The sequence below is a fragment of the Aythya marila genome (assembly GCF_965140915.1).
Source record: "Aythya marila genome assembly, chromosome: 6".
In the NCBI taxonomy this organism is placed as follows: domain Eukaryota; kingdom Metazoa; phylum Chordata; class Aves; order Anseriformes; family Anatidae; genus Aythya; species Aythya marila.
In genome coordinates, this window is record NC_139047.1 from 32,031,708 (window position 1) to 32,295,307 (window position 263,600).

At 59.5% G+C, this 263,600-nt stretch overlaps 23 protein-coding genes across 42 annotated transcripts; 10 read left to right on the plus strand and 13 right to left on the minus strand.

Annotated features, from left to right (window-relative positions):
- The first annotated feature begins 7,059 nt into the window (after positions 1 to 7,059).
- On the plus strand, positions 7,060 to 11,458 carry CYP27A1 (cytochrome P450 family 27 subfamily A member 1). Its single transcript, XM_082763400.1, has 9 exons — positions 7,060 to 7,323; positions 8,887 to 9,077; positions 9,253 to 9,452; positions 9,530 to 9,727; positions 9,898 to 10,058; positions 10,262 to 10,428; positions 10,636 to 10,717; positions 10,790 to 10,990; positions 11,075 to 11,458. The coding sequence occupies exons 1-9, from the start codon at positions 7,078 to 7,080 to the stop codon at positions 11,198 to 11,200; spliced, it is 1,572 nt and encodes a 523-aa protein (XP_082619526.1). The 5' UTR covers positions 7,060 to 7,077; the 3' UTR covers positions 11,201 to 11,458.
- A 236-nt stretch (positions 11,459 to 11,694) lies between these two features.
- PRKAG3 (protein kinase AMP-activated non-catalytic subunit gamma 3) lies at positions 11,695 to 16,021 on the minus strand. Its single transcript, XM_082763401.1, has 13 exons — positions 15,984 to 16,021; positions 15,234 to 15,273; positions 14,901 to 15,151; positions 14,723 to 14,804; positions 14,584 to 14,642; positions 14,294 to 14,339; positions 14,142 to 14,196; positions 13,893 to 14,019; positions 13,620 to 13,785; positions 13,477 to 13,514; positions 13,150 to 13,296; positions 12,875 to 13,044; positions 11,695 to 12,491 (listed from the first exon to the last, which is right to left on the minus strand). Exons 1-12 carry the CDS (start codon positions 16,014 to 16,016, stop codon positions 12,928 to 12,930), a joined length of 1,161 nt encoding a protein of 386 aa, XP_082619527.1. The 5' UTR covers positions 16,017 to 16,021; the 3' UTR covers positions 11,695 to 12,491; positions 12,875 to 12,927.
- Positions 16,022 to 17,192: 1,171 nt separating this feature from the next.
- TTLL4 (tubulin tyrosine ligase like 4) lies at positions 17,193 to 37,499 on the minus strand. 4 transcript variants are annotated; one of them, XM_082764012.1, is made up of 19 exons: positions 36,918 to 37,499; positions 32,465 to 33,776; positions 32,020 to 32,129; positions 31,564 to 31,627; positions 29,920 to 30,044; positions 29,593 to 29,703; positions 28,527 to 28,603; positions 27,846 to 28,040; positions 27,680 to 27,762; positions 26,783 to 26,911; positions 26,272 to 26,394; positions 24,630 to 24,728; positions 23,946 to 24,080; positions 23,486 to 23,623; positions 21,526 to 21,628; positions 21,046 to 21,256; positions 19,095 to 19,165; positions 18,375 to 18,457; positions 17,193 to 18,088 (listed from the first exon to the last, which is right to left on the minus strand). In XM_082764012.1, exons 2-19 carry the CDS (start codon positions 33,742 to 33,744, stop codon positions 17,968 to 17,970), a joined length of 3,258 nt encoding a protein of 1,085 aa, XP_082620138.1. In that variant the 5' UTR covers positions 33,745 to 33,776; positions 36,918 to 37,499; the 3' UTR covers positions 17,193 to 17,967. The 4 variants fall into 4 exon arrangements, with proteins under 4 accessions (XP_082620138.1, XP_082620140.1, XP_082620141.1 ...); XM_082764014.1 differs by having other exon boundaries at positions 37,308 to 37,331; XM_082764015.1 differs by lacking the exon at positions 36,918 to 37,499 and adding an exon at positions 35,692 to 35,711.
- Positions 37,500 to 37,593: 94 nt separating this feature from the next.
- On the minus strand, positions 37,594 to 47,969 carry STK36 (serine/threonine kinase 36). Of its 2 annotated transcripts, none has more exons than XM_082764011.1 (26): positions 47,797 to 47,969; positions 47,534 to 47,674; positions 46,506 to 46,583; positions 46,116 to 46,246; positions 45,727 to 45,976; positions 45,233 to 45,326; positions 44,794 to 44,963; positions 44,372 to 44,571; positions 44,174 to 44,300; positions 43,933 to 44,064; positions 43,546 to 43,725; positions 43,218 to 43,312; positions 42,817 to 42,922; positions 42,266 to 42,407; positions 41,851 to 41,978; positions 41,293 to 41,397; positions 41,123 to 41,221; positions 40,845 to 40,939; positions 40,588 to 40,651; positions 40,326 to 40,436; positions 40,118 to 40,192; positions 39,844 to 40,006; positions 39,156 to 39,303; positions 38,841 to 39,000; positions 37,977 to 38,726; positions 37,594 to 37,884 (listed from the first exon to the last, which is right to left on the minus strand). In XM_082764011.1, the coding sequence occupies exons 1-26, from the start codon at positions 47,878 to 47,880 to the stop codon at positions 37,759 to 37,761; spliced, it is 3,954 nt and encodes a 1,317-aa protein (XP_082620137.1). In that variant the 5' UTR covers positions 47,881 to 47,969; the 3' UTR covers positions 37,594 to 37,758. The 2 variants fall into 2 exon arrangements, with proteins under 2 accessions (XP_082620137.1, XP_082620136.1); XM_082764010.1 differs by having other exon boundaries at positions 37,597 to 37,884; positions 43,218 to 43,315.
- RNF25 (ring finger protein 25) lies at positions 47,886 to 53,532 on the plus strand. Its single transcript, XM_082764016.1, has 10 exons — positions 47,886 to 47,969; positions 48,050 to 48,124; positions 48,217 to 48,319; positions 48,423 to 48,490; positions 48,969 to 49,038; positions 49,164 to 49,235; positions 49,767 to 49,907; positions 50,099 to 50,188; positions 50,914 to 51,048; positions 51,151 to 53,532. Exons 1-10 carry the CDS (start codon positions 47,932 to 47,934, stop codon positions 51,844 to 51,846), a joined length of 1,488 nt encoding a protein of 495 aa, XP_082620142.1. The 5' UTR covers positions 47,886 to 47,931; the 3' UTR covers positions 51,847 to 53,532.
- Positions 53,533 to 53,692: 160 nt separating this feature from the next.
- On the minus strand, positions 53,693 to 56,808 carry BCS1L (BCS1 homolog, ubiquinol-cytochrome c reductase complex chaperone). 2 transcript variants are annotated; one of them, XM_082764018.1, is made up of 8 exons: positions 56,791 to 56,808; positions 56,120 to 56,495; positions 55,894 to 56,033; positions 55,621 to 55,815; positions 55,361 to 55,424; positions 54,892 to 55,061; positions 54,476 to 54,593; positions 53,693 to 54,243 (listed from the first exon to the last, which is right to left on the minus strand). In XM_082764018.1, the coding sequence occupies exons 2-8, from the start codon at positions 56,437 to 56,439 to the stop codon at positions 53,991 to 53,993; spliced, it is 1,260 nt and encodes a 419-aa protein (XP_082620144.1). In that variant the 5' UTR covers positions 56,440 to 56,495; positions 56,791 to 56,808; the 3' UTR covers positions 53,693 to 53,990. The 2 variants fall into 2 exon arrangements, with proteins under 2 accessions (XP_082620144.1, XP_082620143.1); XM_082764017.1 differs by lacking the exon at positions 56,791 to 56,808 and adding an exon at positions 56,754 to 56,780.
- A 95-nt stretch (positions 56,809 to 56,903) lies between these two features.
- LOC309879501 (uncharacterized protein) lies at positions 56,904 to 58,807 on the plus strand (the record flags this gene model as incomplete). Its single annotated transcript, XM_082763234.1, has 3 exons — positions 56,904 to 56,987; positions 58,024 to 58,335; positions 58,521 to 58,807. The coding sequence occupies exons 2-3, from the start codon at positions 58,068 to 58,070 to the stop codon at positions 58,805 to 58,807; spliced, it is 555 nt and encodes a 184-aa protein (XP_082619360.1). The 5' UTR covers positions 56,904 to 56,987; positions 58,024 to 58,067.
- LOC309879849 (zinc finger protein 142-like) lies at positions 58,590 to 65,383 on the plus strand. 2 transcript variants are annotated; one of them, XM_082764126.1, is made up of 6 exons: positions 58,590 to 58,766; positions 59,003 to 59,815; positions 59,998 to 60,175; positions 60,647 to 63,869; positions 64,490 to 64,595; positions 64,816 to 65,383. In XM_082764126.1, the coding sequence occupies exons 2-6, from the start codon at positions 59,044 to 59,046 to the stop codon at positions 65,304 to 65,306; spliced, it is 4,770 nt and encodes a 1,589-aa protein (XP_082620252.1). In that variant the 5' UTR covers positions 58,590 to 58,766; positions 59,003 to 59,043; the 3' UTR covers positions 65,307 to 65,383. The 2 variants fall into 2 exon arrangements, with proteins under 2 accessions (XP_082620252.1, XP_082620253.1); XM_082764127.1 differs by lacking the exons at positions 64,490 to 64,595; positions 64,816 to 65,383 and adding an exon at positions 64,272 to 64,456 and having other exon boundaries at positions 58,635 to 58,766.
- Positions 65,384 to 65,683: 300 nt separating this feature from the next.
- PLCD4 (phospholipase C delta 4) lies at positions 65,684 to 70,818 on the minus strand. Its single transcript, XM_082763939.1, has 15 exons — positions 70,789 to 70,818; positions 70,364 to 70,522; positions 69,914 to 70,142; positions 69,597 to 69,726; positions 69,222 to 69,453; positions 68,731 to 68,932; positions 68,332 to 68,476; positions 68,044 to 68,196; positions 67,765 to 67,905; positions 67,423 to 67,579; positions 67,075 to 67,191; positions 66,814 to 66,992; positions 66,579 to 66,714; positions 66,348 to 66,497; positions 65,684 to 66,254 (listed from the first exon to the last, which is right to left on the minus strand). The coding sequence occupies exons 1-15, from the start codon at positions 70,811 to 70,813 to the stop codon at positions 66,148 to 66,150; spliced, it is 2,262 nt and encodes a 753-aa protein (XP_082620065.1). The 5' UTR covers positions 70,814 to 70,818; the 3' UTR covers positions 65,684 to 66,147.
- A 3,422-nt stretch (positions 70,819 to 74,240) lies between these two features.
- CNOT9 (CCR4-NOT transcription complex subunit 9) lies at positions 74,241 to 82,136 on the minus strand. Its single transcript, XM_082762866.1, has 8 exons — positions 82,000 to 82,136; positions 80,061 to 80,240; positions 79,145 to 79,260; positions 77,995 to 78,104; positions 77,461 to 77,570; positions 76,665 to 76,763; positions 75,284 to 75,375; positions 74,241 to 74,662 (listed from the first exon to the last, which is right to left on the minus strand). The coding sequence occupies exons 1-8, from the start codon at positions 82,021 to 82,023 to the stop codon at positions 74,494 to 74,496; spliced, it is 900 nt and encodes a 299-aa protein (XP_082618992.1). The 5' UTR covers positions 82,024 to 82,136; the 3' UTR covers positions 74,241 to 74,493.
- A 165-nt stretch (positions 82,137 to 82,301) lies between these two features.
- On the plus strand, positions 82,302 to 118,198 carry USP37 (ubiquitin specific peptidase 37). 2 transcript variants are annotated; one of them, XM_082763809.1, is made up of 24 exons: positions 82,302 to 82,347; positions 83,293 to 83,465; positions 86,134 to 86,305; positions 86,856 to 86,956; positions 88,194 to 88,375; positions 88,523 to 88,597; positions 89,172 to 89,269; positions 90,857 to 90,941; positions 91,839 to 92,000; positions 92,479 to 92,610; positions 94,693 to 94,816; positions 95,070 to 95,275; positions 96,339 to 96,456; positions 97,736 to 97,815; positions 98,414 to 98,578; positions 100,085 to 100,150; positions 101,451 to 101,601; positions 105,199 to 105,451; positions 107,916 to 108,082; positions 109,869 to 109,929; positions 111,972 to 112,087; positions 113,436 to 113,505; positions 113,866 to 114,004; positions 114,803 to 118,198. In XM_082763809.1, exons 2-24 carry the CDS (start codon positions 83,310 to 83,312, stop codon positions 114,888 to 114,890), a joined length of 2,967 nt encoding a protein of 988 aa, XP_082619935.1. In that variant the 5' UTR covers positions 82,302 to 82,347; positions 83,293 to 83,309; the 3' UTR covers positions 114,891 to 118,198. The 2 variants fall into 2 exon arrangements, with proteins under 2 accessions (XP_082619935.1, XP_082619936.1); XM_082763810.1 differs by lacking the exon at positions 100,085 to 100,150.
- Positions 118,199 to 118,588: 390 nt separating this feature from the next.
- VIL1 (villin 1) lies at positions 118,589 to 124,340 on the minus strand. Its single transcript, XM_082763056.1, has 20 exons — positions 124,333 to 124,340; positions 123,938 to 124,039; positions 123,529 to 123,603; positions 123,222 to 123,418; positions 122,921 to 123,029; positions 122,683 to 122,793; positions 122,375 to 122,580; positions 121,920 to 121,998; positions 121,719 to 121,817; positions 121,473 to 121,626; positions 121,252 to 121,352; positions 120,992 to 121,129; positions 120,692 to 120,850; positions 120,421 to 120,600; positions 120,142 to 120,287; positions 119,914 to 120,058; positions 119,529 to 119,717; positions 119,359 to 119,427; positions 119,100 to 119,234; positions 118,589 to 119,015 (listed from the first exon to the last, which is right to left on the minus strand). Exons 2-20 carry the CDS (start codon positions 124,010 to 124,012, stop codon positions 118,902 to 118,904), a joined length of 2,481 nt encoding a protein of 826 aa, XP_082619182.1. The 5' UTR covers positions 124,013 to 124,039; positions 124,333 to 124,340; the 3' UTR covers positions 118,589 to 118,901.
- A 1,741-nt stretch (positions 124,341 to 126,081) lies between these two features.
- Positions 126,082 to 131,096, minus strand: CTDSP1 (CTD small phosphatase 1). Its single transcript, XM_082763940.1, has 7 exons — positions 130,921 to 131,096; positions 129,126 to 129,274; positions 128,743 to 128,844; positions 128,573 to 128,629; positions 128,132 to 128,224; positions 127,661 to 127,846; positions 126,082 to 127,565 (listed from the first exon to the last, which is right to left on the minus strand). Exons 1-7 carry the CDS (start codon positions 130,985 to 130,987, stop codon positions 127,437 to 127,439), a joined length of 783 nt encoding a protein of 260 aa, XP_082620066.1. The 5' UTR covers positions 130,988 to 131,096; the 3' UTR covers positions 126,082 to 127,436.
- A 1,721-nt stretch (positions 131,097 to 132,817) lies between these two features.
- Positions 132,818 to 136,988, minus strand: SLC11A1 (solute carrier family 11 member 1). 2 transcript variants are annotated; one of them, XM_082764040.1, is made up of 15 exons: positions 136,916 to 136,988; positions 136,482 to 136,606; positions 135,907 to 136,029; positions 135,692 to 135,811; positions 135,375 to 135,481; positions 135,204 to 135,274; positions 135,032 to 135,099; positions 134,787 to 134,942; positions 134,418 to 134,576; positions 134,230 to 134,319; positions 134,025 to 134,144; positions 133,550 to 133,699; positions 133,402 to 133,475; positions 133,045 to 133,198; positions 132,818 to 132,957 (listed from the first exon to the last, which is right to left on the minus strand). In XM_082764040.1, the coding sequence occupies exons 1-15, from the start codon at positions 136,953 to 136,955 to the stop codon at positions 132,844 to 132,846; spliced, it is 1,671 nt and encodes a 556-aa protein (XP_082620166.1). In that variant the 5' UTR covers positions 136,956 to 136,988; the 3' UTR covers positions 132,818 to 132,843. The 2 variants fall into 2 exon arrangements, with proteins under 2 accessions (XP_082620166.1, XP_082620167.1); XM_082764041.1 differs by lacking the exon at positions 135,692 to 135,811.
- Positions 136,989 to 137,519: 531 nt separating this feature from the next.
- Positions 137,520 to 139,702, minus strand: CATIP (ciliogenesis associated TTC17 interacting protein; the record flags this gene model as incomplete). Its single annotated transcript, XM_082763235.1, is given in 10 exon segments — positions 137,520 to 137,593; positions 137,596 to 137,779; positions 137,912 to 138,000; positions 138,085 to 138,161; positions 138,251 to 138,375; positions 138,466 to 138,639; positions 138,777 to 138,863; positions 139,080 to 139,135; positions 139,248 to 139,448; positions 139,634 to 139,702. Coding segments are annotated over 10 exon segments (1,101 nt in total). The 5' UTR covers positions 139,668 to 139,702.
- A 383-nt stretch (positions 139,703 to 140,085) lies between these two features.
- PNKD (PNKD metallo-beta-lactamase domain containing) lies at positions 140,086 to 150,665 on the minus strand. The gene is made up of 13 exons (XM_082763236.1): positions 150,618 to 150,665; positions 150,023 to 150,218; positions 149,737 to 149,883; positions 148,020 to 148,055; positions 147,228 to 147,346; positions 143,964 to 144,294; positions 142,524 to 142,639; positions 142,274 to 142,386; positions 142,035 to 142,093; positions 141,729 to 141,821; positions 141,346 to 141,509; positions 140,921 to 141,225; positions 140,086 to 140,710 (listed from the first exon to the last, which is right to left on the minus strand). Exons 1-13 carry the CDS (start codon positions 150,643 to 150,645, stop codon positions 140,537 to 140,539), a joined length of 1,881 nt encoding a protein of 626 aa, XP_082619362.1. The 5' UTR covers positions 150,646 to 150,665; the 3' UTR covers positions 140,086 to 140,536.
- Positions 144,488 to 149,647, plus strand: TMBIM1 (transmembrane BAX inhibitor motif containing 1). The gene is made up of 12 exons (XM_082763336.1): positions 144,488 to 144,627; positions 147,102 to 147,332; positions 147,484 to 147,578; positions 147,683 to 147,747; positions 147,843 to 147,896; positions 147,998 to 148,048; positions 148,347 to 148,386; positions 148,488 to 148,525; positions 148,637 to 148,724; positions 148,814 to 148,909; positions 149,007 to 149,060; positions 149,173 to 149,647. Exons 2-12 carry the CDS (start codon positions 147,122 to 147,124, stop codon positions 149,314 to 149,316), a joined length of 936 nt encoding a protein of 311 aa, XP_082619462.1. The 5' UTR covers positions 144,488 to 144,627; positions 147,102 to 147,121; the 3' UTR covers positions 149,317 to 149,647.
- Positions 150,666 to 150,796: 131 nt separating the features above from the next.
- AAMP (angio associated migratory cell protein) lies at positions 150,797 to 154,192 on the plus strand. The gene is made up of 11 exons (XM_082763460.1): positions 150,797 to 150,918; positions 151,537 to 151,698; positions 151,824 to 151,943; positions 152,036 to 152,175; positions 152,271 to 152,415; positions 152,508 to 152,591; positions 152,678 to 152,793; positions 152,944 to 153,047; positions 153,172 to 153,262; positions 153,506 to 153,660; positions 153,743 to 154,192. Exons 1-11 carry the CDS (start codon positions 150,831 to 150,833, stop codon positions 153,816 to 153,818), a joined length of 1,281 nt encoding a protein of 426 aa, XP_082619586.1. The 5' UTR covers positions 150,797 to 150,830; the 3' UTR covers positions 153,819 to 154,192.
- A 145-nt stretch (positions 154,193 to 154,337) lies between these two features.
- On the minus strand, positions 154,338 to 165,896 carry ARPC2 (actin related protein 2/3 complex subunit 2). Its single transcript, XM_082763461.1, has 10 exons — positions 165,727 to 165,896; positions 161,611 to 161,645; positions 160,520 to 160,632; positions 158,667 to 158,712; positions 157,896 to 158,082; positions 157,399 to 157,492; positions 156,229 to 156,355; positions 155,306 to 155,406; positions 155,080 to 155,180; positions 154,338 to 154,796 (listed from the first exon to the last, which is right to left on the minus strand). Exons 1-10 carry the CDS (start codon positions 165,798 to 165,800, stop codon positions 154,772 to 154,774), a joined length of 903 nt encoding a protein of 300 aa, XP_082619587.1. The 5' UTR covers positions 165,801 to 165,896; the 3' UTR covers positions 154,338 to 154,771.
- A 1,902-nt stretch (positions 165,897 to 167,798) lies between these two features.
- LOC309879414 (C-X-C chemokine receptor type 2-like) lies at positions 167,799 to 170,290 on the plus strand. Its single transcript, XM_082763044.1, has 2 exons — positions 167,799 to 167,954; positions 168,929 to 170,290. Exons 1-2 carry the CDS (start codon positions 167,948 to 167,950, stop codon positions 170,002 to 170,004), a joined length of 1,083 nt encoding a protein of 360 aa, XP_082619170.1. The 5' UTR covers positions 167,799 to 167,947; the 3' UTR covers positions 170,005 to 170,290.
- An 871-nt stretch (positions 170,291 to 171,161) lies between these two features.
- RUFY4 (RUN and FYVE domain containing 4) lies at positions 171,162 to 175,282 on the minus strand. The gene is made up of 10 exons (XM_082763057.1): positions 175,215 to 175,282; positions 174,829 to 174,935; positions 174,523 to 174,648; positions 174,193 to 174,299; positions 173,973 to 174,116; positions 172,754 to 173,762; positions 172,571 to 172,677; positions 171,964 to 172,110; positions 171,490 to 171,621; positions 171,162 to 171,347 (listed from the first exon to the last, which is right to left on the minus strand). Exons 1-10 carry the CDS (start codon positions 175,258 to 175,260, stop codon positions 171,245 to 171,247), a joined length of 2,028 nt encoding a protein of 675 aa, XP_082619183.1. The 5' UTR covers positions 175,261 to 175,282; the 3' UTR covers positions 171,162 to 171,244.
- Positions 175,283 to 179,480: 4,198 nt separating this feature from the next.
- Positions 179,481 to 226,236, plus strand: TNS1 (tensin 1; the record flags this gene model as incomplete). Of its 12 annotated transcripts, XM_082762879.1 has the most annotated exons (34): positions 179,481 to 179,513; positions 181,486 to 181,600; positions 182,419 to 182,456; positions 194,346 to 194,384; positions 195,765 to 195,806; positions 197,411 to 197,460; positions 197,640 to 197,811; positions 198,015 to 198,065; positions 198,206 to 198,328; positions 198,521 to 198,585; positions 198,694 to 198,777; positions 198,889 to 199,001; positions 199,246 to 199,306; positions 200,170 to 200,245; positions 200,344 to 200,473; positions 200,745 to 200,810; positions 201,115 to 201,276; positions 208,243 to 209,940; positions 211,657 to 211,743; positions 214,106 to 214,284; positions 214,527 to 214,665; positions 216,338 to 216,430; positions 217,053 to 217,088; positions 219,387 to 219,561; positions 219,678 to 220,546; positions 221,518 to 221,604; positions 222,006 to 222,137; positions 222,517 to 222,609; positions 222,866 to 222,943; positions 223,283 to 223,354; positions 223,433 to 223,601; positions 223,803 to 223,871; positions 224,139 to 224,171; positions 224,790 to 226,236. In XM_082762879.1, the coding sequence occupies 34 exons, from the start codon at positions 179,481 to 179,483 to the stop codon at positions 224,932 to 224,934; spliced, it is 5,574 nt and encodes a 1,857-aa protein (XP_082619005.1). In that variant the 3' UTR covers positions 224,935 to 226,236. The 12 variants fall into 12 exon arrangements, with proteins under 12 accessions (XP_082619005.1, XP_082619006.1, XP_082619000.1 ...); XM_082762880.1 differs by lacking the exon at positions 211,657 to 211,743; XM_082762881.1 differs by lacking the exons at positions 179,481 to 179,513; positions 181,486 to 181,600; positions 182,419 to 182,456 and adding an exon at positions 187,551 to 187,719.
- On the plus strand, positions 203,071 to 208,229 carry LOC309879472 (uncharacterized protein; the record flags this gene model as incomplete). The annotated part of the gene is made up of 4 exons (XM_082763205.1): positions 203,071 to 203,115; positions 203,492 to 203,569; positions 204,564 to 205,157; positions 206,983 to 208,229. 4 exons carry the CDS (start codon positions 203,071 to 203,073, stop codon positions 207,868 to 207,870), a joined length of 1,605 nt encoding a protein of 534 aa, XP_082619331.1. The 3' UTR covers positions 207,871 to 208,229.
- Positions 226,237 to 263,600: the final 37,364 nt, after the last annotated feature.

The window sequence follows — 263,600 nt, forward strand, 5'->3', positions numbered from 1 at the left end:
TCGCCCGGCCCCGCCGCCTTGCTTGGCACGGCCCTGCCTCACCCTGTCCCCCCCCCCCCGCCACCTGCCCACCTGCACGGCCCCGGGGGTCCCTTGGCCGAGCTTGGCATCCCCGCACCGCCCTCTGCTTGGTGTCCTTATTAAGGGCTCTGCCCCGCTCCCCGGCACCCCATCAGGGTGTCCCAGCGGGGGACGCTGCCCAAGGGACACCCCCAAGCATCTCTCGGCAACCCCCCCCTCCTCACAGGCAGGTGGGTGAGGAGCGAGCAGAGCGGGGAAGGAGACAGAAGGAGGGGGTGCCCGCAGGCTGCCACCCCAATTTTCACCCCTCCTGGGCTTCCCCTGAGGTTCCCCAGCCCCAGCATCCTCCTCCCCTTCACCTGGGCACGCTGGCTCCCACCGGCAGCATTTGGTGGCGAATGACTCAGGTTTTCTCTGCGGCTTGGCACGGCTCTCCTCTCCCCGTGGGTGCGGGAGGGAAGAGATTCCCACCACCTCCTACCCACCTGCTCCCACCCTGCCCTCCCACGCGGGCACCGGCCTCCAGCTCGGCATCCGTGGCGCTGCCACCAGCCTCGAGCTGCCCTCACCCTGGCATGGGGACACGGGGACCTTCCCCGAGCTGCACCGGGGCTGCTGCATCACCCCTGGGGTCTTCTGCTTTCACCCAGCAGCCTCCATCCCCCCCGCCCCGTGGCTCCCCCACCGCCTTGGGTACAGGGGGCAGTCGGCACCAGGCAGCTCCTGGGCAGGGGACATCCCAGCGGGGGCTGGGGACAGGGTGACACCGTGCCCGCAGCACGCAGCTCATCCGCCGGCGTGTTGAAAGTGCCTGTTGTCCCCCCGCCCCGAGCGCCGTGGCCGCCTCTGTCTGCACCACAAAGGTGAGAAGGCTTTATCTGATTTCCTACGGGCAGAAAAATCCCTTTGATTTCAGCCCCAAGAGGGGAGCAGGGAGGGAGGGGGGGGCCCCGTCCCGGCAGCAGGTGCGCCTGGCGCACAGCGACTCGCCTTGTCACGTCCCCGCTGCCACAGCCAGGGGAAGCGGCCCCTCGTGGGGCTGGGGGGCCGGGGGGGGCTGTAAGACCCCCAGCTTGCTCGTGAGAGGTGGCCCAAGCGGGTGGGGGCTGCGCTGAAGCCCCCCGAGAGGGGTGGGCAAAGGCCGGCACCTGCGTGCGGCGGGGGCTGCGCTTTGTCCCCCAGCCACGCGGAAATCCGAGGGGAAACTGAGGCACGGAGCTGCTGGGGGCAGCTCGGAGAGCTGGGGCTGAGAGCCCTGCTCCTTCCTCCTCTGCAACGAGACCCGCGGGCCACATCCTTCGGGGACGAGGTCCCGGTGGAGGTGCTGAGCCGGGGCTGTCCCCGCCGCCACCACACCGCAGCCTTCCCCGGCCCTTTGCCTCTGCCTTCCCTCGCCTCTCACGGCTTCCCCCCTGCCCCCCCTCCAGCTTTTGTGTTATTACAAATTATAAAACAATTTTTTCCTGCCGTCCCGCATTCTTCTGCCTCCTGCAAGAATTTTAATGTATTTATTTTTGCTATCAGGGGAAAGCGCTGTGTTCCTCGGCCACCCCTGGCCCCGCTTGGCCACTGATGGAAATTAATGATGGGGGGGGGGTGCCAAGGGGATGCGGGCGCCCCTGTGCTCCTGCAGAGTAAATGTGGGGGTCTGGCTGCCCCCCCCAACCAGCTGTGGGGTCCCAAGCAGCAGTGACAGACCTGCCACCAGCTGTAGGGAAGCGCACAGATGGCTTTGGGGCGCTTTAGGGTCCAGCCTGGGGACGCAGCCTCCCCACATCGACCCCACTCTGCCTTTTCCACCCACCCCAAAGCGCAGGGATGGGGATCTGGGGGTCCCCAATCCCCCACCACCCCCCCCCCCCCAGCCACAAAGTGGGGGCTGCGGGAGGGGAAGCTGGGGGGAGGAAGGGCACCGTCCCTCCCCGCTGCGGGGAAAGCGCGGCCACTTCCAAGCCAAACACGGCGGCGCGCAGCGGCCGCATACTTTCCCAGCTTCCCTCCCCTCCCTGGCCGCCCAGGACCCCGGTGATCCAGCCCGGCTTGGCCCCATCCCCTTGCTCCCGCCGTGAGGTCATCGCGGTGCCGGTGACATCGCGGCGTCCCCATGGCAGCGCCGTGTGATGTCACCAGCCCCGGGTTGCGGCCTCGCCGCGGGAGCAGAATGAGCTTATTAAGTCAACACCGGCCCCATCCGCGGCACGGAGGGGCTGGCGAAAAACAGAGGCGGGGGGGGAGGCTGCGTGGGGACAGCCCCCAGCCCGTGGGGCGCTGCCACCAGTGGGAGCCGGAGGGGACGGGGGCACCATTCGGTGCGCCGAGCAGGGCGCTGAGCTCCCCGACGCATGGTGATGGGGAATTTGGCCATGGGCTGGCTGCGAGGGGTCCCCGCGGGCTGCCCCCGGGATCAGCCGTGGCGCTGCCACCACGGGGCCGCCCGGCTGGGGCCTTATCGGGGCGCAGAGCCCTTTCATGTCGGGCCGGCGGGCGGCGAGCGGAGCTGACGAGGACCTGTCCCCAGATCAGAGCGCCGCCCGCCACTGACAGCGACCGCGGGGCCCCGTCTTAAATTAGACAGGTTTCCCCCCCCCCGGACAGCACTCATGCTGCCTCAGCCCCTGCCCCACGGCCGGCCCCATAGCCAGCACCGGGAGATGGTGGGCACAGCCCCGGGAATCTCCTCTGCACCCCCTGCCCGTGGTGCTCCTCATGGCCAGTGTGTCCTGCACCCGAGCACGCTGCGCCCCCGGGGCCCCACTCTGGGCACCCGTGGGCACGGAGAACCTCACAGCCTCCTGGTGTGGCCGTGGGGGACCCCAAAAGGTCCCCAGCATCGGGGTGCGAGCGGTTCCCAGCTCTCCATCGCTGGCCTCGGGGAGCCCCGCACCGGAGAGGTGAGAGCGGCTGGGCCCCGAGGGGGGACAGCAGCACTGACAGCACAGTGATGGATGGATGGATGGATGGACAGATGGATGGGGGGAAGGCTAGCTGAAGGGGTGGATAGATAGGTGTGAGGATGGATGGGTGGATGGATGGATGGATGGATGGATGGATGGATGGATGGATGGATGGATGGATGGATGGATGGAGAGACAGACGGACAGCTGGAAGGATGGATGGCCCTAGCACTCCACAGCGAGCCCCCGTGGCTCTGGATGCTGTTGCTCTTTCCCGACAGCCTCAGTTTCACGCAAGAGCAGCGCAGCCCCAGCTCTGTCCTGGGAGAGCCGGGAACATCCATGTCCCAAGGGGAGAAGATTTGCCTTTCCCTCGGAGCAACAACTCGAGGGCCTGACCTCGTGCCGCCGCAGCAGCCCACACTCAGCGCTAGCACGGCATCCACACTCCAGAGGGGAAACCGAGGCTGGGGGGGGGGGGGACCAGCAGATCCGAAAGCACCCCCCCAAGGCAGAAATGATGCCGGGGTTGGCCCCGCTCCCCCCAGCTCCCCCTGTGCCGTACTGCCCGGTGCAGGGAGCACGGGATGCTGTGCAGCTGCGGGCTGGGATGGACACGCAGGGCTCGGGGGGGCTGGGAGCAGGGAGGGGGTGTCCTTGGGCCCCCGCGGGCCGTAAACATGATGTCATGTGGCGGCGTACACAGCCCGCTCTGTGCGCGGGTCCCCCAATGGGCTCCGCAAGTGCTGCGTAGGAGGCATCGGCCGTGGCCCACGGCCAAGGGAACTGCAGCCGGGAGATAAAATCAGGTTTGCTTTGGGGCTGGAGCAAACAGCCTTTTGCAGCGGGAGGAAGGGACGGAGAGGGGCGGCCGGAGCAGGGGAGCACCCCCTCACCACGCAGGGCTGCTTGGGGCCGCGGGGAGCAAGGCGATGGGGTCGGCCGGGTCCCAGCCCTCCCTCGCCCGACGCCGGTCCCAGGCTGGCGAGGCCGGCTCCCTTCGCGCCTACTTGACTTAGAATAACTCTGTAGGCACTTGAAGGCACTAATCAGCCTGGCCCACTTGAGAGCAGCCCGGGCTGCCTCCCGTCTCCCCGATAACAGCCTGCCTGCGCGCCCGGCCGGCAGCCCCAGGGCTGCCCCAGCCTCCGGCCCCACGGCCTCGGGGCAAGGTCCCGGCACCCCGGGGCCCCCAGGGCACCAGAGCTGGCTGCTGGGAGCTGAGCCCTGCATGCTGGGGCTATCGTGGTGCTTGATTCGAGGCTTGTTTCCAAAGCTTGTGCTGTCCCCTTGGTCACGAGGGGGCTGTCCTGCCTCTCCACGGGAATGGGTTCCTTAGGGAGAGGGGCGAGAGGGCCCTGCTTGGGCACTCGGTGAGGGGGGACAGCCCTGACTGCAGACCTGGGACGTGTCCCGGTCCTCCCGGATCTCCCCGTGTCCCCCCAGCCAGCTGTGCAGCCCCGCTGACCCCGGCACAGCCCGTGACTCAGGCGGTGTCAGCGCGGTGACGCACGGCTGGCGTGACGGCAGAGCAGTTACGGGGACCCCATGCGCAGCCTTCTCACCGCCTGGGCTCTCCTGGGGTGACTCAGGGGATGCCCTCCCAGGGGGACAGCCCGCTCCCAGCTCGGGGACAGCAAAAGGGGGTGAGGCGGATGCAGCCCTGGGAAAAGTTTCCAGCTCCTGGGTGACTCTGCGCAAGTCACGTAAGGAGAGCTGTCCCTCTGCCCCGGCGGCCAGGACCCACCGCGTTGCGAGCAGCAGCTGGTGGCTGGGTCAGGGGGACAGAGCGGGGCAGGGGTCCCACGGCGCCTGTCCCTGCACCCACAGGTCCCATCCAGCGTGGGGAAGGATGGCCCGTGGCCACCCCCATCTCTGCGTCCCCACGGATGAACGCTCTGCTGCCTCTGCCCTGCCCGCTGGGATCGATCCCCGGTGCAGGGACACCCCACGACGCCATCCCCACCAGCACGGCCCCCGCTGCAGCCCCCTGCCCACCCCAGCGAGACGAGGGACCCCTGCAGCAGCCGCTGAGCTGTCCCTGGAGCTGGAGAAGCCCCAGGACCCCTGCGGCACCCTCCGGCTGGGGATGTGTCATGGCCCAGCCACTTCCTTTTGGAAGTCCCCGCCAGGCCGCCGACGGCGCAGCCTGACTCACCCGACCCCCCTCCTTCCCGCACGCCCACCCCCACAGCCCCCGCAGCCCTGGCAGCCATCCCCGTGGCCTCGGGCCTCTCGCTGTCCCCTCCGCTTGCTCCCCCCCGGGTGACTCAATGCACGCCCCCCCTGCCACCGGCCCCCGGGGCTGGGAAACCGGGGCGATACCGGGCTGGAGAGGGGGAGCTGGAGGAGCACCCTTGGGTGCCGCCACCCAGGGCTGCTGGGGGCTCAGGCGGGGACCCCCCCGGGGCTGCGGGGCCGCATCCTGATGCGGGCAGGGCACGGGGCTCGGCGGCGCTGCAGGTCCCCGGCGGCTCCCCGCGGTGGGAGAGGAGGGAGCACAGCCTAGCGGCTGCGGCGAGAAGGAGCCGGGCACCGGGGTCCCCCTCGGCTGGGCCGGATTTGGGGACAGGGGCTCTGTCAGACCCCACGAGGTCGCCCCCTGCCCTTTGGGGTCCCGCGGGGGCCGTTCCCCGTCAGCAGCTCCCCGCTGCGGGGACGGGGAGCACCCGAGCCCCAAGAGCTCCTGCGGGGTGCCCGGCACCCGAGCCCCCCCAGTTTGCAGGACAACCGCTCTGCAGGGACCCCGGGAGCTGGGCGTGCTGCAGGAACACCCCGCAGGGACAGGGGCAGAGCTGTGGATTCAGCAGCCTCCTTCCACCCCGGGGAAGCCCCCAGCCCCACCAGCAAGCCCCCCCCGGGACGTGTCTTGGCTCTGAACACCCCCCCCAGCAGCCAGCCCCAGCGGTTGGGGTCCCCCAGCTGGCGTTTGCCAAGGGAAAGAAGGGGGGCAAAAAGCACTCCCCAGCAAGGGGACACGGGCGAGGCCCTGGGGGGGGCGCAGCCCGGGCTGGAAACCCCCCCGTGGTGCCGGGGGTGTGCGCCCAGGCTGGGCAGCACAGGCTGCGCGCAGCCATGAGATGGCGGCAGGCGCTCACACTTGTGCGCCCCGGCTCTGCCGGGTGTCTGCTGGCTCACGGGGGCCCCTGCCCAGCGCCCCCACAGCCCCCCGGGACCACCCAGCCCCGGCCCCGCTGCTGCAGGGCACGTCGGGCACCTGGAGCCCAGCCTGGGGTAGCTCTCGTCCCCGAGGGGGACAAGGGACACTGCCACCCCCGGGGCTCTCAGGTGTCTGCCTGCCCTGGGGACAAAATGTGCCCGTCCAGGACTTTGACCTGATAAGGGCGGTCGATGATCAGCAGTGGGGCGGCCCAGCACGGCACGGGGTCCCGCTGCGGGCAGAGCAGAGCCCCCAAACCCGGTGGCAGCGCCAGGCCGGGCAGAGGGAACGCGTCCTGGGCACCGCCGCAGCAGCGACAGCCCGTGGGCTGGCAGGAGCCGGTGCCACGCTCCCACTGCCGCGGTGACAAAGCAAAGTCGTCCCTAAAAAGGTGCCACAGCCACGCTGGGTGTCCCCATCCGGCTGCCTTGTGGGGTGGCTGCGCCCTCCCCGAGCTGCCAACCCTTTCCCCAGGGGAGGGATGAGTGCCAGCCCAGCGCAGCCTCCCAGCACCTTTGGCACTGTCCCTGTGGCCTGGAGCAGGTCCTCCCACACCACACGGCTGCACCAAGGGACACTTCGGGGGGACCGGAGGGGGGCACACAGGGGCGGGGAGCGACAAGGGCAGGGAGAAAGATGGGGAGAAAAATGGGGCAGGAGCAGAAACAGGGAGAGAGAACGGGGACGGGGACCGATGGGCGAGGTGTCACCGTGCCCGGTGCTGCTCGCCGGTCCCGGTGCCATCACCCGGCACTCTCCGCACGGTGCCCGGGGCGCAGCGCCTCCGGTGCCAGATCGGGGGCCACGGTGGTGCCTTTACGCACCCCCCCCGGTGCGCGGTGCCCGGCTCCCGGCGCGCACAAGCGGCTCCCGGTGCCCGCTCCCCGCTCCCCGCTGCCGGTGCCGCCCCCGCGCCGCCCCCCGGTGCCTCCCCCGGTGCCGCCCCCCGCCGCCCCCCGGTGCCTCCCCGCACCGCCCCGTCCCGTGCGCTGCCGACGGAGCATGGCGGGCCCGAGCGGCGGGGCTCGGCGGCCGCTGCTGCCGCTGCTCCTGCGCCCTCGCCCTTCGCCGCCGCCGCCGCCGCCTCCGCGCAGCCCGGGGCCGCCGCGCAGGGCCGGGAGCTCGGCGGCGGCGGCGGCGGGGCCGGCTCGGCTGAAGGGCCCCGCGGAGCTGCCGGGGCCGGGTTTGCTCAGGACTTTCTTCTGGCTCTTCCTGCGCGGCTACCTGCTGCACACACACCGGCTCCAGGTGCCCGGGGCGCGCGCGGTTTGGCCGGCCCGGGGGATGCGGGATGCCCCCCGTGGGGGGGTGGGGGGGCTGGCTGCGGGTCCCCGAGGGTGAGAGGGAGGTGGGGAGGGTGGCACGATGAGCTGGGGGGGGTTTGGGGATGGGTGGTGGGGATGGGGTCGCGGCGAGCTGGGTGCCCGCGTGGGGGTGAGCCCGCGAGTGACAGGGTGGGGAGCGCCCCGGCACCCGTGGGGGGATGCGGGGGGGGGCAGCGCACGGAGGGGCTGGTGGAGAAGCGGGTGGCACCCAGAAGAGCCCACCGGCTGCCTCGGAGTGCCCGAGCCGGGCAGGGCCACGCGTGCCTTGGCTTCCCCCCGAGGGCCAGGGGCTGCTCGCAGGGTCCCGGCACCCCCGGCCAGCTCCAGCTGCAGCGAGCAGCAGTCTGGGGGGCAGATGCGGGGGCATGTGGTGCCCGGGGATGCAGGGGAGGAGCAGGCAGCTGTTTGTTTCCTTCTGTCGGCACTTCCTCATACGTCGGATGAAGCAAGCCATGGGCTTGGCTGGCCAGGAGCCAGGCGGGCAGCCTCCAGCACCCTGGAGCTCCGACCCGCCACGGCTGGGAGGAGAGTGCAGGATCAGGCCTCCTGGCACCGCGGAGCAGCGGGCAGGGGAGCAGGGGCTCGGGGAGAGCAGGCACAGGTCCCTGCTGCTCCCCTGGGGCTCTGAGCGTGGCCCAGCTTTGCAGACAGCTCCGGAGGTGCCTTCCCCTGATCCCAGCAGCTTCTCCCAGCCCTGCGCTCCAAGGCCCGAAGCCGTGCCGGGTCCTGGCCATGAGCTGGCATGGTCCTGGCAGCAGGCTTCGACCCAGGGTGCAGCCACCCGCAGCCCCGTGTTCTCAGGGTGCACCACGCCTGCGGCACCGGCACCGGGGCGGCCGTCCCTCCCCCTCCTCCTGCCACCGCGCGCGAGGAACGTCTCCCCGCGGTGACGAATCCAGATGAATCCGGGCTCAGGCTGCGATGCAGTCAGTCACCAAGGGAGATTGTACCACGTGCATCCCCGCAGCCACGGGGAACCGGGACCACGGCTTCCCTGCTGGGTCCCCGCAGCCCCCTGGGCTTGGTCCCGCTCCGCGGGGGCTGTGGCGGTGCCCGGCGAGGTGCCACGAGCCCTTTGGAAGTGGCCCTGTGGCTTGCAAGGGGCTGATGCTGGTGGATGTCCCCTGGGTGGTACGGGAGCCCAAGGCCACGTGTGGCCCCAGCGCTTGGACACCTGCCCCGGGAGCAGCCCGGTGCTGATCATTAACCACCCCTTATCGGAGCCGGGTTCAAGGACCCGCTCCCGAGCGGAGCATGGATGGCCAAGCCCCGAGTGCGTGGCAGCTGTCCCTGTCCCTGCTGTCCCCTCCTGGTCTGTGCCACCCTACAAGACCCACCGGGCTCCCCACACATCCCTGGGATGGCTGAGGGAGGTGCCTGCAGGGGGTCGGTGCCTCCTGTGCCCGGGCACTGATCCAGCCCCGGTGCTGAGCGCTGCCCCCACCCCGACGCCCCCTTCACCCTGCCTTGCTCTGCTGCCTCGCAGCTGATGTCCCGGCGCATTTACGGCCCCATCTGGAAGTCGACCTTCGGGCACTACCAGAACATCAACATCGGGAGCCCCGTGGTGCTGGAGCAGCTGCTGCGGCAGGAGGGCAAGTACCCGATGCGCAGCGACATGGCCCTGTGGAAGGAGCACCGGGACACCCGGCGCCTGCCCTACGGACCCTTCACCGAGTGAGTCCTGCCCTGGCCGTGCCCTGCGGGGCAGCAAACCCCCTGCCCCCTTGCCCCGGGGTGCTGCGGGGTCAGGGCAGGAGCTCCCAGCGCTCCCTTTGCCGGCGGGCGGAGAGCCTGGCAGGGCTCGGGGCGAATTTGGCACGGCGCCGGCTGAGCCCGGCTCCCCTTGCAGGGAAGGGGAGCGCTGGTACCGCCTGCGCCAGGTCCTCAACAAGAGGCTGCTGAAGCCCTCGGAGGCGCTGCTGTACGCGGACGCCATCGGCGAGGTGGTGTCGGACCTGATGGTGCGGCTGCGCGAGGAGCGGAGCCGCAGCCCCTCGGGGGTGCTGGTGGGGGACGTGGCCAACCTGCTCTATCGCTTCGCCCTGGAAGGTAAAAGGGGGGGGCCCGGCCCTCGCCCCCGCCCCGCTGCGTCCCCGCGGGGGTCTGGATGCGGTCTGTTCCCGCAGGGATCTCCTATATCCTCTTCGAGACCCGCATCGGGTGCCTGAAGCAGCAGGTCCCCGCCGAGACGCAGCACTTCATCGACTCCATCAACCTCATGTTCAAGAACTCCATCTTCGCCACCGTCCTGCCCCGCTGGAGCCGCAAGGTGCTGCCCTACTGGGACCGCTACCTGGACAGCTGGGACACCATCTTTGCCTTCGGTGAGCCCTGGGGATGGGGTCAGACCCCACAAGGACCCTCACGAGGGGGGCAGCCACCCAAAGAGAGCCGCCGAGCGTGGCCAGGGCGCGTTCCTTTTTGGCCACCCGGGGTCTGCCCGCCTCTCCGTGCGCTCTGGGTCACCTCCCCGTGGCCACCTCTGTCCCCGCAGGCAAGAACCTGATTGATCGGAAGATGAAGGAGCTGGAGGGGCAGGTGGAGAGGGGCAAGGAGGTGTCGGGCTACCTGAGCTACCTGCTGGCCAGCGGCAGGCTCAGCCTGGACGAGGTCTACGGCAGCGTGGCCGAGCTGCTGCTGGCCGGCGTGGACACGGTGAGGGCCAGCCCCGCACTGCCCCAAAGGGCTCAGGGAGCCGTCGGTGCAGCCCCTGTGCTCCCTTCTGCCACCCACCCGGCTCCGTGCCTCAGTTTCCCTCCCTCTTTCCCTGCGCACGGGGCTGTCTGGTGCCACGCTGCCGCACCGCGAGGGTGTTCTGGTGCCAGCCCCATCTCCCTCCCTCCCCTCTGCTCCCCCAGACCTCCAACACCCTGTCGTGGGCCCTGTACCACCTCTCCCGGGACTTAGGCATCCAGGAGACCCTGTACCAGGAGCTGAAAGCCGTCGTGCCCCCGGACCGCTTTCCTCAAGCCGAGGACATCCCCAAGATGCCGATGCTCCGGGCCATCATCAAGGAGACGCTGAGGTACAGCCTCACGGCTTTTGGGGGTGCTGGTGCTGGGGACACCGGCCAGGCAGGGCGCAGAGCTGGGTTGCAGCCCCCTGGGGCCCACCCACATCCTCCCCGGGGTGGGACGGAGCTGCCGGGCAGCGGGAGATGTTCCTCCTGGCCCTACCTTGGGGCTCAGGTGGGAGCAGCTCCCGCACCAACTCTCCCCACATCCCGGCCCAGGGTCTACCCCGTGGTCCCCACCAACGCCAGGGTCTTTTACGAGAAGGACATCATCATCGGAGACTACCTCTTCCCCAAGAACGTGAGTCGGGGTCACTCAGGGAGGGGACCCCGCTGTGCCCCGCGGGGCATTGACCCCCTTCCCACCCCGCAGACCCTCTTCGTCCTGGCGCACTACGCCATGTCCCACGACGAGACCTACTTCCCCGAGCCCGAGCGCTTCCTCCCCCAGCGCTGGCTCCGGGGCTACGGCTCCCCCCACCACCCCTTCAGCTCCATTCCCTTCGGCTACGGGGTCCGCGCCTGCGTCGGCCGCCGCATCGCCGAGCTGGAGATGCACCTGGCCCTCGCCAGGGTGAGTAGGGCCCCCCCCAGGCTGTGCTGGGTGGTTTTGGGGGGATCTCGAGGCACCGCCACTCTCCTTTTTTCCCCCCTCCAGATCATCCAAGCGTTCGAGGTGCGGCCGGACCCCCGCGGCGTGGAGGTGACGTCCGTGTCCCGCATCGTGCTGGTGGCCGACAAGCCCATCAACCTGGAGTTCATCGCTCGCCCGGGGGCCCCCTGAGCAGGAGGCTGGGGGCTTTGCTGTGCCTTTCACACGCTGCCAGGGGTCCCCCCACCCCCAGCCCCAGCCCCGTCCCGTCCCATCCCGTGCCCCCCCGGGCTGTGGCGGGGACCCAGGAGCTCTCCCTGCCGGGGTCGGGGGGCGCAGGGAGGGGGCTGGCGGCCGTGGGGTGTCTCCTTCGTCCCGTGATCGTGTCGCTGCGCGTGGATCTGTGCCTGGGGCCAGGACGCCCGGGTCCTGTCTCAATAACTGACCTTGGCCCCAGCCCCTTCTCCGTGCCTCAGTTTCCCCCCCACACACACACCTCGCGGGGCAGGATGGAGCCGCCAGCGGGGTTTGGGGGGTTTTGGGGAGGGACAGAGCCAGCCCCGGGGAGTAAAACTGCAGCTGGCAGCGGGTCCCCACCGTGGGGAGGGGGCTGGCACCGTGCCCCCCGGCAGTGCCAGCCAGCACAGGGGGCGTGCATCACACGGGACCTCTCGCTATCAGTTGTTCCTCCCTGGAGATGCTGATAAGGGGGCACGGGAAGGGGCAGGGTGAGGCAGCAGGGGGGGAGGATGGGCTCAGCTCCCCCTGTCCCCAAAGGCCACCGAGCTGCGTGCCTCAGGGTGTCCCCATGGGGGCAGAGGTGCCACCCGTGGCTGTCCCCAAATGGGCACCCCCCAGCACCCCCTCCCCAGCCCCGAGGAGCCGTGCCAGGCTGTGTGCCCAGACAGGCGAGGACGCCCACGGTGCCTGGGGCAGGCAGCTTTATTCCAACAAGGCTGAGCAGACCGGCACATAAATAAATACCCCCCCCAAAAAAAATAGTGTGCAAGGTCCCCTTGCAAGCACCGCTGCCGGGGCGCTCCAGCCCTAGGAGACCCTACAATAAACAAGGCTGTGTGTGTGCAGCTGAGCCACGCCACCACCGTGCCCCCTCCTGCGCCCGAGCCCAGCAGGACCCAGCTCACCGGGGGCTGAAGCACTCGGATCTGGCAGCAGTTTGGGATGGGACGGGTTGGAGGTGGCCAGGAGGGTCCCTGCACCCGGCTGCGCAGCCCTTCACGGCACGGTGCCCGTCAGGCAGCCCCACGTGCTCGCCCTTGGTCCTCCGCGAGGCTGGAGGGAGCTGGCCCCGGGCTCAAGACGAGTCCCAGGAGCGGGGTGGGTGGGCAGCACCCCCGTACGGAGAGCCCCCCGGGGCCTGAGCCTCCTTCCACGGCCCCGCCAGTGCCTGGGCCGGGCCAAGCAAGAGGCCCCGAGTGGGACGAGGCGGCGGCGGCACGTCCCCGGTGTCTTCAGTCGATGCCTGTGGGGTGAGAGAGGGCACAAGGCCATAACCCCATAACCCCAGCAGGCGCTGGTGCAGGGCTGGGCACCCTATGGCATGGCACTCTGTCCTGCCCCGGTGGCCACAGGGCATGGGGATGGCACAGGGGACATGGGGACAGTGCAGAGGACAGCGGGGACTTGCAAGGGGACGGGGAAGGCACCGTGCTGGGGAGGTCCCAAGCCTGGTGTGTTTAGCACCCTGCCTGCACGGGGCAACTGGGCGCTGCTGGGATTGTGTGTGGGGGGGCATCCCAAACCCATTCCCGACCCAAAAAGTGCCTCAGTGGGGTGTGTGCGGTGACAGGGACCCAGCGGTGGGGAGGGGGCAGGCACGCAGTGGCGGGGGAGGGCAGCGCCTACCTGAAGTGGAGAGAAATGGAGGGTGCGAATGGAGGAAGATGGAGCGTCGTGGGCTAAGAGTTAAGAGCATCGATACCTGCGGGAGTGAGCACCAGGGCCTGGAGGATGTCGGAGAGGGAGACGATGCCCCGCGGGTACTGGTTCTCGTCCACCAGAACCAGGCGATGGACCTGCGGGCACGGGCAGAGCGTCACAGGGTGTGTGTGTGTGTGGGGAGGGGGACAGAAGGCAGGGAGGGGGCTGGCGGACAGCAGGGACGCTGCCCGGGCGCTCACCTGCTCCTTGGCGATGCGGTCGATGATGTCCTCCATGGTCTCGTGGGGGTAGCAGGTGAGGACCCCCTCCAGGCACACGGTGCGCTGCCGCAGCGCCTCGCGCACGCTGATGTCCAGGTTGTTGTAGGTCTTCTGGGCCGCCAGGTGCTGCGGGAGAGGCGGTGCCCGGGTGCATGGGGTGCCGGCACGCGTGGCCACCGCACGTGGGATGGGTGCCGGGGTGTGAGTGCCCCCACAGCCCGCTTTTTGGCACCTCCCCACCGTCCCCACGTGCAGGCTCGTGCCACCGCGCTGGCGCACGGCCGTGCAAGCCCGCCCGGTACTCACAATGACATCGAACCTGGAGTAGAGCCCGACCACCTGCCCTGCGAGGAGACAGAGCAGGGGGGCTCAGGAGGGGGTTTTGGGGCTGGGAACGGGGCAGGAGGCACCGCAGAGGGGGTGAGCAGGGGGCTCTCCACCCCGCGTACCGGCGGCGTTGATGACGGGCAGCGCGGAGACGCGGCGGTCCACGAAGATCTCCAGGGCCGTGTAGATGGGGGCGGTCTCGGGCACCACGGCCACGTCGCGGAAGGTGCCGACGCACAGCTCCTGCACCGTTTTCTTCAGGAAGCGCGGCTTGGGGATGGTGGAGCCCTGCTTTGGGGCAGGGCACACGTGCGTGTGTACGCGCTACGCGACCCCGGCGAGCAGCGCGCGCACCCTGCGCCCCCCCTGTGCCCGCTGCCCCCCCCTGCACTCACGAAGATGTGGAGGAATTTGAGGATGCGTTTGTGCGTCAGGATGTGCAGGACGTTGCCCGAGGTGGGCTCGATGACGGGCAGGCGGTGGATCTTGTGCTTGATCAGGGAGTAGACGGCGTCGAAGAGGCTGCAGGGGACGGCGCGGGGGGACACGGCTGTGCCTGGAAGCCCCCCCGGCACCTCCCCATGGGGAGCAGGGCTGCATCGAGGGCAGCCGGGTGGGCGTCCCAGCGGCTCTCCCCCGCTCACCTATTGCTCGGTGAGATGTAGACCAGCGGCTTGAAGGAGCCCTGCAGGTACACCTCTGCGAAGGGAGAGCGGTGGGAGCGGGGCCCCACACCCCCAGAGCCACCTCCACGCCGCCCCCAGCCTGGACACCCCCCGTCACCTCCCCCTTTTACCTCTCCACGTCTCAATCTTGTGCTCCTCCACCTCGTAGATCTGAACCTGAGGGCAGAGAGAAGCCCCAGTCAGGGGGACCCAGCCGGGTGTGGGGGGGTTTTGGGGGGCTGCCCCTTTCCCCAGCATCCCAGCCCATGGGGACACATCATGGGGACCCTTTTGGTGCCCCAAAGCAACGCCAATCCCTGGGATGCTCCAGGGCAGCTCCTGGGTTGCCCACGGAGCTGGGGAGCGGGAGAAGCAGCGGCCACCCCCTGCCCTGCCCCGTGCCCAACCCCGTGGCACTCACCAGGGGCGAGCGGTAGTAGCGGTGGAGGATGTTGATGAAGTCGGTGATGGTGAGCATCCCTGCGGAGACACGGGGGGCTGGCCGTGCTGCCCGCACCCCGCAGCGGGGCCGGCAGCACCCCGGGGCTCCCGGCACTCACCCACGAAGCTCTGAGTCTTGCTGTCCCACAGCGGGGCGGCGCGCACCCCGTTGGCCACCAGCGCCACAAAAGCCTTCTTGATCTGGCAGCAGAACGGGGAGGGAATTGGGGTCAGGGGGTCCCCGATACCTCCCCCTACACCCCGGGCTGTCCCCTCACTGGTCCCCCGTGGCCTCACCTCCAGGCTGGTGTCGAAGACGACGAGCTTGCAGCTGGTGGGGACGGCGTCGTAGCAGCAGTGGCTCCGCAAGAAGTGCATGTAGACCTCGGCGTCGGGGGTCTGGAAATCCCCCTCGGGGCCCAGCCCCAGCACCTCGGGGCCCAGCGTGAAGGTGACGGGCCTGGGGCTCCTCCGCCCGTCCTCTTCCTCCTCCTCCTCTTCCTCCTCCTCCTCCTCCCTGGGGACCTCCGGGAACCCTAGGGGCAAACCTGCCCCGGCTCTGAGCCCCGCTGCCAGGTCCCGGTGCCCCCAGACCCCTTGGGGCCAGCAGACCCCCCCCCAGACACCCACCTTCGTCCTCGGGGCGGGCGGCGGCATCCAGCAGCGCCATCTGAGGGGGCACAGAGAGATTGGGGGGGTCAGCAGCACCCTGCACAGCCTCGCCCCCACCCCAGGGTGCAGGTGGGGGGCACCCGGACAACACAGCCCCTTTTGGGGGGGCAGCGGGGGTCCCCGGGGAGGGCAGGGGATGCGGGGCCGTGCGGGTGCTCCCCGTGCCGTGGCAGCCCTGCCCCGGCCCCCAAGGTGTAAATCCTGCTCCGGCTTCCTCCGATGCTGGGAGCCTGCAGGTATCAGAGGGTCTCCGCGCCAGGAGACCCTACAATAACAAAGGGGCAGCCCCTACAATAACAAAGGGGCAGCTCCAAGCGGGAAGGGGGGCGAGCAGGACGGGCCGCCTGGCCCCACGTTCCCCCCTAATCCCCCGGGAGACCCTACAATAACAAAGCAGCACGCACCGCGGGCAGGGCCAGCGGCAGAGCCAATGTTTACATGCCACCCTACCATAACAAAGCTGCGTGGGCTGCTCCCTAAGGACACCACAGCTATCCCCGGCGGGGAGGTGACCCTATACAAACGCCCCCCACCCCAACCATTCCCTGGGGCTGGCAGCACCGGGGCAAGCAGGCGGCTCGTGCCCTGCTCCGTGCCCTTGCCTGGCCATGGGAAGGTGCCAGCAGCCCCCCCGGTGCCCCCCACCCGCAGTGGCCGGTCCCCAGGCGGTGCCTTCCCGGCCGTGCCCCCCGCCCGTCCCGGGGGTACCTGCGGAGCAGCGGGGCCGGGGAGCTGCTCCATGCTGACTGCAGGGCAGCGCTGCTATTCTGGGCCCGCTGCTGGCCGGGCCCTGGCAGATAGGGTGTCACTGAGCAATGCCAGCCGTGCCCCCGCCGCCGGGGGGGCCACCAGGCAGCGCCACCCTGCCACCCCCAGACAGGCACCTGCAGGGCGCTGAGGCCCCCAGAGGTTTGGGGAGGCGAGGGGAGGGTGACGGGGATGGGGACATGGGGACGGGGTGGGGAAGCTGCCCCCTGCCCAGCCCCCGAGGGATGAGGCAGGAGGAGCAGGGGGTTTCGGCACCCCGAAGCCCTGGGGATGCTGGAGGAGGGATGGCCCCGGTGGCAGCCAGCAGCTGTGGGGACACGGGGACAGCCGGGCCGGGCGCTTTGTCCCCGTGGTGGTGTCCCCAAGCCGTGCCTGCCCCAAAACCTCCTTCCTGGGCCACCCCTCCTGCCCCACGCTCGCTCCCGGCTCCGTTTCTATTTCGGGAAGGTTGAAGGAACGCCTGGCCTGCTGCCGGGCCAGCCCCGGGCAAGCAGGCATGGGGCTGGCTGTAGGGACGGAGCGGCTCTGTGCCCCCCGTGGGACGGGGTGGGGAGCAGGGCCCTGAGCTCCCCCGGGTCAGGACCCATGCGGGAGATGCTGCCAGGCAGGGCCAGGCAGAGGGTTTTAAATCACGGCCGACAGCTTCCCAAAATACCCGCGGGATGCTGGGGCCAGCTGCGAGCACCCCCGTGCACCCCGTTAAGGAGCAAAGGCCTCGCTCCCGGAGCGCTACGGCAAAGGCAGGGCCCAAAAACAGGGAGGAAGAGGAGGGAGGAGGCAGGGGGCTGGGTGCTGGGTGCTAGGCACAAACCAGCAGGGCTGGGGTGCCCCGAGGGCCCCCCCAGAGCCACCCCGCTCCCCTGTGGCCCCGGCACGCAGCTGGGCAGCCTGGCTCCAGGCTGGGCGCTGCGGCGGTGCTGGCAAGAGGCAGCTCCGCTTTCGGTGGCTATTTTCAGGTGCTGGAGAGAAGCCGAGGAGTGATGAGATTGTCACCAAGGAGACCAGAAAACAGGGCCCAGCTCCGGGCACGGGGGGCTGCGGGGAGAGGGGAAGGAAGGGAAGGGGTTTCTGCCAGCCCCAGGGCAGGCTGAGGGGGCTGCCAGGGGTGGGGAGGCAGCAGCTGGAGACAGAGAGAGGCCAGGAGAGCAGCCAAGTGCTGAACTTTAATGGAAATCCTTGATAAAAACGAAGGGAAAAGAGACCAGAGGCCAGGAGAACAGCACCTGCCTGCAGCCCCCACGCACTGCAGGTGCCCCCGGAGGAGGGACAGCACCGAGGGGATCCTCCTCCAGCACCACCGCTGCCCTCGTACCGCCGGGAGCCAGGCAGGAAAAAAAAAGGGGCAAAAAGCCCAGCTTCTGCCCAAAACCCACGGCTGGCAAGGGGCAGGAGGGTGGCACAGGCATTCAGAGAGGATAAAACACATGGGCTAGGAGGGCCAAGCCCTGCTCCTCCCAGAGGAGCAGTGTGGGGGCCAAGGACTTCTCTCCAGGGGGCCCAGGCTCTCCCCGCTCTGGCCTGCAGCGAGGGGGGAGCAGACTCAGCTCCCTGGGGCTCCCAGGGGCTCGGGGTCAGTGCAGGGTGACCCAGGCAAGCACAGGCTCAGCCCATGCTGGTCGGGGAAGGGAAGGCCAGGCTGACTCCAAACTCACTCGCAGCTCCCATGCAGCAAAGAAACCAACCCCCCCATCTGGCTCGAACATCAGCCACAAACCCAACTTCAGCAGCTCCTGCCGTTTGTTTTAAAAAAAAAAAAAGGAAGTCACACAGCTCTCCCCAGCAAAACATCCCTCCCTAAAAACAGCCCGCAGGCAGGCGTGCGGCTCAGGGGGCTCCGGAGCCAGCTCCTGGCTCTTCCTTTGAGGTAGGTTGAGGCGTCCCCAGGGAGGGACGGCAGCTGCCCGGTCACAGCAGCAGGGCAGCGTCAGAGGCAGGCGGCAGGCTTCTGCTCGGCTGCAGCAGCGTGCTTGGAGAGAGGTAAAGTTGGAGCAGGGCTGGGCTCCAGGCATCTCCTGAGGTCCTCGTCGGCTGGAGGCAGGAGTTTGCTGCAGGAGAAAGGAGAAGTTGTTTGAGACAGAGATGGGATGGCCACGGCAGCCACTCCCCAAGCACCAGGCAGCCCAGTACGCACGGGGCGTACGGCGCCAAAGAGACAAGTTTGGTCTTGCCAACACCCCGCCAGCCCTACCCCGTTGGCTCTGCAGAAATCAGGTGCTGGCGTCAGACCCCGTAAGCCTTCTTCCTTTCCCCCTCAGACAAAGCTGGCCTCCCTGCTGCCAGGGTGTCAGCCCCAAAGCCACGCTGCGAACAGCACGGCCACCGCCAACTCACCCCAGTCCTCCCAGTTCCAGTTTGCTGAAGCCATTTGACTGAACGCCGCTTTTCTGGAGGAGGAAGGACTTCGGGAAGGACCACTGCAGGGGGAGAGAAAGATGAGCAAATGGCCCTTTTGCAAAATCCCCTCAGCCCGCTGTGCCCAGAGAATAGGCTGGGATCTGCAGTGGGCTGCCCTGCCGTGCTTCAGCTTCAACTGCCTTACACTGCTGCGCATCGTCACTGCCACCAGCCTGTTCCCAGAATAGCAAACGGAGCAGTCTCTGCTCTCTGCTTAATGAATCCCTCTGCTGGAAGTGGGAGCAGAGCATCTTGAGGTCAGGAGAGTGGGTTTCTTCGCTAGATCAGCCTGCTCCAAGGCACAGGAGTGACAGACGGAGATTGTTCCCTCACCAAGGGGAATAAAGGGCAGGCGGGATGCTAAATTTGTAAGGCTGTGCCCAACGCATCCAAGGAGCCTCAGATGCAGAGTACTTGCAGATCTGATTTACTGCATGGACTTTATGTTAGCAAGGGATGGAGAAGTGTGGGTTTTTCCAGACTGCTGGAGGCCTCGGCAGCGAGGGAAGAACAGTGCAAACAGGTAGGGCAGGAGCGGAATGCGCAGCAAGTGGTTCTGAACCAGACAACTGCAGGTTTGTGGGCTCTCTGCCCCCCTCTTCACACGCTTTGGAGCACAGAACCACCTCTCCCTAGCTTACCCGTAGCCATACTCACCATCTGGGCCAGATCCGTCCCCGCCCCGGTGTGGTACCCTTTCACACACCAGTTCTTCAGCAGCTCCAGACCTGGGCAGCGACAGAACAGACAAGAAGCAAGAATGAGCAGCAACCAGGCAAAATCTTCCCCATTTGGGGCTCACAAATACGCTGCAGAGCGTGAACTCACCCCGCAGTACAATGGCACGCAGTAACTGCCTGAACACGTGCCTCAGCCCCAGCAAACACGGGGTAAAGAGAGGGCGTTCACCCTTTGTAGGAGCAAACGGCGCCGAGCGCCAGCACGTGGGCTGCCGCAGTGCTGCCTCGCTGCCGGGGAGCCAGACGCACCGAGCAGCAGGCTGAGCCAGGCAGGGAAACTGGGGCAAGGCAGGATTTGCTGATTTGGACCAGACTGGCTGTCCCCCAAGCCCGCTGCCTGCCGACAGCAGCTCAGGTAGCCTCCTCCTTGCACAGCAGCGGCCGCAGCAGCTCGGTGCATCACCTCCTACCTGCCTGGAGACACCACAGACACGCTCAGCTCAACGTGGGCTCCATCCCCGGCAGGTGCCAAGGCTGAGGTGCCGTGAGAGTTAAGAACCTGAGGACCAATGGCCAGGAACTTGATGCTGCCCCAGCTGGGGTTACTGTGGCTTGCTATACGATACCAGCCCTGGCTATAGGAGGAATCCTCGCTGCCCAAACTGTGCTCCTCGCTGACCTTTCAGCGAGCCCCAAGACCTCAGGGGGTAAAAAATAAATAAAATGTTGGGGGCTGAGGGCAGCCGGACAGCCCTGCCCCAGCTCTGTGCACCAGGCAGGGCTCTGCACCTTGCTGGCCAGGGAGAGAAGAGGACAGCGAGGAATGTACGTCGCTGGGAAGGGGGCACGGGGAGATTGGGTTTTACTCGGGGGAAGGCCATGGGGCAGAGCAAATCTGCTTGCCGGGCTACCAAGGGGATGCTGGAGCTCTGAACCAGGACCCAGCCCGAGCAGGGCAGCACTTCAGTGCGGATGATGACAGGACCTTTCCTCCAGCTGATGGAAGAGCATCCTGAAAAGGCATTAGCGAGGGAAAGAGTGACACATGCTGACAGCACAGCTGGAGAGGGCTGCGAGGTTGTTATTGCTGTGTGAAGGACAGTCGCTGACCCCTTTGATATTTGCTTAAACAGCAGTGAAGAGTGACAAAAGCTTTTTTTTTTTCCCCTTTTTTACTTTTCTCTACGTTACAGCCACACCAGGAGCACACATACAGCTGTGTCAGTGGAAGGCTGACTCTTACAGAAACATCTCCAGCAAAGTCAGGAGCTAGATGAGCCATAGGCTCACTCCTTTTGCGTTCTCCAACTCCTCACACTGGAACTCTGCTAGTTCTCTCTCCTCAACAGCCTCTCCCACTGTCCTGGGTGAGAAGGAATTGGTCTGGCCCAGCAAGCCTCACTAAAGGCCAGATTTTGTTAAAATACAGAGCTGTCCCGGAAAGATGGAAATGACAGCTAAATTTCCAGGGTTTAGGAAAAACACCCCTTTCGCCTGCATGCAGACACTTTTTTCATTGACTAAAAAGCAGCAGAAGACCAGGGAATAGGCCCAATTTTCCCTTCACTTCACAGATCAGCTGTAAGGAACAAACCCCAGCAACCCCAGCTGTTTCTCCCTCAAAAGAAGGAGGAGGTATGCACCAAGAGGCCTACAGGTTGAAGGCAGAATCCAGCCTGCTTCGGTTGGATACCAGGAAACCCTGAGGCCCCTAGAAGTGCTGGTGCTGAGTTTAGCACAACCAACATCTGTGATCAGCTCGGAATAAGCTTTTCCTGGCATGCGAAGCAGCCTGGGAGGGGAACATATTTCCTGGGTTAGTGTGGAGGCAGGCAGCTCCCTCTCAAAACGTTCAGAAGCCTCCCACGACCGCAGGCTGGAGCCTGCCTGACTCGGGTAACCACGCCAGGCCCTCGGGTGGCACTTACCTTTGTGTTTGTTCGAGTAGTACTTGAGCTCCCACTGGGTCACCAGGATGTTGAAGTAGCGAGGCTGCTCGAAGAAGCGCAGATACCGCATGGAGATGTGGGTGGGGAACACCCGCTCAAACTGCCCGCGCCGCGAATACTCGTCCTCCGTTTCCACGAGAACGCGGACGTCATCTGGGGTCAAGATGTCCAAGACAGAAGAATAAAAATCCTGCAGACAAGAGCAGCCCGGGGTCAGGGGGAAGCGAACTACGTTTTGCCAGTCCCCTTTCCCACCTCCCCTACTCCCCAAACCCTTCCAGGCAGAGGTAATTATGTGCCTATGCAGTAGTTTAAGCAAACCTGACTTATTTCTGATCAGCTCTCCTGCAGAGATCACGCCCAGAGGGGAGCAATCAGAAAAAGGGCATAGGATGGACACGTGGGATCGTTTGGAAAAGTGGCTTGGCAGTACAAGTAGCAGAGGAGGTTGTGTCATACCTGGTCAGGAACCTTCTGTGTCAAGTAATAGGCCTTCTTCATCTTCTCTGCTGTGAAATGCTCAGAGACTGGCCTGGGCTTCTCCTTCAAAGCGCTGCCCAGACTGAGGACACACACACAAAAAAAAAAAAAAGGTGGTAGAACATTTAAGCAGACAAAGCCAAGTACTGCTGTGGCAGGGCTGCTCCCAGCAACTTTGGTGTGATCATGACACCCTTGGGAAGGTGCTGTGGAGGAGAGAATGTTTTCTCCACGGATTTCACTAGTTCTGAGATCAGTGATGCATCCGCAGCCTTGTGCATCGGCACAGGACCCAGGCAGGATGTGGGCTAGGCAACGAGGAGGATCCTGCCAGCTCCTCACTGAGGCACTGCAGCATTCCTTCATCTGAAACGTCAATGACCGCCTCGTACCCACAAAGGATGCAAGAGGACCTGATTCAGAGCACACACAGCCTGGAGGGATCACAGATGTACATCCCACCGGGGATGCAGCTCCCTAAGTGCTGGGTGTCCTGGTACTCAGCACTGGGACTGCACGAGGCAGGAGAGCACCGCTGGCTCCAAGACTTCCTCATGCAACGCCCGAGAATTCCCAAGCCTTGGTTTCAGCCACAGCTCCACATGCCATGGGAAATCCTGGCCTTTTGTATGATCTGACCAGCAACCATCTGAACTATTCGAAGCACCCAAATGAACCATTTGGGGATGCCAGAGCCGGGGAGATACTTGTCGAACACCTTTTAACACTTATATCAACACAGCTAATTTGTTCTGCCGCCACAAAAATAATTAGAAGTGCGCAGATCCAAACAGGAAGAGCAGAGCCCTGAGGCTGCGCTGCACGGTTCTTGGGAACATCCAGATCTACTGGAATTATGCCCGTATGCAAAAAAAAACCCTTCGTATCCTTCCCAGGGCAGGAGATACAGTTTAGCAAGGCTGACTCTGGATGCAGGAACTCTGGTAATGCATCATCTGAACCATGTTAAGGATCTGGTTAATCCCCCGCAGGTCCCTCCAAGGACACCTGCCCTTCAGCACCTCTGTTGCAAGCCGCAAATGAGCGTGTGATCAAAGCGCCGCGCACGAGCTGGCGAGAGCTCCCTGGGCTGGAATGGGCCCGCGCTCCAAGCTTCTCCCTTCGCTCAGGGCACACAGCAGGCAGGAGGCAGGAGGCCTCTCTTCCTCCGTGTCTGCACATCACCCCTGCAAGCTGTCCCTTGGGTGATGTAGGGCCAGCAGCCTCCCTGCTACTGCAGGGAACAGGGCTGGTCCTCCCCACCCCCTGTCAGGTCTGGAACCAGTGAAAGCCCCAAAGCGTGGTAAAAAACAAAAGGAAAAGGGGCTTGGGTGGGCACATGCCCAGGAATTAGCCTAACGCAAAAACAAAAAGAGAAAAAAAAAGAAAAAAATAATAATAGTCACTTCTATTGCAAGACAAAACTGCACACCCACAAACATGTTCTCCATCCTCTGACACCTGTAATTCTGCCTAAGGAACAAATTGCTCCAGCCTTTGCAAAATAACAGGTGCTCCTCCAGCTCAAGGCGGCAGCACGTCAGCTCTGGGGGATGGGGTAAGCGGATCCAGCCCCAACACAGCCAGCCAGCCCTCCAAGCAGATGGAGAGGCAGCGTGGCTCAGCATCACGTTAGTTCTGGCAGGGGGGAGGAAGACTCGACTAACTGCAGAGCAAGCACGAATTACCCTGGCCTGGCCTCACTTCCAACTATGGACTTGCAGATGGGGCATAAATCCTTCTGCCTCGAAGGGACCGCAGGAACCAGATACCCATGTGATGATGCAAGTCCCTCAGACCCACAGCTGAAGGACCAGCAAGCACGGGCTCTTAACAGCACAGAAACCAGCATCTACTGGGCTGAAAACAGCCCCCAGCTGAACTGCCCCGGGAGAAAAGCCTGCTTTGCCCTTCTGCCCTGACAGAGAAGGGGGCTGACCTGCAGGTGGAGTCACTCCTGGTCTGCGGCCTCGAGGCTACGCTGTCCGTGCTGGGCAGAACGAAGCCAGCGAGGTTGAGCAGGTCCCGGATCATCTGGCCCTTGATGCTCACATCCAGAGGGGAGTTGGAGTGGAGGCTGCGGGAAGGAAGCATCACAGCAGTCAGAGCTAAAACAAGAGGTGCTGAGCCCCGTGTCCCCCAACATCACGCCCTCCTTCACGGGGGCTCCCCACCAGAAATGGTTTGCTTCACTCCCTCTGCCCAGCGGGCTGCTGGAAGGGAGGACTTTGCAGCAGGATGGCAAGGATTGCTGCAATCAGGAGAGGGAGGCTTCAAAGCCCACCACCATTTAGCACAGGGTGCAGGGGGCATCACAGGCCGAATTCCCTTGGTGATAAAAAAAATTCGTCCACCCTGCACCGGCTCTGAGACAGACTTTGGAGGAGAAACTGCTTTACCTCGGGGAAATGTTGACCTCTAAGATCCAGGGCTTGAGGTTTTCATCCAGCATGATATCAAACCCAAAGAGCTCATGGCAGCAGTAGGGCCGCCGCACGTACATCTTCACCAGGCTGTTCACGTAGGGCTCAGATCTGCAAGCCAAGTGAAAACGCTCGTTTCCACCAGGCAGGCAGCAGAGATCTGCCTGTTCACAGCACACTGCCGCTTCTGAGAGCGCACGCAGCCACACGCTGCGGGAACGGGTGGGCTGAACGCCTGCAAGCTGCTGCTGCACTGCGTATGGAGCCGCCATCAGATCCTGAGCGACCTCCCCGCCCCCCCCAGAGCTGCCCCCACCCCAGCCTTTGTCACACAGGGCCTGCTTCTGAAGGCAAGGATTCCCCCAGCCCCGAGGGACTTTTATTCTCAGGCGTCCTGCGCAAGTGGTGCAGCGGGTGGCAGGCACGGGGCAGAGTGCCAGGTACGCTGCGCCCTCCTGGGCACCACCCCTGCGCCGCAGGCAGAGCCCGGAGCTATGCAGCCCTTGCAGCTACTGCAGAAAGAACGTGGGTAACACGATAAAAGGAAGGATCTGGAGAGAAATACTGAAGCCAACGGCGGTGGCAGCATTTAGATTAAGAGCAAAAGGACCAGGCTGAGAGGGAGCTGAGAGGAACAGAGCAAGGGGTGGCAGGACTCACGCAATGATGGTTTTGATAACGATGTCCTTGATCTTCTCCCAGATGGCCTCGCTGTTAACTCCTTTCTGGGTCAGGTAACTCCAGAGAGCTTTGAGTGCCCTGGGAGACAGAAAGCAAAGGAGATGGCTTTGTTGCCTAAACCTGCTAGGGAAGTGATAACAGCAACGGGGAGCGTTGACAAAGCTCTTCCTCAGCAGCAAGCCAGGGGGCAAATTTCCACCTTTCCTGAGTGCAGCCATCCTTCTGCCATCCCCAAACCAGTCAACTCCTGGTTGCAGCCCTCCCCAGCCTGGCACCTCATCTTGCAGGGCCAAGCTACCAGCACCATAAATCTGTCAAAGACTTGTCCCAGCATTGGAGTAATAAGTCCCAAATTAGCACACGAGCGAGGTACGTCAGCCCCAGATCTTCTTTTCCCTCCCCCTCCGTGTCCTTAGCAAACCTCCCCTTCCTGCAGGCCTTCTCCAGGAGCACTGCAAAGCAGCTCAGCAGGAATCCAGCAAGACCCCCGTAAATCTTTTAGCTCGAGTCATTTCGCTGAGGCTCTGGGGGTGGAGAGATTTCATTTATTTTTATTTTTATATTGTGGAGAAAAGGATGGTGGGGGAGAGTCTCTCTGCTTTTTATGAGTTTCCCACACCACACCAAGCGCTGCGAGTTGCCCTGACATTAAGCCAAGGATGCTCAGATGTTGCTTAAATGAGACCGTGTGGCCAATGGCCAGGAATCCAAAGGTCACGCTTCCTGCATACAAGATGGAGTTGATTACAGCCACTCTCATCTTCAGCGTGGGAGCAGCCAGCTTGGATTTGCGTGGCGGGACCAAAAAACCACACGATCCCACCCCCAGGGGATGCCAGCTGCTGGGGGACAGCAGCCCCTTCTCAGTGCACCTGTGGAGGGACAGACCACCGGGTCCAGGTGCAAGAAAGCAATCCTCTCACAGCAAAGCACCTCTCGCAGCTTCCCTTTGAAGTGAACCAAGTAGCCCAGCCCAGGCCCACAAATCGAGAACTCTAACCTGCACTATTTTTAAAAGAGTTTAAACACCACTGTGGAATCAGAGACAAGTGCCTGAGCACTTGGATCAGTCCGCCCGTGGGACAGCGGGGAACAGAAACTCCTGCAAGACTGCAGCCCTGCTCTGAAGCGCCTAGAAATGCACCGCTGCTCCTTAGCACCACGTCCCCTTCACACCGATTAGCACACACATTACCCATTTTGTACCAAACCTGCTCCGTTCTCTGGCTCCGCAGAGAAGCGTGCGATGGGCAGAAGCTCCCACCCAGCCCACCTAGCTAATTTAAGCGTCAGAACTGCCTATCAAGTTTCTAACAGGAAAAAGAAATATATCAGACTCAGCCTTAACCACATCCCATCAACCCCACACCAGGACAAGAAGATGAATGAGCACAGATGAGAGCAGAGCTTGAAGCAGGGAACAGTGCAGGCAACAACCACAGCTGAAGCAGCGGTGGACGGGATAAATCACAGGCCAGGACAAACTCATTCCTCCAAGCAGGAGGAGAAAATACAGGAAGCACCTTCGAGTTTTGGGTACAAATACCAAAAATAAGGCTGACTTAACAGGAAAAAGAAAGAGCTGCCCCTGTGCCCTGAAAGCTCCCCCCCAAGCACCTACCATTTGTGCCCCTGACAAGCAGTCTCATCCGAATTGGACTTGTACTCCGTGTTCTTCTTGTTCACGCTGTAATTGGTCAAGTGCACGAATTTGTTGCTGAGGCTCTTCATCGAGGAGGAGTACCTGGAGGAGATGAGAGCAGGACAAGCAGTCTGCAGCAGCTCTGCTACCTTTCCTCTCGGCCACCCGCTAGCTCTGCTGCTGCCCTCTCCCAGGGTGCCTGGAGCAAGGCCTCCTCCACAACTTCTATCCCCACAGACCCAGAGCTGACTGGATTAAGGATGAGGCACAGAGCAGGCTGCCTCGGGGCCAAGGGATGCAAAAGATCAGAGCACTGCTGAGCAAAAGCAGTGAAGGAACTGCAGCAGCCCAGTGTGATATAGCCAAAACTGGATGGGACATCTTAATTTATGGTACGTCAACTCCCAGCACAGGCAGCACGTTTATCTTGAGCTGAGCTTGCTTTGGGAAAGGTGGATGAATGAAGCATCCTCTCTGCCACGCAACCTACTTGCAGCTAGCGAAGCGAACCAATCCGTCCTTGAACAGGTAAACCCTGAGGGGATCGTAGCAAGTGACATACACGTAGATCCTCAGGTCGAATTTCCTCCCGCCAATGAGGTAGGGTTTGTGCAGGTACCTGCAAGGGGAAGCAAGCACCAGGAGAGGGTCACAGCTTCTGCGAATGTTCTGGGAACATTTAAGAGGTACAGCGGGCCACAGATGGTTTGGTTCAGTGAGCAGAAACAGCTGGAAGTTTTCGCCCGAACCATTTCATTATTCACCCCACCCCAAAAGTTCATGATTTTCCATAAAAGAGTTTATTGCTTCACATGGGAGGCAGACAAGCCAACACAGCAGCTCCCCGCCTGCCAAACAGCACAGTGCTCCTGCCCTCAGGAGAACCTTCCCAGAAAGCAGGCACAAACCAAATGAGCTACTCCATTTTTCTGCACGAGGAGAGATTTTGAGAATCCTCTCATTTCAAGACAACCCTTTGGCCAATTCCCAACTCCTCCCAGTGGGCTTCTGAGCACCGGGTAAGGTTCGTGTGCCTCTAAAGACACCAAACCCCAGAGGTCAAAGCAGTGGGAGTGGGATCCCAGCAGAGCTGAAGCTGGCTCACCTGCCAGACAGAAGCTCCAGAACGCCTGTGGAGCCAAACTAAGATCTAGATTGTACCCAAGACCACAAAACTTCCTGCAGGGACAGCAGCACTCCTGTAAGCCCAGCTGCAGCTGACAGAGCCAGGCTTCCAGCAGCAGCATTACGCCCAGGCAGCAGAGAAGTTTCCAGATGCAAATCAGATGCTTCTGCTCTGCTGGCTCGTGGCCAGATCTGCCCAGATCTGGCCTGAGGGGTGAGGCACTAGGAAGTCGACCTGTCAACCTTGTTTTTCTTCCCTCACCTCTGCACCAGCAGCGGTCTCCTTTTGGGGAGCTGGCTCCATTTGTGGATAACCTGAATGCCAATGCCTCTTGCTGATGCTGGCTGCAAAACATTAACGAGAAGGGATCAGACGTTCTCCCTGCAGCTACACAGGGACAGGGAATCGCGTGCAGCTTTGCCCTTACTGGTTTCACAATCCATTTCTGCTGGCTAGCTCCTTCCTCCCATGCTTTCCTGAGTAATTTGATGTCCTGGGGCAGGATGAAGGACTGGGGGAAGAAATTAAACTCCTTCTTTCCACAGCGAGTCTGCATCTTCAACAGGTTGCGCCACAGCCGGTCTTTTCTCCCAATTTGAAATGAACCAGGGAAGTGGTTTAGCTGGAAAGGAACCCAGATCCCGTGAGATCTCCCCGACACCCCATGCTGCTCCCTGGCCAGGGGATACATCCTCCCTCAACCCAGTGCAAGGACACATCTTCCTTGCTCCCCCACCAGGCCTGCAACAAAGCAGGACCCGCCTGCTCTTGAAGCTTCGCGGTGACAAACAGTTCTGGCTCCGTTCTGCCAGTGGGAAGATTACTTTAAACAGCAATAACTGGGTTTTATTAGGCAAAACCACAAGCAAACAGAGCTTAGCTACAGCCTTGCTCTGTAGCTGGCCAGCAGAGCTGTTCGCTCAGCTCCCATTTGTGCCTGTCTCCTGGGCTCATCTCCCAGCACAAAAATACCAACTGCCACACGGGGAAAGGGACAGGGCAAGGACAGTTTGCACAGCAAACACCTGGCCCCGAAGGGAGGACTCCCAAACTGCTCCCAGCACACTTCCCACCTACGTGGACGGGGTCAGCCCACACCATCCCCTACCTTCTGGTGCTCCCGGATGGCTCTGAAGCCGGGGGATTTCATGTGGTGGCCCCAGCAGCCCAGCCAGTCATTGCTCTCTGCAGGAAAACCAGAAATGTCCATGACCAAGCACCCTGCCGCCCACAACACCCTCTCAACCCAACAGCACCCCGTTTCCTTGGGCTGCTAGAAGTGTGCCAGGGATAGTGCACAGCAATAGCTCCAAGCAATCACAGTGGTTATGGCAAAACTGCCCAACCAAAGGCTGTGAGTGGGATCCATCCAGCCAGGAGGGTCATATCCCCACAGACAGGACTGCTGTAAGGGTCTGTGCAGACACGGGGTCAAAGAAATAGCTTTGAACCCCCAATATCCTTTCCTTACCCCTTCCTTTTTTTTTTTTTTTCAGCAGGCAAATAAAGCAGTTAACTAAACAGATCTGCTCTGCAGAGGGATGTGTAGGATTGCATGACCTGTTAGGCCTTGGTCTGCCCAGCGTGTCTCATTCTATCCCTAAAATTAACCGAGCAGAGGTCTCCTGATACACACAGGAGTCCTGTAAATACTTTTGGGAGCTCACCCTGCAGGGGAGGGATAAAAGCTGGGAATGCTCAGTGCTTCCTCAGCCCCCTCCTACACGTCTCTTCGGTGCCAAGATCCCACCCCAGAGAGCTCACCAGTTGAGGTCAGAGAGAAGGCCATCATCTTCCTCAGCACGTGGGGACGAGGGGCAGCGGTGCTGGGCTTGGCACCAGGAGAGCACCAGCCTCCTTAGCGTGGCAGCACCATCTAGAGGCACAGCTCAAACAAGCCAGATCCCAGCTCTGCTGCCCCACATGCTGCCCCAGCTCCTCCCAACATCGGAGTATGCCCCCGTGCTCCACGCCAGGGACAAGCCAAAAGGGAGCCTGGGTTCTGCTGGGACCCACAGAGCTCAGATATAGCGGGTCACGCAGGCAGAAGCAGGAATCCAGCACCCTACAGCACCCAGCCTGTATCCTGCTCTGCAGGCTGCCTCCTCACACCCACAGGCTGGAGGCGAGAGAGGCCACGCCGCATCAGCTGCTGCCAGCCTCCCACAACTTACTTTTGCTGACTCTGAAGTGAGACCTGCCAATGGTTTGCTTCACGATGTTCGGCGTGACCGTGCACATTTTCCACCGCAGCAGCTTCCTCTGCTCCCAAGGCAGCTTTTCCACTAGGGAGGCAAAAAGTTGAGGACAGGAGGAAACCAAACACGATACCTCGATTTTCTGCAGCTGTATCCAGGGCAAATCTTATGTTTGGTTGCAGGTCTGCAGGGAGGGGGTGTAATCATGTAATCCGCTTCCAGAACCAGCATGGAACAGAAGACCTGATGGCTGGGGGAGGTCCGGGATGCTGGAACACGGCCTGGCAACACGCCCCAGCTCACCTCTCTCATCCCGCGTACTGAAGTAGATGGTTGGAGGCACATTAGGGAACAAACTGCAGACAAGAGCTGGCTTGAGCACCTTCTCCTGATCCTCTGTGGGCTGGGCCAGGCACTCGATGCATTTCCTAGGAGAGATGAAGCGGCAGGCAGATGGCTACAGGTGAGAAACAGCACCGGGAGCATCTACACGGGCAGCTCCACAGAGGCCAGTTTACATCTCAACACCCATAAACTGTTGTCCACAGTTGCCACGAACCAAGGAGTTTCTGGTACCTTTGCAAAAATATATTGCAAAGAGGGCAGTAAATACAAGAACAACATCAGAGACGGGAAAAACACTAGAGCAAAACCAGACACCCAGGCAGGAACCAAGAGGAGGAGGTTATGACCCTAAAGGGACCATGGCCTGTGGAGGAACCTACACCAGAACAGTCAAGTAAGGAGCTAGGAACAGCAGAAGAAATGGAGGCACACCACACTGAGCAGCCTCCTGTGCTGCCCTCCTCCACAAGAGAAACATGCAACAACAGGTCTGGAGATCAGAAAAAGGAGGGAGCTGGGCTGTTCTTCCTAAGTGGCTATTTCTATCCATCCATTATTGTCACTGCCAGAACCAGTACAAGTTTATTCATCAGCAATAAAGCAAATTGGTTGCAATTCCTCGACAAGAAACTGTTCTGCTGTGGCCCAAGACTGCAGCAATCAGGAATTTGCATCATTGCAGCGTGGTGCAAGCAGTGGGCATAAAGGCCAGCAACCAATCTGCAGGGACAAGGGGTGGAGTTTGCACCAAATGCGTGTGCCAACTGTTGTTATCTCCTTCTGGGTTTTGCAGGGGCACGGGGTGGGGTTTGTTACACAACAAAACCTATAACCAGGTCGACAGGAACGTGGGGTAGAGGCTGTAATGAACACGTGGTTAAGATGTTGTAACCCTCTTGGTTTTGGTGTGTTTAGATTAGATATAAGGAAGAAAATCTTTACTCTGAGGGTGCTGAGGCACTGAACAGGCTGCCCAGAGAAGCTGTGGATGTCCCAGCCCTGGGGGTGTCCAAGGCCGGGCTGGATGGGGCTTTGGGCAGCCTGGGTTGGTGGGAGGTGTCCCTGCCCACGGCAAGGGGGGTGGGATTAGGTGGGCTTTAAGGTCCCCTTCCAACCCAAACCTTTCTATGACTCGATGTCAATCCCTAATAGCTGGGAGGAAAGGGAGCACCGATAACACACCTCTTGCTACACACACGACGATGCTATCAGTAGGGTTTATAACGAACAAGATTCCCACAGAAGTTCTGAAGTGTTTTGCAGAGGCGAGGCCTGGGATGGACGGAGCATAATTGGCAGGGCTTTGGTAGCAGGTGGCCTCGGGAAGGAGGCGAGGGACTGCCCAGTGCTGAAGGCATCTGCCTGAGTGATGCAGGCTCCTTCCCGGGGGCCAGCTGCTCCTCGTGTTGCCTCCCCAGGATGTTTTGCTGTCAGCTGGGTAATAGAGAGCTCAGAGTTCACCTGGCTTGACCTTTGTGGACTGTTGCTATCTTCACTCCATTCCCTCACACATTACAGCTCTCCTCTGTCACCGGAGAGGACAAAGACGGCCCAGTCTGGACAAAGATGCCAAGTTGCAGGGCACTATTTACAGCTACTAACCTGGACGGGAGAGCCCCAGAGCCACGAGATGGCATGCCAGCGACAGAGGAAGCATCCGAGTCACCTGCAGGAGGAAAGAGAGCCGGGTTTTGCCTCCGTGGGGAGCGAGTGCACACACAGGGAGGGAGGGAGGAGAGAAAACAAACGGTCCTGGGGACAGACCCTTCTCTGCTGCCCCGAATCCTGGGGTCCCAAGTTTTATCTGCTAACTGAACTGGTGGCACAAAGCACAGGGCAGGGGGTGGAACCGACTGCCCTGCACACAAAGAGCTGGGCAAGTGTTGCAGCAGGACAGTGCTGAACCCTAGCCCGTTTCCTAGAGGAAACCACACAGCTCCCCCTTGCCGCTGAGTCACATTTGGGTTCAGCACAATCTCTGGGGTCCCAGGCAGCCCCCCCTGCACTCCCCACCCTGCTGAGGCACGGGGCACAGCTCCCTCGGGAACGGGCACTCACTGTCCTCTTCCTCGTCTGTGCCACAGCTCTCATCCAGCCCATCGGGAAGCTCTTCCTCCACATCGTCCTGGGGGTGGCTTGGCTCCAGCAGCGCCTCCCCAGCAGCGACACTGGGACAGAGGACATCAGGTTAGAGGGAGCAGCACGTGCTTTCTGGCTCCAAGAAGCCCAGCACCCACAACGCAGCAAGAAATATTTGGCCAGAGGAGTGACAGCTCTCCTCTCCCCAAGGCTCACACGATCCCAAGCTAATAAGATGGACAGGCCCCAGGGAACACCAAGACAGAGGCACAAGGACCCCTCTCCCAGCGGGGTGAACGCTGGCAGCACCACAGCAGCTGGGGTCGTGCCTCCCCCAGAGCTCTCGTGGCCAAAGGAGGAAGGTTTCGCCACCACGGCCAGCCCAGCTCCCCTCACCACAGCCTTCCTCCTCTCCTCTACTCACTCGGGCTTCCCTGGGAGCACAGCCTGGGGCCGCTTCTCCTCCTTCCCCAGCGTGACAGCAGACATCTGAGCCGCCACCTGGGAGATGGCAGCCGGGTGCTGAGGCTCCGCCGCCCGCTCCCTGCCTCCCAGCGGCCGGCAGTCGCTGCCACGCTCGGGAGAGGCAGCTCGGGAGGCCAGGAGGTGGAGGCCGATCCTCTTGGTGCACGCAGCGGCACCCTCGCTGCCCGTGAGGCCCAAAGAACCGGCAAGGCGGCGGCTGCTGCCCGGCTCCAAGTTGAGGGGGGCGATGGTTTCCTTGGGGGCGAGCTGCGCTGCCATGTGATGCCCCCACCTGCTCCCGAGGGGCACCCCGCCTGCCATCGTCCTGCCGGGGCTTCTCACATCCCTCCCAAAGCTGCAGGAGGTGGCCGTCTGCCCGGCCAGCCGCTGCGCAGCCCTTCTGGGGCTGAGCTCTGGCTCCTTCTCGCCGAAGCCGCGCGCTCTCCTCTCGGTGTCCCCCAGCGGCCAGGAGCAGCGCTCCCTCCTCAGGGTCAGGCTCAGGGAGGGGACGCAGCTTTGCTCCTGCTCGCTGCTTTGCGCCACGGGGGTGCTGGGGGAGCAAGCCCCATCGTCCCTGGAGCAGGGCCACGAGACAGCAGGGAAAGCGGGGGCGTTCTTCAGCTTCTTGATCTCCGGTGGCTGCAGCGGAGGCACTTGGGTGCTGAGTGGCCGCAGGAAGGAGTTGTTGTTGAGCACCGGGCAGTAGGAGCCGGCCGCCTGCCGAGCCGAGCTGAGGGCAGAGCCCTTGACCCCAGAGCTTTTGTGCTCCTCGGGCAGCGCAGGCAGCAGGCAGGGCTCCATCAGCACGGAAGACATCGCCCCTGCCGTGGCAGAGCCGCTGTCCCGGGGGCTTTGGAAAGGAAACCTGGAGCTTTCCAAGCCCGGCTTGGCTCTCAGGCAGGAGCGGCGGTGGAGCAGCGCGCTGCCACACAGCTCCGGGCAGGGCTGCGAGCGTTCAGCGGGGTGCGTGGGGCATGGCGAGGGGGGGTACGGGGAGCTGGACTGCTGCAAAGGGACCCCCGAGGGCGGGGGGCTGCGCTCCTGGCAAACGCTCCCGTGCTGCCCCTCCAGAGCCCAGATGGGTTTCGCCTGCTGAGGAACGCTGCGCCAGGCCTGCTGGGGTTGCGTGTGCTCTGCTGCGGGGCCGAAGCTCTTCTGTTTGGGGCCCAGGTTAGAGGGTTGCGGGCCTGCAGAGGCCATGGACAGCCATAGCACGTGGGGCGAGAGCCAGGCGGTCATCTACGGTCATCTACAGCGGCATTTTCGCTGGCCTGAAAAGAGAAGAGAGCACAAGGGGCACGGTGAGCCCAGCAGCCAGGCACCGGGAGGAGCAGGGGCAGCGTCAGAGACAGAGCTGGCAGCTCAGGCGAAACCAAAGGACAAAGAACGACTTGCAAAAGGCCCTGGGAAAAAAAGTCCTGTGCACACAAAAGCTTTGACTTTGCAAACACAAAGGTTTCCCTGGCTGCCACAGCAAGCCTGGCCTCAACGCGAGACAGCTCCCTGCCTGCCTCAGGGCTGGCACCACAGCCAGGGCCCATCCGTGTGGCCCTGCGCCTCCAAATCCCACCGTGCCACCTCTCTGGCCTGCACGGAAAGCCCCTAAATGCTTCTTTCTTTCTTTTTTTTTTTTTCTTTCGCTTCTCGTTCCCTTAAAGCTTCAGCTCCCCAAGTTACACACACAAAAAAAAAAGCATGGGGCTGCTCTACCATCAGCCCTTTGGTGGCACCGCACGCGTGCATCCCCCTTAATCTCAGCCCTGCAGAAGTCTCTCTGAGCAGCAGCTGGCAGCCCACAGACCCGCACAGACGTCCTAAATCCTGCTGAAAGTGTTCCTCCACACCTGCACGATCCCTTTGTGCCTGAGGAGAAGGGGAAGAGGAGAGCTGTGCGCCAGGTATGCGGCCTGCTTTAGCACGTGCCTGGAGGGCACGCTGAGATCAGAAATTGTATCCCGAGCTGGCTGAGGTGCTGCCTTCCTCTGCAGCCAGCCTCTCAGCTCACACAAGCCTGCAGGTTTAAAGCAAAAAAAGGATAAAAAGAAGGGGAAGCAGAGCATTAACCACCCCCCTGGATCTCCTTGTGATACGCACACCTCCTTTGTCACCTGCAAACCAAGCATGGGCTGCGGCAGCTGAGGTGTTGCTGCCAGACCCCAGCCTTGCTCAGGGGCACCAGGAAAGCACCGTGGGGCTTGCTCCGAGCAAGCTGCAGCCCTCACACACCTCCCTGAGCTACGAACCGGGCCCCTGAGCTCCAGCACAAGCTCCCACGGGGCCAGCAACCCCCCCGCCCTGACCAGATGAACCCCGGCCGTGCTGTGACATTCGCAGCGATTAGCACAAAGCGGCTCGGATGCCGCGAGCCGCCCGGCTCGAGTTTCCCCGGGTCAACAAGAGCTCGGCGTCCACACCAAGCCGCCGTGTTGTGCCCAGAGCACAAGTGCACTTGAACGCAGCCCGGCCCTGCCTCCAGTCCCCGGCCCCACAGCAGCAGAGGGGACACGTGCTGTCACCCAGGGGCTGTGTGACACACCAGGGCTCGCCAAAAGGACGCCTTGAAGCAGCCAGGAGAAGCAGCGGAGACGCAGACACCCTCACGTGCCAGGTACACCCCCGTGGGATGCAGCTCAGGGGGGTTCTCCTCGTGTTTGGCTCACCCATGCCTCCATCCGGGAGGAAGGTGACAGCTCGGTCACTGCTTCTGCCAAGCCAACCCTCGGGCACCAGCTCTAGAAGGATGCTCGGCAGGTTTTTTTTTGTAGAAACAGGAGCTGGGAAAAGCCCAGCTCCGCTCCCAGGGCGAATTGGCAGGGCTGGGAGTCAAACCCAAACATCGTTACCTGTAATTAATGCATTTTGGCTTGGCCTTACTGCTGCACAACAAATATCGAGGCCAAGCTTGTCGCTGCTAGCGGGCGCCCAGCTGCACCTGCTCACAACTCTTGGGTTCGCACCTTTTATTACAGCCACAGCCCTGACAGATGTCACCTTGCCCCGACCCCAGGGCGCTGCACCGAGCCTCGGGAGCAGGAGGGAGCTTCTCCCCGCCGCACCGCCCGAAATTACGGGCGCACAACCCCAGCCCCCGTCACGTGAGTGGGAGCAGGGAGGTTATTTTAAGCCCGGCTGTGGTGACACGCTTAAAATAACGAGAGCTTGCAAGGGGATGAGCTGCACGCTGACCTGATAACGCGCCGTCAGCCTCGCGCATCCACGAGTCACAAGAGGGGTAAGAAAAAAAAAAAGAAAAGAAGTCAGGCAAGTGTGATCTGCTGTTATTTTCTACGCCACTGCAGGGCAGGGCTGCAGCCTGCTCTTTGCGATGAGAAAAGGTAAGGCTGGTTTCTAAAGGAGATCTGAGCTCACGCCACATCCCTCCCTTGGAGCTGCGGGGCTTTGATTAATGCTTGAACAGGAGAGTTCGCATCAACGCAACGCAACCGGGTTTTAAAACCAACAGTTTCAAAATCAGGGCTTCTTCCCCTTCTAAAAATGTAAAAGCTTTCAACAAAGCCAAACCCGTGAATCCAAGAGCAAGGTACTGAGTGTGCCCAAGCTGCTCGCACGCCTGGTAACGAGACGCAAACTCCAGCAGCAGGGAACCCACCCTCGGCTCCAGCAAACGGGCAGCCTCAGCCCCACGTGGGTCACACAGAGGCACCCGAGCTGAAGCAGCACGAGGCCCCACAAAAACCAGGCGGCGAGGACAAGGCGGCACAGCGACAGCTCCATCACTGCAGGGACACCTGCGGGATGGGGGCTGCCCCAAAGAAATTCATTCTGGGGGCAAACCCAGAGGCACGGGACAATGATGAGCAGCCTCTCCCCTGCTCTGCGCAGACTGTAACGTGCCAAGCTTGTGTTTGGCCACTTGGGTCAAAAAAAAAAAAGACCAGTGAGAAGCCACGGCCACGAGGGCGTGTTGGCAAATTCCCCTGCATCCAGGGCCACCTCTGTGTTTCTCGCTGCCCTCAGGACGTCAGCGCCCGGTGCCAGCTGAGCTCAGGGACTCCGGCGTGATGAGGCAGAAAAGCTGTGGCTGCGTCATGGGGGGACGGCCGAAATCAAGGGCTGGCCCGACCCGACCTGGAGCCTGCCTCGGGCTGGCTGCCCTCAGTCACACTTTCTCATCCTCTCAGCTATGCCACGCCACCAGCCTGAGCAGGGTGATGACTCTGGGTTAAAAATAAGCAGTTCCAGCGCGGGGTGTTGTACAGCTTTGCGTTTCAAAGCGGCACAGGGGCAGCGTTCTTCATCCAGCCGGGCGTTTGGGGAATTTTTTCGGCTGGAGCTGGGGATTTCGGCCAGCAGAGGAGGCGGCAGGCGGGCAGCGCAGAGCAGCGTGGTTGGAGCCAGCCCGTCCGCGCTCAGCCTGGGGCGCGGAAACAAACCGGAGGTGGAAAACTCACCGGGAGCGCTGCAGGGACAGAACAGCACGGCAGAACGAGCAAACGAGAAGCGTGCGGTTCATTTACAACCCTCCAGTGCTTTATCCAACCTCATTTCTATATAATTTTCCTCTGAAAAACACCTGGGAGTGGAAAAAGCCGCCTCCGGCACTCAGCCGGGCACAGCCCCGGGACACCCCCGGGTGAGGCCTCAGCGGGGCCCAGCAGGCCCGACAGGCGCGGGGCCTGCAGGGGGAGGCCCGGCGGGCGCCCCCCGGCCCAGCCCCGGGTTTGAGGCCGTGCTGAGGCCGCTCCCGGTGCTACCGAAGCCCGGTTGGTGCAGGGGGGGGGTGCAGCGGGGCCCTCCCGCCCCCATCCCGGGGGTCTGGGCCCCCCCCTCCCGGTACTCACCCCCGCGCCGCCGCCCAACCGCCCGCCGTTGCCATGGCGACCCCGCGCCACCACGTGACCGGTAGGCCCCGGCGGGAGGACTACAACTCCCAGCATGCCCCGCGCTGTTCCCTCCTCCCCCCTTCCCTCCCTGCAGCGCCCCCTAGCGGCGGGGAGGGCCGGAGGGGGGCAGCAAGGGCAGGGCCCTGCTGTAGGGGAGGTGGTTATGGGGTTAGGGGGTTCCAGGCACTTTTTTTCCCTAAAAAGCCAAAAAACCCAGAGTGCTACGGTCCCAGTGGGGGCACAAGATGCGTCTCCGTCCAGCCCTGAGCACTACGCCCTGCTTATAGGGCTGGGGACGGGCAGGGTGCCCTTGGGGCTGGTGGGGAGCCACTCGGGGTCGGGGCTGGAGGAAGCCGTGTCCCTGCTGTCCTGTCCCTGCTGTGGGGGTCCCGCAGGTGCCGCCGCGTCCTCAGCTGCTGTGCGAGGCCGCGAGGAGGCGGAGGAGCTTCTGGCAGTGCCGTGCAGAAAGCCAGGGGCTGCCACCAGGCGCTGCGTGCGCCGCCAGCTTCTCGCCAGCCCCCAGCGACAGCAGCACCTGCGGGGCACACAGAGGCACGGGAGCCACCAGTCAGCCCAGTAGCGTCCCCCCAGCGCCACCAGCAGCCCCACAGGAGGGCGAGCGGTTACCTGCTGCACCCCAGGGTGCCGGCTAGCAGCCCGCAGCGCCAGCAGGGCTCCCTCCCGCACGCTGGCCTGGGGGTCCCGGCAGGCCACCTCCAGCAGGACGTGGGGGGCTCGGCTCTCCAGCAGCAGCTCCCCCAGCTCCGTCGAGCACCAGCACAGGTTCCCCAGGGCCGAGGCGGCGTTGCGGCGCGTCCTGGGGTTGGGGTCGAGCAGCAGGCGAGTCAGCCCGGGCACGGCGCCGCGCAGGGTGCGGGGTGGGGAGGCCGGGTGGCAGGCGGCGTTGCCCACGGCGAAGCTGGCTGCTCTGCGGACGTCCCGGTCCCGGTCTGCCAGGCACGCCAGGAGGCTCTCCAGGAGGGTCTCCAGCTGGTCCTGCAGCGCCTGAGGCAAGCCGTGGCCGTGGCGGAGGAGGTTGCCCAGCAGGCTGCAGGTTTTGGCACGGATGGGGGGCTCCCGGTGGCCGAGCAAGCGGGTTAGAGGCTGGTGGGACGCGTCCGAGCCCCCCAGGACGCTCTGGAGGAAGGGCAGGTGCTCTGAGGAGACCCGCGCCACGTGAGCCAAGAGAGACAGGAGGTCGGTCAGCAGCGGGAGGCTGTCTGAGAAGAGGACGGTGGTGAAAAAGGCGAGGATGGGCTCCGAGGCAGCAGCCTGCTCTGCTACTTGAGCCACGACCCGCTCGTCGGACACAACGAGGTGGCACAAGAGGCTGACGGGGAGCTCCGCGGCCGGGAGCGGCAGGTGGTGACAGCAGGCCTGAGGAGAAAGGAGACACGGCAGGGCTGAGCTCCTCGTCCTGCCACGGGAGGGCAGGGAGCAGCTGAGGGCTGCCCGAGGCTCAGCGCGGAGCTGCGCGGGGCCAGGGGGTACCTGCAGGAGCCGGGCGGGGAGCTGGGAGTCTCTCACTGCTGCCACGACCAAAGCTAAGGTGTCTCCGTCCACATCCAGGGCAAAAGGGAAGCAGAGGAGCTGGCAGGCCTGGATCACCACTGCTGGGACGAGTTCTGTGTCCCCGTCCTCTCCTGCTTGCCTGAATTTTTGAGAGAGACTGGGCTTGATACAGGCAATGAGAAAAAAATAATCAGAGGCAGAGAGCAGTCCCTGAGGAGAGGCTCTGCCGGGGAAATGTGCCCTGCAAGCGCCAGCTCAGGAGCTCCTTAGCCCTCTCCAGCCCTCCCAACTCACGTCTGAGCCAGGCAGGCCAGGAAGGCAGGGGACAGCAGGCTCCTCAGCGTCACCATGAGGATGCTGTGGGACTGGGTGAGCTGCGGCAGGCAGCGGTGGGACTCGCGAGTGAAGAGGAAGAGGGCCAGGCTGAGGAAGAGCAGCGTGCCTGCAGGGGAAACAGTGCAACAGAGCCAAAAACAAAGGTTGAAAAACCTCCTCTGTTCTGTCTGCTGGTGCTGCAGACAGCTCTCACACCGTGACACAGACAGGGAGAAGAAAAGGGAGAAGAAAAGGGAGAAGAAAAGGGAGAAGAAAAGGGAGAAGAAAAGGGAGAAGAAAAGGGAGAAGAAAAGGGAGAAGAAAAGGGAGAAGAAAAGGGAGAAGAAAAGGGAGAAGAAAAGGGAGAAGAAAAGGGAGAAGAAAAGGGAGAAGAAAAGGGAGAAGAAAAGGGAGAAGAAAAGGGAGAAGAAAAGGGAGAAGAAAAGGGAGAAGAAAAGGGAGAAGAAAAGGGAGAAGAAAAGGGAGAAGAAAAGGGAGAAGAAAAGGGAGAAGAAAAGGGAGAAGAAAAGGGAGAAGAAAAGGGAGAAGAAAAGGGAGAAGAAAAGGGAGAAGAAAAGGGAGAAGAAAAGCCCCTGAGCCCCTCTGGCTTGAGGGCAGAGCATGGAGCAGGCTCCAGGGCAGACGCTGCTCGCCCCACAGCTCCTACCTTGAGGGGAGAGGAGGTTCCAGTCTGGCTGTGCCGTGGGGCAGTGTCCCCCCGGGGCTTCTCCCTCGGGTTCTGCCCCCACGCGAAGCACCGCAGCCACGCCGTGCCACAGCACGCTCCACAGCTCGGAGGCAGCAAAGCCCTGCTCCACAGCCCTGTCCTCCTGCAGGCGGGGAGGGGGCGTTGAGGGGCTCTGGTCCGTGCCCCTGCCAGCCCCAAAGATGGACACGGAGCCAGCAGGGGATGAAGAGAAGGGAGAAGGGAAAACTGGTACCTGGGCGAGCAGCTTCAGCAGGAGGAAAATGAGCCCATCGTAGAGACCGGCACCCAGCGGCGGGGGGAGCTGCAGCTGTAAGGGAGCGTGGGGCAGGCTGGAGATGAGTCTGAGGGCAGCAGCACCAGGCCCGCACCCTTCTGGCCCCATTTTTGCCTGTATTGGGGTGAGAACGTGGCCTCTCTGCCCCTCTGCCCCCACCCCAGACCTCAGCAGGCGTCCTCAGGGCGTTGGTCAGCGCCGGTAGGACATCTTCTTCCCTAAGCACCACGTCCACCCCGCGCTGACCGAGCTGTGCCAGGAGGAAGGCTGCAGCACCCTGGGGGAGCAGAGATCGGCACCTTTGGGACCTTGCTGCCCACTGGTGGCTCAGCACCTGCCCCATCCCGCACTGCCTGACCACGAGGAGGGCCCCGACGGGGTGTGGGGCTCCGCAGCCCTCTCCGTGGTGCCTCCGGCAGCACACTCACCACTCGGGAGGCGACAGGAGACTGGGTGAGGACATCCACGGCCAGGGAAAGCACCTCCTCGAGCCTGAAACACAGGGAGCAGGGGAAAGAAACACCCCCAGGGCTGGGCAGTAGCCACCGTGTGGGAGGAGGGCGAGCCCTGCATCCCAGAGCTTCCTTGGCCATGCTGGGCGTCAGGATCGGAGGGGACAGCAGGAACAGGAGCCCAGGCTCGTTTGGGGGCAGGAAATGTTTTTATCTCGCCCACGGGTGCTTACCTGGGAGGGCAGGCCTGGAGGTGCAGGGTGAGCAGGGCCAGCAGGTACAGGGAAGCCTCGCAGGACACCCCCTGGGCCGCCTCTGCCACGGGGACCTGCCGAGGGAGCGGGAGTCACAGGGCTGGGAGGGGAGGAGGGGATGTTTCGAGGCCCCGGGAGGAAAATAGCACTCACTCCCTCCAAAGCGAGCTTCCCCTGGGCCTTTTCTCCACGCAGCGCCCAGAGGAGCAGCCCCTGGTTGCTGCCCTCCCTCCCTCCCCACCTGCAGCCAGCCCTACCTTGCCCTGTGAGAGCTGCAGGAGGCGACCCCACGCGTGCTGGCTCCTCCCCAGCTGCTGGCACAGGCTCGGGCTGGCGTGGCAGGCGGCGTAGAGGATCTGCGAGGCGGAGGGGAGAGATGGAAGCAGGCACCTCCGTGGGCAGACAGAAAAACGGACACAGCTCCTACCTTCAGGACGTTCAAGGAGCAGCCTGGGTGCTCCAGCCTCCCCAGCAGCCTCCCAAGCTGTCGGTTCTCTCCATCCGTAAGCTTTTCAGCTACCTTCTGAGCAACCTGCAGAAAGCACAGCCTGTCGGGCACCCCGGGCGCAGGAAGCGTTGCACAGACCTAGCAAGTTTCATACTCTGCTTTCCCCCCTGCTGGCTCAGAGTTCAGGGTAATGATCAAATGTAAATCTATTCCTGAATTCCCTCTTTGTCAGTGTCATTCAGCTTCAGATTCCCTACAGCTCCTATCACAGGCATTTAGGAACTCTTCCTGCCTTCTCTGCATTGCCTATTTACTTAGGCAATCAATATTTAGGCAATAAAAATTTAGGCTTCCCCAGCGTGAGTCTTTTAATAGATTCAGGAGCCCTCAAACTCCTGAAGCTCAGCTCTTGGGTTGCAAATCTTGGACAGCAAAGTTGGAGAACCCCGGCCCTGCACTTCACTGCTGAAATAGAGATTCTCCTGCTGCCTCCAGGGAGGCTGTACACCCGTGCCCTGCAAAGAGAGCTGGCCTGACCTGCTTCTTGGCGTCCCGACTGCTGTTCCTCGCCAGGGGGATGCTGCAGGCAGCAGCCAACGCGGCTGTGTAAAGGTCTGCCACACGCTGGCTCTGGTCATGGGCTGGTTTGGCCTCCATCGCTGCACCTGCACAGGGACAGAGCCTGGCTGTGGGGCACTGAGGGGCAGTTTGGGATGGGGCTGGAGGCCAAGAGAGGAAAAGTCGGTCTTGGGCGATGAGAAGAGTGAGATCTGGGAGTGGGGGAGAGAAGAGAGAACAGGAGAGCCCTGGGCAGCAGGGGTTTGAGCAATTTGGGCAGCCACTTTCTGCTGGAAATGGCGCTGTCAGTGCTCTGGGGGAACTAAAGGGCTGGAGGGAGAAGGGAAACCCTCGGAAGCCCCAGGAGGAGAGGGAGAGCTGCCACCAGGGCTACCTGGCAAAGCGTGATGCTCTGAGAGGGATCCCTGGAGAAGCCTGTCCAGCAGGGGCTGGTGCTCCTCTCGCAGGCTGGCGTAGAAAGGAGCAGAGACAGAGGGGCACGTGGCATCCAGGCTGTCACAGAGCAGCGTGAAGCACTGGGGGAGACACGGGGATTGCCGTCACAGCGGGTGGAGAGTGAGAGGAGAGAGACAAGCAACCGTGGAGGAAGCTAAGCGGGGAGAGCAGAGGTGGGAAAAGGGCCCAAATTCAGGCACCAACATCCCCTGCAGCCACCTCAGCCCCACTGCTGCCGCGTGGCAGCCACAGGCTGGCTGCAGGAGGGGTGCACGTGGAGGCGCCCCCCCAGAGAATTCCTTTCTGAGATCCCCACAAAACAAACAAAACAAAACTACCAAAACCAGGGGCTCAGACAGCTTGCCCTGACTAGGATGCATCAGGTCACACAGCTGGCAGTGGGCTCCTCAGCCTGCTCTGCCCCTAGGATGCACGCCCAGCCCCACAGCTTCTGTGATGGGAGGAGAAGGAAGACAGGGGCACCCTTACCAGGAGGCTTTGCTGGCAGAGTCTCATCTCACCGTCGGCTGGCTCAGCCAGCAGATCCAGCAGCAGGGCTAAGAAGTGGCTGGCACTCTCCTGGAAGGCCTGCAGGCTTGGAGAGGCAGCAAGAGCAAAGGAGAGCAGAGAAAGGTGGTCACTGACTGGAAGGACAAGAGCTGGCCGTGCCCCTACAGCCCTGGCTAACGGAGCAGGCAGGGCACATCAGCACCGTGAGCAGGCAGCACGACTGGGCTCATCAGCTTTGCCTTCTTTCCCCACTCGAGGGAAGCACTTCTCCGAGAGCACAGTGATATTAGTTGGTGCTGCTTCCTCACGGGACAGTTCCTCTGCCCTGCCTACTGCTGGGTGCCCACGGCGACCCCAGGAGAACACCGCCTTGTCCCTACCTGTCCTTCTGCCCGCTCTCCTCCAGGCTGCATGCACTGCCGAAATAAACCGTGGTCACCCTGACGAGGTCTGTCAGCACTGCGACACACCAGGGCTGCTGCAGGAGAACAAAAAGAAACAGCAAGAGGCAAATGCATGCTGGCTATTCCAACACCACCACAGAGGCATCCTTCCTGGCCACGACCTCTCCCTCCTCAAGGGGGCCAGGAGGAAGCACTGTGCCTGTAAGCCAGCACCTGTAGGACACAAGGAGCTCCCCAGCATCCCCTAATACAGCCACGCTGCGGGACTGAGGGAGCTTCAGGCTGCCTGGGGCCATCCACCCACCTGCTTCGTGCGTCCGCTTTGCAGGATCTGCTTGGTCAGCTGCAACAGGGCCAGCGGCACGTTCAGCTCCAGGCACAACTGCTCCAGCAGCTCGGCGTGGCAGCGGGTAGCCAGGAGGTTGCCCACGACACGGAGCACGGGGCGGAGGTGGGAGGCTCCCTCTAGCATCCCTTCTAGCACCTGAGCACGGAAAGCCAAAAAGGCTCGTGCTCAGCAGCAGCCCCAGCCTCTCCATCACCCTCTAAGGCAGGGGAGCAGCTGATAAGTTAAATATGAGGCAGCTCTGCTTCCTGAGGAAGCAGCTGGACTCTTTACTGGACAGAGTGGGGGCTCTCCTAGTGCTCCTGCCCCAACCCCAGGAAAGAAAAAGGCCTCCACGCCCCTCACCTGCTGAGCAGAGGCTGCGAGGCGGGCCCGGAGGCGGTGGCGGAAGGCTGTGTCCCTCAGGAGGCTCAGCGGCGTGGCCGAGGGCTCGGTGGCCTCGATCAGGTGCTGCCACTCCTCATCGCTCTCCAGCTCCTGACCACGGAGGAGAGAAGGCTGGAGCCAGGCCCCGCCTGCTCCAGGGTGTCTGCAGCAGTCCCTAGGCAGCGGGCGCTGCTGTCCTCGCTGCCAGACCCCCGCTCACCTCGCTCTCCAGCTCCACGGCCTCAATGCTGCGCCTGCCGTGGGGCTCGGCCCTGCCAGCAGCAGCGTGCGGAGGGACTCCTGCTCTGCCGAACTCCTGCTCGTAATCGTGAGTGATGCTGTGCTCCCTGGCAAAGGAAACGACCCATTAAGTGAGCTTTCCCCTCTTCCTCCTCTCCCAGCCCCAGCCCTGCCTTACCATGGGCTGGGAGGAGGCTCCTCCAGCTGCCGCTGTGCCACGCTGCTCCTTCCTTGCAGGACAGCGGAGTTCTTCTCTTTGGAGGCAGCTGCTGGCTCCCCCTCCCCTAGGGCTGCCTTCCCAGGAGCTGCTCTGGGTTTATGCCCAGCGTTTCCTTTGCTGGGATCCTTCGTACACGCAGTATTTGCCTTTAGCTGCTCCTGGGTGACGGCAGAGACGTTTGGTCAGGGTTATTCAGACAGCCAGATGAGCCCCTGATGCCCCCCACACACCAAGGATCCCACATCCTGCCTTATAAAGGGCCAATAAATACCCCCATCATGACCCTGCACCTTCTGTCTTTGCCACCAGGCCCCGTTTCAGTGCCCCTACTTTGCCATAACAATGGGGCACAGCCCAGGGAACCCCACACTTTCTTCTACCTTTTTCTGTGCCTCCTCAGCCATCTTCTGCCGGGCCTTTCTCAGGATCCTGGACTGGCCGCTCCTGGGGGCCAGGGAATGAGCTTGCTGCTCCTTCAGGGCCTGCAGCTCCGGGGGCAGCTTGGTGGTGAAGGGGTTTGAGATCCCATGCTCTTCTGTGTCGTCAATCACTGCGAAGGTGAAGGCAGATCTTCAGCAGCAGATCCCCCCTGGGACACCAGGAGAGTGACCGGCTCCGTGATCCCAGGGGAACCCCGGGGGACTCCGAGCAACCCCAGGGGCAGGAGCTAGGGGTTGGTGACTGGAAGAAATTGGGAGGAAGGAGGGAAAGACCAGAGAAATACAAGAAATCAGGGAAGGATGGTGGTCCTGGTCTGCAGGCAGTACTCAGAGGAAAAGGCCCTGTCCCAAACTGGGAAAAAAAAACCTTGGTGCTCACCAGTAACCCGGCCAGCAATGAAGGGGTGGGAGAGCAGCTCCGGCCACGACAGGCGCTGCCGGGGGTCCTTCATCAGCAGCCCCTGCAGGAAGCTCTACAGACAGCACAGTGCCAGGGTCAGACGTGCTCAGCGTGACACAGCGCTTCCCCCAGCCTCAGAGAGGGAGCCCAGGGCCCCTGGGTTCTCTGCACCGTTCTGAGAAAAAGTGGGGCTGGTGCCGAGGGTAGGTGTGCCGTGGGAAGGCACTTTCCCTTCCCAGCCCACTAAACCACTGCCCTGCTGCCTGCCTCAGTTTCCCAACTTAGGAAGGGGCAGCAGATATGATAAGAGCCCCCAGCCCAGGAGGCCAAGCCCTCAGCCCTTCGCTATGCTCTCAAATCCCTGCTAGAGGAGAGAAAAACGAAGCGTGAGCCACCGGTGCAGCACACGGGGCCATCAACTCCCCAGCGGGTCTCACCCCACAGGCAGGGCTTCGTCCCTTTTGTCCCCTTACCTTGAAGACCGGGCTTATGGCCTCGGGCCATTTGACAGGGTCCTTGACGATGAGGCTGACGAGCTGGAAGATGCTGCTGGTGTAGAAGGGAGGGGTGCCCACGAACAGCTCGTACAGGATGCAGCCCACCGACCAGAGGTCCGCCGTGTGGTCGTACGGCTTCTCCTCCACCAGCTCAGGGGACATGTACAGCGGGGTGCCCTTGATGGAGGTCAGCACCATGGTGTGGATGCTCATGGCACGGGCAAACCTGCTCGGAGCAAAGCACAGGTGCCTATTTCGGGACACACAGGATCCAAATCCCCTTCCACAAGCCCCCTTCTCTTCTACAGCACCCTTTGGCTGCCACCAGCTCCACGTGGCCCCCTCAGCTCGCCGCCAGCACCCACCCGAAGTCGCAGAGCTTGATGACGCCGTCTTTGCCCAGCAGGATGTTCTGGGGTTTCATGTCGCGGTGCAGGATGCGGTGGGAGTGCAGGTAGTAGAGAGCAGAGACCAGCTGGGCAGCTATGGCCTGGACCTGCAGAGACACGGGAACCTCACCCTGCAACCCGTGGACCAGCCCCAGCTTCGGGCTGGCTTGGCTGACACGGGAGGTGCCAGCAGCCGAGGCAGCAGCCTTGTGTTGTGGGAAACCTGCTGTCACCCGCTGTCACCTGGCCCTCTTTGCATCCCTTCAGCTCTGCCAGGCAAAGCCTCGGAGCCACCTCCTGACCCTGACAGACAAATCCCATTCCCTATATCCTGTGGCAAAGCATGGCCACTGCCTTGCCACTCACCTGCTCCTCGGGCAGGCTGCCGTCGTCCTCCAGGATCTGGAAGAGCTCTCCCTCTGCGTACTCAGTCACCACCACCACCTGAGGGGGGAAAGCAGCGTGGTGGCAGCGGGCACATCCCCACCGAGCCCTTGGGGCTCTGTTTGCCTCGTGCCCAGCCAGCGGGAGCCCTAAAGGGCTGGGATTGGGGTCTGTGCTCACCCAACCCTCACCTGGTGGCCCTGGGGAGATGGGGAATGCCCTGAGGGCTGAGGACCCCAGTGTGATGAGCTGGGGGAGGGTTAGTGATATTGTATAAACTCACTTTAGAACAGAATAGATCTTGTGGTTAAAAATTAACGAGAATAAAATAGATGCCATCTTGTTATCTGTCAACCTTCTGTTATGCTGAAGCACCTTGTTAATTGACACATCCCGTTATCTGCCGACCCTCAGTTAGGCTGAAACGTGAGATAGCTTGAGCCAACTTGGCATTTCTGCAGCTTGGGAAACAACTGAGTCAGCCAACCTGGCGTTATTTAAGCAAAAGGTGAAAAGTACATCACGAGGAAGACCTACGGCCTTCCTCCCAAAGACCACTGCCCACGTCCCGAAGACCCCGGCCCACAATTCTTGGAAGGCTTTGTGCAATCACAGGGACTGATAAGCTAATTAGCATACGAAGCGAGAGTAGGTGGGGTTAGATAATGAATATGTATAGGCATTTATGGAATATTCATTGTTTTGCTGTATAAATATGAGATAGTTTGTCACTTCAAACATGCATGTTAGGTGGAGAGCTCCCCCGTGCATCCAGCGTCGCAATAATGAATTAAAGGAATTTCGGCTTCGATCTTTGAATCGATGGGCGTGTGGTGGCATGATGGGTGTGTGGATGAGCGTGGTATTCAATAGGGACGGGGACAGAACGGGGCAGGGTGGCTGGAAGGAGCTCGGGAGGTGCCACCGAGCCGTGAGGGGCAGCAGGTGACAGCCCTTAGGGGTGTCACATAACCAAGGAGAAAGCATCAGCCCGGTGTGTGCCGCCTCACCTCCTGCTCGGTCTCGAAGCTGTCGAGCATCCGCACGATGTTGGGGTGCCGCAGGCCCCTCATCACCTCCATCTCTCGCCTCAGGCTCCTCAGCTCCTGCCGGGAGCGCCCCACCTTGGGGATGAACTTCATGGCCACCACCTGCCAGATGGGGCTGCGTTAGGGGGGGGGGGCTGCGTTCCTCGCCCCCTCACACCCCCTACACCCCACGCACCCCCCCCAAAACCCCGCAGCGTGTTGTTTAAGGGCCGGCAGCCTCTCACCTGGGCGCTGTGCCGCCTCCTCGCCTTGTACACGGTGCCGAAGGAGCCTCCCCCCACGGCGCCCAGGACGCGGTACCCCTCCATGGCGGCGCCGCGCCCGGCAACCGCCGCTTCCCGTTCCGGGCCGGCCCTAAAATGGCGGCGGCCGGCGAGGAGGAGGAGGAGGAGGGCTGGTAACGGCGCCCCTCGCTTTTCTTTCCTTCTTCTCCCATCCCTTCAGAGCCCCTCTGAGTGTCTGCTTCTCTCCCTGCAGGGCGCTGCCTGCCGAGGTGGAGGTGCTGGAGTCCATCTACCTGGAGGAGCTGCGGGTGCGGCGGGGCCGTGGCAGGTTGGTACCGGGTTCCCCCTCCCTCACAAACCCACCTCGGCCCCGGTTCTCAGCCCTCGGTTCTGGGTCCCTGAGCCCGGTGCTGCCCGCAGGTCGGAGCCCTGGGAGGTGAGCATCACCCTGCACCCCGCCACGGCGCAGGACCAGGACTCGCAGTTCGTGTGCTGCACGCTGCTGCTGGCCGTGCCCCCACAGGTAGGCCCATGGCAGCGGTGGGCACCCCCCTTTTCCCTTCCCCTTTCCTCTTTTTCCTCCTTTTTTATGTTTTTTTTTTTTTGTTCGTTGTGTTCTTTTCTAGTATCCCAACGCAGCTCCGGACATCGCCGTCAGGAACCCGCGGGGGCTGTCGGATGAGCAAATCCAGAAGTGAGCGGTGGGAGGGCAGCACTGGGGGGCAGGGAGGGAAAAACCCAAACCCGAACCCCCCCCGTGGCCCCTCAGCTCGTGTGTGGGGCCCAAAAACACTGTAAATGTGTAAAAATCCTACACAAACCACTCTGTTGGACACCGGGGAATGGGTGCTTCCCCTCTGGCCCACCTGCAAGGTGACCTAAATCTGCTGGGCCTTCAGAAAAAGCTGAAGGGCGCTGGGGGAGATCAATCTCGGGCAGTTTGGGACAGATTTGGGGCAGTTTCAGTCCTTTCAAGACAACAGCTTCCTGAGCACTGGTCACGGGGAGCTGGGAAAGCCCAGGGGTGTGTGCTTACACGTGTGCTCAGCCCACACCATAGGTAAAGCCCCAAGGCCAGCGCCCTTTCTGTGTATTACGGGGCAGGAGGTATGTGAAAGAGTGCAAAGGGGCGCCTAAAACCATGTTTAAGTATTTCTGCTGCTTTGCTGCAGGATTTTGCAGACCCTCAGGAATATTGCTGAAGCCAGGCTGGGGACAGAGGTGCTGTATGAGCTGATTGAGGTGAGAGTTGGGGTGAAAGGGGGTGGCCAGACACAGACACTGCTCTCTGACACCCCATGAGCTGGGAAAGCCCTCAGCCTGTGCAGGGGCAAGTGAGCAACGTGCTGGCTTCTCTGCTTCAACAGAAGGGGAAGGAGATTCTCACTGACAACAACATTCCTCACGGCCAGTGTGTGATCTGCCTCTACGGATTCCAGGTAGGAATGCGTGTCCCAGCCCTGCCAGCTGGCTGAGAAGAGAGACAGGAGGAGGGGGAGCCGGAGATAGCTGCTGGGGCATCTCGGTTGGTCTGTGCTGGTCAGACCCGACCTGGAGTTCAGCACACAGGTGGTCAGGAGAGACTGGGACATGCTCATGTGGGTGCAGAGGTCTGTGGGCTCAGGGGAGCTTGTCTTGTCCCAGAATGTGAGGAGAGGTGATGCCTGCCTAGGAAGGAGAACGTGTCAGATGAGAGGATTGCTGCAACAATACGTGCGGGGAAATAGGCCACAAAAACCTTGCAGCTTGATACTAGCGGTGTTTCTTACTCTCAGAGCAGGGGCTGGTGTCCCAGTAAGAGCTCAGAAAGCAGAGATGAGGCCCAGTGGAAAAAGTTCCGTGCCTCTACCATCAATAACACTAGCTCCCGGCTGCCAGTGCTGACACTGGCGTGAAAACCTGCCTTAGCTGGGAAGGTTACACCACGCTGTGCTCAGAAACCCTTTAAAGCTGCCCTTTCCCCTCCACAGGAGAGGGAAGCCTTCACAAAGACCCAGTGCTACCACTACTTCCACTCCCACTGCCTGGCCCGCTATGCCCAGCACATGGAGGAGGAGATCCTCACGCAGCAGGAAGAGAGAGAGCAGCACCTGGCTCCTTCTCCCAAACAGGTACCGGGAGACACTTTTTCTGTAGCAGTCGGTGAGATCCGGACATTTTCGTGGTGCTGGAGCCTCCCTGCTCTGGCAGGAGAGTGTTTGTGGTCAGCTGAAGCGGGCTGCCCTGTTGCACTGGGGATGCTCTGGCAGCGTGTGGGCTGGGGAGCTGCCCGGGCTTGGTGTCACCTCTTGCCTCCCTGCAGGACGCCGGCGTGCAGTGCCCTGTCTGCAGGGAAACCCTGGTCTACGACCTCTGCGCCCTGAAGGCAGCGCCGCCCCCGCAGCACACGCTGGTAAGAGGTGGATCTGCCCAGCTCTGCCCTCTCTGGGGAGCTTCAGCTGGGATGTTTTAACAGAAGAATGACCAATATTGGCTGGAGCTGATTTATCTGCGCTGCTGCTGACACACACGAGCACCATTTCCATCTCGTGTGCTTCTCAGAAGGGATCTTTGCAGCCCCTCTGCCCTGGGAAGGGGGGCTTGCCCTGGAGGATCCAGCTTTGAGGGCGATAGGTCAGAGGGAAGCAAAGGACCTTGGCTGTCTTGTGAGGAAGGGGCAAGAACATGTGGTGTTATCATCCTGACGGCCCTGAGCAGATGTGGTGGGGGAGAGGCGATTCTGTCAAGGGACAGGGAGTGCCTGCACGGAATCTCTCTGTTTTTTCTGCTCTAAGAGAATTACTTGTAGCTCTCCTTAAATACCTCCCTGTGCCCCCTGGGATGTACTCAGGGTGATGCAAGCGATCCTAGCTCACAGCGGAGTTCTGTGCTTCCTGATTTTAGCTGCTCTGCATCTCACGCTGAAGCAGGAGGTCCCAAGGCAGTCGCTGCAGGGAACAGCAGCTCGGTGGCAGCGTGTTCCCCTTCCACCCAGGCAGTGCGCGGGGGTCTGTAAGCCTGGGGAATCAAATGCTGCAAGCAGACAGGTTGCCAGGGTGCTGCGTGATCAAAGCAGGGTGTGGGGAATCGCTCGTAGTGCTGAGAGAACCCTGAACCCCTCTGTCCTCTGCCGCTCAGGAGCCATACAGGCCGGATGCCAAGACGCTGCAGCACCAAGAAGAACTGCGCTTAATTTTCAAGAGGCAGCAAGAGAAAGGGGGCATCATCGACCCCGAAGCGGAGAGGAACCGCTACTTCATCAGCCTCCAGGCGGTAGGGCGCCGAGGGCAGGGATCTGCTGAGCTGCAGGGCCAAGCGGCGCCTGCTTCGGGACCTTCCTCTCCCTTTCCTGAGCTCTCGGCTTCTTTCTTTCAGCCTCCAGCTGCTGCTGATCCAGGCCAGGCAGCCGCTGCCTCCGAGCTGGTGAGCGCGAGCGCCGTGGATGCGCCCCAGGCACCCTGCCAAGCCTCGGCCCCGGAGCCAGCCAGGGCAGCGCCTGCGCAGCCCGAGAGGCCCGCGGTGCCCGGGGAGCCCCAGAGCAGGAGGGAAAGGCACAGAGGGGAGAGGCCAGGCCCCAAAGGCCTGGGCAGGCAGACGTGCAGCGGGTCCCAGGAGGCAGCCGAGGAAGCCTGTCAGCAGCTCCACGGCTCCAGAGCACCCAGGGGCTTCAGTCGGAGACCAGAGAGGAGGCCAGGCGGGAGGCACAGCCACGAGGCTCCAAAACATCCCAGCAGAAGCAGGGCCGCTGCCTTGGCCGAGAGAAAGGAGCTGTGCCCTGAAGTCCCCTCACCAGAAACGCAGGCGGCGGATTTGAAGGAGGAGCGGCGCGACGCGGAGAGATGGACCCCGGAGCAGGGCGCTGAGGCCCAGGGCGGGGAGAAGGAGAACCTGGCCTTCAGCTGCAGCGACCGCCGCTGGCAGGGCCACCCCCGGCCCTGGGACTGCGGGAGGTGGGAGAGGTCCAGGGCGCAGGAGCGTGGATCCTACCCCAGAGCGCCGAGAGGCCGAGGGGCGCTCAGGCCCAGCGGGCGCCGTGAAACCCAGCTCCTGGAGAAGGAGAGCGGCTCCTAGCAGCTTGCGGAGGGGCTGGGCTGCGGGGAGAGCAGCAGCAAGGAGGCACCGCACACCTGGGACGGAGGAGGCAGTTGGAGTGTGGCACGGCTTGGGACAGGAGTCTCCAGGGGTTGCGTGGAGCGAAGCAGCCCGGGGTGAGCAGCTGGCGGTCACCACCCGTGGAGGAGCTGATTTCTGGTGGCTTGCAGCAGCCGCGGTGTCAGAGGAAGCCTGGAGCAGGGAGCGGCACCCAGCGCCCCTTCGTGTGAGCCAGGAGGACAAAAGTGAGCCCCGCGTGGTGCCACGGCACAGCCGAGGACCTCGCCTGGATCTGAGCGTCCCCCAGAGCCGTGGGGGCAGCTGCTGGACATCTCCCAGCTCCGGCCAGAACGAAATTCAGCTCCAACAAATCCATCAGCAGGTCGGGACTGTCCAGGCGTTGAGGCTTTGCGCTGGCTCCTCTTCACTCCCCAGGAAGCTTGAATTTAGCTGCAGCTCCCGCCCCGTCCTTCTGCTGCCACTTCAAGATTTAGACCGCGTCCCCCTGCAGAGACGTGACGAGACCCCGAGCCTCCGAAGCAGGACGCTGCGATTAAACCAATTCCTTTGGCCTTCTCTGGAGCCCTTTGTTTTCTCTGCTGTGTTCCGAGCAGCGTCGATCCTTGGTGTTGCTCCCTTCCCTCCCAGCACCCAGGGGCAGGCTCCTGGGAGCAAAAATCACCGTGCTCTCAGGGACTGGCCGGAGCTTTGGGCGAGATCCCGAGGAAAGCAGGAGGGCACCTGCTGCCTGCTCGATTCCCTTCTCACATGAACGGCGCAGAAAAGCCTTAACCTGCCTGGCACCCGCTGCTCTGCTCCCCCCTCTCTTGTCCTCATGGTGTTGGTTTAACCCGCTGCTGGTTTTTTGTGTTTTGAAGACCCTTGCTTAGATTTTCCAGCACTCTCGTGCTCTGACAGGCATCCTTTGCTCTGGCCTGAGCCTCTGCTGCTTGTCCTGGGCTCAGGGGTCTGAAAACCAGCCCTGGAGGGGACAAGCACTGAACGCTCCCCGGAGCATGCCCTAATTTCTCTTCAGCACTTGTTCAGTCCTCGTTTTAGCCAGTTTTTGGGTGAGAGGCCTGTCTGCATTTGGGTGAAAAGGTGTACACTGAATTTGCTGCTGGTGCTGTGAGGTCCCTGCCCCTCGCAGAGCTCTCACTGAAGCTCCTGGGCTTCCTCCAGCGAGTCAGATTTTCTCTCTCCTCAGTCAGAAAGCCCTCGAGGCGTGTTCGGAGCACGGGAACTCAACCACGGAAAGCTGTTTGACGTCTCCTGCACCCTCACGCTGTCCCGTGGGGCTTGGCAGAGGGGAGTTTTGCTCCTGGGAGCAGGCCCTGAGGAAGGGCTCTCACGTTTCTGACTCGCTGCTGTTAGCCTGGAGCAGAGGAAATTTTGCACCAGTGTGTGGAAATTGATTTGAGTTGAATAAAAATTCAGAAAAAGCCTCGGTGGCTGCAGTTAGAAGCTGCCGAGGCTGTGCTGGGAAGGATGGGAGGAACTCCTGGAACCCAGCCAAGGGATTTTGGGGTGCTGTGGGTCTGAGCCAGCTGCGAGCAGCAGCCAGCAGTGGGTTTTTCGGGGGGTTATTTGGGACGGGGGAGGAGTGGAGCCTGCACCGAGGCTCCTCGCTGGGCCCTACCTTATGGGGCTGTTGTGGGGCTCACCTGGCAGAAAGGCAGCGCGCGGGGCTGTGGCACTAACCCCATTAAAAGCAAGCAGAGTGACGTGGTGCTGCCTGTGCTCTCAGGGTCGGGGCCAGCACCAGGCAAAGGGATGAAGCTGACCCTCAGCAGCACGCGCACAGAAGGGACGGGAGAGCCAGGAGCTGTGTTGTACGTTTCACTGAGAATATTCACAGCTCCGGGAGCTGCTGTCCCGTCAGAGAGCAGCAGCTCTGTCCAGCAGCACATCACCTCCGTGTCCTGCCCCGGGGACGTTCCCCTGAGGGCTCTCACCCCCTTTGTGGGGTGGATGTGTCCCGGCTCCACCTCCAGCAGCCCCGCACAGTCCCAGCACGAGGGAGGCGAGCGGGATAGCACCCAAACCCGCCCTGGGGCAGCTCCGTGTTAATAAAACACCGAGGCAGAGGCGTCCCCATGAGGATCTGGTCCTTGCGGCAGGGCTCACAGCAGCATGGAGCCCACGTTCTCGACGGCTCCCTCGGGGTCCTCCTTGTAGAGCATGAAGTGGCCCTGCACCTGCGCGGCGCTCAGCTGCTCGCACACCCCCAGCGCCCGCTGGGCGAAGCGCTCGGCCGCGGCGGGGGGCTGCTGGGGGTAGAAACGCAGGAACATGCGGGCGAGCTGCCGGGGGGAGCAGTGCCCCACGTACTGCTTCAGGTCCACGCGGCCCGGCCGCACCAGGGCTGGGTCCAACCTGCCGAGAAACACGGGGCTGCCTCAGCAACCAGACCCCAGGGGCTCCGCACGAGGAACCCGCACGGTCCCGGGCCCCGCAGCGCCATAAATACAGGGAGCAGCTTTGTCCCTGGGGTCTGAGGAGTGAAACGGACCCAAAAGAACCCAGTTTTCCCCCTGGGTCAGCAAAAAAAAGGCTGCCAGAAGGATGGTTTTACCCACGTCCCCCCTCCCGGGGGGGCAGCTCTGACCTGTCCACGTAGTTGGTGGTCATGAAGACGATCCTGGCCTCCGTGGAGGCCACGCCATCCAGGGCGTTGAGGAGGCCGCTGAAGGTCAGGCGCCCCATGCCTTGGTACATGGCGGGGTCTGGGGACAGAGAGGGCTGAGCTAACACCCACCTGCACAACGTGAGGCTGAAACCGAGCTCCCTGCTCCCTCCCTCCCTCCCACAGACCCTCTGAACCCAAAAGGAGGATGGGGGAAGGCCGCCTGCTTCCTCATGCTGGGCAGGACAAGTGTCTTTGCCCAGAATAACACACCCAGTGCTCCTTTTGCTCAGCCTAGCCAAAAGGGGGTGAGCTCCAGCTTGGGGCTGCGCCACCCCAGCCCCTGTTGGGGCCGATCTCCCCCCGCTGTTTGCCCCGGGGACAGGGCCGCCGCTCACTCTCAGCAGCAAGGTCCCGGCTGACGAAGGCAGCGTCCACGTCCTCCAGGAGGATGATGCTCTGCTGCGGCGCCACGCTCAGCAGGTGGTTGAGGCGGTCGTCGGAGAGGCTGCGGTCGCTGAGGCTGAGCAGGCAGATGCTGTACTGCAGCTCCCCGGCCAGGGCTGTGCTGGGAGGGACACAAAACGAGGCGCTGAATCACAGCGAGAGCGCCCGGAGCAGGGGGAGGCAGGGCAGGCTGCGGAACGGGCACTCCCTGCCCGCTGGCTTCCTCCCCAACGGGGAGCAGAAACAGCACCTGACCTGCAGCAGGGTGAATGCTCCCTCCCGGCACGATGCAGGAGGCAAAACCTGCTCCTGTCCCACTGCATTTCAACCCCCAGCCCACCCAATCCTCCCTCCAGAGGCTGCTGCACCTCAGAGAAGGCAGCAGGCAGAGGCTGCTGTTGCCCAACCGGTGATACTCACATGAAGCTGCTCTTCCCGCAGCCCGGAGGGCCGTACAGCAGGTAGCCCCTTCGGTACGGGATCCCTAGGGAGACAGGAGCCTTTTAGGAACCTGCTGGGTTGCTCCGAGCCCTCTCCCTCAGAGCCACGGGGCCGGGCGGAGCACACACAGGGGGTGCACGAAGCAGCAGGGCTCTCTGCAGCTGTCCCAAGGGGCTTCGCAGCCCCCAGCCGTGCCTGCAGAGAGTAAGAAGCCGCAGCGGGCACTAAGGGAGCCTTGCCTCTCTCGCTGTACCACTTGGGGTTGTCGATGAACTCCTTCACGTCCTGCACCAGCCTCTCCGACACGCCTTCCTCCAGCACCACGGAGCTGAGGGGCCGGCGGCGGCGGGGGAAGCCGAACTGCCGCCACTCCGCCCCCATGGCCGTGTACATGATCGTCCTCCCCTCCTGCTGCTGCAGAGCCAGCTCCCGGGCTGCGGAGAGAGGCAGAGGGCAGAGCTGGCAGGGAGCAGGCTCCCTCGTGAAGCGCCTCCGCGAAGCCTCCTACAGACCTTCCTGCAGGATGTTGAAGAAGATCTCCCGGTCGGTGCCCAGCGCCGTGAAGGTGACAGACTCCCAGGGGGTTCCCGTGTGCAGGTCGATCATCTGCTTCTCCCGGCTGCGCTCGATGCGAATCCACTTCCTCCGATACCTGGGGCAAGAGGACGGCGCTGGGGGACAGAGCCCACGATGGCGAGTCCCCAGCCTGCCTTTCCCTCTGCCCTCGCTCCCCCTTACCAGATGAAATGGTTCCCGGGGCTGGGAACGAAGTCAAACTTGGTGCTGACGCGCCCGCTCTCGTGCTGCAGGTACGAAGTCTCCACGCTCAGGTGCTGCGTGTGCTTGGCGTGGTGCGAGATCCAGTTCAGCAGCCAGTGGTAGCTCTTATCCTTGCTGGGCACCTCCAGCGTGATCATATAATGACGCCTGAAGGCCACCAGGCCGAACTGAGCCCCTTTCCTCGCCAGGGCCAGGGCCGTGCCCACCCCCACCAGCCCGAAGCCGGCCCCGAAGTAGGGGTTGTCCTTGAGGGCCACGACGAAGTCGGAGAACGGCATGGCGGGGGCTAGGGGGCTGCCTCCCGCAGCATCGCCCCGGCGGCTTGCGAGCAGACCTGTGCGGGCAGAAATAGAAGGGAAGCAGCGAGGTGGGGAGGGGGCAGCAGGGAGGGGGGGGGGGCAGCCCCGGGCCCGTCCCCGTGAGGCGCCCCCAGGCCTGGGGGCTCGGAGCAGGCCCCAGGCGGGGGGAGGCCCCCAGGGCGCACCCGCCGCCCCCTCAGCCCCTCAATTCTCACCCCGCTTCTCCTAAATCCCTTATAACCCACCCTCCGCCGCCATTATCCCAATTTATTCCAATTTATCCCCAAATTTACCCCCCTGAAGCGCCGCCCCGCTGCCGCCGCCCCTCACCCTCGCGCCGCTCTCTATGGTTCCCCCCTCACCCCTCAACTTCCGGTGCCGCCGCTTCCGGCCGGCTCGCGGCGCGCACCATAGAGCGGAGCCGGGCGGTGGTGGGGGGGTAGAGCGGCCCCGCCGGCCGCGCAACAAAGGGCGGCGCTCTAGGCCGCGGGGCGAGACCATAGAGATGAGGCCGGCCGGGCCCGCAGGTGGCGCTGGGGGGGGGGAACTGGGAGCACTGGGAGGGAACTGGGGGGGACTGGGACGTTGGGGGAGAGCTGGAGGGTACTGGGAGGTACTGGGGGAACTGGGAGCACTGGGAGGGAACTGGGGGGCACTGGGGTGTTGGGGGAGAGCTGGAGGGCACTGGGAGGTACTGGGGGAACTGGGGGGCACTGGGAGGTACTGGAGGGCACTGGGGGGCACTGGGATGTACTGGGGGATACTGGGATACTGGGAGGGTACTGGGGGGCACTGGGGTGTTGGGGGGATACCGGGGGGCACTGGGATGTACTGGGGCACACTGGGATACTGGGAGGAACTGGGGGGCACTGGGATGTACTGGGGGATACTGGGATACTGGGAGGGTACTGGGGGGCACTGGGGGGCACTGGGGTGTACTGGGGGACACCGGGATGTACTGGGGGACACTGGGGTGTTGGGGAGGAACAAGGGGTACTGGGGTGTTGAGAGGCACTGGGATATACTGGGTGGAACTGGGGGGCACTGGGAGGTACTGGGGGGCACTGGAGTGTTGGGAGGGTACTGGGGGGCGCTGGGATGTAATGGGGAATACTGGGGGACACTGAGATATTGGAAGGGTACTGGGGGGCACTGGGATGTACTGGGGGGCACTGGGGTGTTGGCGAGCAACAGGGGGTACTGGGGTGTTGAGGGGCACTGGGATATACTGGGTGGAACTGGGGGGCACTGGGATGTACTGGGGGCACTGGGGCATTGGGGGAGAACTGTGGGACTCTGGGATGTACTGGGAAGCACTGGGATGTACTGGTGGAACTGGTGGATCCTGGGACATACTGGGGGACACTGGGATATTGGGAGGGCACTGGGAGGTACTGGGGGGCACCGAGACGTACTGGGGAGCATGGGATTGGGGCACGGGATGGGGGCTGGGGCCGAGCCCCTGCTGGGAACTCCCAGGCTTTTGGGGCCGGGTGCGGGCCCCTCACAGAGCCACCCCCTCCCCAGGACCCCCTCCCCTTATTGTCCTGTTCCTTTTTCCAGCTCCGGAGCCCCCCCAGCCCGGTGCCAGCAGCAGCTGAGGGGCCATGAGCACCGAAAAAACGCCCATCCCCGGGGCTGCGGGCGAGGAGCTGGATGCCCCCTGCCCCGAGCTGCTCCTGCCCGCCCCGGGACGGGCAGCGGGGGCCACGGGGAGCCCGGAGGGGGCTCCCCCACCGGCCTCCAGCCGGGAGATGCTGCTGGCCGAGGCGTCAATGCCCGGGGAAGGGGCTCCTGGTGATGGAGGCGAGGTGGAAATCTTCATCCAGGCCGTGGCCGGCAACGTGACGCTGAGCAACGCGCCCAACGCCGCCGGTACCGGGCACGGGGAGGGCGCTGGGGGGTGGAGATGGGAGGAAAAAAGTGGGGAGGGGGCTGCGGTGCCCCCCTGCAACACCCCCGCGTGCTGCCCCCAGGTACGGCTCGCTCTGGGGGTGACCCCGGCTGGTGGCTGCCTCCTGCTGCAGCGTGGCCGTCTCGGTTTTTCTCCCCCGAAGCAGGAGGGCAGGAGGTGGCGGAGAGTCGCCAGCCTGGCTGGGGAGATGCAGAGGAAGGAAGCGAGCCAGCAAAACCTTCAGGCACTGCGGAGGAGGATGCGGAGGAGCTGGAGGCTGGAGAAGACTCGGACAGCGGCAGGGATGAGTCCCTTGGGGAGAACGGGGAGAGCCCCGGTGAGGGCGAGGACAAGCAGGATGGGAAGGAGGCTCCTGAGGAAGCCAAGGGGCCCCAGGCGCAGCGTTTCAAAGGTAGGAGCGTGCTGGGAGCTGCCGGGGCCTTTTGGTTATGAAGGAGCGGGGTTTTTGTCTAGGCGGGGGCTGCCTGGCTCTGATTTAGGCTGTGCTGGGCCACCCCAACCCCAATAGTGGCTCAGGGTGGGGACAGCCCCTCCGGGTCCTCATCTTCTGCACGATTCAGCCCAGCCCGGCGGGATCAGGAGGGAAAAACCCTCCTGTGCTCATCCTCTCCCTCCCCTTGCTCGCAGGGGACGTGGCGGAGGGCTGCGAGCCCCTCTACAAGACCCACATGTGCCCCGAGTGCAAGCGGTGCTTCAAGAAGCGGACTCACCTGGTGGAGCACCTCCACCTGCACTTCCCCGACCCCAGCCTGCAGTGCCCCAACTGCCGCAAGTTCTTCACCAGCAAGAGCAAGCTGAAGATCCACCTGCTGCGCGAGGCGGGCCAGAAGGCTCACCGCTGCCCGCTCTGCCACTACAGCTCGGTGGAGAGGAACGCCCTCAACCGCCACATGGCCAGCATGCACGAGGACAGCTCCAACTTCTACTCCGACGTCTACTCCTGCCCGGTCTGCCAGGAGAAGTTCCGCCTCAGCCAGGCCCTCAAGGAGCACCTGAAGAGCCACAAAGCCGAGCCCAAGAGGCTGAGCTGCTTCCAGGGGGGCTGCGACTACTGCGCCGAGGACCGCAGGGAGTTTGTCCGCCACCTGAAGGAGGCCCACGGCGTCAAGGCGGTGGAGTGCCGGCACCACGCCTGCTCGCTGCTCTTCGGCACGGCCGAGGCCATGGAGGCTCACCGCAAAACCCACTACGCCTTCCACTGCCAGCAGTGCGACTTCATCTGCTCCAACAAGCACCTCTTCCGCAAGCACAAGAAGCAGGGGCACCCGGGCAGCGAGCAGCTGCGCTGCGCCTTCTGTCCCTACGCCACCTTCAACCCCGTGGAGTTCCACGACCACGTGGGCAAGATGCACGCCAACGAGAAGGTCCACAAGTGCGCCCAGTGCGCCTTCGCCACCGCACACAAGCGCGTGCTCATCCGCCACATGCTGCTGCACACGGGTGGGTGTCTGCCGCGCCCCAAGCCGAGCCGGCAGGTCGGGGTGGAGGTTGGGGAGGTGCTTGGTGAGGGTTTCTGGGCTTCCATCCCCATCCTTGTCGTTACCCCGACCTCCTGAGCTGATTTTCCCTGCTATGCTGCCTCATCCTGCCACGACACCCAGTCTGCTCGTGTCCCCCCGCAGGAGAGAAGCCCCACAAGTGCGAGCTGTGCGACTTCACCTGCCGCGACGTCAGCTACCTGTCCAAGCACATGCTGACCCACTCCGATGACAAGAACTTCATGTGCACCGAGTGCGGCTACGTCACCAAGTGGAAGCACTACCTCAACGTCCACATGCGCAAGCACACCGGAGATCTCCGGTACTGCCCCCGGGCCGCCCGGCCTGGCAGCAGCGTGAGGGCTCCCCAAATCCTGCTCCGGGAGCTGCGTCGGGTTCCAGCCTCCCCCTTTCTGGCAGTGGCTGCTGCTTGCTCTGTGTGGCCCGTGGTAAATGCGGTCTGAGCTCGTGGGTGCTGTGCAGGCGAAGTTCTGGTGTCTCGGCACCCCCACCACGTTGCTGCAGTTCTGAGCTCGGCCTCACGCACTCTGCTGGTGTTCGTGGGCCAAGGGCAGCTTGGGTTCGTGCAGGGCTCTGCCAAAAACGTGGCTTTACTCCTGTGTTGCCACCTCGCTGTGCTTTGACCCAGCTGCTTGCTGGGGTGCCCAGGGACTCCTGTCCAAGGGCTGGGGATGTGGAGCACCAGCAGTGCAGCGGGGAGGAACTGCTTGTGGTTAGAGCTGCCCGGATCACGGCTCCCCGCTCCTCCTGACGGGTTCTGCTCTCCCCACAGGTACCAGTGCAACCAGTGCTCATACCGCTGCCACCGTGCCGACCAGCTGAGCAGCCACAAGCTGCGGCACCAGGGCAAGAGCCTGGTCTGCGAGGCGTGCGGCTTCGCCTGCAAGCGCAAGTACGAGCTGCAGAAGCACGTGCAGGCCAAGCACTCGCAGAACTACCAGGTGCCCAGCTTCCAGTGCCGCTACTGCGCCTACCAGACCAAGTACAAGCAGGCGCTGCTCAACCACGAGAACTGCAAGCACACCAAGCAGAAGGAGTTCCGCTGCGCCCTCTGCTCTTACTGCACCTTCAGCAACACCAGCCTCTTCTTCCACAAGCGCAAGGTGCACGGCTACGTGCCCGGTGACAAGGACTGGCTGGAAAACTACGCCAGCAAGGAGCTGGAGATCTCCTCCTCCTCCGAGGCGCTGCTCGGCTCTGAGCTCGGTGCTGCCCTGCGTGTGGACACCAGCTCCCCCCTCTCTGGCAAGGAGCAGTGGGCGAAGGCAAAGCCAGCCCAGCTGGAGCCCCAGGGGGATGAGGGCTACCAGCAAGTGTTCGTGGTGCCCCTCCTCGGGCAGGACACGGCGCTGCCAGGGGACAGCAGCAAGGTGCAGAGAGCTACGGGCGAGGGGGAGCAGAGCTGCCCGGTCACCGGTGACGCCCTGGGAGATGCCTGCATGCAGAGTGGTGCTGCCGCGGGCTCGGCTGAGCTTGCTGCTGCGGGGGAAGAGGCAGAGAGCTGCACGTTGCACCTAGAGACGCTGAACGTCTCCTCTGACCCCATCCTGGAGCACCTGGCTGGAGGAGCCTGCACGGCGCAGCCCCAGAGTGTGGAAATGCTGAGCTGCAAGGAGCCTCCTGCAGCCTACCAGGTGCTGGGTTCCCGGGATCACCTCGGCTTGGAGGACAGCGACAGTGCTCTTGGAGACATCCCGGGCTACAAGGAAGAGGTGGCAGACATCCATGAGGACGAGGAGGTGAGGCAGGAGGACAGCGTAGCACCGGGTGCCAGCCAGGACAAAAACCCCATCAGGGAGGCCGTGGGCCACTTCCAGGGCGCTCCTTCAGCCCCCTGCAAGCTGGTCCCAGACGCGGAGCTGAGAGAGGCCGGCCCAGCTGAGTTGCCAGAGGCCTGGCTCAGCGTGCTGAAGACCCCTGAGCAGAGCCCCCCACTCGTCCCGGGCGCTGTGGCCGCCTCCAGCGACGACGCCAGGAGCGGCTCGGAGTCGGTGCTGAAGGCGCTGCGGAAGCAGGACAAGGAGCAGGCGGAGACGCTGGTGCTGGAGGGCAGGGTGCAGATGCTGGTGGTGCAGTCGGAGAGCAGCCAGATCTTTCGGTGTGAGAAATGCTCCTACGTAACCCGGAGGGAGAAGTCCCTGTCCCTGCACTCCAAAGCCAGCTGCCAGAGCCGCCGGGCCCCGCTCGTCTGCTGCGAGTGCGGCGCCACCTTTAAGCAGCAAAGGGGGCTCAACACCCACCTCCTCAAAAAGTGCCCCGTCCTCCTGAAGAAGAAGAACAAGATCCCCAAGGCTCAAGTTCAGGAGCCTGAACTTGAACCTGGCTCGCACCAGCTGGGTGACAACGGCACAGGAACAGCAGAGAGCGACAGGGGGGGCACGGAGGAGTCAGGACATCCTGACCCCAGCTGGGGAGCAGGAGTGCTGGCTGATGAAACGCAGGCACCGGACGGTCCCTCGGCTGGGGAGCAGGCTCCGGGCTGTCCTTCCCCGGAGCAGTCCCTCCCGGGTGACAGCAGGGAGGTGCCAGAAGAGTTTTGGCAGCGAGGGGATGGGGCTGAGCCCAGCGGAGCCGCTTGTCCCTCCCAGCCCGGGAAGCCCTCCGAGAAATACCGGCTGGAGGGGGGCAAGCTGCGCTGCAACGCCTGCTCCTTCGTCTGCTCCCGCGTCTCCACCATCACCTCCCATGTGGAGGACGGCTGCCGGCGCCTGGAGCAGTTCTGGTGCTCGCAGTGCCCCGAGGCCTTTCGCTCCCAGCGGGCCCTGAAGAGCCACCGCGCCGAGAAGCACCTCGCGCCTCCCGAGCGGGACGGACCCCAAAGCACCCCGATCCCGGGGGGAGACTCGCTCAACGGCGAGCCCCCAGCGGGCGCAGCCGCCCCAAAAACCCCGCTGCCCAAGCGGAGGCGCCTGTCCTGCCCCAGCTGCCCCTTCACCTGCCAGCAGGAGCGGGCCATGAGGACGCACAAGCAGCGGGGCTGCGTGGCGCTGGGCGAGTTCCGCTGCGCCTCCTGCCCCTTCACCTCCCAGGCGGCCAAAGCCTTGAGGCTGCACCGCCGGCTGCACCGCCAGCACTACGGCAAGCGGCCGCAGCTGCAGTGCCGGCAGTGCGAGTTCACCTGCAAGCAGGCCCGCTGCCTGCGGCAGCACGTGCGCATCAAGCACGAGGGGGTGAAGCCCCACCAGTGCCGCTTCTGCGAGTTCAGCACCACCCGGCGCTACCGCCTGGAGGCCCACCAGTCCCTGCACACCGGCGTGGGGCGCATCGCCTGCGGCAGCTGCAGCCAGACCTTCGGCACCAACTCCAAGCTGCGCATCCACCGCCTGCGGGTGCACGAGAAGACGCCCACCCACTTCTGCCCGCTCTGCGACTACGGCAGCTACCTGCAGAACGACATCACCCGCCACGTCAACAGCTGCCACCGCGGCGAGCTCAACTTCGGCTGCGCCCGCTGCGAGGCCCGCTTCAGCTCCGAGACGGCCCTCAAGCAGCACGTCCTGCGGCGGCACGAGGAGAAGGTGGCCTACGGCTGCCCGCGGTGCGGCTTCGTGTGCCACAGCGAGGCCACGCTCAAGTGCCACCTGCAGAAGCAGCACCCGCACCTGGAGTGCGGCACCTGCAAGGAGAGCTTCCCCAGCCGGGAGGCGCTGGAGGAGCACAAGCGGCAGCACTTCGGGCACCGCTGCGAGCTCTGCAGCTTCGCCGCCAAGGAGCGGCAGCAGCTGGTGCGGCACTACGTGGAGAGCCACGAGCCCGCCGCCCCCCAGGACAAGCCCCTGCGCTGCCCCTTCTGCGACTTCGCCTGCCGTCACCAGCTCGTCTTCGACCAGCACGTAAAAGGCCACGGCGGCATCCGCGTCTACAAGTGCTCGGACTGCGCCTACAGCACCAAGAACCGGCAGAAGATCACCTGGCACATCCGCATCCACACCGGGGAGAAGCCCTACAAGTGCCACCTCTGCAAGTACGCCTGCGCCGACCCCTCGCGCCTCAAGGTGAGCGCCCTGCTCGGGCTGGGGGGCACAGACCCGGAGGTTCGGGGAGGGATGGGTGGGGTTCTGAGCTACACCATGCTTCCCGCTGCTGCAGATGAAGGGGGTGGCAAAGCGAGACTTGAGCAGCTGGCTGAGTTCGTTTCTCTCCCTGCTGGCAGCTCTGAGTGCTCGTGGCCGTGCCCCCGTCGCGGGGCAGCCTTTGTTTCTGGAGGAGGTGCCCGTTCAGGGCAGCGTGGCGCTAGGGGACGGTGTCTGCGTGCTCTTTCTGCTCAGCTTTGTAGGGGATGATCACCCTCCCACGCAGTAAAGGGCCTTTCCTAGAACAAGGGAGCCGGGCGTGGGGTAATGGAAGGAAAATGGGCTGTCTTTGCTAAAAGAAGTATCGACTTTTTTAATGGCCAGGCTGTGCTGGAGCCCTCGAGGGCCTCCTGGGCAAGGCTGCCGTGATGCACTCTGCTCTGCCGGGCTCTTTCTAAACCTGCACTTAGTCCTAAATGCCAAACGTAGGAAGAAAAGCCCGTGCCCTCCACGGGCTGGGACAGAACAAGCCCTGCATGCCCCCGGGGCAGGCGGCACGGCCTCCCCCTGACTGTGCCCCGTGTCCCTCCCCCTCTGCCCAGTACCACATGCGGATCCACAAGGAGGAGCGCAAATACCTCTGCCCGGACTGCGGCTACAAGTGCAAGTGGGTGAATCAGCTCAAGTACCACATGACGAAGCACACGGGTGAGTGTGGCCACGGGGCACCGCCAGCACTCCTGGCAAGGAATGGGGGGCGTGGGGACACCCCGCAGAGCACGTCCCTGGGTGCTGGAGGGTTGGGGACAACGTGCTGTGGAGGCTGTGCCTCCCCAGAGCCAAGGAGGGGGTGTGGGGAGGGACAGAGAGCCTCACAGAGGTGCTGGGATGGAGATGTTGTCCCCATCTGTGCCCGCTGTCACCGCAGGGCTGAAGCCGTACCGCTGCGACGAGTGCGAGTACCGCACCAACCGGGCGGACGCGCTGCGGGTGCACCAGGAGACGCGGCACCGCGAGGCGCGCTCCTTCATCTGCGAGCAGTGCGGCAAGGCCTTCAAGACCCGCTTCCTCCTCAAGACCCACCTGAAGAAGCACAGCGAGGAGAAGCCCTACGTCTGCAACGCCTGCGGGCGGGCCTTCCGCTGGGCGGCCGGGCTGCGCCACCACTACCTCACCCACACCGACCAGCACCCCTTCTTCTGCCGCTACTGCCCCTACAAGGCCAAGCAGAAGTTCCAGGTCATCAAACACATCCAGCGGCACCACCCCGAGCGCGGGGCCGCCGAGGGGGTGGGCAAGGACCCCAGCACCCCCACCGTCCACCTCCACGCCGTGCAGAGGGACGGCCCGGCCGCGGGGCGCCCCGAGACGGAGCGGGAAGGGGGGTGCCCCCCCGGGAAGGAGGGCGCCTTGGCGTGAGGGGGAGGTGGAGGTGTGTGTATAGGCATCTGTGTATATGGGGTGTAGGATACGGCTGTATAAAAGGGATCTCTCGGCTCCTTGTAGTGCTCTTGGTCGGGGCTGGTTGGGGTCCTGCTGGCTGCGCTGGGGTGGGGGGGTTGTGAGCTATGGGACAGCTCCAGCTGGAAACCCCTAATTGTGCCTAGGACGCCAGAATCAGGCTAGGAGCAGCCCCTGGGGTTTGTGCTGAACCTGAAATCCTCTCCTTGGGATGCTGGCAGGGGCAGAGCAGCCCTGGTGCTTGCACAGCGGGAACAGGGTGTCCCCAAAACCCTGAGCAACACCACCGCACCCAGACCCGTTCCTGCCTGCCACTGAACACTTTATTAGGGTGCTTACATCGAGAGGACACGGCCAGGGTTAATAACGTGGTGCTGGCCAGGAGCATCCCTGGGGCTGTGGGGGCCAGGGGCTCTGAGGGCGCTGCAGGATGGGGGCAGTGAGCAGCGGCTCCTCTCCCAGCTCTGCCCAGCCCCGGGGTTTGCTTGGCTCCAGCCTCGCTTCCCCTGGGTGGGGGGGGACCAGCCCCCGGCAGAGCCTTGGCGCCCTGCTCCAGCTGTCCTCCTCTCCACCCTCTCCCAGAGGGTGGGAGAGATCCCAAAGCACCGCTGGAGACACCAGTGCCTGTCCCCAGCCCCCAGAGGCCACTGCAAACACGGGCACAGCAGCGACGACGACACAGGGACGACACAAACGGAGCGACGAGGGGGTGGCGTGCTCAGCCCCGGGGCCCCAGCTCTATGGGGCCAGAAGCGGGCCGGCCCTATGGCTTCTATCCCGATCCCACGGGCCCCGCGGGTCAGTCCTGCTCGGGGCCGGGCGGCTCGGTGATGCGGATGTGGACGAAGAGTGAGGAGGGCGGGATGCTGGTGCCGTCCTTGGAGAGGAGGTGGATGTGGCGGTAGCCTGCAGGGGGGAGGACAGCGAGGCCGTGGCTGAGCACCCCGCGCCCTAGCACCCTTCCCCAGCACCCTACACCACCGGGCAGCGACCTCTCACCGGGTTTGATGTTGGCGAAGGCCAGGGTGAACTGCCCCACGAAGTCGTTCCTGGACGTCTTGTCGTAATCCTCCACCACGAAGCGGACGAGGGCCAGCTCGGGCACGTGGAGCTGGAACTGGAGGGTCTCGTCCCAGCGGGGATTAAACCCTGGGGAAGGGAGAGGGGGTGCTGGGGGGTGGTGGGGGGCAGGGACGGGGCAGGGACAGGTCCCCGGGACCCCCTGCTCACCATTGTTCTCGATGTACTTGGTCTCCTGGTGCGCCTGGTCCGCGGGCACCCCGTGGATCTCCACGCGCACCAGCGGGTCGATGATGGCCCCGTCCTTGCTGTTGGCCACTTTGGGCAGCTGCTGCCCGCTGATCACCTGCGGGGAAGGGCAGGGCCCCCCAGGGTGGAGTTGGCACCCAGCTGGGAGCAACAGGACCCCCCGCAGGGCTCCCCGGGGTCCCTCCTCTGCCCCTACCTGGATGGTCAGCGTGACGGGGCCGGGGCCCTCCCGGGTGCTGGGCTCGGCGGGGTTGAAGAGGGTCCCCTCGTCCCTCATGAAGGGCGGTTTGAGCACGTAGCCACAGCGGCCGTTCTGGCTGAAGAGCCCGTCGCACAGGTCCATCTCCGTGCCGGCCGTCTGGAAATTTAGGGCCACTGGGGGGAAGGCAGGCGGCAGGGAGATGGGTCGGGGTGGCAGGGGGCAGCCCCGCGGCACCCCCACGGCCCCGGGCCGTACCGATCTGGCAGCCCGCGTTCCACATCTCCTGCGGGCTGTAGTTGGAGGAGTCGGTGCGCATCCCGCTGGGGTAGATGCGGGTCAGCTGCCAGGCGTTGTGCCGGACAAAGTCGTTCCCTGGGGATGGAGGAGGGAGGGCTGCTCGTGAGGACATCGCTTGGCCTGCACCGCCACCCTGACCGCGTGCTGAGCCATCCATCCACCCATCCATCCACCCACCCACCCACCCACCCACCCACCCATTCTCCTTTTCCCCAAGGCACCCAACCAACCCCGCTCACCCCCCAGAGCCGAGCACCCCCGTTACATCCCTGCCGGGACATCTTTCTCCCGGACCCCAAACCTCACCCGTGTCCCGGATGAGCTTCCTGGCCTTGGCCTCGGCGAGGGAGGAGATCTCGGAGGGCCGGGAATGGCTGCGTGCCTCCTGGAAGCCCCTGAAGGACACGCTCTTGCAGTAGACGACGCAGTCAGACAACGCCTGGGCCAGGCTCTCCTTGTCCTTCTGCCAGGCAGAGCCCCGTCAGGACCCCCAGCCCCATGGGAACGGAGCAGGCAGGGGGTCCCCATCACGGTGGTGCCAAAAAGGGGCTGGCGTGGCCCATAAATGTCCCCCCCCCCTTCCTGGTGGTGTCCCACAGCCGTGTCCGGGGGCTCAGCGCCGTCAGGTCCCCAGCCCGGGCCACCCACCTTCATCCTCCTCCTCTCCTCCTCTGCCTCTGCCCCGTTGTCATCATCGGACACGTCGGGTGCCTCGTTCCCCGGCCCGTCCAGCACGTCCTCCAGCCGCCCGATCTTCTTCCCCTTCAGCAGGATCTTGTGCTTCAGCTCCTGCAGGGGTGGAAGGGGGGGAACCCTGAGGTGCTGGGCTCCGCGGGGCTCAGCACCATCCCCCGGGACCCCGCGGTGTCAGGGAGCGGTGCCAGCAGCATCCAGGAGGGGCTGGGGCTGGTTTCCTTTGCCCCTAACCTCCGGGGACGGGAGCTGGGTGGGGACGCGCCCGTCGATGGTGGCGGTGAGGAGCTGCTCCCCCAGGATGTCCCTGAGCTGCTGGGCCAGCACCTCCTGCTGCTCCATGCTGCAGTGGTTCTCCAGGGACAGGATCACCGGGTAGGGGGACGCCTGGGGAGCAAGGTGCCAACAACGCTCCTGCCCCGAGCAGCAGCAGCGTGGGGGGGGACAGGGGGAAAGCAGCCACCCCCCCCGAGCCCCCTTGCCGCCCCTCAGCACGCCCCCCCCAGCCTCGCGGCGCCCTACCTGGAAGGCGTACTTGCCCAGGGTGCTCACCACCTCCCTGAAGGGGATCTTGGAGGTGAAGGTGTGGCCGTGGTACACCATGGGCTCCCCGTTCGGCCCGTCCCAGCAGTCCACCTCCAGGCAGCGGCAGCCCCGTTTCAGAGCCCTGCGGGTGGGCGATCAGCCCGGCACCAAGCAAACCCCCCCCCACCCTCCCTCCGCTGGGGGTGTCCCCCCTGCAGGGCCAGGGGACGAGGGAGGCTGGCAAGCAGCCCTCGGGGCAATATCCCCGCTGCCCCACGCCCAGGGGCAGCTCTCAGCCAAAGGGGCTTCTCCTCCTGCTGCATTTTCCCCCCATGGAGCTGCCCGGGGCACGGTGCCGGGGGTCCCGGGGACGGGTGTGAGGGAGCAGCCCGTTACCTGATGTAGCCCTCGATGCTGCTCTGGCCCCGGATCTGGTCCTCGATCAGGTAGGTGTTGTGAGAGGAGGAGATGAAGTAGTGGCAGAGCGGCTGGGTCATGTCCTGCCACAGCCCCTGGTGCCGGGGGTTGAAGATGGAGCCCTCCGGGGAGCAGAGGTACATGAGGAACCCGTCGGTGCTCAGCGCGTGGCGAGCCCTGGCTGCGGGCAGACGGGAGAAGAGGAGATGGGAGACCCAGGGCAACGGGGCTGGGGCAAACGGGGCTGCTGGTGGCATCCTGCAGCAGGCTGGGGCACCAGGAGCCATGGGGGTGCCCGAGGCAGCAGCCTTGGGGAGGCAGGCAGCGGGTCCCAAAGCCGGAGCAGGCACCCCACAGCTGGCCAACCTCCCCCGGGAGGTAAAACAGACCCAAAAAAGAAGGGGCAGGAGAGGCAGGGGGTGTCTCAGCGCTCCCCTTCCCCAGCGCAGGGCGCAGCTCCGGGCTCTCACCCGTCTCCGACGGCTCGTACTTGTCGATGAGCTCCATGGCGAGCTCCTCCGTGCCCTTGTCCTCCAGCTGCTCCTGCCGCAGGAAATCCACCAGCTCCAGCAGCGTCAGCTTCTTCCCGTCCTCAGAGAAGGCCTGGAAGAGGCTCAGCACCTCCTCGCGCTCCGTGAGGGCTTTGTAGAAGAGCACGAACTCTTCCCCTTCCAGCGTCCCCGACTCCGACTTGTCGGCAGCCTGCGGGGGGGCTCGCTCAGCACCGGGGTCACCCGGTGCCAGCAGAGGGATTTGGGGTGGATCGAGGAGGGAAGGGAGGGAGGAAGCCCTGCTGCAGGGAGGTTGTGCAGCCTGCCCCGGCCCCGCAGGCGGGCTGCGCGTACCTGGAAGAGCCGCAGGGCATGGTCCTCGTTCATGTCCACGTTCATCATCTTGAGCAGGCGCTGCACCTCCTTGAAGTTCATGCGCCCGTCCTTGTTCTTGTCGGCCTTCTGGAACCAGTCCCGGATCCACGTGCGAGAAGCCGGGGCGGGCGTTAAGGGAAAGGACCACGGCTAAAGGGAGACGGCGCCGGGGAGCACCAAACCTCTCCCTTTTGCTGGGGGCTCTCCCCGGCCTGACGCTGACGGGTGAGACCCCGAAAGACCGAGCACGTGCTGGGGACGCAGGGAGCGCGGTGCGGTGCCCGCGGGAAGGATATTGGTCTATCCTCTCCCTCTGGTCCATGCTGGTGGCCACCTCGATCAGCTGGCGCAGGCCCCGCACCCAGCACTGCGCCTCCTCCGCCGAGCCGGCGATGAGGTCCAGGTTGCCCCGGCGGCCGTAGAAGACGATGGTGAAGCAGCGCTCGGCGGGGAACTCCTCGGCCAGGCTCTGCAGCACCTCCGACTGGTGCCCTTCCCGCACCGTCTCCACGTCGCTGATGGAGACTGGGGCGGAGGGAGAGGAGCTCTGTCCACGGGGATGGGGACTGCAGGGCAGGGGGCACCCCCCGCAGACGTCTGCCCTTCCAAGCACCCCTCCTCCTGCTGCTCCACGTTCCCATCCGGAGCAAACCCAGCCTCAGGACTTGGCGCGTTCACAGCCACGTTCACTCTGAACCCTACTGATGTCCCCCCCCCGCCCCGGCCACACCCCAGCAGGGACTCACAGGCGGACTCGGTTTTGCCCGTCCTCTTGGACTGGTACCAGATGGTCATGCAGTCGTCCTGCAGCTTGAAGTAGCGCTGCTTCTTCCAGCCCTTGGACTTCACCTTGCGCATCAACGCCCCTTGCTGCATCTGCTCCAGCGTGTCCGTCAGCTGGATGCCTTGGGGGGCAGCGGGGGCTGCGTCACGGGGGCAGCGCTCCCTGCACCCCTGGCACCCCACACAAGCCCTCGGTTTGGGATGGAGGAGGCAGGACCCCAAACAAGCTCCCTTTGCCACAAGAAGGATGCGCAGGGATTCCCCACAGACCCTCGGAAACCTTCACCCCGCGTTTCGGCCCCCACCCTGATGCCCACGGTGCCCTGGTGTAAATCAGGATCACCCAGCACCCTGCCCCACGCGTCCCCCCCTGATGGAGAGCACTCACGGGCGTTGCACGGCAGCGATGCCATGGCTCGGCCTCCTCCTCGCCGGCACTGCTGGGGAGGGAAGAAAAGGGGTTGGCTGGGGAGCGGTGCAGGCGAGAGCACCTGCGCCTGCCTCCTCCCAGGTCACCGCTTTCGTGAAGTGTCAAGTTCGTCTCGGCGTGCCCATGAAATATTGATCGCATTACCGGGAAGCCAGCGCTCGAAAGGTGTTGGGGGAAAAAATGGAAAAACTTGCCAGAGCGGCCCCCGGAGCCAGGAGGGGAGCAGAGCCCCGCTGCTAGGAGGGAACTAACCCTGGGAGCAAAAAAACTGCCGGGGAAAGCCCCCCACCGCCTGGCAGCCCCCCACGCCAGCAAATTTGGGGGTGACGGTGACAAAGCCGAGTGCCAGCACCACGCAGCTGCAGGCAGGGGCTCCCGGACCCTTCTCCCTGCACCCCGGGGACGGCAGCGCGCGGGGCCGAGCGGGACTAAAAATGCAACGGGGACTTACAATGGGTCCTTGATTAGGCTGTCAAGACTTTAATTAGGCTGATGAGAAATCGCTGGGATGTGCCAGTCGCCCGGATGCTGGAGCAGCCCTCGAGGGGCTGCAGAGCGCAGCTGGCAGGCTGTGTTTTGGGGGCGGGGAGGGGCACATCGCTGCCTGGGGTCCCCCTCGGGGTGAGGGGCTCGGTGCAGGGGTGCCGGCCGTGCCCCAGGCCCCTGACTCAGCACGGCACCGGCGCAGCGGGGCTGGGAATAGCCGGTGCCGTCAGCGTGCAGGCAGCTGCCAAGCCTGGCTGCCAGACCCTTGCAGGCACCCAGGCTGCCCCGTGCCCCCTCCCTCGATCAGCAGCAGCTCCCGGAGGGCTGGGAGGGTTTGGGGAAAGCCGGGCTGGAAGGAGAGGTGTCAAGGAGACAGGGACCGGCCAGTCCCTGCTGGCCTGCTGCCACCAGCAGGGCTGTGCTCTGCGCCCTGCCACGCGTGTGTGCCAAGAGGCGGCGTGCAAGGGGGGCTGCTCGGGGAACAGAGCTGGGATTTTGGAGACCAACTAACTGATATCCCGCAGTGCACGGCCCGAAGGCAGCCAGCCCTGCCCCAAGCAGCAGAGAGGACCCCTTCCACCGCGGGGCAGCCCCCCCAGGCACAGGGGCAGTGCCCCCAGCACCCCAGCCCCGAGCCCCTGCAGCCCCCCTGGCCCTGGAGAGCTCTGCCCCTCGCTCCTCTCTCGAGGAGAGTGGGCCGGGAGCCAGGGGCTGCAGCCGGAGCCCTCCTGCTGGAAACCCAACCCGAGGGCTTCCCGAAAGGCTGCTGCCCCCTGCCAGAGGGGGGGGGCTGCGTCCCCTTCTCCCCTTCCCACCCTGAACTGTGGGGCCGCAGGCGGCCGTGCCCACCCTCAGCTCCTCACCCGGAGGTGACAGCCCTCAGGCTGGGCTGGGGTTGGGGTGGGGGGGGCACACCGGGCGATTTTCAATCTCCCCCCGGGAGATTTCAAAGCCTCCGTGGCCACGCAGGGAGGGCTGAGCCCCCCCGGGCACCCCCACCCCGCTGCTGCCCCGCTTTGCACGCACACCCTGCCGGGGTCGGGGGGGGCGCCCCTTAAACCAAAGCAGGGGGGCAAGCCGGCACTTCCCCCCCCCACCCTGCAGCCCCCGCTGGGGAGGCTCAGCCCCCTCCGGACCCCCCCAAATCCCCCGGTCCCGTACCAGCTCTCCGGTACCGCTCCGCGCCTCCGGTGCTCCGCCGACTGCGGCCGCACGGGGCCAGGGCAGCCCGGGCTGCCCGCCCCTTGGCAGCGGCGGGGCGGCGAGCCCGGCCCCCTGGTCCCCCCCCACAACCCCCCCAAAACCTTCCCCGGTTCTCCCCTCCCGGTCCCGCACGTCCCCGAGCCCCGCAAGGTCGGAGCGGATTAAGGTCACCGGTGCCGCCGCTGCCGGGGGGGGGGGGTGCCGGAGCCCTGGGGGGATTTAAGAGGGGGGGAGGATAAAGAGCGGGACCCCCCCGGAGCGGCCCCAACCGCAGCGCTGGTTTTGGGGCCGGGGTTTGGCAGCAGAGGAGCGGGGATCCCGGGAATTCCCCGGGAATTGCCACTTGGCCGTGCGGCAGGGCCGGGGCTGCCCAAAACCGCAGCGCTGACCTGTGCCCCCCCCGGGGCTCCCCAGGTCCTGAGCCAGCCCCGCGCATCCCTCCCCTGCCAGCCAAAAAGGGCAGCACGGGCTCTGGCAGGCTCCTGCTGCGGGGCCGGGGTGGCAGCGGGTGCCAGAGCGGCTGCAAACACCCTGCAAAGAGGGAGCGCTGCCCCACAGCCCAATTTCGGCACCCTCGGGGAGAGCCCTCAACCCCTCTGGGTGGCACCCTGAGGCAGGCAGCACCCACAGCTCGCCTTCCCCGAGCCCTTCCCGAGAGAGCAGGCCGGGAGCAAGCTGTGCTGCCTGGGGTTTTATTATTTATTCATCCAAACTTACAAAAAAAAAAAAAAAAAATTAGAAGCATTTTCACACCCTGTCAAGGTCAGGGGCCGGGGAGAGGAAAGGAGGAGGCAAGGGTTATAAAACGGGACCCCGGGGCAGGGAGGAGGCTGCGCTCTGCCCTCCTTACGCAAGGCTGCGCTGGGAGGAGGGAGGGGAAAGCAGATGGGATTTAAGACACCGTTGGCACAGGGCTGCGGATGATCAGCAAAATGGGCTGCTGGAATTGGGGACGAGAAGCTGCCCAGGCCTGCGTGCAGCTGGGTGCCAGCGGAGCTGCCTGCTGCATGCAGCACAGCCCAGGAGCCCGCCCCGCCGCAGCCACAGCAAGCCCTGTGTGCGGGGAAGGGGCTGCCAGCAGTTTAATCGTGCTGGGGCCGAAGCAGAAACACACCGAGGAGGGTTTGAGAACTGAAACGGCTGCACGGGGCTGGCAGAGAGGAGCTGGGAGGCACGGGGAAGGTCAGGACAGAGCTGCCTGCAGGGAGCTGGTGTACCTGGGGCTGCAGGACGTAGCTCAGAGCTGTCCTGCTGGCTGTGGCGAGGCAGGTTCCTTGATCTGAGCTCTGAGGAGACAGCAGCCCTGCTGGGCAGGAGCTCTGCTGGAGCCACGGCCAGCACACATCAGCCCCCTGGCCGCCGGGAGCTGCACTATTTACAGCACACGAGCCACAGCCCTGCTGCCTTCTCCTCCCCCAGAGCCCCAGGAAGCAGGCTGATGAGGCACGGGGGCACGGCGAGCCATCCCCTCTCCTCTCGGGGCGAGCACCGGGGTGGCCCAGCTCCAGCCACGGCCTCTGTGCCAAAAAGAAAGGAAGAGCAGCTCGCCGTGCCAGCCAGAGGTGTAAACAAGGAGTGACAAGGAAGTGGAGGGATGTGGCACACCGCACCGTGCCACACAGCGCCTGCATGGAGACCGAGCTAGCTGCAGGAGCAGCCACCCGCACCACCCCGCCTGTGGGTGCAGGGACAGCTGCCAGCCAGGCCTCCTGGAGAGATGGGATCTTTACAGATAGGTTTTTTATTGATTTTTTTTTTTTTTTTAAGCTGTAGTATCAGCATCTGCTGGTGTTACGATCTCCAGAGGCATGCTGCATTGCTACAGAGCAGCCCTTTGGCCCGATGGAAGGCTCCGACGAGCTGGCGGACCGAAAGGCGGCCGGCACGCCCGGTTTGTTGCAGAAGAGGTCAGCGGTTCCTGGGTCTTTGTAAACCTGAGCTGTTTCTTCCCCAGCCCCCTGCCCCCCCCAGCAGTCACTGCGGAGGAAGGGGGATGCCCCGCGGGTCGGTGACTTGACCCTCCTGCAGGTTCTTGACGAGCTGAGCCAGCCAGCGCTTGGTGGTGGTGTCGTCCTTCAGGACCTGGGCGAAGGTGGTGTCCTTCAGTTGGTCAGGAAGGCACTGCCTGAGAGCTTCACGTGCCCTACATCAAGAGACAAGAAACGGGGCCCAACAAATAAACTCACAGGGGCAAGAGGGGAGCAAACCGCACTGGGGACGTCAACGCTCGTTTGCCTGGGGGGACCAGCCAAGGAAAGCACGGAGCAGCAGCACGGCTCCCATCCCTCACGGGAGATCCCACCGAGCAAAGCCCCGTGTCCTGATAGCCTTTGCTCAAGAGCAGCGCCGTGCCAGAAGAGGCAGACACAACAAACACAAACACGGCAGCTTTGGGAAGTACAAGCTGATTTCACGCCGAATTTCATCGATTGATTTTTACTGCTCACGGCCCGCATGATGCAGAAGAGCGAGAGCACAGCACAGCTTCCGACTCAGGCCTTCCCTCACACCCAGCCCAAGCACCATTCGAGCTCAGGCAGCTGTAACCCGCACGGCTTGAACCCGACCAAACTCCAAAGAGCCAGTTTCTACCCTCTATCATAAAAGCTTCTGGGGCCAGCAATAAAAACAAGCATTTTTCACACTGAGCTAAGGCTGATGTAAAGGCAGATGAATAACCCTGGCTCCAAGCGGGCACCGGCAAGGGGAGCTGCATTTCCAAGCGGGTGGGAGAAGCCCCTGCCCACACTCCTTAAATGTTTACCTGGGGTTATCGGAAAGGCGAAGGTAACAGCGGACGACGTGCTTCAGCAGCCGTGCTGAGGGCTCCTTGGAAAGCTGCAGGACCATTTTACCCTGTTTGACAGAGGCCAGTGTCACCAGTTAAAGCGTCTGTGGGGACAGCTTCACAGCCAGCAGAGCCTGGCACAGACCATTAAATCACAACACATTGTGTTTCTCACAACACGTAGGACCCTGCACGTGGCTGCAGCCTGAAAGCACCCAGCTCAGGAAACTGCATGGATGCCTTCATGCACCTGCCCCGAGGCATGTTTGGGCATCGAATCAGATCTGCTCAGCAAGATTTCCCTCCCCCCCTCCCAGTGAAACTATATTGGCTAGCACTGACCATTTTCCCCATTAGCTAAATTCACCTGTATTTGGATATTTAGTCAGCCAGCAATTAGTGGGGCCACCTCACCTGCCCTTTTGCAAGCTTCCTGTTCTCAGCTATCCCCTGGACACCAAGATTTCTTCAAAATAAGGAACAACAGGTCAGAGAGCTTCTCAGACAGCTCCTAGACAGAAATTGCTAACTTGCTCTTTTAAAAGCCTCTAATTCTTGCAGAACATCTCACTCACTCATCAGCGGACTAGGAAGCAAACCATCACTCTCATGAGACAGGAGTGCATTATCCAAATTTTTGAAATACAGAAACGTCTACGAACATTTTCATCTTAGTGCTGTGGAATATTCAGCGTGTCAGTGCTTCACCCAGTGGTGAACAACCAGGATTTCTTCCACACTGTCACAGCTTAATCCACCCACGTTCTTCCATGTCCATACCCTTCCCCACTGCATTCTTCCTTGGTCTCCTTCCCTCCCCTGCCCCAGGGTTTCTGTTTCTAAATGCTTGCTTGACTTTGCCCGAGCCAGATGTACTTCCTCCAAAGCTGATCCCTTTCTCGACCAGGAAAATCCTACCACATTGGTTATTTTGGACATCAGCTCACAAGCATTCGTATTTTGCTGTTCACGTGAGAGTTAGGAAAACGTTTTCTTTACATCTGGGAAAACAGACCCACAAATATTCCCAGTGAAAGCATCAACATTTAGGCACAGAACCAGGGCTGCAAAATGCTTAACTTAACGCTGCATTTTCTTCTCCTGAGACTGGCTCTTTAAAAAGCAAACACAAATACATAAAAGCAGGGTAATGGCTATTCCAGGGCAGACGTATTCCCCTTAGCAAGCTAAAAGAAGTGTCTGAGCTGGGCTATTACTCCTGGGATGAACAAAATACAGGTACCCAAACCTCTCCTACACAAGGGACAGCCAGAGAGCAGTAAAACAGCTGCTGAAGGCGCTGACTGCTAGAGAAAGCATTTAACTTTTTATAGGCAGAAGAAACAAATAATCTTACCAGTATCATGGCAACATGGGAGAACCGCTCGTAAGTCTGACAGATGTATGCCAGTCCCGTGTCATCCAGGAGGATTTTCTGAAGGATAAACGTAGCAACCTGGAACAGGGAGAAATCAGAAAAGAGAGAATATAAACATCTACCCCAAAAAAAAGAAGAGTCTTTGTGCTGTACTCTTTTCATGGCAGCTCTTTCTCTTTCAGCAGTGCTGAAAGGCCTTTCAGCAAATGTTGTACTTGATTTAAAGTTTAAAGCCAAAAAGAAAACGCAGGACAAAACCCAATGGTTGGCATCTTTGGCTAAAGAAAAGAAGTGGAGACGAAGCAGTGCACACAAGATGACTGGATGAAGGCTGAAGGAGGCAGCAATTACTGCCAGGCTGCATGGGACAGCCTCAAGATTATGGCTACACAGTAGGCCTGATGAAGTGAACATCCCCATCACCACCATCACCACCAACTGCACAACCTCTGTGCTGTGTAGTTACAGCATCTCTTCTCTCAGGCCTAAGATTAATCCAGCTGAGCCCTGGGAGTTACTCTGCTGGGCTACAAAGGAGTATGATGTCTGCTGAAAACAGCAAGACATTTCCCAGCAAAACTACCAGACTCAGAATCTCTCAGCTCAGTTTGATGGTGGTTTTGTTTGTTTCTGAGGATGGGTGGAGGCAAAACTCCACCCTGAGCTGCCCCAGCATTTACAACAGGAAACAAACCAACTCTGCAGGTTACTGACTGCCTGGTCATTTGGATATAACCAACAAAAAAGTCTTAATTAAGAAAAAAAATGTAGATACCGTCTTAGAGAGTTCACTGCCAGACTCCATAATGCGTAAGCACAGGGGGATAATTTCTGTTGTCAGTAAGAAATTTATCACTTCTTGCTCATCGGTTTTCACCAAGGCCCCTTGAAGGAAAAACAGAAACCCAAATCAGCAAGTGATACATTAAAAACAAAACTTGCCTTTCAAAGATGGCCTGTATTGTGTCCTGCCCAGGAATCACTGGGTCTGAGTGGCTGACAGAGCAGCTGCCATCCCAAGCATGTTGCAGCACGTGGCTGGAGAAGAGCTCGTTTGGGTAACAAACGTAATTAAGCTGGGTTTGGGGGCTGTTTGTTTTTCAGCAAGGGATTCATTCTTGGCTCTCCCCCCGGTGGTAATACAAACCCAAGAGGCTGACAGCCTCTTGACATCAACCTCTGGGAAGAAGACATGCACTTCTAGACCCTCTTACTTTATACACTGAGAAGTGTTTTGGGCAGAAAAGAAGGAAAACAGCATGTGGGGATGACAGGGCGAATAAACTCAAGCATCAATCTCGCTGCTTACCAATCACTCCGAGGCTCGTGAGCCGCAGGTACTCAAACGGACGCGTCTTGCTAACTGTGTGCAAGAAGGGGTAGAGGAAGAGGGGGATGTGAGCTGCCAAAAAAGCTGACCTGTAGGAAAGGGAGAACACCCGTGAGAGACAAGGAAAACAAAGCGAGCACAAACCCAGTATTATCACACACAGCCTCTGATTATTCCTGAGGGACAACATTGCTGCCGCTCCTCAAAAGTGGGAACAGTTTGTTCCCTGATGGGAAGGTGCTGAGGTAAATCCTGCGCTGGGCCACTTTTCCCCAGGAGCCCACAAACTGCCTTCTGACAACGTCGAAGAACACAGCCTGCAGGGAGAAACCTGGAGATCGCTCTGCTAGCCAGGAGGGGAGCTCTCTTGCACAACCACCCGACATTCTTCATCTGTTTTCAGTTTTCAAGCTTTAATTGTAAAAGCACGTGGTGTAAAACTACCCTATTTCTTCGGATATTATCTTAGGAAGGGTTGTTGTTTAACGCTACTTTGCGGCAGCTGGAAAACAAATTCAGCTACCTACTGCTTCCCTCAGCAGGAACAGAAGCATGAGATCATGGCTCTCAGGATAGTTTTCTTCTGAGTATTAGCTACTGGTTTTGGCTGAACCAACATCAGCTTTTCCCTTGCTGACACGTGCTGGACAGAGACTGAGAAACGCTGAAGTCAGGCACTGGCTGGGGACCGCAGGCGTGGCTCTGATACTGCTCCCTTGCCACACACGGTCTCAGGGAAAGGCAGCCCTGCTCATTCCACTCTCTGCACAGCTGGTCCAAACAACCAGAAGCTCATAAAAACAGGGATCCTGCGTACAACGCTCAGCACAAAGGCACCCTTGTCTCTGGCTGAGCTCCCAGGGGCTGCCACAAGCCAGCAGTTTGGGAATTTGCAGGATCTCAGGACGATTCAAGGAATGCCACACATTCAGGACCACCATAAAGCTGTCATCCTGGTAATCCGTGCAAACAAGTGAAAGCAGCCAGCAGCTGCTTGTCTCCCAGCTCTCTCCACTGCTCCACTTCTCTTGGTAAAAGAGCAGAAAGGAGCTCACGTGCTTCCAGAGTGAAACTGGCTGAGCTGTCAGCACCAACATCCCAGCAAACTCACGTACTCAGAGACACCCACCTGGTTTCAGGGTGAGATGCGACACACTGCAGCAGAGCTAAAGCATTGCAGACTCTGTTGGACTGATGGGCCGTCAAAGTCGGAGGGTTGATGGATGGATAGATATTTACAATTTCCTAAAAATTAACAGGTGAAGAAAAGTTAAGGGAGAAAACCATCCAGATGCACAAGAGCATTTGCCCAGCAATGAGTGATGCTGTCAAGAGACATCAGCCTGCTCTCACCAAGCATCACCCTGGAGTTCCGTGGCAGCCCCTGTGCTATGAAGAGAAGGGCAGAGCTACGCCAGAGCCAGTTTGACAAGGAGCCATAGGGACGTAGTCAAAGTTTAATTTCAGTTAAAAACAAACAAACAAAAGGGTTCATTCGATTTCCTGGCTCTTTGTGGATGTGGGGACTGCTTTGTTTTGAAGTCCCAGAGCAAACAGGAATGTTGTTCCTGTGCCTAGAGGCAGAGCACACCTACCCCACTCATACCATAGCTGCTGGTGCTCTTCTAACCGAATACGAGGGAAGCAGCGAACGGGGGGAAATCCAGCTTGGAAGTCTGCCTGCTTCCAACTACGGCTCCCTTATAATCTTCAGTTGTTTCAGAGCCACTCTGGAACAGTTTGGCACTGCCTGTCCTGCATGACTTTCCTTCCTCCTCTGAAGGAGATGACTAGATCCACCACAGAGATGGGCAGTCATCAGCTGAGCCACTCAGTTTGTCAAGCAACGCGGGTACTTTCCTTCCCAAGGCTCCCTAGAGGAGGGAGCAGCACTCCCACACTGCCCTTCCTGCAGGCTCTCTTTAGGGGCAACCTTTTGACCAGGCAACGCTCAAGCTCATGCAAAGAAAAACCCCAAACCAACCAAACAACCAAAAAAATCACTACCAGAGATCTTTAGGAGGAAAAACGTTGGCCCTACCCACCTGAAGGAGCGCCGCAATCGTGCCAAACGAGTGCCACAGCATGGGGGCCAGGTCGGGCACGGACTCGCGCTTCTTGCTGAGCTCCAGCAGCGCATTCTCCCTCGTCTCAGGGCTGGACAGCTCATTGATCCACTGGTAGATCTTCTCGCGGTCTACCTGAGCCAGCGCTGTTGGCACGGGCTGCGAAGGAGACAAGAACACTCCCGTCATGGCTATTCCATCCAGGTCTCACCCAAAACCATCCCACAATGTACATTTGAGAAACATTCACGCAAACACGAGGAAAAGAAGGGCAAGGAGCGAGCCTCTCAGCGAGTCCGCCTCGTGCCTCTGCTGGCCCAACAAGCACTCAAGGGGCAAATGCTCACCGAACGCTTGCTGGGCTTCCTAGAGATAACCCGGTGATTCAGACCAAAACTCTGAGGCAAACCTAAGCTTTAAAACTCCCCGTGAATGCTTCCAAATAGTAGCTGAGAAGCCGCTCAAGCCTTCTGCAGCAGTGCTCCCTGCCACCCCGCACACAACCCGGCTGGCCACAGAGGCAGCCCGTGGTCCTTTACTGCTTTAAACCCAGACAAAAACTCTCCATGTGCTTACGGCACCAGGCACAAGCACTGCTTGCACCATGCTGACAGCAACGCTGCTACAAGAAAACCAGAGAATTTGGGAAACGAAAGCAACCGGAACCAAAACTGAAAGTGTCTGTCAGAGGCAGGCTCCCAGGGCTGCTGGAGGGAGACGCCTCCAGAGCTTGCTGTTTCTGTAAAGGTTTCCCTCCTCAGCACAGCCACGGCCCTGTGCTACAGATTCCTCCTCAGCCGTGGGATTTATGTTGGGCTGAAGCTCGAATTTCTCTCCCTGTAACTTAGTCCATACACTAGGTTATGTGCTGTTATCAGTCCCTATATTTCAGGGCTCAAAAACTCATAACTGCTCAGCTTTCATCCTACCCCCTTTTTCTCATCTACTCCGTTTGATTTACAAATAAAATAAATTTGTTCTGGCCTGGAACAGACACGATGGTCGAGCAGAGCCCGTTCGTTTCTATTTGGGATGGTGGAGGGACAAGCATTGATATTGTTATAATCACATTATCTGAAGCTCCCATCTATTTTTTTAGGCTCGCTGTGAAGTTTCAGTTCCTGCAAGCTTAAACACAGCAGCCCCTTAAAAGCACAATCACGTGGCCGTGATCCCCAGAGAACTCTAAGCAGATTTTCCACACGATTAAGTTTCTTTTATGCCCCGTATTTGTCTTAGCAAGAACCGGCTGCTGTCCACAGGCCCTGCAGTTGCTCCTCTCATTCCAGTTTAAATCGGGAATCGGATTTTTCCTTGTTTTGTCGGCGTTTCCCACCTCCCAGCCTAAAATTCTGGGGGACCCCGAGGCCGCTGCTGGAAGTGCTGACCAAGGGGAGCAGCACACCCACCGCCTGGCTCCTTTTTAAGTCCTTTTTAAGCAAATTTGGAGGATTCAGCGCCTCCAAACCCAACGGGAGCCCTGAACTTCAGCAGCAACAGATTAACCGCTTGGGGCTCTCAACAGCACGCTGATGGCTGCTTTAAAGACACGTTTATATTTAGTTTAAGACACATTTATACTTACGCACAGAGTTTAAATATGCAGATATACTCACATATAGAGATTTTTACATATTTTAAGGCCATTTTATAAAATTTTGTAAATTTTTTAAAAACATTTTATAAACGTTGGCCTCTCCTTCAGCCTGCACCACGCCTTGCAGCCTGCAGGCGCGGAGCCTCCCACCAGCTCCACCCCGGGATGCCACGACACGCCGCGCGACGCCCTTATCGCGACAACCTCCCCGCGACCGGCCCCCTTTATCGCGACAGGCCCGGATCCGAGCCGTGCCGCAGAGACACCCAACCCCTCCCCAAGCCCCGGGAGCCCCCTCCCACGCCTCCCGGAGGCTCTCACCGCGGCCGTGGCCAGGCTGTGCATGGCGGAGCGGGGCCGCCCGGGGCCGGGCCGTGCCGTGCCTCAGGCGCAGGCCGCCGCCATCCCCCCCTGAGGCAGGGCCGCGCCCTCCCCCCTCTCTCTCTCCCCGCCCTCGGCCGCAAAGGCTGCTGGGAAAAAAAAAAAGTGGGCGTGGCCCCGCGGCGCGCAGGCGCGCTCCGCGCAGGGGCGCCGCCGCCCTATCCCCCGCTGCTGACGTCAGCGGGGCGCGCGCGCGCGCCTGCGTGCCCAGCGTCGCGCGCCGTCTCGCGCCGCCAGCCGGTTCCCGCCATCCGCCGCCCCCCCCCCTCCCCCCCCGCGGACCCGCAGGTACCGGGGCTCGGCCCCGCCCCCTCTCCCCCCCCCCCCCTCGCGGTCCCCCCCCCCCCCCGCGCCCCGCTGCCCCGCGGGGTCCCTGTGCCCCCCCCCCCGCCGCCGGCTGCCCCCTCCCGGGACCGCCGCCGCTCGGGCTCCTTTCTTTGCCGGGGCTTTTTGACCGCTTTTCGGTGCTTTCGCAGTAATTCCTGATCGGTTTTGAATCATTTGTGTTGTTTTCGGGTATTTCCTATTGGCTTTTAGTTCGATTTTCTATTAGTGTTTATCATTTTCCATTATTGTTTATTATTTCCTATTATTTCCCAATATTTTCTATTATTTCCTATTATTTTCTATTATTTCCTATTATTTTCTATTATTTTCCATTATTTTCTATTATTGTTTATTATTTTCTATTATTTTCTATTATTTTTCATTATTTCCTATTATTTCCCATAATTTCCTATTACCTTTTATTTCCTATTACCTTTTATTTCCTATTACCTTTTATTTCCTATTACCTTTTATTTCCTATTATCTTCCCATATTTCCTATTATTTTCCCTTATTACTTTCCATTATTTTCCATTACTTCCCATTTCTCCCCATTCCTCCCCATTCCTTCCTCATTGCTTCCAATTCTTTTTAACTTAAACTTTTAATTATTTTTATTTTTTATTATTCTTTATTATTTTATTATCTTTATTATTATTGTTTTATTATTATTGTTGTTGTTTATTACTGTTATTGTTTATTATTATTTATTATTATTTATCAATATTTATTATTATTTATTATTATTTTAATATTTTTATCATTTTAATCCCTTTTGATTATTTTTTATCACTTTCTACCACTTATTCTTGACATTATTCCCCCCCCAGCCTTGCAGCCCGGCCCGGGGACCCCCCCCTTTTCCCCTCCATCCCCACCCCCGGTACGAGCCCCCCTCTCCCCGCAGGCGGCGGGGCCGCGGGCATGGCCCTGCTGAAGGTGCACGGGCCGGTGCGGATGCGCAGCATGCAGACGGGCATCACCAAGTGGAAGGAGGGCAGCTTCGAGATCGTGGAGAAGGACAACAAAGTCAGCCTGGTGGTGCACTACAACGTCGGGGGCATCCCGAAGACGTTTCAGGTAGCCCGGCCGCTCGGCGTCGCGGCCCCTGTAAATTACCCCCAGCCCCATAAATGACTCAGGTTTGTTGCTAGAGGGTCTCCTGGGCTCGGCGGTGGGGATGATGGTGGATGGGGAGAGCCAAAAAGCAGAGGAAAAATTACCGAAGCCGTGCCCTGCGTGCAAAATTCTGGCGTTTTTGGAATAAGCCCTCTGTTATCGGGATGTCTCCGATAGGGCTGCAGAGCCTGGAGCTGAAGCCCCATCAGACCCCCAGCATCCACCTCAAATCGCTTTTTTTTCCATTCTACGCTAACTTTCAGGTTAGCCTTTGTAGGACCTTTTCACTCAAAAAGCCCCAAATGCCAAGAGCGCAAAGGGAGATTTTTCTGTGAGAGATCTCCACCTGCAATTAAAAATAATCCTAATTGCTGTATCGCCGAGCGGCGGCGTTAACAGCCAACCTGAACGCCGGCTGCTTCTGTTTCGCTCCACGCCTGTTTCCCTGCTGTGGTATCCCCCAAGCCTTTCCCTGAGCTGTTTATTCCTGCGAGCAAAAAGTTGGCTTTGGGTTTGAAAGGTGAAGTTTTGCTGCCCGAAAACTCTCAGGAACGAAGCTGACAGCCCGCGGCGCCTTGGAATCGGGGCGTGAGGAAGTCGTCAGCCCCGGACACATCCCGCTGCTGGCAGCGTGGGCTTGAAAACCCGAAAATTGTCCTCGCTGAGAGGCCTGGATTTTCCCCTCTCGTCTTCCCTGGGCGCTCCTCGCTGCTGGAAATCGGGGTCTGGAAGGCCGGGATGTCCAACCACGGCCTTGAGGGGCAGGTTTTGCTCCTTGCCCTTCATATCTGTGGGCTCTGGCGCTCGTGGGATGATCTCCGTGGGCTCGGAGGAGGGTTTGTGCTTGAACCGAGTCCGCGAGGCCTAGCGGAGAGGGCGGCGAGGAGGAGGCCGCGAGCACCTGCAGGCCCATCGCTTCTGCTGTTTGTAACATTTGGGTAGATCCTGGGATATATTATATTATATTCCTACAGCACCTAGCGCGTCGTCACATCTCTTACATAGATATTTCCCTACTGATGTTACAAAGTCTTGACGGAGTTGTGCCAGACACCACCTGCATCCTGCTGGGGATATTTCTTTTCCCCCCAGCTCTCCAGACGCCGTAACGCTGACCGGATGGGAGCAGGTGCACCAAGAGTCCGTGTGGAGCCCTCTCACGTTGGCATCGTGAATTGAAATGTCTTGCTTTGCACCGAGGTGCTGGAGTGTCTGCGTGCCTTCAGCACCGACCGCAGTGTTTTAAGAGAAGATGGAAAACTCGGAGCCCGCTTTTCAGTCCCTTGATTTTTTTTTTGAGGACATTTTTCATCTGCGTTAAAGGAAAAAGAAAAAAGAAGGATTGAGCGCAAGCTATTACAGAAATGTAGTTTTCCCAGCAAAATATACCCTTAGATTGAGGTGGTTTTCCAGCCTGTCATGGACTGCTGTTACGTCTAGATCATCTTGCAAAGAAGCTAAAGATCCGTAGGGGAAAAAAAGAAATCTTATTGACAAATCTGATGTGGAGGAATCTTTATTTTTTTTTAACTTGTGTATAATTTGAAGGAGGTGAAACAGCTTATAGAGAACTGTGTAGTGAAATTTTGGTGTTACTTCATAATTAGCGTTGGTGTCTATTAAATCAGCGGCATCGCCTAGATCAGTGGTGTGGCAATCCGCAGGTCAGGCCAAATTAGGAGAAGGCTCCAATCTGATGGGCAGGCTCGGCCTTGGCTGTGGTTTCCAGTCTTGCAGTATGGCAATCCCCTGGCGTGGAGGCCCGTGCGTAGCTAGTGCCTGATCCTTAGGCAAAGCTAAAGAAGGGGCAGCAAAGCGAGAAAGTAAGTGAAAAATGACGAGGAAGTTGGAAATAAGAATGTGCTCGCAAGCCAAGTGTCGAACTTCCACAAACCCTGCAGATGTGAGGTGCTCTTTTGCTTCATCTGCTTTAAGAGTGGCGAGCAGAGCCTTTACTGAACGGCTGCTCCGTGTAGGTGACTTAGCAGGAAGCCGCAATTATGTAATGGCATAATAAAGTAGCAGGGGCATTATTAGCGAGCACGAGCTGTTATTAAAAGTATTCTTGTGCTTGACCATAACCCTGAAACTTCAGACACCATTTAATTGCTATAATGTTGTATTGAGGCTAAGCATGTTTCTTAATGACCTACTACCCGGCAAAAATTTTTAAGCTGTGTCAAGTCTGTCTTCCCTGGGAGAGAATTGCCAAGTGAATGGAAGTTTGTACCTAACATTTAAATCTCAGATCTTTTAAACTTTCCCCATCTTAAAATGTACGTTTCAAACTTGAGGTAGGAGTTTCAGACGGCTAACCGGGACGGTGTGAAGATCTTTATTCCCTTAGTTCAGAAATGTCACTCAGCAGCACAGCAAGTTTCAGAAAGCTTACCCAGGCATGCGGGGACTGTCGAGTGGCAGTGACACTGTCCTTTCAGTTGTGTCAGCTCCCAGCATCACTGAGTGCATTAATGCCACGAGGCTTACTGTTTGCTCAGAGCGGAGCTGGGGGAGGTGTTTCTGTGTAAGTGCCTCTTACCCTCTCCATCTGAAGTGTTTTGTTTGAATTTGGAAGTATTTTGGCCTTTCTAAAGTGGATTTATGTTTATACTCACGTCTTTGTTTTCAGCTAAGCCATAACATTAAAACTGTGACCTTACGACCAAATGGTAGAAAACTGTGCTGCCTGATGCTAACACTAAAGGATACCAGCTTCCTGACGATTGATAAGGTGCCGTTTAAGGATGCGAATGAAATGCGGATGTATTTGGATGCGGTCCATCAAGACAGGGTTCACACTGGTAAGTGCGACTGTTTTAAGTCACATTAATGACAGCTTAGAGGCGGGCCAGCGCTGTGTTTTCTTTTTTCACCGTTAGCCACTTTGTCCTCCTTGTGTGGCTTTCTGTGCGTGTTATATTTATGTAAACTCTTCTTGCTGTCCTTAAACCCCAGTTTTTGTTATGTACTTTTCTCATAAGGTGCCTGTGTCGTGCTGAACAGCAAGAGATAAAACGTGCATGAGTTGTTTCTGTTGTTAGCGTGTTGATATTTGGAAAACCTTGTCTGTTTATCACACCTGTGTAGTCTCTTTCCTTTTTATTTTTCATCTTAGATTGTTTCTTGTTTTTTTTTTTAAGGATAGGAATTTTACGGTACACTAAGTAAATGACCAGTGTAAGGGATATCCATAAACACTTGCTCATGTCTGTGCGCTCAGAATATTGCTCTGTCTGTTGGCAAGGAATCTATTGTGTCTCTTCCAAAATCAACTGTAAAATAACATCTTATGTAGGAATGCCGATCAGTTAAATGGCCATCACATCAAACGTTGTGTACTTTTCCTCTCAGCTGGGAAAGCCTCTCAGGGATCTGGCAGCTTTGGAGGTGTGCTGGGCAGCAGGACCACACAGAAGGAAGCTAACAGGCAGTTCTCTTACATAGAGAATCAGGTTTGTTAAACTTCGCGTTTTTCCTCTTCTCTAATTTTATTTCCTTCATTTCCTCCTCTCTCATTGCGTGTTGTAAAAGCGCTTAAATACTTGGTTTGCATCCAAAGTCTTTGTAATCCAGAGGGCTTGTGCTGGGCATGCACGGGATGGTTGGCAGTGGTGCGTCCTGCTCGTGAGGAGACTCGTCCTCCGTATGCGTTCAGTTCAGCAGCTGCCTGCAAAAGACTGAGTTTGTTCTGTGTGCTGAGCTCTCAGTCAGGCAAAAAGCAGCAAGAGAGGAAAAGCACGTGGTTGAGACTTGATTTTCTGAATATCCTTGTTTGCACTGAACACCTTAAATCCACAGCAGCTGAACACGGTGTGAACAGCAGAGGTCTGACTGACTTTAGTAGACTTCAGCCAAATGTGTATCTTGAAAAGCTGATGGTTGAATTTTTGTGTCAGAGAAGAGTTCCTGAATTTGTGCCATTGTGCTCATTTTTGTGTGTGTGCATTTTGCAAGCTTTTACCTGGAAGTGGTTTTCCTTCAAAAGGCTTTTGTTCTTCCTTTTCTGCCTCCGTAAGGCAGATTTCATGGTGTATCTCCCAGCTTTAATTTACATTGTTATCTCTCTGAATATATTTTTATTACGGCCCTGAGGGCGAGTATTTTTGACATTGTCCCAAAACAAATTTTACATGTTGCTTAGAGGCAATCTCGCAGTAAAAACTCGAAAGCTGTGTATACAGTGGTAAGATTAGACATGTTTAGTTTTCAAGTCTAAAGTTGACCAACATTCCTTAGTCAGCCAGCTATTAGCTCTTTTCATTGCATTAGCCCTAGGCTGTCAGGGCACTGCTCTAATTGTGTGGTTTTTAATATGGCTTTTTTTTTTTTTTTTCTTTAATACCACCCAGGATTGATCTGAGGGCGGTTAGGAGTTGCGCCTTGGGTGATTAGATCTGAAAGCACGTAAAGGGGATTTTAAATACAAAAGTCCAACTGATTTAACATTGGAAGATGGAAAGGGAAGTTGGTTACTGCGATAGTTTCATGCTTCTGACTTGTATTGATAGAGTGAAAAGTTTGCATCCATCTAGTTAGTGTTGAACCTCTTATTCGAGTAACGTTTCTCTGCTGTTGGGTATTATGCTGTGTCAGCTCCAGCAGTGGTGTAAATGCTAGTTTAGCCTCCTGGTAGTTGTGTTTTTCACTGTTTTGATCGTCTCCCTGCCCCTTTCCACTTGGGTTTTGCAGCCTCCCCCCAAACGAGTGACCGTGGAAAGTAAGGATGAAAATCCATTCCGCAAGGTGCTGGGTACTCCAGCCAGAGCACCCGTTAAGAACTCTGCTGGAACTGGAGCACCTAGCAACAGGGTGAATGTCACAGCGTCGCCTGCCTCGTCCACCCCTCACAGAACAGGCTTGCTGGAGAATCGGTAAGTGTTAGCCTGTTATCAAAGTGAAAATTGCAGAAGGTAAGGGAAAAATGCGTAGAAAGCATTAAGAAGTTACCTGCAGTTGGAAGAGGCTCGTTTACTAGCCTTCCTGAAAGAATGACCACTGCAAAATTTTTCTGTTATTAGTGAAAAGAGGAAAAGAGCACAGCCTCCTGGTTCAGAAATGAGTGAAGATTATCCCAAAGAGAACGATTCTTCAACGTAAGTAACTGTTGTTTCTAGTTTTTGGTGTAAACTCTGATGGTTTGTAAAGGTCATTTTTTTTGAAAAGAGTGCCTGGGTCTTCTCTGTCATGGCAATGTGACAGGCCAGCCACTCCTCTACTTCTGAACACCCTGAATGCTTGAAATGGGGTTTGCATTCAGGGTTAATGAGGGAAATGCAATCTGATATAACGACTGATTTATGGGAGGATGGCACATGCGAAGTTTGTGTCTCCTTCCTTCTGTCAGCTTAATCTGGGTTGTCCCACGTGCTGTATGCACACAGCAATAGGTTGCTTCTTTCTTGCACTTGTTTTGTTTTTTTCAAGACAAAATTCACAAAGGGAAATTGTTGTTTGTAAAGTGATGTCTGTGTGCATATCGACATTTAATAAGTTAAAAGTTTTGTGTAAATGAATTGATTGAACTTATTTGTCAGCAAAGTTTACCTGTTCCATAGTCAAGTATTAAAGGTGATAGGACATAAATGCTTTAAAATAAGTTGTAAATTGTCAGCCAGGAGTATACTGCATTTGCTCTGAGTTCTGACTTTGAATGCTGTATAACTGCAGGAATAATAAAGCCTTGAGTGATCCAGCGTGGAAGTACTTAAACAGCAGCAGAGAGAAACAGTTGAATCTGAAGCAAGCAGAGGAAAATAGGACATCAGGTAAAAAAAATAAAAGTAAAGCTGGATGATACCTTTTTTTTTCCCTCTGTTGCTATTAGCTCAGAAAGTTGCTGCAGATGTTGTTTCCTAATCTGCTTTTCTTGTTCCACTAACTTTCTTGCTTCCTACAGAGCCATATCTGAGATGCTAGCATCTTGCCTTTGTTTTCAAAGCCTATCCTGGCTTATCTGTCACTGTTGATTAGTGTGACCCTGAACCCTGTACTTGGCTGCCAAGGCCAGCTAGTGTGCTAGCTTGTCAACAAGCAGCCTCACACTTCGTTCCAAGTTGCCCTTCCCCGTGGGAGGGGATTCCTATGCTTATCTAATGATTCCTCTCACTCTTTCTTGTTCGTCTTTAAAGCTCTTCTTTGCTATTAATGCCCACACAAATTGTAGGATAATTTTTTTTTTGTACTGAAAATGCATACTTTTTGCTTTTACCTCCCTACCTCTTCCCCAGAATTTAGAGGGGGAGCTTTATGGGGCTAGGATTTTCGTTCTGTTTGTACCAGAATTCAGGTGGATGCTGATGTGTGACAAGGGCTTATAGGCAATATAGTAATATGGACAGAGTGTACATAAGCTGGTAGTGATCCCAGCTCTTTGATTTTACTTCTTAGTACTGAGTCTTGTTCCCCATAAAGAGGAATGCATTGAAGACTTTGCTTTTACGGAGAACATTGCTGAATGCATTTTTTTTTTTTTTTTAACTGCAGCTCTGATGGCACAAATATATTGCTAGGGGAGGAGCAAATAGTGTCAATGGTTATCTCTGGATGAAAATTTGGTTTGCTCCTTAAAGTCAAAGTCAGGCTCTGTCAGTGTATACCTGCAAGTTCAAGGAGTGGTATTGAGAACCTCCTTTCCTTTATAGGGCTGCATTTTTGAATGTTGCACAGCTTCCACCATTCCAAGCTCAGATAGAAGTAAACGTTCATTTATTATCCAACCTAACATATGCTGTGATTCACCTCAATAGATGTTTTTTGTTGTTGTTTTTTGACACTTGAGAGCATGTTTTTTATGCAGCACTATCCGAGGTGTTAGAATCTCAGGATCTGACACAATGATTTTAAGAACGATGAAACAATCATATTTTGCAACAAGTGTATAGTAATTTGCTGTGGATTTTGAAGCGGGCAGAGAAGCTGGTTTCAATTCTGCATATTTACTTCGAATTTTGAGAGAACTGTATAGGGAATTATAAGCGAGGTTTCTGTTTTGCATATCTTATATATTTGAAGAAAAGGTGGTAATTGTTATCTTTCAAATAGTTAAGGCCTTTTAAAAGTTAATAATTGATGATAGTTAATTATTTTCAAGTGTTATATGTTACAATTTGGGCATGATAGGGATTATGGTGTCAAACACAGTTTAAACTCCAGGGTGTCTTTACGTACATATTATTAACATTTGCCTTAGTACTTCTCAGTAGGTGCATTTGTACTGTCTCAAACAAATCTTGAAGATAGTATTTGAAGATTTAGAAACCTTTTTAATAAATACTTTTAAACCATTTGTGTATTGCATAAATAGCCGAGTTACCTGGAACAAAGTGACCTACCTCTCTGTTTTTGTTTTTTAGGCGTTTTACCACTGCAGTCATCATCCTTTTATGGTAGTAGGTCCTCGCCAAAAGAGTACTCTACTGGCAGTTCCACCCTGGACAGGTAGGACTGATTCACTGGTGTGAACTGTAAATGACAGTCCTTTCCCTGGAATTAGGCTCTTCGGTTTCCTGTGCATCCATCACATGCTGTGTGGCTTTTATGCGTAAAACGTGTATAGTTTAAAATCCAAGCGTTCAGTGCAGCTACAATTGCTCTGACACCTACAAACTCCGGTACTGCTTGCAGTAGATGGATTTTCTCAATTCATTCAAGTTGATTGTAGTCATTGTGAGTGACTGATGTAGATGATAGCTAAACTCTAGTTGGTTCAAATGACATACAGATTATGGAACTTCAGACTGAATCTTTGCTTCTTATTTCCCGAGTAGATAAATGCCACAGAACTATTTTAACAGTATTTTAGTAATACTGAATCCCTCTGAGGCTGGGATTCTTCTGTGGTAGATGCTGTGTAATCAGACTGTCAGCCTCTGCCCTAGATAGGTAAGATCCAAGATCAAGGAAGAAAAGAAGCATTATCCACGCTTTACACGTGAGGAGCTAGAGCCAGAGCGATTAGGTTACAAGACCATGAGGCTGAAAATGAAGACCCAAGCCTAGATGTGAATTTTAAGCATATCTTATGACTTACAATCTCGTGCTACGCTGTTGTTCTTCCTCTCCTTCACACAGCCTGGTGAATTGGCGGAATGTCTTAAAAACAAAAGACCTGGTTAAACACCTGTAGATGTAAAGAAATCTAACCAGAGAAAGTATTTTGTGTTCTGGGTAGAAGTTTGCCATTTCATACAACTTCAGCTTTGATATGTGCCACTTGTCTCATGTGACTTTACCAGTCCTTGTCATCTGTAGTGAAACAGTTTCAGTGTCATGAACTATTGCTATTGAAGGCAGAGCATTAGAAATCTAACACTTCTTATTCTTTAATGCTTATAGGTCTGGTGTGTCCAGCCAGAATCCTTCATCCAAAAGGAGCCTGGGATTTCTTTCTCAGCCTGCTCCTCTTTCTGTTAAAAAGATGAGATCTAATCAAGATTACACAGGGTGGAACAAACCCCGAGTGCCCCTTTCCACCCATCCTCAACAACAATTACAAGGGTAAGTATAATTTTCTTTATCTACTATGCATGCTTTTATCATTAGAACATGCGTATTCTTGTTATAATTGTTTCATGGGAAAAAAAAATCCTGAAATCAATGAACACTGAGACAGGGAGCACATCTCCTAGTTTGGAAAATATGTATTCCTCGAAATTGACTTCCTCGAAATTTTAGATATATAATAACTTCAGGAAATTGACATTGCTTTCATATGCTTCCATGGTTCATTTTTATATCTCGTGTATGTACACACACATTTTAATATTTTGATTGTAGAAACTCATGGATGCTTTCCTGACAGTTGCTGCCTCCTATGAGTTTTCAATTTAGTCTGAACGGCAGAAGGACAGCTCCAATTAAAACTGCCTGGGGAGTGTCTGGGGTGTTGAATGTCCTACATGATAGCAGTGCCGTGTTTAACACTGGCACGTTTACACATTTACATACATACCATGTTTAATTTTCTGTTTTTCAGGTTTTCAAACTTAGGAAACACCTGCTATATGAATGCCATTTTACAGTCCTTGTTTTCAATCCAGTCTTTTGCTAATGATTTGCTCAAGCAGGGTATCCCGTGGAAAAAAATTCCACTCAATGCACTTATCAGGTAAAATTCACTTTCTGAAAAGGATATTTTCTCTTTGGTTACCGAGAAGCTAGCATTCCCAGTCCTGAAGCACCTTTGTAGAGGGTGATGTGCATGTGTCCGTAGATGTGTGAGCTGATTGTGCTTTCCTTAACCTCTGGATAAAACATAGGGGATTGTCAATCCATTTTTTATTTTTTTTTGCTCTTAGAAAAGTAAGTCCTAGACCTCTCTGTATTCTGGAGCTTTACTTTAGAAATAGGAAGTAGGCTTTTAGGATTTGCAATGTAGAGTAGTCCTTTATGTGTTCTACTGTATTTCTAGTGGTAGAGTAAAATGCTTTAGAAGTGCAAAACACTTCGTAGTAGTTGCAGAATAGCTTCTTGAAACATTATCAGCTAGTGTTTCAGCTGATCACTAACTACTTGCTATGTGAGGGTTTACGCCCTTTTTTTTGGAAAATCTGCTTTGTCTAGTAGCTGTGGAGAGTGTTTGTGTTCAGCCAATTTAGTTTTTTTTCTAAATTCAGATGAACTCTCGGTTCAGACAAACCTCATGTCAAGAAACTCCAGAGGTTTCTGAAATATGTAAAGCACTCTTTTCTCTTTGAAATTTTGAATTCATTTGCCATTCAGATTCTGTTGTATGTCTATCGAAAAGACAGGCTGCCATTTGCATATGCACTGTGCTCTCTGCCATTCAGGATTTTTATTATATGTGCTTTTGTGTACCTCCTTTTCTTTTCCTTCACTAAACGAAAAAGATTCAGGATACCAGAACCATTCCTGTTTCCATTTCATCGCCCTTTATATTGTTTGGGGTCATTTCGATTTTTGCTGTATCTTCTTGAGCTCTTCCCCCACTGCTTGGAATCAGAGGCTGTTCCATGTGCCTTTTTGAAATGTCCTTTTCCTAAATTTTGTAAAAAACACTTCTGAAGCTTGTGCCTCATCTACCTAAAGGCAAACTGTGGGTAGAGCTAGTGGTGGAGTACATCTGATGGAAGGCAATGTGTGATCCTGGCTCAGGTACAACAGGTCAGAGTTGGTAGTCTCTAGTTTGGTGTCTACTGCTTTGGGTATGGGCACTTAATCTAACATGGTAAATGTTACTTGGGTTAACGACAACTCCCTGTTGGCTGTTTTCTGGTGAAAAAGGTGTTCCCTAATACGCTTCCCTTAGCAGTTGTAGAGGCACAGACTTTTGCTGTAGCTCAGCAAAACAGTAGGAACTCGTTGAGCTGCGAGGAACGGATCGGATACTTTTGGTAACTGAGTACCAGGTGTTGGTTTGGAGTGGGAGGGCATTGCACGGGTCTTTCTTTCTATCTTATTTTTTGGTTTGTCATGGAACACCATGGAACATCTTCCCATCATCTTCCAGTGTATGTACCATGACATAAACTGTTGCATATGGAATGTACCAGTGTGTATTTCTGTGAAATTGCAAAGCAGTTAAAAAAGATAACTAAATTGCACTAACTGAGAGGCAGGTAAAGCCGATTTCAGCAGTGCCTTTTAACATGGTTTTTGGTTACACTGTGTAGCTTGAATCAAGGAACTCCTCCTGGCTCCTTTTATTACAGCTTTTGTTCTATCCTGTTATAATGTTTCACTGCCAAAGGACATATGGCTTTAAACTGAGTAGAGTGGAAATCTTTTAAACAAACACACAAAATCTTTGCCCGTAAAACGTGAATTTAAAGATTTATGTGTTGCTTATTTGGTGACATGTGATTTAATATCTCCTATCAGTATTTCAGTTTTCCAAAAGCATTGCTTTTTATCTCATTATAAAAGGTATTGCAGAAGTAAGTTTATAGAGCTTGATAAGGCTCTCCTCTTTATCTTAGGAAAAATCTGGAATTCTTTTGTTTTTTTTTTTGGGTCCTGTGCCAATGGTGATCTCAAGTTAGAATTCAAAATACTTGAAATGTAAAAGGCTATTTTCCATTTTCTGAAATATTTTCATACAAAATCCCTGCACCGCTTATCACAGGGTAAAAGCTTTTAGGAACTCTTAAAATCAGATATCATGAGTTTTATTGCATTTCCCTGAAGTTGTGGACAACCAATCAATGTCTCATCGCATTGACTTCTGCAGGCGTTTTGCCCATCTGCTTGCTAAAAAGGATGTCTGCAGCCCTGAGGTTAAGAAAGAGCTGCTCAAGAAGGTGAAAAGTGCCATTTCAGCTACCGCAGAGAGATTTTCTGGGTATATGCAGAATGTAAGTATCATAGCATTTAGACACAATTGTGTATGTTGTTCATTGTTTGGACTGCATTGTCAGGCTTCATCTCTGTTTGACAGTGACTTGAGCTTTTGATTGAATGACAGCCTTTGCCTGCTGTTTGTTAAAGGAGAACTGTCTTAGAAGTGCTGAATGCAGTAGACAGAAATGTAACTTCTCTCATCAGCATGTATGAGAGGTACTGAATGGAGTCGTAGAAAATGATTTGTTGAGCGTATCCTGTTTCTAGGATGCACATGAGTTCTTGAGCCAGTGTCTGGACCAGCTGAAGGAGGACATGGAAAAATTAAACAAAACTTGGAAGAGCGAGCCAGTCCCTAATGATGACAACTCACCAGGACGGGCTTCTGATGACCTCTCAGCCACCAAAGTTTATACTTGTCCGGTTATCAGTAACTTAGAGTTTGAGGTTCAGCATTCTATCATTTGTAAAATGTAAGTATGCTTCAGAACCTTTCTCATACTTATTTAAATGATTGGGAAGAGTTTGCATTTTCTAGGACTTTATCTGCATACTATAACTAGAACTAACTAGTAGTACATCTTTTTCCCAAAGCTAGATATTTATAAAATATTATACAGTCTAGAAATAACGTAAACCTCACACCACACTGCTGTTGCAGACCTTCTTTAAATAGCCTCTTACCATTTAGTGCTTCATTACATATCCATTGGAAAGCTGTTGTGCTTTTCTTTTTTGTCTGCAGCTTGCATGAGAATAGGGAGAAGAGGGTTCCAGCCAAGCAATGTCTTCTACAAAACGGGAAGCTGTATTTTTCTTGTTCTTTCTACAGGCTTCCGAGGAATGGTGTTTTCTTTGGTCTCTGCAGGTTATTGCAGTTATAAACCGGTATCTCTTGCCATTTGTTGTTTATGACCTGTGCAGGAGATTCATATACTGGATGCTTGTATTCCACAGAATTCTCATTAACACGGATATTTGGGAATATTACTTTCAGAGTGTAGAGCATTAGTTCCCTAAAATAACTAAAAGTAAATTGCATGCAGATAATAATTATTGAAGATAAATGACTGTAGGATCCTTAAATAAATAAGGTCTTGTTTTAGGCATATGGACTCTTACTACTTTGTTTTGAAAGAGTTACAAAGTATTTTGGGGCTTTCCGTTTTTCTGGGGCTGGTCTCTTTTTTTCTCCTAAAAGTGTTGAAGGGAGACTACTTGTTCAGCTACGTGGCAGTCCCTTTGGTTTGTCATATACTTGATCACTTGGCCTCTCCAAAGCAGTTTTCACAGACCAAGTTTTTTTGTTCTTTCTCCTCCTCCACAGAAGTTGCTTTCAGTTTCTGAAACATCAAAGTGAAATCCCAAAACTCAGCTTTGTCATAAGCATCAAACACTTTCATTTTAATACGGGTAAAAATAGGTTAAGAGAGATGCATATATTTACTGGGAAGTTACTTTAGCCTAAAAATATATACGTTGTCATTAATTTCAAGTTTATTTTTCGTCACTTTCATAAGCGTGTTTCTTTTTTAGGTGTGGTGAAACAGTCACCAAACGAGAACAGTTTAATGACCTCTCCATTGACCTTCCTCGAAGAAAGAAATTGCTTCCATCGCGATCAATCCAGGATTCCCTGGACCTCTTTTTTCGGGTACATAGTTTGTACTTTTTTTTAAATTCACCGTGGAGTATGTGCAGATTCTGTACCATATGGAAATTTTGATTGCATAGCTGATTATTAGTTTCTATGGCAGTGATTGAAGATCCGTGAAATAAATAATGTTGCGCTCTTCTGAGGTTGGGACATTCAGATTATACAGGAGCCCTTATGGTAAAATGCTATGCAGAACTTAACGAATTTTTATAATGCTGCTGTGAAATAAGTGAATTTCCCCGTTACATGCTGGAAGTGTTGAGGCACAAATGAAAGCAAACAAAAGAAGGGAGATTGTCAGATTGAAGTAATCACTCAGAAATTGCTGCTTCCTCTTCCGGGCTAAGATGCTTCAAGAGTTTGTGCACTGATCTAAACTGGCATGGAAGAGCGTCATTGCACAGATCTGTTAAAACAAACAAACAAAACTATGATGCATGCTCATCTTGTAAGTAGACTTGCAAGACAAGGTTTCTGAAAGCTAAAAATGAGCCTTACCTATGTGATTGCGTTGTGTTTTTATTGTATCTTGAGGGAGGCCTGTGTTTTTTCTCCTAGTCCCATTTACAGATGGTGTTTTTGACAGATTAAATAATTGATGTGCTTGTTTTTCTAACAGCTAGTGGAGGTCTTATGCTTATGATTTAAAAAAAAAAACAAAACTAACCCCAAAAAGATTATTAAGATTATTGTTGCGTCATTCATCTTCGCACGGAAAACATCTGTAAAAATGCTTGGTGGCTGAGTCATGTAACATCAGCGTCAGCGATAGTTCTCCTTTTCATGCCTGTTCAGCTACTCAGCTGCAGCACATCTCTGACAAGGTTAGATGAGGATAGCTTTTGAGGAACAAAGCTGAGGTTGTGAACAAGAGAGAGGACTTGATGGTAAATTATCATCAGCCAAAAGCGATTGGGGAAAAAAAACAAACAGCTGTATATGTTAGAGAAAACAGCAAGCCTTGCAAGATTATCTTCTCTCTTTGAAGGCTAGTTTGTCTCAGCTGAGGTTATTTCAGTGATCTGTGCTATAGGTTTGTGGGAAAAATATTCCTCCCCTTTCCTCCTGTATCAGTGGATATATTGTCAAATGGTGAGCTTTATTACCTGAGCTCCTATTGGATGCCCTCTTGTTAGATCATGCTGAAGGTGAATATAATTTTGAGTGTGGCTGCTGTCTTGAAGAGCTTCTATGACAGCTGAAAGCGAAGTCCTTTCTGCTGAGATCTATTTGATGCATCTTTTCTTCCACTACTCATTTTTCTGTTCTCACGCAGGCAGAGGAAATTGAGTATTCCTGTGAGAAGTGCAATGGAAAGTCAGCTGTTGTCACACACAAGTTCAATAGGCTTCCCAGGTAACTGTTGGCACCTGTTCCTTTCTTTCTTGGAAATGTGTTGCAAAAACCCCTCAGATTAAAGCTGGAATAATGGATGGGACACCTTGTGTGGTGGTCAGCATGTAAGAAAGATGCATGTGCAGGCAGTAGTTTCTTTGTGCTGTTCTTCAGTTTCCCTCTGAAAACCTTCTGCGTGCTGAGCACCCTCAGCAACACTTCTTCCTCCCTGTCACAGCACAAGGAGACATGAGTTTTCCCTTCCTGCTTTCACTGGGATTTTGGTAGCGTGAGAACAGTAAATATATTTTGTAAGCTTGATATTCTGTGCTCAGTTGACCTGATGGGGGAGACTGAGTTGGAGACATTCCTACCAGAAGTTATCTTCGAAGGTTTTGCTTTGGTCACTTCTTCCTGCATTGATCCCTGTTATCTCTCAGCAAGCAGAGTGCTTCAAGGAAGAACGGGAACACTTTGAGAGTTAATGGCACGCGCAGTAGTTTAGTTCATGACTTGAGTAGAAGTGTTTGGTGGTAGGGATTATTCTTGGATTTTTTTTGTTTTCCATTTTCTGTCTTGAGATTAACCGTGCCATTTGTATTTCTTTCTCGACTTTCAGGGTCTTGATTCTCCATCTGAAACGATACAGCTTCAATGTAGCCTTGTCTCTCAACCACAAAGTTGGGCAGCAGGTGGTTATTCCGAGATACTTAACCCTGCTTTCACACTGCACAGAAAGCACGAGGCTGCCGCTGACGCTGGGATGGAGCGCCCATTCCGCAATGTAAGTGTACAGCTCGTGATTGACCTGTGCCCTGTGTAGTGCATTCGATGAGGTAGGCATTGTCAGGTCTTCTCTGGACAATGTCTGGATAAAGAAACGCTAAAATCCTGCGGTTTCAGAAGTGAGATATCTAATATAGGCTATTTAGTGCACTGTGCTAATTTGTAATGTCGTGAGGACACGGCATGTTCTCATGGCAAGGAAGCATGATAGAAGCAGTAGGAAGACTTGGTGGGACATAATCCAGGGAACATTTGGTAAGATAGAATTCTTCACTGTTCTTGAAAACAGATTTATATCCTTTTTAGAAAAACTTTTTGTGAGTAATTAATATAATTTATGCCTCCCAGTCCAAAATCTAGATTACCTTTTGCTCACAGCACACTTACCTCTGCTTAGGAGATACAGCATCGTCTCTTTTTCTGCTAATTTCCACTTGCACATCTTGTACTGTCATTCATTTTTCACTCTTTACTGTGCCGCTATGGTATTTGAACGCTTCACAGGCCGAAAATACTCTCTCCTTTTCCCTCTGACAGTTATTTCTGTACAGCTGCTTGTCCTGAGACACAGAGATTAAACCGGGCCAGTTGTCACAGAGGAAGTTTGTGGCAGAATAAGGAAAAGATACCCTTAGGTCTCTTGTGGTCCCCGCCTGCTGACATAACCACGGTAACTGTGGTGAGATAGGACACATCTGGTGTGTATGTTCAGCAGTACGGCCAGCACATTTCTCGTGCTGAATGTTTAGAGGAGTTTGAGAGTTATGCGGCAGTTTTCCAAGAGTTTGCTGTAACAATAAAAATCTTTACCTCTTAAACATAATGAACAGTTTAAGCTTACCAATGCAGACATACTTTAAAATATATTTAAAACAGCCTTTCAGTGACTTTTTTCTTTAGTCATTGAAACCATTATGGCTTACCAGAAAGTGAAAGGGTGAGTAAGATGGAGAGAAGCAGCCTTGGTTTGAGGGGGAAGATTGAAAAAGATTTCTGCATTGGCAGCTGTTTGGTAGATGTGTGATAGCAATGGGCTTTGAGGAGCCTGTGAAAGGATCAAGGGGACCAGGAGGTTTGTTTAGAAGGATTTAGGTAAGGAAGGAGAAATAGAGGCATGGGACATGCCAGAAAACCGGCTGATCCAGACAGCAACAGGAGACTGTGGTTTTGAGAGCAGGAACTCTAGTGATGGTGGGAATAAAATAAAATTTAAAAAAAAAAAAGTTGTCTTGACATGGGATCCCAAAGCCTTTAATTTATGAGCTTGTCCCTAAGGGTGCATCACTAAGAAGTGAATCAAATCTAAAGGATTACATATGGTTTTGAACAGCTGTTGTATATTTATGGCATCGTAGAGATACTACTCTAAATGTAAGCAATTAGCAAGTACATGATGTTGTTCTACATGCTTCTTTGAACATGGATTTGCATGCACAGCAGACGAGTAAACACTTATTTTTTTAAGACTGTAACTGCTGCAATAAATACTTTGCTTTTTTAATAGTTCCCGTCCATTGAAAGCCTCCCAAATGGTGAATTCCTGTACTATAAGCACTTCCACACCTTGTAGGTGAGTTATAGCTCTGAAATGCCCATTGCCTGGCATTTTATGGGATAGTGTTCAAGGCATTTTAGAATTTTATAATTCTTCTTTTTATTCTTTCTACTTACTTTTTTAGTTTAATTTTTCCTCTTTTAATAAATTGTTTTGGCTACTCTTTTTTTTCATATCTGAGCTTTATTGGTGTTGCATGTTAGATGAAATTAGCATTAATGGTGCAATTTGCCTAGTTGACACAATCTTTTCAGCATTTCTCTTGAGAACCTTTGGGAGCTTGTAAGCAAGTAAAGATTTTATATTTTTTTTTATGCAGAAGGCTCAATGAGAGAGATTTAGTTTACACAGATGATTTATCAGTGCCAGGTATCTTAAACTACCTTCTATTCATCATTGCAAGCTATGCATATAAGAAGCAAAGTGGTTTCTACTTCTGCAATCTAGTTTTTTTCCAACAGTATATATGGAGCCACAACATGAGTATTGCAAACAGGTGGTTTGTTCCTTAGACTTATTTGTAAAGATGAGGGGGCATTATTTTCGTAGGCCATTTTGAAAGGACAGTTTTTGACACTGTCGGAAATGTGATATTGCTCTGAGTGGTTTTGCACTGTGGAATACACTTGGAACAGATTTCCTGATTGACCAGATATCCCAAACTTCACTGAAGTCCCTTTTCTTCTGCTCTAAAGAAACAGTTTATCCCAGTGAAAGAGCAAATGGGAAAAATGGAGGGAAAAAAATTGTGCAGACTTGCAACTTTATATCCTAGTGACGATGTGGGAAGTCCTGTGTCCAGCTTAATAAATTTCATAAGTCAAATAAATGATTTATGCTGAGTTCTACCTGTCACTGTGTACTCAACTCAGATGAGTAGGTTAACGGTTGGACTTGATGATTTTAGAGGTCCTTTCCAACCGAAATGATCCTATGGTACCTCTCGAGGGTTGCTTGGTAATAAAGTGCAGAATCTTGTTTTGTGAACTCAATTCTGCTACATCTTAATATCCTGCGAAAGAAAAAAAAAAAGTAACGCTTGGTAGCGTGGCAGGTAAACCATTAAGTGTGTGGTTCTTGCTTTTACAATGTCAGCTGCTATTGCAGACTTGAAGAAGGTATGCCAATTAAACTAGTGAAAGAAACCTTTTCTGAAAACCCTGCTTCCTACATTAATAAATTTTCATTTTCAACAGTTGCTCTTTTTTCCCTAAATTGTACTGCCCAACAATCTGAACATTTGGCGTAACAGTTCTTCAGTGAAACAGATTTGTATAATGCTATGAAGTTTTATAGCCATATTTCTAATTCACAGAAAATACACTTTCAAGTCAAAGAGCCCTACAGCACTCTATGTAGATTCGGACAGTGATGATGAGCCATTGAAACGCTCCGTTGCCCATAGTCAAAGGTTGTGCAACATACAGACTAGAGATCAGCAACAACTGCAAGAAGAGCAAGAAAAGGTAAGGGGAAGAAATACCAACTTTTGTCTGCATAGATCCGATATGTGCTCATGGTTGGCTTGTGCTTTTGTTTGCATAGACTGTGAGTAAAACTGATGCAAGATATTTTTTTTTTCTCCTAATTAGCACTGTGTTGCTGGAAGGCAGTGTTTTCCTATGCCAGCTAATTGACCTCTCTGTACAATTGCATTGGGTTCCCACTGGGAACAGAGGTAATTGTGTTGTAACTGCACTTAACTTGTTGGGTTCTGTGTGCCAGCTGCTTAGCAGTTCTGTCAGTCCTTTGGGCAACTGTCATTAAGGATGTTTCCAGACTGAAATAAAATGGGCTGTCAATAATAAAATTATGTAGTAAAGCCCTTGATTAAATTAGAGCTAGTACAAATTGGCCTGGGCAAAATACTCAATTGAGAAAACTTCTTCCACATCTGATTTGTGTCCCCTTTTGAATACAGCTTTATTAAAACCTTTTTGGATACTAAAGCTATTAGTCCTTGGAGGTAGATGCACAGAGGTGTGTAGAGATTGAGCTCCTTGGTGTAAAGGCACAGTAAACTTCAGATAGCCTTTGAGGTCTTCGTTGTGACTGGTGTTAATGTTTTAAGATATTTTTGCCTCTACCAGGGCAATGTATTAGCAGGTAGGTGAATTGTCTGGGTTAAAATGACGATGCAGAAGGGCAAGCCGGAAACTTAGAGGTTTATCTTGCAGTACCACTTCATTCTATTAGGGGGTTGTAGGTCTAGTGCTTAGAACAAGTGTCCTGCATCTCAGCTTCTCGAAAGCTTTTGACAGTGTTTATGGGGTTATTTTAAGCAAGCAGAAAAATGTGTACTTGATTATGACACGGAAGGATGGGTGTAAAGCTGGCTGAATAACACTTTGTGGAGAGGTAGGTAACTACAGTTTCTGATCTGATGGGAAAAATCAAACCAAGGGAGGATCCTGATCCATTTGGTATTTAATAAATAATGAAATAAATGATGAACTCTAAATTTCCAGAACAGACAGAGCTGATAAAGAATGCGAGTGTGTTGAAGTTCAGGGCTACAGTTAGAATGATCTTGATAAATCTGAGAAATTGCCTAAAAATAGGAGGGGTGGTTCAGTAGGAGCATGCTAAAGGTGCTAATCTTAGCAGGACTAATTAACTGTAAATGCAGGATGGGAACAGCTGGGAAAGCAGTGGCCCTCTGGAGCAGAGCAAAGGGTGACAGTCGGTCACAATGTCAGGCTGACTGAAAAGGCAAATGTATAGACAGAGACGTAGCCTGCAGGTTATGTACAGGAATGCTTAATTTTTTTCTCAGCGTTGAGCTCTAGCTGGAGTGCCGTATCCAGCTTTGAGCTCCAGACTTCAAAAGAGTTAGAGATTAATTGGAGAGGGGCCAGATGAGAGAAATATGAATGGGCAGAGGTGTGGAAAGGAAGATTTGTTGGGGAAAGTACAGGCAAGTGAACTTCGGTCCCTTAGTCTAAGGAGAAGCCTAAACAGGGTGTGTATCTTCAAGGAAAGGAAAGAAGCAAAGGGAAATACTTCAGCTGTTTTCTGTGTCCACAGTTGATAGAACAAGAAGCAATAGACTGAAAGGAGCTGGACTCGATGATCCTCATGGGTCCCTTCCAACTCTGGACATGCTGTGGTTCTGTGAAATTGCAGGCAGAAATTTTTAGACTAAATATTAGGGAAAACTTCCTGATATGCAGGATATGAAGTGACGGACTGGATTGCTTTGGGGGAAAGTAGAAACAAACCTTTGCTGAAGGTCTTGGGAGCAGGGGAGGCAACCACTGTCTTGCATGACACAGCTGTGGCAGCTGTGGGTGGGGGAATTACACCGGCTTGCCTTTGAAGTCCTTCTTCTATAAAGAAAAAGCATTCCAAACTATTCTTAGTGATTCTTCCTCAAGTTTTGTTTGTGAGGAAGTATAGGTAGCCTCTATCACAGGGGCCCCGGGAGTGCAAAAAACGTGGGAATAAAGCGTTTTAATTTGAATAGCAAATAAACGATGGGCTTTCCAGCCTGCTGTGGGAATGAGACAGTGGTGGTAATGACTCCTGTGCACGTTGGCCATTCCTCGACCAGCCATCCCTTCTCATTAACCAGATCCTCCGTGTTGTCCCGGGAGGGCCGGGGCCTGGGCCTAGGCCTCGGCGCGGCGTTACTGCTGCTGCCCTGCGCTAACTACTTTTCCGATCCACTTATTTAAAGCAGCCTGTGCTAGAGCCTGAGCTGCTTCAAGGCTATGCAAATAATTTCTCGTAGAAAAGTTGTGTTCAAATAATGCAGGGCTGCTGCCAAGTCTTTAAAGTCCAGCCGCTGCATTTAGTGGTAGTTGTTGGCAGCGCGCCTGGAAGTGGAGTTTACTCGAAGGGCTAAGCCAGTTCTGAGAGCAGTAGGCTACAGGTGCAGGGCGACATCAGAAAGCTTAAAAAGCAGGTCCTCTGCTTTCCTTATTCAGTGCCTGAATAACTGTGAGGATTTATTGCTTAAAAAGTGATTTAAATTTGTCAGTTCTGATTCTTGGAGACTGATGATTAGAAACAAACAGTTGAATTGGGAAATTCATTGCATAATCTTTTGATAAGCCAGTTCTAATGCAAAATGCTTGCTGTATAAAACTTAAGGTCTTATTTATCAAAAGCTCCTTGTATGTAAATAAAAAGCAGCAGTAAAAATATATTTTTGTTCATTTTAACAAAATTCTGAGAAGCAGCCAAATGCTGTTTGCAGTAAGACCTGGATACACACATTAATAGAAAAGAAAAACAAAGCAACAACAAAAAAATGTGTAATATAGAAATGAAAAAAATAAACATATGGTAAGTAGTATAATTGTTTAAATATGTATTCATGGAGGTTAACTCCCGATAAACAGTTAAGATCAAAATAATGGGTGAAAAAAAAATAATGGAAAACCTCAGACCAAGACCAGAGTGTTTTAGTGTTTTTACTTTCTTCCAATTTAAAGCCATTCTGTTCTCCTTAGGAAATAATAACTTCCCCCTGCCCTTACCTCTTGGATTAACTGTTTTCTTACCCTATTTGCCTAGCCCTGTGTTGTGTTCCTTACCCCCACAATTTCTTATTGCAAGTCTGTTGCACCAGATCTAGTATTAATTCCTCTTCGTACCAGCCTGATTTCAGTTCCTGTTCTTCCTTCCTCGTGTTCAAGTTCAGTTACGGTCTTCAGTTGCCATTTCAGCCTGCTTTGTTGTTAAACGTGAAATTTTGCTCCTTGTGCCTCAGTATTCTCGCACCGACTTGCCAGAGGCTTGAGGATTCATCAGAGCCCAAAGGTGGAACACATGTATTGAAGGAGATGGGAAGAGTTGGCTTGTCTGTGTTAAGCCACGGGGCCTGTAAAAACTGGTTGTAGTTTATATTTAAATATCGTTCCTTGGAGTGAATGTAGCTACAAAGGTTTTGACTCCATTGAGTCTCTCATAACTATCTGTTTAATGTTGGCAGAGCCAAACTCCCACTCCCTGGGGTTAATCAGCAACAACAACAAAAAAACTCTCCACAGAAATGTAAATCTGATGTTATATACCTGTTCATTCAAGCATTTAATCATAACTCCATTCATCTCTAGGGTTCAAAAAGAAGCAAAATGGAGGGTGATAAACCTGAGCTGGGTAATGCCGGTTTTGATGGGATGAGCGAAGATGAACTGCTAGCAGCTGTCTTAGAGATTAGCAAAAGGGAAGCTTCTCTGTCTCTGAACCATGACGAAGATAAGCCCACAAGCAGCCCAGACACTGGTTTTGGAGATGATGAAATTCAGGAATTGCCAGAAAACCTGGAAACTATGGAGATGGAAAAACCCAAAGCAGCATTAGAATCAGGTAAGGTGAAGTAACCATCTTAAACTGGACTATAGTGAGCTAAAGCAGATTACTGATAGCAGCAGGTTAGTAACATTTGATGGCAGAAGCTGGATGCAAGTGCACTGCTGAAACTGCCTGACTTAGAGTTTTCTCACAGTTTCCCAATATCTAAAGCTCTTAATTCATTGAACTGGAAAAATGTATTTTCTTGTATGTCTGTCACCTCTCAGATAAAGGAAGGTTGTCTTCAGAGTTCATTGCTGTTGTTTTCTCTCCTGATCAACACATGCTTCCACTCATTGTCTCACCAGACAATTTAAATTACTAAGATTTGGCGATGTCTGGAACTTAATCCTCCATAATCAGAAGGTGGTTGTGTTTCTGTAGCTGCTGCAGCCTGAGCAGCGTGGTGGCAGTGTTCAGATTGCTGGTGTGTAAGAGTGAGGTCTGGGGTGTGTAAGTCTAGAATTCTTCCAAAAATGTAGTTATTTTTTCATTATTTAATAATGAATTTAACTCCATCTCTGTTTTTTTCTAATACTTCTTTTTCATTTGAGAGTAGTGAGCATAAGAGACTCAGCATGCAAATCATGGCCTCTGACCCAGATACATAGTTAAGTGTGAGGAGACTGTTTGATCTTGGTATAGGGAAATTGTGTGTCTTAATTGGCTGAAGGAAATTTAAGTGCTTATCGCTTGTTGTATGCTACATGCTTGCACTCAGATTTTTAATTCCACTAGTCTGGAAAAACAGGGAAACAACATGCTTTCCTTTTCGTATGAGAGACAGGAGGTTAAATATTAATAAACACAAAAAAGAAAACTACTGCATTACAAAAAAAAAAAAGTCATTTCACTGGATGACTCTTGATAGTTTTCATGTTGGAAGGCAGAGTGTAAGAACAGCAGATCTGTGGGTCAGCCTTGCTTGAGCTCTCCTTCATACATGCTGTTACTTACGGTAGTGTGAAAGAGCTGTGAAAGTGTGGCTGCAGAAATGTGTCTCTTCAGGTTCCTTTTAAAAGGTATGATGCAATTATTTGGGGGCTGTAGTGTGACATTTAAGTAAAAAGTAGATGTTTAATAGAAGTTTCTGTGATTTCTGATTAAGAATTTGGTTAAACACTCAGCAATGTCTTCAGCTTTCTGTATTGTTGAATGGCCAAAAATCCAAGTGCTATTCAAAGCATATGGTTAGTTGTTCAGATAAGATATGTATCTATGTATTTTGAGTTGCCAGATATGGCAGTCAAATGTAAGACCTCTTGAGTTCACAGTCCTATGCTTTATTTAAAGGAAGCTTAATTGCAAAGGATGCTTTGTTATATCAGGCAAAGTGATTCTAAACATGAAAGATTTAACTTGGTCTGATTCTTATCACTAGTAATCTCTTTTTTTTTTTTTTTTTTTTAATATTGAATTATTTGTGGTACTTTCCAAAAAGGTGGAAAGTAAGACCCTGACTACTTTACATGCATGTATGACAGATGACCTCTCTTATACAAGACACTCAAATAAAAGTTTTGTGAGTTGAGTGTTTCTTACAGTAGAAACACAGTCTGCAAAGATCATGTAATAAATCCTGCTTTGTTAGTCATTTGAAGAGGATTAGACTGATGGATTATGGTTCTGGTTGTCTTATGTTTAAGAGGTCGTAGATACTGAGACTCTGCCTTGTGTAATCCGTGCCAGTAACTAATGAGCAGATGTTGAAGTCTGCACAGGGCAAAACTGCAAAGTTTCACATGTTGCTGCACGATAGCTCTTGGAGCAGGTCTTGACTCCTTTTCAGCTGCAAGCAAACAGGAGAATGAAAGTGTCCTAGAACTAGAGGAGATGTGCGCAGTAGTTGAATGAGCATTTGTTCCAGAAGATGGAACAAACCAAATACCTCCCCCCCAAAATCTTCAGACACAGTGTTCACTTTAAAGATTGACTATGAGGTTTTAATCTTCATGCACTTTTAAGGAAGGGTACAGGTAGCGTTCACAAGATTGAACTCTCACCTGAAGCAAAAAAGCTGAGAGACTGAAGCAAGGCTTGAGAATTGTGCTTACAAATGATTTGGCTTTAATTGTAGCTTTGCCTGTTGTACTCTGAGGTATAATATACAATGCAAATCTATTTTTTTAATCCGTGGTTCTTTCTAGAGAAATTCAAGTGTCAGCTTCATGGCTGCAGAAGCCTGGTGGTGTGTGACATCTTCCTTTAGTTGAAGTCTCTGTTTGAGTGAATGTAAAAGACTAAGAAGATGACTAGTTCAGGCATTAATCAAATGATTCATCATACACCTCTTAAAATGAGAGTCCCCTTTTGAGCTTTTCCCATTTGGCTTTTTTGGTTTTGTTTATTTTTATTTTTTATGGCTGATATCTCCTTGTCAATAGATGTCACTGTGCTGCTAGGATTGTGGTTAAAGAGGATTGAGCTAGTAACAAACAGAAGACCCAGAAAAATATAACTGTACTTTCTGATTCTTTAGGTCCTGCCAATTTCACTGAGATAACTAAAGATTTTGATGAGAATAAGGAAAACAAAACTCCGGAAGGCTCCCAGGGAGAGGTTGACTGGCTGCAGCAGTACGATATGGAGAGAGAGAGGGAAGAACAAGAACTTCAGCAGGCACTGGCTCAAAGCCTTCAAGAACAAGTAAGAGATAAAGTTTGCTTCCTTGACTTGTCTCCCCCAGCAGCGGAAACCTGATAGCTGAAGAAAACCTTGTGTTCAGACAGCTGCAAAAGGATTCTGCTGCTTCTCTGAGAGAAGCAGATGTTCTAGCTCCACTGTACAGTGACAGCACTGGATAGATTTGGATGCGTTTTGTATGTACTTTGGAAAGTACAAACCCACAGATTCCTCAAAGCTTCTGTGCACATTTATACGCTGGCCTGTAACATTATGTAAAAATTATGATAAATGGAAATTATGATAAACTAAACTCTTGGTAGCTGTCATCTAGAACTGACATGCTCACCCTTAGCTTCCCTGGCAGTTGCTTCTTGCCTGAAGGACCTGCAGCAGGTCCTGCCAAGAATCAAAGGGAAAGAAACCGGTTTCAAAGCAAATGCTAGGAATAGCTGTACCAGGTCAAGTTAAAGATCTGCCTAGTCTAGGACCTTGTTTCTGGTAGTCACCAGCAGGAGATGCTTAGTGAAGGGTATTGAAAAGGAGCAACGACATGACACTTCCATGTTAGAAAAAGGATCTTGAATAATTTGGTCTAAAAACAGTCCTTTAAATTGAACTTGAAAAGAATTGGGATCTTGGGCTGCCTGCTAACCGTCCGTGTTCCACTTGATTTACAAGGCCCGTGAGTGATTTCTACAAGTTTAACTCTGCCCCTCAGAGTGAAGCAGACTCTCAGCCAGGTCTTTCTTTAAATAGATGCCCTTGTCTGCTCTCTATTAATACTAAAGCTGTCATGGTTTTCCTTATGAGATCTGGTGTTTCCATGGCTCTTGGATTTTCTCTCCCGTTGTTCATTATGAGGTGCTGGTTGGTATGTTCCACGCCAGATGTAGCTTTGATTCAGCAATGCTAAGCAGTTGAACAAAGCTTCCCAAGCACTTTAGAAACTGTGAGATAAAAGGCCTCCTGCTAATAATGTAAAACTGCCTTTTGAGTGGTGGTGTGCTACAGTTCTGAAATGAAAATCTCCTATTCTGATGATTCAGGCATGAAAATGTGGTGGCTGTGGTTATCTTGATTTGAAATATGTAGTTAGGGCTTTGCGTTCAGGTGCACAGAAAGCGTTCAAGCTCTGAATCAAGCCAGCACATTAAATATTACCGACTGGCTTGCTGTAGCTTTCAAGAGTGGTGGAAGGAACACGAGCATAATACTACCCCAAAAAATTAGAAGGGTTTGTTGACAGACTCAAGGTTTCTTTTCTACTTGTTAATGGTAATATTTTTAATACCCTTTTGTTTAGTGGTGTCTTTTTTTTTTCTCCATCACGTCTCTGTGAATTACAGCTGTTACATAGAACATTTCAAACGGCTAAAAATAATAAAATCTGTCAGAGTTTAATGACTCTGTCTGCAGTTGGCTTTGGGCAGAAGTCTAAATTTTGCTGAAGTGCGAGGAGCTTTGTGTGTAAGTGACAGCTTTCCTTAGCGGAGGTTACAAATTCATTCTGATGCTTTTCAAATTAATGATCCAGAGAAAGTGGTCGGTGTTACTAGAGACTTGCTCTGCTGCATACCAAACTTCAGAAGCTTTGACAAGCCTTAATGAAGGTTTGTCCCAGGTTCTGTTGGACGGGAACATTGGACTCTCGCTGGTTGCAAACATTCCTTTACACAGAACCTTTAATTTACAATGTCAGGTTTGTTGTAGAAACCAGAGCAGCACACTTTCAATGGAAAAAGAGCACCACAAGAATTTTAAGCAGTGAACTGTCTCATTGAGCTAAGTTCTGTTCTCTTCCCATCAGGAGGCACGAGAACAAAAAGAGGATGATGACCTCAAACGAGCCACGGAATTAAGTCTGCAAGGTGAAGCTTATTTAACTTACTCCAGTGTGTTGCTTTTGAGGGGAAAATAGGTCTGCATGTGTGAGTACAGCTCCTGCATGTCTGTACGACAGCTGGGATTTTGTGCCCTTTTGGTGGAGGCTCAATTGTATTTGGCTTTGGTTGGGTCAGCTCTCCTTGCTCTCCATTGTGGAAGCAAATGCCTGAAGAAAAACTTTGTATAAAAACTGACCTATTTAATTCTCTGAGTTCTTATATATTACATATGTAGCAGAATGGACCTTGAAATTCTGCATTCCCAGCAGAAGCCAGCGCGCTAATGGCTCTAGTCACAACTTAAGCATCATTTCATGCTTGAATTGGTATTTTAGTGCTCATTAATGCGCTGTCCTTGCCCAAGAAAATGAGTAACTGCCCGATCTGTCTGACAGAACGGGAGGGAGATGGACCTCATTGCAAGGTATAGCAGTTGTGGAGTGGGGGGAGCACACAAAATACACTGTCCTTTCCAAATCTAGACAGTGTGGTGAGCCTCAGGCACTGTTCAGCATTCGTGTGAGGCTGGCATGCGAGTGATTTCATACAATCTGGCAGAGCAAAGCGTAACAGAGGGAAACTTTGTGCTCTAGAATGGGAGAGGGAGTGGTAATGAAGGATTGTGTTAAGGTGCTCTTAGCTGCTTAGGCACCTTTAAAGGCCCTCAGCTGTTACTGAATGAACCTGTGTCTGCTTCTGAGGAACAGTGAGCTGAACGCTGTGCAAACCCACGTCAGGTGGCCTGGGGGAATGTAAGGCTAGAAATCTGTCCTCCTTCGGATTTGCAGTTGCTTGACTTACTCATGAGCATTGCCTTGTGCTTCTCAGCTGGCTACCGTGCCATTTGTAAAGCCTCAGCCAGCAGTTGTTTAAGGGGATGCTAATAATCTTGAGCGTGGAGCTGGCAGAATTTGTCTTGGGTTCACAGTGGTGCTGCCATCAAAGACTCACTGGTCATCCAGGAACAAATTTTGTTCAGGAACTGGTGAAAGGGGGGCCTAGCAATACCTGTGGCAAATGCTCCAGAGACCTGCCTGCGTGGCTGTGTTTGGCAGGGGGCAGCAGTCTGGCTTACACAGCCTGAATGAAGCGTGTGGAAACCAGCAGTGAAGTACTCTCACTTAAAGGGATTAATCTATGAACTTGGCAGCAGATTATACTAATCCGGAGTCTCGTGATGTAACAGTGAAAGCAGAGTCTCTTTGGCAAAACATTTCCATCACAACTGGCATGGTAGTGCCTTAAAAAAAAAAAAAAAAAAAAAAAGATAAATCAGTTCTGAGCAACGTCCTGTGCATCACAACTTCTCATCCACCCAGGGCTTCATAGCTTTAATTTAGGTGGCGAAAGCGCAGCCGCTTCTCCTAATGAGCACTGTACAAAATCTTAAATTAGTCGGGTGGCTGCAAAATCCCAGGAAGTTTGGAACAGCGTGTACAGGGAGCAGTGCTGCCTTCCGGCTCTTTGCAGAGCGCTGCCTGCATTTTGCTCAGCCAAGCAAGCTGGAAGTTCCCGTGGCGAGCAGCCCTCCTAGCACGGAAAACAATGAAAAGATGCCTGCTGCCAGCAGGAGCGATTGGATGCCAGTTTTAATTGAAAAATGCACTTTGTTAATGCAACTTATAGTTTCGAAGTGTAATTCGTAGCTTCTCGTCGCTGAGCTTACACTTCACTGACCAAACTGGCTGCACTTTTAACGTCGCCTCTGGCTGCAGACCACCAGTGCTCTGGAGAGCTGGGTGTTTGACTGCTCTTTTGTCACCCATCTGTCCCCGTCCTAGTGCACTTCTGGAAAAGTATTAGAGAGATTATGCCCAAATTAATTCAGTAGTCCAAGATGCTTTCCTTAATTAATGCTTTCACGAGCTGGGGAAGGGGGAGATTGTTTTTATGTGGGAATTCCGACAAGCTTGTAGCCTTAGTGTTTTATTGGACCTGTTTATGAAGGCAAATATACCTCAACCTGTTGTGAATTCCTGTGTGCGCTGTGGATTCTCACACAACGTTGTTGTTTCCGTGCTGTTTAGAGTTTAACAGCTCTCTCCTGGACAGCGTTGGTTCTGATGAAGACTCTGGAAACGAGGATGTCCTTGACATGGAGTATTCAGAAGCTGAAGCAGAAGAGCTGAAAAGAAATGCAGAGGTGTGATCTATGATTCCAAAAGTTTAACTCAGAAATATGCCCCCTTCTACACCATCAGTTCAGTGTTAGAGGTGGTTTTAAAGAGCAGACGGACTTGCTTAGTCTTAGAAAGCTCCTTTGTGATGAAAAATGGAAAGACAGAAAAATACCTAATTGTCTTTATATATTTTTTTACAATTCTTTACCAATTTTATTTCTCTTAAACCAAGAGATGCATGTTAAGAGCATCGTCAGTGAATCATATCAATCAAGTTTCCTGGTCTAAGAAGATAAAGAAATGATTTGCAGAAGCCAATTACCATCATTTAGTTTTATTGTCAGTGAATAGAGCACATCTCCTGCATCCCAAGAGAGCACTGTCTGCTGACATTACAGGTGCAGGATGAGAGAGTCTGGGCCATGTATTTGGTATTAGCTGTCAAATCTATATCCCATTATCAAGGGTATATCTTTAATATTTCAGAAGTAAGTGTGCTGTTCCCGTTTTGCTTTTCTGTGTTTATTTGGTGGATTGATTCTGACATCAGTGGAAGTTGCTCAGGAAGTGGTTGTTTAGGAAAACTTTGCAGTGTAGAGCTCATGCCGGCATCTGTTCTGAGGTCAGCCTGGCTTCTTTGCGTTTTTATTGGCTTGCTGAAAGATAAAATATGATGAGGAACTTTTTTCCCACTTTTCAGAATATCCCAAGTTGGAAGGGACCCACGAGGATCACTGAGTCCATCCCCTGGGTCTGCACAGGGCCACCCAAAAATCAGACCATGGCTGAGAGCGTTGTCCAAACATTCCTTTAACTCCAGCAGCTCGATGCCGTGACCACACCTCTGGGGAGCCTGTCCCAGTGCCTGAGCACCCTCTGGGTGCAGAACCTTTCCCTAACCCCCAGCCTGACCCTCCCCTGTCCCAGCTCTGTGCTGTTCCAGGTCCTGTCGCTGTCCCCAGAGCGCAGAGCTCAGCGCCTGCCCCTCCGCTCCCCTCGTGAGGGAGCTGCAGGCTGCCATCAGGCCTCTCCCCCATGTTTTTTTGCCCTCCTTACACTCTGGTGAGGCTGCAGCAGTGCAGGGCAGAGCAGGACGGTCCCTTCCCCTGGCCGCCAGCAGTTCTGGGGCTGCTCCCCAGCCTCCTGTCCCCTGGTCTGTGCAGATAGCTGGGGATGTCCCATCCCAGGTGCAAAATCTGGCTCCTGGAGAACTCTTCCACTGGTCTGAACCAAGGTGTCTGTTTCTGTAATCCTTGCTGGGGTTTCAGCTTTAAGGCCCAAAGCCCTTATCTTGGATATAAATCGTCTTGTCCATAAGCTACGTGGGACAAAAGGGAATGCCTAAAAGCTGTAATTGGACTTTATTTTTAGACAGGAGAGCTGCCTCACTCCTATCGTCTCATCAGCATCGTCAGCCATATCGGAAGCACATCATCTTCAGGTAAAAGCTACTGTATTTTATTCTTCGTCACCTATCGAGATTAAAACCCCGTGATACAGAATTAGCACAGCGTGGTTATTTGCAGAGAATTTGGGCAGCAAAAGCAGATCTTTCCTCATTGCTCGCTGGCAGGGGGATGTTGTGGTACCTCGCTGTGATGTGTGAAGTGCTGCCTATGGGATCTGTGGCACTGCTTCAGCCTGTTCCCAGCTCGTTGGCCAGGAAGGGCACAGGGCCCCAGGATCCTACGGGTGTTTTTGCATTTAAATCTGATGAAGGGTGTTGGACCGGGGTGTCTAGCTAACCAGCTTACTGCCTGAACTGCAGCATGAAAAGAGAAGTGTGTTCTCTGTTTCCAAGGTCACTATATCAGTGATGTCTACGACATCAAGAAGCAGTCCTGGTTCACCTACAACGACCTGGAAGTGTCGAGAACTCTGGAGACCACAGTTCAGTGCGACAGAGACCGAAGTGGCTACATCTTCTTCTACATGCACAAGTAGGTGTCGTGGGGAGTGATGGTACTGGCAAGGATACGCTGCCTGTGCCGTGGTGTGCTTCTCTCACCTCTCACCTCCTTGGTGGGATGCAGAGCGTCTCCGTGTATAGGGCAGAAGACATTCTAGTCAGAATTACATGCAAGAACGACAAAATCAAAGTGCTGTGAGTTCAGAGGCGTAGAATTTCATGTTACGGCTGCATAAGGCTTTAAAAGGATGCACTAAATCATCTTTTAAAAAAGGGATTTGGTGTCTCAGTTGAGCATTATTTGCACCTAGAATCGCAATGGAGATTTTTTTTTTTTTTTTCCTTTCCTGGCTGCTAGTGGTTGTGTTGTTGCAGCTCTGGTCATCTCAGGACACGAGCAAGATGAGGCTTGTAGATAGAAGTAATGCTTTTTCAGTAATGCTTTTTCTTCACAACTGAAGAAGGGCTTTGTGCCTCAAAGTTTGTCCCCTTTTTCTGTCGTTACTGATTGTTCTGGTAAAAGATGCTACTTGATCTACAGACTGCGTCTTGTGTTCCTTCAGATCCTATTACTACCCTGGACTTACTTTCTCTCTTGTTACTGTTCTCCGGGGCTTACCAGCGATCTTTGTCATAGTAATAAATGAAAAGAAGTGTTTGGGGATTCAGGGAGCCTTTCTTAGAAACGCCAGATAAGACACTTTTCTCTGCCAGAGCCCGTGACGCTGAGCTTGTGGATTTAGTCCAGTTGCTGATTCCTTCAGGGCTGTGTTGTGTGGCAGTTTCCTGCTGTACGTAATTTCACTCTCGCTCTTTCCCTGTGTTCTAGGGATATCTTCGATGAGTTACTAGAAACAGAAAAAAATGCACAGCCACTTAGCATGGAAGTAGGAAGATCAATTCGTCAGCCTCTGTGAAGAGTAAAACACCTTGTTCCTCCCGAGGAGCAAGAAAGATTCTGAACTTGTGCCAGACACGCAGGAGTAACAAACAGCTCAGGGCCAAAACAAGAGACAAAAGTTAGAAATATGGGACACTCGGTTTCCTGAACCATCTGTGCAAGTCCTGGGCCCGAACCACACTTTTAAACCTTGACATCCCAGAGCAATCCTCCTGTGGTGAAGTTTTTATTGTTCCTCAAACGATTTTGTCAGCATGGAGCCTTAAAGAGTTGCATCAAGCCACAAGACTACAGCTGCTCAGAAACTGATTTAAAAACAAAGAAGTGCAAAAAGAGACTCAACTTCAGAAGCCCATTCACCCGCGAGATGGGAGTGGGGAAGATTTACATATCACTTGGCTTTTTTTTTTTTTTTTTTTTTTTTTCCCTCCCCCTCCAAGAGCAATTTAAGCAATAGATTCTGTAACCTGGCGTGTATTGTGTTAGTAATTTTCACTGGAAACCCAGATCACTGAGTCCGCTCTTGCCAGTCGTTTTGGAATCCCTCGAGCTGCTGCCTTCTGACATTCGTGGGTTTGTTTGCGAGTGCTCTGCTCTTTCCGTGCGGTTCCAGGAAACAAACTATCGGTGCTGTGGAATGTATTGCATCCCTGGTGGGCAGCTCTGTCTTTTTTTTTACACCGTTCACTGTCATCCTTCTTTAGCAATGAGATTATACCTGTGATTTTTCTTTTTATTTCACGCGCTCCATCGTTTGGTTGCGTTTCCTTCGTGGCATTGCTCCCCGGGGCCCTTTGGAGAGGAGGGGGGTCCCTCGAGGTGTGCAGCACTTTGCACTGCGGTTATAGTGCTTAGGGCTGCTTCCACCCAGCTCTGATTGAAGCTGCAGGGGTAGATGAACCCCCGGAGCGGACGGAGAGCAGGAGCAGGAGGTGAACCACAGCCACTTTTTCGTCTGGCCTCCTTGGAGGCTCTAGCGTTACCCTTGCTGTGCAGCCCTGGGTCATCGTGAGATGGAAGTGGTGAGAAAAGGCGAGGTCTGCAGGCTGGTGCTTGACACTTGAATTTCTCTGTAATTGAGCCAGGGTCTTGCTGTGGTCTTCTCTCATCCCGGGAGCGAAAGAGGGATTGTACGGCAGCTCTGTGGTGGCTGTTCCGAGGAGTACAGAGTGCTCAAACTGTGAAACTAAACCAGGTGGAAAGCTTTCAGAAAGCTCTCGTGTTCAGCATTAGCAGAGCACGGTTACAAAGAAGTGTTTTATTGGGTTTAGAGACACGATGCTCATTTTATAGCTTGTTTCGGCAGGGGGGAATAAAAAAGCCTAGTGACTTAATTTTTTTAGCACCTTCGCACTTATTTAGCAGGGGCAGATGTTTCCTTCGTTGGCATTTACTCATTTCAGAGAAATTGTCGCTATTAAGCAGAGTAGTTACTCTTGTTTTGGCCTCTAGTTCTGATTTTTGCAGCTTGAGTTTTAGAGGTGAAAGACTTCTTTAAAAAAAAAAAAATGCTGTCGAGATAGCTTCTGTTTGTTTTTTTTGTTTGTTTTTTAAACTATCGTTACGAGTTTCTCAGGAATAAATCAGCTGAAGCAAAGCGGACAGAACCACCGATGTAGAACAGACAGCAGGTACATCTCCCCCCAGGGCTTCTCCTAGCGGGCTGGCACGGGGTTTTGCTACCTCAGTGGCCTCTCCTCACCTCTGTGCGCAGCAAAGAGCAGCAGCCACCGCCGCTCACTGTCCTCCCCGGGACCTCTGGGGTGGTGAAAAGACTGACTGGCCTTCCTTCCAGTCCTGCTGGACCCGGCCAGGGTGACATCTTTCTGGTTTCCGAGCTTGGGTTGCGAAGATGCCGGAGCGTTTATCTGGCGAGATGCAGCCAAAGTGGTGTATGTGTTAATTTATTACAAAGCATTTTACTTTTCTATTGTCGATGCTAATTTTGGTAGAGCTGGGGGGCAGTCGGAAGAGGAGGTGATGCGGGAGCTGTCCTTTGAACCGGTTGCCCCTGGAAATGTGACAAAGGGACTGCTCCATCCCGAGGGCAAAGCTGTTTCCCCCAAGCACACGCTGTGCTCGTGCTGTACAGAACCAGCATTGCTGCAGTATCAGAAGTCAGCTCTGCTTTTTTTTGGTGGCAAGGATGTTTTCGAGGCGCTGCACTCCAGCTAATTTATAATAAAAGCAAACATTGCCCGACTTTCCCGTGCACTAACTTGTGTTGAAAAGCAGTTTTTCTCTGGAAGGAGGTGAGCAAGTTGATGCTCGAAGCCAGCAGTCCTTGTTTCGTGCAAACCAACTTCTCGTTTCATATCCTAGCCGCTAAGAATTTGCAAACATCTGTGAATTACTTTCAGCTTGTTGTTTTATTTTGTTTGTTTTTTGTTGGCACGTGGCAGCTCAGTTGCACCATCGCCCTGGCAGGAGTGCCCGTGGAGCCCTTTCCTTGCTGGAGCCAGCTTTCTGTCCCCCCCGGGAGCAGGATGGGTGCGCGACCACCCAGCGCCCTGCGCTGGCACCTCCCCAGCGCTGTGGAGGGGGCAGAGAGAGTTCAGAAAGCTCGGCCCCTCCGGGTGGCAGACCCAGCCCGGGCTGAGGGTAGGTAGAGAAGCTCAGTGGCTTTTAGTGCTGGCTGTTGGAGGGGAAATGACTCGAAAGCCCTGCAAACACTCCTGGCCTGCACAGCTGCGAGGTGCGCACCCGGCCAGCTGAAAGGCGTAGATTTCCTCGGGTGGCAGCGGAGTGGGGATGGGTCAGGCCCGTCTCTGTGAAACCCTGCCAGGCCTGACACATTACCAACCCTTCCTGGGCTTTTCTGCAGTTGCACGGAGCCGTGGTTAAACATTTACCCGCTCCTGAATCAGCTTAGTTCAGTCCAGGGGTGATTCAGCACAGAAACGCAAGGAGCTGCCCCCTCTTGCCCTTCCCCTCTCCTCCTCCTCATCTGACTGCTTAAGCCAGGAGTGACTCCTCTCTTCTTTTTTCTTTCCACGGAGCTCTCACCCTTGTCATCGCCTGCCAAAGAGAGAAAAAGGGGTGCGGGGCCCCTGGCAGCTACCGGCCGTGCAGCGAGGCTGCTGGACCCCAAACCTGCGTGGTGACAGCGGGGCTCCCGGGGACCTGCTGCGGGGCCACCACGTGCCCGGCTCGGGGTCTGGTCCTTTTTACACTGCTGATGTGGAGCAGCACTTTTCTCTGTGTTTTAGCAGACCTGTTCCTCTCTTCTTCTTTACAGTTTTTGCTCTCGTTCCCTCCTTCCCCCCCCCCTTTTAAACGATGTGTAGATAGAATTTTTTTTTTTTTTTTTTTGGTGAAATTAAAACCTCTTTATTAACCCTCTCTCTGTCAGTGTGGGATCTTCTTTCCTCGGCGCCGGGCACCCCACGCCTCCGCCCCGCGTGCGCCGCTTATCTGGGACTTTGCTCCGGTGCCTGGTGCCATCCTGCCCGCGTGTGCAAACAGCAAACAGCAGCCTGGAGAGCGCCCCAAAACCCACAGCTGCACCCCGGGGCACCTCCTCCGTGCCTCTGCCCTCCCCCAGCACTTCCCCTTCGCCCCAAGGAGCTGCCCTGTGCCTGCTGTCCCCAGCAGGTGCTGTCCCCACGCTTCCCCCGAGCCCGGCTGGCTGCTTTTACCTTTGGTACCGCGGGTATTTACCGAGGTTTATGCAGGGGCTGGCTGATAACGCAGGGAGCGGCTGGGGCTGTATACGAGACCTTTAGCCCGGAGCAGGCGCCGAGGTGGGAAGGGAGAAGAGCCCCAGCAGGGCTGGGACAGAGCGGGGGGCACTGGGGCGAGACCAGTTCCCCCCTCTGGGCAAACTGGGGCTTTTGGGGAGCGAAGGGTGGCCGTCCCCGTGCTGTCGCGGTGCCGAACCAAGAACTGCTGCAGCCTTTACGCGCCACCAGTGTCTTTTATTCACCAAATCAGCCCCAGAACGGGTCCGTAGTAAGGTCTTTGGGGGAGACACAGCCCGGCTCCAACCTCATTTATTATATCAATAATAAACCCCGGGGCTGCCGCCCTAGAAGAGTCCTTTCTCCTTCTTCAGGTTCTGCTGTTTCCACACGGGCAGGTTGCCGAAGGCGGCGCGCTTCATGCCAAAAACAGCCTGGAAGTCCTGGTCGGAGAGGTGTTGCTGGGGGAAGAGACGAGGCTGAGCTCAAGCCGCGGGGCTCCCCAAACCCGTGTGGCCCCCCCGGGAGCCCCCCACCCCGCTCACCTCCTTCCTGCTGGGGTCCACACCCTGCGGCAGGTCCTCGGCCGCCGTGTTCACCAGCACGTGCAGGGGGAAGGTCTCCAGCTTGGCGGGGGTCAGGGTGGTGGTGGCCGTGAAGACCTCCTTGGAAGTGAGCCCCTGGAGTGGGGAGGGGGGGGGGGACAGGGGCAGGTTGGGGACAGGGGCATCCCGCGATGGATGCTGCTGTCCCCTCGCAGCTCCTCGTGCCACCAGCGGTCCCCCCCTTCCCCGTGACACTCACGGACACGAGCTGCCCCATGTTGCTGATGTCCCCCAGCTCGGCTTTGAGCTCCTCGTAGGATTTCTTGTCCTGGCAGAGGGACAGAAGCGCTCGGTACCCCCATCCCAGGGATGCTGGCCAGGGCCAGATCCCAGCAGATCCCCCCCCCCCCGATCCCCGCCGTCACTCACGCTCCAGCAGAGAGGGTCCCAGGCCACGAACCAGCCGGTGAAGGTGGGGGGCTCGCAGCCCTGCTTCACCACGATGATGGGGGTGTCCATGTCGCGCCCGCTGGGGTCGCTCCGCAGGTACTCCTGCGCCATCACCGCCGCCGCCTCCTTCTCCGAGGCGTTGGCCCCTTTCCCGAGCCAGAAGAAGACCTGCGGCGGGGGCACCGTGTCCAGCACGGGGGGGGGGACGAGGCCCTAAGGGACCCTCGGCCATCCCTGGAGCTCGGGGGCTGGATAAAAGCAGCGGGGAGGGGGTTTCCAGGCTCCCACCCCCCCACCTCCGGTGTCCTCCACCCCCTTGGGGGATCACAAAGCGCCCCCAGCCCCTGTGTTACCCCCGGCGCACCTGGTCGAAGGTGTCCAGCAGGTAAATGTCGTTTTCGTCCAGGTCATCCTGCGTGAAGTCTACGATCTCGGTGGCCAGGAACTTGCCCGTTTTGTTGGAGCACTCGAAGAGCCGGGGGGGCAGCGAGGAGTTCTCTTCCTGCAGCCTGGAGGGGGGCACACGGCGGCGCTGGGAAGGGGCCAAGGGATTTGGGGACGCGGCGGGGCGCCGGGGGCAGGGAGCCGGTACCTCTTGTTGTTGGCGTACTGGGACTTGCCCCCCAGGGCCACCCAGAATTCGGGGGGCTCCTGGCCCTCCGCGATCACCGGCTTCTCCGTCTTGGAGATGATGTCGGCCACCGTCTTGGCCATCTCGCGCTCGTCCCCGCTGCAGCCCTGCAGAGCGAGCACGGCCGCCCCGTCACCCGTCCCCACCCCGTCCCCTCAAAGAGGAGGAGGAGGAGGAGGAGGAGGGGATGAAGGTGTTCCTCGGGGGCTGCAGCCCCCCCCGGTGCCCGGCGGTACCCACCTTCCCATACCAGAGGTAGCAGCAGCTGGGGGTCTTGAGCACGAAGACGTCGTTGGAGTTGAGGGAGGAGGCGCGCACGGGCACCTCGAAGGCCTTGGTGTTGAACTCGTTGGTGCCGTGCACTTGGAAGAGGCGGGTGGAGGGCACGGGCTCCGTGCTGCCCGCCCGCGAGGTGCCACCCTGGGGACGACGGGGAAGGGGACAGGGATGGGATGTCACCCCTGGTGCCCCTCCAGCTGGCCCTCCCGCTGCTCCCCCGGCCCCCTCTCACCGCGTAGACCACCATCCTGCCCTTGAACATGGCCATCATGTGCGCCGGCTCCTTGCCCATGGTGACGCGGACCTGCACGGGCTCGTTGTTGTACTTCTGGTCCAGGATGACGGCCTGGTAAGCCGAGGCGGCCAGCTCGTCCGTGCTGGCTTGGCGACCCTGGGCAGGGAAATTCCCCCTGGTTGGGGTACCCACGCGGAGGGGGACGGCCCACGGAGGGGCTGTGCGCGGGAGCAGAGCCCCCCCCCCCCCAAGTTTTGTGTCCCACGGGATGGTGGCACCGTGGCACTGGGGTCTCACCTGCCAGATGTAGATGATGCGGTTCACCTTGGGCCCCACGTAGTAGGTGTAGAGCACCAGGTAGCAGTCCCCGCCGTAGAAGTGGCCCAGCCAGCGCTTTTCCACGGGCACCAGCTCCTGGTTCTCCACGCGCCACACCTGGGGGGGGGGCGAGGATGGCGTTGGTTAGGGTGGAGCACCCTCAGCCCCACCGCCCCTGCGCCCCAAAACATCTCCTGGGGGTGCCCCGGGGGGGTCCCGCGTCCTTCCCACAGCCTCACCTCCACCTCCCCAGATCCGTCATCCACCATCTTCTGCTGGGCGGCCATCTGGGGCTTGGCGTGCAGCGAGGTGGCGTCGAACTTCACCTGCTCCACCTTGGCTGCGGGGGAAGCGCGAGGGCTGAGCCTGGGGCGTGGGGAACCCCCCGCCCACCTCCAGCATCCCCAGCCTGAACCAGAGCATCCTGAGGCACGGTTGGGGGGTCCCCGGGGGCACTCACCCACTTTGCCCACGGTGTGGGTCTTGCCCAGCCCGGTGGTCTGCGAGGGGACCGTCCACTTTTGGAAGAGCTGCCTGAAGACGGCCGACTCGGAGCCGTCGTTCTCCGTCTCCACGCTGGTGCTGGACGGGTAGTTCTTGGCTTTGATGAAGCCCTGGGGGGAGCCAGAGCCGGCGGATGGGTTTGGGGTGCCTGGCTTCTCCCGGGGAGCGGTGATCAACCAACCCACCGGCCCCAAAAGCTCACCAGGGCCCTGCTCATTGCCTGCTGCTTCTCCTCCTTGGTGGAGTTCTTGCCCTTCCAGACGAAGATCTTGTGCCCTCCGTAATCCAGGATGTAGCAGTCCTGGGAGAGGGGAGGGCGGCAGAAATTAAGACCCGCCAAGGTCCTAATTAAGCCGCCAGGGAGAAGGGGCAGCCCCTCCCGAGCGCCCCACGGGTGCCGCACCTCATGCTGCAGCATGTCTTGAGTCAGGGGGCGAATGGCTATCTCCTGTATCACCAGGTTCCCGCTGGCATCGGAGACGCTGGAGGGGCGAGAGAGAGGAAGGGAGGGGAGGAACAGGGCTGGGAAACCCCCTCCCCAACCCCACATTGGGGTGGCAGGGCTGGGGACCCCTTCCCTGCCCCTTTCCCCACTGCCCCCCCAGTCCCAGCTGGTACCCCCTTGTCCCCCCAGGGCTGCAGGCAGGTTTGACACCCGTGAGCATCCCTGTACCAGCACCGGGTCCCAACCCCACGGGCACTGGGGGCTCCCCCTGCTCCAACAGCACCCCAAGGACCCGTCCCCACACCCTGCGGTGGCTTTGTCCCTTCAGGGATGGGACCCGTGGGACCCCGTGCCGGGGATGCAGGGCGCTGCGCCCACCCCCGGCACCTCGCAGCCCGGCCCCAGCCACTCACTGGTAGAGCTTGAGGGAGCTGTTGTGGATCTGCTCCACCTGGTTGTCGGGGATGGCCGCCTTGATGTCCCCCCTCTTCTCGCCCAGCACTTGCAGCAGGACCTGCACCAGCTCCGGCGTGGCGCCCTCGTTCTCCCCGTCCACCACGCCGACCTTGGCGCGCCCCCCGCGCTCGCGGTCCCGAATATCCTTGGCCAGGGTCATCGCCTGCCCCCGGGGACAGGGTCAGCACGGCTTGGGGGTGGTGGTGGGGACCCAAAAATGGGGTTGGGGGGCTTGGGGCAGCCGTGTGTCCCCCCCCCACAATACCTTCAGCCTCTCGGCACGGTTGCTCTCGGGGCCGTTCCACTGGATGATGAGCTGGCCCAGGTCCAGCAGGAAGACGTCGCCCCGGTTGAAGCTTTTCCAGCTCATCTCCACCTGCAGCGGGATGGGGGGGATCAGGGTGTGAGCCCCCCTCTTCCACCTGTCCCATTCGTGGGTGCCTGCACCCCGACAGGATGGTTTTGGGGCTGAGGAGGGCGGTGAGCTCGCTCCCCTCGCTCACCTCTGCCGCCACCACGTTCTTCTTGCCCTTGACGTGCAGCAGGCGCTGGACGTTGTAGGTGTTGGTCTCCACATGCTTCATGCCCGAGGCCATCCCGCCTTTCTTATATCTGGGGGGGGTGAACGTGCCGTGAGCCCTGGACCCCCCTTTCCCACCCCCATGGGGTCCCCCTCACGCCTCTGCGCACCGGGACCCCCTTCAGCAGCACGAGCGAGACCCGCGAGCAGAGGCACCCCCAGGGGGGTCCCGTCCCCGCCACCCCCTTTTTGAGCCCCCCCTCCCCGTTGAGTGCCCCACGTACATGAGCCCCTGCTTGAAGTATGCGCGGAAGGTCTCGCTCTCGTGGCCCTGCACCTCGCGGTGCTGCACGGCCACGGTGCCCAGGTACTCGTCCATCTGCGTGGTGTAGATGGCGGCTGCCCCCTGCTCGTCCTGGCTCGCCTCCTTGCCCAGCCAGTAGTGGATGTTGTAGCTGAAGCTGCTCCCGGATTTGCGCGTCTGTAGGACAGGGAACCCCGCTAGCACGGGGCCGGGCGCCCCGTGTCCCTAGGCTGTCACAGCCAGGGGCACCCCGCAGCACTCCCGGTGTCCCCTCCCCGGCACCCTACCGAGAGCAGGATGTAGCAATCCCCCTCGTAGAAGTTGCCGTAGCTCTTGGTGGGCACCGGCACCATCTCCATGTTCTGTGGGACGAAGGGACCCTGTGTCAGAACGGGGGGGGGGCAGCCCACAGGCACCCCAACCCCGTGCCCAGCCCCAAAACGCCGTGCCCAGCCCCAAAACCCGACCCTGAGTGCTGCGCCGACACCCCCAAAACCAAGCACTGGTGATATACAAAGCGTTGGAGGAGGGGGATCTTCCCTCTGCCCCCCCAAACTGCCCACCCTTAGGGGTCTCCAACCCCTAAGGGGATGCACAGGCGATGGGTGCCCACGCTGCGCCCCCCTCCTGGACCCTGCCTCCTCTTTGGGACCTGACACAGGGCACAGCCCCCCCAAAAAAGCCCCCGGGACCCACCTCGATTCTCCATATCTGGATGCCCGGCGTGGTGATGTTCAGCTTCCTGGTGACCTGGGCGCTGAGCTCCGCCATGGTGCTGGCTGCTGCAGGCGAGGGGACCTGCGGGGCGCCGCCAGCACCCTCGTTAGCGGTTCGGCCTCATTAAGGGGCTGGGCTGCAGCCAGCCGGCCGGGCCATCTGCCACCCTACAGCCCTAAACCCCCTGCGGGGCTGCGGGAGGCGAGGGGCACCTGGAGATTTGGGCACCGAGCGGGGCGCAGCCCCTCCAGCAGCGCCCCCCACACCTCCCACCGCGCACCCCCTGCTCCCCAAAAGCTGTCCCCACGCCACCCCAATGCCATCAGCAGCGGTGGCACCGGGATGTGCCGTCCCCCTTGTCCCCATCCCCTCACCTTCCCCGCGGAGCTGGGCACTGGGTGTGCGCGTACCTGGGCGAAGTGCCGGGGTGCCAGCAGCGAGCAGACCTTTGTCCCCGAGTGTCCCTGCCCGTGCTCACCATAAAAGGGCAGGAACACCCCGGAGTCAAGGTCCCCGCATCCCTACGAGGCTTCGGGGCGCCTTGGGAACCCCGTTACCCACGGGGTAATGACACCCCCGGGGCCTTGCCGGGTCCAGGGTGGCACCCGCTGCCCGCACCGTGGGTGGCACGGGGAGGGGACGAGGCCGGTGCCAATGGACGCGTCCCCAAGGGAGCTGGGGAACAAGTGGGACGTGTTGATGCTCCCAAACCCCACCGTGGGGGATCCTGGAGCAGCCAAGCCCCATGGAGCAGCCCCTTTTAGCCCCCCCAGGCTGGGTGAGACCCCACAGAGGGCTGGAAATTGCCCCAAATGCCCCATGAGCCTCACCCGGGCTTGGGGCTGCCGGAACGGGGCGGCTCCTGCCCGTCACCGCTCGCTTTCTCTTTCGCTCCCCGTTTGGCTCCCCGGCCTCGCACGCACCCAGAGCTGCCACCAGCCCTGGATGTGGCCGGCGGGGACACCCCAGGGACACCCCCAGCTGGGGACCCTCCAGCAGTGCCAGGATGGGGCTCTCCTGCCGCCCCCTCCCCGGCTCCAACCCACCCATTGCGCTGGGGCTGAGCCGGCCCCGTCCTTTGCCCCCCAACCCCGAGGGCGTCTTTGGGGACGCGGGGGGCGCCCCATAACGCTGGCAGCGGGGACAGGCATGCCCCTGGCATCGCCCATCCCGTGCTTATCGCAGGATTATCGCAGCCTTATCGCCCCCGCCCTGCTGAGCCAGCACCGTGCCGCATCCTGCGCCCGCGTGGCCCCGGGGAGCCCCAAAGGGACACCGAGGGCTCAGCCACCCTGGGGGGGACCAGCCCCCAAAAATGGGCGCCCCCTCAACCCCCCACCCACGCCGTGCCCCCCTTACCTGGGCGCAGAGCCCCCCTTTGGGGTGTGGGGCTGAGGTTTTTTTTTGGGGGGGGACCCTGGTGGCCGCTCTCCGCTCGGTGGCCGCGTCGCGGGGCTGAGCCCGCTGGTGGCACAGGGGTGAGGGGGGGGGGGGGGACAACAGCGGGGAGCCCCCTCCTGGGCCCCCCCCCCCGGCCAGCCCCGCAGGCAGGGCCGCTAATGAACTCAGCAATTAGCGCAGCCACCGGGGAGGACAGAGACTTCATTAAGGAGGAGAGGCGTGGGGCCAAGCCACACAACACCCCCCCCCCGCTGCCCCCCAAGCCTTATGGGGGCCCCAAAACCTCATTTGGGGGGGGGGGGGAAATTGGGGAAATCCAACCCCCCCCCGGTGCGCCCCCCCTGCCCAAGGGACACCGAGGGGGCACGGAGAGGGGCTGGGGGCCCTGGGGCGCACACGCGTGTGCGCACGCAGCCGGACACCCGTGCACGGGTTTGCACCCCCCCCTTGCACCCCCAGGGGCTCGCACCCCCCCCCTTGCACCCCCAGGGGCTCAAACACCCCCCTTGCGCCCCCCCCTTGCACCCCCAGCACCGGCGCGTGCACACCCACACCGCAGCTCGGGCCCCTTCCCAGGAGGCTTGGACAGCTTTAATCACCCCAAGGCACTTGGATCTGGTCCCCAGCCCCCCCCTTCCCCCCCCCCCACCCCAATCCCATCTCCGCACGCCTCCCCCACCCCCCTCCAAACCCCCCCCCCCCCCCCCCCAGGGACACCCAAGGGTGCCCCCCCGGGTGCCGGTGCCGTTTGACTTGTCTAATAAAGTGCTGAGCTCGCTGGGGGGGGGGGCCGAGGTGGGGGGCAGACCCATGGGGACCCCCCCCTCTCCTCCCCGCTTTGGCCCCCAGCATTTGGGGAGGGGCAGCACCCGCGGGGGACGGACGGACGGACAGCAACGGAGAGTTAAAAATCCCTTATCCTCTCCCCCCCCCCCCCCGAAAAAAAAAAAAAAAAAAAATATAAAAGGCCCCCCCATTTTTGCCCTGGCACAGCGGTAAAAAGGCACCCTTGAATTTTGGGGAAACCGTTGCTTTTTCCCCCCTAAAAATATACCAGACATTGTCCATATAGCAACCCTAAAAAACCGCACCCCCCCCCTTTCCAAAAAAAAAATAATAATAATAAAAAGAGACACCCCCCTCCCTGAGAGCCCCTGGCCCCTCGAGGCTGGGGTGAGGGGGGGCCCGAGGCTGGTGTAAGGCCGGGGGGGGCCGGGGGGGCACGCTAAGGCTTGGATGGGGTCCCCCAAAACCCCGGAGTCACAGCCTTTGGGGGCGCCGTGTGGGGACGGGGGGCACGTGGCCCCCCCCGAGCCAGAGGGGCTCCCATTGACGCAGCGTAACTGGGAGGGGGGGGAGGCCGCCATACAGACCCCCCCGGGGGAAGAAACTGAGGTTGGAGGGGGTGATTTAGGAGCCCCCCCCCCCAGGCAGGCGGCCCTATATTGCTGGTGGGGGGGGGACACACGGAGACTTGGCGTCCCAAGGCACGTGGGGGGGGCGCTTACAGCCAGGGGCTCAGCCCAGAGGCCGCGCTGCCCCCCCTAAAAATCCCCCCCCGAAGAGGTGGGGGGGCACCAGAAGGCACAGGGGGGGGGTGGAGACGTGTCCCCCCCCCCAGGTGATCACAAAGGGGCTGGGGGCACGGCGGCCGCCCCACACCCCGACACCAACAGGACCCACATCGGGGGGGGGCCAGGCACATTCCCCCCCCCCAAAAAAAAAACCAAGGCAGTGGAAAGCAGCAGCTGCTGCCCCCCCCTCCCCACTCCACGGTGGGGAGCAGGACCTGAGAACCGTTTCGGGGAGGGGGCACGGGATGGAGAGGGGAGGCGGGGGGGGCGGACGGACCCCCCCACGGCACGTCCCCAGCACAGCACGGCAGAGGGGCGCCCCCCCCCCGGGACCCCCCCTTTCTACAGGGACAAGGGGGGCACCCAGCTCCTGGCGGCCGTCACCGCGGCAGCAGCGAGCGAAAGGGGAGACGGGGAGGGCGAGCAGGGCCGGGGTGGGGGGGGGGGATAAAAAAACCCTGTCCCCCCCCTCCTGAGCTGCCACCGCCGGGTCCCGCGGGCCACTAGCTGTTAGTCCGGTGTTTCTTGAGCACTGTGTAAACGTCGTCCACCTTGCTGAGCCTCTCGAAGAAGGGCAGCAGGTCCAGCAGCTCCGTGTCTGCCATGTTGTCGAACCACGAGGCCACCGGCACCTGCGGGGGCGCACAGGGAGGACACGGGGATCAGGACCTCATTGCCCTGTCCCCACCCCAAAAAACAACCCCAAACCCGCGGCGGGGTGACGTACGGCGTTGTCCGGGTGGAAGATGTAGGAGGCGGGCGAGTTGTCCACGATGATGATGCGGCGCAGGTCGCGGCCCAGGCGGCTCAGGTCCTTGACGTAGTTGCCGCGGTGGAAGACGCACGACTCGCGGAACAGCCGGGCCCGGAAAGCCCCCCATTTATCCAGCAGGTCGGCCACGGGGTCGGCGTACTGCGGGGGGGGAGCCGCGGGTCATTGGGGACACCCCCGGGGCCGGGGGGGGACAAAGGGGGACGCGTGGTGTCCGTGGGGAGGGACCCGCGGTGCCCAAAGCGCGGCGTGGCCAAAAAGGGGGACCCGCGGTGGCCACGGGTGGGTGGCCAAAGGGGACCCGCGGTGGCCACAATCTGGTGACGCCCGTGGAGAGGTGGCCAAGAGGGGCCCCGCGGTGGCCGGCACCCCCCGGGGAGGGGACAAACCCATTTTTTTTTGGGGTGGGGGGGGGGCGTCACCCACCTTGGCCAGGCTGGCGGTGAAGAGCACGCACTCGAAGAGCTCGCCCATGCGCTGCAGGAACTCGTCCACGTGCGGCCGCTTCAGCACGTACACCTGCGGGCACGGGGAGCTGAGGGAGCCCCCAAAAATCCCCCCCGACCCCGTGCCCACCCCTTTGGGACCCCCTCCCCGAGCGGGGAGAGGGGCCGCGGGGCTGGGGGGGGCCGCGCGGTGACCCCGGCACCTCCTCGGCGAAGCGTCGGGCGGGCTCCGGAGCCAAGTAACCTAGAACAGGCTGACTGCCAGCACACAGCCTATCCTGGATTACTTGAACCCGGGGCCGGCCTCTCCTGGGAGAGGGGGGGGGGGGACACGATTTGGGGGTGGGGGGACACTATTTATGGGAGGGTGGCACCCCAACAGGACCCCCTCCTTCTCCTGCCCAGCGGTGCGCCCCGGTACCTGGTGCATGATGCCGTCGATCTCCACAGGAATGATGAAGTCGGCGTTGTTCACCGGCTGCGGGGGGGGGCACAGCAGGGTCAGTGCAGGTTTATTTTTATTTTTATTTTTATTTTTGGGGGGGGTCCCAACCTTAACAGCGTGACCCCCCCCGCCCCCCCAGGACCCACCTTGAAGGAGCTGTGCACCAGCGTCTCGTCCAGGTCGATGACCACGCACAGCTTGCTGGCGTCCTGCGGCTTCAGCTCGGGCAGGAGGTGCTTGGCGGCGGCCTGGGGGGGGGCACAACGCGTGGGGGGGGGTCAGGGGGTCAGGAAGGACCCCCCCACCCCATGGGCGAGCAGGAGACCCCCCCTTTTTTTTTTAAATTTCATTTTGGCACGCGGGGGGGGGACGCAAGGTGGCCGGGTACCCCCCACGGTGCCGCGCCATCCCCGTTTCTTTTCGGAGTCCCATTTTTTTTTGGGTCCAATTTTTTTTGGGGGTCCAATTTTTTTTTTGGGGGGGGTCCCCATTTTTTTTTTTTTATTTTTGGGGTGGGGGGGGGGTTTACCTTGGGCAGGGCGCCGTTCTCCTCGGCCAGCAGCGGGGCGTTGTTGTTGACGGAGAAGGGCTCGGCCTCATCGCGGCACAGGCAGCAGAAGAGGGACTGGAGGATGCTGCGGCCCCGCGGCTTCTTGGTGGCGGGGGGGCTCTGGGCACCTGGGGGGGGGGCCCGGTAAATTGGGGGGGGTCCAGGTAAATGGGGGGGGTCCCAGCGAGCAGGGGGGGGCACCCCAAAGAGGTCCCGGGGCGGTGTTTTGGTGGAGACCCTACAATAACCCCCAGGGTTAGGGACCCTATGGGGGGGGGGGGGGCACTGCCTGGGGGGGGGGTGACCCCAGATGGACCCCGTGGGGGGGGGGGGGGGGGGAGTGGGCGGGGCCTGGATGTAGGGGGCGTGGCTTGAGGCCCTTTGCCCCGCCCCCTGCCCGCAGCTCGGCCTCCCCATTGGCTCCAGCTCCCCCCCCCCGGGTTTTGCCCCCCCCCCCAAAGCCCCAGCAGGGCCCGGGGGTCCTCTGGGGGCACTGGGATCCATGACCCCCCCCCCCCCCCCCCCAAAACACCCCCAATTTTTTTAGGGGGGGCCAACATTTTTTTTAGGGGCTTTCCAATTTTTAGAGGAGTCCCAATTTCTTTAGGGGGGGGGTCCTAATTTTTTTTTAGGGGCGTCCCAATTTTTTTAGGAGGGTCTCAATTTCTTTGGGGGGGGGGGTCCCAATTTCTTTAGGGGCATGCCCATTTTTTAGGGGGGGTCCCAATTGTTTTAGGGGCATCCCAATTTCTTTAGGGGGGGTCCTAATTTTCTTTAGGGAGGGTCCCAATTTCTTTAGGGGCACCCCAATTTCTTTGGGGGGGTCCCAATTGTTTTAGGGGGGGCCACAATTTCTTTAGGGGGGGTCCCAATTATTTTTAGGGGCATCCCAGTTTTTAGGGGGGTCCTAACTTTCTTTAGGGGGGTCCCAATTTCTTTAGGGGCACCTCAATTTCTTTAGGGGGGGTCCCAATTGTTATTAGGGGGGTCCCAATTTTTTTTAGGGGGGGTCCCAATTGTTTTAGGGGCATCCCAATTTTTTTTTTAGGGACATCCCAGTTTTTAGGGGGTCCTATTTTTTTTGGGGGGGGGTCCCAATTCCTTTAGGAGCACCCCGATTTCTTTAGGGGGGGTTCCCAATTTTTTTTTAGGGGTTCCCAATTTCTTTTAGGGGGGGTCCCAATTGTTTAAGGAGCACCCCACTTTCTTTAGGGGGGGGTCCCAATTTCTTTAGGTGCACCCCCATTCCTTTAGAGGGCGTCCCAATTATTTTAGGGACATCCCCATTTTTTTTGGGGGGGGGGTCCCAATTTCTTTAGGGGGGTCCCAACTTTTAGGGTGGATCCTAATTTCTTTAGGGGGGGGTCCCAATTGTTTTAGGGACACCCCAATTTCTTTAGGAGCACCCCAATTTCTTTAGGGGCTTCCCAACTTTTGGGGGGGGGGGTCCCAATTTCTTTAGGGGGGGTCCTAATTTCTTTAGGGGGGGTCCCAATTTCTTTTGGGGGTCCCTAATTTCTTTAGGGGGGGTCCCAATTTCTTTAGGAAGTCCCAATTTCTTTAGGGGGGGTCCCAATTTCTTTTAGGGGGGGTTCCCAATTGCTTTGGGGGGGGGAGGGGGGGGATCCCACTCCTTTAGGGGGCGCCCTAATCCCTTTGGGACCACCCCAATTTTTTCAGCGCCCCAATTTCTTTCCGGTGTGGGGGGGGTCATCCCACAATTAACCCCCCCAAATTTACCTTCCCCCAACCCCCCCCCCAAAAAAAAATTTACCTTTCTCCTGCAGCGGCGCGCTCCCCTCCTCCTTGCTAACCTGGGCGATGATGGACTGCTGGTCCATGGGCCCCGCGGGGGGGGCGGGGGGGCCACCGACACCCAATTAAGCCCCCGCTAATGACACCGACAGAGGCCGAGGCCGAGGCTGAGGAGGGTGGCGGGGCTGCCCCCCCCCCCCCCCGGCGCTGCCCCCCCCCCCCCGGGGCGCGGAGGAAACTTTGTTACAACATGGAGCGTGCCTGCGCGGGGCCGGCAACATGGAGCCCGCCGCGGTTTCAAGGCCCCCCTTAAAAGGGCAACGCCGCCTTCCCTTTCACCCCCCCCCCCTTCCACGCAGCGGTCCCCCCCCTAATCCCTCCCCCATCCCATATATCCCCAACACCCCAAAGCCATCTATATATTTAGCTTCGCCCCCCCTGGACTCGCACACGGAGAGGGGGGGGCCCAGCCGCTATGTTTTGTTAAATTAATTAATTATTTTTTTTAGGGGGGGGCCACCCCTTGCCCCCACGCCCCTGCCGTCGCCCTTTTAAGGGAGGGGAAATTCTTCACATAAACAAGCGCGGGGCCGAAAGGGGGGGGGGAGGGGGGAAAAGGAAAGGGGGGGGGGGGGCACAGGGGCAGCCCCGACCCCCCCCACAAAAAAAAAATAATAAAAAAAATTATTTTTTTTTTAAAAAAAAAAAAGGTTTTTTGGGGGCTGTTTTGGGGACGTGGGGGGGGCCTTGAAACGGGCGGGGAGCGTCTCGTAAGTGGGGGGGGGGCGGGGGGGGGGCTGAACCAGGGACCCCCCCCTGGTGTGTGGGGGGGGGGGGGAAATTTTGGGGAATGGGGGCGGGGACCCCAGCACCCCCCCCCCCCCCCCAACCCTGCATCTGTGGGAAAAGGGCTGAGACCCCCCCGGGACCCCCCAAGGTGTCTGTGTCCCCCCCCCTTCCCCAATTTGCCCCCCACCCCCCCCCAAAATTTGCCCCCCCCCCTTTGTCCCCCACCCAAGGGGTCCCCAAAAGGAGCCAGGCGCAGGGCAGGGTGCACAGATCCCATTTATCAGCCCCCCCCCGCCATAAGGGGGGGTCACACACACATATATAGGGCCCCCCCCCCCCCCACCACCCCCAAGCCGGGAGGACCCCCCCAGGGCCAGCCCCAGGGTGCCCGGCTGCTAATTAGCGGGCCCGGGGGGGTAATTAGCGGGCTGCCGGAGCGCTAATTGGCAAGGGGAGGCTGAGGCACTTCAAACCAGGCCCCCCCCACCCGGTAATCCGGCCCCCCACCCCCTTAATCCGCCCCCAAACCCCCTTAATCCGGCCCCCCAATCTCTTAATCCGCCTCCCAATCCCTTAATCTGTGCCCCCATCCCCTTAATCCGCCCCCAAACCCCCTTAACCCGCCCCCCAATCCCTTAATCTGCCTCCCATCCCCCTTAATCCGCCCCCCAATCCCTTAATCTGTGCCCGCATCCCCTTAATCTGCCCCCCAATCCCCTTTATCTGTGCCCCCATCCCCTTAATCTGCCCCCCAATCCCCTTTATCTGTGCCCCCATCCCCTTAATCCGCCCCCCAACCCCCTTAATCCGCCCCCCAACCCCCTTAATCTGTGCCCGCATTCCCTTAATCTGCCCCCCAATCCCCTTAATCTGCCCCCCATCCCCCTTAATCCGCCCCCAACCCCCTTAATCCACCCCCCCAATCCCTTAATCCGTGCCCCCATCCCCTTAATCCGACTCCCCCAACCCTTAATTCGCCCCCCCATCCCCTTAATCCGGCCCCCCCAACCCTTAATCCGCCCCCCCCCACCCTTAATCCGGCCCCCCCCCCCCCACCTATGGGGGGCTCAGCAAATTGGGGTGCACCCCAATAAAAGGGGGGCTGTGTAGGGTGTGTATATGGGGGGGGAACAGTGCCAGTGCCCCCACCCCATCACCCTGACCCCGCCACCCCAGGGGGGGGCTCGGGGGCGACCCCAAAAGCGAAGCGGCCGTGGCGGCCCCGAGCCCAAGCGGGGGCTCCGTGGGCGATGCTGCAGGTCCAGAGCTGCAGGGGGGCAAACGGGGACCTCAGTGGGGTGGCCATGTCCCCCACCGTGCCCCCCCCAAGGGGGTGTCCCCAAAAAAACCCTACCAGGTAGGCGATGAAGGCCAGGTAGGCGGCCAGCAGCAGCCCCAGGGGGGCGAGGAAAGCGGGGCCCCGTAGGGTGGGCAGGAAGGCCACCACGAAGTAGATGTTGATGGCGCACACCAGCCCCGCGATCAGGGCCATCAGCACCTTCCCCAGGCTGGGGGCGCAAATTTTAGGGGGGGGGGGCACGGCCCCGGCACCGTGCGCCACCCCCCCGGTGGGTGTTTTCCCCCATAGGCCACCCTATAGCAAGTCGTAGGGGGGCCGCAGCGGGGTTTTGCCCACCCAGGGGATATGGGACGGGGGGTTTTGGGGATATAGTTTTTTTTTTGGGGTGTCCCCCCCCTCCCCAAAACTCACAGCCCGTTGGCGAAGTCGTGCATGAGCGGGCGCAGGCTGGTGAAGGTGAGGACGGGCAGCACGGCGAAGGGCAGCTGGGAGGAGACGGGGTGAGGAAGGGGGGGCATTCAGGGGGTCGGGGGGGGTCCCAAGGGTGCCCCCCCCTCACCAGCAGGCTCTGTAGGACGTTGAGGAGGTCGTTCATGCCCGTCAGCTGGGTGACATCCCGGAAGGCGGCCACCAAGAGGGTGGGCAGGATGGCGAAGGAGCGGGTGAAGAGCACGCGGGCGAAGCGGGACCAGCGCAGCCGCAGGAAGCCCTGGGGACACCCCAAAAAAAACCCCAAACCCTTCCCCTCTGCGCCCCTGGGGTGCCCAGCTGGGTTGCGGGACCCCACTAGATGTCAGCTCCCGCTCATTAAGCTTAACGAGCTCATTAGGGAAGCAGCACCCCGTGTAGGGCACCCCCAGGGACGGGGCACCCTTGGGGACGGGGCACCCCTGGGGTGGCACTGCCCCGATTGGGGCGCTTGGGGACCCCAATGCCAGCCCCTAGGGACACAGAGGGAGGCGAAACTCCCTGCCCAGCCCCCCCCAGGGGATATTTGCCCCCCCCGGGGGATATTTGCCCCCCGTTGCCCTCACCTCCATGACGAACTGCCCCGCGTAGGTCCCCGTCATGGTGGAGCTCTGCCCCGCCGCCAGGATCCCCACGGCCCAGATGTAGAGCGCCGCCGCCCCGAAATAGCAGCCCAGGATGACCCCCTGTAGGGGGACCCCAAAACTCAACCCGGGGATCCTGTAGGGCCAGCGGGGGCCACCCCAAGGCCGGCTCCCCGGTGCCGCTCACCCCCTGGTAGATGTCCACGGAGACGGTGGCGTTGTTGGGGGGGAAGATGTTGGCGTAGCGGCTGACGCTGCTGTTGATGCACTTGTTGTGCTGGAAAGCACCACGGGCACGTGTAGGGCACCCCATAAATCCGGGGAGGGTGAGGACACCACCCCTACACCCATGGGGTGACCCCCACAGCCCCTCACCACGTCCTCATTGCGCTGGCGGTAGAAGGCTTGGCCGAAGACGGCCACGACGAAGAGGTTGATGAGGAAGGAGACGAAGAGCGCCAGGCAGGACTCGCCCAAAAAATAGGTGTTGGCCTCCCGCACCTCCTCCTTCTTCGACCGGTCGATGGCTCGGGTCTGGGCACCGTGGGGCGACCCCATAAGGTGACCCCATAGGGTGGCACCGCGGGGTGACCCCCTCACCGTGCGCCTTCCCCCGAGTTTTGGGATTTTTCCCCACACCACCCCGGTGACCCCGTGGGGTGACCCCGCGGGGTGACCCCCTCACCGTGCGCCTTCCCCCCGAGTTTTGGGATTTTCCCCAACACCACCCCGGTCCCTGCTCACCTTGACCAAGGAGGAGTGGAGGAAGATGTTATGGGGCATGATGATGGCCCCCACCATGCCCACGGCTTGCAGCAGCTCCTCCCGCCCGCAGCCCGGGCAGTAGGGCAGGAAAATGCCCCGCAGCACCTCCAGCTGCGCCGGCCTCACCACCACGTACTGGGACGGGGAACCCCATTAGCAGACCCCCCCCGGCAGCACCAGGCTGGGATGGGGATGTCCTAAACCCCCCCAAAAAAAGCTTTTACCTCGTAGCCGAAGGTCAGGGCCATGATGGTGATGAGGAGGCCGAAGAAAGCCTCCAGCTTGCGGAGCCCTGTGGGGGTGGGTGGCTGGGCTGGGGGGGCACCGGTGCCGGCCCCAAGGGGGGAAATCCCCTCCTCCTGGGGAGTTATGGCGTCCCCACACCCCATAACTCACCGTACTTGTCGAGGAAGAGGAAGAAGAGGGTGTCCACGATGGTGATGAGGACCCCGCCCCAGAGCGGGATGCTGCGGGATGGGGACAACGAAAGGGGTCGGGGGGCCACCCCGGTGGGGTGAGGGTGGCGGCACCCCAAAAGGGTCCCATTGTGGGGAGGGGGGGGGTTACCGGCCGGCCGAGAGCAGGCTGAAGGCGATGGCCGTCCCGATCACCTCCTGCATGTCCGAGCCGATGATGGCCACCTCGATGGTGAGCCACAGCAGCACGCGGGGCACCTGGCGGGGACGGGGACATGGGGACACGGCACGGGGACATGGGGGACACCACATTTGGGATCTCAGGGTGCTCCGGGACGGGGACAAGTCCCAGCTTGGGCCGGGCAGGATCCGCCCTGCTGCGGCTGCTGACGCCGGGACGCTCTCAGGTGTCCCCAAACGGGACGGGGACGCTGGTGCCGTGTCCCCCCCCCCTTCCCGGCCGCTCACCTTGGGGTAATAGAGGTGACAAATCTCAGCCAGGTCCTTGCCCGTCACGACGCCCAGGCGGATGGCCAGGCGCTGGCACAGCAGCCCCAGGACGGTGGCCCACAGCAGCACCCACAGCAGCTGGGGGGGGGGGTTTGGGGACAGGAGAAGGGCAGCGGGGGCCGGGCAGGGGATGGGAGCGGGATCTGTGTCCCCCCCCCAGCCCTAGGGCTCACCTTGAAGCCGGCCACGGCCCCGCACTGCAGGTCAGACTCCACGTTGCCCGGGTCCAGGTAGGCGATGCTCATCAGGAAGCCGGGCCCCGTGAAAGCCCAGAGCTTCCTCAGGCTGAAGCCAGGCTGGGGACGGGAGCGCCATCCCCCCCTCCCAGTTAAAACCAGTGGCTCCCAGTTGCCACCTTCTCCTGGTGCTGGGGAGCCCTGGCGGGCGTTCCCCTCCCCGCTCCCTTTGCGCCAACCCGGGCAGCGGGACCCCGAGCCCAAACGGGATGGGGATCCCAAAAGTGGAGGGGGATTCGTCGCAGGCTGTTTGGGGGCGCCCCCCTCCCCAGGAGGGTCCCGGGGCTGCCGTTAACGGTGCCCACGCAATCCCGAGCCCTTTCACAACCCCATCCCTTCCCCTTCTCCCTTCCGCCCTTGGAGAGCCGCTGGGGGGGCTCCCACGGGGCTCGGCGTCCCCTCCCCATGCCTCAGTTTCCCCCATTAGGACAGCTTCAAGGCTCAGCCAGGGCTCGGGGGACACCGAGGTGCTCAGGGTGTGTTCCCGACCCTACACCCCCAGCCCCACGTACCCCGCTGCTTTTGGGGATGCTGACAAGCTCGTCCAGGTAGGGCTGAGCCGTGCGCCCGGGGGGCTGCGGGGGGCCGGGGGCATCGCCAGGATCACCTTGAACCCGGTTCAGGGACCCGGCGAGACCTGGGAGGGGAGGAAGAGGAGGAGGAGGATGCGGGGACGAGGACCCCGCTGCTTCCCAGCTCCATCCCACAGCCACCCACACCCCGGGGTCATCCCAAAGCGGGACGACCCCGCTGCTCCTGGCAGCGATTGGGGCCCGGGGGAGGTGGCAGCCCCCCGGTACCCCCCTCCCCAGCAGCCCCAAAGCCACGCACACCTCGGGGCAGGGCGGTGGGGACACCACGAAGCTGTCCTTGTCCCTGTCCCTGCCCCACCAGCACCCTGGGGTGCACCCCGGGTAGGTGGGTGGGGGTTTTGGGGGGCGCTCACCTGGCTCCAGCGATGCCACGGTGGGGTCGGATCCGGACATGGTGCTGGGGCCCTCGCCTCGAAACTGGGCGCAGCGCCCGCCCCCCAGCTCTTAAACCCCCCCCCGAGGAAGAGGAGGAGGAGGAGGAGGAGGAAGAAGCGTGTCCCCCCCCCTCGCTGACCCAGGCTGGGAAAGGGAGCCCTGGGTGCTGCGGGTGCGCACGGTCTCGGTTCCCCACCCCACACACATTATTTTTTTTTTTTTGGGGTGGGGGCACCAACCCTGCGCGCACCCCCAAGAGGGTGGGAGCGTGCCCAGGTGTGCCCCCCCTCCCTGCACATCCTTGGGGGGGGGTCCCACTGCCTCTCGGTGCTGGGGAAGGGAAGGGGGGGGACATGGGGACGGTGTCCCACGGCTGGGGGAGGGCGCGGGGGGGGGGCAAGGTCCCTGCTGGGGTAGGGGAAAGGGCAGCGGAGAGGGAGCGAGGAGGAAGCGGGCGCGCGTTGCACAAGCACAGGCGGCTCCAAACGCACCCTGGGGTGGGGGGGAAGCGGGAGCAGGGGGCCCCAAATGCTCTGGGGGGGTGGGGGGGGATTTGGATGCAGCCCACCCCCCCTCTGTGCCTCAGTTTCCCCCCCCAAAAAAAAAGACACCGGAGCAGGGGGGGCGCAGCACCGAGGGCTTTAATCCTGGGGAGGGCTGCGGGAGGAGGCGAAGTTGGGGCCGGGGGGGTGGCGGCGGGCGAAGGGGGCGAAGAAACGGGCGGCGAAGGGGAGGGGGTCGGGGGGCTGGCGGAGCAGCAGGGCCTGCAGGAAATCGGCCAGGAGGGCGGCGAGCTCGGGGTGCCGCCGGGCGTAGGTGCCGTGGGACGCCTGCAGCTCCTCCTGCGTGTTTGGGGGGGGATGGACACGAGGTGGGCACCCCCGTCCCGCGTCCCCGTGCCTTTTCCCAGCTTTTTTGGGGCGTTTTGTGGGGGTCTCTCCACCTCCGTGCCACCCCCCAAGACCCCTCCTCACCTTCCTATCCAGGAACCAGGAGCGCAGCTGGGCGTCCTCCTCCCACTCCAGGGGCTGCTTGGGGAACGCGGGCTGGGGCTCGGCCTGGGCTGCACGCAGAAGGCACCTCGTGTGTGTGTGTCCCCAATTGCCCCCCTCCCAGCCCCCAAAAAGCCCCCAGCCCCGCTCCGTACCCCTCTCGCTGAGGACATCCTCATCCTGCAGCACCGCCAGCACCGGGCACCCGACCTGCAGCTGCCGAGCCAAGCGCCTGCGGGACGGGGACCCCGCTGGGTGCCAAACCCCACGGGTGTGCCCCCCCCCCGACCCCAAATAGGGTCCCCCCCACCCCGGCCGTACCCGCTGGGGAGGAAACTGCTGTGCCAGACCGCGGGGACGCCCTCCTTGGTGCGCACAGCTCGCTCCAGCACCACCACCTCCACCTCCGCCGAGCCCCCCGGCTGCCGCTGCGCACCCAGGGCACGCTGTAGGGACACCCCATAGGGTCACCCCCACCCCATAAAACCAATCCTTCCCCCCAAAACGCCACCTGCCCAGGGGCCGGGTGGGCTCACGTAGGTGACGGTGCCGAGGTGCCCCTCGCTGTCGATGGCTGGGAAGATGAGGCCAGGGGGGGGCACGGCACGGCGGCGAGCCAGCACCCGCAGCAGCAGGAGGCTGGCGGCCTCCCCCAGCAGCCCCCCCAGCGAGGCCCAGCCGTAGGAGAAGTCCCGGGAGTGGGGCTCTGCCTGCGGAGACACCAAAAAACCCCATGGGGCACCCCACAGGGTGGGCAGCCCCCCCTTTTTGCTCGGGATGCGCCCCCAGGCACTGTAAATCTCTTGGAGAGGGGGGGGGGACCCCGCTGCGCCCCCCCCAGCCTCACCTTCCCCTCGCGGGTGAGGACGGTGACGGCCATCCCGTGGGGCTGCTGCACCATGCGGGTCCTCCTCTCTATGGGGTGCGCTGCGAACTGTGGGGTTTTGGGGGCAGAGCCACCCCAACGCCATCCTCAATGGGGCTGGGGGATCCCGTCCCCAAAGTCCCGAGGCCAAGGGGGGGGTTTTGGGGTGCTCCCTCCCCGACGGGGCTGGGGACGGGGACACGGGGCTGGGTGCAGTGCCCCTAAATCCAGGAAACGGGGGGGACAATGGGGTCGTGCCACCCCCGTGGGGGCCACGCCGCTCACCTCCAGGCTTTGGTGCTGCTCCTGCTCCAGGGTCTCCAGCCGCATGGTGACGTACCCTGGCACGGCACAGCCCCGCTGCCACCCAAATAGGACGACCAAGACGACCCCAAATCTGGGGGCGCCACCCCAAAACCCTTCCCCCCCCCTCCCCCTTTTTAGGGGTCTCACCTTTTAGGGTGCTGCAGAAGGGGACGCCGTCCAGCGCCCCGCGGCACTCGGCGCGCACCAGGAGGCAGCTGCGCACCCGCTGCCCCTCCCGCTTGTAGGGTGCGGGTCTGGCGCCCACCCAAAGGTGCCCCCCCCCGCGGCCCCCCGCCGCCACCAGCGCCAGGGTCTCCGGGAACAGGCAGCGCTCCAGCTCCTCGGGGCCTGGCCCCAAATACGCGGTCACCCAGCTGGCCCCAAATCCCCCCCCTCCGGACCCTTCCCCGGGACCCCCGACCCCATATGGGGTCAGGGTGTGTGTGTGGGGGGGGCACGTCCCGGGGAGGGTAGGGGGATGGGGACACGGGGGGGGGTTGGGGACACGGGGGGGGGGGATTGGGGACACCCACCGATGCGCTTCAGGAACTTGGCGGCTCCCTCCATGGGGTTGGGGTCTTCTGTGGGGACACGGGGGGGCTGATCCCAAAAATCCCACTGTGGGGGGGGGCGCAGGGACCCCCAGCCCCCCCAGCACCCCCCCAGGAGCCCAGCCGTGTAACCCTATAGGGGAGCAGAGCCCCCCACCCTGTGGCCCACCACCCCCCGGTGCGCCCCAAAATCCCCCCAAATCCTCCCCAAATCCCATACCCTCCCCCAAATTCCCCCCTCCCGACCCCAAACCTGGCCCCTCCAGCCGAGGCGCCCCCCCCACAACGCTTCCAGCCGTCGCTATGGCAACCCCCCGGCCCTGCCTCTTAAAGGGCCAGCGATCCCATAGAGATTTTGGGATGGAGCCCCCCCCCCAAACACAGAGGGAGGGGCTGAGCGGGTACAAATCGGATCCGGGGTTTTATTTATAGGGTTCCGGGGTGTCCGTCCTGTCCCCAGCACCGTGCCCCCAATGCCAGTGTGTGTTTGGGGTCCCTCCCAGCCCCCCCCACCCCAAAAAGGGGGGCGCACGGCGCTGCCTGGGGAACAGGGGGGGTCCCTGAGCTGGTGCGCTGCGAATTGGGGACTCCCAGAAAAAAACAGGGGGGGGAATAGGGGAAAAAAGCCCTTGGTGCTGTCCCTACAGTGCCAGCACTATGGGGTGGGGGCTGTGACCCCCCCAGGAAGGGGACCGAGGTGCTCCCAGGTGACCCCAAGGCGCGGAGAAACGGGGAGGGAGAGTCCACTTATGGGGCGCACGCTTATGGGGTGGCACGGGGGGGGCTCCATCCTCTCCCCCCCCACAGGAGGGGAAATTCACAGCAACGACGGCACAGTCCTGGCGGTGAGGGGGGGTCCCCATATCCCGGGGGGGGGGGCACCCCCTAGGTGGCTTTGTAGAGGTCCTTGCGCCTGCGCAGCTCCTTGAGGACGCGGGCGCGGAAGGCGTCGGGGGGCTCCCCGCTGCCCCGATGCAGCCCCAGGGCCTCCTGCAGCTCCCGGCGGTGGGTGCGCAGGAAGGGGTTGTAGGTCTGCTCCTCGCCCAGCGTGGAGGGGCACTGGGGAGGGGGGGGGGACACCCAAAAAAAAGAAAAAAAAGGGTGTGGGGGGGATGCGCTCAGCCCCGAGCGCCCCCGGCACCCCCTCTCCGACCACCCCAATCGCAGGGCGCAGCCCCCGGCGAGCGGAATTTGGGGGGTGGGGGAGGCACAAGGGGATAAGGAGGGGATGTGGGGGGGGTGAGGATGTGCCCCCCCCTCGGTGCTCACCGTGCTCCTCTTCTCCTGCCGCTGCTGCGTCGCCCACAGCAGCTTCTGCTCCAGCGCGGGGTTGTCGAGCTCCAGCAGGCTGGCGAAGCTCAGGCACTCCAGCGCGTACTCGTGCCCTGGGGGGGCACCCTCAGCATCCCCCCCCCCCGCCTCCCAACGATGGGAACGGGCAGTTTGGGGGCGCGGGAGGGGATTTTGGGGGGGGGGTTGATGCTCACCGGGCCACAGCAGGGTGTCCTCTCCCAAGCCCACGGCCGCATCCAGCGAGGCCAGCATGGTTTCGGGGGAGCCCTCGAACAGCCTGCCTGGACCCACGCGCACTGCCCATCACCGGGGCGGTCCCCCCCCCCAAAACAAAAACCAAAAAACCACTGTTCCCCCTCTCCAGCCCAAATCCTGGCTGATTTTGCGCTTTTTTTACTCACCGCAGCCGGCGAGGAAGAGCAGGTCCCCGGAGAAGAGGCAGGGGGGGCCCCCGAAGGGCCCCGCGTCCAGCACGAACGCCGTGTGGCCCACCGTGTGGCCCGGCGTCGCCAGCGCCTCGAAGGTCAGGCAGCCCACTGTCACCTTGTCCTTGTCACCAAGGGGGCTGCGCCGGCGGGGGGGGCACCGTCAGGGTGACCCCAAAACGCCCAGCACCCCGAAACGGCCCCCCCAGGGCATCCCCAGCCTCTGGGAACGGGTGTGAGGGAGGTGGGGCAGGGACTGGTGCGCACCCTATGGATCTGTGGGGCGTGGTGGGGGGGTGACGGGCACTGTGGGGTGCAGTGGGGGGGGTCACGGGTGCAGGTATGGGGTCGGGACTTACTTGGTGAGCTCGGGGATGGCGTCGAGGGCGCTGCCGTACACCCTGCAGGCGCCGTGCCGCTGGCGCAGCTCCGCGTTCCCCCCGCTGTGGTCCCTGCGGGCACAGAGGTCGGTGCCCCCCCTAAGTGGGGTAGGTGTAGGGGCACCCCCAGCAGCAAACACCGCGCCCCTGGGCACCGCTGCGTGCCCCCCCGAGCCCCCAAGAAGCCTCTGTTTTGGGGTCCCCACCCCACCCCACCCCGAGGGGTCCCCCAGCACCCTTTTGGCGCACGGAGAACCCCCCCTCGCCCCCCCCTTTCCCCCTTACCAGTGCTTGTGGGTGCAGAGGATGGCCTCCAGCGTCACCCCCTCCTCCTCGATAGCAGCCTGGCAGGGCAGAGATTTGGGGGAAACTTTGGGGGGGGGCACCTCCACGCACCCCAAATCCCCTCACCCTGCCCCGTGCGCCGAGGACTGCGGGTTAGGGGCGGATTCGCCCCCAAAAAGCCAGAGAGCTCCCTCCCCGAGGGCACCCAAACCCCATGGCTGGGTTTGGGGGGGTCTCACCTGCACGGCTATGGGGTCGGAGGGGTCGACCACGGCGGCGCGGCTGGAACCCGTGTCGATGACCAGGTAGCTGTAGTTGTTGGCCAGCACGGGGATGGGCACGATTTTCACCCCTGGGGGGTTGCCGGGCGGACAGACAGACATCACAAAAAAGCCCCTAGATGCTAGGGAAAAAAGGGGGGGGGGGGCGAGGCCGAGCATCCCCCCCACCCCACACCAGCCCCGAATTGGGGTCGGGGTCGTAACTCACCGTGGAAGCCCAGGGGCTGGGCCACCGAGTGGCCGTGGGGGAAGCGCTGGCGAGCCTTCCTCACCTGCCGCCGGTAGAAGAGGAAGCCCAGCCGCGTGCGGGCGTACAGCCTGTACCTGGGGTGGGGGGGGGGGGACACCCGGTGAGCCCCCACCCCAACAGGGGAGCCCCCCCGGCCCCCAGCCCATTTGGGAAGCGCTGGGAGCACGGCCAGGTGCTTGCGGAGAGCACGGGGGGGTCCCGATGCGCTCCTGCTGCTTCCCACCCCCGTTATCAGGGCGTGCGCACGGGGCGGGGGGGTTATCGCAGCACCCAGCCGCCGCCTCCCAGCGTTGTCCCCAGCCACCCGGTGTCCCCCGCTGTCCCCACGGTGCACGGGGTGCCCCGCGGGGAAGGCAGAGCAGCAGGGCTGGAGAAAAGGGAAGCGAGAGACAGCGCGGTGGCACGTGCCGCAGCCAGCTACCACAGCCCCCGAGGGTGCCCGGACACCCTGTTTATAGGGCAGCTTCGGGGCTGGGGACAGGGACTGGGGCCACAAAGGATGTGCAACGCTCGGGGTTGCGCCAGGCTCTGTCCCCAGCCCAAGGCCACCTCCCCGGGCACAAAGTCCCCCTCGCTCGGTCACCGGCCACCACCTCATGGCCCAGGCAGGGGGAGCGGGGAGAGATGAAACCTTGGGGTCAGGTCGGTCCCTGCGGCCCCAAGGCCGTTTCTGCCCCGTGGTGGCAGCAGGACTCGCGTGTGTCCTGCACACCGGGGCTGCTGCCTCTCCTCTGGGCTCCCCAAAATCCCCCCGGGCAGGAGAGGGGCAGCCCAAGGAAATAGGGCAGGAGACAGAGGGGTGCAATTAGCAGGGCAGGTGCAATTAGCGATTGCATCATTAACGACTGCAATGAGCCCAGCCAGGGGACAACCAGCAGTGGCCAAGGGTGCCCATCGCCACCCCGGGACACGGGGAACGGGGCCGGGTCCCAGCCCCGCAACCGGGGGCACGGAGCCTCCCCTCGCCCCCTTACCCCGGGGGGCTGCACCCCGAGCCCGGAGGCTGGGGAGGGCCCCGGGGGGGGGGCTGCAGGAGGGCTCCGGGACGGCGGGGGGCGGGCTCGGCGCTCCCTCGGCCGGAGGCAGAACAAAGGCGGCTGCAGCCGTGCCCTCACCCCCCCGCTGCCCCTGGGCGGCGGCCGGGGCTCTCCGGGAGCTGGAGGGGGGGGGGGGGGCAGGAAGGGCTCAGCCCCACCGGAGCCCGGCGGGGGGATACCGGGGGAGGGGGAGCACGGCCCGAGGGCTGGAGGGGCACGGAGCGGGGCTGAGACACCCCCAGGGCTGTGACACCCCCGGGGCTGAGCGGCACCGAGGGGCACCGGCACCGGCACCTCCCCTGGCGGCTCCCCCCCCCCGGTGCCGGTGCCGGTGCCGCTCCCCCTGCGTTCACTCACTCACCCCAGGCGGAACAGCAGCGGCCCGGCGAGGGCCATGAGCACGGCGGCGAAGCGGCGCAGGGCCGGGCTGAGCCAAGCGGCCGCCCCCAGCCCGCACACCCCGACCCCAGCCCCGCTCCCGGTGCCGGTCCCGGTCCCGGTGCCGGGCGCCGCCGCCGCTCCCCGGCAGCGCGCCCCCGCCATGCCCGAGGCCACGCCCCCCCGCTCAAACCACGCCCCTCTCCGGCGCGCCACGCCCCCCAGGCAGCCAATCGGAGAGCGGCGCGCCCACCCCCCCCCGCAGCGTTTTTCCCGCCAGCTCCGCGCGCCCCCTGCCGGCGGCGCGCGCGCCCCTTTGTGAATGACGCACGGGGAGGGGGGTCCCCTCAGTGACGTCACAGCCGAGACAGGGGGTTCCCCCCGGTGTCCCCCCCGCGCCCCCCGTTTCCCTGCCCGTGTCCCCGTCCTCAGCCCCGGGGGGGTCCCCGCGGTGCCCCCCCCCGCCCCAGGCACCGGGCACCGAGCGCCACCGCCAGGGGGAGCGGAGAGGAGCGGGGAGGAACCGGGGGGGGCCCCGGGGCGGGTCCCGGTGGTGAGGGGGGGGGCTCCGGGCAGTGACCGCCCCCGCCCCGCCCCGGCCCGGTCCCGGCGGAGCGGCCCCAGCCCGGCGGAGCAGCGCGCAGCAGGTAGGGGAGCGCCGGGACCCCCTGTACCGGGACCCCCCCCCCTCGGTACACCGCCCCCCCAGCCCCGTCCCACACCGCCGGTACCGGGGGGGAGCGGGGGAAGGGGCGCGGAGCCCCCCCACGGCTTGGGTGGAGCCCCCCGGTTGTCCCAGCGCAATTTGGGGTCTCCCCCCCCGGTGCCAAACTGCCCCCATCCCATTAACCCCGCTCGCCCCCCGGGGATCCCAGCACTGGGTGGGGGGGGTCCCAGCACGGCACCGGGTGTCCCGGGGGGGGTGGCAGGGCGGTGGCGGGGGGGTCCCCTCCCTGAGCCACAGGAACGTGCCACTCCTATGGGATTTGGGATTTTTGGGATTTGGCCCTGCGAGGTGTGGCCCCAGGCTGGCGCCTTCCTCTGCGCCTCCTGGAGCGGATGGGGGGCAGCCTGGGGGGCCCGGGACTGGGGGGGGCATCCCTGTGTGCCCCCCATCCCTTTGTCCCCAGGGGGTCACGGCCCTATTTGGGGACCCCACGCCAAGGTGTCCCCGCGGTGGCAGCAGCCCCGTGGGAATAGGGCTGCCACCCCGTTGCGAGGCAACCTGTGGATCCCAATAACCGGGGCAAAGTCCTGCTGCGTGTGCCCGCTTGGCACCGTGGGGACAGCGGGGTCCCGGGGACAGCGTGGGGGGAACGGGGCGAGGTTTGGGGTGAGCCAGGTTGGGGACACCGCTGGGACACCTCGGTGGCCTCCTGGGCACTGTGCGGGGTGTCCCTTGGGGTCCCCATCAGGAGGTGGCCTTATGGGGTGAGGCCGGGCACTGCGGGGTGCCGGGGAGCGCAGGGACGCGCGGGTCCCCGTGGGGTGGGGACAGGAGGTGACAAGTGTCCCACGTGCCTGGCACCCCCGGGACGGGGCTGAGAGGGGGCAGAGAGGGGCAGCCACGGTGCTGAGACCCCAAAGACTCACATATGGGGTGAGCTGGGTGGGGGCAGCGAGCCTGGGTGTGTGTGGCCCTGTGACCCGAGCCGTGCCACGCCGTGCCACGCCGCGCCGTGCCAAACTGGTACCAGTTCCCAGGCTCTTCTGGGAAGGCAGAGCCCTTCCAGAGCCGGGGCAGCTATAGGGACGTGGGGACCCCACCTGGAGGCCCTGCTCCCCGCGCCCTACTGGGCACCCCGGGGTCCCCGCTGAGCTGGTGGCAGGGCCTTGAGCCGGGTGGGTGTTGTGGGGAGCGGGGCGAGGGGCTCAAATCCCCCACTGGGGGCCCAAATCCCCCACTGGGGGCCCAAATCCCCCATTGGGGGCTCAAATCCCCCCCCTGCTTATCGGTGCTGAGTCACGGTGCCCTGCACGGCCCCATCCGTGGGCACCGGGGTCTTGGTGGCAGCCAGGGGAAGAGGAAAAGGGGCAGCGGGGCCGGACCCCGCTGGTGGCACGGCTCCTGTGGCAAAGGGCACGGGGAGGTGACCCCGCTGCTGATTTGGGGTGGCCCTGGGGACGCAGGCGTGCCACGCTGTGGGGCTGCCGGGGGGGTGGTTATGGGGCTGGGCGGGACGCAGGGGGGGGTTTGCGTGCGGCTGGGTGCGGCCGGGACCCGTTGGGCTGGTTCCCTCACCTCTGCCTCGGGTTTTTTCCTGGGCCGGGCTCGATTTTGAGGTTCTGGCCCCGTTTCAAGCTCCAGCCTTCGGTCCCGGCCAGGAGGGGACCGGAGAGGGACCGGGGGGGGGGACCGGGGGGGGGAATGTGGGGTGCGGGGTTGTTGGCCGAGAGGTGCCAGCAGCTTTTGGGGAAGCAGCCGGGCAGCGAAAGCAAAAGTGTGGGGTCACCACGTGGCCGGGTTATTTTCGGCAGTGCCATCAGCGCGGTGCCAAACGTGACGCTGCGGCCGCCCCCACCCCGAAAGGGACGCACGGACAGCGGGGTGCTCGCCCCTCGCGCCCCTCCCCGCTGCCGTCCTGCCCCTCCCCAGCCCTCACGTCACCGCTGGCACGGGGTCAGGGTGGGGGCCTGGCGGCGGTTCATGGCAGCGCTCATGTTTTCCTGGCCTTGGAGGTTCTGCCTTCCTCCTCCTCCTCTTCCTCCTCCTCCTCCTCATTGTCCGGGGCCGTGCTGCTGGCCTTGAGCCCAGGTGGCTGCCGGAGGCTCAGCGCAGGGGAGCTCAGCGCGGGGGTCCCGTCCCCTCGTCCCCCTCGGGGGTGACAGTGGCGCCCTAATAGTGGCTGGCACGTCCCCGGGGGGCACCCCACAGCCGGGGGGTGGCCCTGGAGGTCACGTCCCCGTCGCCACCTGAGTCAGCGCGGCCGTGCCCTGCCCTGACGCGGGCAGCGGGGACTCAGGGCGCGGGAATGTGGGACGGGGACGGTGACGGGGACGGTGACGGGGCTCCCACTGACCCGATGGTGCCATCGGGGCCACCGCCGTGATCCCCAGCCCTATTAAAGGGCGGCTGCTGCGCTGGCAGCTTGGTGACGTCCCCATTTTTCCCCCCCCTTAGGGTGCCCACGAGGAGCCGGCATGGCGCAGCCCAACGCGCCCCCCCCGTACGACGACAAGAACCCGCTGTACCCCCCGCCGCCGGGGGCTTACCCCCAGCCCCCCCACTACGGGGGGGGGTACCCACAGCCGGGGGGGTACCCGCAGCCGGGGGGGTACGCGGCACCGGGGGGGTACGCGGCACCAGGGGGGTACCCGCAGCCGGGGATGCCCACCATGCCCATGCGGTTTGGTAAGCGGGGGACCCTTAATTTTGGGATGAGGGGGGTGGGTTATGGGGGATATCTCGGTGCCGGGGGTCTCCCAGGCGCTCTGAGCACCCTGTCCCGGGAAGGGGGTGTCCGTGGGGGTGTCACCGAGCTGTGTCCCCCCCCCTCGGGTAGGTGATGGCTACGGAGGCGAGGGCATGGGGGGCAGCTCCCCCTTCCAGGCGGCCGATTGGGACGACAAGAGGGTCCGGCACACCTTCATCCGCAAGGCAAGTGTGGGGCCGGGACGCGGCCACCCCCTTTTATTTAATTTTTTTTGGGTGGGGGTCACCGTGGCTGGGTGCTGACCCCCCTTCCCCAAAATCTCCCGCAGGTCTACGCCATCATCTCGCTGCAGCTGCTGGTGACCGTGGGGATCATCGCCGTGTTCACCTTTGTGTGAGCTACGGGGGGGGGGGAATCGGGGTTTGTTTTTTTTTTTTTTTTTGGGGGGGGGCGCACGCCACTTACTGCTCGTCCCTGCCGCCCCGCAGCTCGCCCGTGCGCTCCTTCGTGCAGAGGAACGTGGCCATCTACTACGCCTCGTAGTGAGTATGGGGTCCCCGAGTGGCCCCCACCCCCTTGATGACCCCAATGCCATTTTTTTTGGGGGGGGGGGCTGAGCTTGACCCTCTCCTTCTCTCCGCAGCGCCGTCTTCCTGGTCACCTACCTGGTGCTGGCCTGCTGCCAGGGGCCCCGGTGAGCGCTGGGGACCCCAAAAAAAAAAAGGGGACAGAGTTTGGGGACCACCCCCAAAAAAAAAGGGGAACAGAGTTTTGGGGTGTGGGGGGGTCCTCTGGGTATTGAGGGATGGGGTGTTTAGGGCATGGATCCCGGTGTGCGTTTGGGGCCAGCCCCTGTGAGCGAGGCTAAGGGATGTGGGAGGGGGACGTATGGGGACATATGGGGACGTGGGGGGGGTTGTGGGGCTGTGGGGGGTTTTTGGGGCCGTGGGTGTGGGTGGGGGTCTCACAGCTGCCCCCATTATCGTCCCCAGGAGGCGCTTCCCGTGGAACATCATCCTGCTGAGCATCTTCGTGAGTGGGGGGCTCGTGGGGGGGGGTGGGGGTGACACATTGGGGACAGTCCCGTGTGCCCCCCCCATGTCATTGCTGAGCCCCCCCCTTGTGTCCCGCAGACGCTGGCCATGGGGCTCATGACGGGGACCATCGCCAGGTACTCACCGGGTGTTTTTTTTTGGTTTTTTTTTTGGGGGGGGGGGACGGATGACACCCGTTTGGTGTCCCTGACTTTGGGGTGAGCTCGGTGCCCCCCCCGGTCCCGCAGCATGTACCGCACCAACGCCGTCCTCATCGCCATGCTCATCACCGCCATCGTGGCCATCATCGTCACCCTCTTCTGCTTCCAGACCAAGGTGTGTGGGATGGGGGGACACGCACCCCATTGGGGGGGGGGTTTGGGGACACCGTGGGACACCCCCGTGACACCTTTTAACCCCCCCAGGTTGACTTCACGTCGTGCCCGGGGCTCTTCTGCGTGCTGGGCATCGTGGTCATGGTGACGGGCATCGTCACCGCCATCGTCCTCTCCTTCAAATACGTGAGTTTTGGGGGGCGGGGGGCTGCGGGGTGCCGTGCGACCCCCCCGGCCTCCCCCCCCCCCCGTGTCCCCAGCCTGTCCCCGTGTCCCCACGCAGGTCCCCTGGCTCCACATGCTCTACGCGGCCATCGGGGCCATCGCCTTCACCTTGGTAAGCCACCGGCGGGGAGCACCCTTGGGTGGGGTGGGGTGTGTGGGGTAGGGGGGGCACCGACACCTCTGCCTGACCCCCCCCGTCCCCCGTCCCCTATTATTTCCCCCAGTTCCTGGCCTATGACACGCAGCTGGTGCTGGGCAATAGGAAGAACACGCTGAGCCCCGAGGAGTACATCTACGGCGCCCTCACCATCTACACCGACATCATCTACATCTTCACCTTCCTCCTGCAGATCGTGGGCCGGGATTAAGCCCCCCCCCTCCGCCCTATAACCCCCTCCCCGACCCCAAAATGCTTCTTTTTTCCCCCCCCTTTTGCCCAACCTGCTCCTCTCTCCGCCAGCCCCTCCGGGGGGGGGCGAATTGGGGCTGGTTCCCATCATGGGGTGGGGGCGCATCCGCTTGTAAATACGCTCTGAAGCCAGCGGCGGCCCCAAAAACGCTTCGGGACCCCCGCCCCAAGGCTAGCCCTGGGGGGGGGGCTTCCCCCATTCAGTGCCTTAACGTGGGCCCCCCCCTTGATGTGCCGTGGGGTGGGGGCGCGCGGCGTTATAAACCGAATAAACCCACTTTAATTTTCCACTCCGCGTGCCCCAAACTCCTCGTTCCTTTTAGGGTTTGGTTTTTGGGTTTTTTTGTTTTTTTGTTTTTGGGGGGGGGGGGTTCCCGGCTACGCCCTGCGGTAGCGCTCGGACTCGTAGTGGCCCTCGGTGGCTCGCTGCATGTGCTGGCGGGCGCGCAGCTGCTGCAGGCGGCTCCTGTCCACCTCCCGCTTCACCAGCAGGAACAGCACCATGCCGCACGGCAGCCCGATGGCCCTATAGGACAGAACAGGGGGGGGACACAGCGTGGGGACCCCCCCGGCACACCGGGACAGCACCGGGGGGGCACCGGGACGGCACCGGGAGGGCACCGGGACCCTCTTAGAGGGGGGTATCGCCCCCAAATCCCACTCACCACGCCAGCCCTATGGGCTTCATGGGGTTCTTGCCCTTTTTCCGCGTGGGGATGTACTCCACGCCCTCGGGAAGGGCTCCCGGTGGTCCCGGGGGGGGTCCCGGTGGTCGTGGGGGGGGTCCCGGTGGGGGCCGGTGGCAGCCCCGGGTTGGGGGTGGCCCCCCCCGGAGCCCCCCGGTGGCCGCTGCCAGGAGCCCTGCGGGGACGGAGGGGGTCGGGGGGGGGCGCCCGGTGCCGGTCCCGGTCCCGGTGCGCGACCCCAAACCCGCGCGGGGGGCGTGGCCATGCCAGAGGGGGGCGTGGCCAAGCCAGAAGGGGCGTGGCCAAGCCAGAAGGGGCGTGGCCACGCCAAACCGGCGCGCCCAACCCTAGGGGCGTGGTCAAAGCCCCAGTGGGCGTGGTCAACGCCACAGCGGGCGTGGTCAAGGCTATAAGGGGCGTGGTCAAAACCCAAGGGGCGTGTCCTTGATCCCGCCCCGCCCCCCGCTCGCGCCCCTCCCGCCCCTCCCGCCCCCTCCCCCCCGTCCCCGCCCGCTGTCCCCGTGTCCCCCTCCCCCCCCCGTCCCCTTCCTCGCCCCCCGGTCCCCCCCGGTACCGCGCAGGCCGCCGCGCGCCGCCGCCATGCCGGGTGTGGCCGGGCTCCGCCCCGCCCCGCTGCATGCCGGGAGCCGCAGTGCGCCCCGCTGGGGCCGGCAGCGGGAGGAGGCGCCCCCGGGACTACAACTCCCAGAGGGCCCCGCGCGGCACCAACAGGAAGGGGGCGGGACGGGGGGGCAGGAAGCGGAAGCGGAAGCGCGGCGCAGCCGGCATGGAGCCCGCCGAGGGGCCGGGCGCGCTGGGCTTCCACGGCGACGAGGAGATCATCGAGGTGCTGGAGCTCGGCCCGCCCGGACCCGGTGAGGCACCGCCACCGCCACCGGCACCGCCAACACCGCGGGGCATCGGGCACGGCCGCCCCGGGCAGGCCCCAGGCCCCCCAGGCCCTGTCAGGCCCCCCCCGGGCCCTCTCGGCCTCCCCCAGGCCCTGTCAGGTCCCCCCCAGTCCCTCTCGGCCCCTCCCGGTCCCTCTCGGTCCCCTCTGGGCCCTCTCGAGCACCCTCCGGTCCCCCCCGGTCCCTCTCGCCCCCCCCCAGTCCCTTTCAGGTCTCCTGCGGTCCCTCTCGGCCCCCCCCCAGGCACTGTCAGGCCCCCCAGTCCTTCTCGGTCCCCTCCGGGCCCCCCCCGGGCCCTCTCAGGTCCCCCCAGTCCTCCCCGGTCCCTCTCGGCCCCCACTCAGGCCCTGTCAGGCCCCCAGTCCCTCCCTGGTCCCCCCCAGTCCCTCTCGGCCCCCCCCCCCCAGGCCCTGTCAGGACCCCCCCGGTCTCTCTCTGGTCCCCCCCAGTCCCTCTCAGCCCCCTCCTGGTCCCTTTTGGCTCCTTCTCAGCCCGCCCCGGTCCCTGTCCCTGTCCCCATGCGGTCCCCCGGGCAGGTTCCCGGCTGTCCCATGCCATACACTGAGCCCCCTGTCCCCGCAGATGACCTGGCCGACGAGATGGAGGACGTGGACTTCGAGGACGAGGAGCCCGACGGCCCGGCGTGGGAGACAGAGGACGACAATGACGACGAGGAGGAGGGGGGGGGCACGGACGGCATGGAGGCGCAGGACGACAGCGAGGTCACCTTCGGGCTGCACTCGGGTGAGCGGGGGCTGCCGGGGAGCCTCCAGCCTCCTCCTGGCTTCCCTTGAAGGGAGGAGGCGCGGGGGGGCCCCACCAGCCTGCCCTGCAGCCCCCCCCCCCTGTCCCTCTGCTCTTCCCTGAAGCTTCTGTCTTCTGCGTGAGCCTCGACCCCAAGACCAACACGCTGGCGGTGACGGGCGGGGAGGACGACAAAGCCTTCGTGTGGCGCCTGAGCGACGGGGAGCTGCTGTTCGAGTGCACAGGTGAGGAGCACGGGGGGGCACCCCGTTGCTCGGGGCTGGCCAAGCCAGCAGCCACGTCCCCGATAGCACCTTCTGCTCCCTGCCGCCCCTAGGGCACAAGGACTCGGTCACCTGCGCCGGCTTCAGCCACGACTCCGTCTTCGTGGCCACGGGCGACATGTCCGGGCTCATCAAAGTCTGGCGGGTGGACGCCAAGGAAGAAGTCTGGTCCTTCGAGGTGGGGGACCTGGAGGTGAGCTAAAAGGCTGGATGCGGGACACGTGGGGCTCCTTCCCCTCCTCCTGGGGGCTGCTGCCCCGTGACGCTGCCCCTCCCCTCTCCGCGCAGTGGATGGAGTGGCACCCCCAGGCCCACGTCCTCCTGGCGGGCACGGCCGACGGCAACTCCTGGATGTGGAAAATCCCCGGCGGGGACTGCAAAACCTTCCAGGGCCCGGCGTGCCCGGCCACATGCGGCAGGATCCTGCCTGACGGTGAGGCGTGGGGACCCTCCGGGGAGGGGAACCTCACCGGTTCTGGCCGCGGGGAAGCTCTGGCTCAGCGCCCCGGTTCTGCCTGGCCGTAGGGAAGCGAGCCGTGGTGGGGTACGAGGACGGCACCATGCGCATCTGGGACCTGAAGCAGGGAACCTCGCTGCACGTGCTGAAAGGTAGGGAAGGAATTCATCGCCTGCGGCGCGGCGAGGAGGCAGCACCCTGCTTGCTGCCCACGCCTCTCCTCCTCGCCCAACAACAGGCCAGGACGGCCACCAGGACCCCTTGACGTGCGTGGCCAGCAACCAGGACGGCAGCTTGATCCTGACGGGCTCCGTGGACTGCCACGCCAAGCTGGTCAACTCCGCCACGGGCAAGGTGAGCCCCTGGGGGGGGCTTTTGCTAGCCAAAAGCAGCCTGCGGTGGCCACGGGTGGCCAGCAGGAGGCGTGCCTGGCCAGCAAAACCAGCAAAACCATCGCCTGCAGCCTGCTGGGGGGGGGCTCACGGGGTGTCTCCCCTCCCGCAGGTGGTGTGCGTCTTCAGGATGGAGAGCGCGGCCCCCAAGGCCCCCGCCGGCGAGGGCGAGGAGGCCGAGTCCAACTCGGTGGAGTCGCTGGGCTTCTGCAACGTGTGAGTGGGGTTGGTTTCCAGCCCCTCGGGTCGTCCCTCGTCGCCTCGGGGCTCTGCGGGGCCTTCACACGCCCCCTTCCCTGCCTCCCCCGGCTCCCCGTGACGCCTGCTCCCCTCTCCGCAGGATGCCGCTGGCTGCTGTGGGCTACCTGGACGGCACGCTGGCTATCTACGACCTTTCCACGCAGACCCTGCGGCACAAATGCCAACACGAGGTACTGCCCGACGCCCTTTTTCGGGGTCTGTGACCTTCTGCGGCCCTAGCCAAGCCTGTCTTAGAGCCCAGGGGCTTTCCTGGCTGGCCGGGGGCTGGTTCCTGCTTTCTGCTTCTCCCTTGGCCCTCGGGTTTCCCCTGAGGCAGCTGCCGTGCCCGCAGGGGATGTGCCTGAGGCCGTCTCCTCTCTGCTGTGGGGGCACGGGGGCGCTGACCCCGCTGCCTCCCTGCTCCCGTGCCGCAGTCAGGGATCGTGCAGTTGCTGTGGGAGGAGAGCTCGGCCGTGGTGTACACCTGCAGCCTGGACGGGGCCGTGCGGCTCTGGGACGCCCGCTCGGGGAAGCTGATCAGCGAGTACCGGGGGCACTCGGCCGAAATCCTCGACTTCGCCATCAACAAGTGAGCGGGGAACCCCTGGGAGGTTGGGTACTGAGACCCCAAAAGCCCCCAGCCCCCTCTGAGCCCTGTCTCCACCCCCCAGGGATGCCTCCGTTGTGGTGACGACCTCCGGCGACCACCAAGCCAAAGTTTTCTGCGTGCAGCGCCCCGACCGCTAGGGCTGCGGCGGGAGACAGGGGCGAGGGGCTCCCTCCTCCTCCTCCTCCAGCCTCTGCTTTGTAATTTTCCAGCCTGCCCCGCTCCGCCCTCGCTGCCTGGGGGCTGGGGTTGGGGTTTTGTATGAAAATGTCTTTAATTATATAAATTATTTCACTTAACTCGCCCCCCCTCCTGCTCTGCTTGCTGGGGAGGGAGAGGAGCTGGGACTGCCCGCACCCACCTCCCCCAACCCCAGGAGCTTCAGGAATTCGCTGCCCTAATGCTTCCTGGGCTTCCTTCGGGGTTCCTGAGGACCAGGATTCGATGTGGCTGCCCTGAGCTGAGGGGTGGCAGCAGCTGGTTTTATTGGGGTCGGGCTGGAGGCAGAGCCCCAATCCCCTTCCAGGCAGAAGAGAGAGGGGCTACGGAGTGAGGGAGGAGGGAATCTCCAGGACACGGTAATTTCCCCATGGTTAGCTCTAACTCCCCCCCCCTGCGCTTGTCTTTCCACGTGCATTGACAAGCCAAAAGCCCCCAGCTCCTTAAGATAGAAAGATCTCCTTTATTAATGAACCCCAACAGTATTTCTTCAGATACAGGAGTTTTGGAACTCAAATACTCAGAAGAAAACAAGTTAATATTGCATTATTTTCCTAAGAAATACTGCAACTTATTTCCGGTAACATATTGCAAAGCGAAACAGCTTGAAAAGAACAAAAAAAAAAAAATTAAAAAAAAAAAAGAAAAGAAATTTAAGTCAATCAAACTGGAATTAAGGTTTGTTTTCTTGGAACGATCGAGTCCTCGCAAGCACAGCTCGTTTCTGCAGATTACTCCCCAAACTGTCGTACAAACAGACCCCGATTGCTTGAATTCCTTATGAGCCCACAGAGGTGCAACATTAAAAGCTACGATTATCGGGTAGCAAGTGCCCCAACCTTCATCCTCCACAGCAGCCTCCGTGCCCCGGCTGTTAACGGGTTGTGAACGTCTTCCCCCTGCAAGGATGGACGCAGAGAGAGGTCAGTGCCTGTTCCGGGTTGCCTCTGGCTGGCTGCTGAGCTCCAGGGCAGCTTTTTGGCCAGCAGATGCTTGCCCTGAGCTCTCAGAGACACAGGTAGGGGCAGTTCAGGGCTCAGGGGTGTTTTATATGGCACCGAGTGCAGAACAAGCCCCACGGGAAGGCTCCTAGCCCCGCTGAGCTGCTGGCCACAGGCAGGAGGAACCTGCTCCGGCCCCCAGCTGCCCGCAGCACGCCCCCTGCCCCCATTTTCCACTCACGTGATTGTTTTCATTTCTTTCTTCTCTGCGTCTGGACGGGCACGGTTCAGCACCTTGAGGAAATCCGATGTTTTTGCCCTCATGCGCGTGTGAATATAGGCCTGCAGAAACAACGCGGGGACGCTTCAGGATCCTGTCCTCAGGGCTGAGGTTTTCGATTTTGAGTCTTTCAGCCAACCACAGCTCAAACCTCCCCTTTCCCCCCCTGGCTGCATGCTCTCAGTACCTTTGAGCACTTGATGTGATAGTGCAGGTAGTCCCGGAACGTGTGGATCAGGTTTATGGTGTTGTCTCTGGCAGCAGCGTTGGTGTGACGGGGGAACAGCACTGAAAGAAAAGCGACCACACGACCCCATTACCCCCTTCCTGACCCCGTTATCCCCTCCCGACCCCGTTATCCCCTCCTGGAGCTACCAAAGGGCTTCGGGCTCCTCTGCTGCTGCAGGCTTTTGGACTCGATGCCTGCTTTGCTCCCTACAAAGAGCCCGTTAGCGCGCTGCGTAAGCAGGATTAAGCACCACTTGTGATTTTAAACACAGGGCTTAGCAGCGCTTTCCCACCCGCTGTCACGTGCCCAAGGCTCTCTCGCAGCAGCCTGGACACAGCTGGAGGCCAGGCCGAGTGCCCAGAGGTGACGCCACCACCGCAGGGAGCTGCAGGGAGCTGTGGCTGCTACCTCGGGGCTGTGCCCCACATCCAAGGGCTGAAAGACCTTTGGTCTGTGCTCCAAACCGCAGCCACGCCAGCCTGAGCCCTCCCAGCAGCCCCAGCCAGGACCCCCCGTTTCTCTCCCTTCAAACAGGAGCAGGGTTTGGGCTCCTCAGCTCTGCTGCCCAGGAGGAATCGATGCCTGCTGGCCAGCAAAGCGGTGCCTCCGCAGGCAGGGGAAGGTGCTTCGGAGACAGAAGCGTTTGGCCGAGAGCAGAGAGGAAGAGCTGGAGACACAGAGCTCGCAGCCCCGCTCCTGCCAGTGACTGCTGGGCCAGCACTGCACAGCTGGCTGCAGCTGGAGCAGCCACAAATACAGCCACATGCCCGTGAGAAAGAAGCCTCTGATTTCCCTGCTCTCACACCAAATTTCACTTGATCCCGACAGCGTGTGGCTCGCTGCCCGCTCCCCAGCTCATAGCCCCGGAGCCGCCCGCTTACCGAAGGTGATGTAGCCGATATTGTCGCCGACGGCTGCGTCGGTGTCTTTCAGCTCCAAGGGTGGCTCCCTGTGGCTGAAGAGCACCTGTGGGGCTGTGTGACTGGCCCGGCGACCCTCCTTGAACTCCTGAAAACGACAAAAATCGGGTGATTCCCACCGTGGCACGCCAGGAAAGCAAGTGGGGCTCCTCTCTCCCGCAGGGTCACTGGGCAGAGGTTTCCCAGCTTTCCCTGCCATTGCAGAAAGCATCTCCCACCAGGTGGCTTCACCTGGGCAGGAAAAGGCACCTGTGGGGTTTGGAACTCGTGCGTGAAGCCTGCTCCTCCCAGCTCTTCTCTAAGCCCTGAAACAACGCCTCCAGGCAGATCTTTTCCCACTAGGGAACCTCTCAGGAAGCAGCAAACACTCGTTTCACGTGGAATGAGCCAGCTCTGCATTGCAGGACCGTCCCTAAACGGGGCTGGGAAAGTCCAGACCCCATCTCCTGTCCCGAGGCAGCACAATCTCCCCCCCTCTGCCTCACGGGCAGGAGGACCCGTGCTCCTGTTGGAGAGCCAAGTAGTTCACTGGGGTTTCCTTCACGAACGCTTAGCTTGCACTTCTGCCCGCCGATACCAGAGGGGATGGCTTCACTGGTTGGTTAATGGCCAGGTTTTTCTCCATGAGAGCCCAGATAAGCAGCTGGGTGTTACGCAAGAGCAATAGCTGGAGGGAAGGAGCCAGCGTGACTCAGAGTGGAAACTCTTGTGGCCAGGCAGGAACAGGATTTGCTGTAGTGAAAACCAAGAACTTGGGACACGCAGACTCTGGGACAGCCACTCCCTTGAAGCCTTGCCCTCTCCCCAGGAGCCTCACAAACCCGGTTTTGTTCACTTCACACCTCCCTGCTGGCTTATAAAGCTCAACTGCAGGCTGTGGGCAATGCTGGTGGGGAACAGCTCAAAACCAGAGCAGATGCCCTGCCCACAGCTAAACACACAGACAGCAGAGCCGTGAGGTAAGATACCCACTGCTGCCATCACAACACTCCCTGTCGCAATGATCTTCAGCGCAGGTGAACTGGTATCCAGCAAACTGGGCCAGTGTCTCGCTGCCCACAGGCCTGTCAGCAGGCAGGAGGGCAAAAGCTCAAACCCCAGACCCTTTCTCCACGATGCCCGTTTCCATACCTGCATGAACACCTTCCCAATCACCACGTCGTCATCATCCTTAAATACCGTGCTGAACACAACCGTGACGCGGTCCTTTTTTGCCTCCACATACCTGCAGGGGGGGGGAGAAAGGAGAACCCGGCTGTGAACAGAGCTGCTGGAGCTACCACCGGACAAGGAGGCAGCTGCCTGACAAGCTCAGGTAGACGCAACAAACCCTCACGGGCCCGCCTGCTGGAAATTTCCCCTCCCAAGATTGTATTTACACGGAGCAAAACATTTCTGTTGGGAGCGGCCGGTTCCTTTCCTGCGTGCAGCCACAAGCGCTCCTGCTAATAGAGGCTCTTGTATAACGTCTCTGCAGCCTGAGGGGTGAGCAGAACCCTCCCAGGCTCCTTACAGCCTAGGACAGGCCCTTATTACCACGGCAAAGCACAGAGCAACAGCGTTTCCTGACTTTCCACCACATCCTACAGCTCTGAGCAGAGGTCTGCCTCCACTCCTCGAGCACTTACATTGTCTCATCGTCCCTGTAGTGGATGACGGCTCTTTTCTCTCCTTCTTTGCCCTCTTCTTGGAATTTGAAATACTTCTCAAAGACCGAAGCAAAACAGTTGCGCTTCAACATGCCGGCTTGGTGCACGATAGCATCCTTGTCCGCTGGGAGGTTCTCCAGGTCGTAGAGCAAGGAGACGTTGTAACCTGGGGAGGGCCAGACACCAACCTTCAGCATCTCAGGGCCTTACTGCAGCCAGGCACACGTTTTCTGCAAAGAGACGCCCACAGCCCAAGCACCCTGCCACCACCTGTCCCACCTTTGCCTCGAGGCCTTCCAAAAGCCCCGGGGGCGACCGCTTCCCACCCCCCTGCTGCCAGGAGCCGTGCCCGGTGGGCACGTGGCCAGGGCAACATCCCCGGGGCTCCTTCCTGGCTCCCAGACACACGTGCGGGCTGCGTTTTGTGCAGTTTTGTGCAGTGAGTAGGAAGAGAAGCTGTCACAGGTAACCATGGTTTTCCTGTGCCTCACAAAGCCTCTCTGCGAAGAACAAAGACCCAGCCGTGAGGAACAGCGGCTTCCCGGGGGAGGGCTGCGCTGAGCGTTACAGCTCGTGCCGCGAGCTGCTTCAGCCCTGACGTGCACAAGGCACCCTTCGGGTTGCCATTCACTGCACAGAGACGCAGACATCGGGCTCTGGAGGCGCAGCCTCCATCTGAGCGTTTCCGAGGTGACCTGAGTCACTCTGGAGCTGCACGCACACACGGTGTGAATATTACAGCAGGGTTACCTGATTCAGGATTTACCAAGTAGCTCCCATAGACTTTCTTCAATACCTAGGAAAGAAACAGACAGGTTTTTTTTTTTTTCCAGAAGTTTGAAATTTAGATTTTTTTTTTTTCCCCCTGGTCAAACGGAGCGTGGCCAAACAGCTAAGTCACTGGCTTCTTGTTGTATTGCCTCCTCCTTCTCCCTGAACCCCACTGGCAGGGAACAAGCTGCAGGGCAGGAGGCAAAACCAGAACTTTTTAAAGTTCTTGCTAGTTCTGAACTTCTGTGGACAAGAATCCCCCTTCCACTTGCCTCGTGGCTTCAAAGAACGGTCAGTGGAGCTCGGCACGGCAGCTCTGAGGGCTCCAACCCCCCTCCCACCCTGAGGGCAGCCCCCAGGGGTTTAGGATGCAGAAAACCTTGCAGAGCACGCCCTGGTGCTCTCCCTGCACGCTCAGAGGTGAGGTCAGGTGCAGCGTGGCCGAGCGATCGCCTGCCTGGCCTCAGCCCATTCTGTGGGACAGATGGGGATGGAGAGGAGACTGCCAGGCGGCTTGGATGCCTCCCAGAAGCAGAGCCGCCCACGGCACAGCACAAACCTTTCTTCGAGCATAATCACTGCTGAATTTTACATCAATGGCAATTTTCAGCTGAACCATGGCTCCGTGGCAGTGAGGGGGCCGGGAACAGGAGGCATTTCGCAGAGAAGTACAGAACGACGCCGTGGCAGAACTGGCCCTCCTGGGCTGACACCCACCAGCACCACGCAAAGAGGATGCACGGGCTCTCTGCACGCCAAAAAACCTCCTCTCAGCAGAAAGCCTGCCTGCAGCGGCCCGGGGAGATGCTCTGCCTTAGCAGGAACTCCACTTCGGCTTCCCAGCGGGGTTTCACCAAAGACCGAGCGGAGGAAGTGCCGAAACAAGCTCCGTCTTCTCCAGGGAAGCACGGAGAGAAGCAGTTTGTTAAACGGCGGTTTAAAAATGCAACTTCTATTTAGTCAGCACTCCCGAGGCAGTCCTGCAGAGATCCCATCTTCCTCTCAGAGCTTGACAAGTCGGCTGGCAGCTGCCCTCACTGCCAGCACGGCACCAGGGCCTGAGCACAGCAGCCAGGGGCAAAGAGGCCTCGTTGCAACCTGCAGGGATTCACTTTGGGCTCAAAGCTCCCGTTTCTCGCCCGACTCTCTAATTCCTGGGCCGGTTTCCTCGTTTCCCTCCACGGACAGACACCCAGTGGCAAAAACCTGCAGGGTGCACCCCGTTTGCTAACGGGAGGAGATTTGAAAATTGACTCAGGAACTGAGTCACACTTCCTGCCTCGCCACCCAACCACGGCTCAGAGAGGCTCCTGCTTTCTACCATAAATGGCCCTCCGCAGCCCGAGCCCATTCAACAGGAACTGAACCTGCTCCTTCGCACAGCAGCAGCAAAAAGGGAAGCAGGCCGTCTGCAGATCAAGGTCTGCACACACGGCTGGAGCCCATCAAGCGTGGTTAGAGTCAGACGAGCAGCGCCACGGGACTCTGGAGTTGTCTTGCTGCCTTCCTGCACTAGAACATCTGCCAGGGAAACTGCTTCTGCCAGGCCTCGCACTCCTTTGGAAGGGATTTCGGAGTTAGTGATGCCTTTTTTTGCCCTTCAGGCTGTGGGGTCAGAAAAGATGACTGCTAATTCCCAGGAGAATGGGAGCGTGCTTTGTCTTCAAGCAAAGCGGGACTCCTGTTTGGCACAGGACTGTCAGCACAAGGTGGAAGCACAGACAAATCCAGACACTTCTTTGCAAGTCAGACCCTAACAACATCCCAAGGGCACTGCCTGTGCTGATGAAACCTCTGTAGGCTCAAGGCACCGGATGTCCAGAGATACTCACCTCGTCAGCACCATGTTCCTGGAGTTCTTTGTAGAATTTCAGAGAAATACTGACCATCACTTTTGTCTTATCTCCGTTGGGGTTTGAAATATGGTAAAGGACTCCATCGAAGTCTGTGAAGCAAGAGAGAAAAACGTAAGGAACTCGAGAGGGAGCGTTTCCTATTTCTGGGGAACTCTTTCCCGGTGCATTCTAGGAATTCCATGGGGTGACACGTTTCCTGTCCTCACAGATACACCACGAGAAAGCCCTCACTGGCTAACATCACACTGTTATCCTTCAAAGGGCTGGAACAGCTTTGACATGCCCAGCACAGATCACAAGATCCAGCCTGGTGCCACTCAGCATCCCCGGCAAATCTGCTCGCCTTCAGCGCACAGGGACACAAACGCGCGGGGATGGGAGCCGTCTGGATGCCAAGCACAGCAAGCGACTGACGTGCCCACCAGGCCACAGCTGCAGCCTGGGGGAGAAAAAAAAAGCCATCAGCAGAGCAAAAGCAGCTCAGGCACTGCCTGCTGAGCTTCCACTTCGCTGCAGAAGGGGCAGCGAGGGCAGGAGGGGGGCAAGGCAGCCCTCCGGGCACCCAGCACGCTCCGCTTGGCCGCGGAGCCCCGCAGCTCGCACAAATTCCTGGTAACAGAAGTGAGACATCGGCTGCTGGCGAGCACGTGTGCTTCCTCGCTGCTTCTCATCCTAGAGAGGAAGCTTCAGGCTCCAAATTCATCTCGCCTGACACCCCAAGCCAGCTTTCTAACAACCCTGAAGACCTAATAGCAAACAGCACCACGTCTGGGGCTGGAGAACGGGCGAGGTAAAAGCCAGCCAGTGCTCACACCAAGCGCTGTGACTGCCAAAATCATCCCTGGGGGCTAAGCCCCGGGGAAGGTGGACGTATAGAGAAAACACAGGGCAGCCTACAGGAGGCTTGGCACCTGCAGCACACAGCTCTGGGTGTTCAGAGTCTGTCCTGGTGCTGCTCTTCCCTCTGCCAGTGGTGCTGGGTGAATTTGGGTGCACCAGGATAACCACAGGCAGGCCACAAAAAAAAAAAAAAAAAAAAAGAAAGGTGAGGAGAACTCAGCGCTTACCTGCAAATGTTACTTCTACTGCCTCTGGTTTATTTCTGGAAAGAAAAAAGGACAGAGAACAAAGGAGGTAAATGAGAAATCAAACAGCAGCCTCCAAGCTGTGAAGAAAAGAGGATTAATTTCCAGTGCTGTATTTCTCCCAAGCAGCTCTGAAAAGCCTTCTAGCTCCTGCTGGTCGGGTAGCAGGTAACCTTTGACAAGAAGCCTCGGCTCACTCCCCATTCCTATCAGAACCAGTCTTACCAGAGAGGGTATAAAACAGGCCTCGAAGCTGGCAGAGATTGCTGCTATTTGGAGTTTAATAGGTTTGGAGATCAGACTGCAGATTTCAAGTGAGTTAGGGGACACTTTTGGGGACAGTGCTGGGGACTAATGCTACCAGTGCCGCCTTTAGGATCTCAGAGCAGCACCAGAAGCATCTCACACGCCGTTTGTGTTTAGGTACGCGGATTTAATAACCCCTTCACAAAGGGTATTTGCCAGTTTGTCCCTGAGAGTTTTTTTTGCCAAAACTCGCCCTGCACAAGTGTCCCGCTGGGTACCAGGCACCACCAAGGAAGCAACAACTCCCTATTTACCTTCTTTCGGCTTATCCCAGAGAGGCTTTCAGGTTTTTTTTCCCCTGCTCAGCAGAAAGCATTGTTCTTCCAAGCGCTTTCCTGCAGGCAGTCTCATTCCTGGAAGCCCCGAATGACCTCAAATCAGCAGGCAACGCAGAGCCCAAGGCACCGAGCAGCACCAATCCCAGGCCGTGCACGGGGTCAGCTACGCTTTATGTGGGCAGAAAGGGAGGAATCATCCCCCGGGCAGGGATCCTAAGTGGAAGGGGGGAGGCGGTGCTGCTTCCTGAGAGCCATTAGCTGCGAAAAGCAGCATCCCTTCTATTTGGGAGACCGGAGAGGCTCCGTCCGTGGTGCTGCATCCCTGAAGATGAAAACCGTGCCCCCGAATTGTATCTAAACCGCTGCTGCTCGCCGAGGACTGCTCGAGGCAGAGATGGGAGAAAATCCCCGCGATCCCACACGGTCAGGCGACGCAGACGCGTTCCTCTTTTAGAGCGCCACACTCAGACTCCGGAATCAGCGCGGATGGCAATAGAAATTTTTTTTTATAAAAAAAGCAACCCGTGTAGGAAGCTTTAAAGATAGCGCAGTCAGGCACACGAGAGCTGGGAATATTAAAGAGGACGCATCCTCAAAGCTGGGCTCCGTCTCCTGAGAGTCACAGCGCTCAAAGCCCAGTCCCCAAGCGCGCGGAGCTGTCACCTCCTGGCTCTCGGCAGCCCCTCCAAACACAAATCTCACCGTGAGGAGCGAGGGGAGCACCTGGCAGACAATGAGCAACGGAATGATTTTGCTGAGGAAGGACAATGAGCCCCTGCTCGCTCAGCCAGCACCTCGGGAGAGGGGAAAATGACTTGTCAGGGTATTTCAGAAGCTGAGATCGCGACCCGAGGCAGGTTAGGAGCTTTGCACGCCAGCCTTTGTTCTGCACACAAAAGCTCCGGGCGGGCACGGCCCCATTTCCACTCGTTTCATCACCAAAGCAACTTCTTTTAAGGCGGATTCTCTCAGCTCTCGGCCTCGGGGCTGGCGGTGAGAAGGGCGATGCAGGGGAGAAGCGGGGAACCGGGCGCAACTCCCGGGCGCTGGAAATCCAGCGGCTGCCTGGAGCGCTCACGTGAGCCGCATGCAGAGCTCCCGGCGGCCACGCCGTGCCGCAGGATGGCTTTCAGCTTCCAGACTCGTGCAGGGGGAGGCAGGGAGGCTCCCGGCTCTCGCAGCCCGGCAGTTTGACCACCCAGCAGCTCGGCTCTGAGCGCTGCCTTCTGCCCGGCACATCCCAGAGCACGGGGTGCCCGCGGAGGGATGGCAGCAGGCACTCAGGAGCAACAGCAAAGCTCTGCTGGGACAGCATCGCCTCAATTTTCACGCAGCCGACTTCCAAACTTCCCTGCCTCGCTCTCAGATATTCTAATATTTTGCTCCATAGGAGGGGAAGAAAACAAAAAAAAAAAAAAAAAAAAAAGGGGGAGGGGGTGAGGAATATGTCAAAGCTGAGAGCTTCCAGCTCTGAGCAGAGCTCGCAGATCGCTGGAGTCGACACGCAGAGCGAGCCAGATTCAGAGACAGACTGCAGGCTCTTGCTGCAGAAAGGTCACCCCAATAAAAAAATGATGAGCAACGGCTAAAATTATCCACACGGTTCCTCCACAATCCAGCTCCTCCACCCGATTCCTGCACACCGCTTCCCGGGAGGCACTCGGGAAGCACTCCCGGGGGTGACACGGAGCTGGCCCCTCACGGGAACCCAAGCTGCAGGGCACAATGCCCTGCCTGCTCCCTGTTCATGCAGATTTGTTTTCTTCTGCACGGTGGGCAAGCACTAAGGCACGATTTGGGATAAATGATTAATTTGCCAGCAGTTCAGGGCAAGCTACGTGTGGCTGCAAAGCCACAGCCATGGAAACGAGCCCCGTGCCACACCTCCCCTGCTAAATCAGAGGGCAAATTGGGGTGAAGATTCACTGGGCACAAAGACAGTCACCAGCACTTCACACCTAAACCGGGCTGTTATTTTTCTCTCTGTGCACACAGCAAAAAAAAAAAAGACACGAAGATGAAAACCCCGAACCTGGCAGAGCTCACTTCCTCCCACCCCGTTTCTCTCAGCAAAGGGAAAACCCGAGCGTGCCTCCAGCTCCCAGGCAATTCCTCGAGGCGCAGCGAGCCGCCCTGCAGCCCGCGGAGCAGTTTGCTCCCTCCACACCCGCAGAGGCTCAGCCGATGCCCCGCGGAGCAGCCAGGTATTCCCCCAGCTCGGCAGCTTTCAGCACCGAGTCGCTAACCGCAGGTATTTTCGCAGCGGCTTCGGGCCACGGTTTAAAGACGTTTGCAAGACGTTGGTTTAAAACGAGAAGTTAGAGAGGTAAATTTAAGAAGCGTCACCCCCAGAGACCTGAGAAGTCAAGCGAGAGGGGGGAGCACGGAGGAAACGGCCTCGGTCACAGGGCTGCAAAAAGCAGAGCGCTTCTCAAGTGGCTCGAGGATAAAGGTGGCACAAAAAAGGGCCCGGCCGGGGGTCCCTTCCCCGAGCAGCCAGGGCAGGCTCCACCCCACAGATCCCAGCGCCGTGCTGGGCTTCTCCAGGCTTTGTCCCCACACAAAGGTGCCCGGTGCTGCTCCTGCCAGCAGTGGCAGCGAGCACAGGGACAGCTGGGCTGCAGGCACAGCCACCCGAGGGCCACCCCAGGGGCTGAGGCAGCCGGGCAGTGCTGCAGGTGCCCCACAACCGGCCCCGACACCCGCACACCCCCAGCCCCGTGAACCCAACGCTGGGGCTGACCCAGGGGTGTGACAGGAACCCGCTCCCCGCCCCCAGGCGATGGCTGCGGGCTGCCGCTGCCTTCCTGCCCCTCACCCCTACTCCAGCCCCATCCTCACTCCCTCAACGCCGCAGCCCCTCCCCACCCCCGGGCCCTGCCCATCCCCTCCCCACTGCAGCCGTGACCGCCCCCACAGCCCCCTATACCCCTCCATAGACTCCCAATCCCCCCCATAGCCCCCTATACCCACCCCCACAGCCCCCCAATCTCCCCCCCACAGCCTCTCAATCCCCCCATACCCTCCAATCCCCCCCACAGCCCCCTATGCTCGCCGTAGCCCCCCGAATTCCCCCCAACAGCCCCCAATCCCCACCCACAGCCCCACAAATCCCACCCTACACCCTCCAAATCCCCTCCATACCCCCCAAATCCCCCTCCACAGCCCTCAATTCCCCCCCTATAGCTCCCCATAGCCCCCAATCTCCCCCAATTCCCCCCTATAGCCCCCAATTCCCCCCCCATAGCCCCCAATTCCCCCTATAGCTCCCCATAGCCCCCAATCCCCCCCGTTTGGCCCCCTATACCCCCCTCACACCCCCTAAATCCCCCTATACGCCCCCCCATCCCCCCAATCCCCCCTCATAACCCCCTACAGCCCCCCCCATCCCCTCCCCCGGCCCATCCCCATCCCCCCCCCCTCCCCATCCCCTCCCCCACCCTCTCAGGCCCTGAGGCCTCCCCCGGGCCCCTCCCCTTCCCCCCCCCTCCTCCTCCGCTTCCCCGAGCCGTACCCGGCGGCGGCGCCGTCGAACTTGAGGGTGAGGGTCTCCTCCACGATGCGGTTGTTGACCTCCAGCAGGATCATGGCGGGGCCGGGGGGAGCCGAGCTCCGCTCCGCTGCGCGCACCGGGGGGACCCGCCCGAGCCCTGCGGCCGCCGCTTCCGCTTCTCCTCAGCGCCTCGCGCGTCACTTCCGGCACCCGCCCGCCGGCGGGAGGGAGGGAGGGAGGGAGGAGGGCGCATGCGCGGAGGAGCAGCTGGGAGGACACGCCCATCTCGGTGACGTCACGAGCGGGGGCGTGGCTACGGAGGGGGCGGGGAGAAGGGAGGGGAGGGAGGGGTGGGAGGGGTGGGGGGGGTGAGGGGGCTTATGGGGGGGGGGGTGCAGGGAATTTGGGGTGATCCTGGGAATTTGGGGGGGCTCCAGGGAAATAGGGGGGCCCCTGGGAATTTGGGGGGGCCCCAAGGAATTAGGGGGGGTGCAGGGAATTTGGGGGGGCCCCAGGGAAAAAGGGGGGACCCAGGGATTTGGGGGGGGCTAGGGAATTTGGGGTGACCCTGGAAATTTGGGGGGGCCCCAGGGAATGTAGGGAGGCCCCAGGGAATTTGGGGTGACTCTGAGAATGAGGGGTGCCCCAGGGAATGTAGGGGGCTCCAGGGAATTTGGGGTGTCCCCAGGAATGAGGGGGGGCCCTAGGGAATTTAGGGGGGGGGCAGGGAAATAGGGGAGCCCCAGGGAAATAGGGGGGACCCAGGAAATTTGGGGTGACCCTGGGAATTTAGGGGGCTCCAGGGAAATAGGGGTGACCCAGGGATTTAGGGGGGCTTCAGGGAATTTGGGGTGACCCTGGGAATTAGGGGGGCCCCAGGGAAATAGGGGTGCCCCAGAGAATTTAGGGGGACCTCAGGGAATTTGGGGTGCCCTAGGGGTTTAGGGGTGCCCAACGGAATGTAGGGAGGCCCCAGGGAATTTGGGGTGACCCAGGGAAATAAGGGGGCTCCAGGGAATTTAGGGGGGACCCAAGGAATGTAGGGGTGTCCCTGGGAATGAAAGGGGCCCCAGGGAATTAGGGGTGCCCTAGGGGTTTAGGGGAGCCCCAGGTAATATAAAAGGGTGTGCCAGGGAATTTAGGAGGGGCCCAGGGAATTTAGGGGTGCCCTAGGGAATATAGGGGTGTCCCTGGGAATTTGGGGTGATCCTGGGAATGAACGGAGTCCCAGGGAATTTAGGGGGGAGCAGGAAAATAGGGGAGCCCCAGGGAAATAGGGGGGACCCAGGAAATTTGGGGTGACCCTAGGAATTAAAGGGGTCCCAGGGAATTAGGGGTGCCCCAAGGAATATACATGTAGGGGGGCCCCAGGGAATTTGGGGTACCCTAGGGGTTTAGGGGGGCCCCAGGGAATGTAGGGAGGCCCCAGGGAATTTGGGGTGACCCTGGGAAGGAGGGGAGCCCCAGGGAGATATGGGGGAGCCCCAGGGAATATAGGGGTGTCCCGGGGAATTAGGGGTGTCCCAGGGAAATAGGGGAACCCCAAGGAATATAGGGGAGCCCCAAGGAATATGGGGGTGTCCCAGGGTATTAGGGGTGTCCCGGGGAATTTAGGGGACCCCGGGGAATTAGGGGTGTCCCAGGGAATATAGGGGAACCCCAGAGAACATAGGGGTGTCCAGAGAATATAGGGGTGTCCCAGGGAATTTAGGGAAACCCCAAGGAATAAAAGGGGGCCCCAGGGAATTAGGGGTATCCCTGGGAATTGGGGGTGTCCAAGGATATTAGGGGTGTCCCTGGGAATCTAGGGGAGCCCCAGGGAATTTGGGGTGTCCCAGAGAATTTAGGGCATCCCCGGAAAGAGGGGGTCCCCAGGCCACCGGAGCAGCCGTGGGGATGCAGGGGGAGCCCAAGGGGTGCCCCAAAATCCCAAAGCAAGGGGAGGGGGGGGGTTGCCCAGGCTGGGGGGGCCGTGGAGGCTGCCACTTCCCCTTGGTGGAGGAGATTTTGCAACCTCGCTTCCTCCCCGGGCCCCATAAAGCTGCTCCTCGGCACCGGGGCGGCCGGCACAGGTGAGGGACCCACTGGCGGAGGCTCCCCTGGGCACCCCAAAGCTGCTTTTGGGGGGTGACGGCCCCAGAACGAAACCCACAGCCGGGGCACGGAGGGGAGAGGGTTGGGGAGATCTCCCCAGCACGGCTGGGAAGGGGAGAGGATTTTTGGGGTCCGGAGGAGGCAGCTGATGGAGGGTGAGTCTGTGGGGTGCTCGGCTTTGGGGTGGTTTGGGGGCACCCCGCTCCTTCTGCGGGGAAGGGGGTGCTTGGAGGGGGAGCCCCCCGAGCTCCAGGAGGGGTCCTTTTGGGGTGAGCCCCCCCAACCCAGGGGGGACCCCGGTGTCCCCAGGAGGGTCTGTGAGCGGGGTCGGGAGGGGAAGCGGGGGGTTTCCCCTTTTTTTGGGGGGAAATCCGCTTCCTCCGGGGGGGGGGGCGCAGAGGAACTGCAGGGATTGTGGCGGCCAAAAATAGGGCGAGGGGAAGCGGGGACAGCTCGGGGGGGTGGGTTTGGGGGGAAATCCCCCCCAGCCCGGCCAGGAGGGGAAGGTTGCTCCTGGGGTGAGCGTCGGGGTTCAGCCCCGGTGCCATGGAAGGGCTGGGGTAAAAATGGGGTCGGAAAAGGTCCCAAATCGTGGTGGGGCAAGGCTGGAGCCCCGGTGGTGTTTGGGGACAAGGGGCAGGGCGTGGAGGTGTCCCCAAGGGCCAGGCTGGGCTCCACCTGCCATTTCCCCATCGCGGGGGCCGCGGGGGTGCCCGGCAGCGGAGGAACAGGAAAGCCAGAGACGTGAAATCTTCCCAAAACCGCCCCGCAAAGGGTGACACATCTTTCCGTCCGGGGGGTGCAACCTCACACGGGGACGGGATGGGACCGGTGGGGAGAAAGGGGTGAAACCGCCACCAAACCCGCCCCGTGCTCGGGGAGGTGCCGCGGGGTCCCCAAATAGTTCCAAGGAGCACCCCAAAAATGTTTTTTTTGGGGTGCTGGAGGGGGCGGGCTGAGAGGAGGTGGCTGGGGACCCCCCCCGCCTTGGGAACGGACGTGGAGGGGGCACGGGATGGGATGAGGTGGGGTGGGTGGGGGGCGTTGTGCCGGGGGGACGCTTTGGGGACGGCGCCCGGGCGCCCCGTGCCTGGCACGGGGGATGCTCAGGGTGCCCGGTGGCTCGCAGGCGGGATGGACACCATCTCCTTCAACGGGGACCTCTCGGATTTGCTCTACAACTACACCTACGACTACAGCACGGCCCTGCCCGACGCCGCCATCCTCTCGTCCCCCTGCCGGCCCGACGGCTCCGTCCTCAACAAGTACCTGGTGGTCTTCGTCTACTGCCTCGTCTTCGTCCTCAGCCTGCTGGGCAACGGGCTGGTGGTGCTGGTGGTCACCTCCTCCCACGCCAACCGCTCCGTCACCGACGTCTACCTGCTCAACCTGGCGGTGGCCGACCTGCTCTTCGCCCTCACCCTGCCCCTCTGGGCCGCCTACCGGGCCCACGAGTGGGTTTTCGGCACGGTGATGTGCAAGGCCGTCTCGGTGCTGCAGGAGGCCAACTTCTACAGCGGCATCCTGCTGCTGGCCTGCATCAGCGTGGACCGCTACCTGGCCATCGTCTACGCCACCCGCGCCGCCACCGAGAAGAGGCACTGGGTCAAATTCGTCTGCCTGGGCATCTGGCTCTTCTCCGTGCTGCTCTCCCTGCCCGTGCTGCTGTTCCGCGAGGCCTTCGTCTCGCCCAGCAACGGCACCGTGTGCTACGAGCGCATCCGGGGCGAGGACACGGCCAAGTGGCGCGTGGTGCTGCGGGTGCTGCCGCAGACCTTCGGCTTCGCCCTGCCCCTCCTGGTCATGCTCTTCTGCTACGGCGTCACCGTGCACACCCTGCTGCGCACCAAGAACGCCCAGAGGCAGCGGGCCATGAAGGTCATCCTGGCCGTGGTGCTGGTTTTCCTCGTCTGCTGGCTGCCCTACAACATCACGCTGGTGAGCGACACCCTGATGAGGACGCGGGCCATCGCCGAGACCTGCGAGCGCAGGAACCACATCGACACGGCCCTCTCGGTCACCCAGGTGCTGGGCTTCTCCCACAGCTGCCTCAACCCCATCATCTACGCCTTCATCGGGCAGAAATTCCGCAACAGCTTCCTCAAGATCCTGGCGCAGCGCGGGCTCATCAGCAAGGACGCCGTGGCCCGCTACGGCCGCACCTCTTACGCCTCCACCTCCGGCAACACCTCCACCACCCTCTGAGCCCTCAGGGCAACCCCTCAGGGCACCCGGGTGGCCATAAATGAGGGCTGCCGGTGGCTGGGGGTGCGTGTGGCCACCCGTGTGCGCGGTGCCATGCGGCGGGGAGGGTGGCAGCGGGGTGACTCTGAGCCCTGGTGGCACCGCGACGCCGTGGTGAGGTGTGAGGACACCGAGCGTCGGCACGGGGGGGACCCCGGGGAGGTGCCGGGTGCTGCCCGCCCTCCCCGCCCGCCTGGGATTTTGGGAACCCGTGGCCCCCGTGTGACAGCTCAGCAATAAAGGAGGTGGCGGGTTTGTCACCCGTGTGTGGCTCCTGTTGGCCGGGGGGCTGGGGCACGTCCCCGCTGCGCCACGCTTCCTGGGGACAGCGGGCACAAATCCCTGCAAGATCCCCTCCGTGGCCCTTCCCTGCCCGTGGGGACAGCGAGCTGGCCCTGTCCCCCTGCCCCCCCTGAGGGTGGCAGCTCCTGGGGCACCCACCCCATGTCCCCCCGGTGCCGCGGGGCCGGCCCGTCGTTGTGCAAGGAGCCGGGAACCTGGCCTTACACAACCTGTGTGGGGTGGAGGGAGCTTTTCCGCCCTATCTTGGGCAACCGGGGCTGGCAGCGGGGCGAGGAGGGGGCTGTGACCCTGCCGGGGTCCCGCCTGCCACCCTGCTTGTGCCCAGCATCGGGGTTTCTGCCCTAGGGTCTCCCCAGGAGGGTCCCACCTTATTCTTCTGTCCCCCCTGCTCCGAGCTCTTGGGGAGCCTTAATCCCGGGGGGCCTTAATCCCGGGGGTGTGCAGGATGGGGACAGCTGGGGACAGGGCACGGGGGGGTCCCCCGCACCCAGATGCACGGTTTGGGGGGCTCAGGGCAGCTCGGCAGGGCCAGCCCATCACCTCTGCGTCTGGGAAAGCTCTTGCCCAAGCGGCGCCTTGCAGCCCGGCAGGAAACCGGGGCTGTTGGCCAAGAGCCCTCAACACCAGGACGAGGCAAACCCTGGGACACCCCGCTAAGGGACAATCCCCGTGGGGAGGGCTCGGACACCCCCGTGCCACCGTCCCCCTGCCCACGCCACCCCACTTGTGCTGCCGACGGACAGACGACACCGGAGGCGCTGGGCTGGCAGGACCGGGTTTGTTTCCCTCTCCACGGGCCGGCCGTGAGGAGAACATCTCAGCCCCAAAACCCGGGGTGCCAGGACCTGCCCGCACACCCCGTGCCCCCATGCGCAGCGGGACAGCCCCCCCTCGGGGCTCACGTAGCCGCCGGGTGCCTCTGCTGGTAGCAGAGCAGGCAGCACCTCCCCTGCTTGCCCACGTCCACGGAGCACGCGTGGCACACCTTGCCCTGGCACAGCCTGCCAAGAGGAGGGGGTGCGGTGAGGGCCGTGCCACCCTGGCACGGTGTCCCCATGTCCCCCGGTGACCCCCGGTGTCCCCCGGTGTCCCCCGGTGTCCCCCGGTGTCCCCCGGTGTCCCCTGGTGTCCCCAGGAGCCCACCTGCAGCTGTAGCGCCGGGAGAGGAGGCGGAAATCCTTGTGGCAGCGGGCGCACAGCCCTGCCTCGCGGGGAGCCGGGCTGGGTGCCGGAGCATCGATGCCCTCCGTCTTCTGCCACAGGGCGTCCTTCTCCCTGCGGGGAGGGAGGGGACACGGGGAGGGGACGCGTCACCTGGGCTGGTCGTGGGTGCGTGCGTGTGCCCGGGCGGGTGACGGGGTCCGTGCAACAGCCCCTCTGCTGCTGCTGTGCCCAGGTTTGTGCCCAGGTTTGTGCCATAAGCCACGGGTGACAGCCTCGCTGCTGCTGTCCCCGCACCGTGGAGGGGGTCTGAGGGTGTGGGAGGCTGTGGGAGACCCACGTTGGGCACCCGAGGGTGGCACGCCAGACCCCTGGGCTCTGGTGCCCTCCTCTGGGCGCCGGGATTTGGGAGCCCTCGCGTGGCCCCGCGTGGCCCCGCGTGGCCCCGTGGCTCACCGCAGCAGCTCCAGCAGCCGCCCCTTCATGTCGCGGATCAGCTCCTGCTGCCGCGCCTGCTCCGCGCCGCGCGTGGCCTCCCGCTCCAGCGCCTCCCGCTGCGCCCGCTGCAGGGCCGCTGCCCAGCGCTCCCCGTCCTGCCGGGCCCTGCCACGGGGCGGGCACGGCACCGCTCAGCCCCAGGGCTGGCCGTGGGGAGAAGGGCTCCCCGTCCCCCGGGTGCCTGTCCCTCTGTCTGTCCCCCAAAGCCAGCCGGCTCCCCGGCCCCACAGCTCGCCGTCCCCGCACCGTGCCCATCCGTCCCTCCCCACACCCGGCCCTCTGTCCCTCTGCCCTCCCAGCCATCCGATCGCCCCAAATCCATCCCTCCAGCCTCCCCACACATCCCTCTCTCACCCCAAATCCATCCTTACCCCCCCCACCCCACCTCCATCATCCCACCCGCCCCCCATCCATCCCTCCCTCCACCTCCTCTTCCCCCTCGATCCCCGAACCCCTCCCTGCCCTTCCCCAGCCCCCCAGATCTGCAGCGGGGCACCAGGGGTCACCCCTCCCGCATGCCCATGTGCTTGTAGGGCCGGGGGTCCCCATGGTGTCCCCCCCCCACCTGCTGAGCTGCTCCTGCAGCCGTGCCACCTCCTCCCTCTGTGCCTGGAGCTGCTGCTGGCTCTGCCGAGCCTCCTCCTGCGCCTCCTTGGCCAGGGCTGCTAGGCGCTGCGGGACAAGCGGGGCTCAGCCCTCACCCCCTGACCCCCCACCACACAGCGGGACCCCCCCAGCTTGCCCGTACCATCGCCATATCAGCGGCCGTGCCGGGGTCCCCCTCTCCCTCTCCATCCACCGTGGGGTCCTGGGGACCCCGAGCGAGCTCCAGCGCCCTCCGCAGCACCTCCTGGAGCGCAACCACCTCGCCCGGGGTGCCCGCATCCTTCGGGGTGCCCTCATCTTTCGGGGTGCCCTCATCTTTCGGGGTGCCCGTCCGTGCCCGCTCCTCCAGCGCATCCTGGCAGTCCTGCAGGCGCGAGGCCAACGCCGCCGCCTCCCCCAGCGCCGCGGCCAGGCGGGCGCCCTGCTCCTCCGCCACCTCCCGCCACCTCCGGGCCTCCTCCTGCGCCCGTGCCAGCGCCCGCGGGCCCCCCGCCTCGGCCAGTGCCCGGCTGAGGAAGACGTTGGTCTCCCGCAGCGCTTCGGCCTCGCGCTCCCGCAGCCGGGCCTGCCGGGCGCTGCTCTCCTCCCGCTGCCGGTGCCGCCGCTCCTCCCGTGCCAGCCGGGCCGCCAGCGCCCGCGCCGCCTCCTCCTGCCGGCACAGCTCGGCACGCAGCCGGGCCACCAGCAGCGACGCCTCCGGCCCGGCCGTGAGCCCTGTGCCGGGTGGCGGTGATGGGACGGGGTTGGCACCCAGCTGGGGGACCTCCGTGGTGCTGGGGATGTCCCCTTCTTCCTCCTCTGCATCCTCGTCCTCCTCCTTTTCATCCCCGTCTTCCTCCTGTTCGTCCTCCTCCTCCTCCTCCTCCTCCTTTTCATCCTCATCCTCCTCCTTTTCACCTTTCTCCTCCTTTTCCGCCTCCTTTTCATCCTCCTCCTCCTCCTTTCCATCCCCATGACCTTCCTCTTCATCCTCCTCCGTATCCAGCTCCCTCTCCACGTCCTCCTCCTCCTCCTCACCCCCCACGGCTGGGCTCGGTGCCCTGCGTGGTGCCGCGATGGCCTGCGAGGGGTCACGGGCATCGCAGGGTCCCCCCGTGCTGGCACCGCCTGGCTGCGGGGCTGTCTTTGCCACGCTGGGGCGCACCAGTGTCCTGGAGGGGACACGAGGCTCAGGGCCACCGAGGCCACCAGGTGTCCCCCCCTACGAGCCACGCTCCCCGTAGGGCCCAGCACTGATGGAGAGGGCTGAGCGGGGCGCGGGCGCGCGGTTGGCACGGCCGGGGGGCCCTGGATGAGGGCAGGGAGGGGATGCTGATGACCGAGAGCCTCCGGTGTCCCCCCCAAATTGTCCCCGTGCTCACTCAGAGAACATGGGCCAGGCGGTGTCCAGGTCAGCCCTGCGCAGGGCCAGCTGGAAGGTGACGCCGTCCAGCTCGTAGAGGCTGCCCAGGATCTCCGCCCGGCGCTGGGGGCTCAGGAAGGGGCTGCGGGCGTAGTACCACTCGCTGCAAGCACACAACGGGCTCGAAACCCCCCCTGGCCGTCACCCCACAGCCGCACCAACCCCCCCGATGCTCTCACCTCAGGCTCTCGGGGTCGAGCAGGCAGAGCTGCAGCGACTCGGCCAGCTGCCGGTGCACCAGGCAGTAGCGCAGGAAAGCCCGGCCCCTGCCCACGGGGGTCTTCAGCTTTGGGGGGGGAACGAGGGTTAGCCAGACCCCACACCCTGCTGCCCCCAAAGCCCAATGCAGGGGGGCTCCGAGGCTGGTTTTGGGGGCTCAGGGAGCATCGGGGGCACTTATGAGAGGGGAGGGAATCGAGGAGTGCGCGAGTGCCCGTGCGTGCGGGGGGGGTGCGCGCACACATGTGGGTGCCCCGTGAGCCCCCTCCCCGTGGGTGGCCCGTGCCCACCTTGTCCAGCGAGGTGACAAATTTGACGCCCTCGTGCTCCTGCCGGCGCCGCGCCAGGCCCTGGCACAAGAAGTCCCAGTAATCCTTCCGCTGCCCAAAAAAACTCTTCTTCTCCTTCAGGTCGAACTGCAGGGACACGGGCACGGTTGGGGGGTCCCCGTGTCCATCCGTCCCCCTCCCCAAGCTGTCCCCCCGTGGTATCCATCCGGCTCCTCCAGTGGGCACCCTGCGCGGCTCCTCGCGGTGTCCCCAGCTTGGGGACAGCCCCGGGCGCCGTCTCCGTGCCTCAGTTTCCCTCGGGGCTACCTGCAGGAGGAACTCCAGCTGGGCGCAGAGGCTGTGCAGCTCCCGGCTGCCGTCGGTCACCGGCCGGTTCTGCTCCCGGTAGCCGCGGTTCAGCTCCCCGATGGTCTCTGCGGGGCGCCGGGGATGAGCTGGCACGGCCCTACCCGGGCACCCTGCCCAACCCCGCAGCTCCCAGATCCCAACCCCGGGGATTTCTGCCCGCAGGTGAAAGAGGAACCCGGGGAGGGAGGCGCAGGGGGGAGCGGCGGGAGCAGGGGGGCACAGGTACCCGGTGGGTGGCGGTGGCGGGGATGGGTTTGGGGGCACGGGGGAGCTGTGTTGGGGTGCCAGCGGGATATTGGGGACGTGGGGACACGCTGGGGGGGTCGGCACGCTGCCACACTTACTCTGCAGGTCCCTGATGACACGGTTGAGCTCCCCGTCCCCTGCCATGGCTCCGTCCCCCAGCCCGGGGGGGGGGCTCTGCAAAGGCAGGGTGCCTGTTAGGGGTGCCGGGCCTCTCCCCACCCCACAGACAGGGGTTAGGGGTTTTACCCCCCCGGCTCCACCACGGGGCTGCCTTCCCCTCAGGGAAGAAATGGGGGTGGGCTCAGGCACCCATTAACCCCATTAACCAGGGTATGGGGTGGGCAGTGCCGCCCCGTCCCGTGCGCCCTTGGCTGCCCACGGTGACACGTCCCCAAAACCCTTGGGCTCTGCCACTGCCCGGTTCCTCAGGGTGCTGCTGGCGCTCAGCCACCCCTCCCGTCCCCGTCCCCGTCCCTGTCCCCATCCCCGTGTCCCCCAGGATTCAGGATGTGGCTTTGGCACAGGGGAAGCGCTGCCTTCGCTTCTGCTCTCGCTTCCCTTGCACGCACCACGAAGAGCGCGGGGGGCTCCCGGCACGGGGCAGGGGGGGGGTGGGGGTAGGAAAAGGGGGAGACCACCCCAAATGCAGACCCCAAAAATGAAATGAACCCTCTGCTTGGGGCCCCCTGGGGGCAGGTCACTGCCACGGGGCTTTGTGGGGACAACAGGGACACCCGGCCTCCTGTCCCCGTGCCCTTGGGTGCCCTTGGGTGCCCTTGGATGTCCCTGTCCCTCCCTGCCCGCCCTGCCCGTGCCTCAGTTTCCCCATCGGAGCTGCCCCCCCCCCCCGTTACCTGCAGCCCTGGGGTGCCCCCGGGGTGCCGCCGGGTGCCACCGGGTGCCGGCTGCTCCCCGCTCCCACGCCGCGCCCCGCTCCTTCTCCTTTTGTACCTTCGCCCAGGAGGAAGTGCACGGGATGGGGGTGGCCGTGTGTCCCACCCCCGGCACCCTGCACCGAGCCCCACAGCTCTGCCCCCCCCCCCAAGCAGCCAGCTCCCTGCACCATGGGGAGGTGTTGGTTACGTGGGGACCCTCCTGGATGGATTTCTGCAACGGGGGGAGCACCCCGACACCCCCCAAAGGGTGGGCACAAGGTTTTGGGGTGCTTTGAGGGACCGCCCCCGTATTTTGGGGCGCGGGTTTGGCTACGAGCAGCCACGGGGGGAACAGCATCCCTAAGGGACAGAGCCCCCCCCATGCACAACAACCCCGGGGGGAACATCCCCTAAACACAGAGCCCCCCCCAGGAGGAGCAGACCCCCCAGCAAAGCCCATAACCCCCCTTAGGGTCCCCCAAAATGCTGTGCCCAGAACCGGGGTGCAAACACCCCCCTCCGTGCACCCCAACCGTGCCCCCCCCTCTCCATCCATGCAGGACCCGGGGACCCGCTGCCACCCCGCTCTCCGGGGGGCTGCCCCCCACGTCCTGCCCCCCCCCCATCCCTCCCCATCACCCCCTGTGCCCCTACCTGTGCCACGGGGGTCGGGGGGGGGGGGGGGGGCACGGCCACCCCCAGCCTGGCCTCGCTCGGCACCAAAGCGAAAGTAGGAAGTGCGGCACCCAGCGGGGCCTGCCCGGCCCCCCCTCGGGGTGCCGGCATGTGGGGTGCCCCCCCGGCACAGGGCAGAGCCCCCCCCATCCCCACCACCCCGCATCACCCCATAACCACCCAGCCCAGCACCCTAAACGGGTGTCGGGGAGGGGGGGGTGCACAGCCGTGTGTCCCCATCCCCGTCCCCCCCCCCCCAGCATCCCTGTCCCCTGGGGGGGCCACCCAGCAGCTGTGTCCCTCCGTCCCTTAAAGGGGGGGGGATTTGGGGATGGGATGGGGTTGGGGGGGGGCTCTGGGGGGGCCGCCTGCCCGCCCTTGGCGCGGGTGCAATTCAATTAGCGGGGCCTGGCGCAGCCAATAACGCTAATGGCCCCGCACAGGCCTGGCGCTGCCTGGCTTTCGGGGGGGGGGGCCGGGGGCCATCTGCTAATTAAATGGGGGTGGGGGACAACGTGGCCAGCGGTGATGTCACCCCCATCACGAGGGGGGGGGCACTGCGCCCTGCTTGCCCCCCCCCAGCCCTCTGCGCACCGTGGGGCGCATGAGGGCCCCCCCCATGTCCCCATCCCATGTGTCCCCCCCCAAAAAATTGGGGGGTTTAGGGTGTGCCCTGCGATGAGGAGACCCCCCCGGTAATGCCGGGGGGCTGTGGGGGGGCACCCAAGGGGGGGGTGCACCCATTGGGGGGGGTCACCCCTGAAGCATCATCCCAAGGCTGTGGGGAAGGGGTTGGCTCGGCTGGGGGGGGCTCTGGGGGGGGGATCCTGGCAGGGGGTGCCAAAGGGAAACTGGGGGGCACGATGGGGGGTGGGGGGGGCAAATCAGAGCCAGGCATCCCCTAAATAACAGGGGGTGAAGGGGGGGTGCTGCCAGGATCTGGCACCCACCCCACAGCGGGACCCGGTGGGTGCAGGGGGGGCTGGCAGGGGGCACGGGGGGGGGGAAAAGGAGAAGGAGGAGGAGGAGGAGGAGGAGGAGGAGGAGGAGGGGGGGGGGGAGCGTGCTGGAGCTGGCTCCCACCCAAGCACTGCAGGACATGGGCGGGCACGGTGCTCCCTGCCTGCTGCCAGCGCGCAGGCGACGCTGGGGGGACCAAAGTGGGGGGGGGACACACACACACAGGGCCTGGGGGGGACCGCAGCCCCCAGCCCATCACCACCGCACGGCCCCGTGCCCAATACCGGGGCACCTCCCGGGCACCGCAGCTTGTTGCGACCCGAGGGCACGACTGGATTTGGCTGGTGGCCCCCCCCCCCATCCCCAAAAAGTGTCCCCCCCCCCCAAATCCTGGGTGACCCCCGGGTAGGGGCACCATGACCCGGCTGCGCTGGTGCTTTGCCACCTTGGTTGGCTGGGGGCGATCGCTGGTGTCCTGCCTCCTGCGCCGCCACAGGGAGGTAAGGGGGTGCCGGGGGGGGGCCACGGGGGTGCCATGGCAAGGGGGGGGCGCACGGGGCTGGGGCAGCTTCTGGGGGTGTGTGGGGCTGGGGGGCAGCCTGGCACTGCTCCTGCCACCTGCAGATATCGAGGGGTTAAAGTGTGCCGGGGGGGGGCCCTTGTCATTTATCCCTCCTTGTGTGCCCCCCCCCACTGCATGGCACTGGGACCCCCCCCCCCCTCCCCACCCTGTAACCCCTGCCCTGAAGGGATCTGTTGGGATCCCCGTGCCCCTTATGGAGTGGGTGCTGAGGAAAAGGGGTGTCCCCGTGTCCTTACAGCACCCAGAACGGGGAGACCCCCATCTCCTCTGCAGGGGGGGGGCCTTGTCCCTAAAAAGCCCCCAGCCCCGGAGATCCCAGAACGTGCCCGGTGTGCGCAGGATCCCCGTCCCCAAAAAGCCCCCGGCCCGGGGTGCCCCCCGGGAGCAGAATCCCGAAAGTTTGCCCTGCACGGGGTGTCCCCATCCCCGTTGTCACCCGGGGTGGGGGGGGGACAGCCCCCAGCGGGGGGGGCACCCACGGGTGACACGCACGGGACGCGTGGCGCAGCCGGTCATGCGTGTGCCTGGTGTGTGCACGGGGTGGGGGGGCACCGTGGGGGCACCGCTGGTGGAGGCAAGCGTGGGTGGCACTTTGCTATGCTGGGGGGGGGACACGGTGGCCCTGGGGGGGGGGGGACAGGGCACACAGAGGGCCCCTGCTAATGCTGGGGGGCTGGGGTTTTGGGGTGGGGGGGGGGATGCGCCCTCACCACTGGTACCCATGGGGGGCTCCCTGTGCTCTGTGCGCCCCCCCAGGGAAATGAGCCCCCCCCCCGAGGCTTGGGGGGGCTCCCAGCCACCAGCCAAGCCCCCCCACTTGTGCCAGGGCACCCAAATTCCCCCCCCACCCCCCCTATAAGCACTGCCGAGCGCTCGCCCCCCCCCCTGCGAGGCCCCCAGCTCTGCGCAGCGTGGCCTTGGCACCGCGCTGCTCCCTCCCCGGGACCACCCAGGGGACAAGCGGGGGGCCCCCCCCGGGCCAGGCCACCTCCACAGCGTGTGTTTTTTTTTTTTTTTGGGGGGGGGGGTCTCCCTGAAGGCGCCTGCCCCCCATACATCCCCCCAAATTGCCCCTGGGTGCTGCGAGGGGGGCTGCGGAAGGGTGCGCGCTGCCCCCTTCTCTTTGTCCCCAGCTTGGAGGGGGGGGGGAGCCGAGGGGGGGGGGGGCTCGGTCCTGGGTTGGGGGGGTCGGGGGGGGGTCGGGGGCGGTCCGGGCGGGCGGAGCGAGCGGGGCCGGGCTGCGGGAGGTGCGGCGGGGCCGCCGGGGCAGCATGACCGGGCTGTGCCTCTCCTGCCTGCTTTGGGTACGGGGCCGGGGGTACCGGGCGCTGGGGGGGGGGTGGGGGGCGCACGGAGGTGGGGAGAAGCTGGGGGGGGGGTGGTGATGAACCGGGAACGGCTGGAAAAGAGGAGGGGGGCGCGGGGAGTTTGGGGAGGGGGGGGCGGTGGAGGGGTTGGAGAGGTTTGGGGGAAGTGCTGCGCTGGCACCGGGGTGCCCCCGCCCCTCTTGAGTATCCACGGGGGTCTCCGGGGGTGGGGGGACCCGGGATGGGGCCAAGGGGGGTGAGGGGGTGGGGGGGGCACCGGACCGAGACGGCTGCAGCAAGGGGGGAGCGGGCGGAGGGGGTTGGGGAGGATGCGGGGGGGACGCGGGGCTGGCCGGGGGGGCTCTGTGGGGGTGTTTGGGGCCCCCCCGTTACGCGCAGCCTGGCCCTGTGCTCGAGGCTCCGTGGCGCTTGGAGGAGAGGGGGGGGGCACTGGTCAAACTGGGAGGTTCTGGTGTGTGCTGGGGGCTCGGGGCTCTGCGCCCCCCCCTCCCCATCCAGACCAGTCGGGCTCCGAGGCTCTGGGGCAGCACCCCAAAAATGCCCCCCTCCCACCTCAGCTTTGCGGCCCCAGCCAAATGGGATGGGGGATGGAGGAGGCGGGTGTCCCCCTTCCCCGGGGTGGGGGGGGGGACATTCCCTCCGCTGTCCCCCCCCCGCGGCTCTCTGCAGTGCTGGGCAGTGAACCCAGGCGTCCCGGCGCTTGATCCATCTGGCACCTCTCCCTGGGGCCTCATCCAGCCCAGGACACCTGGGTCCCCTTCCAGCCTCCTTGGGGTCCCTCTGCCGGATTTGGGGACCCCAGGCTCTCAAGGTGACAGCCCCAGAAGGGCTCAGACCCCCCCTGTGTGTCCCCCCCCCAGCCCCAAAAGGGAGCTGGTGCCCGGATCTGGCCGGCAGGGAGCTGGGATCCCATTGTTTCCCGGGACTGGGGGCACCTCCCCGGCGCGGGGACGGCGTTGGCACCGTGACAAGCGCAGGGGGGCTCCGTGGGGCGGGAGCAGGGGGGGCTGCGCTTCCCCTAATGAGGATAATTGCCCTTAACGAAGCAGACCCCAGCTCCTGTGCGGGGCCAGGCTGGCGGAGCTTTGGGGGGGGGGTGCGCGTGTGGGAGACAGGCTGGCATCCCCGGGCATCCCTGGGAGCGGGGGGCAAAGCCTCTTCCCGGGGCACCCTGCAGCGGGGAGGCTGCTTTGCATATGCAAATGAGCTCATGGCATCGTTAGGCCTCACTGTCACCCAGCAACTCTGCAGTGGGAGCCCCTTGGGGGGGGGACACAACACGGACAACTTGGGGGGGGTTTGGGCACCACCAGGGGACGTTTTGCCTGCAGCCGCAGGATCTGGGGCCCCCACCCCTCACTGGGGAAACTGAGGCAGGAGGAGCAAGGTGGGGGGGGGCAGCACGGACACTTCGGGTGCCCGGGGGGGGGGAGCAGGGTGAAAGGGGGGTGGGCTGCGGGGCCTCAGTGTAATCCCATTAGTCCTGGGGCGGTCGGGGTGGGCACCGGCTGCCCGCGGCCGTGCCAGCACCCCCGTGCCGGCACCCCCGTGCCAACACTTGTGCACGCTTGTGCACACACACACGCGCTTGTACACGCACAAACACGTGTGTCCACGCGTGTGCACACCCACACGTGGCCACACGCCGTGCGCGTGCACGTGTTCAGGTCTCCGTGTGCACCCCCGTGCGCGCACACCCACCCTGCGTGCGCTCACACGCGTGTGCTCCGCCCCGGTGCGCGCCGCCAGAGGGCGGCAGAGACTCTTTATAGGGCCGGGGGGTGTCGCAGCCCCCCCCCGGCACCGGTGGGGCGCGGGGAAGGCACAATTGGGGTGCCCTGCAGAGGGATCAGGCTGTGCCCGGAGGGGAGCTGGAGCAGGGCGAGGGAGCGGGGGTCTCGGTGCTCCCCCCGCCCTGCTGACGTGTCCCCGTGTGTCCCCCCCCCAGCCCCAGGACCTGGAGGCCCCCCCGGCGCACGCCTTCAAGATGACGAGCTTCAAGAAGGTGAAGGCGTGCGGGATCTGCCGGCAGGCCATCACGCGCCAGGGCAGCACCTGCCGAGGTGAGCGGGGCGGGCGTCTGCGCGCGTGGCCGAGCGTGCAACAAGCGTGCAACAAGCGTGCAGCAAGCGTGCAACACGCGTGCAACGCTGCCCGCTTGGTGCACGCGACGCCACCCCGCACGTGCGGGCACGGGCACGCTCACGGCCCCGCTGCCTGCTCCTCCCCTTCGCTTTCCTGGTGGCCGCTGTCCCCCCTTGGCGAGGCCGGGGCGCCCGGTGGGACACGCGGTGACGTGGCCCCTCGCACGTGTGCGGTGACGCCGAGCCCCGTGCGAGGGGCGGCGGGAGGAAACGCTCCCGGCCGCGGGAACAATGCGCCTTCCTGTGTTCCCTGCGCTGCAGGAAACCATCCCGGGGGGGACGGGGTCTTTGGGGGGGGCCATGCAGCCGCGGCCACGCTGCGCGGGGACCCTGGCGTCCCCTCGGGGCGGCGCGCCGGGGTGCGCCTGGTGTTGCCCCGCTGATGGGTTGGCGTCCTGCACGGAGACGCGCAGTGCGTGTGCACAGCTGCGTGGGTGTGCGTGGGTGTGCAAGAGCTCACAAGCAGAGCTGGCACCACGCGCTCTCCATCCGTGCCCCCTACCTCCAGGCACCGCGGTGCGCACAGGCACACGCGCCCCTGGCACGTTGGCACCACGGGGGGGGGACGTGTCCCACATGTGGAGTGCACGGGGGCAGGGTTTGTGCATCTCTGTGGGTGCTCCCGCAGTCCTGGGGGGCTGGCGTGGTCCGTGCCCCCTCGTGGGTGCAACCCTGCGTGTGGGGTCACCACGGGCTGCCCCCATGTGTCCCCTCTAACGCCCTGTCCCCTCCCGCAGGCTGCAAGCTCTCCTGCCACACCAAGTGCCAAGCCAAGGTAAGGCTGGTCCCCTTTTATCCAGGAAGGGGGGGGTCTGGGGGCTTGAGCAGGGGTTTTGGGATCCACGCCGGCCATCCCCAACCGGGCGGGCACCCGGATTGCTGCCTGCTGACGGCGGCACCGCTGTCACCAGTGCCAAAGCGGCGGCGTGCCACCCCGCTGCCCGTGCCTGCCCTGCCAGCGGGGCTGGGTTTTGGGCTGCGCATTCCCGAGCCCCCGGGGAGGGACGGGTGCCAGGCGGCTCCGGGGCTGGCATCTCTGGCGGGAAGAGGCTGGCGCGCCCCGGGCGGGCAGCGTGGGCTGGGACGTGCCCGTGCCCGTGCCCGTGCCCGTGCCCGTGCCCGGCTGGGCAGGGAGGGAGAGAATCGGCTCCGGAGCCCCGAGGCGGCCGTGCCAGGGGCCGGGCACGCGTGGCGCTTCGCAGCGTGCCGCGGTGTGGGTGGTGCTGGAGCAGCCCTGGCACCACGCCGGGGGCTCAAGGGGCTGCAGGGGAACCTTTGGGATGTGCCCGGCACCCCGGGTCCCGAGCGGGCAGGGTTGAGGTGGCTGCGAGGCTCGGCAGGGCTGTGGGGACCCTGTGGGGACCCAGTGACAATCCGGGGACCCTGCGTCACCCCGGGGACCCTCCGCCAAGCGCCCTGGGGCTGAGCTGGGGGAGGCAGCGTGCCCTGGTGATGGGGAGAGGGAACGGGGATGCCTACAACACAGCACGCGGTGGCGGGGAGCGTCTGCCAGCGTTTGCAGGCGGGAGGAAGCGGCTGGTGGGGATTCTCCGCTGTCTGCTACGGGGTTGCGCGCCCGCAGGGCCTTGCACCCGGGGCGCTGGCTGGGTGCGTGAGGGAAACCCGCTGCAGTCGGTCGGCCTCCCTCCCCCTTCCCACGCTCGTCGGGGGCTGGAGCTTCCCCCCCGCGGGGGTGCTGCTGGGGCGGGGGGGTGCGTGCGTGGGGCCGGGGCCAGGGGCCTTCTCCGCGGCTCCGCTGGGCCAGCGCCCAGGGAGGGGCTGCTGCGGCCAGGCGAGCAGCCAGCGGGCTCACGCCAGCTCGTTCCTTTAGGGTCTCCAGGGAGGGAGCGTGCGGGGAGGGGGCTCAGCTCAGGGCGAAAACGGCCTCGTGTCCACCTGAAGCCCCTCGCCTTTAACCCCTGCGCCCCCTGGATGCTCGGGGAGTGGGGAAACGGGATCCCCCCCCCCCCCCCCGAGGTGCTTGGTGCTGTTCGCCCCAACGCTTCCTCCTGCTGCCTTGGAGATGCTGCTGAGCTCGTGCTCCCCCCCCCAGGCTGCTCCTGTCCCCGCTGCCTTCGTGTCCCCTCCCTGTGGTTTCCCCAGGGGACCTGCCCCGAGCCCTCCCGCAGCCCCCTGGATTCCTCCTGGCCCCATTTGGGGAAAAACCCCATGTAAAAGCCCCAAATGGACGGGCTACGGTGGGAAGGGGGATGCGGAGGTGCTGGTGGCACCGAGGGGGACCTGGGGGCGGCGAAGTGGCCGTGCCCCCGCGGTGCCAGGCGAGGCTGGCGGGGTGCCCGCAGCCCGTGGGCGGCACTGGGGGGGCCGGGGCAGACGCACAGACATCATCTGGGAAGCACGAAGCCGTTCCCATGCCCATGTAAGGCCCTTCTCGCGCCCGGCCCCTCCGCTCGGGGGATTTTTCCTTGCTTAGCAAACCTTCCCCCCTTCGCTCTGAGGGGGACGGACGGACGGACACCGGCGTGCGCTCGAGCCCCCCAGCCTTCCTCCTCCATCCCTCGCTGTGCTGGGGTCCTCAGCCCAAAGCTGGGGGGGGGGCTGCAGCTTCCTTTGCAAAAATGGGGAAACTGAGTCACGGGGGGGCGGCCGGGCACGTGTGAGCCCCCGGGGGTGCGTGGGGAGGTCCCGTCCTCACCCCCCGGGGCTGTGGTGCAGAGGTGGGGGCCCCATCCCGTGGGTCCCACCCTGCCAGGGTGGTGCTGCTGGGGGCGACCCCAAGGTGCTGGGTGCAGGGGGGGCCGCGCGTGCTCCGGGGACGTGCCGGGGGCCGGATCCATCCCCTGCTGGCCCCCTTCCAGGCTCGGCTTGTTTGCCAAAGTGCCCCCCACCGTGGGGTCGGGGAGGGGGGGGGGTTTGTCCATCATTAAACCGGGCGCTGGAGCGGGGCCAGGGCCGTGCAGCGAGGTGTGTCCTGGCCACAGCGATCGCTCCCGGTGCCCGCGGCACCTCCTGTGCCCCCGCACGGGGACGGGGTCCTGGGCTGTGGGAAGGGGGGGGACGCGGCGGGGACGCATCCGGGCAGCCTGGATTTGGGGTGCTGGGTGCTGTTTGGGGCACGGCCGGGCCCTGTGGCTGTGCCAGGAATGGGGGACACGGGGAGGGGACAGCAGTGACCCTGCTGCGGCACACGGCTGTCCTGCTGGGCTGCCCCCGGCCCCGTGCCTCGGGCTGGGCGTCCCATCCCCGTCCCCGATGCCCCCCGTTAAAAGCCACCCTGCCTCCGGGACAGATAATTAGCAACACCCATGGTCTCCACAACACAGCACGGGGGAGGAATGCGGCAGGAATGTGTCCTTGGCCCTGGCACGGGCCCAGCCGGGGTGCGGGACGGGGGGCTGCAGGGGGGCCAGCCCTGCCCGGCCGCTGTGCCAGCTGGTGTTGACGCAGCGGGTCCTGGAGGGGGGTTTGGGTTGTGTTGTTTTTTTTTTTTTTTTTTTTTTTTTTCCTTCTCCTTCTTCTTCTTTTTTTTTTTTTTTTTTCTCTTTCCTTTTTCCCCTTCTTTACGTCACCGCCGAAATATTCAGCCTCTGTCTCAGCTCTGGGGGGTGGGGGGGGGTCGCTGGAGCTGGGGCCCGTCCTGCACCCTCCGGGTGCTGAGCCCGCCCGCGCTCAGGGCAGGGGGGAGCGCGGGGAGGCTCCCCCCCGAGGGCTGGTCCTCACGTCCCCTTCCTTCTGCCACCCTGGGGGTGGGTGGGGATGCTCCTCCTGGGCTGGGTGTGCTCCGGGGTGGCTGTTTTGGGATGGGGATGGCTGTTTTGGGATGGGGATGGCTGTTTTGGGATGGGGATGGCTGTTTTGGGATGGGGATGGCTGTTTTGGGATGCGCAGGAGCTGGTTCAGGTGGGGTCCGTCACCAGGCCCAGGTTTCCCTGGGGGGGCTCCGCGAGACCACCGGAGACACTGGGCCGCCTGCTGGACCCGTCCCCCTGTCCCGTGTTGGCTCCGGGATGTTTTTGGTGGCTGGCGGGGGTCTGAGTTCAGAGACGCTTTAAGGACTGGAGTGGCTGCGCCCTGTGGAGGGGACGCGTCACCTCCCCGAGGGACAGCTCCGTCGCCTCCCTGGGGACAGCTCCTGCAGGCAGGGGACAGGGCCGAGCTGTCAGTGCCCTCCGCTCACCCCCTGGGATGCCGAGCCTTTCCCATCTGGCCCCGGCTCTTCCCACACTGGGGTTTCCCAGGGCCTGGGAGCTGCCCCGGGGCCGCGTCCTGGGGAGCCGAGATTTGTGCCGGCTCCGGCTCCGTGCCCTGCTCCTGGGCTGGGGGCGTTCGTTGCTCCCCTGCCCCCTTTCTGCTGGAAAGCCCCCAGCCCCCCGAGCCCTCCGAGGGCACGCAGCCGCCCCGTGCCTCGGTTTCCTCACGCGCCAGGGGCTCTCTCCACGCTTTCCAGGAGCAGCGGGTGCAGGTGCCAGCAGCGGCTGCGTGGGGCTGAGGAGGAGCGGCCCCGGCGTGGCGCAGGGGATGCGATCAGCGGGATGCTCGGGTCGGACGTGGAAAGCTGTGTGGCCCCGGGGGGAGAAGGCAGAGGGCGAGCCCCTCGCTGCCATCCCGTCCCATCCCACCCCATCCCACCCCATCCCACCCCATCGCAGCCCCTGGCTCCAGGCAGAGCCAGCCCTGGAGTTTTTTTGGCTGGGCCCGCGGCGCGAGGACGGAAACGCAAACAGGAACGGGGAGGTGTTGGGCGAGAAAATGTCAACAGTGCCGGGCCCGGCGGCTGGCTCGTGGCCCCCCCCAGCCTGTTTGCCTTTCTGTGGGCTCGCCCCCGGCCCCGCTGCGGCCGGGGTTTCCTTACACCACGGCCCCTCTGCGCCCGGGTGTCCTGGCACTGACCACTTGCTCGCACGCCGCTGCCGGCACCCCGAGGAGGAGGAGGAGGAGGAGGCTGGAGGGAGGTGGGAGGAAGGCCAGGGGGACGTTGGGTGTGCCCCGCTTTTGGGACAGGCCAGTGGGGGGGCTGGCAGGGTGTCGTGTGCCACGGGACAGCGCCGGCAGCCAGTGCTTCCCCATCCTTTTTTTGGCTTTTTTGGGGGCAAAGCTTCGCTGCCCCCGCTCCGGCACCAGCGGGGTACCCGAGAGCCATTTTTCGGGCATGCAGGGTGGGGGACCGAGCTGTCCCCTGTTTGGGGGGGCCAAACAGAAAGACCCCAAGCCGAGCCCCGTGCCTGTGCCCCTGTGCCCCTGCCACCCCCCCGCCAAGGGCACGGGGACGCCACCAGCGTCACGCGGGGCGATAAGGCCCCGACCCCGCCGCCCGCCCGGGGCCCCTTGGCACGGGGACGTGCGAGGCGCTGGGCTGGGCTGCTCGGGGAGGGGGGCAAAATTTGGATTTGGGGGTCGGGGAGGGGGGTGTGTGTCCCCCCTCGCCAGCGCCCCTCGCCCCGGGGGCTCGGCTCCCGGTTGCCTTTAAGGGCGTTTTTGGGGGAGGCGAGGGGAGCGGGGCTGGGCGTGTGCGTCCGACTTGGAGCGCGCCGGAGAGAGGGAAGAGGAGAAGAAAGAGAGGGAGAAGGGAGAGGAGGGAGGGGAGCGGTGGAAAAAAGCCACCCGGGACCCCCCCCCGTCCTCCCCCAAGGCCGGGGGCCGGCGCCCCAGGGCCCCCCCCCCGGCAGCCTTGGGGGTACGGAGGGGCGAGGAGGGGGGGGGTTGCAGGGCCCCCCTCCCCGGCTCCCCTCCATCGCCGGGGTCCTGCCTGCGGGGAGCGAAACCCTTGGGCTCTCCCCCCCCTTTTTTCCCTCCCTCCCCTCCCTCCTCCCTCCCTCCTTCCTTCCTTCCTTCTCCGGGCTTGTCCCGGGGAGGGAGGGGGGCTCTGCCTGCAGTCCGCCTTCACGCCTGCCCGCCCGGGCGACGCTGGGCTCCCGCCTGCCCCAGGCCCCCCCCCCTCCCTCCCCGGCAACCCCCCCCCCCCCAACCCCAACCCCAGCCACCCCCAGAGCCCCCCGGCCAGGTGAGGCTGCGCTGCCGTCCCCCTCGGATGTAGGCAGGCGAGACCCCGGATGGATTTCGGGAGCGTCATGAACCAGGTACAGCCGGGTGCCACGGCACGCGGGGGTCTTTGCCCCCCCCATTTTCCTCCCCCAAAACCCCGTTAGGGGGACAAACGCTGCGCGGGGCGGCATCTCCTGGGGGCGTGGGGGGGGGTCCGAGCGTGACAGCCGTGCGGGGAGGGTGCTGCGTGGTTGGGGGACCCCCTCCTGCGCCCCCCTGCACACTCCGGGTTTGGGGACGCTGCTGGGGGTCGGTGCCCGGAGGGGGTCCCGCAGGGGGTGGGGGGCTCGGAGGGGGCAACGCGGGGAGCAGCGTCAAGGGAGGGGGCCAGGGAGGGGGTGCAGGGTGTGGGGGGGTCCCTCCCGGGCACCCCGTGCCACCTCTCCACGGACGTGTCCCCACGCTGGACCGGGGGGGTTTGGCAGCCGTGTCCCCTCACCGGGGGGGTCACGGGGTGGGCTGCGTGTGTGTGGGGACAGCCGGGCAGCGCAGGGGTTAATCCCCCCTCCCCGTCCTCCTGCGGGACCGTCAATGGTTAAACCCCGGGTTAATGAGTGGTGAGGGGCCTTGGGGAGGGGGGGGGGGGACACCACGGTGGCCTTCTGGCCCCCCCCTTCCCACCCCGCCGCCGCCCGGGCAGGCAGAGGGTTAAATTCGCCAGGGCAGGTCCCGGCGGCGCAGATGTTTTTGGGCTGTGTTCCTGGGAGAGGAAACGGCCGAGCGAGGCATCAGCCGTTTTGTTTTTAAGGGGAAAACAACAAAAATAAAAAAAAAAATTAAAAAAAATAAAAAAAAAAGGAGAACTGCGCAGCCCCGCGCGGGGCCGGGGTCCGTCCCCGGGTGTCCCCCCCCGGCTGTGGGTGGTGGGGACAGAGCTGGCAGGGGGGCAGCGGTGGCTGCGTCCCCTGGGTGCTCGTGGAGGGTGCCCTCGGGTTTGGGGACGCGTTTTGGGGAGCCAGGGGGGACCCGAGCACGCGCCCCGTGCCCCTGCAGCGTGGGGACACAGGGAGGGCTGCGCTGTCCCTGCTGGGGCACGGCGCTGCCGGCGGCCCCCTGCTCGTCCCACGCCTCCCTGGTCAATGCCACCCCCGTGGTGGCACCCCTGGGGGACACCAGCCCCCGGTGTCCGCTTTGGAGCCTCCCTAGGGCAGCCTCTCCACGGGCCCCCGCTCCAGGAAGGGCAGGGCCGGCGGTGACGCTTCGTGGGGCCCCGCTCCTCGGGGCTGTGCTCGCCCGTGTCACAGAGTTTTGGGGTCCTGAGCCTCACCCCGGGGCCTCACCCCAAACGCCGAGGGCCGGTGGCTCTGTTTGCACCCCGGCTTGTTTGGGGGAGCAGAGCCGGAGGGTTCGGCTGGTGCCACCCTCCCGCTGGCTTTGCTGTGCCCCGTGGCCAGCCTCGTGCGCCCTGTCCCCGTGGCACCCCAAAACGGTGGCGCAGGGGCACGTGGCACCCCAAAACGGTGGCAGAGCCCCCCAGGTGGCACAGGAGGGGACGGTTTGGGCACGGGGAGCGCGGTTCCACGGGGACCGGGGGGCACCCACACGGGGATCCACTCAGCGACCAATCCTGTGCCAGGATCCCTGCCCTGGCCAATCCCGTGTGAGTATCAGGGATCCAACCAATGCCACGGGGGGATCCATGTGCCGACAGCGAGGATCCACTCGCCGACCAATCCCTGCAAGGATCCACTCGCTGGCCAATCCCGTGCGAGGACCTCTCCATCCCAGTTGATCCCCGGGGCCGATCGGGGTCCCCGGGGTGGGACCAGAGCCCTGGGATCCCCCCGCCCCGGTGGCTGGAGCAGGGCGCAGTGACCCCGCTCCTATCCGGGGTCCCCATGCCAGGGCAGGTGGCACCCTGGGAACGGACACCCCTGCGCCCACGGGTGGCAGCACCCACGGGTGGCAGCACCCACGGGTGGCGGCCAGGCTGGGAGAGCGGCCACGGGACGGGCGCTGGGGCCGCAGCCAGGCAGGCGCTGGCCTGGCGGGGCGGCCGGTGCCGAAACGTTGCCTTTTTAGGTGCTGGAGCACAGCAGGGCCCTGCCCGTGGCCGGCCCCGTGCCGAGCCCGGCGCCCGCAGGAGGAGGCAGAGCAGGGCCGGCCCCGCTCCGGGGCACGCCGAGGTGCCCGTGCCGTGCTGCTGACCCCAAAGAGCCCTTTTGCATCCCAAGAATGTCCAAGGGCACGGCTTCTCCTCCTTCTCCCAGCCCGGCCGCTGCAACCCCTGGGCCGATTGCTCGAAGCCCTTCGGAGCCAGGAGCTGCCCTTATTTGGGTTAAACCCGGCTATTTTGGTTCAATCGAAACCAGCCGGAGTTGGAGGCCCCGCAACTTTCCCGCGCGTCCCCTTCCCGGCTCGGTCCCCACAGCCTGACAAGTGACACGCCACCGGGAGCCCTTGGGGCTGCCATCCTCCCTGCCCCTATTGCCACCTTCCTGGTGGGACACCGGGGCAGGGTCCACCCCAGCCAGGCTCAGCACCGTGGGGCGGCTGCGCGGCGTCCCGGCAGCTCTCCGCTGCCTTCCCTTACATGGTCCCCTCGGGTTCGCTGCCCCGAGCCACGGCGCTGCCAGGGGACGAGGACTTGTTGCCACGAGGGTGTTTACGGGGCCAGCGCCTGGAGGTGTTTTTTGGAAATAGCAGGGGGTGGTGGGAGGGGAGGGATCCTGCGCTGGTGCTGGGCCGGGCGCACGTCCCCTGCCGTGAGCTTAACCAGGCACCCGCGTGTCACCGGGGTGGCTGGTGGCCTCTGGCTGCAGCAGGGCAGCTGGGGATGTCCCTGGGCTGTGCCACGGTGCCACGGCTCTTGGAGCACTGCGGGTGCTGGTGGAAATCAGTGCTGACCCCAAGGAAGGGCGCTGCTGGGGTTTTGCGGGTTTGGGGTGGCTGTGGTGGGGTGCTTGGGGACGGCGTCCCCTTGCCTTCGCCCTGCCCCGGGGTTGGTGCTCATCCTTCCCCTGTGCCTGGGCACGGGGTGAATCCTTTCTGTTCCTGACCCACCTTGTGGCTCCTGTGGGGTTTTAGTGGCCTGAATCGAGGAGGCGTGCAAGGGAGAAACAGGAGCAGGGCGTGCGGGTGCTGCAAAGGGTTCGCCCCGCAGCGAGCCTCCGGGCTGGGGATCGGAGGAGAGCGCTTCCCTCCCCGGGTACCGCCAGCATCTCTTGTGCAACGGCTGCAGGGACACGGTGACGCCCAGCCCGTGGCCTCTGCCCTGCTCTGGGAGTGCCTCGGGGCCGGGCACGTGGCGGGGCCGTGGCTCTGGGAAGGGGATGCTCGGAGCAAAGCCTGGGAGCTGCGGGACCTCTGCGCTCCGGCGTCCGCCCAGCTCCTGACTCACCCCCAGCTCCTGACTCATCCCGGCCAAACTGGGGCTCCCGGCACGTCCTGCCCGCAGCTTTGCGGGACCCGGCTGAGGGGCAGAAACCCGAAAAGCAGCCGAGCACTTGCCGTGCTGGGGCGCTGAGCCCCGTTTCTCGGGATCCCCCCGCGAGCGGCTGGGTGCGGGCGTCCCCGAGGCTGGCACAACGGGGTGCCCGCAGCGCACCGAGCCTGGGCAGGGTGGGGCTGGGCCGAGGGGGGGAGCGTGGCTGGAAACGTGCGGGGGACTTGTTGCATAAACAGGAGATGGGCTGCGGCGGCGAGAAACGCACGCTGTGAAATTTTGGGGTGGGAACAGGGAGCGGGCAGGTGGCCGGAGGGGCGCTGAGCCCCGGGGTCGCTCCCCTTCGGATGCGGGGGTGCCACCGCTCTCAGCCTTGTCCTTTCGGGGAGGTGATGCACAGCTGGGACGTGGGGTGACGCACAGCTCAGGTGACTGTCCTAGGGGGACTGAGGTCCCCTGCGGGGTGACACGGCGCTGGATGCAAGGGGTGGGCCGGGGTGACTCCTCTCCACGCATCCTCTGGTGCCACCCCAGCCGTGTTCTGCGGGACAGTGACTGAGCCACTGAGCCACTGAGTCACTGCCCTCTTTGGCAACTGCACGTCCCACCCTCTGCCCAGCTCTTGTGGCTTCACGGGAGGGGATCATCCTCCCCATGGCCCCGGGGGAGGCCATGTGTCTCCCCTCTGCGTGTCTCCACCGTGCCAGGGAGCGCACCGGGTGCGCTCTGGCTCCCGCCGCTACTCCTGGCACCGCAAGGGTCAGCACCGGCCCGGATATCAGACGGCTCGGGCTTGTTTATCAGAGCTCCTGGGGAAGGGAAAAACAAAAACCGCCACCCAAAGGAAGGGATATGCGTCAGCGATGGGCCTGTGTAACCCACCGGCAGCTGGGCGGGCTGTGCCACGGGCCGAGGGCCAGTGCTTGCCCGGCCCCGGGAGCAACAGCTCAGCATCCTCGCGTCCCGCAGCCCAGCCAGGGGACCCTCGGAGTCACCGCGGGTGTTTGCTGGTTGCTGGATGTCCCAGGGGCGTGAAGTTTCTGCAGATGTTGTGCCAGCAGGCGGCTGGAGGCAGGGGGAGCCCCTTGGCACCCCCCAAGTGCAGGATGTGCTCGGTGCCCAACCCTTGAGGAGACATCAGGGAGCCCCCACGGGGCGTGTTGGAAACTTGGGCTGGGCTTCACCTTCGAGGAGAGGCCGGGGTCTCACGGCGGGGACCTTTTGGAAGGGCTGCGACCTGGGGGGGCGCAGGGCTTGGGGGTGGGCGGCCGCCCCGCTGCGCCTCGTTCCTCGCATTCCTGGGCAGGGCTGCCGGGCGGAGGGGTCGCGGTGGAGGGAGCCGGGCGGCAGGAATGCAAACACCGGCGGGGGGGGGGGGAGAAGAAAGGCGGCTGTGTCTGCTGCAGCCCGGCAAACCTGGCCTGGGGGTGCACGAGACCCCCTGCCTTATCCCCCAAACCCCAGCAGCAGGGGACATGGGGGTCCCTGGGGATGGCGGTGGCGCCGCCACCTGCGTGGTCCCCGAGCATTTCCCTTCGTCTCATGGGCGCAGGGGCAGGACAGGCAGCGAGGGGCAGGGGGATGAGGGGATGGAAGCAGGGCTCGGCGTTGCCAAGCCCGGCTGAAAGCTCAGCCCCTTGCTCGCAGCCCCGCTGCCACCAGCTGGGGTGCCTCGGGGACAGGAGGGATGCTGCTGTGCCGCTGGGTCGGGAGCTCGGCTTCCGAAGGAAGGGCTGTGCTGCCCGGCTCGGGGGGCTGCTCTCTTCTCCTTCAACCCAAAAGCTCGTTTTAGCCAAGCTGGAGAGGGGCAGAAACTTAAAATGGTGTTGGGCTCCTGCCGGCCTCCTAAAACTGCCTTTCTGGGATGAGAGAGAGACAGGCGGTGGCGGTGCCTCCTGTGAATGGGAGGAGAGGTGCCGGCAGAGCACAACCCCATATTAGTCATCGGAGAATCCACCGGGGCAGGGAATTATGACCACGGACACCCCCTTGAAGCTTCTGCAGCTGAAGGAGCATCTGGAGCCTGAAAGCTTGGCGCGGAAACCCGAGGGCGGGTGGGCACGCGCCCTACCTGTCCTCAGCGCCCTTGTGTCCCGTGGCGGGGGGAGCGGAGCGGCTCCCCCTGTTCCCCCCATTGTGAGCCTCAGGAATTGGGGTTCTGGGGTTGCTGGGGTGTGGGGCAACCTGTGTGAGCATCCCTTGGGGTTGGGGGGGGGGCGTGTGTGGGGCGCAGCGTGGGGCGCAGCGCGGCCCCGTGCCGGCCCCGTCCGCGGCGGCTCGCTGCCGGAGAACATTCCAGGGAGGCTGGCGTGGGGCCAGCGCCGCGGGGCAGGGAAAGGGGCCTTTTATGGAAGCGTTTCTGCATTAGAATAAAATCATAATAATAATGCGCAGGGGAAGGGAGCGGGAGGAGGAGGAGGAGGAGGAGGAGGAGGAGGAGGAGGAACCCCCGAACAAAACACGAAGGCGGGACGGGAACGCTCCGGCGGCTGGAGAGGGAGGGGGCACCTTTAGGATCTGGCTGCTCACAGTGGGGTTTTGCCCCAAAACCTGCTTTTTGCAGCCCGTGGCAAGGGAGGAAGAGTGGGGTGCAAGGGGTCCCCGTGCCATGGTGCTTGGGGACCGGCCCTGGTGTGGTGTTGGGTGTCAGAGCTCATCACCTCGAGGCATCAGTGCCTGGGACGGGGCAGGGGGTGGCTTAATGGGGTCACTGCTTCCCGGGGACACATGTGGGGAGTAAAGGGGACGAGCTGCCCTGGATCACAGCCTCTCACCACCACCAGCATCCCCAGTCCTCCACGGGGCTGCAGCAGCTCCTGGTGCTGCTCCCGGCCCCGACAAACAAGGCGCTGCCTCTCCCAGTGCGGCGTGCTGCTGCTTCCCAGCGCGCTGGGGCGCACGCAAAACCCAAGGTTAATTGGCAGTAATTGCCGCTGGTAATTAAGGTAACAATAGCTGGGCTGTTCGTCTGGCGTCTGCAGAAGCGCTCACGAGGCCGGGCTGGGTTTTGTTCCAAAAACCTGGGGCTGGGGCTGCCCCTGCCCAGCCCAAGGATGCGTGGCACTGCCCCCAGCACAGGGCGTGGGGTGTCCCCTAGTCCTCCCCTGTCACTACAGGAGCCCTCGGGACGTGACCTCGGGACGGTGCCTGTGCTCCTGCCCGTGGGTTTGGTGTCCCCATCGCTCCCTGCTGGGTGCTGGCTCTGCCCCGGGGGATGCTGCGCCCTGTCCCCTTCCCGTGCCGGGATTAATTCGTGCCCTCTCTGTTCCCTTGCAGGCTGCCACCCCGTGCGCCCCCGCGGTCAACTATGAGCTGGTAAGTGCCCCCTGCCCTGCGTGGAGCCCTCCCAGACCCCCAGAGCTGGGGCTTTTTGGGGAGAGGGCTGGCACGGGCCCTGAGGAGGACAGGCGGGTGGGACGTGACCGGCTCAGGCTCTGGTGTCCCCTGGAGCCGGGGGCCTCCCCTCCTGGCTTGGAGCGGGTTTCTTGCACGCCCGGAGATGGCTCTAGCAGATGTGCCTTTGGCTGCGGGCGCCCAAGGCCGCACGTTAGCGTCCCTTGCTATTGTCACCCCTTTCTTTTGTCCCTCTTGGGGACGTTTATGAGCAGACGGATGTGCACAGAGCTGGATGGAGGCTGGGGGGCATCTGGGGTGACACGAACCCAGCGTGGCAGGGCTTTGGGCAGCCTGGCACGGTGCCGGGTGCCTGCGCCCCCCCCAGGGGCCCCGACCAGGCACCCCGTGGCACAGAGGGTGCTCGGCAGGGCCCCTGCCAGCTCACAAGGGCAGCGCATGAGCAGGGCCCCCTCCGTGGTTATCTGCCCCGGGTTTAATCACCGCCTGCACCGCCTCGGGCACTTATCGTTGGCAGAAACGTGTTGGCTCCCAGCTGGGACCGTTACTGCGGCTTCGGGAGGAAATCGAGAGGGGTTTGCCCCGCTGCCAGGGCTGGAGGTGGCAGCGCTGCCCCTGTCCTTGGGGTCTGGGCACTGCTGGCCCCTGGCCCCGGCCCTTTTTCAAAGCTCCAGAGGCCGCAGGAGACGTCTCACCAAATGTACCCCTTCCTCAGCATCCCCTGCCCCGTGGGGTGACCCCCCCGGGGTGACCCCCGGCCAGGCAGTGCCGTTGTTTTCCCCGTTGCAGCGCGGCCCTACAACGCCCAGCGCCTGCTTTGGGGGGCCACGGCGGAGTCTGGGGGCTGCTTTTCTTCTTGTAAATCACCGCAGAGCTCCCGCCCCCCCCGTGGGTTGTGGGGTGAGGAGGGATGTGGGAAGCATCCAGCCCTTTTGGGGGATTTGGCCCTGGGGGACGCCGGAGGGGTGTTGGGGTGTGGGTGCTCTCCGTCCGTGACCGCGGTCCCGTGGGGGGCCAGCTGCTGCGAGGCAGGGGGGCAGTGCCCTCGGCCCCCATCAGGGCTCCGTGTCACCCCCGTGCCACGCTTGGGTTTCGAGGGATTCCCGGCTTTGAGGAAGAACGGACGCGTCCTTCCCACGGGGAGGCGGGCAGGGAAGGAAACGGCACGGCGGAGCGCTTCCTAGGAAGGGCCAGAAATAGCCGGGGGGGGAACTTCTGACCCCGGCCTCCACTCTGTGTGCGTGTGCGCGCGGCTCTCACCCTCTCTCTCTCCCGTTCTCTCCCTCTCCCTGTCTCCTTTCCCTCGTTCCCCCCTTTCTCCTCCTCCCTGTCCGCCCGCAGCCGTCCCCGGGGGAGAGCATCACCCAGCAGGCGGACACCCCGGTAAGTGCCCCGTGCCGGGGGGGCCTGGCCTCCTCCTGGAGACATCGCTGGGGATCCCTCGTGCCTGTCCTCTCGCCTCAAGCCACAACCCCTCAGCCTGCTCCCGAGGTCCCCCCCCGGTGCCGTGGGGACCCCTCCATGCCCGGGGCCGTGCCCGGGGCGAGCGGCGGAGGTGGAGGTGGCAGAGCCCGGTGGAGAGGCCCTGGAGAGGAGGCCGGGTTTTTTGCCGCAAAGCCGGCTTTCCTGCCCAAGAGCTGGGGATACGTTATTTAATCTGTGGACATGAAATTGCTAAGACAGTGTAGACAAACGCCCTGCCAAAGTCAACGCAGACGGCTTCCCCCTGCTCGCCTGCCTCCGCGCGCACCGGGGCTGGGATGGAGCAGGCCCCGGTGGGGATGGAGGATGGAGATTGGCCGTGAGGAAGAGGAGACGAGAGCCTTCCTCACCTGGGATGCTGCTTGTCCCGTCCCTGTGGTGGTTTCAGGTCACGTCTCCAGCTCTTGATGAACAGGAGAGAGGGAACCCAGGGCTGGGAAAGTCCAGCGGGGAGCCAGGAGCGCTCTTCGCCGGCTTTGCTTCTCCTGGGGAGTTTCCTGGTCTTCCTGCGCCCTTTCTTCCTTTCTTGCGGCTCACATCGCCCTGCAGCGGCTGGGGGCAGGTGGGACCTGTGGGTTTCGCATGGTGCCAAGAGCCTGGGGACATGCTGAGGTGACAGGAGAAGAGGCAGCTTGGGATGGGGACCCCAGGTCCCCTCTCCCGAGGGTCTCCGCGGCACCAATTCCACCCAGAGGGGCTCGGGCAGGGATGCTGAGCCCCCAGGCAGCTCATCGGGGAGGCCGTCGGCCACCCCAAGCCTCCCACGGAGCTCCACCGGGCACCGTGACCTTGACGGGACCGGCTGGGGACGCAGGAGCCGCAGCGGGAGGTGATGTTGGTTGCACGCCGCCAAACCTGCCCCGGGCTGGGTCATGTTTTGGGACCCCACGGGGTGGTGGCACGTCCTGCAGCTCTGCATCGGCCGGTGGATGGGGTTCGGGTCCTTCCCGGGGCTCGGGAGGTGCTGCCCGTGCGAGATGAGTCTTTAAAGGCCTCCTGCTCGTTAGCGGGAGATACTAAAACTAATGAGGTGTGAGTGCGTTTTCCCTGAGCGGGTTTTTTTTTGGAAACCCTGCTTTGTTTTTCGGCTGAGGTCACGCAGTCGCCCAACAAACCGGCTGCAGATGAAATTCTTGAGGCCGGAGAACACGCATAAATAGAAGTTTCCTGCTCGCAGAGCTCAAACATTTCCTCCCGGCGTTCGGCGTGGTGCAGCCGGGGCCAAAGCAAACGGCGGTGCCCGGCCACGCGAGCCTCCCGCGAGCTGCAAGCCCGCCCCGTCCCCTGCTGTCCCCTGGTGCCATCGCACTGTCCCCGTCGTGCCCGGTGCTGCTGCTCGTTGCTGTGCCCGTGGCGGGGGTGGCAGCGCGATGGGGTGCTTGGTGGCACCGGGATGGGGCTTGGTGTGCCAGGGATGGATGCGCCGGCCTTGGCGTTGCCCCTGGGGATGTTCGGCCCCTCCAGAGCCACGGCAGTAACTCGGTTTTCCTCTCTGTTTTTTTTAGGACACCACGAAATCCCCCAGGGGCGGGCAGTCACGCCGCAAAACGTCCAGGTAGAGTCCGCGTGGTCCGCGTGGGGACGGGGACCTGCGGTGGCGGGGCCACAACGACACCTGGGAGCGGGGAAAAAAAAAAAAAACACGGGAAGCCCGACCCCAACCGTGCCGGGTGGGCAGTGTCACCGCGTCCCCTGGGTGCCATGTCCTGAGGGCGGTCCCCTTCCCTCGCCCAGGAGCATGAGCGTGACGGCGGCGATGGAGAGCAGCTGCGAGCTGGACCTGGTGTACATCACGGAGCGCATCATCGCCGTCTCCTACCCCAGCGCGGCCGAGGAGCAGAGCTTCCGCAGCAACCTGCGTGAGGTGGCCCACATGCTGAAGTCCAAGCACGGGGACAACTACGTGGTGAGGGGCCCTGGGAAAAGGGGCCGGGGTTTTGAGAGGATTAAGGCGCTGCGTCCTCGCCGCCGGCTGGTCTCGATGCCGGTGTGCTGAGCCGGAGAGGGGGAGGCTCTTTGCACGGAGGTGGAGGTGTTTTTTTTTTTTTTTGTGGGAGGGTTACGGGGGAGGAAGGTGTTCCCTCACTCTGTCTTTCCTCTTCCCTGAAGCTTTTCAATCTGTCCGAGCGGAGACACGACATCAGCAAGCTGCACCCCAAGGTGGGTCGTGCCTGCGGGGGGCACAGGGCTTTGGGGGCTGGGGAAATCTGTGGGACCAGCTCCTGCTGCAAGCTGCTGGGGGCGTGGATGTGACCCCCGGCTGTGTCCCACCCCCCCCTTCTTCCCAATTCCTCACCCAGGTGCTGGATTTCGGCTGGCCCGACCTGCACACCCCGGCGCTGGAGAAGATCTGCAGCATTTGCAAAGCCATGGACACGTGGCTGAACGCGGGGGCGCACAACGTGGTGGTGCTGCACAACAAGGTGGGCTGCGGCCCGTCCCCAAAACGGGGAGGGACACGACGGGGGGGGGTCCTGAGCACGCCAAGGGGTGCAGGGAGCCGGTGGCTCGTGGCTCGGTGTGCCAGCATCCTGTGGGTGCACGGTTATACGGGATGGAGCGTGGGTGCTGGGGGGTGACCCCAACCCCCGTGCTGTCCCTTTTTGCTGTCACAGGGGAACCGCGGCCGGCTGGGGGTGGTGGTGGCAGCCTACATGCACTACAGCAACATCTCAGCCAGGTGAGAGCCATACCCGGCCCCGGGGCACCCCGACCCGCTGCCCCCACGTGGGGACGGGGACGGTGCCGCCGCCTCCCTTCTCCCCTCACCGTCTCCTCGTCCCCGCAGCGCCGACCAGGCTCTGGACAGGTTTGCCATGAAGCGTTTCTACGAGGACAAGGTGGTGCCGGTGGGCCAGCCCTCCCAGAGGAGGTGGGTCCTGGGGGGGCGTTCACAGCCCGGCTTTCACCCCGTGGTTGTGCCAGGGGGCGGCGAGGGCTGCGGCACAGCCCCCGACCTCCCCATCCCGTCCCCTCCTCGCAGGTACATCCACTACTTCAGCGGGCTGCTGTCCGGCAGCATCAAGATGAACAACAAGCCCCTCTTCCTGCACCACGTCATCATGCACGGCATCCCCAACTTCGAGTCCAAAGGCGGTACGTTGCCCCCAGCCCCATCCAGCCCCGTCCATCCAGCCCCATCCAGACCCCGAGCATCCCTTTCTGCCCACCCCAGCGCAGCCCCGGCTGTTGCCCGCGGCTGGTGGCCCCAGCGGGGAGCGGCTGTTTGCCTTGGCTCCTTCCCTGTTTGGATTTCTCCCCCGTGACTAAGCCCTGCCCCGGCCCCTCCGCCCCGCCGGCTAACAACGTGCGCCTTCTCTCCCCCGCTGATGTCTTCCAGGTTGCCGGCCCTTCCTCAAGATCTACCAGGCCATGCAGCCCGTCTACACCTCGGGGATCTAGTAATTATCCTGGGGAAGGGGGGCTCGCATCTTGGGGGGGTGATGGAGACGTCCAAGACCAAGCCCCCTGCGGTTCCGCTGCTCAGCCCTTTTGGTTCCCACCGGCCTCGGGAGAGAAAAAAATGAGGCTCCCCGTTTTCTTAGGGGCTGTAACTGGTTATACTGGGCCGTACTGGGCTGGCCTGGGCAGCGTTGCTGTGGGGGGGGGGGGCTGTAGTGACTCTGCACATCAGCAGAGGGAGCCTGGGGTCTGGGGCTGGGGACACCTCGCCCTCCCTGGGGACACGGAGGCGTTGGGGCCGGAGGGATGCTCCTCCCGTGGGGCTACAGAGCGATGTGCCGTGACACGAGGCACCCTCCCTATAGCAATCCTATAGGGCTGACACCCTGCCAGCCCCCCGTCCCTCATCCCCATCCCTTGGGTGCAGAGATCGCCGTGAAGAGCCCCCCCGGGGGCCTTCTTCATCCCGAAGAAGAGCTCCCCACGATTTCACCTCCCCACTCTTCACCCCCACACCATGTCCCGCAGATGCCGCCCGGGGCAGGGTCTGTGCCCCCCTTCCCAGCCCCACCAGCACCAGGATCCCAAGGAACAGGCACAGGGGAAGGCCAAGGAGCTCATTTCCCCAGCTGCCCAATTCCCACTGCGGGTCCCCCCGGCGCCTGGCCCCCTTCTTCCTGCATCCCCCAGCACCAAACGTCGACGCCACCGCTCGCAGGCGGCCCCCGGGGTGTTTGTGGGGTGCAGGAGGGGAAACTGAGGCAGGGAGGGCAGCTGCTGGGATGGAAAGGGGCAGGAGGAGGCAGGGTGCTGCGGGGTTTCTGCGCTGCCACCCGTGTCCACGTGCCGTCCCTCTCCGCAGCAACGTGCAAGGGGACAGCCAGACGGGCATCTGCATCACCATCGAGCCCGGGCTGCTGCTGAAGGGCGATATCTTGGTAAGGAGCCCGTCCCCCGCTGCTCCTCGTGTCCCGGGGGATCCCGGTAGCCTCGTCGACGAGGGGGGGACTCGTCCTCATCCCCGTTCCTCCCGCAGCTCAAGTGCTACCACAAGAAGTTTCGCAGCCCGACCCGCGACGTGATTTTCCGCGTGCAGTTCCACACGTGCGCCGTGCACGACCTGGACATCGTTTTCGGCAAGGAGGACCTGGACGAGGCTTTCCGAGGTAACCCCGCTGCCCGCCGCGCCGCCTCCCTCCTCCCTCCTGCCAGTTTTCAGCTCCTCCTGCGGCCCCGAGGCTGCTCCCGTTGCTGGGATGCCTGGGCACCCCGCTGGTGGGGAGCGCGACCCGTCCTGGCAGCATCACCCCAAATCCGGGCATCGTTGCCCAAGGAAATCCTTTACCAGCTCCTCTCCCTGAGCTGGCTGGGGCAGCTTTGGGCACATTTTGGTTGGCGGGACGGATGGGGACGGTTCCTTTGCTCTCTCCCTGCCAGATGACCGCTTCCCCGAGTACGGGAAGGTGGAGTTCGTGTTCTCCTACGGCCCCGAGAAGATCCAAGGTACGGCTCACCCTGCGGGGAGCGCTCCCTGCCCCAAAAAGCCCAGCCCTGGGCACGCTCTGTCAGTCCATCCGCCTGTCCCCAGGTGACCCCAAAAGCCCCAGCCAGCCACGTACACCTCGTCTGTACGTCCTGCTGCACCCCCCAGCCCACCCATCCCTCTTGGTGCCCCCGTTCCTATATCTACACCCCCCACTTCTCTCCCAAAAGCGGGAGAAAGCCCCATCCGTGACTCTCCTCCCTTACCCTGTGTGCCTCCCCCTTTTTCCCTCGCCCCACCCCACCCGTGCCCTCATCCTCCCAGGCATGGAGCACCTGGAGAACGGGCCCAGCGTCTCCGTGGACTACAACACCTCCGACCCGCTCATCCGCTGGGACTCCTACGAGAACTTCAACATCCAGCGCGAGGACAGCGCCGAGGGAGCCTGGGCCGAGCCGCCGCTGCCTGCCAAGCACCTGGAGAAAGGTCAGGGCCGCGGGCGGCTGCCGGGGCCACCGGGATGTTGCCGTGCCTCGGTTTCCCCATGCCGGGGACGAGGACGCCTTGCTGTCCCCTCGCTGTCTGCTTGGAGCTGGGAGAAGGTCCCCGAGCCCCCCGCTTGGCTGCTGCATGCTGGCTGCCCTCGCCTGCTCGCCAGGGACAGGGCGTGCTTGTATTTTATACATATTGAGGGTGCCGAGCCTGCGTCCTGGTGGCCAAAGCACCTGTGGCCGAGCAGATGCCTGAATTTTCCTGGCCGTCCCCGGGGCAGGGACAGCTGCGGTGCCCGGCGTCCCTGAAGGTCACCGGCTGTGCCGGATGGGAACCTGAGTGGCTTCGCCTGCCCCATCCCCGCAGGGGTCTCGTCCTGGCAGGCTGCCTTTGGGGTGGGGGCGCACAGCTCTGCCCCATGTGGGGTCTCCACGGAGAAGGGGGACCCCTCCACGATCCTCCTCCCGCTGGCTTTTGGTGGCGAGCCTCCTGTCTGGTTGGCAGCGGGGACCTGGCAGTTTTGCCGTCTCTTTCCCCCCCCCCGTCTCCAGCTCGGTTTCCTTCCTCCCTCGCTCTCCAGCGGGTGGGCAGGCCGGCGGGGCGGCCGCGGGGGCCCACGTGCGCCATGGGGCCGGGATCGGGGCCATGCGGTGCGAGGGGTCGGTGTTTATGGTTGTTCTGGCCTTATTTGGGCAGGGAATCGCACGCCGGCATTTTTTGGCACACCAGGCGCGAGCGAGCGAGCGGCGGCGGCGGCGGCGGCGGCGGCAGCGGTGGGGCGGAGGGGTGAGAAGGGAGGGGGGGGGGGGGGGGGGACCGAGGCTGGCACGAGGCGTGGGGGGGGGACGGGACCAGAGCCCCGGGGTGGGATCAGCCGCCGCGCCGCTCCTGTGCCACTGCCGCTCCCCGCCGCCCGGCGAAGGCTCCCCGAGGAGGTGGCAGCCAGGGAATTCGGGATCGCCCGCGATCCGGTGGGTTCCCCCCGCCCCGCGCCGCGTCTCCGCCGCCCCCCCCGTGCCCGCCACCCTCGCCGTGGCTCTGCTTGGGGACCCGGCTGGGCAGCGAGGAGGGTGCTGAGCTGGGTGGGGTGGGAGGAAGGGCCCCAAGGGGCAGGAGGATGGTGAGGGGAGGGGGTTTGAACCCCCAGGACTGGGTTTTTTGGCACGGAGGGTACCCAGGCACGGGCTGCCCCGTGAGCCCCCCTGCTGGCCTTCTCCAGGTCCCTGCTGCCCTGTGGGTGTCTGTGAGGTCGGGGTGTGGGGGACACCCCCGTCCCCATCCTGCCACACCTCATCTGCCCCCGCGTGGCTCCGCCTGCCCTCCTTCGTCCTCCTCAGAGGGGTTGTGGGCTTGGTGCCGGCTCCGTGCCGAGTTCCCACCAGCGTCCTGGCTCTTCCCCGTGGCTGTTTTTGGGGCAGGTGGGCAAAGCTGGATCCGTGACGGTGCAGAGGGGGGGGACACCGGGCTCGGGACAGCCCTGGGGCAGCGCGAGGTGATGCCAAAGGGCCACGGATGTGTCTCCAACCCATTAACCACAGCCCCTTGGACCCACTCGCCCCGCTGCACCCCTTGTCCATCCTTCCCCTGCCTCCCTCCTCCGTACCAGCCCTGGGGCCAGCCCTGCCCGGCCCCGCTTTGTGCTGCCGAGGCCGGGCCAAGCCCAACATCTGCAGGGGACTTGCTAAATCCCCACCTGAGTAATGCTGCTGGCGCCGCGCTCGGCCGCGCTCACGCGCGTGCGCTCCCCTCCTGATTGATGTACCCTTCGGCTGGCTCGGAGGGGACTGGATGTACCCGGGGGGGGCACAGACGGGGGGACACCACCTCCCCAAGGTCAGCCCTGGCTGGGAAACCTCCTGGGGTTATGCTGGTGCCCTCCTCCTCCTGCCTGATCTCCCCATCCCGTGCTGGGAGCAGGGTGGCGGACACCAGCGCACCTTTCCGCGGGTCACCGCGTCCCCAGCTGGGGTCACCGCCACGGGTTTGTCCCCCCCCGGGTTTGTTTGCGGGGCTGGATCCTGCCTCCAGGGGGGCCGCCAGGACGGACGGGGAGCGCGGAGGAGCGGGGAGCCACCCGGGGCCAGGCCGGGGCTGTTAAAGCCATCGGAGTGGAGCTGCCGGGCTGCGGCGCTCCCCCCGCGGCTGGCTCCGTCCCCTGGCCGGGCTCTGCGGGGAGGGGAGCCGCTGGCTCTGCTCTCGCCTTCGCCAGCTGACTAAAGCCGAAGGAATCCGCTTCCCCCTCCCCAGCCCGCCCATCTCCGCCGCCCTGCGCTCCGACCGCCGCGAGGTAAGGGCTCGGCGGGTGGGATTTTGGGGAGGGGGCACGCGGGGCTCGCACCCTGCTCCTGGGCAGCGGGGACCCGGCTAGGCTGGAGCTGGGTCGGCGGGGAGGCTGTCCTCCTTTCTGTCGGGTTATTCCCCGAAAGGGGGAAATGCTGGAGCATCCGTGGGCTCGGCTGGATGTTTGGGCTGGGCAGGCGAGCCGGCAGCTGCTCCCGAGGCAGGGGCCGTCCTCTGACCTGATATTTTGGGGTGGAGAAGCGGGGACTGCGGGGCTCCGGGCCAGCAGGGCGCACAGCAGGGATGTGGGCTGGGTGCCCGGCAGGCACTGGAAGCTCAGCCCCTTCTCCTTCTCTTTTAAAGAGTCCTTAAAGTCCAAACCCGCTGGGGGCAGGTGTGCGTTTTTGGGGTCCTTGGCCTGCCCAGGGCTGTGGGACCTGGGGGAAAAGAAGAAAAAGGTGTAAAACGGGGAAAACAAGGTTTGCAAGGATGCTAGCTTGGTGCCTGCCGCTGTCTGGAGGATATGGGGCTCTGAGTCGGGGGCCTGGCTGGAAAAGGGAAGGTGGGAAACGGTCATTTTGGGGGGAAGAGAGCGCAGAACTTGCATTTTGGATGGAGCTGGAGCGTGGCCACTGCAAGGGGAGAGGGGCTTGGCCGTGAGGGCTTTCTGCTCCTCTTGAGCCGGGAGAAACTCAGGACTCCAGCCCCCTCAAAGCACCCCGTGGGGCCCGAAAGGACATCCCCCTCCCACCCAAAATGCGTCCTGGCTTCCTGGGGACAGGTGTGACACAGCGTGGGAGCTGGGCAGGGCTGGGGGGCTCAGCCTGGGGGGTCCCCAAGGGGCTGGGGTCCCCTCCAGCGGGGTGATGCGCTCTGCGCCAGGCTGGGGGGGGGCCGTCCGTCCGTCCGTCTGTCCGCGGTGCCTAAGAAATGGTTAACGCAGCGCTGCCCGTGGAGGAAGTAGTTAATATTCATAACTAGGAGTTAATATTCATAACTAGGAGCCCTCCGTCTGTCCGGCCGTCCGTCCGGCCGTCCTCCCTGCCCTCCCTGCCCTCCCTCCGTGGCGTCTCGCCCCTCGCCGGGTTAACCGGGGCTGGGGCTCGGTGCCGGCAGCCCCCGGGCACCTCCCCGCTGCCTCTCCCCAGTGTGGTCTGGGCGGAGGGGAGGGATCCGACACCTCCTCGCCTCCAGCCTCCTCCGTCCTCGCCTCCAGCCTCCTCCGTCCCCGTCCCGCTGCCTCCTCTCCTCCGTCCTCCCCTCGCTCCCCCGCCGGCCGCCGCTGCGCCCAGCTCCCGGGGCTGAGCCCCCCCTCCGGTCCCCCCCTTTGCGCTCGGGGTGCCCCGAAGTTGGCCCCGGGGACGCGGCGCTGGGGAGGGGATAGCTCGGCGAGAGGGAAAGCAAAGCCAAAGGGACAAACGCCAGCCAAAGCCAGCCCCAGCCGTCGGCTCCTGTCCTGGACGGACGCACGGAGCCGGCTGCGGACGCCGCTCGAGCTCCCCTGGAAGGCTCTGGTGCTGGAAGGAGCGAAGGAAAGGGATTTTGCCGCCCGCTCCTTCTCTTCGCCTGGGATCTTTTCTTCCCCGTGCCCTTTGGTAAGTCCCGATTCTGCTTTTCTTTCAGCCGGAGGGGCTGAGGGGGGGGAGGGCAGGGGCAGGGTGGGATTTATGGCCGCGGTGACCCCTTGGCTCAGGGGCTGGAATTACTTCTTGCCATCTTATCGGGGCACACGATGAAACCAGAGCTGGGGGGGTGGTGCTGAGCTCTTCCCGTGGGACTCAACCTGGCTCCTCCATCCTCTGGAGGGCCCTGAGACCCCACAGACCTGCCCGGAGGCAGAGGCAGCAGGTGGGATGCTGCTGGACCAGGGGGGCCGCGGCGGTGCCCCAGCCTCATCCTCTCCAAGGGCGCAGAGCCCCGGGCAGGATTTGCTGCGAGATGCGTGAGAGATTTGGGAACTGGGCTCCTTCTTCCACCCACTGGGCTGAGCCCCCATCCTCTTGCCACTTGTTGTAGACCGGGTTTGGGGTTTTTCTCCCGGTCTGAGCTGCGGGGTGCCGGGGAGGGGAGCGGGGCCATAGGGCCGGGCTCGGCGGCTCCCCAAAACTCTCCCCGAGCTGCAGCGGGGGCTGAGCCCGGGCAAACCTGGCCCTGGCAGGCTGGAGCTGCGCTGACCTTCAGGGACAGAGCCTGACCTTGCGGGGAGCTGTAAGCATGTTGCAGACGGGGACCCGGTGCCCCGCTGTTTTGGGGACATCCGCACTGCCTGTGGCAGCCTGTGCCCCTTCCCTTGGTGCTTTTTGGGGCAGTTTGCTCAACTTCTCAGGTGACAGTGACGGGCAGCTGTCACAGCGTGGCCCAGGGGTGGCGTGGGGAGGTGGCAGGGGGCAGCGGGCAGTCACCTCGTGTCACCAGAGCCCAGGGGATGCGTGGGGACAAGGACGGGGAGCACAGGCTGGTATGGGGCGGAACAGCCGTGGAACGGGGGACCCGAGGGGGCCTGACCAAAGGCCCCTTCCTCGCTTGGTGCTGCTCTTGGGGGTCACCAAATCCCTGTTTCCCCGTTTAACTGGAGGGTCCAGGATGGGTAGGACCGGGCACTTGGAGATCCTTTGCCCCGCTGCGGGCTGTGCCCCACGCTGACCCCGCTTTCGAGACGTTTCGCCCAGCCGGGGGGCGGTTCCCAGCCTCCAGCCTAATTAAAGCCTTTCTCCTCTATTTTTTTTTCCCCTCGGAGCCACGTGCTTTCATTTATATTTATTTATTCCCTTTTTCCTTTCCATTCCCTTGCCCTATTTATCCCAGCCCCCCCTCGGCTCTTGCCCTATTTCCCGGGACCGGCCAGCACATCAGACGGGAGGGCTGGGCGATGTCCCGACTCCAGGCGATGTCTCAGCCTCTCCGGCGTTGACGCGGCCCCTGGACACGCTGCTTTTTTCCTTTCTCCCTCCCCTGGAAGGGATTCCCTCCCTCTCATTCTCCCTTTCCCTGCTACGGGAGGGGTGGCCGAGTCGACCGCTGCCGGTTCCTGGCTACGCAGGGCGCACCGAGGAGCGCCGAGCCCCCGGCAGAAGTCACCGACACCTCCTCATCCCTCCACGCTGGGTGCCCGCAGGAGACCCCGCTGTCCCTGCTGCCCTGGGGCATCTTCGAGGCCGGGGCTCCCCGGGCTGCCAGCAGGGAGCCGGGAACGGAAAATCGGCGTCAAGGGGGCTCTTTCCGGGGCGGGAACAGGCCGGCTGGGTAGGTGGTGTGCCGGGCGGTATTTCTGGCGAGGAGGGGTGGTGGTAGGGGGGCGAGGGCGTCCCCGCGGGCAGGCAGGGACCCGGTAAGCCGTCCCCGCACCCCGGCTCGGGGGCTGGCTTTCGGAAGTGTTTTGCTCGCAGATAGGAGCGCTCTGATTTCACACTATCGCATTAGGGCCGTCTTCCGTTCCTGAGTCAGCCGCCTGGCCCCCGGCCAGAGAAGAGTCATTTTTTCCTCCAAAAGAAAGTGTTTAATGCTGCTCGCAGCCCCTTCCAGGAAACCTCGGCGGGGAGCTGGAAAAACAAGAGTCTGCAGCCCAGCCGGTGCCGTGCGTGCTGCTGGGGGGGGGGGGAAGAGCGGGCACGGCGAGGGGGGGGCTGTCCTCGATGCCACCCCGGTGGCTGGGCTCCTGGGGACCTCGCTGCGTTCCCAAAAGCTGGGCAACCCCTTTGGGAAGCTTTAAAGGGTGAAACTGGTGGCTGTGGGAGCTGGGGAGCTCGGAGCAGGACGCGTGCCCTGCGGAGCTGGTTGTGGGGTGGCCCGGTGGGGTTGTTGGTGGGTGGCGTTGCTTCGAGCTGTGGGGTGTCCGGTGGCTCCCCGGGGAGGAGACGCCGTGTGCCCAGGGCTGGGCAGAAATGCTGCTTGTGGGGGAGCTCTGGGGAAGCGTCCGGCCGTGAGGGAAGGTCCGGAGCAGATCCACCCACCCTGAAAGAACAGAAAGGGTGGGAGCCTGTCTGCAGCCAGGGAAGAAAATGTCAAGGATGGGTGGCTGGCTGGGTCCCTGCCTCGTCTGGGAGGGGAGTGGGAGGTTGGAGCAGGCGGGGAGGGGAAAAGTGGGTCCTTGGCTCATCTGCCCTCCATCCCCGGGCCGAGAACATCCACCCAGCTGGAGGCACGGAGACCCGTGAGGCCAGCTCCCCACTGCTCCCCCATCTCCTAAGGCTTGTGCGCCTGCATCGCCCCCACCCTCTGCGCTGCCACAGCCCCCGTTCCCCCCTCCCCGATGCCCTGTGGCCCTTTGGGTGCAGGCTGCGCCCCGCAGAGCCACGGGGCAGCAATTAGGCAACAGCCCACGGTACCGGCAGCTCTGACCCTCCCCGTCGACGGGCCCAGGAGGAGAACTGCACGGACTTTGCACGGCCCCGGGGGGGGTGTTTGCTGGATGTCGGCGGAGCATGCGGTGCTTGCGGGGTCAGGGAAGGACGGCGCGCGGAGCCAGGGCCGTGCGGGGGCACGGGGAGGGGGTCCGGCCCCGGTGTCTGTGCATGGTGGCGCCTGCGGGATTGCGGAGGGTGCAGAGGAGACGGCGATGCCGGTAGCTCTGCGTTACGGCGGCACGGAAGAGATCGAAACCACCGGCTAATGGGACCCATTAGCTCCGTGCAGCGAGCCAGCCATTGATCTGGGCTCTCGTGTTCGTTTCTCCCCTTGCAGAGGTTGGGCACACGCAAGGGCCCCTGGACGGGAGCCTCTACGCTAAAGTGAAGAAGAAAGACTCCCTGCACGGCAGCACCGGCGCCGTCAACACCGCCGCCCGCCTCCCTCTTTCGGCTACTCCCAACCACGTCGAGCACACGCTGTCGGTGAGCAGCGACTCGGGCAACTCCACCGCCTCCACCAAAACCGACCGGACGGATGAGCCGGGGGCGCCCGGGGCGCCCGGCGGCCACGCGGTGCTGAGCCCCGAGGAGAAGCGGGAGCTGGACCGTCTCCTCGTCGGCTTCGGCTTGGAGAGCGCGGCGCCCATGCACAACCACGCGCCCGGCCCCGTGCCCGCCCGCGCGCCCGCCGTGCCGGGCCGCCACGTGGTGCCCGCCCAGGTGCACGTCAACGGCGGCGCCGCGCCGCTGGTGGCCGAGCGGGAGACGGATATCTTGGACGACGAGCTGCCCAACCAGGACGGGCACAGCGTGGGCAGCCTGGGCACGCTCTCCTCCTTGGACGGCACCACCACCGCCAGCGAGGCCGGCTACCACGAGGCGCCGCGGGTGGGCAGCCTCTCCTCCCTGCCCAACGGGCCGGCGAGCTACAACGGGGCCGAGAAGATGCTCAAGGAGGGGCTCTACGAGGCCGAGCCGCTCTCCAACGGCACCTACCCCTACGGCAACCAGAACGCCCTGGTGAGCCACCACCTCCGCGACCCGCTGGCTCACTTGCGGCCCTCGGCATCCGCGCAGGAGCACGTGGCCGCGTACCCGCAGCGGCCACCAGCCACGGCCTCCCCAGGCTGGCTGCAGCCCCCGGCACCCCAGTCCTACGTGTACGGCTACGACCTGCCCGGCGCCCACCGCTCGCAGTCCTTCCCAGCCGTCGGGACGGCCAAATACGAAGCGAACCCGGCGCTGCCACAAGCCCCAGCTCGCAGCACCAGCAGCCGGGAGGCCGTGCAGCGGGGCTTGAATTCCTGGCAGCAGCAAGGAGGCAGCCGGCCCCCTTCCAGGCTGCAGGACGGCGGCTTGGAGAGCCACAGCCCCAGCTTGTCCAGCTGCAGCCCCCAGCCCAGCCCGCTGCAGCCGGTGCCCCCGCACAGCCACAGCATGCCCGAATTCCCCCGGGCGCCCTCCCGCCGGGAGATCGAGCAGTCCATCGAAGCGCTCGACGTCCTCATGCTGGACCTCGCGCCCGCCGTCCACAAGTCGCAGAGCGTCCCCACGGCCACCCGCCCGGATAAACCGGCCGCCTTGCTCTCCTCGCTCTCGGCGCAGCCACTTGCCAGCCACTACGCCCAGCCGGCCCCGCAGGTGGCCCAACCGAGGTCCTTTGGCACCCCCGTGGGCTCCGATCCCCTGGCCAAAGCCTACTCTCCCGGCCCGCTGGCTCCCGTGGGACGAGGCGCGATGGAGCCAGACTACACCGTGCACGAGTACCGGGAAACCTATACGCCCTACAGCTACCAGCCGGTGCCGGAGCCCAGGAGTTACAGCCACGCTGTTGCGCCGGCGAGCGTCCACCCGCTCAGCACCTCGTATAGCCCCGTGGGGTCCCAGCAGCTCCTCGGCTCCTCCCCGCCGTCCCCCACCGTCCCCGCACAAAGCCAGATGCCCCCCAAGGGATTGGAGAGCTACGAAGACCTGTCGAGATCAGCGGAAGAACCCTTGAATCTGGAGGGCCTGGTGGCCCACAGGGTGGCAGGTAGGACGCTTTGATTCCTCGGGGTGGGGGGCGGGTGGGAGGTGGCGCGGGGGCCAGCTCGGCGGTGGCACCATGCGTGGTGGTGACAGGGACGGGGGACGGTGACACCTCGGCTGTGCCAGACCCAGGCGGAGCCCACGGAGGGCTGGTGGAGAACCCCGGTGCAGCTCGCCGTTTCTGGGGGAATGATGCAGCCCCCTCACCCTACAACAGGGCAGGAACGGGCAGCGGCACCTTGCTGGCGGCGATGGCTCCGTGCCGCGGAGGGGAGGCTGCGTTCCAGCTCCCTGCCCGCCCTAGGCTCTGATTTGGGGTTTTCAGGGCCACGGAGGGTCCCAGCTCCCTGGGAAGGAGCTGCTGAGGCTCTGCGGCACCGCGGGTGCCCTCCCTCCCGTTCTCTTAGCGAGCAGTTGTTTAATTGCGGAGCGACATTTGGGAAGGGTTCGGGGATGTGTCCAGGCTCGGGGCCAGCTCGTGATGCTGGGGCTTGGCAGCTCCGTCCGTTCCAGCTCTGCGCTCAGTCCAGAAACTCGCCCGGTATTAGAGGGAGGGGGAAGAGGCTCGGCTGGAAAAATCCGACAGCACCAACCCACCCGGCGCTGCGGCTGAGTCACCGCTGCCCCAGGAGTGGGGGGCAGCGCCACGGGGCAGGATGGGGGGCGCTGGGGGCGGTGGGGGCGGTTTGCATCCATCCGAACCCCGTTTTGGGGGGTTCAGGCCCACAGAGGGGTTCAGGGAGCCAGGGTGAGCCAGCAAACCCAAGGATACCGGGATGCCCAAACGGCGCTGGGTGTCGGGGCTGGATGTTGTAAGGAGAAGATCCCGCACGCCCCCGAACCCATCGAACAGCTACGGGGAGGGGAAAAAGTAGGATGGAAAAAAGGAGAGCCCTGAAAAGAGGCTTTGGAACGAGTGGGAAAGGGTCGCTTGGTGTCTGCTGAAAATCCTGTCCCCGGTGCTGGGGCCGGGGAAGGGTCCTGGGTGCGGTGCTGGGCTCGGTCCCACCCCACAGGCAGGAGCACGGGCAGGAGCGGCGTGCGGGGACGGGCCCAGCCCATGTCCAACTGTCCCCGTTGGAGCCTGTCCGTCTGTGCCAGCGGGGACAGGGCGGGTGGCCGGCCTGCCCTCTGGCAGGAACGAGGTGTCCCCGAGGCAGCAGCGTGGAGCTGGAGGGGACGGCTGACGGGAGCGGGGCACGGCCGGGTTTGTTTTGCATTCCCTGCTGCTAAAAACTGCCCGCAGGACCCGGCGCAGCCAGGAGGAGCGTCCTGCATCCCCTCCGTCCTGCCACCCCGATGTCCCCGTCCCCTTCAGCAAGGCAGCCGTCCCTTCGTCTTATGATGGGGGGGTCCCTGCCCGGTGCCGTGCCCAGGGGGGACGATGGCAGGGCACCAGCGGCGTTGCACAAGGCCACGTGTGGCTGGGAGCCACCGTTTCTTCCCCCTGGGGGTTTAAGCAGAGGTGAAGCAATGTCCCTGCGCTCTGGGTGATGTGACAGCACGTCCAAGTGGGGCCTGAGCTCCCTTGGACCCCGAGCAACCCCGGGCTCGTCTTCCGGAGCCCAACTAATTTTCTCTTGTTTTCTCTCTCTCTCTGTCTCCCTTTTGTATCTCGTGACATTTGTCCTGTCTGCCCTCTCCTCTCCCCGTGGGGGGCTGTGTCTGTCCCCTGTGACCCCCCCCACCCTCCTTGCACCCTGTCCTGGTACGCTGGCAGAGTACAACGCCAAGCTCAGGGACCTCAACAAGAGCACCAAAGCCCCCCGTCCTCCTCTGAAACAGCAACGGTCCTTCTCCTCCTCCGGTTCGTTCAGTCCACCTCCCTCCTTCCCTCTCCTCACGCCTTCCTCCTTCTCCCTTCTTCCTCCTTTCCTTCTCCTCCCTTCTTCCTTCTCTTCCCTGCTCCCTCCTCCCTCCCCTCTCGCCCTCCTTCCCCGCATGCCGAGTGCTCCGTGTGTTGCATGGACGTGGGATGGAGGGAGGACGATGCTCAGGGCCCCCCTCCGCCTCCCCTGGTGGACTGGGGAGCCCCTGGCCCTGGGTTTGTGCCTCGTTCCCATGGCTTTGTGTCTGGCACATCCTCTCTGAAGAGGTTCGAAGCCTCCAAGTCCTTGGCATAGAGTAACGTGACCAAAATGCTCCTGGGGCTGTCCCTGGCTGGGCTGGACTCTGGTCCGTGGCGTGGCCAGGGACGGGTTGGGAAATTGAAGGCGCACCCTGGAGCGCACGGCTTGCAGCAGGGACCGTGCCTCAGCCCCGCAGTGCTTTTTTGGGGTGAAACATGGGCATTCACATCCATGAGGCACCCCAGGATGGAGAGAGGGGAGCTTGGGGAAGGGCTGGCAGCGTGGGCCGCACGGGGGGATGCTGCTGTCCCCCACTTTGGCCGCTCTGGGTGCGCCGTGATGGGGACACCCCGGTGCCGCAGCCCAGCGAGGCGTCCTTGGGGAGCTGGTGCTCGGCCGAGCCGGGCTGTACATCTGCAAGGGGGCACAGCGTGGGGGGAAAGGAGGGTTTACTTTTCAGGCGTAGTTTCCAGCACATAAATCACCTGGGGGTCGGCGAGGCTGTGCGCAGAGCCTGGGTTTCCTCCAGGCTTCGCTCCGAGCAGCCTGTGAAGTTTCCCACTCTCCGCTCCCGAACAATGAGTCCCTTTTTTTTCCCCTCCTCCCTCCCCTCCCCGCCGTCCCCGTCTGCTTTCCATTTCTGGGGAGTGGAGCAGCGAAAATCCCGTGAGCTGCCGGGCGTCCTGGGCACTGGGGCAGGAGCTTGGCCACCAAGGCTGGCCCCGTGCCGCCCCTTGTCCCCCGCCGCAGCCTGGGGACCTGGGGACACCCCGGCACGGCACAGCCCCGGGGAGCAATGGGCTCCCCAAATTAAAAAAGCCAACCAGTGCAGGCGTGAGCGAGTGGAGGAGCCCAACCCCTGCCTCTCCGCGACGCGAGGAGCAGGGCAGAAGGTTTGGGGTGCCCCTTCACCACGCACGCCTGCCGCACGGCTTCCCGGAGACCCTCCGGGTCCCCCCCGTCCCCACCAACGTCTCTTTGAGCTGCTGGCCCCCGAGCACCTGCAGAAGGGATCGGGGAGTTGTGTTTCAAAGCTGCTCTTAGTGGAATTTTCCAGGCCGCCTCCGCGGCTCGAGCCAGCCCCGTTGGCTCGCGGCCCCCGCCTCTCAGCCGGGCCGCTGCTCCCCAGAGCGGTGATTTTATTGTTGCTGCCATTAACTGCGCTGATTAGTTCGAAACGCACCCGGGCCACCTCCTTCCCTCCCTCCCTCCCTCCTACCCCTCCTCCCTCTCTCCCTGCCAGCGGAGCTGTGAGGCCGCATCCGCGGCGCTGAGCGGGCGCAGGGGTGGCTGGAGGAGAGGTCAGCGGGTGCGAGGCGCGGAGCCCTGCAGGGCAGGGGGAGCAGCTGACGGCCGGTCGTCCTCTGCGAGCCCGTGGGAAAGGAGTTGGTGTTTGAGAAGTGCATTTCCTGGAGCGTGCTGCTGGCCTCTTTCTTTCCTTTTTTTTTTTTTTTTTGTCTCCTTTTCTCTCACTTTTTTTTTTTTTTTTCTCCCTTCTCCACCGCGACGCCTCTCTGAGCAGGGCGCATGGGAAAGGCGGAGGGGACGGTGCTGTCACCTGTACCTCTGCCCCCATTCCTCAGCTTTCTCCCATCACTGGGGTGAGCCACCCAGCCCCAGGCAGCCAGCACAAACCCGCGGTGACTTGCTCCCTTCTCTTTGTCTGCTCTGCGAGACCCCGAGTGCTCTGCTGAGCAGCGTCCCCTTCCCCTCGCTAGCGGGGCTGGCTCCCCGGGCTGCTCACAGGATACTCACAGGATGCTCGCAGGATGCTCGCACCCCTCACACCCGCTGCTGCGGGGATGCTCTGTCCCCGAGCTCAGGGCTCGTGGTGCTTGGTAGGGCTAACGCAACGAGCCGGCCACTAGCCACAAACCTGGCTTGCTTTTTCCCTTGTCCCCGCGCCAGATCTGAGCCAGCTTAAAAGCAGCTGGCCCAGGAGTTTGGTGCTGCTATGGGACAGGAGCAGGTGAGTGCTGAAGCTGCCACCTCTGCTGGGCAGATCTCCCTTTCCAGACCCTTTTGGATCAGCCCTGGAGCATCTCCCACTGGTCCCCATCCCGCTGGCCCCCTCTCTCACTGCCCTGTGCTTGCCCGCAGGGGTGCAGTCCCGGGAGAAGCCCCCGGAGGAGAGCTCCATCCCTGCCCGACGGCGAACCCCAAGCGACAGCCACTATGAGAAGAGCTCGCCGGAGCCCAGCTCGCCCCGCAGCCCCACCATCCTCTCGCCCGAGGTGGTCAGCACCATCGCGGCCAACCCCGGAGGGAGGCCCAAGGAGGTGCGTGCGCACCGGGTGCCGCTGCTCGGGGAGGCTGGCGGGGAAAGGAGGCTGCCTCCGGGGAGGGGGAAGGCTTGGAGACGGCTCTGGGACTTGTGGCATCCTCAGCGGTATTGGGGATGAATGCTGCTTTTGGGATAGCTGGGAGGAGGTGAAAGCTTTCCTCCTCGGGGGGGGGGATCCCGGAGGTTTGCGCCCGTTGTATGGACGGGGCCAACCCTTCGCCCTGCTCTCCCCCCCAGCCTCACCTCCACAGCTACAAGGAAGCCTTCGAGGAGCTGGACGGTGCCTCCCCCAGCAGCCCAACCTCCGGCGGCGGTGAGATTTCTCCCCCCACCCCAGCCTTCCCCGTCTCGCCACAAACCCCTTACTCTGACCCCCGTAAGTGCCGCGGCTCCGGGAGGCTGAGGGGCTTGGTGGGTGGCTCTTGTCCAGCCAGAAAGTCGCCAAGGGTCAGACAGCTCCGGGCTCCACACACCCACCGCCACGAGAATCACTCCTCCTCTCCCTCCTCTTCCCTCCTTCGCATCCCACCTCTCCACGCCGCCCTCTGCATCCCACGCTCGCCACCCTCCTCTCGGCTTTTCCCCATCCTCCTTTCTCCGGGGTGTTTCTCCAAAAGGGATCAGGGAGCGGGATGAGGAGAGAGGAGGCAGGGTCTGAAAGGCTGCATCGTTTTTGCCCCATCCCCTTCGGGCACATCCCCACCTTTCCTCCTGGCGTGGCAGAAGGGCAGCGCTGCTGCTGTAGGGCAGGTTATAGGGGGCAGGAGGAGGCGCAGACAGGAGCAGGGTCTCGGGGCGACCCCTTGCATGCTGATCCACTTCAGGGGGGGCACAGAGCAGGGAATTGCCAGCGTGGGACTTTGCTTGCCGTCTCTCTCTGCCCCTCTGGCTCCTTCCCGACTAACCCCAGTCGCGGTGGGTTTGTGGGGACCGGGCTTGTGTGACCGGGGCTGGCGGTGAGCCCTGATGTGCAGCCTCACGGGTTGGATCGGTGCCACGGAGCCGCCGGTCAGCTGGGAAACCCATCAAAAAGTTGTCAGCCTCCCTACGCCCCCCCCCCAAAAAAAAAAAACCACCTGTGTGGGAGCATCCCCGGGGCACTTGGCAGCCCCGAAATGGCTCCCTTGTTCCTGGAGACCCGAGGGCTCCGGCTGGGGCAGCAGCTCCTTGGCAGAGGGACAGTGACTCATTTTGGGGATGAGGCACTCGGAGAGGTGACAGAACAGCCTGGCTGATGGTGTCCCGAAATGAATCCTGTAGGATGAATCCTGTAGGGTGAATTCTGTAGGACGAGTCCTGGAGGTGTCTCCAGGGGGGCTGGCAAGCAGGGCTGCTCACGGTGCTGCTGAAACACAGCATCGGGGCGATGGGTCAGACCCATGGGGCGGGAGGGGACGGGAGGTGCAGCCATGCCCTACAAACCCTCGTCACCCTACAACCATGCCATCGCCATACATGCATAGGCGGCTCCCCCGGTATGTATGTATGGGCACGGGGGTACAGAGCTCACCTGTGCGTGGCCACCCTTCGGGGAACGTGCTCTGTACCAACATCCTCATCTGCCCGTTGAGCTGTTTTGGGGGTGGAGTGGGGTTTTTGGCAGCCCTGCTGCCCTTTTTATGGGGCGGTGGGACAGCCCAGCTCAGCCGGGTGTGGGGATCGCCAGAGGGGGCTGGTGGGGTGGGAGAGCTTGGGGGGGAAATGGGGTGAGGAAGGAGGCTCTGTGCCTACAGTGGGACCGTTCCCTTATGGGAACAACCTTGAGAGGTGGGGGCTGGGCCTGCCCTGCTGGGAATTGCCCACTTTCCGTCCTGCCAACCCTAAAACGGGGCAGGCTGCTTGTGCGCTGCCCTGTGTGCGTCCTCGGGTGGAGATGGGGACCGGCGCTGCTCCCCGGGGTGTCGCTTCAAACGGGGGCATCTCCTCCTCCTGGCAGCCCCCGGCTGCAGCTGGCGGGTGGGATGGGGCATCCAGGGCGGCGACAGCTCCAGCCCTCGTGCAGCTTCACCCCCCTTTAACGCTCTCCTTTCCCTCCCCGGTGCCGACAGTGCGCTCCCCGCCCGGCCTGGCCAAGACCCCGCTCTCAGCGCTGGGGCTGAAACCCCATAACCCGGCCGAGATCCTGCTGCACCCGGTGGGAGGTGAGTGCAGGGCAGGGGCTGCGGGTGGTTTTCCTTGGGGGACATCCGCGAGGAGCCCCTTGGGAGGGTCCCGTGGCTGGAGGAGGCGCTTTTTGCCTCCCTGCTTTGGCCAGGTGGCTTTGGGGACCTCGGCTCTTCCCATCGGGATACGGGGACGTGCCGAGCAACCTCCCAGCAGGGGAGGCTCTCTGGTGGTGGAGGCTGGAAAACGTCAAGGTCCTGGCTCTTCCTCACCCTTCCTCCTCCTTTCATCCCTTCTCCTCCCAGCGCAGCTGGGTTTGCAGCCCCGCCATCCAGGCCTGTCAGCCAGAACAGTATCCAGAGCCCTCTCCATCCCATAAAGCACTCCCTGTCTTCTTTTTTTTGTGTTGCTTGCTGGGTTTCTGGGAGCAGCCCTTCATGCTGGCTCCTCGCTGGGCTGTTCCCTCGTCCCCACCCCAAGCCTGGGCTCTGGACGTCACCTCTGGGGTGCCCAGGTTGGGCGCTGGAGGTGTCTGGGGTGCCGTGGGGCTCTCCTTTGCTCTCTGCGCGCCGTCCCAGCCAGGCAAAGCTGCTTAACTCGGATTTCTCTTTCTCTCTGCCTCACGCCTCTCTTCCATCTCTGCCCCCCTCCGTCTCTCAGAGCTAGAAGGGGAGGCGGGAGCTGCCTCTGCGGAAGGTAAGGAAGGCTTTTCCTTCTCTCTCTCTCTCTTCCCTGCTCGTCTGGCTCTCCGTGCCCAGCACTCGGAGCACCTGAGGATGCCCTGGTCTGGCCGTGGGTGCCCAGGTACCCATAGGGTGCTGCGAGCTCTGGGGTGTCCCCTGGCCAGGGGACAGGGCACCTCCAGCTCCCCCGTGTGCCTCCTGCTATCTAGCAGTCGTTGGGTGGTGTTGCTTTCTTCTTTAATGAAACTTTGGGCCCTCGGGGCCAGGTTGGGGAGCTGTTTGTTCAAGATCCTTCCCAGGGAGAGGACGGCTCTTCTCTGGGTGTTTGCTGTGCTTCCTGCAGCTCCGCCAGTCAGCGTTTCTCCCTCGGAGTTCCTCAACAGGCAAACAACCCCAGCCTGCACGTTGTGTAACGCTGGGGAGAGCGTTTGCTTGAGGAAAACAGCACAAACGTCCTGTTTCCAGAGCCAGTTTTTCAGGGATGGCTTCTTGGATACACCAGAGGAAGAAAAGCTGGGATAAAACCAGGCTTTTTCCCCCTAGCCCTCTCCTTCCCACCAGCCCCTCAGGAGCTCAGATTGCCAGCTTTGGAGAGCCTGAGGGCTCAGACAGCACCTACCCGTGGGCAGCAGCCTCCTGGTTTCCCATTTGTTTGCTCCACACACGGGAATCGGGGATGCCTGTGACCATTGGGCCACTTCGCTGGGAGCTCCCAGAGGTGCCCAGGTTGGGACGGGGATCCCCCAGGCAGGAGATGTGTCAGGCAGGCTGTGCCACTCCAAAACTGGTCAAAGAGTCCGTGGGCATTGTCTGGGGAGGACGCTTGCACCCCCAGTGACTCACGGCCTCTCCGTTCCCCCGCTGTCTTCCCGTCTCCGCAGCCTCTTCCAAGAAAACACCAGGAGGCCAGATCTGAGTTTTCAACCTAAAAAATAAATCCCTCCTGAATCTTCCCAGTACTTTTTTTTCCCCTCATGTTGAACCAAACCACTCAAGCACGTGCCCACGGTGGCACACGTCCGTGCTTACACGTGGGCTCTCCCCCCGCTGCCCTCGTCCCCGAGCCCCTGCCCCTGCCCCGTTTCAGCCTCCCCCTTTGCAGGAGGGGCCGGTATTTTTGCAGCCGTTTTGGTCTTAACCTCTTGCAGGCTGACTCATATGTGCTGTCTGGCTAATTTTAGGCTGGGGTGGGGAGACGGGTGGGAGATGTGAGTAGCTGTGAAATTAATTTAATTGCCCAAGCGGGCGATGTGTTTCTCGCAGCTGCCCTGGCTGTCCCCCTTGGGCACCGCCTTGTCCCTGTCGCTCTCACCCCGTGTCTGGCCGGCTGCTCGGCCCCCTCTGATGTCCTCACTCTGTTTTTGGCTCAGCTCTTTCCTGGGGTGGGTGGTTGAGCAGGGCTGGGCGGCGAGAGCAGCCCCACGGGATCGATTCCTGTGTCTGCAGGTGGAGGGGATACTCGCGCAGAGACGTGGCGAGGCTCAGGGGGGACCCGTGACCGTCTTTTTTCCTTGCAGCCCCGAGCACAGAGCTGTGCGTTGGCCTTGCTGGCTGTCAGCGGGGCCGTCTTGCCTGCGGGCATAGCCAGAGCCTGCCTGTTATGACTAATAATAATAATAATGTTTGTAATGCTAATTACTGCTGCGGAGCCGCCTCGGGCACGGCCAGCCTGGAGCCGGCCCTGCAAGGAGCTTTTGGAGCTGGGGACCTGCAAGGTGTGCCAGCAAATCTCCCTTGGGGTGCTCCGGGAGCATTGCTAGGGATGGATCCCATCATTTTCCCCCCTGCTCTGCACCAAAACCGGGGGAGAAACTCGCGGGGAAAGGGAGGAGGCAAAGAGGGAGGGCTGGGGTGACGGCTGATCCTGGCACGGGCCAGCTCGGCGGCTCCAAAGGAAAATTGCTTTTGTTGGGAGCGCTCACGGGCTGCAGTTCCAAGCAGGGATTGGGGAAGGCGTTGGATGGCTCCGTGGAAATAGCTGGAGCTGCTCTCTGGTCGCCGCTGCTGGAGGTGGCTGGGAGAGGTGGCTGTGCAGGACGTCACCCTCCGTCCCCCCGTGAGTCAGCGCAGGCTGGGCCGTGTCGCCGGCTCTATTTTTAGGGGCTGAGGATGAGCACGGAGCACGCTGTGTGCCGTGTGGTGTCCTGTCTGGGCAGGGACACTGATTCAGAGCTGGGTGGGGGGAGCTGTGGCATGGCACCGAGTGAGGCAGTGTCCCCTGAAATGGGGATAAGGGCACGGCCCCGTTCCCGTGCCGTTGCCGGCGGTGTGAGCTGTCAGCTCATCCCTTTCCCTTTCTCTTTCTCCTCAGAGCCCAGGAGCTATGTCGAGTCGGTGGCCCGGACGGCCACGACGGGCAGGGGGGGGACCCTGCCGGCCGCCCAGCCCGGGGGCCTGGAGGTGCCCACCAGGAACGGCGCCTTCAGCAACTCCTTCACCGCCCCCAGCCCCGTCTCCACCAGCAGCCCCATTCACAGCGTGGACGGGTAAGCAGCCTGCTGGTGCCGTGCCTCGGTTTCCCTCGGTGTGCGTGGAAGAGGGGTGCCAGCCAGCTGTGGGAACCGCTGTGGGGCTGAATCCTCCTCTCCCCATCTCTCCCCAGTGCCTCCCTGCACAGCTACCCCTCCGAGGGCAGCCCCCACGGCACGGTGACGCCTCCCCACGCCGCGGCCGAGCCAGCCTACCGCTCGCCCGTCGCCTCCCAGATGCCCTCTGCTCACAGCAGCTACCAAACCCCGTCTCCTTCATCCTACCAAGCGGCCACCCCGGGCTCGCTCTACGCCAGCCCCGACTACCCCGATGGCCGAGCCGGCTTCCAGCCGGACCCCCAAACGCGGCCGCAGCAGCAGCAGCAGGTCAACGTGGTGGGCGTCCACGCGCTGCCGGGGAGCCCCCGCACCCTCCACCGGACAGTGGCTACCAACACGCCTCCCAGCCCTGGATTTGGGCGAAGAGCCGTCAACCCCGCTGTCGGCGGTGCTCCCGGCAGCCCCGGGCTGGGCCGGCACGCCGTAGCCCCCCACGGCAACCTGGCTGTGCCACCAGGGAGCCCAAGCCTTGCCCGGCACCAAGCGGCGGTGGCGGCGGTGCCACCCGGCAGCCCCGTTTACGGCTACTCCAGCCCGGAGGAGAGGCGCCCGACGTTGTCCCGGCAGAGCAGCTCGTCCGGCTACCAGCCTCCTTCCACGCCGTCCTTCCCCGTCTCGCCGGCGTACTACCCGGGCACCAGCACGCCGCACTCCTCCTCGCCGGATTCGGCCGCCTACCGGCAGGGCAGCCCCACGCCGCAGCCGGCGCTGCCCGAAAAGAGGCGGATGTCGGCCGGGGAGCGCGCCAACAGCCTGCCCAACTACGCCACCGTCAACGGCAAGGCCTCCTCGCCTCTCTCCAGCGGCATGTCCAGCCCCAGCAGCGGCAGCGCCGTGGCTTTCTCCCACACCCTGCCGGATTTCTCCAAGTTTTCCATGCCAGGTGAGCGATGCCGTCGCCTCCCTGGCTCCTCGCCACCCCCTGTCCCCTTCTCTTCTGCGTCCCACGAGGAAGGGGTTGTGTCCTGATTTACTCCTGTCTGTCTGCGAGCCCGCGGCACTGCCGGGGCTAGGGCCATTTCCTGCTTCTTCTGCTTTTCAAAACCAGTGAATCCAAACAGGAAAAATACCGGCTCGGCACCGGGACCATCGTGCTGGTGTAAACAGCGCGGGGATTTGTGTACAGGGAAGATCAAAGCTCCCGGAGGCAGCTCGCATCCGCCTGGCTTTTCTCTGCCGTGGGGACGCGCCGACCTCCTGGCCCCGTTCCTGGTGTTTGCACCCTGGGGAGCCCCCGCGGCCGCTCTCCGTGCCCCCTCCTCGTTTCCAAAGGGGTGCCGTGCCCTGCGTGCTGCTGCGCCTGAAGCGCTGCCCCCTGCTCCCGTTACGAGACGCCTCCGTGACGCCAAGATCGGGCTGATAGGAGCCGGGGAATAAAGCGCCGGGGCAGCCGTGGCTCCGGCTGCCTCTCCGGTTTGGCTGCCAGGCAGGTGGCCCTTTGTGGGCTCGCTGGCGCCTGTGCCAGCCCCGTGACTCGCGGTGGCTGGGAGCCACCAGGGGAGTGGGGACCTCGGAACTGGGAGCGCTGGGGCGAAGCCATAAGCCTGGATTGCGAAGGGCCAGCTCCCTTTTAAATGTTGAAGCCCTGTTTTGTCTCTGCCTGTGGGGCAGAGGGGCTCTTCCCAGCCCTTTGAGGCCCCAGGGTGAGCTGTACATGCCGTGCGCTCCAGGTGAAGCCCAACCTGGCCCTGTACCGAGCAGCAGGTTGAGGTTAACACAGCGTGCTGGGGCTGAAAGGAGGTGAAGGTACCAAGGTCAACCAGCCGTGCTGCTCTGCAGGCAGGATTTGCTGAGAACTCATGCAGGGTTTTAGATACAGCCTCTTTTGATTTCTTTCCTTCTTTCCTCCTGCAGACATCAGCCCCGAGACTCGTGCCAACGTCAAGTTTGTGCAGGACACTTCCAAGTACTGGTACAAGCCGGAGATCTCCAGGGAGCAAGGTGCGTAGATGGCACGGGATGAAGGACTCGGGAGCTGGGGTGTGCCTGGGGCTGAGAGCGCTGCAGCTCCGTGGGGTTTAGCGAGGGTTTCCCTTAGGGGCTGGGCTAGGAGTGAAGCACTGTGGATGGAGCCTGGCTCAGCTGCTGGCTCGTGTAATGTGGGCTCCCCAAACCTCCCCGCTGGGCAGGAGCAGTGGGGCTGTGCCCTTTGGGGCGCAAATCTTGCACTGAGAAGGGTGAGATGTGCCCCTTCCTAGCCACAGACCCACTCGAGTCCCCGACCCAGCTGGTAACATCATGGTGCCCAGCGTGGGCACCCCGTCCTGACCCACGTCGCTGGTTTGGGAGGGCACGCTGCCTCCGGCTGTGCCAGGTCTCAGGTTTGCCCTTCTCTCCCACAGCCATCGCGCTGCTGAAGGACAGGGAGCCGGGGGCTTTCATCATCCGCGACAGCCACTCTTTCCGGGGAGCCTACGGCCTCGCCATGAAAGTAGCCTCCCCGCCTCCCACGGTCATGCAGCAGAACAAGAAAGGTATTGTGCGCCCTCCTGCTTCCCACGCCGGGATGCTTGCTATTGTTCAAGCCCTGGACGAGCGGGCAGGCGGCTCTGCTGAGCCAGACGTGCCCTTGAGTATGCGCTGATGTGGCAGCATCCCTCCCTGCCAGCCCCTGCCAGCCCCTGGGGGGCATCTGCAGCTGGGCTTTGGCACGGTGAAACTGGCACAGCCTCCCCGGCCCCCCAGCACCGTGGCTTGGGGTGGACCCAGTGCAAAGGGTCTGATTCCAGTGGAGAGCCCTCCCTCGAGCTGGGGGTGAGCCAGAGCACTGGTTTCCCTGGGGGATTGCTTTGGGATGGCCTAGGGAGGAGGAGGAGGGTGGCTGTGGTGTGACGATGTCCCATCCCTTCCCAGGAGACATCACCAACGAGCTGGTGAGACATTTCCTCATCGAGACCAGCCCGCGGGGTGTGAAACTAAAAGGATGCCCCAACGAGCCTAATTTCGGTGAGTGCCCAGGTGTGGTTCCCACCCAGCCCTTTGGAAGCCTTGCCTTCGCTGGGCTGTCCGAGCAGAGCAATCAGGTGTCCGGGAGGGTAGACAGGGGGCAGAGCGAGAAGAGGAGAAGAAATGATGCTGGGCAGGGTGAAGACGAGCCCCAGTGGGCACAGGGGCTTCAGGAAGAGCCCCATGTGGTCCTGTCCACCCAGAGCATCAGCCTGACAGGGCAGGCTCCGTGCTGACTGTCTCCCTCTCTCCCCAGGCTGCCTCTCGGCTCTGGTCTACCAGCACTCCATCATGCCCTTGGCCCTGCCCTGCAAGCTGGTCATTCCTGACCGAGGTAAGAGCCACGGCCAGCAGCATGAGGTGGCATTGGACTGCCACCTTCGGGTGTGCTGGGGGCTTCCCTGCCAGCCAGGAGCCACGCTCGGGGCTGGGTTTTCCCCGCAGGACCAGCCCTTGGGGACATATCCCTCTCCTCTCCGTGCTACGGGCTGTGCCTCCCGCTGGTTCCTGTGCTCAGCTGGTTGAGAGCCAGGCTGGGTTTTGCTCTTTATCCTCGGTGCCCCTTCAGCACTGGCACACGATGCTCAGCAGCTGGAAAGGGGACAGTGCGTCTGCCCCCACCGCCCGCTGGGTTTCCAAGCAGGGAGCAGCAGTAACGTCCCATCTCTTCTAGATCCCATGGAGGAAAAGAAAGACGCCGCATCCGCCAGCAACTCGGCCACAGACCTTCTCAAACAGGGTGCGGGTGAGTAGAGAGAGGCTGCAGTGAGGCGAATGCGGCCCGGGGAGGTGGCTGACCCCACGTCTGCTTCTCCTTTTCCAGCCTGCAACGTCCTTTTCATCAATTCGGTGGAGATGGAGTCGCTCACGGGCCCCCAGGCCATCTCCAAGGCTGTGGCCGAGACGCTGGTGGCCGACCCCACGCCCACCGCCACGATCGTCCACTTCAAAGTCTCCGCGCAAGGCATCACCTTGACTGACAACCAGAGGAAGTAAGAGCCCCCCCCAACACCTCCCCATGTCCCCAAAGCCTGGGCACACGTCGGGTGTGTGTGTCCTGCTGGAAGGATGTCCCCAGGGTGGCGTGGGCCTGGGCGTGGAGCAGTCCTGGGGTGCCCAGGGGACCGTGGGGCAGCTGCGGTGGGCAGAGGTGGGGGGCTCGCTGGCCGTAACACCCCTGCCTTGTGTTTCAGGTTGTTCTTCCGACGGCACTACCCTCTCAACACCGTCACCTTCTGCGACCTGGACCCCCAGGAACGAAAGTAGGTGCCCTAACGTGTGGGGAGCGCGTGTCCCCTGCCCCTTTCCCTCCCCCAGGCTGCTTGGAGCAGGGGCTTTGCTTGCTCTGCCTCCCCTTACTCCTGAGGAGGGCAGCAATGGAGGGTCCTGGTGGATACCCTGGGCAAACACCAGCATCTCTGGTGACTTCTTGGTGTCCCCAAACACCTTCATGCACCAGGTAGCCGTAGGTCCCTGTCTCTGTGGTGTGCAGGAGGCACCGTCCCTCACACCTCCTCTTCTCCTTGCAGGTGGACTAAAACTGACGGCAGTGGCCCAGCCAAGTAAGTGCTTGCTGTGCTCGGTTCCTCCCGGCCTCTATTGGGGTGGGTCCCACCGCTGTGTGAGCATCACCCCCAGGAGAACCGTGCCTGGTGGCCCCATGGTCACCCGAGGGGTGGGCTCGCCTCCTTGCTGCAGGAACATCTCACCCAAGCACGGGAACACGGCCCCAGGAGCTGTGCCCAGTTCCAGGGGTTAATTCCCCCTAATTTTAGCCATTGAGTTAGCGAAGGGGGTTTTTATTAGGATGTCCAGCTGCCGGGATATTTCCCCTCTCCAATTAGAAACGCCGCAGCCTGGGCCTGTCTCACATTCTGTTCCCCTGTATTTATAACTGGAGTTTTGCATGTTCTAATTAAAAAAAAAAAATAAATAACAAAATAAGAAGGGCATTTTCTTTACTGGGGGGTGAGACTGACGGAAATAACCACATGGCCTCATCCAGGGTTGTGGGCGGCAGCGCGTGGGTCTGCTCGCCCCGTGTCCCCGCGTGGCCTTCCCAGCTCAGTTGCGCGCCCCAAGGTCCCTCCCTGGGGGGACGGTGATGGGGAGGGTGGCGAGGGTGGTGGTGTCCTTTGGGTGAGGAACGCTGGCAAACCTCTCGCCTTCTCCCCACCCAGGCTCTTCGGCTTCGTGGCCAGGAAGCAAGGGAGCACCACGGACAACGTCTGCCACCTCTTCGCGGAGCTGGACCCGGAGCAGCCGGCTGCAGCCATCGTCAACTTTGTCTCCAGGGTCATGCTTGGCTCCGGCCAGAAAAGATGAGCCGGCGCTCGCGGGTGATTCTTGAATTTTGGAGAAGGACTTGGAGCTGATCCGAGAAGGAGCGTGAGGAAGTGCATTGTGGAAGAGGGAAGTGAATCGGGGGGGGGGGGGGAAAGGGTTGGAATTTTGGAGGAAAACAGCAAACAACAGCAACCAAAAAAAAAAAAGAAGAAAAAAAAAAAAAGAACAAAACCCCTAAAAACTCAACACAAGCCAAACACACACGTAGAGGAATCAAAGCCATGCACCTACGTACCAGAGCCACGAAGTCACGCCAAACAGGGAAGGTGACCAAGGCGAAGGTGGCGGTGAGAGGTGTTCCAGCTTTCGGCATCGCAGGTCCTGAGGCTGCACCGAGCGGTGATGCTCGCTCTGGACCGAAGGCGGGATCATGACTGATATCTTCTATCTGGAAAGAAAAAAAAAAAAGAAGAAACAAACCGGCAAAAGCCACGGAAGAAGCTTCATCGGCGCATGCCTGCTGTGTGTTTGATGCAACCCGTAGGAGTAACGCCCTGCCGCAATGTGGGACAGGTCTGCAGGACGCCGGAGGAGATGCCCTTGGAAACATTCCCTTGCCGTGCTGCAGCGGAGGGTCTTGCCAGCCCCTGTGCCGAGCCCGAAACCTGCTGGCTGCCTCGCTGGGGCATCCGAGGGCTTGATCCCAAACCCTCTTACGCCCTGGGAGCTCGGCTTTGGGCTGACCTCAGCAGCTGGCCCAGAGCCTGCTCTGATTCCAGCACCGCTCACAGGTGAGGCAGCACGAATCCACCTGGAGAGGGGCACCGCAGCCTCTCCACGCCTCCTGGGGTGCTGGTACCCGGGCAGCCCAAACCTGTGGGTGCTCCTGCTGCTCCACGCCTGGGAGCAGGAGGATGCTCCCCAGGGACATCCCGGGCTGGTGGAGAAAGTCACCTCCTCTCCCGCCTTCCCCTTTTCCCTCCCATCACCAGTCCTCTTTGGCAGTCTTATCCTGCGGCCTGTCACACATTCTCATAACAACAACAACAAAAAAAAAAAAAAAAAGGAAAGAAAAATACTGTAGTAATAATAATAATTATAATAATAATAGCGGATGCTTGCACAGTTTCCTGTGCAGAGCAGCGGACCCGTGGCTGGCCCTATCTCTCTTCGGAGACGTGCAAGCAGTTTTTAAATTGCATGGACGTTCAAGTTGCACGAAAGGCGAATGACTACAAGTAACTCAGGCGCTTTTTCTCATTTTTATTTTGGAGGCCACGTTAAAAAAAAAAAAAAGAAAAAAGAAGGAAGAAAACATATTAAAAAAAAAAAAAAAGGAAAGGAAAGGAAAGGAATGGACCAGCAGTTGCTGGGCTACTTTGGCTCGGTGGGGAGGCCCCAGGTCCTCTGAGAGCCACCCTCCGCCTTCCCCCACGGCCAAAGGCTCGTGCCCCCCGATGCACAGCAGGTTTTGCAGCAGCTGAGGCTCTTCCCTTTGCCTGGGGGTGTGATGAGAGCCAGCCCTCGCTGGGAGCCGAGCTGCTGGCCAAGGGTCCCTGTGCCCTTGAGGCAGGGTGTCACGGTTTTGGGGAGCAGAGGTCCCAGCCCCAGGCTGCGAGCATCCCCTCCGAGCGGGGGGCTGCGGGGCAGCAGCTGATTCTCCAGCTCTGCACGGGGCAGGAGCACGGTGAGCGCAAAAGCCGAGAGCATTTTATTTTTGTAGTATTTTTTTGGAGAAGTTTCAGTGCAAAGTGGCCCAGATAGCCTGTTGGGGGCAAAATTTAGAAACTTAGTAGTGCAGTCCCCCCGGCGAGCTCGCCTCCCTCGGACCACCCTTGCCTTGATAGCTATAATATATATAGGAGCTATACCGACGAAATACTGTAAGCTAACAGAATTTTAAGGAGGAACAAAGGTTAAATTTACACTCCAAAAAATATTTATTTTTGCCATATTGCTTTCCGCGCATCGTTATCTCCCCCATTAGATCCGCCTTCCCCCCCAGCCCTGGAGAAAAAAAAAAAACACCCAACACGTTGAAAGCAAACCAGGTGCGAAGCAAAACGCCGGGGTCGGGCGTGGGGGGGTCCCCACTTGGTGGTGGTGGTCGGGGGGGGCGTGCGGGTGACATGCGTGTGACCGGGGGCGCGTGCGTGTGCGTGTGTGTGTGCGTGACAGAGCGAGCGGCGTGGGCGCGCGGAGGGGGCCGGCGTGGCCGGAGGCTGGTGTATGGCGAGCGTTGGATGCGTAGCGGGGATTTTGGGTGCGAGACTGCGGCGGGATAAGGGGGGGAAGGCGGCCGGGGGGGGGTTTTCTCCCCCCTCCCGGCTCCCCCCTCTGCCCGCACGGATGCGGAGACCTTTTCATATATATATATATTATTTTTGGTGTTTCAAAAGCGATTCCCTCCTTCTGCGAAATTCAAGCGAGACGAGAGACGATCTCACCCGTAATCTCCTCACCCTGCCGTTAACCAATTAGAGAAAACACTGTGTCTATAGATATATAAATATATATTTTTTGAAAGTCTCTATTTTTCAGACTTCGTTTTCTCACTGCTAAGAAAGAGAAGAGATGCTAATGCTGTAACTTTATTTTAATCTGCTGCCTCGGAAACCGGTGCTTGAAACTCCCATTCATCCTCCCCTCCCTCCCCGTCCAAGGAAGCAGATTAAAGCACCCCAGAGATGTCGAGCACAGCAGATACCTGCCGGCAGCATCACGCCTGCTTCCAGCTGGGACCTCACGGCTCCCGCACTAACCCACTCGCTGAAGCCAGAGATTTACACCGCATCCCAACCTCGGACCCTAACAAAATCGCCCGACGGTTATCTCGTTTTTTTTTTTTAACACAGAGCTTCCGATGATGTAGCCGGGTGTTTGTCAGCTACCTTTAAAGGCACTTTTCTTCTTTTAGCTCCTTTTTTTTTAAAAAAAAGTTATGTTTTTAGGTGCAGCTCCCCTTTCTGTCCCCAGTTCACGTTGCCTGGGGCCAGCGGGGACCCAGCACCGCGGTGATATTTTTCCTTATGAAAGGGACGGAAAAGGTTCTTTGGTTTTTCTTTGGCTTTTCGATGCAGTCCTGGTATTTGAGAGCCGAGCTTGTGCGAGTTAAGCCCAGCATATGTTTCGTTGTAATCACACTGCCGTGTTCAGCAGCCGGATGTTATCTCTCTCACACACACACACACCAACACATCCCTCCTTCCTGCACAAAGAACTGCATATATTCTTGCCAAAGATATCCTTAAAAACGCACTTTTCCCCATATATATATATATATATATAATTTTTTTTTTCTGTTTGTGTAAATTTGTTGTACGTGCCCTTTTTGTGTCGGTTCGTTCTTCGGAGAGGAACCCCCCCTCCTCCTCCCTTTGCTGTCCCTTTTGCTGCCCATTCACAAAGGCTCCCCGTGGGATTCAGCTTCTTGCCTGTCCCCAAATGGGGACCCCCAAGCAGAGCTGGCACTGGGGACCTGCAGCAGGGCTCCCATTCAACTCGCTGCCTCCAATCCCTATTTTGGGGGATCAGCCCCAGGGGTTGTCCCAGCCCCCAGGTCCCACCTGGATTTGGCTGCAGCCGCCAGGCATTGATTTTTTTTCTTTTTCCAGCCCGTTCAGCAGCCCGAGCTGAAGCGCAAAGTGTGACGGCGCTGAGCAGATCCCCACCCAGCAGGTCGGGCAGGTAACAAACCAGTTGCCCCAAAAACCCAGACGGCAGCATCAGCAAAAGTCATACCTTCCCGTTGGAGCAGGCAGGGAGATCAGACAGCAAAGGAGCCCGCAGGGGCTTGTTTGATTTCGTTCGTTTGTTTTGCAAATTGCGAGGTTGGTTTGGGGTTACTATTTTTTTTTTTTCTTTTCCTTAAAAAGGAAAAAAAAAAAAAAAGAAAAGAAAAAAGGAAGCAACCCGATGTTTCTGTTGGCGGATCCCGTGTTTTGTATGTTATTTTTTTTTTTTTCCCCCTGTTGTTGTCTTCGTTACTTTGGGAACGTTACAGATTTATTTGCTAATCAGTGTTAATGAACAGTTTAAAACTTTCAGACTTGCCCATTTCTGTGTATTTATATAGATGGAAAAATACGTTATATTTTGTATCTCTGTGCCCATGATGTCGTCGCGCGTGTAAAGGTGACTTCGGTCGCACCGTGTCTGCGTGTGAATGTGACTCCGCTTTCGTCTTCCCCTTTGTACAGACGTCTGATTCTCTGCAGTTCATTGTATGGCTTTATAAAGTGGTAAAAACGAAAATCAGTTATATAAAATATACTGTTGCTTGGAATGCCAGCTCGGTGTCTGCATCGCTGGGGATATATCCTGAAATTTCAGGGAGTGCAGGAAGAAACGCTCTGTTCTTTTTGCACAGGGGGAAACAAACAAACAAAAAAACCCACCACCAACAACAAAAAGCCCGACAGCTCTGCCCCTCCACCCCATTCCTCGATGGCAGGCTCGGGGCTGGCAGTGGGTGTGGGAAGATGGGGCTGTGCTGCTCCACATCAGCCTTAGCCGCAGCCGCTGCTCTCCAGATGCTGCTTCACCGGGGAGCCCGAGGGCTGCCTACAGGGCTCCAGCTCTGCTTTATGGCCTTCGTTAGCCATGAGGGACATCTCCATCTTTCTGGGAGCCCCTGCCAGCACTGGGTGCTCTTCACATCCCGCTGCTTCGTCCCAGGTTGTCCCAGGCACCGAGGGGGTGATGGATGATGCGCCCCTGCGAGCCGCTCTCTGGTCCCTGCCGACCCCACGGGGGTCTTTCACCTTTGCCAGGGTCATGGTTTGGGCCGAGCTCTGTGCCCCTCAGACCCTACGTGCTGCTCCTTTTGGAGCCATCCTGCCTGCTAAAACAAAGCGACTCCCCCCCGAAGCTGCAGCCCCGGCTTTTCCCGCGCTGCTGCCGGAGCAATTCCCAGCATCTGGCGGAGCCCTCAGCCCCCAGCTCCCTGGCTCCGCTCCTTCCCCTCCTCGCTGAGTTGGTGGCCAAGACCCGGCCCCCGGGATGGATTGAGTTTAATTATACAAGAAATATCAGCCAGAGCAGCGGCAGTTTCTCTGGCGCCAGCGCTGCTGCGGCTCAGAGGCTCGGAGCTTCTCCTGGGAGCCGGGAGCACTAAAAATACCTCCTGCCTCTCTCCAAAATAGCTGCGGGGCGAGGAGCGGATGGAGGGGGCTGCTCGGAGGGGACCCCGTGCTGGGGGGCTTGCGCAAAGGCGGGAGGGGTAAAAAAAAAAAAAAAAAAAGCAAAGGGGAGGAAAGGGGATGTTTTCTGGACCCCCCAAATCCAGCCGTGGGGCTGTGGGTGGGCACCAGGCGATGTGCACCGGAGCCAGGCTGCTCGGGGGGACCTCGGGAGGCACCGAGGGGTGCCGAAGTGGCACGGGCAGGCTGCTTGCTGCGAGCCAGAAAACGCCATGCCTGCCCTCCTCCCCTCCCTACCCACCCCCTTTTCTTCTGCAGTTAATTCCCCATTTCCTTTCCAAAATTCCTCGGGAGCTTCTGGTTTGTGTTTTTCCTCAACATGTTCTTATCTGCCACCCGCGCTCCCTCGCCGGGCTGTGCAGCGCAGGCGCTTCGGGGGCTCCCTCTCTGCAGCTCGCCGCTGTCCCCAGGCCAGGCCAGTGGTGCCACCAGCAGGGACAGGTCCCACCAGCTCCACGCCAGGAGCCCCCATCGCCTCTCCCTGTGCCTATCCAGTCCCTTCCTTCACGTACCTAAAGCAGAAAGTTTTTATTATTTTTTTTTTTTTCTCTTTTCAGTCCCTGCTCTGGAGGCTCAGGGCCACCCAGGGAGTGGTTCTGGAGGGGCTGTGGGAGAGCTGAGGGCTCTCAACCCCCCCTGTCACCCACCCACCTCCAGAAGAGAGCTTGATGCTGGACAGCTGAGCTGTTGGGAAGCCATGAGTGGGCTCAGGGCACCAAGCCTTCACAGGGGGCACATATTTCCAGCTGGCTTGCTTGGAGACATGGTCAGGCACCGGGCAGCCAGTGGTGGGGATGGGGCAGTCTCCTCTTCTTTCACTTTCACCCTCTCCCAGGCTTACCAAGCGTGCTGGGGCCCCTCAGGAGTGACCCTGAGGGGACAGAAGGTGTGACAGTCCAGCTTTCCATCAGCATCGTGTATGGGCAAAAGCCAGGGCCAGCCAGCATCCCTGGGGTGGGACGGATGGAAAGGATCCAATGCAGGCAAAAGCCAACCTCAAGTTCGGGCTGGGGCAAACACGCTCACGTCCTCACCCTGCTTGGCAAAGAGTGGCCCCTGTCTGTCCCCGTTCTTGTTGCAACCCCTGAAGCCAAGCATCCCCTGCCAGCCTGAGCCTGCATTTGCCACCCAACACACACAGCACGGAAGGTGAGGGATTTGTCCACAGGGATGATGCCAAATCCTTGCCTTGCAAGCACCCACATCCCATTTCCCAGCCTGGCCCAGGCTCTGCGGTGTCACGGGCAGGATGAACTGGGATGTGACCCAAAGACCTTTTGGGGTGCTTTGGGGAGCTTTGGGGTGCTGAGTTCACTGGAAGGTGCTAGAAAGCCTGCCCTGGCACCAACACATGTGTGCGTGCACACATGTGAGTGATGGTGACACCACAGCCCACGGGCAGAGGGGCACTGGATCCTTGCCCAAGTGCACGGGGCTCCTCTGGGCACACAGACTGGGGCTGAGCAGCACAGCACCCCAAAAATGCCCCGTGGCCTTCCCTGGGAGGTGACCAGGATGGCTTCGGGAGACACCGTGGCTGAGTGCCACCACCCATCCCAGCAGGGCCTGGGGAGGTCCATCACGGGGCTGTGGGTGGGAAAAGCCACCCCAGAAATAGCTATGGGGGCACGGTCATCATCTCGGGGGGGTGTTGCTGCTTGGTGGGAGGTCTGTGGGGCAGCACTTTCCCATTCTCCATGTCCACGGTGGACGGAGAAAGGCAACAAAGGGATTTGGGGTTAAATAGTGAACAAAGAGGGCCGGTGTGCCATGATGGGGTTACTTAGAGAGCGGAGTGGAAACCCTGGAGGTCTTGGAGGGGAAAGAGGGGCTGAGCTAGAGCAGGGTGGCCTGGAGGAGGTCTGGGCTGTCCCTTGGAGAAAGGCAGGACGGGTCTGTCCTTCTGCCTTGTGAGGTTCTGGCTCCATCTACAGGGATGTGCCTCCAAGTGATGGAGGCCTGGGACTGACGCATGCCCAAAGAGGGCCGAGCAGGAGGTGAGGCCTCCTCGCCTGCATCTAGCTTCTCCCGTAGCTCACCTCCTGCAGCCCACCTCCAGATTTTGCTCCTCTTCCTCGGCGGTGCTGGGGCAAGCTCAGGTGCAGGTGGGGTTGGGTGTTGGTGGGGTCAAGGGGCTTGGAGCTTGCCCCGTGTCCCAGCCCCAGGGGCACCTTGAGGGTGCTAGCCCCGGGCTTGCATGGTCTTCAGAGCCTCTGCCAGACCCTGCCTGCCTCTCACCTGAGCAAAATGTCCCTGTGAGACCCTTTGCACCCCTCCAGCAACACCATGCAGCCTTGGATCCTGCAGGACCACGGCTCCCAGCAGACAATTTTGGCCATTGGGGATGAAGGGGACAGACACAAGGTCCTGGGTGCACGTTCAGGGCTGGAGCCCGGAGGAGTCCCCAGGGGGCTGACCTATCCAGCAGGCAAAGTGAAATCAGGGGGGTGTCTTAGCAAGGCAGCCTCATTCACACGCTCAGGAGAGAAAAAGGGCTGAAGGGAAGGGGGGATGTGCCTGTCCTGGGGACAGTGGGACAGCTGTGTGGCCGTGCCATGTGCTTTGTGGCAGCTTTCTGGTGGTGGTGCTGGGGGTCCTGCTCCTGGTTTTCCTCCCTGAGTCAGGGAGTCTGTAAAGTCTGTAATTATAGGAGGAGCTGGTAATGGTGCCTGACAGCTGGGACAGTTCCCAAAAAGGGACATTGTGAGGCACTCACAGGTACACTCACAGGCATCTCTACTCACTGCAGGGCAGAAACACCCCTCTGATCTTTTTTCTCCCATCTCTGCTAACACCACCCTCCAGTGCTACCCACTCTTGACTTCCCCCTTCATTCCTCATTTTTTTTTTTTTTTTTAAAGAGAGCGAGAAAGAAAGAAAAGGAGAAGGGGAGGAATGCAATATTTGCAAGCTCATTATTTCAAGCCTCCAACAACTGGATGAAACGAGTCACCAGTGAGCAGCTTCTCGTGACTGTGCACAGAGCCCTTGCCAGAAGAGCCAGGCTCTAATGAGATCCGCATGCGGCAGGGAGCCGGCGTTTGAGTCGGAGCAAGAATTCGGCAGCGCCCTCGGCTCCTCTGCAGCAGAGCTCTGCCGGGACACACTGCAGCTGCTTGACAGAGATAGGGGGGGAGAGGAAAAGAGTGATTTCTGGCTGGAACTGGGTGTCCAGACTCCTTGCTGCCTGTGGGGTGGCTTGTGTGAGAGTGGTCTGTCTTCTTTGGAGATGCTTGGCAACCATGTTTGGTTTTAAAGAGATCTTTATTTACTATTTTTATTTATATATATATTTTTTTCAGGGCTGCCAGGTATCTCTGCTGAGCATCTCCTTCCCGCTGGGAGAGCACAGGGCAACTTCATCCACCAGCCTCGGGGCAATCTGGAAAGGCTCATGTGGGCTCCCTCTCCGGGCTGGGATTTTACAAGTGCACTAAGATCAGATGAGCAAAAAACAAGGAAAAAAAATCCTGGGTGGGGTGGGAGAAAATGGTTGTGGTGACTCAGGATTTAGTCTTTGCAGTCCCTTCTCTTTGAGACAACCTGAGTTGAGCCCACAGTTTGGCCAACGCTGTCCTCAAAATACCTTTACGTGCGTGTCCCCAGTCCTTGTTCCTGGCACCTCAGCCAAGACTCGCTCCTCGGCTGTGGAGATGGAGCTCAGGGCCTTCACTGAGAGGAGCGGGGAGAGGCTGGTGGTGGAGGCAGCAATCTCCCTGGGAACACCGGAAAGCTTTGCAGGAGATGCCAGGGATGCCTGGGACATGTGGAGCAGCCAAACTGACATTTTGGCACGGTGTTGGCTCAGTAAGACGTGAGGAGAAGCAGGAACCCGTGCCAAGGTCCTATTTTAAAGCAGACCCCCCTTGAACCCTTTGATATGGATAGTGCTGGGGATAGGGTTTCACACATCTTTATAGCTCACACTTCCATGTGAGAGAAACCTCAGCCTTGCTCAGGCAGCAGGCTGCTCTCCACCTCAGCCTGATGGGTTGCAGCAAAGTCTGTCCCTCGTTCCCAAGGGCTCCTGGCTCCAGCCCTAGCCCGGCGAGAGGGTGATCACTCTCCAGCAAGAAAAAGAGCTCATCTGTGAGCTTTAACAGGGCCCTGGTACTCATTCCTGGATTTTTTTCCTCTTCACACTGCTGGGAAGCAGGGGGACTTCCCCTCTGCAGCCACTCCAGGAACTGCTGCCCAAGCAGAAGAAGAGTGACCATGTGCAGTGCAGGACGAGAATGAAGGACACCAATGACCAGGCCACTTGGCCTACAACCCCCCTCCAGCGTCAGCACCCTGCTACCCAGTCTCTGCTCTCTCCTGCATCATTTTCACCAAAAGTCATCTCAGGGCCACCAGACCTTGGGGAGCACCAGGTGGAGATGCTGAGGGGTTGGTCCCAAGGCAACGCTGGTGACCCGAGCCCTTGGGGCTGTTTCCCCCAGTTCCTCTCCCACCCATTTTATCCCTTTGCTGCTGTCTCTGGAGGTCCAGTGCCAGCTTCTCCTGCTTCTCCCCATACATCTCCAGCCATGTGGGACCTTGCATTCTTCAGGGGAGAAAACCCTGCACTTGTAAGGTGCTGTGCTGTGGATCCAGCCTCCTGGGTGCTGTTGGTAGCACTGTGGGCTCACACCACTAGAGGTCGGCCGGTCCCTACCGATGGGACTGATGAGAGCAGGAGGAGGGAGCAGCAGGCCAAAGATGACTTGGCTGATGGAGCCTCGTGTGTGTGTGTGTGTGTGTGTGTATGTGTGTGACAGATACTTCCTCTCCTATTGACATTTCTCCCGGCCCCAGGCCAGCTTTCCAGGCTTGCTGCTGCTCCTCATATAGAGCGGTGTATTTGACACGCTAGAAGAAAGGCAGGTTTTGAAGGGCAGGGGAGCGCTGGGATAACTGGAGTGCCAGCTTTTCCTGGAAAAAAAAAAAAACAAAAAAAGAAAAAAAATAAAAGGGTTCAAGCAGTCAGCCAGTGCACACAGAGCCCTGGCAGCCCAGCTGTTGGAAAGGTGAAGGGTCTCCCCTCAGCCTCATGGAGAGGGGTCTTGGCACTGGTTGCGCTATTCCCATTGCTCGGTGACCCGTTGGGACTGGAGGCTTCTTGTCGTGCCCCCAGGAGCTTGCACTGAGTGTGACACCCCTGATCTCCAGCAGGTGCAGGTCCCACCCGCTGTCAGTGCAATTAGGACTAGGAATTCACAGCAGGGGAATGGCCAGGGGGCTTACTGCAGATCCAGCCCCCGTTTTGCTCATTTCTCTCCATCTACAGAGTAAGGGAAGAGGCTGGCGTGGCACACCCTGCAGCTGGGCTGAATGCTCTGTGCTGCTGGTGAGGGCACAGGAGGTGTCAGATCACCATTAGACCGTGGGCACTGTCTGGAGACCCCCTCCAACCCAGCAGAACTGTCAGCAGAAGTTGACAGTTTTACTGGGAACGTTGCATTAACGGGAGGTAAAACTCAGGGGCCCTCTCCCCTTTCTGGAACATGACACCCAAAATGTCTGCACAGGGGGTTTTGTGTGCTGCCTGCCCACAGCTAGGCTCAGCTTCGAGGAGTCTGCTTTTACATTTATTTCTTCACAGGTTGCTTGTTTGCTTGCACATCTGAGGTTGCATCTACCACAGCCATTGGTTTCTCAGCTGCCTTGCAGCGTTCATAAACCACAGTTAAACAAGGAGCCCATGGGATGATTTTCCACCAGCTTCTCAGGTCTCAGGGAGTTCTCGGAAGGGTGATGTGGTAGCTCCCTAATTTACCTGTCTAGGTTTCAGGTGGAGTGGATTGCTTGGAGGATGTGCCTCAGTCCCTTGGGTAGCAGCCAGCCCTGATTCCAGCCAGACGCCCTTCAAATGGCTTTCAGATGTCCCCCCTTGAGGAGGACAGCTCGGTACCTAACACCCAGTTTGGTGCACGGCTCAGACAGGCTGCTCCCTGTCCAGTGCTTCCAAGAACTCAGCGATCCAGCGGCTTCCTCCGGTCGCCAGGAGCTCGGTCCTGCCAAGCCTTCTCCGAGGAGATGGTGATGACAGAGTTCACTTTACGGAAGGGGAGAAGCAAACCTGCCTAGCTCCAAACGTGGTCCCTGCCAGCCAGGGAGAAGTGGGTGAACCAAGTTTCAAAGCACTGGAAAATCAGAGCTCTGTGCTGGTCGTGGCTGTTCCAGCAGCAGAGGGAACCTCGCTGGGTGGAAGTCAGCCTTCTGCTGCTGGGCTTGGCTCCTAACTCCAAAAACCTTAGCTGGTTTGAACTCAGTATCTCAGTTCTTCCATTTGTAACCTGAAGGAGGCCAATTTCTGTAATTTTTGGAAACTCGTTTCATGTAATCATAACCCTACGGTACAAGAAAAAAAACACACAAACTTTAAATAAATACCGGTGTGTTTTGTGACACAAAAACCAGATACAGTGTATGGAAAATATAACCTCCTTCCATCTGGAAATGGCTTGGGATTATCTACTTGTTCTTGTAACTCATTTTCTACATGTCTCTGCTTCAAGGGTGATTTACTGCAAACATCTCCGTGTTCTCTTTGCTATATTGATTCATAAGAAATCCTTTCACAATGAAATCATATTTTCCATGCTCCAAAAAAAAAAAAAAAAAAAGTCAGATAGAAGATGAAGAATATTATTGTAACAGGAAAATGGTTAGGACAAAGAAAGCTTATAATTTTGTAAACAGAGGTTGGGAGGAGGCTTTTGGGATTGAGTTTCTGGGCAGCGAGTCAGAGGGTTTTTCTTTTCTTATTTTGAAGACTCTACTGGCAATGTCTCCAACCCAGAAAGAAATAAATATAAACAATTCCCCCCTCCAACACAGCTTTGATAGCTCAATTAGCAGAATTAAGAATGTAATGAAGGATGCGCCCAGGAACATTGGCTGTCTTGGACAAGTGTTTTGAACTTAAAGGTCCTGTCCCACCACCGACTGTTTGCCAGAGAGGATAAAGCTAGATGCTATCTTCTACTGCTAAATGTTTAAGAGACCAAAGCCAAATGATTTCATGCCACAGATGGGACGGTGTCACCCATCCGGGGGGTGGGGGGCAAAGAAGAGGCAAGGAGAGCACTTCCAACTAAAATGAAAGTTTGAGAGTTAAAATTGTCCTTTTTTTTTTTTTTTTTTTTTTTTTTTTAACATTTTAATTTTTTTCCATTGGAAAAAAAAAAAAAAAGGGCAACAATTTCTTTCCCCTCCCATTAGTCACAGTGAGTAAGTGGGTGAAGTGGCTGATGGTGGCGGAAAGGAATGATATTTGGCTAAGAAAAACAGTTTATGGTATTTGCAAACACTTAGCAAAGCAGGTGATTACTGTTGTTTTGCTTGCTAAAACCATTCTTCTCTTTTGGACAACCCAACATCTTTTTTTTTTTTTTTTTTTTTTTTTTTTGTGGAACAATCAGAAAAAAATGTGCAGGAAATTGTGAAATTTTTTTTTTTCTGCTATTTTTGTCCAGTGCTGCAATTGCCAGTGATGACCAATTTGGTTTCTACACATTGCCACTCTGCTGGGAGAGCTGATTGGGAAGGCATGTGTGGAACGGCTCCTCCCGGGGGAGCTGTTCTGCGTGGCCTGTGAATCCTCAGCTCCAACGTGTTTTGGCACCGAGGAATGTGGAGGCAGAGGGAGGGAGAAACGAGCGAGCAACTTCTGGGCAGCTCCACACAGCTCACCTGGAACTGATTTTCAAGGGACTCATCGTCATCTGATGTAAATCAAAATAGCTCCATCCTTGCTTGGTTGGGTTATTTTCCAAAAGTCTTGTATCTGGGCAAGGAAAAGTCATGCATGTCATGGTCTTTCTGCGGCTACTGTCCTGCCTGTCCCTCCTCAGGCTGTGTCCTCCTCATGTACTCTGAGATTTTATGCATGTGCAGAGAAATCCTGCTTGGGCAGAACCAGGGAAATTCCTTTCTGGGGCACTTTTGGAGCTGCTGATCTGGGGATCTGAGGCCTTGTAAGCTCTGGTTCTGGTTTCACAGCTTTTGTGAGCTGCCTTGGAAAAGTCTCCAACCTTCCCATCCAGGTTCACCACCTCCTTTCCCAGCTGTGAAAATAACCCAGGGTGGGACAGAGAGCTACACCCTCTCCCCTTCCCGTGGACCTCAGCAGATGTCGTGATGGATGGTGAAAGCCAGCTCTGTGGAGGTGTCAATGGAATTTGGCTGCGGAAGGAACTTGGTTTATTCTGTCATTCGTCAGGGCTGTGATCGCTGCCCGACAACTGGCAAAATCAGCTCATTTCATTCAACCAGCAGTGAAACTCTAGATCTTTCTCTGCGCTCTGCTTGGAGGCCTTTCCAACTGTCTGCATGCCCCTGTTCTCCGGCAGGCCAGAAAGTGAGACTTCAAACGGGTGATGAGGTTTAGCTCTGATGCAGGCAGATACAGGGACAATCAGCCTTTGATCAGCTTGACAAAGCTGATAATTCAGATTATTCCTTGCCTTTTGCCTCCTTCCCTGTGGATGATATTTGTTGAGGTCAGCTGTGATCCAGAGATCTTTCCAGTGCAGGAACCATTCTCAGGAGATGGCACTTCCCATGGTGACTCGCTGGGACTCTTTGAGATGGCTGTCAGAAACCTGTGCCATGTTCATCCATCTCAAATCACAGCCGATGCACCTGAGTTTGGCCTGAAAAGACAGCAAGCAATCCAACAGAGGGCTCAAGGAAGCTGCCTAAATCCTGCACATCGATGAGGTCTCCATGGCTTTCCCCCTCCAGCTCCTTTTCTAGTTGTAGTCCCAGTGAGACTGTGTGGGTCACAAAGCTAAGACGTGACAGAGCAGTGAAGCCAAATGCAGAGTGTCGCAAGGATTCTCGATCCTCCCAGCTCCTTATTTCATCTTTCACTTTGCACATCCTTGGACATGGTGATATTTTGTTTTGTGAGGTCAGGCTGCCTAGCCTGCTTCCCAAAGCTTGTAGTCTCAAGCTCCAAGCTGATGTTTGTCCTTGCTCACTCTCTTGTCATCACTCGTGATCAACACCCAGGGCTTCTGAGGGAGAGATAAAAATATTATAATGCATATAATTGAGCAATACCATAATATAGGTATAGGGAAATCCCATGATGCTGCATCTTGAGCCCAGGCTAGTGGTTTGGAAAAGGTTCATCAGCTTTGGATGTTTTTCAGGGTCTGTTCTACTAACAGGATCCCTGTTCATGTCAGAAGATGTGCCTCTTAGTGGATCTGACAGGCCGTGTGGGCTCGTGGTCAGAGCACTTCCTCGTAATTGCCTTCACTCTACCCGTGACCCCGATCAGGCCCGAGACCTCACTGAACTCCACATTTCCTGAAGCATCTTCTCAGCTCAGCTGCCTCCAGCTCTAAGAAATGGATCTGCTTGAGTAATGTGGTTTCCTTCGGCTGCATGGCGAGGGCTGACATGACCTAGCAATGCAGGAGAGGTTCAGGTTGTCCCGTCCATTGGAAGCATGGTAGCTGTAGAGAGGAAGAAGACAAACCTGGCAGTGAATGAGCTGCTCATTGAGGCCTCACAGTTGCAAAGGTGCCTGTGTTCCTGCGGCATCTCTGTGTTATTACGATGAGACATTTTTTAAATGGCATTTCTTAGACAGCCATGTGAGGAAGTTCCTGGAGAGCACGTATCAAGCCAAACCCCAAAGCTGCAACCCAAGCCTGACTCCCAGCGTGCTGGTGGCTTGTGTGATGGCCTGTCCAAAACCCTAGCTGGGACCAGTGGTCTGAATCCCTGTCTCAAAAGTGCAGGAAAACTCATGGATACTTGGTAGAAAAGTTTCATTCCCAGGATAGATGTAGCAGTAACCCCCAGCCACAACCTACACGTTCAATCAAAGCCAGAGCAGATGGTTTATTTGGCTAGGAGGTGGCACTACCCCCTCTCTCTCTTGCCTCCTTGATTACAAGGGCAGCCTACGGAGAAATACAAGACTGAAGCATGTATGAAACCTCCTGGGACTCCCCCTGTGTCTCATGGGGAGCCCTGCATCCTCCATCAATTGCTGTCCCTAGAGCAGGCCCTGAACTAACCAGGTCTCCACCCCTAGCACTCAGACCTGCTTCTGTGGAAGTCCAGTCACCCCGGTTCTGCTATCCTCCTTCTTTTTCCTTTTCTTTTTGTGCTCCTTTCCCTTGAGCACAGTTTCTGCCCTTCCAGCCTAGCCTAGAGGCCATTGCAGCACGTGTTGTGTCATTAATTATTAGCAAATATATCGACATCTGTCAAATATCTTCCTGGAGACCTGCATTAATTCAAGCCTGACTTTAACTCTAGACAGAAACTGCTGATCACCTACAGTAAGTCCTAAAAACATCACATGGAGGGAGGAGGGCCTCACAGGAGGAGATCCCAAACACTGAGGTGTGTCCTCAGTGCCCACCAAAGTCTTTGAGTGTTGCATCAATACAGTGACAAAGAAGAGATTTGGGGAAATCTTTCCACAGTCCCCAGGAGGCAAGGATTCAAGTTATTAATGCAAAAGGAATCAGGATTTCCTGCTTAGACTCTTCATCTGATTGCATGGCCAGGGCAAGTGCGAGCCCTTCAGGGGGCAGGTGCCGAGCACAGCCCATTTATCCTGAGCTGAGGCAGTACAGCAGGCTCCTGGCAGACTGGGAAGGGTGCTTCAGAGTCAAGTGGTGTGAAGTGTCTCCAAGTGCTCAAAAGGCTGAAGAAAATCTTGTTTTCATCACTTTCTCAGGCATTGTTGAAAACCCCACTATAAACTAAGGAAAGATCACGAGACGTAAATGTAAATGAAGATAACGAGGTCATGGGTAAAAGCAACATTTTCAGGGCACAGCATGGTGTAAAGGAGAACTAGCAGTCAGGAAATGATAGAAAGATCAGTGTCAAAGGAAGGACAGAGGGATAGGTGCTAAGGATATTGCGGATGGAAGAGTGAGGATAGCAGTCACGATCAAGGTAGAGAGGGAGTACATGGCATGTGCAGTCCTCCCTCATAGCTGATATGGGAAAAATGGTTGGGAGTCCTTCAGTCTCCTCTGGGGATGCTTGGGATGGTAGAGGTGGTGTATTGCGAGGACCTCGCCTCTTTGTTTCAAAACCCATCCCATCCCCACATAGGACAAAGAGGAGCTGTTGGTGCCCAGCTTCAGAGAAGCACCCCCTAGCCAAGAAGTACCTGGGAAGCTGGCAAAGTCACGGCTGTGACATGTCTCCCGGCAGCAGATGCCTTTAAAGAAAAACAAAACAAAACAAAACACAAAAAAATGAGCAAAACAAAACAAGCCCAACCCAAATCCTACAGGCTGGGGGAAGAAAGCAGAGAAGTCCCTCCAGTTACTGAAACTGCCTCGTCAGCATCCACGAGTGGCTGGCTGGCTGGCTCTGACAAAAATTGATGGGGACCATGTGGCAGTCAACACGGGAGAGGGTGGGAGGGTGCCAAGTTTTCCGACGTATGTGTGTGTGTATGTGTATGGGAGCGTGTATTTATTATCCCGTCCCCTCTGCAGTTGCCTGTGTGACTTGTGCCAGCACGCTGCGGAGATGTGGCCTTTCCCTGGAATGAGGAATGCGTCAAGGAAAGTGCGGTTGCATATAGTTATGAACATATGGAGGCCCTGGAGTCACGCCACATGGTTTGCCACTAATTGAAATAGGCTGGCTAACCTCTTATTGTGGCCACCAGGAGCAACCCTGGGGGAGGGATGGCGGGGAGGAGGGGAGCACGGTGAATGGGTGCAGGATGTCTTCCAAAGCATGACTCGGGGAGGAAAACACCTCCCTTTCCTCCTCCGCCTCCTCCGGGATGGAGGCGCTGCAGCGGGTCCAGAGGCAGAAAGGGGAAGCTGTGCCCCGAGACCCAAACGTGGATTAAGGCTGTCCAAAAGTAAAAGTCTTTTGTACCTGGGTTAGCTCCACGCATGCCTGGCCTCCTCCCTCAGAGATAAAGTGCTGCGTGGGCAATAAGAGATGGGGAGAGATGGGGAAGGGATAGGAAGACAGCAAATAGGAGGCAACTCGTAGGAACAACTAGGGCAGTTCTCAAAAGGGAAAGGCATGAGCTGATATGTGGGAGAAGAGGTCCAGCAGCATGTGGGGTGTTCTGTGGACATAAAAAACAAACAAAAAACTCCTGAGTGTTCAGACACATCCAGGTTTATGTGCTCCAGTAAAGGTTGAGTCATCAGCTGCTTTGTTTCTTGCATGTATTGCAAGATGTGGCATTTAAAGTGGTGGGGGTTGTTTAGTTTAATTTAATTTAATTTTATTATTTTATTTTATTTTATTTTATTTTATTTTATTTTATTTTATTTTATTTTATTTTATTTTATTTTATTTTATTTTATTTTATTTTATTTTATTTTATTTTATTTTATTTTATTTTTTCATTACCTGTCTTTGGTCTATATTGGTGACGTGAATTCTTGGAATGAAGAAAGCTGAAGAGCAATACCTAGGTTGAGATCTCTGGGTTGCCCTGGACTCAGCATCGTGCCCTGTTGGGCTATCTCCCAACTACAGAGTGGAGGACCTCCTTTGACAGCTATCAACATCTCCTGCCCGTGGACTCCTTGTGGAGCTGTATCACCCCTTAGCTCTCAGATATTCAGCCTGCATCTCTTGGCCATGTGGAGATCTGGGTATATCAGAAGGCTGGCTGCCTTTGGGAAAATTCTTTCAAATGAATATTGCCTGAAAAATACCACTCACATTACCCCTGCTTCTTCACAGCTATGATGAGGGCTGAATCCCCACCGCCTTCTTTGCTATGGTTCCTTTCCTGCCTCTTGTGCTCACTTCAGAAGAACTTTGTCCCTCAGGACCAACTGTGGGAAAACATTTGCTAGATAACCTGCTGCAAACTTGTAGAGCCCTGCTGAATGCCTCAGGCCAGCAGTATCTGTGCAGGCTCAAGGCATCTCCAGATCAATGTCCAGAAGCATTTTTCTTTCTTTCTTCCTGTAGAAATGGAATAGAGATAGAGCTAAAATTGAGACAAGTTCTGAATTACCCGTGCAGTGAGGATATAATGTGTGAGGAACAAAGAAAGTGTATTATTCTAGAAACAAAATTCACTGGAACATAAAGAATTTATATAGGAAATTTCCAGCAATCAAATGGAATGTCATCATGGGAAACTAAGCTTCTTAAATACTGGTTTGAGAAAAATAAATACTTAAATAAATCAGAAGTTTACATCTAGAACAAACTGCTCTTGTTTCATTATTTGCTCAGAGACGATCACAAAAGGCCCCCCACGTGATTAATTGTTTCAGTGTAAAGGGAAACAATATGCAAAGTGCTTTTCTATCTTATTTACGGTTCTTGTAACAATCTGAATCAGTACTTGCCAGGAGTTCCTCTAGGAATTTCCTTACTGAAAAAGACTAACATCTGATTTTGATGTATAACATCGTTAGAATATTTTAATGTAGGTTCAAAGGGTTTTCTAAAGCATATGCAGGCTGACCCGTTCATCCTCAGGCACTCAAGATGTGCCCAAACTGTTTCAGGGTACGTCACTGGTGGTGGTGTGAAGCTGTGCTTTACAGTTCTTTAACTCCTTGTTCCTTGGGCTGTTGAGCCCTGGGTAGAGCTCTAACTTTCCACTTACATATATCAGCATATGGAGCCTTTGAGTAGAAAAGAGCACATAAACATGATTACTAATATATATATTAGGAGGCAGACGAACACTCCTACATGGTCATAACCATCCTGATTGAATCTCTGTGTCTCACAGCTCTAAAAGATGAGAGGCAGCAGCTGGATGATGGGGCAAGTAGGAAGGGGGAGATGACAGAGGATGGCTGGCCAATAAATAGGATAGGACGTGCAAGTCCCAGCTGGCAGGGGACAGTAACCACAGCTTGCTCTCTGCTCACAGATTACACTACACTTCTTAACTCACAGCACACATTGCCAGAGTTTCTTTCATCATCAAAATCTTTAGATGATACAAAGCAAAGGGCAAGAAAAATAAAAAAAATAAAAAAAGAAGAAAGAAGAAAAAAGCCTTCCCCATCACTCCTTCTCTTTACACCCATATGTTCCAGGTCCATAAGGAGATCAGGGAAGGAAAAGGCTTGTCGCACTTGGCATAGCTGCACGAGGAAGCCCAGGATAAAGTAGCAGAGGTGGCATTCCAGACATTAACACGCGAGGAGGATCGGGTTTGTGATGAGAAGCAGCAGGTGCAAAAAGGGGATCAAGTCCTCTGCTGTATATGGCCACACACTAATTCTGGTGGGTCTCCTCTTGCATCAGACTCTGGAGGGGAAACTGGGGGAAGCTGAACCTGTCTGCCACGCCAACGACCTCATTGGTGGAAAAAGGGGTGCCAAGAAGGGGAGAGGGGGGATTGTGCCTGCTTTAAAAGCTAGGAAAGAATTTTGTTTGGCATCAGTGCTCTGGCACCTCCCCAGACATATCATGCCAGATGCTACCATGAGAGTTGTGCTTCAGTGTTCCTGTGTTAGCACCAGCTACAGTCATTAACACCGCTCTGGTCATCTTGGGTTTGCAGCTTTTGCTCAGTTTCCCACGTTTCCTTCCTCACTACCCAGGCCACCATTTGTACCAATAGCTGTGTGTTGGTGTGCACGTGCACACGTGTGCTTGTGTTAGGATGGCACGGTGCTTCTAAGAACGATGGCAGCATCCATTTTGAGATCTCTTTTTCAGCCTTATTTAAGTTCTTTTTTTTTTTTTTTTTTTTTTTTTTTTAAATACTGCTTTTTGTTCCAAAGGAAATTGCACTGCATGTATAAGTACATGTTTTCTAGGCAAATAGATTCCTTTACATTAGAGCTTGCGGGATGAAAAGCAAACAAAATTCAAACGCAAAAATGAGATGAGTGTGCCCAAATCTGCATCGTTCTTTTGGGGTTTAAGAATTACATGGATTTTTCCCTTGCTCCTTTCTGAGCATGGGCTCCACAAGCCTCACCTGCTTATGACCTTGCATGTCCTGCACTGTAACATTTTTTGGGAAGGTTTAATACATCTCTGGCCTGACCTGAACAGACAGATGCACTGCATGATAAAGGAGATGAGAGGGGCACCTCTTTATTCATCTCCTGCTTAAGGATGCCCTAAGTCATTGTGTGGAAAAGGAAGCTTTGTTTCTCATCTGCCTTGAAGGTGAGCATCTTTGTGGGTTCTCTGATGCCTTGTAAAGCTTTGAGTTCACACAGCAGTGGGTGTTTTTATTAGACCTCTATTTTTTGTTCCGTTTGGCCAATAATTTTCATGAAACTAATAGAAAGATACTATTTTGGAGACCCTGGTTATATTTTCTTAAAACTGGCCTGTAAGTTAAAAAGTTATGAAGAAGGACCAGACAAATGCATTGGCAGGCTAAAAGACGCTGTGATCTCATGTGCCTGGTTTCCTAAGTAAACCTGTCTAAAAGCCCCACGGATCATTACAGCGCATCATCTGGTACCTCCATCAGCCTTTTTTGAATGCAGGACTGTCATTTCTCCCAGAGCAAATGGGACCTGGCACCCTGTTAGAAAGATTTCTTTGTAGTGACCTGCTCAATATTCGTTTATCCCCCTGGAAATGGTGAAAAGGAAAGGTAGTTCTTTTTTTTTTCCACATGTCCAGCTACTTTAAACCCATCGATACAGGCAGCTAAGCTGGCTTGCAGAGCCAGCCTGCACAAAAGCTGCTGCCTACTCCTGATACTCACCACGACTCCTGTGGCTGTGTGATAGCTCAGCAGCCACGGGACATGTTCCTTCAGCTGTTGTGACACCAGGGAACCAGTCCTCTGGCACTCTCTCGTGTCTGGAGATTTCCTCATCAGGCATATTTTGGAGCTCTGCGGGTTTATTTGCGGGAAAAGTCCTTGCAGAAGTCGTTCAACAAGTGGCAGAGGTGAAGCTGGCTGACAGGTGCCCCTGCGGGGGATTTTAGCTGCCTTGGATGCAGCTCCAAGAGAAACCATCTCTAACGCCTGGGTGCATCTCTGAGAAGTGCTTGGCTGCACTGAAACCTTTCATCCTCTCACCAAGCAGGCGCTTCACATGGGTCCAGCCTAAAGAAGGCAGCTTTCCACTGATCTCAGTAGGAACCAGAATAGCCCCTGTCACATAAAACACACAGGAGGCCCAACGATGGCAAAAAAAAATAATAAAATAAAATGGAAATATTTCCCATGGCTTTTGCTGAGGTTTGAGTTGTGTTTTGGGCAAAGCTTGTTTCTGCTTTTCGGATTGTTTTTGTCCCAGCCTGATGACCACATTACATAGCAAAGCCAAATTCTTAGCCCTCTGGCCTGACTCTTCTCCTCTTCACCTCTTGTTTCTTCATATGCAGATTGCCTCAGTTCCCAGCCAAAGCATACCCTGGTCCAAGCTTGCTCAGGAGGTGCTTTCTGCCAGAAACTTCCCCTGGGAGATTTGAGAAACAAACAAACCGAGCAGCCCTCACAACTTCCCGCTAGCAAACAAACAAACAAACAAACACACACACACACACCGTGTTCCTGAAATGCCATTTGACCCCCCCGCTCTCTAGAGCCTGGGGGCAGGAGACTTAGTTTGTGATAAACACAAAACACTTGTGTCAGGGTGAATGTTTGGAGCAAACTGCAGATCGCTGCCGTCTTCCCTGGGGAGGGCTAAGAGGAAAACTCCAGCAAAACCTGTTTCATGGGTCCAGCCCGTCTAAACCAGAATGGGAACAGGCTGTTGTTCCTACAGCCGCCATTTCCTAACGGAGCCAGTGCTGGTTTCCTTCGCCTTGCCTCCCTTCTCTGTAAGCGAGCTGAAAGCCATTTCCCCGGTGGTGTTAGCACTGTCCTGGACACTTCTTTCTCCACCACTTGAGGCGAGATTGACAGGACATGTGTTGCAGGGGCATCAGCTCACACGCCATGACCGAGGGCTACTTGTGTGCTCCTGCTTGGAAAGGCCCACGCCTTGCGTTGTAAGTGCTGGGGGTTTAACAAAAACCTTATCTCGTGGAAGAAACCCCATCCCTGCTTGTTTGAGATGATGCTTTGGGCAATCAAAGGGTCCTGTCTCTGCTTTCCAAGCCCAAGGTCCGTGAATTGAGGAGTCCCAAGTGCTGTGGTCCTGTGCATGCTGGGTGGATGAGGGTATCACACCAGGACGGTGTGGTCCTGTATTTTCTGTATAGAGGAGCACATGAGCTGGGTGCTGTGGTGAGTGTCAGACAAAGCAGACTCAAGTCAAGTCAAGACAAGTCAAACAAATTATTGTCTACATCAGGGAACTGAAGTGCAGAGCAAAAATGCTGGTCCATCTGCATCTGCAGGAAGGACGAGGTTTCTGTGGGGAGGAACAACTGTCCCTACCTCCCACCTCCCAGGGCAGCAAGGTCAGCAGAAGCATCTTTCTGTGGCTCACCTCCAGTTCTCCGTCCTGTCCCTGCACGTCTCCACTCCTCCTCTGTCAGCAGAAGGAGCCCACGATGTGGCCTTGGAGTGGCAGCACGCAGCCATGCCCATCCTCCTGCGACGCCTGGGGCCACAGCTTCAGGGGGACCTGGAGGAAGGACACTGTTGCCTTTGGAGGTTAGGAGGACACTGTGGGCAGGAATTCATTCTGGATCAATTAAGCGCACGCCCTTTGCTCTCATGGCCACAGAGAGGACGAAGCTCCATCCCAGGTGGCAGCTGAAGTGCTGGTGTCAATATAGAGGCATTATGCATCGCTTTCAGTATTTCCCTTGCCAAAAATAAAGCACCTGTAGAAAAAAAAACCAGTTTCTTCTACCGTATATGTGTAGGCCAGGACATTCTGGATGCTTTTGAACCATGAGTCTGAGTGTTTTGGGGCTATTTTGACCCATATGTAGGAAACAGGGGCCTTTTGCAGATGTAGCCACAGTGCCTGGAGATTACTCCTCTCTTGGCTGGGATGAAGGAAATGATTTTGTGAGTTGTTCCAGCGTGGGGTCAATGCTTTACTGAAATTTCTCCTCTTCTCCCAGTGCTGCTGTCTCTAGCCTCCCTTGGTACCAAAGCTCTCCTGCCAGGGTGCTGAGTGTACCCATAGCTGTTAGCAGCCCTGAGGGGCCTCACCTGGGACCACCACCACACCCTCCAGCCATGCTCCAGGAGCCCATTTAAGCTCTGCCTGGGTTCTGCTGTCCTCTTTTGAGCTCTGTGGTTGCTGTGCCTGCCTGCAGCCCTGGCTCTGCTCCTGCCTCCCGGACAGATGGTGGGTCTATACTCCAGGTCTCCTCTGTGTGTGTCCTTGATGTGTGCTATCGCTTGCCTCCAGGCATGTTTTTGGCTCCATCTCCTTTTGTTCCTGATTGTGCTCTTTGCATGGACCCTGGATCTGGATTGTTTCCCTCTTCTGTGGTTGCTGATGGACTCCATAACTAGTGTACTGTCCTGCTCCCAGGCATAGCTCTGAAATCTGAATCCTCTCATGACAGCTCTTGCCAGTGTGTGCCTTCCCTAGGTGAAAATGCCTTCAGTTGTTCCTACAAAGTCTTTTCACCCTGAACTTTGCTTTTCCCCAACACCAAGCCTAGCCCTGTTTATTATTTATTCATTTTGTAAGGCATTAGTTCACTTTATTTTCTACGTAGAAAGCCTTTTCTGGGCATATTTGGAGGATTTCCTGCATTGGACTGGGATTTCCTGTAATACAGTCAATGAAAATACTGATGCCTCTGCATGTAGATTTTGTTGGAAACATGGTTATGGCCTTCCACCAGGGCTGTCCTGGGATGAGGAATCCATGATAGAGCCCGTGCTTGGTGATTTAGAGGCCACAAGTGTGTCTACCCCCTCCAGGAAATGCTGAATTTACCAGACCAGGATTTGTTGGGTTCTTGTCTTTGTTTCACTTGTGATGCTGATTCCTTCTATGCTCTTGTGCTGTGGGTGGTCTGGGTGTTGGGATCCCACTGTTGTGGGGAGAAAGTGGTAGGAGAGGGGACCAAGAACCATTCCCTGGTTCATCTTGTGCCGCAAGCAGGGTTGGATAGAAGACACAGGGATAAATAAATGAGTAAGGAGGTGTGTGGACAGAAGAATAATATGGGAATAGCTGATCACTATCCCCAGCAGAGACCCCCTGTGTCTGCCCCACACCATGCCCCTTCCAGACTCTGAATCTCAGCTGAAGCTGCCCTTTTTGGGGCAGGCAGGAGATAAGCAGATGTGGAGCACACAGTGAATTTTATAATAACACGGTGGTTATAGACAATTGCCTAATGGGGACCAGATGGTCAGTTTTATTTTAAGTTGCCCTTTAACAACATTCCCATCTAAGCTGTGTTTTTTAAGTAATAGGTTTTTAATGAGATGCCCATAAGATCTTACAACACATCGGGTTTTAATCACGCTGGCCTATTTAAATGGCAGTGTATGTCTTTAGCACTCCTTCTGCATTTTTATGGTGTTTAATTCCTTCCCACCACCATCCCTTACTCCAAACCTCAAATGGGCTGTGTCAAAGGGACCATTCCTCCCAGCGCTGGATGCTGCCCCTGCTGAACTCCTCCCCGCCTTTCCACGCTGGGACTGAGGACAGACCTCCTTCCAGGAGAGGAGGCATGTCTTGAGGTCAGGGTACAAATCTGCTTCGCAAAATGAAAAGCTCCGATCATAAATGCCGCTTTTGGATGGGGAAGGCAGGGAGCGGTGTGATTCATCTGGAGCAGATACTGTTATCAGGGCAAAGTAAGTGTTAGCTTTGGAGTGATGCCTCCAAATTCCCCGGGCATCTGTCTGCAGCACGGCCACACAGTACGCCTGGGTGCCCCAGACACACGTCAGACACTTTGGTGATAAGCTGTGAGGAGTCACCGAGAACATATAAAGCCATATTACTGCGTTCTCACGTCAGGAGGGGAGGTGTCACCGCATCATCCCTGCTTCTTAGGTGGGTGCACAGCAGCGAGGTCCCTACCCTGCGTGTGAGGACGAAGCAGAAACTTGGGTTTCTTGCTGCTCTGCCCTCTACCACAGTGGCACAGTTGGGCTCTGCGTAGCACATGCAGCTCACATCATCTCTGGAAGCTGTATTCCAGTAACCCCAGGTCCACTTGCCCAGTGGACAGACTTTCCTGGCTAGAACACCACTGGCTCACTGGGGCAGGGAGGGGACAGATGGAGACAATCAGAAAACATGGCTTATTGACAGTGCCAGATGAGCAGAGCTGGATGAGATCACGGCTCCCCCACTTCCCAGCTCAGTGTGAGCCCCAGGGGTTCCTGCTCTTTACCTTTATGATCCGTGTCAGCCCACCAAGCCTTCTGTGGCGTTACTGATTGGCACCAACAAGACTTGTTTCTCTTTGCTGGTGCTCAGCCTGATAAGGAAAAATTACCTGGACCAAAATCAGCCAGTCTGCAGCCAGGTTGAGCAGAAAGCCTGCTGTCAGGATTCAATACAGCTTTTATTTATTTATTTTATTTTATTTTTTTTTTTATTTTTTAAACCAAGTAGTTCTCACGTGGGGTCCTTTCCTTCCTGTCCTGCTCTTACAGACCTCAGCAAACCTTGGACAAAGCCATGCATGACTTTCACCTCTCGCCCATCAGGGGATTTTATTTTTCCTGTTGATGTCAGAGGCTCTGTGAAAATGCAGATGAAATCAGGCTTTGCTTTCCTTCCTGGAGTCTTAGTTGCCCTTTGGCAGAGCTCACACAGAGATTGTGACCGTGTTGGTTAAATGACATCAGCATGTTTCAAAATTGTTATTTGTTTTTTGGGGGGTATTTTTGCATGTTTACCCAGTTACCTTCCAGCAATCTCAAACTAATGCTTTCCACACATGGGTGGGTGGGGGATGCACAGTGTGGATGAAGGACACAGGTTTGGGGAGGCTTTCTCAGCCTTTCCTGCATTTGAAGTAGTTCATTCGAAGTCAGCTCCAAGAAAACACATCTTCCCTTCACACCAGGCGTAGCACTGTTTGCTCAGCAGCTCTTTGGCCTTTAAGAGCTCTTGTGGGTAGACAGCTGGAGACACCAAGAGACATCTTGTGCTGGACACAAACAAAAGGAGCAGAGGAGAGACTGTAAGGAACGATTCCTTACTGAGAAGTTTAAGTCCAGATGTGACCTTGGTCACACTAGCAGGCTGTGGCACAGGTGGACACTGCAATCAGTTCTCACAGTAGAGCCTAAGTCATTAGGTTTTCTCTTGGAGGAACCCTGAGAAACTCAGGCTTTTCAGATTGAGTTCTGAGCAATGGTCGTGGTGGTGCACATACAGCAAAGGGAGATCCAGCAAGGTTGGAGGTTGTGGGCAGGAGGAGCTGAGTTGTCAATACAGCCAACAAAGGTCTGCTTAATACCACCCTTGACAGCCCTGGCCTGGGCTGGGTAGCAGTACATAAAGGTTTCAGCCATGCTGGGGGTGTAAAAAAAGATGGGTGACAAAAGATTTCTGCATTTTTATCTAATTTGAAGGAGGCGATGGATGCACTAAAAGTGTAGATCTCTTGAGAGCCCTTCTGGCATCTGTCCTCAGGCCAGGCTTATGGGCAAGATATTTTGCCTGGTCCGTCACACCAGGGAGGAGGGAAGTCTGGAGTCACTGCTGCTCCCTTTTCCCCTGGCAAATAGAATAAGCATACCAGGTCTTCCTACACAACCTCCGGAGGAACAGACAATGCTTCTGGCAAATTGGTTCTTGATGGCTAATGGCTTTTTTCTTTCCAAGGCTCCAAGCCAAAGCCTGCATGTCCTTAGCCTCAAATCCAGTGAGATTTGATCAAGAAAATAAGAGCTCTCCTTGGAGGCACAGCAGCCCTGCAGGGAGAACAATGGCAGTCAGAGGGAGCTCTGTGTGTGTGTTTGGCACGGAGCTAAGCCCCTGTTCTCCTCTCCCCTCCTTTGCCCCAAGTATAGGGCATGCATCCTGCAGACTCATGGAATCGGTAATTTGTGGTGAGCTCCGCTGCCTGGTGGCAGACGGAGGAGCCTCAGCACAGCTGGGAATGAGATGCACAAGGAAGTGGCAGCTAGGGAAATGGAGTTTGGCTGGCAAAGAGGCAGAAGTGGGAAAACATCGGAATACTGACGCTCTGGAGGTGCTGCTTGCCAGGAAGGTGGCTTCTCTGAGCCACTGGAAGATGCTGCTTCATGCCCACAGCACCCACACCTGTGGTGGTGCCAAAAAAAGGGCCTGGACTGATTGACCTTGCACTCCCATGGTGGTGTGAGGCAGCTGAGGGGCTCATTTATTTAGCTTCTCGATGCTGCAAGACAAGGGTGGCAGCTTGGGAAACTCATTCTCAGCTGATGGCTCTGTTTGGGCACATCAGCGAAGTCCCCAAGGCAAACGAAAGTGCTTGAAATGGTCTTGCAAAATGAGGGAGGCTTTAACAATCTGGTGATGTCAACCCCAGCATTGCTGGGGCCTGAGCTTTGCAGCTGCAGGAGCAATAGGATTCTGCTGGAGAAATGAACCGTGGAGGGGCTGGCAGGGAACCACCGCGAACAGTGCAGGACCTCTGGCCGAGTGGCTCGGAGTCCAGCTGTGCCATAGATCCATGCAGCAGCTTGTTTTCCCCTTTGGTGATGACTGAAACATTGCACCATCCTGTCTTCCCTGTGGGAAGAGAAGGGAACCTGCTTCCCATCAGAGAGCGAGACCACCAGACAGCCCTGAGGTGCAGGCGCATGAAACGAGTCTGTGAGGGACATCCCTGTGAGCTGCTTTCTAGAGGCTGGGCCAGAAATTTCAGTGGATGGTCTTTATTTCTCTTCTGTAGGGACTTGCACTAGAAATGAGCCCCATAGCAGAGCACCTATTTTGAGCCCAAGCTTTGCCATGCCCTTGATCTGCTCTGTTGGAGATAGCATCCTCTCCAAGAGTGAGGCCACCCAAACGCAGCTGCCAGCTTCTGCCATGCTCTTTGTAAGGGCCAGCAGGCTCTGCCTGCCCTCTGTGGAAAGGGAGAGTCCTGTCCCAGCAGTTGGGATGCTCATGGTGAAGTCTTCCAGGCTAGGACTGCTTTGGCACCAGGTTCAAGTCCCGCTTGTGGATGCTGGCAACTTCCTTGTGGCTGTTTTCCTCCAGCAAAGCCCTTTTGTTCTACGGGTTGCTCAAAAACCTCTCCAAACCCCTCAGTGTCTGGGCCCAGGGGCTGGCAGAACCTCAGATATGGAGAGCGTGGCGTGGTTCTGGCTTGTTGTGTGTTATCTCACTGAGCTTTGATCAAGGCTGTGACCGCTGGGGCCTTAAAGCCAGGACAGAATAGCAGCAGTGCACCTCTGTGTGCAGATCTGTATGGTTCAGTTCAGCTCTGTCCTCAGTGGGATCCCTAACACAGCCTGTCTTCTGTCTAGGTTCTTATTTTCACAAATTCAGCAGTACTGCATATCTTTGAGATCTCTTCCCTTGGAGCAGACTTGGTGGAATAGGGTCTGTGGGTTTCAGAGCGGCTAATGATGGGGGGAAGCTGAAGAGTGACACGCAGATGATGAGATCAAACAAGCCCATTCATTTAGGGAACCATGTTTAAAAAAAAAAAAAAAAGGCACACTGTAAAGTAGGAGGGAGTGGAAGGTGGTGTTCACAGGAAGCCTGGCAGCCATCTGAGTCTTTGATTGCTTGGTTTTGGAAATATAAAGGAAAGTTGTCAACAAACACTAGAATATGAGCCCTTGCCACCCACCCCTCTGTTTAATCCTGAGGATGGGGATGTGGAAACTTTCCCTTTCTGTTACTGTTTCAATGGAAACACTTTGCCCCCTTGACCCTTGTCAGAAAGGATGCACCGTGCATGTAATTAAACCTCTGCACAAAACCTTTTTCCTTCCCTAGACAAAGCTTTTCCGCTGCTATTTGGCTTAACTAGAATGATGCTTTTTGCCCTGCCTCTGCAAAACCCTTGGACTGACCACTTTTTTTTTTTTTTTTTTCTTGCTGTCTGGGCATGCTCTGGTGCTGCTGCTACTAACCATGCTCTGCATCACCCTGCAGCCACCCAAGAGGTCGTTCTGCCCTGTATCAGAAAGGGCCAGGACACTGGGTATCACTGCCTCACAGCTGCAGTATATCAGAAGGGGTAGGTCCCTGCTGAAACTTGCCCCATGGCTGAGGTTCTTCAAAGGATGTCTCGTGTAGATCTGATGGCTGATTAGGGTTGAACCCCCCCCCCCCCCAGCAATGTGTCCCTTTTAAGAGTAAGATTCAGTTCAAGATGAATACACCTAAACGCAGATGTCAAAATGTGATTCTGATCTCCCACAATGGAAGCTGGTTAAAGGCTTTTAAAGACTTTTTAATCAGCTGGGTTAAAAATTAACTTTGATAGAGCGAGCATGCATGATAAGTCACATTTCTTTGAAAGCCCAGGGGACGGGAGGTAGCAGACAGAGGGAATGGCTCAGTCCTGGCTGCTGCCTGTGGCTGCATGGCACACGGTGAGCATCAGCTCTGAGATGCCAGTACACCCCTCCTGGGGGCTTGCAGGTGATGTGCTTTGTCCAAGCTGAGCAAAGCCAGATCTTTTTGTTTATCCTTTGTCTACAGGGACACGTGGGATGCTCTGGTTCTCACCTTAATGCCACAAGTGGTTTGGCTGGCGCAGCCTGTCATGACAGCTGAAGCTGTGTTTGCATTGCGTGCGGGACAGAGAGCAGGCACCAGAAACCTCTAGGAACGCAGAAACTTGTACCGTGGTGGAGCACAGATGTGCATGCTCATCCTGTCACCTGAGCAGGCCTGCAAGTGCACTGCAAGCCTGTGTTTGTAACCCCTCTGTCAAGTCTTTTAGCAGCCATGGGTTGGCTGCTGTCTGTTCTGTGACCACTCGGGATGCGGTGTGCCTGGGAGATGCAGCTAACAGACATTGAGTACGTAAGGAGGACTGGAGTTTGTACTGACAAGCTTGGCAGGTTCTCGGGACAGGTTTTGACTATTCATGTATAAACAGGAAGATGTAAAATCTTTTGGCTCCAGAACTGGGCTGGGGAGGTTCTCTGGAGAGCTGGGTTCTGTTCCTGCTCTGGCTGTTCCTCCGGTCTCATCAGATATTTAAGACCTGCCTTGCCTCAGTTTCCCCTGGCCTACTCTCACAGTCAAATCACAACCATACTGACGGCCTCCCTCACTGGGGGTGATGATCAAGATAACCGGCAGTGTGCTGGCAATCATCCCTGTGGCATTCAAACCAGTTGGCCTCCGTGTCCTTAGCTCAGCATACATATTAGATGGAAATGGGCAACATATTTTTCCCGGAGGGACTTCTGGACCCCTTCCAGACATAGCTGAAAGCCATTCCCCAGGCCTTGCAGAACATTGCACGTGCCAAGGGCTAGCTGGCTGCCTCTTGCTGCTCAGAAGCTCCCACCCAGTTCCTGGGCCTTGTCTGATCACACGTTCTGCCTCTGTGCCGGGATCCTATCCAGGGCTCAACAACTGCAAGATCACAATGACATTGATAGGAAGCCTTGCCACGGTCTGGAGAGTGCCAGCCTTGTTTTTTAACAGTGCTCAGTCCTTTAAGTGGAGGATGGCAGAGCTGGGTCACAATTCGTCCTCTCAGAGGCTCCCATGCTTGGAGCAAACGTGGACAAGAGATCGCTCACTCCATTGAACCCAACACTTCTGCTTGCACCCTCAGCAGCGTGGCAGGATAAATATGGAGTCAGAAACACTTGAAGGAAAGAGTGAAGTCATGAGGTCTCAGGCATCAGCAGAGGGATCATCCTGGGAGCCAGGAAGGAATTAGCCCCTTCCTCTGCTCCTTTCAGCCACATAAAATTGGCCAGGTGCTTCGTGGCAGTTTATTGCTTTCCTCTGAGGCATTAAGTTTTGGCTGCCATCAGAGAAAGGATATCAGCATGCTGGTTTGGGATGGAAATCTCCATTCCTGTGAGTGGAAGCACCAATATTTCATTGAATAAGAAGAAAGCAGCAGGGCCAGAAAAGCTTTTGTCTCAATGACTTCACTTCTACCAGGAAAGGTCAGTCTGAGGGGAACATCCCTTCCCACCCCATCGCTTCCTACCTGCCTTGCTGGGCGAATGTAGAGCATAGGGACAAATAATGCTGACCCTCAGTCCTTGCCTGAGCTGTTAGCCACTTAGCTATGAAACTGAGCCCCTTAGCTCCTGGCAGGGGCTGTACAGACAGTTAAGCTAAATTGACAAAGATCCCAATGTTTTGAAATACTTCCTTTGTCAGGAAAAGCCTGTGCTTATGTTGTGGGTTCAGGCCTATGAGAAGTTCAGGGCATTTCACTCTTCCCAATTTCTCTTGCTGTTTGACCTTCTCAGATTTTGCTTGTTGTCTTCTGTAAATCAGTTTCGGCATCGGTGTGACTGTGTAGGAGCTGGTGGAGTTACTCCCAGGCTGGATGTTTACTTTTTAGTCTCCTGTGGAGGAAGCAGTTCATATCCCCCTAAATCAAGGCTGTATACAGTTCTCATGTATTTCACTTCAGCCCTTCAAAAATAAGAACAAACACTTTGGGAAAATGTGAGATGAGTCATCTGAGTACCTAGCTGATTCCTTTTCACTGCAAAATTCATGGGTTTTGGCTTTTCCTCCCAATTGTGTGTTCACCCTGTGAAGCAGCAGATCAAATTGGTTTGCTCACTGGATAGTCACATTGCCTCACTTAGGAAAGAAAAGAGCAAACACCAGAAATCAAGCTCTGCAGGTAGCTCATGTTCAGTCCTGAACCTCTGTAACCAGCTGACCCATCCAAGTGAGGCAGCCCCAGAGAAAATCTCAGGTCCTACTGCTACAAAGTAAAGGGCAGAGCAGCTTCCTGTCACTTCTAGATTTAAAGAACAAAGCTCAAGACAGTTTGTGTGGAGATGGAAGTGGAAATCCATAAAAAGGATCTGTGCTGTCATCTCCCAGGTGCCACTCACCCCTTGGGGCCAGTGGGAGAGAATGTGTGTCCTGCACCCCTCTGCCATGGCTCACCTTTTCTGGAGGGAATCCTAACCTGCCTGTGCCAGTGGTTTCTGCTCCTGTGGCAGGGTTTGCTCCGTTTTAAGATGCTTTATACTGGGGCAGGGATGAAAGCGTCACTAGCACTCTAGATGTAATCTGTCAGGCTTCTGAGATGAGTTTCCCTGTTTATTTCACTCTAGAGATCACCTATCCTTTGACATAAGGCACTGATTTTAGGACTGTAGGAGTAGCAAGTCTGCAACCTAGGATCCATCTGGTTGAGGTCCTGTGTCTGTCAGCTGCATGCACTGGAGACTTTGGCATTGCCAGCCTGAGAGTGACCTGTTCCCTGGGTCTGGTCCCACTTAGCCTGGAACAGACACTGATTCCACCCCCTTAGGGCATGGGGCAAGATCTCATCCAAAATGCTGGATGCTGATAGACTGGGCATGGAATATAGCAGGCACCCCAGGTCTACTTTCTTCATTGTTTTCTGGGTTAGTTTCCTGCACTATTCCTGCTGCCCAGGCCAGTAGTCAGTAAAACTAGATGCAGTCCTACTGCAGGTCTTGTTGCCCTGTGGTGAGAGAAGGGTGGAAGGCAGGACTGGTTCCCAGGGAGGAAGGCCAGCACAGCATTGACTTTGCCTCTGTTTGAGTTCACAGGCTGGTAGACTGCAAAATACATATAGAGTGCATCAGAGTTTAGCATCATGTCATGCAACCTTAGAATAAAGGAAAGTAAAAAAGAAAAGTAAGAAAAGTAAGGTATGTGATGGTGGACAGTAAAAGTTCTGAAAGGAAGAAGAGAGAGTAGGCATAAAAGAGCAAAAGCTGGGTTTAGAGGAAGAAGAGTTGGCTTGCCAGGTAATTTTTTTCTTCCCAAGTGCTCCCCAGCCTTAATTTATACAATATAAATAATTAAAAGCTGTGCAGGCCCAGTGCTAATCCTTGTGGTATTCCACAAGCAACTTCCTTCCCGCTTAGAAAGGATTCCATTGAGAATTATCCGATGGTTCTTGCTCTGCAGCCAATTTTCCACTCCCTTCCACAAGTCAGCGAGTAAAGCCTGAGCTCTCCTTTTCCTTGGTTCAGCCTCTCCCAAACTGAATGGCAGAGAAATCCCAGTATGTGAGGCCTCTAGCGAACCTATTTCCTCCAGTCCTGGAGCTATCTGTGCTAAAATCTCACAGCAGACCTGGAGGGGAGAGGAGGAGGAGGTCTTGCAAAAAGCTGTGACTTCTGAAGCCAGCTTCAACCACACCACATCCATTTGGGCATATAAATCAGTCCTGCAGCGGTTGTGCCATACCACTGCAGCTGAAGTTTGACAGTCGAAATTGATATGGTAGTGTGGTATTGTCCCAGAAGTTCAGGGCACTAATGGAGACCAGTTTAGCTTGCGTGCTGTGGGAGCGTCAGTAATGTGATGGAGACCCTGGAATAAAGAAGGGGTTGTTCTCTCTTCCTTTCCCTGCACTAAATTGTGACAGCAAGGCACATCCAGTCAAGAGTATTGGTTTAGAAGGGATTATGGAGATGTGGTGAGTCTCAGTGACATGTATCCTGTATATAAAATGGAAGACTTCCATTGTGATTTAGGCAAGGCTGAATACTTCTGGTCTGAAAAGAGGAGGAATGTAACCCTAGAGAAAGTCTTTGTAGCTGCAATCCCTGTTCCTTAGGGATGGGGACACAGTTCAGTTCTAGTCAATCTCTTTGAGACAGAGCCAAGCCTTGAAGACTATCAGCAATGTGTTGCTGGAAAGACACAGACTTCGTGTTTGTGCCAACATTTTGCAATGGGTCGGAGGAAAAAAAAGCATATTTGGGGAGAACGGTTGCAAAAGCTGAAGGAGGCTTTTTCAAGTAAGAAATTACCTGACTGTGGGCAGGGGTAAGATTATCACATATTCAGACATTCAGGATCCTTGCAGAACTGCTCTGCTTAGGCTTCCTAAAAGAAAGGGAGTAAATTCCCAGTTGCTGAGTTAGAGATTAGAAGTGAAGAATTTGATATGAACTGGCTCAATCACAGACATGTTTTCAACAGCAAGTTTGAAAACAAAGTATTTCAACAGCCAGTTCTCCAGGACTGCACCAAACAGCCTTGTGCTGCTAGTATTACCCTCTGCTCTTATGATTCAATTTTGTCCAACACAGAGTAGTTCAGGAGCTGTTTCCATCTGGGTCAGACTGCTGTGGTATAAACAAGAAACAAACTAGAAATAAACTACATATGGACCCTGGATGACAGAGCAGCAGTCTCTGTGCATCAGGGCTTCTCTGAGCTCAGATAGATGGCCAGGTCACCATGTAATCCTTGAAGGATGTGGCAGGTACCTGGGTGAAACAAATATTCAAATAGTCTGCCTGGTGGGAAGGACACACGCTGGGTTTAAAGAGGAGCCCCAGGTGCATGTTTTGCAAAGTCACATTCAAGACTTGCTTGTCACCAATGACAGACCAAGACCTGCTAGTCCAGCATTGCCTGTGGCACTCCTTATCACTTAAACATTTGGCAAAACAAATTTAAGAGGAAGGCAAGACTGAGGAGTCAGTCAGGACAGCAGTGAGGCTGGCTGTACACTGAAGCACACCAGGGTTTCTGCAGCGAAGACAATACAACTGCTCCCATAAAAATCCAGGAGGTGTGCTGCTGCACGCTCTGGCCAGCCGCCGCTAATGAATCATCCAGCTCCTGGATCATTCCCATGAAAGGGATGGAAAATGGATCCAATCCAGAGATCTTGGGAGTTCATTGCAATGTGATAACCCTGTTTACTACTTTAAGAGCTCCAGAAGTTCAGGAGGTGCTGGCAGAACATCTGCTTACTGCAGGATCTTGCCAGCTGCTCTTTGGAGATATCTGTGCTTCATTTGTTCATTTGGGATGCCTCAGTGTGATGCTATATCCTAAAGAGTAAATGGGTCTGGAGAGGAGCAACCCTGCTTCACTTCCCAATGGAAACTGAAACCTCTGCTAAGCTCCCAACAGACCCAGCTCAATTCTCAGAGGGCACAGCAGCTGGGAGCTGGGGTCATACTGCCTTTACAGTTCCCTTTTCTCGCTGATCCACTTGCAGAAACTCTGAAGCTACTGGAGAAAACATACATGTGGAAGACTCCTGATCAGACCAGGAAGCAAGAGTAAGAATCAGCTGGTGCATTTTTTTTTCAAGAAGCTGTTATAGAGAGGAAGTAAATGGGGGTGAAAACCCTGGGGTTAGTCAAAAGATGATACAGGCACCCTGGGAATAGATGAAAGCCGCCCTGCACAGTTTGCTTTAACAGTTTCTGCCTTAGCCACCAAAAGCTAGGTGACCACCACCACTGTGCTGGGCAGCTCCCTGTACATGTGTCCATGTACGTTAGGCTGGAGAAAATGCCTTTCTGGGGCCTTGGGTCTAGCTTCAGGTTCCTGCTTTCCTACAGACAACCTGCAGGACCTCTAGCTCCTCTTCTCAGCCTGTATGGGGAGTAAAAAGGGCTGGGGCATGGACCTGAGCCCTGTAGCTCTGACCTGGGGCCATCCTGAGGATGAGCTGCAGCCGTGCAGTGACCTGAGCACCACGCAGGAGAGGCTGGTGCAGAAGCAGAGCTGGGAGCAGAAGGGGAGCCGCCTGGGTGCCTTCCCCCTGCTCCTGGCATCTGCTTGTTCCCCGTGGATCATGGGGACAGGCTGTGCCCACAAAAGGAGCAGAGCTGCAGTGGAAGAAGCCCCTGGACCAACAGGGATCCCACTGCGATGGTGGTGGAGAACAACAAGAGCTGGCTGGGCAGGGTTTGCCCCCAGCCTCGTGCCCTGGAAGCCACGAGAGCGAGGATGCTCGACAAATAAATGCTTGTCCCTTTGCCCTGTTGTCAAGGGCTGAGTTCCTGCGTGCTTCCCAGCCGCTGAGGATCTGGACTCCCGTCAGCCACATCTGCAAAGCCAACCTCACGCCTGCGGGCAGCTTTTCACTCTCGGGGAACTGCTGGCTGGAGGCAGGGCCCCCGCAGGCTCCTTTCACAAAAGGCAGGGTGATGCAGCCTGGTGCGTGCTCCTCCCTGCCCCGCTGCCCAGGGAAGGGATGCTGGAAGCCGGAGGGCTCTGCGGCCGTTTTGGGGAGCTAATGTATCATTTAAGGTCAGCCCTGGTGCCATTTGGAGTGGAGCTCGTATTTCCTAAACTGAAACAGCGAGTTCTGAATGTAATTACAGGATTAAAGGCGTGTTCTGGGGCTGAACACATGATTTATAAGCAAAGGTTACACTTTCAGTCTGTTTACAATGTGCTCTTGGCCCTGCTTAACCCTTTCTTTGCTTAAGATAAATGGTTTTGTATTTCAGCCATGTGATAATTTTCCAGATAAAAGGAAATTCAAAGGGTAATAACTTTACTCCTGTTCCGGTGCTTGTGCATGATGGTGAGAGGGTGGAGCAGGGAAGAAAACACTTGTGGTCTCTGGTGGGGATGAATCAGGGAGCTGTTGGATATGTTCATCCTACAGCAGGGGGAACTTAGTGTTTTGATTTTTTTTTTTTTCCCTTTACCTGTTAGCTTCTTAGTGTACCAGAAAGCTAAAGCTGTAACACCAGAATTAAGTCCCCAAATAGCCAAAGTTTTAGCTGACAATCACTTCCCTAGTTGAAGGTCTCCATAGCATTCCTCAGTTCTTCCCAAAGCTGTTCTCGATGGTGGTCCCTGAACAGTAAGCTTGGAAAAGAATTATGAAGATCAAGCCTGATACCTGACAGATGAGCCATGGACAATTTTCTCTGTCAGTTCATCTGAATCCACTGGTTTTTGGTGAAGCCAAAGTTTATTGCTGACTGAGGAAATCAGAATTCTCTCTCTTTTTGAATGCACAGCACGTGCAATGATTAAATAAGGCACAGAGTAGGTCATGTGAATATGGACCCAATCTTGCTCCAAAGAAAGGAAAATCTGTTGCCATCCCAATGATCTTATTCCAAAAGAGGCTATAATATTCAAGATTCACGTTTTATATCCAGAAAGTTGTCAAATTTTATTTCCTGCTGTTGGCTTTAGGGTTGACTCTCCCATTTTGCTGCTTAGCACAGCATTTCTGTAAGAGCTCCAGTGGATTCAGAGCTACCCACAGCCTACATTGCTGCTACTTTAGATGGAGCTGCACTTGTTGAAGACCTCTGGGTTACATTTTTCCAAGCAGGAGCACAGATTAGAACCAACATTCTTTTCATCTAGTTCATAATTTGCTATTTTCAGATGGTATGAGATACCAAAGCAACTCAAGTATTTTGCTGCAGGTCCAGGGCTATGAGTTCAGCTTTTCTTTTGCACTTATTACAAAGGTTTCCTGCCAAGGTGGGAGTAAAAAGGTGCCTTATTGTTCTCACTGGACAGGTCAGAAGCAGTGTGGATTAAGTGTCTGATGTGAAATGAGGTATGTGTGGTGTGGAGTGCTCTGTGGACATAGTCCAGGCCATGAGAAGCTTATAAATTTTGTAGGCAAAGAAGGTCTGGAAAGAAATATCTACAGTTTACAAGTGTAAATGGGGTTTATTGATATTCCCTGAATGGTGTATGGCCCAGACAGGAGTAGATCCCCTGATGTCAGCCATGCATCCCCAGTTCCAGGAGACTCATGATCCAGGACAGCAGCATGTGGAGTGTGCTGAGGGATAATGAAGTGTTCTTGCAGGAAGGTCCTAGATAGGCCTGGTAGGCTGGACACCAGATGTTTAGCAAAGAAAAGCTATGCCAGGCTTGCACCAAAGAAATTTTTCATCCTTTCCTCCCTCAAAGATGAGCTTCCTCTTCTACATCACATTTCTGGAGCTGCCTCTAGCCCCAGGGAAGAAATGTCCCTACCCTTTCCCTGGCTTTCTCTGTAGTCTTTGTGGAATGAGGACAATGGGTTATTGCTAACACAATCTCACAAGAGGCAAAGAGGAGAGGAGAGATGCAGGCCTGGGAATTCATGTGACCACTGGGCCAAACTGATGTCGTGCTTCAAATGTGAGAATTTGTGTGGAATCAATGCCTGGAGCAGTTTCTGGTCTGCCTAATGTGTGTTATCTTCCTTGTGTTTGTACAAAAGGAAAGGATTGATGGAGCTGGGAAGCCTTGACATTCTTATGCAAGATAAAGAATGTTATCAATGCTAAGACAGGGGCTGTATCTTGTGTTCACTTTCTCTGTTTAGATTGCTTAAGGTTTGTCTAACTAACAACCCAGAAGCTGAATCCACGTCCCAGTATCCAGTTCACAAGCAGGCTTACCATACTGGGGGCATGTTTTGTGTTTGTAGGTGCCACGTTGACCCAGGTCAGGCTTGGTAGGTTCATTCAGTTGCAGTTTGAAGTTGCATCTGCCTGATCCCTGAACACCTGGCTGGGAATGCAAGAGTTTCTCAAGAATTTAGAAGTTAGCCATTCCTGGCTTAAGTTGTAGCATTGCTCAGCTGTTTTTGTTGGCTTGGCAAGACTCCAACCATCTAGCCACCCATCTATTTTGTTACTATAGCACCAGTGCCACTGGAAACCTAGAGCACCAGGTTACAATCAGGAAGACCTGGACTTCCAGGGAATGATGGAGCAGAGGAGACGAGAAACCCTATCATTTGTGTGCCAGGGTAATGTTGTCATTACCACAAGTTTGAAACCCAGGCTCAACCCCTTGGCTGCTAATAACCAGCTGAACAACGATAGTTGGT

What these genes read in the sequence shown, in the direction of transcription:
- VIL1 (XM_082763056.1), bottom strand. Translation starts at nt 124,012, where the DNA reads ATGGCGGAGCTCAGCGCCCAGGTCACCAGGAAGCTGAACATCACCACG. An exon ending in AGGCAATGAGCAGGGCCCTG is followed by an intron (nt 121,627 to 121,718) that starts GTGAGCTTTTGG and finishes GGCTCCCCCCAG; the next exon opens with GGCTTCATCAAAGCCAAGAA. An exon ending in GCTACCTCTGGTATGGGAAG is followed by an intron (nt 120,288 to 120,420) that starts GTGGGTACCGCC and finishes CTCGCTCTGCAG; the next exon opens with GGCTGCAGCGGGGACGAGCG.
- CTDSP1 (XM_082763940.1), bottom strand. Translation starts at nt 130,987, where the DNA reads ATGGACCAGCAGTCCATCATCGCCCAGGTTAGCAAGGAGGAGGGGAGC. An exon ending in CGCGCCGCTGCAGGAGAAAG is followed by an intron (nt 129,275 to 130,920) that starts GTAAATTTTTTT and finishes CCCCCCCCCCAG; the next exon opens with GTGCCCAGAGCCCCCCCGCC. An exon ending in AGAACGGCGCCCTGCCCAAG is followed by an intron (nt 128,845 to 129,125) that starts GTAAACCCCCCC and finishes GCCCCCCCCCAG; the next exon opens with GCCGCCGCCAAGCACCTCCT.
- LOC309879849 (XM_082764126.1), top strand. Translation starts at nt 59,044, where the DNA reads ATGTGCCCCGAGTGCAAGCGGTGCTTCAAGAAGCGGACTCACCTGGTG. An exon ending in CCACATGCTGCTGCACACGG is followed by an intron (nt 59,816 to 59,997) that starts GTGGGTGTCTGC and finishes GTCCCCCCGCAG; the next exon opens with GAGAGAAGCCCCACAAGTGC. An exon ending in CCGACCCCTCGCGCCTCAAG is followed by an intron (nt 63,870 to 64,489) that starts GTGAGCGCCCTG and finishes CCCTCTGCCCAG; the next exon opens with TACCACATGCGGATCCACAA.
- RUFY4 (XM_082763057.1), bottom strand. Translation starts at nt 175,260, where the DNA reads ATGGCAGGGGACGGGGAGCTCAACCGTGTCATCAGGGACCTGCAGA. An exon ending in CGGCTGCTGGAGCTGCTGCG is followed by an intron (nt 171,622 to 171,963) that starts GTGAGCCACGGG and finishes CCCTCCCCGCAG; the next exon opens with GGAGAAGGACGCCCTGTGGC. An exon ending in TCCCGGCGCTACAGCTGCAG is followed by an intron (nt 171,348 to 171,489) that starts GTGGGCTCCTGG and finishes TCCTCTTGGCAG; the next exon opens with GCTGTGCCAGGGCAAGGTGT.
- RNF25 (XM_082764016.1), top strand. Translation starts at nt 47,932, where the DNA reads ATGGCGGCGGCCGGCGAGGAGGAGGAGGAGGAGGGCTG. An exon ending in TCTGCCTCTACGGATTCCAG is followed by an intron (nt 49,236 to 49,766) that starts GTAGGAATGCGT and finishes TCCCCTCCACAG; the next exon opens with GAGAGGGAAGCCTTCACAAA. An exon ending in ACTTCATCAGCCTCCAGGCG is followed by an intron (nt 51,049 to 51,150) that starts GTAGGGCGCCGA and finishes TCTTTCTTTCAG; the next exon opens with CCTCCAGCTGCTGCTGATCC.
- PRKAG3 (XM_082763401.1), bottom strand. Translation starts at nt 16,016, where the DNA reads ATGGAGCAGCTCCCCGGCCCCGCTGCTCCGCAG. An exon ending in CGCCCGCCCCGAGGACGAAG is followed by an intron (nt 15,152 to 15,233) that starts GTGGGTGTCTGG and finishes GAGCCGGGGCAG; the next exon opens with GTTTGCCCCTAGGGTTCCCG. An exon ending in TCAAATTCCTCCACATCTTC is followed by an intron (nt 13,786 to 13,892) that starts GTGAGTGCAGGG and finishes GCCCCAAAGCAG; the next exon opens with GGCTCCACCATCCCCAAGCC.
- BCS1L (XM_082764018.1), bottom strand. Translation starts at nt 56,439, where the DNA reads ATGCCGTTCTCCGACTTCGTCGTGGCCCTCAAGGACAACCCCTACTTC. An exon ending in CAAGTGGTACAGCGAGAGAG is followed by an intron (nt 55,425 to 55,620) that starts GCAAGGCTCCCT and finishes CTGTCTCCCTAG; the next exon opens with GGATCCCGTACCGAAGGGGC. An exon ending in ACCACCAACTACGTGGACAG is followed by an intron (nt 54,244 to 54,475) that starts GTCAGAGCTGCC and finishes GTTTCTCGGCAG; the next exon opens with GTTGGACCCAGCCCTGGTGC.
- SLC11A1 (XM_082764040.1), bottom strand. Translation starts at nt 136,955, where the DNA reads ATGTCCGGATCCGACCCCACCGTGGCATCGCTGGAGCCAG. An exon ending in TCCACTCCTCCTTGGTCAAG is followed by an intron (nt 134,577 to 134,786) that starts GTGAGCAGGGAC and finishes CACGGTGCCCAG; the next exon opens with ACCCGAGCCATCGACCGGTC. An exon ending in ACGTCCTACAGAGCCTGCTG is followed by an intron (nt 133,476 to 133,549) that starts GTGAGGGGGGGG and finishes GTCTCCTCCCAG; the next exon opens with CTGCCCTTCGCCGTGCTGCC.
- AAMP (XM_082763460.1), top strand. Translation starts at nt 150,831, where the DNA reads ATGGAGCCCGCCGAGGGGCCGGGCGCGCTGGGCTTCCACGGCGACGAG. An exon ending in GCTCGGCCCGCCCGGACCCG is followed by an intron (nt 150,919 to 151,536) that starts GTGAGGCACCGC and finishes CTGTCCCCGCAG; the next exon opens with ATGACCTGGCCGACGAGATG. An exon ending in CGGCAGGATCCTGCCTGACG is followed by an intron (nt 152,416 to 152,507) that starts GTGAGGCGTGGG and finishes GCCTGGCCGTAG; the next exon opens with GGAAGCGAGCCGTGGTGGGG.
- TMBIM1 (XM_082763336.1), top strand. Translation starts at nt 147,122, where the DNA reads ATGGCGCAGCCCAACGCGCCCCCCCCGTACGACGACAAGAACCCGCTG. An exon ending in TCTTCTGCTTCCAGACCAAG is followed by an intron (nt 148,725 to 148,813) that starts GTGTGTGGGATG and finishes TAACCCCCCCAG; the next exon opens with GTTGACTTCACGTCGTGCCC. An exon ending in GGGCCATCGCCTTCACCTTG is followed by an intron (nt 149,061 to 149,172) that starts GTAAGCCACCGG and finishes TATTTCCCCCAG; the next exon opens with TTCCTGGCCTATGACACGCA.
- PLCD4 (XM_082763939.1), bottom strand. Translation starts at nt 70,813, where the DNA reads ATGGCATCGCTGCCGTGCAACGCCC. An exon ending in CAGAGGGAGAGGATAGACCA is followed by an intron (nt 69,727 to 69,913) that starts ATATCCTTCCCG and finishes GGCTTCTCGCAC; the next exon opens with GTGGATCCGGGACTGGTTCC. An exon ending in CTTCGCCAACATCAAACCCG is followed by an intron (nt 66,255 to 66,347) that starts GTGAGAGGTCGC and finishes TCCCCCCTGCAG; the next exon opens with GCTACCGCCACATCCACCTC.
- ARPC2 (XM_082763461.1), bottom strand. Translation starts at nt 165,800, where the DNA reads ATGATCCTGCTGGAGGTCAACAACCGCATCGTGGAGGAGACCCTCACC. An exon ending in TTGGGAAGGTGTTCATGCAG is followed by an intron (nt 156,356 to 157,398) that starts GTATGGAAACGG and finishes TGTCGTTTTCAG; the next exon opens with GAGTTCAAGGAGGGTCGCCG. An exon ending in TATCGGCTACATCACCTTCG is followed by an intron (nt 155,407 to 156,228) that starts GTAAGCGGGCGG and finishes CTTTTCTTTCAG; the next exon opens with TGCTGTTCCCCCGTCACACC.
- CNOT9 (XM_082762866.1), bottom strand. Translation starts at nt 82,023, where the DNA reads ATGCACAGCCTGGCCACGGCCGCG. An exon ending in CGATTGCGGCGCTCCTTCAG is followed by an intron (nt 79,261 to 80,060) that starts GTGGGTAGGGCC and finishes GTTAATTTTTAG; the next exon opens with GAAATTGTAAATATCTATCC. An exon ending in GCATCTCACCCTGAAACCAG is followed by an intron (nt 78,105 to 79,144) that starts GTGGGTGTCTCT and finishes CCTTTCCTACAG; the next exon opens with GTCAGCTTTTTTGGCAGCTC.
- TTLL4 (XM_082764012.1), bottom strand. Translation starts at nt 33,744, where the DNA reads ATGACCGCCTGGCTCTCGCCCCACGTGCTATGGCTGTCCATGGCCTCT. An exon ending in GTGCTCCCAGGGAAGCCCGA is followed by an intron (nt 32,130 to 32,464) that starts GTGAGTAGAGGA and finishes CCTCTGTCCCAG; the next exon opens with TGTCGCTGCTGGGGAGGCGC. An exon ending in CTGGAACTGGGAGGACTGGG is followed by an intron (nt 18,089 to 18,374) that starts GTGAGTTGGCGG and finishes TTTCTCCTGCAG; the next exon opens with CAAACTCCTGCCTCCAGCCG.
- USP37 (XM_082763809.1), top strand. Translation starts at nt 83,310, where the DNA reads ATGGCCCTGCTGAAGGTGCACGGGCCGGTGCGGATGCGCAGCATGCAG. An exon ending in TCTCTTACATAGAGAATCAG is followed by an intron (nt 86,957 to 88,193) that starts GTTTGTTAAACT and finishes TGGGTTTTGCAG; the next exon opens with CCTCCCCCCAAACGAGTGAC. An exon ending in CCTCAACAACAATTACAAGG is followed by an intron (nt 92,001 to 92,478) that starts GTAAGTATAATT and finishes TCTGTTTTTCAG; the next exon opens with GTTTTCAAACTTAGGAAACA.
- PNKD (XM_082763236.1), bottom strand. Translation starts at nt 150,645, where the DNA reads ATGGCGGCGGCGCGCGGCGGCCTGCGCG. An exon ending in GAGCGCTACCGCAGGGCGTA is followed by an intron (nt 148,056 to 149,736) that starts GCCGGGAACCCC and finishes TGGGGTCCCCAG; the next exon opens with CGCTCACCGGGGCCCCTGGC. An exon ending in GCCATCCCCGAGCTCACCAA is followed by an intron (nt 141,510 to 141,728) that starts GTAAGTCCCGAC and finishes CCGCCGGCGCAG; the next exon opens with CCCCCTTGGTGACAAGGACA.
- CYP27A1 (XM_082763400.1), top strand. Translation starts at nt 7,078, where the DNA reads ATGGCGGGCCCGAGCGGCGGGGCTCGGCGGCCGCTGCTGCCGCTGCTC. An exon ending in ATCATCAAGGAGACGCTGAG is followed by an intron (nt 10,429 to 10,635) that starts GTACAGCCTCAC and finishes ATCCCGGCCCAG; the next exon opens with GGTCTACCCCGTGGTCCCCA. An exon ending in TGCACCTGGCCCTCGCCAGG is followed by an intron (nt 10,991 to 11,074) that starts GTGAGTAGGGCC and finishes TCCCCCCTCCAG; the next exon opens with ATCATCCAAGCGTTCGAGGT.
- STK36 (XM_082764010.1), bottom strand. Translation starts at nt 47,880, where the DNA reads ATGGAGGGGTACCGCGTCCTGGGCGCCGTGGGGGGAGGCTCCTTCGGC. An exon ending in GGAGGCGGCACAGCGCCCAG is followed by an intron (nt 47,675 to 47,796) that starts GTGAGAGGCTGC and finishes CCCATCTGGCAG; the next exon opens with GTGGTGGCCATGAAGTTCAT. An exon ending in ATCAAGCTCTGCGACTTCGG is followed by an intron (nt 45,977 to 46,115) that starts GTGGGTGCTGGC and finishes TGCTCCGAGCAG; the next exon opens with GTTTGCCCGTGCCATGAGCA.